Here is a 267137-nt window from a genome sequence, read left to right as displayed (position 1 = left end):
GCAATTGCGGTCGAATTCCCGAAATTGTCGAATTTCGGGTCATTTTCGACCAAAAAAAAAATTCGACTATGCAATTCAGTGCTTTCCGACCAAAAAACGGACTTTCAAAATTCGACTTTTTGAAATTCGAATTTTTGCAAATTCGACTTTTCTGCAATGATATAAGTGCTGCAATTCGACCAAAGCATATTCAATTCATGTTTGGAAATTCGACAGCAGTGCTTTTAGACAGCAAATTCGTCATTTTCAATCCGCCACACTTTGTAGGGTGAAAACAAATAAAAAAAATTTAAACATGTTTTTTTTTGTGTTTTTTTTTTTGGGAATAGCAGATCTATTTATATTAGAAGGGATTAGGTACTTTTTTTTTTTTTTTTTTGGAGGCACAAATATTATTTATATATTTTTAAAAATATTATTTTTTTTAATTTTTTTTTTTTATTGCTGGAACGGTAAAATCCTAAAAAAAAATGGCGTGGGGTCCCCCCTCCAAAGCATAACCAGCCTCGGGCTCTTCGAGCTGGATCTGGTTCTAAAAATGCGGGGAAAAAATTGACAGGGGATCCCCCGTATTTTTAAAACCAGCACCGGGCTCTGCACCTGGTACTGGTGCCAAAAATACGGGGGACAAAAAGCGTAGGGGTCCCCCGTATTTTTAACACCAGCATCGGGCTCCACTAGCTGGACAGATAATGCCACAGCCGGGGGTCACTTTTATGCCGTGCCCTGCGGCCGTGGCATTAAATATCCAACTAGTCACCCCTGGCCGGGGTACCCTGGGGGAGTGGGGACCCCTTCAATCAAGGGGTCGTCCCCCCCCAGCCACCCAAGGGCCAGGGGTGAAGCCCGAGGCTGTCCCCCCCCCATCCAATGGGCTGCGGATGGGGGGGCTGATAGCCTTTTGTGATCATGAAAAGAATATTGTTTTTTCCAGCAGTACTACAAGTCCCAGCAAGCCTCCCCCGCAAGCTGGTACTTGGAGAACCACAAGTACCAGCATGCGGGAGAAAAGCGGGCCCGCTGGTTCCTGTAGTACTACTGGAAAAAAAATACCCAAATAAAAACAGGACACACACACCGTCGACAGTAAAACTTTATTACACACTGCCGACACACACATACTTACCTATGTTCACACGCCGACATCGGTCCTCTTCTCCATGTAGAATACACGGATACCTGAAAAGAAAAGATCAATATACTCACCTCAGCCATGGTCCAGAGATACATCCACGTACTTGTAGAAAATAACAAACCGGACAACCGACCAAACGGACTGAAAGGGGTCCCATGCTGACACATGGGACCCCTTACCCCGAATGCAGAGACCTCTCAAGTGACAGCTGTCACAGAAAGGTCTCTAAAGCCAATCAGGAAGCGCAACTTCGTTGCGCTCATCTGATTGGCTCTGCGCGTCTGAGCAGACAGCGCATCGCACAGCCCAGTCCATTATATTGGTGGGAACTTAGCGGCTAGCGGTGAGGTCACCCGCCGGTCAGCGGCTGACCGGCGGGTGACCCCACCGCTACCCGCAAAGTTCCCACCATTGAAAGTAATGGAGCGGCTTTGCGATGCGCTGTCTGACAGCACAGACAGCGCACAGCCAATCAGGTGAGCGCCACAGAAGTAGCGCTTCCTGATTAGCTGAAGGGACTTCAGTGACGGGAGTCACGTGATGTCCCGGGATTCGGGGAAAGGGGTCTGATGTGAAAGCATTGGACCCCTTTCAGTCCGGTATGGAGCGGGTATTTGCGTTTTGTTTTTTTTACAAGTACGTGGATCTCTCTGGACGTGGATTTATCTCTGGACGCTGGAAGGTGAGTATAATTTTTTCACAGGTACCTCGGATCGTCGGAGACCGTGGCAGTCGGCGTGTCAACATAGGTAAGTATGTGTGTGTCGGTAGTGTGTAATAAAGTTTTACTATCAAGGTGTCTGTGTACTGTTTTTATTTGGGTATTTTTTTTCCAGTAGTACTACAGGTACCAGCGGGCCCGTTTTTCTCCCGCATGCTGGTACTTGTGGTTCTCCAAGTACCAGCTTGCGGGGAGGCTTGCTGGGACTTGTAGTACTACTGGAAAAAACAATATCTTTTTATTATCACAAAAGGCTATCAGCCCCCCCATCCGCAGCCCATTGGATGGGGGGGGACAGCCTCGGGCTTCACCCCTGGCCCTTGGGTGGCTGGGGGGGGGGGACCCCTTGATTGTAGGGGTCCCCACTCCCCCAGGGTACCCCGGCCAGGGGTGACTAGTTGGATATTTAATGCCACGGCCGCAGGGCACGGCATAAAAGTGACCCCTGGCTGTGGCATTATCTGTCCAGCTAGTGGAGCCCGATGCTGGTGTTAAAAATACGGGGGACCCCTACTCTTTTTGTCCCCCGTATTTTTGGCACCAGCACCAGGCGCAGAGCCCAGTGCTGGTTTTAAAAATACGGGGGATCCCTGCCCAATTTTCCCCCTGCATTTTTAGAACCAGGACCAGCTCGAAGAGCCCGAGGCTGGTTATGCTTTGGAGGGGGGACCCCACGCCATTTTTTTTCCGGGTTTTTCCCGTTTTTTCCAGTTTTTTAAAATCGCGGCAAAATCCGCCAAATCGGCCGATTTTCGCCCGCGATTCAGGCGAATCCGTTTTTCATTGAATATGGTGAATTCCGGAAGCCACCTTCCGGAATTCACCTGTCGAATTAAGTCGAATTAAAAAACGGCGAAAAATTGCCGCGATTCGCCGTGAATTGCATATACCCCTATGTCTGTAAATTCAAACCCTGAAGTGGCATAATGCCATTCATTTTGGTTCATGATGTACCGGTTGAGTATCCCATATCCAAATATTCCGAAATACGGAATATTCCGAAATACGGACTTTTTTTGAGTGAGACTGAGATAGTGAAACCTTTGATTTCTGATGGCTCAATGTACACAAACTTTGTTTAATACACAAAGTTATTAAAAATAAGAATTTACTTACCGATAATTCTATTTCTCATAGTCCGTAGTGGATGCTGGGAACTCCGTAAGGACCATGGGGAATAGCGGCTCCGCAGGAGACTGGGCACAAAAAGTAAAAGCTTTAGACTAGCTGGTGTGCACTGGCTCCTCCCCCTATGACCCTCCTCCAAGCCTCAGTTAAGATACTGTGCCCGGACGAGCGTACATAATAAGGAAGGATCTTGAATCCCGGGTAAGACTCATACCAGCCACACCAATCACACCGTACAACTCGTGATCTGAACCCAGTTAACAGTATGATAACCGTAGGAGCCTCTGAAAAGATGGCTTCCGACAATAAACAACCCGATTTGTTTGTAACAATAACTATATACAAGTATTGCAGACAATCCGCACTTGGGATGGGCGCCCAGCATCCACTACGGACTATGAGAAATAGAATTATCGGTAAGTAAATTCTTATTTTCTCTGACGTCCTAGTGGATGCTGGGAACTCCGTAAGGACCATGGGGATTATACCAAAGCTCCCAAACGGGCGGGAGAGTGCGGATGACTCTGCAGCACCGAATGAGAGAACTCCAGGTCCTCCTCAGCCAGGGTATCAAATTTGTAGAATTTAGCAAACGTGTTTGCCCCTGACCAAGTAGCTGCTCGGCAAAGTTGTAAAGCCAAGACCCCTCGGGCAGCCGCCCAAGATGAGCCCACCTTCCTTGTGGAATGGGCTTTTACAGATTTTGGCTGTGGCAGGCCTGCCACAGAATGTGCAAGTTGAATTGTACTACAAATCCAACGAGCAATCGTCTGCTTAGAAGCAGGAGCACCCAGCTTGTTGGGTGCATACAGTATAAACAGCGAGTCAGATTTTCTGACTCCAGCCGTCCTGGAAACATATATTTTTAGGGCCCTGACTACGTCCAGCAACTTGGAGTCCTCCAAGTCCCTAGTAGCCACAGGTACCACAATAGGTTGATTCATGTGAAACGCTGAAACCACCTTAGGGAGAAATTGAGGACGAGTCCTCAATTCCGCCCTATCCGAATGAAATATCAGGTAAGGGCTTTTATAGGATAAAGCCGCCAATTCTGATACGCGCCTGGCTGAAGCCAGGGCCAACAACATTACCACTTTCCATGTGAGATATTTCAAATCCACTGTGGCAAGTGGTTCAAACCAATGTGATTTTAGGAACCCTAAAACTACATTGAGATCCCAAGGTGCCACTGGAGGCACAAAAGGAGGCTGTATATGCAGTACCCCTTTGACAAACGTCTGAACTTCAGGCACTGAAGCCAGTTCTTTCTGGAAGAAGATCGAGAGGGCCGAAATTTGAACCTTAATGGATCCTAATTTTAGGCCCATAGACAATCCTGCTTGCAGGAAATGTAGGAAACGACCCAGTTGAAATTCCTCCGTAGGGGCCTTCTTGGCCTCACACCACGCAACATATTTTCGCCAAATGCGATGATAATGTTTTGCAGTTACATCCTTCCTGGCCTTGATCAGGGTAGGGATGACTTCATCTGGAATGCCTTTTTCCTTCAGGATCCGGCGTTCAACCGCCATGCCGTCAAACGCAGCCGCGGTAAGTCTTGGAACAGACAAGGTCCCTGCTGGAGCAGGTCCTTCCTTAGAGGTAGAGGCCACGGGTCCTCCGTGAGCATCTCTTGCAGCTCCGGGTACCAAGTTCTTCTTGGCCAATCCGGAGCCACGAGTATCGTTCTTACTCCTCTCCTTCTTATGATTCTCAGTACTTTTGGTATGAGAGGAAGAGGAGGGAACACATATACCGACTGGAACACCCACGGAGTTACCAGAGCGTCCACCGCTATTGCCTGAGGGTCCCTTGACCTGGCGCAATATCTGTCCAGTTTCTTGTTGAGACGGGACGCCATCATGTCCACCTTTGGTTTTTCCCAACGGTTTACAATCACTTGGAAGACTTCTGGATGAAGTCCCCACTCCCCCGGGTGGAGGTCGTGTCTGCTGAGGAAGTCTGCTTCCCAGTTGTCCACTCCCGGAATGAACACTGCTGACAGTGCTATCACATGATTTTCCGCCCAGCGGAGAATCCTTGCAGCTTCTGCCATTGCCCTCCTGCTTCTTGTGCCGCCCTGTCTGTTTACGTGGGCGACCGCCGTGATGTTGTCCGACTGGATCAATACCGATTGACCCTGAAGCAGAGGCCTTGCTTGACTTAGGGCATTGTAAATGGCCCTTAGCTCTAGGATATTTATGTGAAGAGACGTTTCCATGCTTGACCACAAGCCCTGGAAATTTCTTTCCTGTGTGACTGCTCCCCAGCCTCTCAGGCTGGCATCCGTGGTTACCAGCATCCAATCCTGAATGCCGAATCTGCGGCCCTCTAGAAGATGAGCCTTCTGTAACCACCACAGGAGAGATACCCTTGTCCTTGGAGATAGGGTTATCCGCTGATGCATCTGAAGATGCGATCCGGACCATTTGTCCAGCAGATCCCACTGAAAGGTTCTTGCATGGAATCTTCCGAATGGAATCGCTTCGTAAGAAGCCACCATTTTTCCCAGGACTCTCGTGCACTGATGCACTGACACTTGTCCTGGTTTTAGGAGGTTCCTGACTAGCTCGGATAACTCCCTGGCCTTCTCCTCCGGGAGAAACACCTTTTTCTGGACTGTGTCCAGAATCATCCCTAGGAACAGTAGACGTGTTGTTGGAATCAGCTGTGATTTTGGGATATTTAGAATCCACCCGTGCTGACGTAGCACTACCTGAGATAGTGCTACTCCGACCTCTAACTGTTCCCTGGACCTTGCCCTTATCAGGAGATCGTCCAAGTAAGGGATAATTAATACGCCTTTTCTTCGAAGAAGAATCATCATTTCAGCCATTACCTTGGTAAAGACCCGTGGTGCCGTGGACAATCCAAACGGCAGCGTCTGAAACTGATAATGACAGTTTTGTATCACAAACCTGAGGTACCCTTGGTGAGAAGGGTAGATTGGGACATGGAGATAAGCATCCTTGATGTCTAGAGATACCATATAGTCCCCTTCTTCCAGGTTCGCTATCACTGCTCTGAGTGACTCCATCTTGAATTTGAACCTTTTTATGTAAGTGTTCAAAGATTTTAGATTTAAAATTGGTCTCACCGAGCCGTCCGGCTTCGGTACCACAAACAGCGTGGAATAATACCCCTTTCCCTGTTGTAGGAGGGGTACCTTGATTATCACGTGCTGGGAATACAGCTTGTGAATAGCTTCCAATACTGCCTCCCTGTCGGAGGGAGACGTTGGTAGAGCAGACTTCAGGAACCGGCGAGGGGGAGACGTCTCGAATTCCAATTTGTACCCCTGTGATACTACCTGCAGGATCCAGGGGTCCACTTGCGAGTGAGCCCACTGCGCGCTGAAATTCTTGAGACGGCCCCCCACCGTGCCCGAGTCTGCTTGCAGAGCCCCAGCGTCATGCTGAGGACTTGGCAGAAGCGGGAGAGGGCTTCTGCTCTTGGGAAGAGGCTGCATGGTGCAGTCTTTTTCCCCTTCCTCTGCCCCGGGGCAGGAACGAGCGGCCTTTTTCCCTCTTGCCCTTATAGGGACGAAAGGACTGGGTTTGAAAAGACGGTGTCTTTTTCTGCTGAGAGGTGACCTGGGGTAAAAAGGTGGATTTTCCAGCCGTTGCCGTGGCCACCAGGTCCGATAGACCGACCCCAAATAACTCCTCCCCTTTATACGGCAATACTTCCATATGTCGTTTGGAATCCGCATCACCTGACCACTGTCGCGTCCATAACGTTCTTCTGGCAGAAATGGACATCGCACTTACTCTAGATGCCAGGGTGCAAATATCCCTCTGTGCATCTCGCATATATAGTAATGCATCCTTTAAATGCTCTATAGTTAATAATATACTGTCCCTATCCAGGGTATCAATATTTTCAGTCAGGGAATCCGACCAAGCCACTCCAGCGCTGCACATCCAGGCTGAGGCGATCGCTGGTCGCAGTATAACACCGGTATGTGTGTATATACCTTTTAAGATATTTTCCAGCCTTCTATCTGCTGGTTCCTTGAGAGCGTCCGTATCAGGAGACGGTAACGCCACTTGTTTTGATAAGCGTGTGAGCGCCTTATCTACCCTAGGGGGTGTTTCCCAACGTGCCCTAACCTCTGGCGGGAAAGGGTATAGTGCCAATAATTTATTAGAAATCAGCAGTTTTTTATCGGGGGAAACCCACGCTTTATCACACACCTCATTTAATTCATCTGACTCAGGCAAAACCACTGGTAGTTTTTTCACACCCCACATAATACCCTTTTTTGTGGTACTTGTAGTGTCAGAAATGTTCAATGCCTCCTTCATTGCCGTGATCATGTAACGTGTGGCCCTACTGGACATTACGTTTGTCTCGTCACCGTCGACACTGGATTCAGTATCCGTGTCAGGGTCTGTGTCGACCATCTGAGGTAACGGGCATTTTAGCGCCCCTGACGGTGTCTGAGACGCCTGAACAGGCACTAATTGATTTGTCGGCTGTCTCATGTCGTCAACAGTTTTTTGCAAAGTGCTGACATTGTCACGTAATTCTTTAATTACCACCATCCAGTCAGGTGTCGACTCCCTAGGGGGTGACATCACTAACACAGGCAATTGCTCTGCTTCCACATCATTTTCCTCCTCATACATGTCGACACAATCGTACCGACACCCAGCACACACACAGGGAATGCTCTGATAGAGGACAGGACCCAACTAGCCCTTTGGGGAGACAGAGGGAGAGTTTGCCAGCACACACCAGAGCGCTATATATATACAGGGATAACCTTATATAAGTGTTACTCCCTGTTATAGCTGCTGTATTTATATATTAGCTGCCAATAGTGCCTCCCTCTCTGTTTTACCCTGTTTCTGTAGTGCAGGACTGCAGGGGAGAGTCAGGGAGCCGTCCTTCCAGCGGAGCTGTGAAAGAAAATGGCGCTTGTGTGCTGAGGAGAAAGGCTCCGCCCCCTTCACGGCGGCCTTTTCTCCCGCTTTTTTCAGGAAACTGGCAGGGGATAAATGCATCCATATAGCCCAGGAGCTATATGTGATGCATTTTTTTTAGCCATATAAGGTTTTTATATCGTTTTTATTGCGTCTCAGGGCGCTCCCCCCCAGCGCCCTGCACCCTCAGTGACCGGAGTGTGAAGTGTGCTGAGAGCAATGGCGCACAGCTGCAGTGCTGTGCGCTACCTTATTTGAAGACAGGAACGTCTTCTGCCGCTGCTTTCTCCGGACCTCTTCGCTCTTCTGGCTCTGTAAGGGGGCCGGCGGCGCGGCTCCGGGACCCATCCAGGCTGAACCTGTGATCGTCCCTCTGGAGCTAATGTCCAGTAGCCAAGAAGCCCAATCCACTCTGCAGTCAGGTGAGTTCGCTTCTTCTCCCCTTAGTCCCACGATGCAGTGAGCCTGTTGCCAGCAGGACTCACTGAAAATAAAAAACCTATTTAAACTTTTACTTCTAAGCAGCTCAGGAGAGCCACCTAGCTTGCACCCTTCTCGTTCGGGCACAAAAATCTAACTGAGGCTTGGAGGAGGGTCATAGGGGGAGGAGCCAGTGCACACCAGCTAGTCTAAAGCTTTTACTTTTTGTGCCCAGTCTCCTGCGGAGCCGCTATTCCCCATGGTCCTTACGGAGTTCCCAGCATCCACTAGGACGTCAGAGAAATATTGTATTAAATGACCTTCAGGCTGTGTGTATAAGGTGTATATGAAACATAAATGAATTGTGTGAATGTACACACACTTTGTTTAATGCACAAAGTTATTACAAATATTGGCTAAAATTACCTTCAGGCTGTGTGTATAAGGTGTATATGAAACATAAATGCATTCTGTGCTTAGACTTAGGTCCCATCACCATGATATCTCATTCTGGGATGCAATTATTCCAAAATACGGAAAAATCCCATATCCAAAATACTTCTGGTCCCAAGCATTTTGGATAAGGGATACTCAACCTGTATTAATAAATTCTGTAATGTCATAATGTATTGTTGATTACTGTGTTAGTGAATGTGGTTATTGCAAGGGGTGCAAATGAAAACATGCTTGGTTACACAACTACTGACATTGACTTGATTGCAGCATGCTGGGGATGTCTCCCAGACTGCGTCACAGAGTGGTTGTGGCCATACCCCCTATGAGGAATATCTGTCAATTCCACCTCAAATCAGCACTGTCCCATGGAAATTGTGTTGATGGGTCACTTTTCACACATTTCAGCTCGCCACACCCCGGGGGGTACGAGCTATAATGCAGACGCCGGTAGCCGTTCATGCCCGAACTGAGCTACAATTGTATAGCTGCATTGGGTGCCATCTGCTGGCTGCCGGCGGGAGGAACAATTGAATTCCGCCTTATGAGTTTACTATAACTAAACGAAAGAAACAAAACAAAAACATTTTATAGAAATGATTAGACAAACCAATGCCTGCTGACCATTCAATCATCAGGTTTAATTCAGACCAATTGACGACTGAATAGGGAAATTTTATTTATATTTCCCAGTGCTCCGGATTGCGATGATTTTAATCCTCTCATGCCATAACGATTTATAGTAAGATAAACAATAGACAAATATTGCTCTTCATGCTGGTTTAAACCAGAGGTAATCCCAAGTAATAATTAAGTAAAAAATAAAATGAATAAACCAAGTGTAATTCAGCAGGATTATAGAAAAGCGCAAAAATGTCTTGGACTAAAGTCATTGTTATAAACCTGCATCACCTGCAAACTTCTGTTTATTTAACAATTTTTAAAATAATTATATCTAAACAACATTCAAATATAGTTAAAAAAAAAGGTGCAAATGCCTGTGTAAAAAATATGTACTTCTTCAGTTGTTTTCATTTAGTGAATACAAAATACTCACCAATATTAATTTGCATACATTTACAGAACCAAAAAAAATCCTTGCATAAATATTGCTGCAACCACAAATGTGTAGCAAATCAAATGTGCACTTATAGAATCAAGATGTCACTGGTCCAAGTACAGATCCCTGGGGTACTCTACTGGTACCATTTTCCTCCTTAGAATGCACTTCATTTACCACAACTGACCTATCCTGCGACTAGGTTCTTATCCATTCAACTATTTTATAATCCAACCCCACACTTTCGAGTTTATTTAGCAGTCTGTGATGTGGGACAAAGTCAAATGCCTTACTAAAGTCTACATATGCTACATATACAGCCCCCCCCCCCCCCCCCCCCCCTTGATCTGTTATTTTAGTCATGGAGTCAAAAAGTCAATAATATTTATTTGGTATTATCTCCAGCCAGTAAGTCCATGCTGTGTGGTATTCTGTAAGTTGTTTGATTTAAGGTATTCCTCATCTCTTTCTTTTAATATTGTTTCCATTACTTTCCTTTACTGATGTAAGGCTTACTGGTCTGTAGTTGCTTGCTTTTTCCTTGCTTTCACTTTTGTGCAGTGAAACGACATTATATATTTTCCAGTCCTCTGGAATTGCACCTGTACCTAGTGACTGGTTGAATAATTCTGTTAATGGTGCTACCAGCACATCTAAGCTCTTTTAGTATACTTGGATGTTTCCCATCTGATTTATTCACTTTGTTTTGAGAGTTCTGTTACAACCTGTAAATGTACTTTCATCTAATTTATTTTTATGAATATACCTTATTTTTATCTACCTTATTTTTATGAATATCCTTGCAATTTAACGGTGGCCCCACCCCCTCTCCTTCTGTAGTGAATACTGAGAAGAAAATTTTTTTTAGTTGATCTATTGCCTTGTCTCCCTCCATCAAATTCTCACTCTCTGTCTTAAGTCTTATTATTCCTACATTTGATTTTCTCCTTTCACTTATATACTTGAAAAAAGTTTTGCCCCCTTTATCTCCTGACTTTGCCATTTTCTCCTTAGCTTCTGCCAAACTTAGTAACATTACAAAGGCTCTTTTTGATGTTGGCTAGTCACATGATCAGCCTACTGCGATGATGAATCTCAACCTGCCCACATTTCACCACTGATCTTTCTGTATTTATAATTTACAAGTGTCAGTTTTCCTATATATGCATTGGGCCCTTGTATGGATCACCTCCCACAGTGTTACCTTTGTAGTGCGCCAAAACATGGCTGCCTCATCTGGTACGCTTGTGGATGGGATGAAAAATACATGGACCTGATTGTTTGGTTGGGACCATTCTCTGAGCGTTAGGACGCTGCAATTACCCCCCTCCCATTTTGTGTCATCTCTTCTATGGGTAGACTATTCCACGCAGTAATCCTACGCTGTGCACCCAAGATGGCTGCCTCACCTTGTACCTGTGAGGGTGGAATACACAACCTTTGGACATCATTACATAAAATGGCTACACCTGTATCATGCTTACTCTGCGCTCTAGATTTTCTGTTTTATGTCTGTGCAGGTTGTCTATTGCTGTATTATTTAAATATTCTGTATCATGTGCATTGTGTTAGATGTCTGCAAAGCGCCTTATGTCCTGTTGGAGAATGAGCGTTATATAAATAAAATGATTATTATTTTTATTAATATTTTCATCTATATATCATCTATATTCATCTAACATTATTTTTTATGTATACTTATCAGTGACCTTACTGCCAAAGCTGAGTAACATCACAAAGGCTCCTTATAACATTAGTCAGTCACATGATCATCCTACTAAGATAAGTTTCAACCTGCCTACATTTTATCATTAATATCTTCAATCTATTTATGCATCTTTACCTATTTATCCAGCTATCATTATTTTTATATAACATTTCATTTTTAAATAAGCTTACTTTAGATGTGAGATGTCATATCACCAGATACAGCTGATAACTGACAATTGCTTACCTACCAGTGATATCACTGCATCCCAGCATAATGCAAGATGGATTAATGGGGAGCATAATGTCCCGCAAGTGCAGGAGCCCCAAGATGAGATCCCAATATCCATTGCTTAATAAATATATATAGTATATACAGTATATCTCCCACTGAACCTGAGCTGCATATAGCAGATCACATATTACCTGTTTCTACATGGTAATATGCAGGAAATATGACAGTTTCCTGGTTACGCCATCTGCTGTGTGGGCTAACATCCATTTGCACACCAATGCTACCTACTACTACTACCAATATGCAGTTCCCTGCATTTTCTAAAGGCCAGACAACAGGACATGGGGGCAGGGCTTTCTATACATTTTAGTGGCTCCCAGGGTGAACATTAAAAAATCCCCCTCTACCCCATATACACATAAAAAAATTAACATTTGTGCGCCGTGCCCGGACCATCCAAATTGTGGTGTGGCCTCACTGTGGTGGGTGTGGCCTTGCAGGAAAAGACTACTTTTCACCAACATAGTGTCCCTTACACCATATTATGCCCCACACAGTAGTACCCCTTGCACAATATTAAGCCACCACAGTAATGCCCCTGACACCATATTAAGCACCCACAGTTATGCCCCTGACACCATATTAAGCACCCACAGTTATGCCCCTGACATCATATTAAGCACCCACAGTTATGCCACTGTCACTATATTATGCCCCTACTGTAATACAGTATGCCACAGTACCTGTTTGTTATCAAGGGGTTCTGCTCATTGTCAGGGGATCACCCCAGCCCCCGCCTCTGGTTTCTGCAGTCCCAGTGGTGACCGCTGTTTGCGACTGCCCCAGTTCAACATATTGAAAATGACCTTCTTAAAATGGCCGCTGCCTCCGCTAGCATCCTTAGTAACTGTCTTCTATGAGGTGGCAGCCATTTTGGGAGGGACATTTTCAATAGTATTTCAGACGGAATACTGTAACATGCAGTTGCTGTGGTCACGGCGCCCCGTGCAATCGCACGGCTTGCACATCCCTGGAAATGGCACAATGTGGTGGCAGGATGGATGACAAGTGGACATTGGCCTGATGATGAGTGGGGTTGGAGCCGACAAGAGGGGGAGGGCCGGAGGAGTGGGGGCAGTGCCCCAAGCCCCTTGAAGGCTTAAAAAGAGTGATAATAACAATTTGCCTATACCATATTGAATCAGTATATGTGTTGTCAAAGTCAGAAAAATGTCTCTATGCACGTTGCCATATTTGCACCGCACACTGGTCCGTGCTGCGCATGCGTACGCTCTCCCGTGAAGGCGCATACCCGCAATAGCGTGCACTCGCAGGCGCGGTATGCGTATTTACGGTAGAGTTTATGTAGTCGTAGCGTGCGACTCATTCGTTACATATTTTCACAATTAATGTAGTTTATAGATCATGGTCCCTTTGATAGTTTCTGAAAGTTTGGTTAATATAGAAGGTCCCTGAGCTAAGGAATCCCTCTTTGTATCGTACGAAGGGTCTAACAGGAATCATACAGCAGTGTTTGGTACCCATCGGAAGAGTATTTAATTAGCAATATTCCGGTGTTGGTTTGGAGCGTATTAATCGCTCGTGCGAATAGTTATGGACATAAGAAGTTTATGTCCATTTCTACTATTTACTCATACTCAGGTATGCGGCGGGAAACCTAGTTCCCCACCCACCTGAGCTGTTTGAAATCGTCACAGCCCACCTGTATGAATCAACCTATGACCTTTTGTTGTGATACAGGGTCGAATTCCTTCATCCAATAGACAATGGGATTGTAGGGACTATGAGATTGCATTGTGTGTGGGGCATAAATAGGCAGGCCGACCACATCCAGCTCTCACTCTTCAACGGTTCTCATTGCTGAAAATCGGGTGCTGGATGTCCAGGCGCATGCGATCGTTTACCCTTGTGCGTAAGTTTCTCTCCGTTATCATTGTCTTTCTGTGAGCCATTTTCTCTCATCTCTCTCCGTCTCTCTCTCTCTCTCTTTCCCTTCTCTTTCTCTCGTATCTCCCCTAGACTAGTATTGTATTGTATTAGATAGTATTGTATTTTGGTTGGGAAGTCTTTGTTATATTGTAGTGTATCATTTGTACTGTTATCCCCTTTTTACAAGTATACTAGATATAATACAGTTAATAGGCTTTGGACCCTAAACCAGTATCTGTGTATTTCCTATAGTGTTAAGTGTTCACTTGAGCGTCGGTGACGCTCAAGCAGCTTTGTAGTTAGTCAGGTTACACAAGGTTGCACTTACACCCTGTATTCACATTAAGGTATTCCGTGTATTTCATTGGTATAAGGTTTAGACATAAAGGTATAGCGTTGTGAGCGTCTGCGCCGCTGGTGATCTCCTCGTGGTCTCGAGCGTCCGCTACGCCATAGCGAATCATTACTCTAGTCATAGCCAATAACGTGTCCTGTGATCGCTGGGCCGTGAGCGAACGTGACGCTTGAGCGTCTCGCCTACGGCTGAGCGATCGTTACGCAACTAGCGTACCATTACGGTACTTCTTAAGTAAACAGCGTACAGTGTTCTTAGCTTCATAAAGGGTTGTTTATACGACAAGGGAATTTAGCATTGTCAATTGGGGACTCGTCCTATCCTTCTCATATCTGCACTAGGTAGATCAGCAGACATTATCCCCCCAGCAAAGGGTGGGAGGTTGTCTCGCAGTGCTGACGGGATAAGCGTCTGCTTCGCTTAGATAAAGAGTGCTGAAGGAATCCGGGAACCGGAAGTAAGAACAAAACGCTTGTGTCTTTTAAAACTGTTTTATTTCTCTTCTGTCTTGCGTATACACGCACGCATACATTTATCTGCATTTCTTTTTCAAATTTCGTATATCACTATTCCTGTTTGCCAAGTTTTATAGTTGATTAGAAAGTGCAAAAAGAGATTTGCTGTTATTTCATAGTAGAGGTAATAGTTAAAGTATAGACCAACACACGGCTTGTCTGGGAGATAAGACAGTCAGTGTGGTGTGCGGTAGATGATCAGGGATCACCTACATTGATAAAGGTAGAAATTGTGTTACGGTGGATCTTTGTTTTGCGTACACGTGTCCCTAACAAAAGACTTGCGTACGCAATCCAAACGGCAGACGCACGCAGCGTACATTACGCAACGTAGCGTCTGGTTACGCCCACGTAGCTCAAGTCACGAAAAGTTGAATTAGCGCAAAGGCGATAAGTAACGCACAGCGGTAAATAACGCGACGCGGTAAATAACGCAAATCTATTTTTGGAAAATCTGAAATTTAGTTTAACAGATCCTGCTCCTAATTAGTAACACTGTTGGACTGAAGACAATTTCTGCGCAGAAATAGATATAGAAACAAAAGTGTACATGTGTTGAGTGAGTGTGGTTTTGTATACAAAAGTTTATATAACTTTAAGGTGGAACCAAAAGGAAAGTCGGGTACTCGTCAAGGGACACACGTGTAAGTGACATATACGGTGGCTAGGGAGGCATCCCTGGTTAAATAATATTTGAGCATTAGAGTATAGCGGACCATAAGGTAACAGACCAGGAGGTCATTAACAGAAGGTAACAAGACCAGGAGGTCGTAAGGTACTAAGAGGTCCGCTATAAAAGTCCAGTGGCACAACGCCTGGGGTGTTGGTGCAGAACCCATATAGGCCATAAGCTCTTGCTGAAGGAATCGCGGCCGGAAACATCGATTCCATTGATCTTTCAGTACATGACAAGTAGTGCTTGTGTACTGAACGATTGGACCACACGTAATTGTGTGCAGTAGTTAGTAATCTGACCTAATACCATTAGAGTAAAGTGGTCACAAACGCTATCTGTACATTCTGACGTGATTTGTGTAATTTTTTATTTTTGGAAGGGAAGTTCGCTGGTCACTCAGGAACTATCTAACAACCCCACCTTTACTGGAAAGAGTAAGTGTCCTGCGGGTAACCCTCATATGTTCCAGTAAACTGAAGGTTCCATAGGGGCCCTGTATCGAGTACGCCAGCACCATATCGGTGTGATCAGGTCGTATTGGTCGAGGTGGGCGAGTGAGTGGGGTACTCGGTAAACCGCCACCGCCGGCCTACTGTGGAGTAATTTGGTTGTCTGTAAAGGCTTGCTGAAAACCTTGATACAGAAATCCAAGGAGGACTAAGCAACACCTGCAGACTATGGGGGCCAGTTGCTCAGGTAGGGGGCGATCAACCCTGGTTCAGGTTGATTCTGTGAACCGACCAGTTGGGTCGGCACGATATGTAATGTGTGAAAAATACGGAAGTCACACAGAATCTTTATGTGATGAATGGGAGAGAATGACTGTACAAGACAGGGACAAATTCCCAAGAATAGGTAGCTTCAGTCCAGACGTGTTACAAAATTTAAGGAGGAGGATATGTCTCGTAAAATCATCAAAGAGACGAATTCAGCATCATGATTACTTACAGTTATGGCACCAGGAAGGTGAGATACAGAGAGGTTTGGCTCTGGCGGCGGGATCTGGGGCAGTCAGGAAGCTGATAGCCACAGCTCCACCTCCACCATACATTGCAGGAGAGAAGTTGATTACGGAGAGAAACGCACTGGGTTGTAAAACACAAACTCTTAGTAACCCTGTAAATGTTAATGATGTTAACCAAATAACTCATGCAAGTATTAACCCGTGCAAGATGTACCCTGTTTTGAACCTTCCTCAGGAGTGTGATCAAGAAGAAGATTCGGCAACAATTTCAGCGCTCTCTCTAGCGGCCACCATATCAGAAACCACAGTAGGAACTGCACCACCCACGAGATTAGTTAAGGCCCCTAGCGGAGGGATAGGTGAGGTCGTGTCAACGGGTAAGTATGGCACCATGCACTACACTGAAACAATTGTACCACAAGTTGTAGAATCTACGCAGAATGAGGCTGTTAGAATTGCTCCTGTAAAGGTGATAGTAGTTCCCAATGGGAAAACAGATGCATCAGGAGCCACACCCGTCAGGAACATTGCCATGTATTGCCCGTTCACTAGAATGGAATTGAGGACCATAGTGTCTGAATTCCCAGACCCCAGAAAAGATTTAGTGGCAAGCCAAAAATACATCAGGGATCTAGGAAACACTTTAGAGCCCAATAATAAGGATTGGCAGATAGTGCTAAGAGCTTGCTTACCTTCCAATGTCGACTCAGTTAAATTCTTGGCTGATTGTGGACTAGATAAAGATGTACCGCTTACAGATGTGTACGACCAGGATAATGTAAAAAGGATAAATTTACAGCTAAAGGAGTATTTCCCAGCCGTTGTTAAATGGAATAAAATATTTTCCATTAAGCAAAAGGAGTCCGAAACGGCAGCAGAATATTTCCACCGGGCACTATCAGAAATGGCAAAATACACTGGTATAGAAGACATTAAGACCAACCCAAACCATCGAGAAGTAGCAGTATCTGTACTGATGGATGGTTTGAAAGAAACATTAAAAGCTAGGGTACAGACCACACAACCATGTTGGCGAGGTCTGTCAGTGTCCACCTTGAGAGAGGCTGCTGTTGATCACGACAAAAACATCACTAGACACAGGGAGTCGCAAAGTGATAAGTTGATGTCCGTAAGTATACAGGCGCTGACCACAAGGCAGCCTGCGTATGTACCACCGAATCCTGTGGGTAAGGCAAGTGTAATAACATGTTTTTCTTGTAACAGACCGGGACACTTTGCACGAGAATGTAGAACAAAGAATGTACAAAGATCTTTTCAACCCCCTAGACAACAACACAACACACGACATTGGGAGCAGGGTCCACAGAGGCGGAGTTTTGAGCCACATACAGGGGAAACAAAAAGATATCCCCCGAACAGAGACTGGCAGGCCTCTGCTAGTTCCCAGCTAACTCCCCCACAAGTAGTTGCTGCCAATGGGATTCAGGGAGGTCAGCATACCCAATAGGGGTGTGGCCACACCTGTAATCTGCAGCCAGTTAAATTGATTGCCAGTCTTGGAAGCGAACCAGAGATTGCAATCAATGTAGCTGGTAAAACTTTAAACTTTCTTGTAGACACAGGGGCGGCCAAGTCAGTGATAAATTCGACAGTGGGCATGAGAACCACTGGTAGGACAATTCCAGCCATGGGAGTAACAGGAGTAGTCCAGCACTACCCTGTTAGCAAACCAGCCGAGATTACAATAGGGCCTTTGCATACCAAGCATTCCTTTTTGCTGGCTGCATCGGCACCAACTAATCTCCTGGGGAGAGACCTACTATGTAAAATGGGTTGCGTCATTTATTGTACTCCTGAAGGTGTATTCTTGGACATTCCTGAGAATCACGCTCAGGAGGTACGAGACATGTTAGACTCCCCATCAAAATTAATGTCACATTCCATTATGACAAATAGGAACCCATCCCAAGTAGAAGAGATGACATCTCAGATACCAGAGTCACTTTGGACAAAAGATGGACAGGACACTGGATTAATGGCAAACGTAGCTCCAGTAGTTGTACAAGTAAAAGATGGTAGGATAGCTCCAAAAATCCCACAGTATCCTCTGAAGCCAGAGGTGGAGTTAGGAGTTTTCCCAGTAATAGAACGCTTGCTGCAACAGGGCATTCTGGTAAGAACGTCCAGCACAGCCAATAGTCCCATCTTCCCTGTTAAAAAGAGTGGGGGGAGGGGTTACAGGCTAGTGCAGGATCTAAGGGGGATTAACAAAATAGTTGAGAGTCAGTTCCCCGTAGTGCCTAATCCAGCTGTCATCCTAATGCAAATTCCTCCCACTGCCAAATTTTTCACTGTTATTGACCTCTGCTCCGCTTTCTTTTCGGTACCTCTGCACCCTGACAGCCAATATTTGTTTGCATTCACATACAGAGGAGTCCAATACACGTGGACTCGGTTACCCCAAGGTTTCATAGATAGTCCAAGTATATTTTCTCAGGCTTTGCATGATTGTTTACAGTCTTTCCAACCAGACAGTGGATCAGTATTGATACAGTATGTGGACGATTTATTACTGTGTTCAGATTCACTGGAAGCATCTCTGAAGGATACGAAACAGCTCCTGTTTCATCTTTCAGACACAGGTCACAAGGTTTCCAAAGACAAGTTACAATTATGCCAAACTAAGGTAAAATATTTGGGACACTGTCTAACACAAGGACTGAGACACCTGACCGCTGATAGAATCCAAGCCATTAGAGACATGACACTGCCACAAACCCAGCAACAGATCAGGACGTTTTTAGGAATGTGTGGGTATTGCCGTAATTGGATCCCAGGGTTTTCCATATTGGCGTTACCTTTGCAGGAAATGGTCTCTTCAAACAAACCTGATCGGATTTCGCATACAGACGAATCCGAAACAGCATTTGAGAGACTCAAACAGTGCCTAACGCAGGCACCAGCACTAGGTATGCCAGACTATGGGAAACCCTTTGAACTATACGGAACAGAAAGTGCTGGGTGCGCAGCAGGTGTACTAACCCAAAAACACGGTGACGCCAGCAGGCCAATTGCATACTACAGCGCCCAGCTAGACACGGTAGCGCGATCCCTCCCCACATGCTTGCGTAGCGTTGCGGCGATAGCATTGCTAGTGACAAAAAGCGAAGATGTCGTGCTAGGCCACAACCTCACAATCCATACACCGCATGCGGTATCTGCCTTATTGAATTCTGCCCAAACCAGACACGTCTCATCAGCAAGGTTTACAAGATGGGAATTGGCATTAATGGCCCCAGTAAACATCACCATAAGGAGATGCAGTGCATTAAATCCTGCAACATTTCTCCCAGGTGTGCCTGGTCAGACACAAAGGGTGGAAGGTGAGAGTGATGGGGAAGGAGGATTTAATGCAAAGGGGGATACACATGATTGTATGGAATATTTGACCCAAAATTTTACCGCAAGGCCTGACATCAGTGACAACCCACTGGAAGATGCAGAACTCACGTTCTACACGGACGGTAGTTGTCATAGACAGTCAGACTCGGGAGACTTGTGTACTGGATACGCAGTCGTAGATGACCAAGACACCATAGAAGCGGAACCGCTAGGCCCACCTCACTCAGCCCAGGTTGCTGAACTGGTCGCCCTAACCAGAGCATGTGAATTGGCTAAGGGTAAGTCAGCCAATATCTACACCGATTCTAGATACGCCTTCGGGGTAGTCCATGATTTCGGAGCCCTATGGCGGCTCAGAAATTTCATGACGGCGGCTGGTACACCGATAGCGCATGCAGCTCACATAAAAAGGCTTCTAACAGCGATACAGGAACCCGACAGAGTGGCTGTTATCAAATGTAAAGCACATACATATAGCCAAGACCCAATATCCCTTGGTAACAGCCGAGCAGACGAAGCCGCAAAGCTTGCAGCTGCTACCCCCATACAGACAGACACCACACAACTGATGGTATTTAATACCATCAACACACAAAAGTTGTGTGAGATGCAGAATTTGTGTTCCACACAGGAAAGAGCAGTCTGGAAGGCAAAGGGATATGGCCAGGAGTCCTCAGGGCTCTGGACGGATGGACATGGTAAACCAGTGGCCCCCAGGGCATACCTTCCATGTCTGGCTGAAGCAGCTCACGGGCTGACTCATCTAGGCAAGGAGGGGATGTGCAAATTGGTAAGAGCATACTGGTGCGCCCCAGGATTCTCCTCTCATGCGAGTAAAAGAGCAATGTCATGCCTTACCTGTCTGAGAAAGAATATTGGAAAAGCAATACCTACAGAACCATCCCATATCCCACCTGCCGGCGGCCCTTTCCAGGTAATACAAATTGACTTCATTCAATTACCCCCATGTCGAAATTTGAAATATGTACTTGTTTGTATAGATGTTTTCTCGAATTGGGTCGAAGCTTTCCCAGCAGCTACAAATACCGCTATGTTTACAGCTAAGAAAATTGTGCAGGAATTTGTATGTAGATATGGTATCCCTAGAATCATTGAAAGTGATAGGGGTACCCATTTTACAGGTGATGTCTTTCAAGGAATGTGTAAGTTGATGGGAATTGATAGCAAGCTGCACACTCCGTACCGTCCACAGGCGAGCGCGAAGGTCGAAAGAGTGAACAGCACTATTAAAAATAAATTGAGTAAAGTAATGGCAGAGACAGGATTGACGTGGCCAGAAGCTTTACCCATTGTTTTGTATAGCATCAGAACCACTCCCAGGTCCCCTCTTAATCTGTCTCCTTTTGAAATCTTGTTTGGTCGACAACCGCATGTCATGATTAACCCTCAGGATGATTTGAAATGTAACAATGAAGTAACTGTAAAGTACTTGATTAACATGAGTAAGCAGTTGAGGAATCAAAATGATAATCTGAAGTTGGTGATTCCTGATTTACCAGATAGTAATTGTCATGACATTGAACCTGGGGATTATGTAATGATACGAAATTTTCTACGCTCAGGTTGTCTTACTGATAGATGGGAAGGACCATACCAGGTCTTATTGACTAGCACCACAGCATTGAAGGTGGCTGAGAGAGAGACTTGGGTCCATTCATCCCACTGCAAAAAGGTTGCTGATCCAGAGAAGTCCCGTGATAAGGAACAGACGGTAGAGGTTGTATCACTGGAGTGTCTGTTCCAGGAGGACTGAGGCGGCACCTGAGCCTTGAAGACCGAAAGCAGTTGTCGACTCCCTTCTCCCTTTTATTGTTTTTCTCCACTTCCCATCCCCTCTTCCTTGAAATTTCTTTTTTCCCCCTTCTCATTCTTCTCTATTTCCTCCTCAAAGATGGACTTGCCCCAAGAGACTGTGATCCAGATTTTGATGTTAACCATGATGTTGACCAGAGCAGTCTGTTCCGGCGAGAGTACCATAGAGGTCGAGAGAGGTTCTGGAATGGGTTCCGATTATGATGATGGAGGCGTAGTTTTCCAAGATCAACCAAACCAACAAGCAAAGGCGAGTATCAGAAAACGATCCGATAGAAGAAATTGTGATGGATTGTTAGCTGAAGAAAATTGTATCTGTAGGCTCTGTGATAATCTGGTTGAAGATGGATGCATAAAGAAATGCCAATCCAGTTTTAATATCCATATAGACCGGCATCCATTGAGTGACTATCACTCTTTAGTGGGTAACGTGTTAAACCAAACAGATTGTTGGGTATGCTCTCAAGTACCTCAGGGTCACAGCAAATCAGGGCTAGTACCATTTCCTTTAACGTTAGGGGAGGTACTTGAGCTAAGTGGTGGGAGACCGGTGGACCGGAGGTTTAATATCTCCAGCCCTCCTAGTTTGAAGCTCCACCAATACCATGTGGATAGGTCCCTCTTATGTTTCAACATCTCCAATCCCAGAAAACCGGGAAATTGGGAAGTGTCATGGAGCAACCATACCATGACCTTTTCACACAGAGCAGATAGAATGCCTACAGATACGGAGCTGGTACGCCACATAGCCAGTAGAGGAAAATCTTTCCGGTATCGATATACCTTAGGAAATAGGATTACTAGAGTTGGAGAGGTATCACCAGGATACTGTGCACATATCGTACAAACTGATACGTGCATTAGGCAGATGGAAGAATTAGGGTCAGGAGATTTCACCTGGAAGGTTTGTAACATGGTCATGTCCTTCTCCGTCCCATATGTTCTCCCCGATGATGCATATTTCATATGCGGGAGAAAGGCGTACAAGTGGCTTGCCCCAAACTCTGAAGGATTGTGTTATATTGGAAAAGTATTGCCTGAAGTGATGACTGTTACACATGACAAAATGAAGGACATACACCGTGGTGCCCAAGCTCCTTATACTCACACTCATTACGAGCACCGAGTTAAAAGACAACTGTCAGAAAGGTTAGAGCATCCGGCCTCTGATCTTATCCATGAATCCACCGGGATTCAGGTCCTGGTCGCGTTAGATTTCACTCGCACCGCTCGGGGAGTGATGAATTATAGATACATTTCCGCACTCGCCAATTTGTTAGATAATATCACTGAAATGTATGATGACACGTTTAGATACACTGGAAGAGAACTTCAAGCGTACAAAACAGAACTAGTTCAGCATAGGATGGTTCTTAATTATCTTACAGCAGTAACAGGCGGATATTGTGTTACATTGGCAACACAGTACGGCATAAAGTGTTGCACGTATATCACCAATAGCACCGAGGATCCGGTAGAGGTCATAGACCAAAAGATGGACGATATTCTCCAATTAAAGTGGGAATTTCGTCGAAAACACAATCTCACCCTTGCTGCTGTAGGTAATGAGCTGACTGGTTGGGTGTCATGGTTGAACCCGCGAAATTGGTTCTCCGGTTTGGGGGACTGGGCTCAAGGAGTCATAATGGATGTTGGAAAGTTTCTACTATGTATCTTGGGTGTCGTTATATCGATTGGATTGATATTTAGATGCGGGCAGGCTTTAATGAGGTGCAAACAAAGTACAAGAGTGATGAGCTTGAGGAGTGAGGAAACCGTAATTAACCTGGATTTGATTTATGACCCAATGATAGAAACCAGGATGTGATGAAAATGCGATTATACGGTCCGTTTCTTTCACCTGTTTTTCTGCTTTTCTCCAAGATACAAAGACCCCCTTGGACGAGGAAGTTGACGAGACGCTATACAGACAACAGACAAGCACCAAAGATGAAGTTTTGACCACTTGAGAAATGGACACTTGATGAACTTTGCCATGGATCCCCAGTTTCCCTAGTACTTTTAAACTCACGCTAGCCCAACATTTTTTGTAAATCTGATGGCTCAGACAAAGCTATTTGCTCATGCCCAAGGAGCAATACAGCGCAAAGAAGACGACTCTCAACAGATACCGAACACAACTTCGACGACAGATGTACATTTCCCTGACATAGAATATCATTGCATTTTCCATAAGTGTTCTTTATCTTCATCTCTACAACCCTCAGGTAATGACACACATAGACGATAGGGAATACAGGCACAGATATCAGCAACCACATACCTCCCCCATTCATGTATCATCAACTAAAATGTGCTCCCCATTTTGTTCAAAATCCGAAAAGAGCTCGGTAAAGTTTGACAGCCCATCCACAGACCTGTACCACAGGATAAGAAGGAATTCAAATGTATACTTCGCAATACCTCGAAGCTTGATTTACAACACGTACGGCACGATGATACATGACCCTCCAAACATGGACTCATACACACATGCTTCTACTTTCTCACTAGGTCATACCCTCTTCACACCTACTCCTCTCTTCTTCCTTACCCCACCATGGAAATCAACTAACCCCTGACTTGCATTTTTCTCCTTAAATGTTTTGTGGCAGTTATTATTGACTGCCAAAGGGTGGACTGTCAAAGTCAGAAAAATGTCTCTATGCACGTTGCCATATTTGCACCGCACACTGGTCCGTGCTGCGCATGCGTACGCTCTCCCGTGAAGGCGCATACCCGCAATAGCGTGCACTCGCAGGCGCGGTATGCGTATTTACGGTAGAGTTTATGTAGTCGTAGCGTGCGACTCATTCGTTACATATTTTCACAATTAATGTAGTTTATAGATCATGGTCCCTTTGATAGTTTCTGAAAGTTTGGTTAATATAGAAGGTCCCTGAGCTAAGGAATCCCTCTTTGTATCGTACGAAGGGTCTAACAGGAATCATACAGCAGTGTTTGGTACCCATCGGAAGAGTATTTAATTAGCAATATTCCGGTGTTGGTTTGGAGCGTATTAATCGCTCGTGCGAATAGTTATGGACATAAGAAGTTTATGTCCATTTCTACTATTTACTCATACTCAGGTATGCGGCGGGAAACCTAGTTCCCCACCCACCTGAGCTGTTTGAAATCGTCACAGCCCACCTGTATGAATCAACCTATGACCTTTTGTTGTGATACAGGGTCGAATTCCTTCATCCAATAGACAATGGGATTGTAGGGACTATGAGATTGCATTGTGTGTGGGGCATAAATAGGCAGGCCGACCACATCCAGCTCTCACTCTTCAACGGTTCTCATTGCTGAAAATCGGGTGCTGGATGTCCAGGCGCATGCGATCGTTTACCCTTGTGCGTAAGTTTCTCTCCGTTATCATTGTCTTTCTGTGAGCCAATTTCTCTCATCTCTCTCCGTCTCTCTCTCTCTCTCTTTCCCTTCTCTTTCTCTCGTATCTCCCCTAGACTAGTATTGTATTGTATTAGATAGTATTGTATTTTGGTTGGGAAGTCTTTGTTATATTGTAGTGTATCATTTGTACTGTTATCCCCTTTTTACAAGTATACTAGATATAATACAGTTAATAGGCTTTGGACCCTAAACCAGTATCTGTGTATTTCCTATAGTGTTAAGTGTTCACTTGAGCGTCGGTGACGCTCAAGCAGCTTTGTAGTTAGTCAGGTTACACAAGGTTGCACTTACACCCTGTATTCACATTAAGGTATTCCGTGTATTTCATTGGTATAAGGTTTAGACATAAAGGTATAGCGTTGTGAGCGTCTGCGCCGCTGGTGATCTCCTCGTGGTCTCGAGCGTCCGCTACGCCATAGCGAATCATTACTCTAGTCATAGCCAATAACGTGTCCTGTGATCGCTGGGCCGTGAGCGAACGTGACGCTTGAGCGTCTCGCCTACGGCTGAGCGATCGTTACGCAACTAGCGTACCATTACGGTACTTCTTAAGTAAACAGCGTACAGTGTTCTTAGCTTCATAAAGGGTTGTTTATACGACAAGGGAATTTAGCATTGTCAGTGTATAATACAGTAGAATTACTTTTTTTTTAATATATACCACTGCATCCAGACCCACATCTTTACTCCACCAATGAAAAGTCTGTATTTTATACTATCACATTATTTAGCTGTAGCGGTTAACCAATCCGTTGCTTTTAAAACCCTGACACAGAAATACTCACTATTAAAGATGTCAAGTTATGATGGCTGGAGAAGGTGTGAATCTGCAAGTTTAATTCAAACTGCATGACATGAAAAAATGTGCTTATACTAGAAGTAAATGAAGAGCATTGTATCAATGCTTTAGAGAGTATATTTGTTTTGGGTGCATTCTGAGTTCTAAAAACAAAAGCACTATCAATACTGTCAATGCTATCAATACTGACTAATGTTAAGTACAGTAACAGCAGTTTTATGTTAGTCGCTTGTTCAATGTTTCTACTCCTATGTAATGTAAAGGTTTCGCTGTTGGTCAAATCCTTTCTATATAAGGTGTCACAGTAACCTCTAGTAGAAACAACTGATTGCACTATTTACCACCATTGTCCAGTAGAGACTGAATAGCAGACATTGCTGGACAAAGATTATAACAAGCAGCTACATGTCAGGCCAACCCATTTAGTCTATGAACATTTGCTGCTACATTGTCTCCTAGACGGCAAGATTTGCTGCTTCAGCCAGGGGTTAGTCCATACCTTTAAATAGATTTTGAAGATACTACCCCTTTCTATAGGTATTTTGAGGCCATGGCAACAGTGCGAAAGATGGGCCCTATAGGCATGGGCAGGCATGTGGAGAATGGCCATACCCCATTGTGATTATCTTGCACTGCTGATGGTGAAACATGGTGATTTCTGGCAGCAACTCTGACAGGCCTAGGTCTTCAGACAAGCCCAGGTACTTTGCATCTGAGTCTCCCCTGTTAGAGCTTATTGATGTACCAGAACTCATAATATATATGTGCACAGTTAGAGCCCCTGGATGTGGCACAGCTCTTAAGGGCCCCATATACTAGGACGATTTTACACGATTTCATACAATTTTGATATATCCGTCTGATATATTGTATGAAATTGTGTACAATCGTATGTGTTTTAGATCGTATCCAATCTGATGCGCGTCCCCGTGGCTGTCGGATAGGATCCCCTAGGTCATTGGTGCTGCATTAATGATATATCGGAATTGGATGGAATCGGATGAAAAAAGTGTGTTTTTGTGCATGTGATATATCGCATGCGATGTATCACAGGGAAGTTTGACTGGCATTCTCAGGACACTCCCAGCCCCCGTAGCCCTCTATCCAGCCCATCAGATATATCTCATGGTACAGTTGTATACCGTACGATATATCGCATGCGATCTATAGCGGCTTCATCAATCCCATGCGATATATCTTATGCAAAAATAGCACAAATGTACAAAATCGTATGGAATCACTCCCGGGAATCTCCCAGGGGAGTTCAAGAGAAACTGCATCCGACTTCAGCCTCAGACATATAGTTGTAGTGTATGGGGCCCTTTACAGTATAATATTATATATGTAATCAGAACATGTTTCCACCTCTGCCATATTAAGCAAGGCCCACCCTACCAGGTTACATTTTTGCTGAAACATCTAGGTCAGAGTTTGACAACTCTCGTCTGCCTCTTAACTGCAGGTACACAAAAAAACTAAATAATAATAATTCTTCATCTTTTTATTTTCACCTTTAACGTAACTACTGTACATTACACTAAAAATGTGGTATGTTTTATGTATTTGAGTCATCTTACTTCTTTATCATAGAAAAGTTGAATATTGGCTACAAATGCAAAGCAATCCAAGCATTCCGGAGTAAGCTTTACTAAAAAGGATTTTCCTAAGATCTCCATGGATTTTTCATAAAAAAAGAAATTCATCAATTATCCTTTGGACTCCAGCAAGGATATAAATTAGGAAGCATTGTCGTTATTACAGTAATGTTTATTAGCTTTCTATCCACTAATGACTTCCAGATGGTGCCTGGTTTTGTAGAAGTGGCTGCATGAAGAGTCCAACAGTGCCTGCAACGCAAACAATGATAAAAATCCATAGAAACAGTCTATCCACGACCATGGCAACATACTTCCAGTCTTCAATGATCTAGAAGAGATAAGAATATATGTGTTAATATCGCCGTCTCCACTGCACCCTGGAGTCTAGGGGGCTGATGCAGAGTTCTACGTAAATCACATGAAATTGCTCCCATATTGTATGCACAGAGATAAATGTGAATATTCATCCATATGCTGAGTTGCATGCATATCTGCGGCCATGATTGCATCTATCCATATGCTCGGTTTCATAGCAGTCATCATTATCAGTGAACAGTTGCACCAACACTATAATAAGTGCAAAAGATCCAGCAGAAAACAGGCGTGATTGCACATATACAAAACATTGCATAGCCTTCAATACCACTAACATTCTCTCTCTGACCCTTGTCACATGTGAATTCCCAGTAAGAACCCTTCCATAGCAAGTGGTGACTAAATTGTGTATGGCTCCATTACCCATTGATGCGCACACTCAGGTCCAAGGCAAGTAAAAACACCCAAGACAGGTTTGGCCAACCATCCTCTGTTCAAAAGCCGTTAGGTGTTTAGGGGGACATGTACTAAGCAGTGATACAAGTGGAGAAGTGAGCCAGTGGAGAAGTTGCCCATAGCAACCAATCAGCATTGATGTAACATTTATAATTTGCATACTACAAAAGTATACAGACCAGCTGATTGGTTGCCATGGGTAACTTCTCCACTGGCTCACTTCTCCACTTTTATCACTGCTTAGTACATCTCCGCCTTAATCACTTTAACTGGGAGTAGCCTTTTTAGTGACAATCATAGCCTTCTGCACAATAGGTGATTGAAAGCTGCCTGTCAATGTATATGTTTGTGTGACTGACTTTAGGAAACCACAATAATGATATTGTACATTTTGTATTTAGACATATAAGACAGACTAGATATGCAGAGCTGCACTTGTGTTAAAAAACCCCCCACACAAATGGAAATAAATGTGTTTGCTGCTAGCACTCATACTAGCATTGCGGAGGTGACTGCAGGTCAAGGGAACTGAATGTAACATGCAGCAGTTAGAAAAACACACAGGAATTAGGGAGGTCATTCCGAGTTGTTCGCTCGCAAGGCGATTTTAGCAGAGTTGCTCACGCTAAGCCGCCGCCTACTGGGAGTGAATCTTAGCATCTTAAAATTGCGAACGATGTATTTGCAATATTGCGATTACACACCTCGTAGCAGTTTCTGAGTAGCTTCAGACTTACTCGGCATCTGCGATCAGTTCAGTGCTTGTCGTTCCTGGTTTGACGTCACAAACACTCCCAGCGTTCGCCCAGACACTCCTCCATTTCTCCGGCCGCTCCTGCGTTTTTTCCGGAAACGGTAGCGTTTTTCCCACACGCCCATAAAACGGCCTGTTTCCGCCCAGTAACACCCATTTCCTGTCAATCACATTACGATCGCCAGAACGATGAAAAAGCCGTGAGTAAAAATCCTAACTGCATAGCAAATTTACTTGGCGCAGTCGCAGTGCGGACATTGCGCATGCGCATTAAGCGGAAAATCGCTGCGATGCGAAGATTTTTACCGAGCGAACAACTCGGAATGAGGGCCTAGAAGAATAGAACCACTAGCAAAAACACTATTGGGTATGGGGATCATAAAAAAACAATATTGACATGCATTGTTATTGTATTAAACATATGTAATTTGGACCAATGGCTGCCAGGCCTAAATTACAGAAACTGACATTTTGCCATTAAATCATTAATATAGTATCAACAGAAAAATTTAAGGTGGCAAAAAAACAACAGCAAATCTAACACTAGCAGGATTTAGGAACAATAAAAGCTGAAATATGACATAGTACAGTATGTCTAGTTCATTTATAAACAGCCCATAATGCAATGTACATATAATGCATTAGAAGCCTACTATTAGACTTGGCGGAATCATGATGATGATGGTGATGATTATGGGATATTAGCTTGGCAACAAGGCAGGGAGACATATAAGCTCTTACACCAAATATACTGTAAATATCTGCACATAATGTAAACAATGCACCTGCCTATAAAACCACAATGAGAAAGTTGTTAAATATGATCTATAATTGGTGTTTAGTAGGTTATGAGATATATAAGAGAGGGCTGCATAAGTGTTGCAATCACAGCCTTGTATATCAAAATAGAAATTAAGGGCACAAATGTTACTTAATTCAGTTAAATACGCAATGAAGTGTTGCTGATGCCAGGGGCAGAGACTGGATGTGTGCCCTTTTCTTTCTTAATGCAAATTAGCATAAACATGTGCATTAGTTTGTTATACATTATAAAAGACAAAATGTTGTCCTGGAAATTATTATAACTACCAGTAAATGAATTCTATTACTTTGGTGTCTGAAATTCCTGCCCCCCTGTGCCCCTGCTGCCTTTGCGGGTCATTCCGAGTTGCTCACTCGGTAGCAACTTTTTGCAGCGCTGCGATCAGGTTAAATCTCAACAAAACTGCGCATGCGTATGCACCGTATTGCGCAGGCACGTCGTACGGGTACGAAGAGGATCGGTGCTGGGCGATGGATTTAATAAGGAATCCATTCACACAACCAATCGCAAGGTGACTGACAGAAAGAGGGCGTTTGTGGGTGTCAACTGACCGTTTTCTGAGAGTGTTTGGAAAAATGCAGGCGCGTCCAAGCGTTTGCAGGGCGGGTGTCTGACGTCAATTCCGGGACCAAAAAGACTGAAGTAATCGCAGCGGCTGAGTACGTTCAGAGCTACCCAGAAGCTGCAAAAAACTTTTTTGTGCTATCAGCTGCAAAAGCGTTTGCACACTCGCAAAGCTAAAATACACTCCCCCATAGGTGGCGACTATCTGATCGCAGCGCTGCAAAAAGTTGCTAGCGAGCGTTCAACTCGGAATGACCCCCTTTCTTCCTCCTTATTTCAACACCATTGGTCAGTACCATATTAGCAGAAATATAATGTGTGTGTGTGACAATGCATTCCATGTGTACAAGGATAGCTCTTACACTTTGGTCTTCATTGTCACTCTTCATATGATCTGCTATAAAGCTCACACCCTCCATGGCTTCTTGAACCTGTGGGGAGAACTTTCTGGTGTGCCTATATCGAACATCTTGGTTTCTAGGATGTTCAGGCTGTTCGTTAACTCTCTGATCATATCTTTTTGCATTAGCTGCATTTGCAAAGCAGCCAGAGTTCCGATATGAGTCCATCTGGGGGTTCTGCTGGCAACTACGTCGTTTTTGGCTGGAAGAGCTATGATCTGGTCTTTTTATAAAAAGGAACACAGGAAGCCTATCCAAAAAACAGTTTTTTACCCATTGTGGCATAGTGTGTGTGCTAGGAGACCTATGGTGAACATTGAGGACACAAACACTAGTAACAATGGAAAATGTTACTAGAACCATAGTGAACATCAAGTACTTTCCAATGAGTGGAACATCAAGAGAAGTTGGTGGTACAATTTTAGATATTAAAAGCAGAAATACAGTCAGTGCTAGGAGAACAGATATACACAAGGTCATCTTCTGCCCACAGTCCGATGGAAGGTAAAACACCAATATCGCTAATGATGTAATAAGAATACAAGGGATGATCAAATTAATCGTATAGAACAGAGGCTTTCTTTTGATGATAAAATCATAGGTTACATCAACGTAGGTTGGATCAAGTGGGTTGATAGTTCTCCTGCCGGGAAGTTTTATGATATCCCATTCTCCACTTGGTGTAAAGTCATCCATACTAGCTGAGGCTGAACTAAGCACAAGATCGATTTCTGTGTAATCATAAGTCCAGGAACGAAACTTCAGAGTGCAGTTCTGCTGGTCGAATGGAAAATGTTTGACTTCTATTTTGCATGCGCTCTTATAAATAGCTGGAGGTAGCCAAGCGATGCTGCCATTGTACTGCACGACTGCGTTGGTGAACAGAGAGACCTCATACGTACCATCAGCACTGGTAAAGGGAATGGGAAACATTACAGAAGATTACAGATAGTATGATACTAAAAAGCATCTCACAGTCCATATAATTAAAAGGCAGATGATTGTCTAGATAAACAAACACTAATTGTTGGACCAAAAATTACTTTGCTTACCTATAATTATTATTTACAAACTGAATTTCAAATGAACCAATTAGCTATACAGGAGATGACTTACTGACTGGTTGCCACCACTAAGGTGTTCATTGCAGCACTGAAGTATAGCTACATATCTGTATGAGTCTGCATGTTGCTGTGAGGCAGACATATCTATTTTCTAACACAGTCCATCCCTATTGGACGACTCTTAACCTATAGCATTCTCCTCACCTTCAGTCCCCTTGAGATATTTTTTCCTCCCTTACCTGTAACATAACGTCTACACTCTTCTTAACTCTATTATATTATTACAACTTACTAATAACATTTCTTATCTAATTTGCAAATAAACTCTGTTCACTCAGGAACATATAATTAAATATTGAGTAGCTATACTAAAGAAAAATACGTATAGGATTTGCAACTGTATATAATACATTTGGAAGTTATTTGGTTATAATTACATGATATATACATGATATATACAAATATGCATAGATGAGCAGTACCCTTGTAAATTGTACACTGCAATGTGGTATTATGTCTAGCTGCATAAGCAACAGTATTTTTAAGTACTTATTGTAGAGAACAATGTCCGGCAGCCAGATCTGTTTGGATGGAATACGAAGTTTCTTGATGCCATCATATTCAGCTGGATTCCAAGTCAATCGATAGTCCACCCACTCCTATAGACAGTAAAATTCATAGGTTACAACTTACTTCCTTGTTACTGGAGTCCATTTAGTAGTATACAGTATATAACTGCCCACATATTTTATATTCAATATCTCCTTATCCATATAATACATATATGAATATTGAAACTTCCCCAAAGAGGAAATAATTAAATAATTAGGATATTGTTTACCATTATGTAAGAAATGCACTACATTTCATCAGGGTCAGATTAAAGGCCACAAAGCCCTGGGGCTGAAAATAATCAAGAACCTATTGTGAGATTTAGACTGGAGGAGGTGTAACTAACTTAAGCTGTGTGGGTGCGGGCAGTACCATGTGGGCATGTACACCCTCCACCAGAGGCATACCGTGGAACCATGGCACCCACAGCAGGCTCACGTCACGGCGCCCCCCCCCCTCAAATACACACAAACACGCGCACATTGTCTCCGACGGTTAAAAAAACATTGACCCCCACGGGGAAAAAAACACACAATAGTCCTTACAGGAGTTAAAAAAAAAACACACACAAAATGTTCTCCATGGGAAAATAAAACACGTTGCCTCCCACAGGGAAAAAAAATGGCACACATTGGACCAACAGGGGAAAAACACACGCACTGGCCTGCTCAAAAAATGAGACACTTAGATTCAATGACTGCTCCTACAGGGAAACAAAAAGAAACATTCATTTATTGCCCCTACAGCCAGAAAAAAAATAAAACAAATATTGATTTCCCCAGCCCCCTACAGAAGTCGGATCTCATCTGCTGGACTGTCACAGATTGCTGCAGAGTAAGCCAGTGAGTGCCTTACTCCATCGAGTCCAGACCAAGCCAGGTGGTTGAAACTTGGTTCCATGCCCTCCCTCCCCTGTACCCTCAGCACCTCATCACCGTCCTCAGCCCTTCAACATTGTCCTCAGTCCCTCAACACTGCCCTTAGTCCCTCAACACTGTCCTCAATCCATCATCACATTCCTCAGCCCCACATCACCATCCTCAGTCCCTCATCACCTTCCTCAGCTATAGCTCCTAACGCCTTCCTCAGTCACACTCTCCATCAAATTCCTCAGCCACAGCCCCAACACATTCCTCAGACACAGCCCCATTACCTTCCTTAGCCACATCCCCATCACCTTCCTCAGCAACAGCCCCATTACATTCCACAGCCACAGCCCCATCTCCTTCCTTAGCCCCCATCACCATACTCAGCCCCATCACCTTCCTTGGCCCCGAGCCCCTCACCTTCCTCAGCCACAGTCCTATCACCATCCTCAGCCCTCAGCTCCATAATTTTCCTCAGACCCCCGCCACATCACCATCAGCCCCTAACCTTCTTCAGCCACAGCCCCTTCACCATCCTCAGCCACAGCCCCCATCACGTCCTCAGCCACAGCCCCCATCACCTTTCCCAGCCACAGTCCCTATCACCTTCCTCAGCCACAGCCCCTATCACCTTCCTCAGCCACAGCCCCTATTACCTTCCTCAGCCCCCAGACCCATCACCATCCTCAGCCCCTCACCTTCTTCAGCCACAGTCCCATCACTTTCCTCAGCCACAAACCCATCACCTTCCTCAGACGCATCACATTCCTCAGCCTCAGTCCTATCACCATCCTCAGCCCTAGTCCCATCACCATCCTCAGCCCCAGTACCATCACCATCCTCAGCCCCCAGCCACATCACCATCATCAGCCCCCAGCCCCATCACTTTACTCAACTCCCAGCCCCATCACTTTCCTCAGCCTTATCACCTTCCACTGCAGCCTGCCTCAGCGCGGATGGGGACAATGGAGGTAATTCCAAGTTGATCGCAGCAGGATTTTTGTTAGCAATTGGGCAAAACCATGTGCACTGCAGGGGAGGCAGATATAACATGTACAGAGAGAGTTAGATTTGGGTGTGGTGTGTTCAATCTGCAATCTAATTTGCAGTGTAAAAATAAAGCAGCCAGTATTTACCCTGCACAGAAATAAAATAACCCACTCAAATCTAACTCTTTCTGCACATGTTATATCTGCCTCCCCTGCAGTGCACGTGGTTTTGCCCAATTGCTATCAAAAATCCTGCTGCGAACAACTTGGAATCTCCCCCAATGTGCAGCGATGTGAACTATGACGTTAAGCTGCTGCATCACCGCCTGTAGGTGCAATCCCAGCCCGTGCCACGACTGGGAAGAGCCCAGCACTGCCGGGCCAGGCTGCGTCATGGGTAAGTGTCCCAGCAGTGGCTGCACTGCGCCCTCTGAAGTTTACAACACTTGGAGCTTTTGCTCTACCGAAACCGTCCTCCCTACGCCCTTGTTCCCTACACTAACAGTGCCAATGTCTCCCTAAAAAGTAAAAGTTTAAAAATTGCATCATTTTGTGAGGAAACCAGAAGTACAAATTTAATACTCACGAAAGTGTGGCCAACTGAGCTCCTGATCATTATTATGCTGTCATAATAATGGGCCTATTTTATATGAAGACATAGCTTTAGCTCAATTCGCCCCATAATTAATCTGGCCCTGCATTTGAGTATCTTTATGATTTATCTTCTATAGTATAATATTCAGGAGTGTTTGTATAAGAGATGCTGTCTTAGGCAGTGCCACCCCCCTACTGTTCTTATTCCTCTTCTTGGAGTCTCATTGTTAGTGAGGCTCTAGGATAATAGCAATTAGCACTCAGTAAACAATTGTACCCCAGAGATTCAACAACATCAAAGGCCTAGAAGTTAACTGTTTGCCCCCAGGAGTCTCACTGACAGCCCGCCACCCAAACCAAGCCGAATCCACGTGCAAGGTATGGGCTGTCATTGATGTTCTGGGAAGCAGGCTGCTAAGTCCCTAAAGGAAGGGTGTCAGTGACATACAACCTTCTGACAGCCAAGTTCCTGGCCCTGAGGGACACGATAAGCAGCAAGAAGCTGCAACGCACACTGAAATTAATTTTTCTGCTCATCCAAGCATAAATGTGCCACTCGAGGCAAGGTGCACATGTTTTTTAAAATATATTAATTCATAACTATACAAGCACATAGTCTTCAGCCTTGTGACTTTATATGGTCAAAGACAGAGAAGAACAAAACAGTTTGACATGTTTTGGAATACTGTACATTGATTTGTGGTTCTTTCAGTGGTGTTAAATCAGTTTGCAAAATACATTTCAGAAGCTTCTCTCATATGTGAGAATTCAATAGTTGGGATTGCTAATATGTACCTTTACAACGCTTTGGCTAAACACATATAATCTTAAATTATAAGTTCCTTCTTATATCTTCATATTATTTTTCTTAAATATCTGATTGAACCAGAGAAAACCAGAGAAAAGGAAGTGAGACTCGGCCTGCCAATAACAGCATTATTGGCCCAATAGCATGAGCAGAATTATAGGGGAGTCACTAACATTTAACCATGGAATTTCATTTTTTGGTTACAGTTTATTTTCCTACAATCACTTTAGAGCAATATCACTTTAGTCTATACTTGCCTGATTAAGCCAAACATTAGTTGTCATAATTTGCTCCCGTTCATTCTAAGATAAAAAATAATACATATATGGATACGTAAATAAATGTAACATTTTGTTAGCACTGAAAGGCAATTTTTTTTCTCATACATTTTATCTATTACTATAGAGAAAGCTGAAGTAGAGAGTGGTAATTACTTAAAAATGAAAACATAAACACAGTATAAACAAATTAATTATCACAGCCCGTTCACACATGCACAGTGGACAGTGGTTACCAGCTTCACATTAAATAAAAAAAACCTTTGCCAGAGAGCATCGGGGAAAGCTGTAACAGGCTATACCCAGCGATAGCTATCACCTGCAGAAGAAGCCATATGCTAGTGAAAGCAGCTTTTTTGTGCTTATAATAAATAGGCCTATAAGGGGGAGGGCTCATCTCTGTGTCACACAGATCATGCATTAGGTCAGCAAATGAGGTATCAAAACTTGGAGTGATGAAAAAACTATCAGCCAATAAACTCTTAACTGCCATGTCACATGCTGTGTTTGAAAAATGACAGAAGCTGATTGGTTGGCACTTTATCTCTCTCCATTTTAACTCTCTCTATTATTTGATACATCTCCCCCTATATCTAAGAGTGTTAGTGTGCAAGGTTGAAAAAGCAATCATAGAAATTTCTTATAGAATAAAGATCAGATCTCAAGATCAGTAACCATTTCAGTCATTGTATAGGTCACTCACGCACAGTGCATGCGTGACCTCACTAATATGCATTATTGTCACACAGAATGATAATCACCCTTAAATTTCCCAAATACTACCAGATCACTCACGTGTCCAGTCCATTGGAGTCTCACACTGGAGGCCATACTCTGATGGAGAATCTGCTCCTAGCTCGGGGCTGGTGCAAGTTTCAATTGTGTGCCTGATGGTTCATCTACAGATGCTAAAAATGGGGGTCTTAGTTAGACTTAGACTTGTACATGGGGACCGATGGATGTACACCAGGGAAGGGCTTGTAGGAGTACTGGCATAAGGTCACACATGCTACAATAGACCCACACACAGATGCGGTAGCATTCGACCCACAATCAGCCCCTTTATGGTCTAATGAATGTGTGGACATTGGATTGTTACTGAATTACATGTAACCAGTGGTGAATTTCCCATTAGGCACATGAGGCACGTGCTTAGGGGCGGCACTTGTCAGGGGGCAGTACTTGGATACTTGTTTAGTACCGTCAGACCTAAATTTACCAGTAACGGCAAAATACTTCCACTCTAATACGTGGGTGTGACACAATATCCCAGCAGTTGGGCACCGGCATCCCAACAAATTAGAATGGGGTAATAATTTTACCCTATCCCCTGTCCCCTACCCTAATCCACCTGGGGTGGCCGCTAGGGCTAAGATACTGGGGGTGTCATCTAGCGTTAAGACTCGGGGGAAGGGGAGAGGGTGACTTCGGCTACCCCCCACTCTAATGTATAACCCTAAAGCCGCCGCCCCCCTCCTGGGTCCTAACATTAACAGTGGCTCCAATACTTACCTTCAGGATGTCGGCGTTTGGTTTTCCGGCACTGGGATTCTGAGTGGTGTAGTCACATAACCGCCAGCATCCTGACTGGCAGGATGCTAACCTTATCCCCATACGGCATCATGAGTGGAGTGTAAATGGGTAGGACTGCCCCTGTAAACTGTCCTACTTAGTTAATGTGTATACATAATTAAAAATAAAATGAAATTTCACAGTTCATGGCTTTTTTATTATTATATTAAATTGACAATCGTCAAATGAGGGCTTATAACGAATCAATGAAAATGATAAAATTAGGCAGAGGGGGCAGCCATTACTGTTGTGCCTAGGGGCACCATGACCACTAAATTCGCCCCTGCGTGTAACTACTGTGTTACAAAGTGTATATACTGCATTGGTCAGATTCCTTCAAAAATAGCTGTGGCTTTAAATAATGAAATTCTTTTTATGGGGAAAAAGTCAGTATGCTCTCCCACAAAGCAGGGAACTACTGTGTAAATCTTCTCTCTCCACCTCATAAGCATATTTATAAAAAATCAAAACTCATCTTTCCACTTTAGTGCAACACTAGGAGCGCTTGTGTAGCTACAATACAGTGCGCTTGGAAAGGAAAGGCTCTCAGCTCCTCCCACTGGTCAATGGTAAATTCTGCAGCCCTGCAGATGCTGCCATCTCATTCTGTAAGTCCATGCCCTTCCATGTATAACCAAGCAAGTAACTATGTAGCACAACAAAAGAGCATTTGCGCTGCTGTTTTACACTTTTACAATTCATAAATGAGTGGTGATATTTTATATAGAAGAAATGCTTTAACGTTCCAAGGGTTCAAAGCCATCTTTTCCAGCTGGGTGTGTTGTCACAAAGAAATAAGTACTTAGCCGTGACCTAATGTATTTGTGCTCCAGATTTACACAGTAGCATGTTGTCTGAGACAGAGAACAGAGCTCATGGTTAAATTAAATAATAGCAGAAATGCACATTAAATCTAATAGACCTCATAATTGCATTTGAAAGCACGTCACTGTTTTATGTAGTGCACATTTACAAACTTGACTGTTAGACACTACATTATACTAATACAGTCCGGCATTATAGAAATCACTATATTATAAAAGAACTACAGTATACCTGGCAGTAAGCAAGCCAGGAGAAATGGTGATTGGGTGAAAGCCAGAACTGTTGGTACTCCGGAATGCCGGACCCAGAGAAATGTAGGGGGAGTAAGCAGGGGATGACATACTGGGGGGTAATAATCTGTTACAAAGATCACCACCCACAGAAAATCTGCTTCCAGTAGGGTGTGCGATTCAAGTATAAACCAGAACTGGATGATTCCCAGTACATGTAAACCACCTGCATTCAGGAAAGTAGCGAGGTGGCTCCGGTGGAGCGCAAGCTCCGGGCACTGGACAAGTTAGAGGGCGCACCGCCGCCTGCCCATCCCCTCCTTCTTCCCGCTATACCGCAAGCTGCTGTAAAGGCAGCCGCAGAGCAGGAGGAGAAGAAGCAGAGGGGTGCACTCTGACTCAAAGACTAGGTAGGGAACAGGGCATGCCAGAAGCGACAGCGGGATCCCAGCAGCGGAATGCCGGCGGGGGCGTGAGCGCAACAAGCCCCTTGCGGGCTCGGTGGCGAGCTGCGCTCACCACAGGTTCTATTCCCACTCTATGTGTGTCGTGGACACCCACGAGTGGGAATAGCCCCTGCTTGTTGGCATGCTGACTGTCAGGATTTAAAGGGGTGAGGGATTTAGCCGGCGGTAATGTGACCGGCGGTCTACTGACCGCCGGTCACATAACTACATCCCTTTCTGTCCTGGCTGCTGCCTCACCTCTATCTGACCCAGCTGCTGCAGCACCTCTTTCTTCCCCAGCTGCTGCAGCAGCACCTCTATCTGCCTCAGCTGCTACAGTAGCTCTCTCTGCATTAGAAGCTGCAGAGTAACATGTATTAGCGGCTCTACTATGGTGTAACGTGTATAAGCTGCTACTGTGGTGTAACTGTGTTGTGTAACGTGTATAAGCTGCTCTACTGTGTGGCATAAAGTGTATAAGGGGTACTACTGTGTTGCGTAATATGAAAAACGGACAATACTGTGCGGTGTAATCTGAATTGGTACTATTCTGTGGCCATGCCTCTTGCCATGAAGCCACTCCCCTATATTTTTGTTGTTCACTGTCCCTGTTTTAAACATGGGGAGCACTCAGTGAAAACTTTTGCCCTGAGCTCCACAAGGTCTAGAACCGGACCTGTCACCAATTTAGGATTTTTCTATATTTTTTATTTTCAAATGTAACATGCCACCAATTCAGTACAGGGGAGGGGGCACCGAAACATAGCTTTGCTCCGGGCACCATGGCTCCTAGCTACACCTCTGCCTGCATTATGCTTGTACGAATACTGCATGGGAGTGTTTTCTTTTTCTGCATTTTTCACACTAAAGATCATGTAGTACTTCTAGTGTTAGTATACCCAAGCGCTTAAAGGCTCTCAGGAAAAACTGCAACCTGCACTGCAAAACGTAAAATGCTGACACTAACTTATTCCCTCTATTATACACATTCACTGTACTAAGGGTGCGGGATGAGCCCTAGCGGTTTCAGATTTTAGTGCTTTTATATTTGGGAGGGTCCTGAGTTCCCTAGGGAATTCATGCTGAACGGACCAGAGCTGGTTATCATTATGGCATGGGATCTGGCTGCCATAACCTAGTGCTGGTATCCTAAACTCAGTAAAATACTATACTTTTGTGCCTAAAAGGCCTGGGTAATTAGCACACCTTCCTCTCCTCTCTCTCGGCTCATGGGAACCCCGCCTCCCCTCCCTCCTCCCCAGCTTTTGCTGACTGGAGGCCAAGCTATTAAGCTCCATTACTAGTGCTGGTACATACTAATTATTTTGGAGGGTATGCTTTTGTTTAAGTTTGTTTATTTTTTTATATATTATGTTATTAATTTCTTTAACATAATACTAAGGTCTTGTACTAGGGGTGAAGCAGCTACAACCAATACACCTCCTGACAGGTGCTGCACCTTCTTTTGGTAAACCTGAAGACCCCTTTCCTCCCCTTATCTGCTTCTTTACACAACATATCAGGGTCCCATATGTCTGATGATTTATTTTTATTTTTTTAACAAAACATGATAAAATACTCAGGGGCAGATGTATTAACCTGGAGAAGGCATAAGGAAGTGATAATAAGTGATAATATGTGCAAGATGATAAAGGCAGCAGCCAATCAGATCCTAACTGTTAATTTACATATTGGAGCTGATTGGCTGGTGCCTTTATCACCTTGCACATCTCACTGGTTTATCACTTCCTTATGCCTTCTGCAGGTTAATAAATCTGCCCCTCAGATCCAAGCAAAAATCATACAATATATTTTTGTTGTTGTTTTAAAATAATCTATGGCTACTGAATATGAGGGCTGCAACATACAGTGAAATTTGATTTAATATTGTAGAGAAACCAGAATGACACAAAAACATGATGTAAGCCTTCTGAAAGTTTCATTTGCTCCTGTAACATGGCCCTGGGATTTATTAGCTCACACTAGGTACAACATGTCACAAACTGTTACTTAGCAGAAGTCGTTGCACCATGTTGCATAAACCCCGCTTCAGGGACTTCAGCTCTGAAACACACTCTGTTTTCAGACTTCTCTGTGCTGTCACTAAATGATCCTTATCACTGACACAGCCAATAATAAGACAGTTGGACAGCAATAAACAGCAGAACAAAAAATTTGACAGCAGACAGATGCAGTCTGTCAGAGAGATACAGTCCCAGACGTCATTATAACCAGAGCATCTCACAATCAGATTATACCTTTGATTGGCATTCCCAGGTAACAATGCTTTCACAACACCAAGTTTAAGGACACATTTCATGTAATTTATGAACATGTAAAATTGCATCAATGCAGCGCAAATGCTTTTTATGTCCCCATATATTGCCTAATTTTGCTCATGGTATAATGGGTGCTTGTTGAGCCTGAATTAGAAGTGAACACAGGTGCCAGCAGCTGTGGGAAGTATGTCTTGAGGGCCTGGCTGTACTGGATTAGAATTGGGGCAGGTAGTGGCGATATATTGAGGCCTAGCAATCCACAGCTTTAGTCCCATCTTGCCATACATTGTCCCAGTCCAGCCAAATTATAAGTGGGCAAAAAACAGGGGAAGGAGGCTGAATTGACCAAGAGCGTACATTTCTATCGTGGGCTATAAATTATTGTTGGAGAAAAACATCAAAAAGTGGTTTGGGCTGTCCACCAGCATATCTTAATTTTTCACAAAAATGACCAGCATTGCCTGCAACAAAGCTATTCTCAAAGGGGCTCATCTGTAAACACAATATTGCATGTCATATAAAAGTGACCTAATCCTGTATCCATGTTATCAGATTGTAAATGTCACTCACACATGAGAATAAATGTAAAGTAAGGTTACTTAGGAAATGTCTACATTGTTATTAATCTAAGGGGCATAACAATTGATATTCTTGTTATCGCTCGTTTCGAATGATAAATTGTGCCCAGCCAATCAGCTCCTAACTGGTGTTTGAAAAATAACAGTTAGGAGCTGATTGGCAGAAGCATCATTTATCATTAGTGTTGTTTTTCAGTAGGAACCAATCTGTCCCTAGATCTGTAGAACTGGGCCATAACTGTGTTGGTCTCCCATCACAACACCATTAGATTGGATAATTGCAATCCAATTGTCCCTGTGATTAATTAGGCCATTTACTGTATATGGAAGGGGAAAATTGCAAAGGTCCAATCGGATTACAGTGCTCCCAATTATGTCATGGAAATTACCTGCTCCTGTTATCTTATTCTTTAAGGTTTGCCAATAACCTCCCACACATAGTAATGGGGTTATTATTAACCCTGCTGGTTAAAATCCAATTCAAATTATTCCTGTCAGATTTTAATTGGCTAGGAGGGGAACCAAACAATGAGCCAAAATATTGCTGTGTTTAAGTAGCTGTGGGTACTACTAACAAAGTTTTGTACAAAATCTTACCACACTGATGAGCTGAGCCAGAGACAATTGGAGGTGGATGGACACCAGCTGTGTATTGTTATATGCTGGACGGATGAGTTTGTTATATCTATCTTTCTTCAAAAGAGTGTCCATTAATCTTTCTTCTGAATCCGCTGCTTTGCTATCTAGATAATGAGAAGACACACCACAAATATTATAGTATAATATTAGTAACTTGAAAAAAACTAATAGTATAGAATTAATCAGTTTGTGTAAGTTATTTATTGAATTAAAAATTGTTGGAGGGATCTATATGCACAAATAAGAGCTCAATATAGTTGCATGTTAGCATTTATACCTGTAACTTATTATTATATGTATGGTTATTATGGGGTGTGTTTAGAACCCTACTCTTATAGTTCAATATAGCAATGCAAGCTATAACATTGTTCATGCATTTTATGAAATTTGTAAGAAATTAGTGTGAGACACCATATTATATGAGGAATTTCTGTGCAGTTGGTAACCTTGGCCAGCTATGCCATGGCTCTTTTGATGTACTTGACATTTGTTTTTCCAGAATTGTTTTTCCAGAAAAGTATGTGTTAACATTGATTTCGATAATTTACAGTTACTATTTTGAGTCAGATGACAAATGTAACATTGCAGCTACGTTTCTAAGATACAGAACTTATTTTAGGTAGTTATAGATATATGGTGAAATAAATTGTTGAATTAAGCTCTGGAAAACATGATTCTTACGAGTTGTGCTGCACTAGAGCCACACCATGTTTGGTTTAGACCTGATCGCAGCAGCAACATTTTTCTCTAATGGGCAAAACTATGGCCCTCATTCCGAGTTGTTCACTCGCTAGCAGATTTTACCAGCATTGCACACGCTAGGCCGCCGCCCTCTGGGAGTGTATCATAGCATAGCAGAATAGTGAACGAAAGATTAGCAGAATTGCGAACAGAAAATTCTTAGCAGCTTCTGAGTAGCTCGAGACTTACTCCTACACTGCGATCAGCTCAGCCCGTTTCATACCTGGTTTGACGTCACAAACACGCCCTGCGTTCGGCCAGCCACTCCCCCGTTTCTCCAGACACTCCCACGTTTTATCCTGGCATGCCTGCGTTTTTCCGCACACTCCCAGAAAACGGTCAATTTCCGCCCAGAAACACCCACTTCCTGTCAATCACACTCCGATCACTTTCTTCGTTCGGACGTGAGTAAATCTACTAAGTTTTGTGCTAAAATACTTAGCGCATGCGCACTGCGTACCATGCGCATGCACATTTTTGCGAAAATCGGCAACGAGCTAACAACTCGGAATGACCCCCTATGTGCAGTGCAGTTTGGGCAGATGTAACATGTGCATAGAGAGTTAGATTTGGGTGGGGTGTGTTCAAACTGAAATCTAAATTGCAGTGTAAAAATAAAGCAGCCAGTATTTACCCTGCACAGAAACAAAATAATCCACCCAAATCCAACTCTCTCTGCACATGTTATATCTGCCAATGCTACATATCTATTCCATGTTTTACAATTCGGTAAAACAAAGCTTCATAATATTCAATTAGAGGGATGGGTGATGAGAAAGAGGAAAGACAGGGACATGTTCTGGCCATGAGGTACAGTATACAACATTATTTCAGTAAACCCTACTGAGCTCAATTGTACACCCTACCAACTTGCCCTGTATCGGTCCTTACATTTAATTAATTAATTTATTTATTTACTAACAGCTTCTTATTAGAGATGAGCGGGTTCGGTTCTCCGAGATACGAACTACCCTGAACTTCACCTATTTTAAACGGTTCCGAGGCAGCCTCGGATCTTCCCGCCTTGCTCGGTTAACCCGAACGTCATCATCCCGCTGTCGGATTCTCGCGAGATTCGTATTCTATATAAAGAGGCGCGCGTCGCCGCCATTTTCACTCGTGCATTGGAGATTGAACGGAGAGGACGTGGCTGTGTTCTCTCCCTGAAAAGCTCCGTAATCTGTGCTCAGTGTGCTGCAAATATCTGTGCTCAGTGTGCTGAAAATATCTGTGCTCAGTGTGCTGAAAATATCTATGTTCTCTGCCTGAAAACGCTCCATATCTGTGCTCAGTGTGCTGCAAATATCTGTGCTCAGTGTGCTTTATTGTGGGGACTGGGGACCACCATTATAATAGTAGTACAGTACAGTAGGCCATTGCTGTATCTTGCAGCTCTGTGTCACTGCAAGTATCCATTCCATATCTGTGCTGCATTTTTGTGAGCAGTATATATAGTATTACAGTGCAGCATTTTGGTGACCAACAGTATATAGTTGTACAGTAGGCCATTGCTGTATCTTGCAGCTCTGTGTCACTGCAAGTATCCATTCCATATCTGTGCTGCATTATTGTGAGCAGTATATACAGGTTGAGTATCCCTTATCCAAAATGCTTGGGACCAGAGGTATTTTGGATATCGGATTTTTCCGTATTTTGGAATAATTGCATACCATAATGAGATAACATGGTGATGGGACCTAAATCTAAGCACAGAATGCATTTATGTTACATATATACCTTATACACACAGCCTGAAGGTAATTTTAGCCAATATTTTTTATAACTTTGTGCATTAAACAAAGTGTGTCTACATTCACACAATTCATTTATGTTTCATATACACCTTATATACACAGCCTGAAGGTCATTTAATACAGTATTTTTAATAACTTTGTGTATTAAACAAAGTTTGTGTACATTGAGCCATCAAAAAACAAAGGTTTCACTTTCTCACTCTCCCTCAAAAAAGTCCGTATTTCGGAATATTCCGTATTTCGGAATATATGGATATGGGATACTCAACCTGTATAGTATTACAGTGCAGCATTTTGGTGACCAACAGTATATAGTTGTACAGTAGGCCATTGCTGTATCTTGCACTTCTGTGTCACTGCAAGTATCCATTCCATATCTGTGCTGCATTATTGTGAGCAGTATATATAATATTACAGTGCAGCATTTTGGTGACCAACAGTATACATATATAGTACAGTACAGTAGGCCTTTGCTATTGATATATTACTTGCATATAATTCCACACTTTAAAAAATGGAGAACAAAAATGTGGAGGGTAAAATAGGGAAAGATCAAGATCCACTTCCACCTCGTGCTGAAGCTGCTGCCACTAGTCATGGCCGAGACGATGAAATGCCATCAACGCCGTCTGCCAAGGCCGATGCCCAATGTCATAGTAGAGAGCATGTAAAATCCAAAAAACTAAAGTTCAGTAAAATGACCCAAAAATCTAAATTAAAAGCGTCTGAGGAGAAGCGTAAACTTGCCAATATGCCATTTACGACACGGAGTGGCAAGGAACGGTTGAGGCCCTGGCCTATGTTCATGGCTAGTGGTTCAGCTTCACATGAGGATGGAAGCACTCATCCTCCCGCTAGAAAACTGAAAAGAGTTAAGATGGCAAAAGCACAGCAAAGAACTGTGCGTTCTTCTAAATCACAAATCCCCAAGGAGAGTCCAATTGTGTCGGTTGCGATGCCTGACCTTCCCAACACTGGACGGGAAGAGGTGGCGCCTTCCACCATTTGCACCCCCCTGCAAGTGCTGGAAGGAGCACCCACAGTCCAGTTCCTGATAGTCAAATTGAAGATGTCACTGTTGAAGTACACCAGGATGAGGATATGGGTGTTGCTGGCGCTGAGGAGGAAATTGACAAGGAGGATTCTGATGGTGAGGTGGTTTGTTTAAGTCAGGCACCCGGGGAGACACCTGTTGTCCGTGGGATGAATATGGCCATTGACATGCCTGGTCAAATTACAAAAAAAATCACTTCTTCGGTGTGGAATTATTTTAACAGAAATGCGGACAACAGGTGTCAAGCCGTGTGTTGCCTTTGTCAAGCTGTAATAAGTAGGGGTAAGGACGTTAACCACCTAGGAACATCCTGCCTTATACGTCACCTGGAGTGCATTCATCAGAAGTCATTGACAAGTTCAAAAACTTTGGGTGGCAGCGGAAGCAGTCCACTGACAACTAAATCCCTTCCTCTTGTACCCAAGCTCCCGCAAACCACACCACCAACTCCCTCAGTGTCAATTTCCTCCTTAGACAGGAACGCCAATAGTCCTGCAGGCCATGTCACTGGCAAGTCTGACGAGTCCTCTCCTAACTGGGATTCCTAGGATGGATCCTTGAGTGTAACGCCTACTGCTGCTGGCGCTGCTGTTGTTGCTGCTGGGAGTCATTTGTCATCCCAGAGGGGAAGTCGGAAGACCACTTGTACTACTTCCAGTAAGCAATTGACTGTCCAACAGTCCTTTGCGAGGAAGATGAAATATCACAGCAGTCATCCTGCTGCAAAGTAGATAACTCAGGCCTTGGCAGCTGTGGTGGTGTTAAACGTGTGTCCGGTATCCACCGTTAATTCACAGGGAATTAGACAATTTATTGAGTTAGTGTGTCCCCGGTACCAAATACCATCTAGGTTCCACTTCTCTAGGCAGGCGATACCGAGAATGAACACAGACGTCAGAAAAAGAGTCACCAGTGTCCTAAAAAATGCAGTTGTACCCAATGTCCACTTAACCATGGACATGTGGACAAGTGGAGCAGGGCAGACTCAGGACTATATGACTGTGACAGCCCACTGGGTAGATGTATTGCCTCCCGCAGCAAGAACAGCAGCGGCGGCACCAGTAGCAGCATCTCGCAAACGCCAACTCGTTCCTAGGCAGGCTACGCTTTGTATCACCGCTTTCCATAAGAGGCACACACCTGACAACCTCTTACGGAAACTGAGGAACATCTTCGCAGAATGGCTTACCCCAGTTGGACTCTCCTTGGGATTTGTGACATCGGACAACGCCACCAATATTGTGCGTGCATTACATGTGGGCAAATTCCAGCACGTCCCATGTTTTGTACATATATTGAATTTGGTGGTGCAGAATTTTTTTAAAAAACGACAGGGGTGTGCAAGAGATGCCGTCGGTGGCCCGAAGAATTGCGGGCCACTTTCGGCATTCAGCCACCGCGTGCCGAAGACTGGAGCACCAGCAAACACTCCTGAACCTGCCCCGCCATCATCTGAAGCAAGAGGTGGTAACGAGGTGGAATTCAACCCTCTATATGCTTCAGAGGATGGAGGAGCAGCAAAAGGTCATTCAAGCCTATACATCTGCCTACGATATAGGCAAAGGAGGGGGAATGCACCTGACTCAAGCGCAGTGGAGAATGATTTCAACATTGTGCAAGGTTCTGCAACCCTTTGAACTTGCCACACGTGAAGTCAGTTCAGACACTGCCAGCCTGAGTCAGGTCATTCCCCTCATCAGGCTATTGCAGAAGCAGCTGGAGAGACTGAAGGAGGAGCTAAAATGGAGCAATTCCGCTAGGCATGTGGGACTTGTGGATGGAGCCCTTAATTCGCTTAACCAGGATTCACGGGTGTTCAATCTGTTGAAATCAGAGCACTACATTTTGGCCACGGTGCTCGATCCTAGGTTTAAAGCCTACGTTGTATCTCTCTTTCCGGCAGACACAAGTGTGCAGAGGTGCAAATACCTGCTGGTGAGACACTTGTCAAGTCAAGCGGAACGTGACCCATCAACAGCTCCTCCTTCACATTCTCCCGCAACTGGGGCTGCGAGGAAAAGGCTAAGAATTCCGAGCCCACCTGCTGGCGGTGATGCAGGGCAGTCTGGAGCGAGTGCTGACATCTGGTCCGGACTGAAGGACCTGCCGATTACTGACATGTCGTCTACTGTCACTGCATATGATTCTGTCACCATTGAAAGAATGGTGGAGGATTATATGAGTGACCGCATCCAAGAAGGCACGTCAGACAGTCCGTACGTATACTGGCAGGAAAAAGAGGCAATTTGGAGACCTTTGCACAAACTGGCTTTATTTTACCTAAGTTGCCCCCCCCCCCCCCCCCCTCCAGTGTGTACTCTGAAAGAGTGTTTAGTGCAGCAGCCGGTCACCTTGTCAGCAATCAGCGTACAAGGTTACTTCCAGGAAATGTGGAGAAGATGATGTTCATCAAAATGAATTATAATCAATTCCTCCGTGGAGACATTCACCAGCAATTGCCTCCAGAAAGTACACAGGGACCTGAGATGGTGGATTCCAGTGGGGACGAATTAATACTCTGTGAGGAGGATGTACAGAGTGAAAGGGGTGAGGAATCGGACGATGAGGAGGAGGTGGACATCTTGCCTCTGTAGAGCCAGTTTGTGCAAGGAGAGATTGATTGCTTCTTTTTTGGTGGGGGCCCAAACCAACCAGTCATTTCAGCCACAGTCGTGTGGCAGACCCTGTGGCTGAAATGATGGGTTTGTTAAAGTGTGCATGTCCTGTTTATACATCATAAGGGTGGGTGGGAGGGCCCAAGGACAATTCCATCTTGCACCTCTTTTTTTCTTTATCTCTGCATCATGTGATGTTTGGGGCTAATTTTTTTAAGTGCCATCCTGTATGACACTGCAGTGCCACTCCTAGATGGGCCAGGTGTTTGTGCCGGCCACTTGGGTCGCTTAGCTTAGTCATCCAGCGACCTCGGTGCAAATTTTAGGACTAAAAATAATATTGTGAGGTGTGAGGTGTTCAGAATAGACTGGAAATGAGTGGAAATTGTGGTTATTGAGGTTAATAATACTATAGGATCAAAATTACCCCCAAATTCTATGATTTAAGCTGTTTTTGAAAAAAAACACCCGAATCCAACAAAAAAATTTCAGGGAGATTTTGCCAAAATGCGTCCAAATCCAAAACACGGCCGCGGAACCGAATCCAAAACCAAAACACAAAAAATTTCCGGTGCACATCTCTACTTCTTAATTATATAGTGCAGAATATTCTGTTGCTCTTTATAATTGGAAACAACAATGATAAAACAAAATTGGGTAATAACAGTCAGAGGTAGGAAGGCCTTGCTCACAAGCTTACGCAAGGATAGGTGCTATCTATTGCATAATTGTCCACCATATTCCAAAGGTTCTTGGTGGGCTATATGATATGGTCACACAGTGATGTTGGTCTGGGGTAAGGAGGATGGGAAAGTGAAGAAAATTTGTGAGGATATCTGAAGACTGTACAGAGGGGATGTAACTGGATAGGAAAGCTTATGAAGGTTGATTGAGTGGTTCTGGAATGTGATAAGCTAGCCTGGGGTGAGTTTTCAGGGAATGCTTGAAAGTTTTGAGACTAGGGGAGAGTCTTATTGTGCATATTATGTCATTCCTGCAATCGTGGATCTGCAGCCGATAAATGTCTAGCGAGGAAGATTAGCCTTGCAGCTGCATTCAGAATGGATTGTATTGGTGAAAGTCTCTTTTTGATAAGACCAGTAAGTAGATTATTGTAATAGTCAATACGGGAGATAATGAGTGCATGGATTAGAGTTTTTGCAGTGTCTTGTGTAAGGTATGATCAAATTTTGAATGTTTTTTAGATACATGTTATCACAAATAGGGAGCGGCGGCCGCTGTGCTTACCCCTTCGCTGCACGCTGGGTCTCCGGGGAGGTCTCCCTGCACTGGGCTTCGGGTCCCAGCATGCGGTCAGCGTGGCTGCCGGCGTCTCTCCGTACCATGGGCGCCGCCATTGTGCCCAGCGTTCACGTGCGCAGAATGGGCCAATGGGGCGACCCGTAGCTTCCCCCAATGAGAGCAGAGCAGGTAATTCGAAAGGAGGCGCCAGGCAAAGCTGCGGCATCTGAGTAACGTCACTGTCAAGCTACTCCCAGGCTCATGCTGCTTCTCTTGGAGGCCTGCTTCCCAGCATTTCCAGTGCGTTCACTGAGCTCCAGTGTCCCAGCATTTCCAGTGTGTTCACTGAGCTCCAGTGTAAGGATGTGCCCTGTGGGCACATCCATGCTTGGTGCGTGGCGGCGGGTGTCCGGTGCAGGGATTACCTTTGTCCCTGCACCGGACCAGAGACTGCGGAGAGCGGCGCGGCGGTGCTTTGAACTTGGCGCCGCTCGGGCCGCCAATCAGAAGCGCCGCCCGCGGCATTTGAATCTTGGCGCCCTCCGGGAGCCAATCGCGGCTCCCGGAGCGGCAGCCAATCGTGGAGAGACGCGGCGAGCCAATCGGCGCTCGCCGCGTCATAGGCCCCGCCTCCGGCGTCTGACGTCAGACGCCGGGCGGGACGCAGAGCAGGAGGCCGCGCCGAAGAGCGGCGAAGAGAGAAGTCACGGCGGGAAGCAGCGGAGGAGGTCGTCGGCGCGCCGGAGCGCAGAAGAGGATCCGGCGCCGAGAAGACGACGACCGCGGGGAGAGGAGGTCCTGAGGCCGCGGAAGAGGCCAGAAGACGTCGGCCTGCAGAAAGAAGATGTCCAGCGGCGGCTGGACGCAGGGAAAAGACGGAGGCGCCGCTGGCCAGGACGGGTCAGCGGCAGAAGACGGTGGAGGCCCCCGGGTTAGGTAAGGCCTCAGTGAGGCATCCTTCCCCCCCCTCCCCTTTTCCTCCCTCGACCACCAGGGACGGGCATTAGGCCCGAGGACACAATTCAGGCGCTAGGCCTGGGCACAGTTAGGAGTTTGGGCCCCCAATATTGATGAGGTGGTTTGGGCATTAGGCCCAAGCCACCCCACCCATGCGGCACCAGTTAGGCGGGCACTAGGCCCGGGGGACAATCTAGGCACTAGGCCTGTGGCTAATAGAGGGCGTTAGGCCCTAGGGTATTTGTGGCCAAATTAGGGATACATTAAGGTGACCCTGGGCACAAGGCCCAGGTCACCCAACGGACAGCAAGGTAGGCGGGCGCTAGGCCCGTGGGCAAAGTCAGGCCTCCGGCCTGTGGGCAGTTAGGGGGCGCTAGGCCCAGCGAAGCAGTGTTTCCCTGAGGTGAGTAAAGGTGGCGCTGGGCGCTAGGCTCAGGCCACCCTGAGAGTACGGTAGGTGGGTGAGCTGTGCGGTCCCCACTACTGGGTGTTCTGGGTCGGGTAGATAAAGGGACAGCACCGTTTTATGTTGTAACTCCGATAGTGTGATATATGTTGTTACCGTGCAGGGCAAAGTGTATGTGTTTAAGTTGTGCCTAGTTGTGTTGCACCACACCCACAGAGCTAGTTTGAGGGCTCGGCTGTTGTATTTAGTGTAGGGTGTGACACTAGGGTAGAGTTAGGCCCTGCACGGCTGTTTCTCTTTGCCTCCTTACAGGGACCTGTAAGTGGAGAAGATCGGAGTGCAAGACTTGTGACGGTGAGTAGCATCCGTGTACGTCTGTCCCTTGTTTGTCCCCGAGCGCCGGAGTTAGGATTGCTCACGGACGTGAGAATCCCTTTCATCACACTACGTGCGAAAGCGCGAGTGTGTGAAAGCTGGGTAGCTGAGGCTTTGTGCCGGTGATGACCATTCACCCAGCCGGTGAAGGTCGCAGCCACCCCTGGGGTATCCCCTGTTCCACCGGAAGCAGGGTCGATACCCCCTTTAATGTAAACCCTTCTCTCCTCAGCTAGGTCGTCGGTCAGCTCCGAGGGGGAATCGCCGTGTCCGGATCCGACTGAAGAATTCCAGGTCCGTTGAAGGTTCCGGTACCTGAAGGTGAGAGAGAGCGGCGCCTGGTGAGTACAGAGTCTACACCTGCACGACAGCAGGCACCACCACACGCACCGCACCTCTCACACTTGGCGTAGTCGGCAGGATAAAAGAGACCGGATCACGGACACGATGTGGAACGCCACCAAGAAGACCTCCCTGCGGACGGCTCCGGAGAAGACTCACCCCCGGATGTGTGCGGACCAGAGCGACTGGGTGACGGTGTCTGGGGCAGACATCCTGAAGATGGTGCAGCGGTCGGTCCAGCGTGAAAAAGAAGAGCGCCGGGAGAAGGGGCGCAAGAAAGCCGCTGTGACGCCCTGCAAGAAATGTCGGCAAACAGGTCACTTTGCCGACGAGTGTACTTGGCGAGAGACGTCCCCAAAGAAGGTGGTCCAGGAAGCGGACCGAAGACGTCAGAAGGGCCAAGCGAAGAAGGAGTCCTGGTGTTTGCTCTGCGGAAACTACGGGCATGAGCACAACAGTTGTCCTTGGGACGAAGAGTTGAGCGAAGACGAGGTTGATTCCCGGTGTGAAAGCTGTGGAGATCCCCGACATCGGCTCCTGGAATGTCCATGGACGGAAGACAGGACGGACTACGAGGCCACGGTGAAGCAGATGACGGAGTCTCGTCAGCAGCTTTGGGACCGGGTGGCTGCAGAGCCTGTGTGTGCGCTCTGCGAGGCGAAAGGACATGCGCTTCCCGATTGTCCGTGGAACGAAGACCGGATGATTGCGGATGGTCGCGCCCAGAGATGGGAGGAGGAAACCAGGGAAATGGAGCGGAAGGCCTTGCTTGAAGTTAGTTCGCAGGTGCCCAATTCCTCTGAGCCGGAACCAACGGGTGAAGATTCCCCAGTGAAGGAGGTGGATCAGGAACCCGTCTTGGAGAAGGTGGCAGTGGCCCTCCCTTGTTGGACGTGTCGGCGACCAGGACATGCGGCCAGTGAGTGCCCTTGGGAAGATGCCGCGGACCTACTCTGTCCCAAGAAAGTGACCCCAGTAAGGCAGAATCCTTTCCCGCATGAGGCGGAGGTGGACGACTGGGAGGTGAAGAGACCACGCTGCGAAGAAAAGCGTGAAGACCCAGTGACTGAGATGTCCGGAATCTCCCCGCGATGGAACCGTCCACGACCAGGACGTGCGGAACAGGAGTGTCCTGGGTACCAAGAGATGCCAGCGGAAGCGAAGGAGTACGCTGAGGAAGTAACGATGCCAGCGGAAGCGCAAGAGTACGCTGAGGAAGCAGAGGTGCCAGCGGAAGCGAAGAAGTACGCTGAGGAGGAAAGTAATGCCCCAGTCCGGATATCGGAGGAGGACTCAGACTACGGTGAGCTGTCCGCCGACGAATCCCTCCCAGAACAGATGGAGGACGACTCTGGCATCGGAAGCGCCGACGAGAGTGACTGGCAGGATCGGGTGGAGTCATGCTCCCAGTTGAATGCCCTCCGTGAAGAGGAGGAGATAGTCCTGGAGCAAGAATACCTGCCAGGAGTGCCGAAAGGGACCGACGTACGGGGACAGGACTGCGATGCCGTGGGAGGACCCGTTCCAGAGGAAGAGATAGGACCTTTGGAGATGCCCCACGAGGAAATGCGACATGTGGTGGCTGTTGCCCGGGAGGAAACGGATGCCCCGGAGGATTCCGCTGTTGGGTGGTGGACGATACCACACCCGGACGACGGGGACGAAGCCACAGACGGTATCGGAGGCCAAGAGTGGGTGACTGTTGTCCCCGTGGAGGAAGATTCCCCTTGGTGGCCAACGTCGAGTGGCCGTGAAGAGATGGCACTCCCCCAGAGGATCCGCCGATGGAGGTCAGGACGCAAGAGGAACCCGGAGCTGGAGGAGGAAGGATGTGGGGTCACAGCTGGTCCAGGCTGGGCCCCCGAATGCACCCTCGCCGGAAGGACCTTGGAATTCCCTGACCCGCGGACGATGGACGTCGTGAGGAACTTTGTAGGGACTACAAAGGAAAAAGGGGGGGGAAATGTAAGGATGTGCCCTGTGGGCACATCCATGCTTGGTGCGTGGCGGCGGGTGTCCGGTGCAGGGATTACCTTTGTCCCTGCACCGGACCAGAGACTGCGGAGAGCGGCGCGGCGGTGCTTTGAACTTGGCGCCGCTCGGGCCGCCAATCAGAAGCGCCGCCCGCGGCATTTGAATCTTGGCGCCCTCCGGGAGCCAATCGCGGCTCCCGGAGCGGCAGCCAATCGTGGAGAGACGCGGCGAGCCAATCGGCGCTCGCCGCGTCATAGGCCCCGCCTCCGGCGTCTGACGTCAGACGCCAGGCGGGACGCAGAGCAGGAGGCCGCGCCGAAGAGCGGCGAAGAGAGAAGTCACGGCGGGAAGCAGCGGAGGAGGTCGTCGGCGCGCCGGAGCGCAGAAGAGGATCCGGCGCCGAGAAGACGACGACCGCGGGGAGAGGAGGTCCTGAGGCCGCGGAAGAGGCCAGAAGACGTCGGCCTGCAGAAAGAAGATGTCCAGCGGCGGCTGGACGCAGGGAAAAGACGGAGGCGCCGCTGGCCAGGACGGGTCAGCGGCAGAAGACGGTGGAGGCCCCCGGGTTAGGTAAGGCCTCAGTGAGGCATCCTTCCCCCCCCTCCCCTTTTCCTCCCTCGACCACCAGGGACGGGCATTAGGCCCGAGGACACAATTCAGGCGCTAGGCCTGGGCACAGTTAGGAGTTTGGGCCCCCAATATTGATGAGGTGGTTTGGGCATTAGGCCCAAGCCACCCCACCCATGCGGCACCAGTTAGGCGGGCACTAGGCCCGGGGGACAATCTAGGCACTAGGCCTGTGGCTAATAGAGGGCGTTAGGCCCTAGGGTATTTGTGGCCAAATTAGGGATACATTAAGGTGACCCTGGGCACAAGGCCCAGGTCACCCAACGGACAGCAAGGTAGGCGGGCGCTAGGCCCGTGGGCAAAGTCAGGCCTCCGGCCTGTGGGCAGTTAGGGGGCGCTAGGCCCAGCGAAGCAGTGTTTCCCTGAGGTGAGTAAAGGTGGCGCTGGGCGCTAGGCTCAGGCCACCCTGAGAGTACGGTAGGTGGGTGAGCTGTGCGGTCCCCACTACTGGGTGTTCTGGGTCGGGTAGATAAAGGGACAGCACCGTTTTATGTTGTAACTCCGATAGTGTGATATATGTTGTTACCGTGCAGGGCAAAGTGTATGTGTTTAAGTTGTGCCTAGTTGTGTTGCACCACACCCACAGAGCTAGTTTGAGGGCTCGGCTGTTGTATTTAGTGTAGGGTGTGACACTAGGGTAGAGTTAGGCCCTGCACGGCTGTTTCTCTTTGCCTCCTTACAGGGACCTGTAAGTGGAGAAGATCGGAGTGCAAGACTTGTGACGGTGAGTAGCATCCGTGTACGTCTGTCCCTTGTTTGTCCCCGAGCGCCGGAGTTAGGATTGCTCACGGACGTGAGAATCCCTTTCATCACACTACGTGCGAAAGCGCGAGTGTGTGAAAGCTGGGTAGCTGAGGCTTTGTGCCGGTGATGACCATTCACCCAGCCGGTGAAGGTCGCAGCCACCCCTGGGGTATCCCCTGTTCCACCGGAAGCAGGGTCGATACCCCCTTTAATGTAAACCCTTCTCTCCTCAGCTAGGTCGTCGGTCAGCTCCGAGGGGGAATCGCCGTGTCCGGATCCGACTGAAGAATTCCAGGTCCGTTGAAGGTTCCGGTACCTGAAGGTGAGAGAGAGCGGCGCCTGGTGAGTACAGAGTCTACACCTGCACGACAGCAGGCACCACCACACGCACCGCACCTCTCACACCAGCATCCCAGTATTTCCAGTGTTTTCATTGAGCTCCAGTGTCCCAGCATTTCCAGTGTGTTCATTGAGCTCCAGCGTCCCAACATTTCCAGTGTGTCACTGAGTTCCAGTGTCCCAGCATTTTCAGTGTTCTTCAGCATCGCTCACAGATGTTCCCCCATCCTAACTTTTAACGCCCTACTAGTCCTGCCAATATAGAATTTATTGCAACTACATTCTATACAGTATATGACAATCACTGAGTGGCATGTAATAAAGTCCTTTATTATGAATTTTCTGTTATTGATATCAACTTCTTCCTTTTTGTTTCCAAATGTATTGACAATGTTCTTACATGCAATACAGGATCCACGCCTATAGAATCCCTTAGATGTTACTATTGGTTGTTCAGAAGGTGTGGCATAAAAGCTATGTACCAATTTTGACTGTATATTCGGTGCTTTTCTGTAAATACAAACGGGTTTGTACCAGACAAACCCATTTGTATTTACAGAAAAGCACTGAATATACAGTCAAAATTGGTACATAGCTTTTATGCCACGCCTTCTGAACAACCAATAGTAACATCTAAGGGATTCTATAGGCGTGGATCCTGTATTGCATGTAAGAACATTGTCATCACTCATCTCTTCATTCAGTGTTCTTCAGCATCGTTCACAAGTCATCACTCATTTCCTCATTCAGTATCTTCAGCATCGCTCACACGTCTTCCCTTATTTCTTCGTTCAGTGTTCTTCAGCATCGCTCACAAGTCACTCATTTCTTCATTTCAGTGTTCTTTAGCATCGCTCACAAGTCTTCACTCATTTCGTCATTTCAGTGTTCTTCAGCATCGCTCACAAGTCTCCACTCATTTCTTCGTTGTGTTCTTCAGCATCGCTCGCAAGTCATCACTCACTTCTTCATTCTTCAGCATCGTTCACAAGTCATCACTCATTTCTTTGTTCTTCTTCAGCATCATTCACAAGACATTACTCATTGCTTCATTCAGTACTCTTCAGCATCATTTTCAAGTCATCATTTAATTTCTTCATTCAGTGTTCTTTGGCATTGTTCTCAAGCATTAGTTACTTATTAATTTACATGAGGAAAACCTACATCCGGTCGTCGATATTTCGACCCAGCTACTGTTCCTCTTCCCGACCATCGGGAGAATCCCAGAGTACCCAACTCTCCCGTCCCAGGTCTGTGACATGTAACATGACTTTGAGACAGATTGAATGTGGGGAACAAAGGACAATTCAGAGTCAAGGATGACACCTAGGCAGCAAGCTTGTGGGGTAGGATTGATTGTTCAGTTCTCAACAGTGATTGAGATATCAGGTTGGTAACTACTATTGGCTGGTGGAAAAATAATTAACTCTGTTTTGGAAATATTAAGTTTGAAGTGGCGAGATGACATCCAAGATGAAATAGCAGAAAGGCATTCAATGACACGGCCCAATACAGATGGCGACAAATCTGGGGAGGATAGGTAAAATTGAGCATTTGCGTACAGATGATAATAAAATCCAAAAGAGCTGATTGGTTTGCCAAGAGATGTGGTATAGATAGAGAAAAGCAGAGGACCTAAAACTGAGCCATGTGATACTTCAACTGAAAGAGGCAGCAAAGAGGATGTGGAGTCAGAGAAGCGAACACTAAAGGAGCGTTTAGTTAGGCAGTAGAGTAACCAAGAAAGGGCTGTGTCTTGAAGACCTAAGGATTGTAGTGTCTGTATGACAAGAGAGTGGTCATCAGTGTCAAAAGCAGAAGAGAGATCTATAAGAATAAGTGACTTTGCAGTGACCAGGGCCGTCTTAACAGCAGTGTGGGCCCCTGGGCACAGCAATGCACTGGGGCCCCTACCCATCCTCTATGGGAGGGGGTGCTATCAGCGGCAGCTTTGATGTCCCGCGGGTGGTATGGAATGTTCTATCTTCCGCTCAGCATGTAGGACCTGGAGCAGCACTTTCTGCTAATTACTCCTTTACTGCACAGATGGGGTGGGAGGGAGAACACTAAACTGTAGAAGGTGGCATTGGGATGAATGAAGGGGCCCCGGTACATGACTTCCAGGGTGGTATGGGGTGTTTAATACGTAAGGAAGGGGTCGACAGTGGAGTGGGCTTAATATTTATAATTTTCTGTTCAGACAGCAGCTTGCTTGACTGCAGATTTCTCAAGTTCCTGGAAAAAAAATTCTTAGCTTTGAATGGGATAAAAAAATTAGAGTGTCTCACTTGTCAGGAGGTACTGGGGACTTGGGTATCAGAGTTCAGGAGCCAGAGCAATCCACCAACAAATATATAAAACTGCATATTAGGCGTGTGGAGCTTGAGCAGGGACCAGCTGCTTGAAGGCTGATATCTCTGGCTCTTGGAACAGTAGAGACAAGCTGCTAGTGTCCACTGAAAGTGGAGAGTCTCAGCTTTTGAAATGTATCCTCAGAAAAACTCTAAGTCATACAGAGCCTGAGATATCTGGCTGGGAAGAGCAATTAACAGGCTTGGATGGGGACCACTGCTTTGAAGTCAGATATCTCTGGTTCCCTAGGGCCGATTTTCAAAAATCTGGTACCCCTGGAAAGAGGAGACCATCAGCTATCAACCTAGGGCCCTTATACTCCTGGGGCCCTTGGGCAAGAGCCCATTGAGCCCATACGAAAAGACGGCCCTGGCAGTGACTAGATCATTCACTACTTTGGTCAGTGCTGTCTCTGTGGATTGTTGGAAACGAAAGTCTGACTAGAGTGGGTCCAATAAGTTGTGTAAATTAAGAAAATGTGTGAGTCAAATGTAGGCAAGTCTCTCAAGTAGCTTGGAGAGGCATGGGAGCTGAGAGATGGGACGGTAGTTTTAGAGAGAGTTAGGGTCATAATTTTATTTTTACAGAATGGGAGTAATCACTGCATGCTTCAATCACTGCATGCAATCATGAGACCGCCTGTCGGGATCGCGGCGGTCACAATGCCGACGCAGTGAAATGCTGCCACCGGAATACCGGCACCACAGGCTTTTCTCCCTCTGTAGGTGTCCACGACATCCATTGTGGAAGAATAGAACCTGTGGCGAGCACAGCAAGCCACAGTGCCATCAGCGTGGCGAGTGCAGCGAGCCCGCAAGGGTCCTTCTAGCGCTCGCCCTGCTGCCGCCATACTGGTGGCCATGATCCCGCTGTTGGGATCATGACAGCAGGGATCCCAGCCAATGGTACAACGTATTTATTCCGCTTCAATAGTGAAGGAAAGAAACCTAGAGAGAGAGAGAGAGAGTGTTAGGTTCCTGGTGCTCAGAACAAGGGAGATGTTGCGCAGTGAGTCCTGAGCACCAGAACGTTACGCTGAAATAAGGTGTGGTGTGGAAATAGCCCCTAGCACCCTACCTCCGTTGTTTTACCCATGTGGTCAGTTCACGCCTGAGTGACTATGGTTTCTTGGGCCCACGGCAGCCGCGTTTGAAGGGCGGATTATGTCTGCCCAACTCCGATGCCCCCAGGTCTTAGCGTGAGACAAGGCGTGAACCGAGACAGGATAATAACAAGGGGACCGCTGACTAAAACAACAGAAAGCTAGGGGCTACTAACTACCCTAAAACTAAATATATGTGCAGCACACCGCCAAAGGAAAAGAACAACCAAGGAAATGCTGTCCACTCGCCGACACAATACTGTTGTGTACCGGCGGTGACAGCATAAGCAGAACCCTCTGCAAAACACCAGTAACAAAATATAACCAAAGAATACTGCGGCCTAGGCCGACGGACGCGGCAAAGCCGCTACTCACAGAACCGGTATAAACACTGGCAAACGGACAGGAACCCCCAATGTAGCCGACACAGACTCTCAGAACCGGAGGACAGGCAGAATCCCAAACGACAGACCGGTGGACACCAAGAAGCCAGAAACTCGACTAGGCACAGACAAAGCCACAGGACTTCTGGACAGGAACACTTCACAGCAGGACACAGGAACCGACACAGGAATCGACACAGGAAGCAACACTGGAAGCAGCTAGACAGACACTGCTAGACAGGAGCTCAGGAACTGGCAGGGACTAGCTCAGAACGCAAGACTCTGGAACCCAGGAAATATCACCAGCGTCTGTGAATTGCACTGAGCCAGCATATAACAGAGAGTCTTAATTAATTATGTCGTGCAGCTGCCCTGCTGCACAACTGAGAGGTGCAATCAACAGACAGGTGAGGCTGAACACATGGGAACAAGCTGCAATTACACAGACTCACCACTGGCAGCAAACAAGAATATTCTTAAACCAGAGCAACGGGAAAACCTGGCCTGCAAGACAACTATAAACATAAAATAGGAATGAACCACTACCTGTGGTTCATAACAGTACCCTTTCCTTAAGGGTGAACTCCAAACACCCCATGACACCCACGGGGAACATGAACAGAAGTATAACATAAAATACATAACCAAAAATGCAAAACAGGAATGAGCCACAGCCGTGGCTCATAACATTACCCCCCCCCCCCCTTGAGGAGGGGTCAAAGGACCCCAAAATTCAGACTTTCCAAAACAAGGGATACAAAAAAAAAACCTGACACACTGGTCTAACAGAAACAAGCTGTGACAACAGCATGTAACGGTGCCCCCCCCCCCCCCCCCCCTTGACGGTGGCCACTGGACACAAGACAAGGAAAGAAAAAAAATCTTTTTTTTTTTTTTTTTTTTTAACAAGGCAAGAGTCAATAATCATTTCTTTTTCTTCTTCTTCTTCTTCTTCTTCTTCTTCTTATTTTTACAAAGTTCTTGAGGTCTGACCAAGGTAATTCCCCAAACATTGTCTGAACTGATGGTACCTCCCAGCAAGGCTGGGTTCAAATCAGAGATTGGTTTCTTAACCTTGGGAGCTGAACTTTCAGGCAAAGTACTACTATTAAAAGAAGAGAGAAAAGCACATCCTGCAGTCAAAACAACGGGCTGAGACACTTGTGCTGAATTTACAGAATACGGTGAACTCTCAGCAGATAAGACGGGTGACCTAGAGGAACCTGAACCAAATTCTTTGGAACCATATCTCTTAATAACTGCATCAATGAATGCCGGGGGATCCTGAAGAATGGGATCTTCAGCTTTCATTAGGCTGGTTGCCCACTCAAAAGGCTCTCCTCTAAAGGAATATATCAGATAGAGCACAAGGTTCTCTGAAGTGATGCCCAGAAATGGTCTAAACAACAAAATGGTGTAATAGTGTTTGTAAAGCGCCAGAAATTGGACTAAGTCCCCATCAAAGATTATAGATGTTGAGATATCAACAGAGTCAGGATCTGCTTCCTTCCCATCTGACTGACTAGAGTGCTTTGCTAGGACCTGGTCACTATTGACCTTACTCGAGGCTAAGACTTTCTGAACCCCACCTGGGGCAGTGACTTTCTGAACCCCACCTGGGGCAGTGACTTTCTGAACCCCACCAGGGGCAGTGACTTTCTGAACCCCACCCGGGGCAGTGACTTTCTGAACCCCACCCGGGGCAGTGACTTTCTGAACCCCACCCGGGGCAGTGGCCTCCGGGAACCCCGCTGGGGCAGTGGCCTCCGGGAACCTCACTGGGGCAGTGGCCCCCGGGAACCCCGCTGGGGCCAGAACCTCGGATTCTTTTACTGGGACCGGGCCGTCGGCCTCCCTCACGGGGACCGGGCCGTCGGCCTCCCTCTCTGAGTCGATAATTATCGAAGCTTCTCCCGGGACTATGACTTCCGGGACTGTTGCTGAAGCTATAACCTTCAGAACCTCCACTAACGCTATGCCTCTTGAGTCCTTTCCTGGGGAAGCGACTTCTAGACCCTTCTTTGGGGCTTTGTCTCTCGAGACCCCACTTGGGTATATTACTTCAAAGATCCCTTCTGGGGTTTTGCTTCTCGAGTTCCCTTCTAGAACTATGGTTTTAGACACCTTCTCTGGAGTTGAGCTTTTCAATTCTCTACCTGGGGTAACAGCTTCTGAGACCCCTTCTGGTATTGACACCTGAGCTATAATATTCGATGTCCCTCTATAACCTAGAGCATCGGGTATCACTCCAGGACTCTGGGCATCGTGTACCGCTCCAGGACTCTGGGCATCGGGTACCGCTCCAGGACTCTGGGCATCGGGTACCGCTCCAGTACTCTGGGCACCGGGCACCGCTCCAGGACACTGGGCACCGGGCACCGCTCCAGGACCCTGGGCACCACTCCAGGACCCTGGGCACCACTCCAGGACCCTGGGCATCGGGCACCACTCCAGGACCCCGGGCATCGGGCACCACTCCAGGACCCTGGGCATCGGGCACCACTCCAAGACCCTGGGCACCGGGCACCACTCCAGGACCCTGGGCATCGGGCACCACTCCATGACCCTGGGCACCGGGCACCACTCCAGGACCCTGGGCATCGGGCACCACTCCAGGACCCTGGGCATCGGGCACCACTCCAAGACCCTGGGCATCGGGCACCACTCCAGGACCCTGGGCATCGGGCACCACTCCAGGACCCCGGGCATCGGGCACCACTCCAGGACCCTGGGCATCGGGCACCACACCAGGACCTCTGGCATCGGGCACCGCTCCAGGGGCTTGCAACTCTGCTTCAACAGGAAAATCAAGAGAGGAGAGAAACATTCTCCTTTGGTTCCTGAATCTATAATGGGGCTCCCTAGCCCAAGGACCCCAATTATAGGACAGAGTGCTTTTTAGTGTGGGTTGTGTGACAAGTACCTCTGCCACAGTAGAGACAGGAGTAGGTCTTGTATCCTGACTAAACTTGGCCAGAGGGCAGGACTTGTCGCCACACTTTGGCTTGCGCAACTCACAGGTCTGCAGATAATGGCCTAAACCCCCACAATATAGGCATAAATCTAAGTTTCTGCGACGCAGACGCTCCTCTTCTGAGAGCTTGGGCCGCAGAAAACTTTTAAACCTTTTCTCTTTAATTAAACCTGAGGATTCACTTGTCACCATACTGTGAGCAAGAGTCTCTTTATAGGATGAACTCTCAACAACTTCTGGCAAAATAAGCAAAATTTTGGTCAGAAGGTTTTGCAGTTGCTTTAAGGATTGCTGCAAAACTTCCAGCCGCTCAGGTTTCAAAGCTCTGAAAGCAGAGTTCAGGGCTGAGAGAGATGCTTGCAGGGCTTGCATAGTAGGCATAGGAGGATTTCAAACTAGACAAGATAAGACACGATTCTAGACACGATTCTAAGACAAGATTCTAGACAAGATTCTTAGACAATATTCTAGACATGATTCCAAGACAAGATTCTAAGACAAGATTCTAGACAAGATTCTTAGACAAGATTCTAGACAAGACAAGACTGGACTGGATTTTTTAAACTAGACAAGACAAGACTGGGCTGGATTTTTAAACACCGGACTGGATTCTGCACACTGAATTCTAGACAGGACTGGATTCTAGACAAGACACTGGACTGGGCCAAAAAAGAAAAAGCTTTATTTCTTTTTTGTTGTATGGCTGGTGATAATGTTAGGTTCCTGGTGCTCAGAACAAGGGAGATGTTGCGTAGTGAGTCCTGAGCACCAGAACGTGACGCTGAAATAAGGTGTGGTGTGGAAATAGCCCCTAGCACCCTACCTCCGTTGTTTTACCCGTGTGGTCAGTTCACACCTGAGTGACTATGGTTTCTTGGGCCCATGGCAGCCGCGTTTGAAGGTCGGATTATGTCTGCCCAACTCCGATGCCCCCAGGTCTTAGCGTGAGACAAGGCGTGAACCGAGACAGGATAATAACAAGGGGACCTCTGACTAAAACAACAGAAAGCTAGGGGCTACTAACTACCCTAAAACTAAATATATGTGCGGCACGCCGCCAAAGGAAAAGAACAACCAAGGAAATGCTGTCCACTCGCCGACACAATACTGTTGTGTACCGGCGGTGACAGCATAAGCAGAACCCTCTGCAAAACACCAGTAACAAAATATAACCAAAGAATACTGCGGCCTAGGCCGACGGACGCGGCAAAGCAGCTACTCATGGAACCGGTATAAACACTGGCAAACGGACAGGAACCCCCAATGTAGCCGACACAGACTCTCAGAACCGGAGGACAGGCAGAATCCCAAACGACAGACCGGTGGACACCAAGAAGCCAGAAACTCGACTAGGCACAGACAAAGCCACAGGACTTCTGGACAGGAACACTTCACAGCAGGACACAGGAACCGACACAGGAATCGACACAGGAAGCAACACTGGAAGCAGCTAGACAGACACTGCTAGACAGGAGCTCAGGAACTGGCAGGGACTAGCTCAGAACGCAAGACTCTGGAACCCAGGAAATATCACCAGCGTCTGTGAATTGCACTGAGCCAGCATATAACAGAGAGTCTTAATTAATTATGTCGTGCAGCTGCCCTGCTGCACAACTGAGAGGTGCAATCAACAGACAGGTGAGGCTGAACACATGGGAACAAGCTGCAATTACACAGACTCACCACTGGCAGCAAACAAGAATATTCTTAAACCAGAGCAACAGGAAAACCTGGCCTGCAAGACAACTATAAACATAAAATAGGAATGAACCACTAGCTGTGGTTCATAACAGAGAGAGAGAGAGAGAGATTACAGATGTCAGTTGGGATGCGCAAAGGAGACAGAGATTACTTATTGTGAGGGCATAGGATCTAGAGCAGTGGTAGTAGAGTAGCAGGATGAGAAGAGTGTTGACACTTCATCTTCATTTGTGGGATTAAATGAAGAGAGGATGCCAGATGGTTCAGGTAGAGAATTGAGCAGGTCACTGGCTGACGGAGAGCATACCATTTCATCTTGGATCTTATCAATCTTGTCCTTGAAGCAAGGAAGCAAGATTTTGCGCCTTGATAGTGGCTGGTGGGTTGGGTGAGGGAGGGTTCAGAAGTTAATGTATTAAAAAGTTGTTTTGGGTTAGAAGCTTGAGCAGAGATCAGAGTTTGGAAATATGTTTGGCAGCATCCAGGGCATTAAGGTAAGAGTGGTAGATGGTCTTATATGTGAGGAAGTAGCTTGGAATACGAGAGTTACGCCATTGATGACAGCATTTGCTGTCTACATATTAGAATGGACACTATGATAAGTAAGACCTGGATATATTTATATAATATGTCAGTATTAGGGATGTTAGGGACAAGGGCGTAGCTACCACAGGTGCAGAAAGTGCAGCTGCTATGGGGCCCAGAGCTGAGAGGGGCCTACGGTACCTTCCTTGTCACAGTTCCATGTGTTATATACAAGGTGTAGCTACCATAGGTGCAGGGAGTGCAGCTGCTATGGATCCCAGAGCTGAGAAAGGCCTGCCTTCCCTGTCACAATTCTATGTGTTATATATATCTTTCATAATTGGTAGATAGATAGGGGCCCTTACAAACTTTTTATTTGGGGCATGCAATATATCTAGGTATAGATATATAGATAGATATCTGGATCTACTCATTCTAATGTAGTATAAAATGAACTGGAGGGCATTATAATGTTATATAATATAAACTGGGACACTGTTCTGTGGCACAATATGAAGTGGAGGCATAATGTGAACTGGGGGCATGGTAATGTGGCATAATATGAACTGGGGGCACTGTAATGTGGCACAATATTAAGTGAAGGCACCATAGTGTGGCATAATATGAACTGGGGGCACTGTAATGTGTCATAATATGAACTGCGGACACTGTATGTCATAATGTGAATTTGGGGGTACTATGTGGCATAATGTGTGCTGGCATCCCTACAATGTGACATAACATGAACTAGGGCACTACTGTGGGACATAAAATAAACTAAGGCATTACTATGGTTCAGAAAATGAACCTGTGGCACTATTATGGGGCATACAATTAAGAACTGCTGCAGAGGTATCTCTCTAAAAGCATTTTGAAAGGGGCCCCTTCAAAATGTTGCTATAGGGCCCATAAAGTTCTTGCTACGTCCCTGGATTAGGGACCAACCTGATAATATGCTAATACCAGTTTCCATAGGGCTAATGAGAGGATCTGGGCAGCTTCAAGCAGTAGGTCGCTCCACCCATGTTTTCCATCCACAGCCACAATATCATTATATGTATCAGCACTTGCACCTGACCCTGCTAGGTGCAAGAGATCTCTCTGAAACAGTTTTTTTTCTTCATACAAACAACTCCACACGTAATTAAAGCTACATGCTCATTACACTCCCATGACCCTCCCACAAGACAGAACAGTTCCAATCATTGTTACCACTCAGTTCCTGAATCAAAATGCACATTTCAGATAAAGACAAATTTGTTCAAGATCCATCCGCCTCGAAATCATCTGCAAAATCGCAAAAATGCATAAATTCACTTCACGTGTTGCATGCTAAAACTCGCTACTTACATCCATACAAAGAAATCCATCTGTCTGATACAGCCCCATATTCTTTACAATGTGAAATCCAAAATATATTTTCTATAATGAGATTCCATCTAGATGAACCATAGCGGAGTCGGACTGCCATCTGGCACTTCTGGCAAATACCACAAAGGCTGGTGTCTTGATGGGCTTGAACAGCCATGCAGAGAAACTTGGGCAGGCTGAGCAGCACATACAGGGACACAGAGAAACCTGGGCTGGTACTCACACAGTACACTGCCTATGGTGATTAAGAGTACCAGTCTGTCCCTGAACCATAGGATTGGTTACCGGACTATACTCAGTGGTACAAGCTGGGTGGAAGAGGAGGAGGATGTCTGCATACCCAGAACCCCCAAGCCCAACACCCCCCACCCCCCATTTGGACCAAATGTTTTTTTGTTTCTCTTTTAACCCCCACCACACGCCCCCTGATTGTAGCCCTGTTCCTTTGCAGCTGTATACCTTGATTCACGGGTTTGTTGCGAGGGGATGAAGCCAATACAATGCAATAGTCATAGAATTGAGTCAAATTGGCTCTGCCCCCACCACCGACCCACAACCCGTAGCATTATGCCGTGGGGACCGGGCCTCCCGATGAAAATTGACTGTGACTCTAACTAGTGTGTATGTGTTCCATATGTGTCTATATATATATATATATATATACACACATATACATACAGTTGCAAGAAAAAGTATGTGAACCCTTTGGAATTTCCTGGATTTGCGCATAAATTGGTCATAAAATGTGTTCTGATCTTCATCTATGTCACAACAATAGACAAACACAGACTGCTGAAACTAAAACCACACAAACAATTATATGTTCTCATGTTTTTATTGAACACACCATGTAAACATTCATAGTGCAGGGTGGACAAAGTATGTGAACCCCTAGGCTAATGACTTCTCCAAGAGCTAATATGAGTCAGGAGTCAGCCAACCTGGAGTCCAATCAATGAGACAAGATTGGAGGTGTTGGTTAAAGCTGAGCTGCCCTATAAAAACATGCACCAGTTTTTTGTTTGCAATTCTCAAGAAGCATTGCCTGATGTGAACCATGCCTCGCAGAAAAGAGCTCTCAGAAGACCTATGATTAAGAATTGTTGACTTGCATAAAGCTGGAAAGGGTTGCAAAAGTATCTCTAAAAGCCTTGATGTTTATCAGTCCATGGTAATACAAATTGTCTATAAATGGAGACAGTTCAGCACTGTTGCTACTCTCCCTAGGAGTGGGCGTCCTGTAAAGATGACTGCAAGAGCACAGCGCAGAATGCTCAATGAGGTGAAGAAGAATCCTAGAGTGTCAGCTAAAGACTTACAGAAATCTCTGGCACATGCTAACATATCTGTTGACGAATCTACGATACGTAAAACACTGAACAAGAATGGAGCTCATGGGAGGAAACCACTGAGGAAGCCACTGCTGTCCAAAAAAAACATTGCTGCACGTTTGAAGATTGCAAAAGAGCACCTGAATGTTCCACAGCACTACTGGCAAAATATTCTGTGGACAGATGAAACCAAAGTTGAGTTGTTTGAAAGGAACACACAACACTATGGGGTATATGCAATTCCGGGCGAAATTTGACACAATTCGACCGTTGAATTCCGGCAGGTGGGTGCCGGAATTCGACATATTCAATAAAAAACGGATTCGACTGTCCCGCTGTCGAAAAACGGCCGATTTGACGGATTTTGATTAGATTTTTTAAAGATGTTTAAAAAACAGTAAAAAACCCGAAAAAAATTTGCGTGGGGTCCCCCCTCCTAAGCATAACCAGCCTCGGGCTCTTTGAGCCGGTCCTGGTTATAAAAATACGGGGAAAAAATTGACAGGGGATCCCCCGTATTTTAACAACCAGCACCGGGCTCTGCGCCTGGTCCTGGTGCAAAAAATATGGGGGACAAAAAGAGTAGGGGTCCCCCGTATTTTTTGTACCAGCACCGGGCTCCACTAGCTGGACAGATAATGCCACAGCCGGGGGGTCACTTGTATACAGCGCCCTGCGGCCGTGGCATTAAATATCCAACTAGTCACCCCTGGCCGGGGTACCCTGGAGTGCGGACCCCTTCAATCAAGGGGTCCCCCCCCCAGCCACCCAAGGGCCAGGGGTGAAGCCCAAGGCTGTCCCCCCCATCCAAGGGCTACGGATGGGGGGCTGATAGCCTTGAGTAAAATGTAAGAATATTGTTTTTTGCAGAAGAACTACAAGTCCCAGCAAGCCTCCCCCGCAAGCTAGTACTTGGAGAACCACCAGTACCAGCATTAGGGGGGGGGGGGAACGGGCCCGCTGGTACCTGTAGTTCTACTGCAAAAAAAATACCCAAATAAAAACAGGACACACACCTTGAAAGTAAAACTTTATTACATACATGCCGACACATACATAGTTACCTATGTTGACACGCCGACTCTGGCCACGTCTCCGTCTGTCGACGTCCGGGGTACCTGAAAATAAAATTATATACTCACCTGATCCAGTGTCCGGTTCTTTGATTGTAATCCACGTACTTGGCAAAACAAAAAAAACGCATACCCGCTCCACACGGACTGAAAGGGGTCCCATGTTTACACATGGGACCCCTTTCCCCGAATGCAGAGACCACCCGTGACTCCTGTCACAGAGAGTCTCTTCAGCCAATCAGGTAGCGCCACGTCGTGGCACTCTCCTGATTGGCTGTATGCGCGTCCGAGCTGTCAGACAGCGCATCGCAAAGCCCCCTCCATTATCTTCAATGGTGGGAACTTTGCGGTCAGCGGTGAGGTCACCCGCGGTCAGCGGCTGACCGCGGGTAACCCCACCGCTGACCGCAAAGTTCCCACCATTGAAACTAATGGAGGTGCTGTGCGATGCGCTGTCTGCCAGCTCAGACGCGCATAGGGAATCAGGAGAGTGCCAGGACGTGGCGCTACCTGATTACCTGAAGAGACTCTCTGTGACAGGAGTCACAGGGGGTCTCAGCATTCAGGGAAAGGGGTCCCATGTGTAAATATGGGACCCCTTTCAGTCCGTGTGGAGCGGGTATCCATTTCTTTGTTTTGCCAAGTACGTGGATTACAATCAAAGAACCGGACAATGGATCAGGTGAGTATATAATTTTATTTTCAGGTACCCCAGACGTCGACAGACGGAGATGTGGCCAGAGTCGGCGTGTCAACATAGGTAAGTATGTATGTGTCGGCATGTATGTAATAAAGTTTTACTTTCAAGGTGTGTGTGTCCTGTTTTTATTTGGGTATTTTTTTTGCAGTAGAACTACAGGTACCAGCGGGCCCGTTCCCCCCCCCCCCCTCATGCTGGTACTGGTGGTTCTCTAAGTACCAGCTTGCGGGGGAGGCTTGCTGGGACTTGTAGTTCTTCTGCAAAAAACAATATTCTTTCATTTTTACACAAGGCTATCAGCCCCCCATCCGCAGCCCTTGGATGGGGGGGGACAGCCTCGGGCTTCACCCCTGGCCCTTGGGTGGCTGGGGGGACGACCCCTTGATTGAAGGGGTCCCCACTCCTCCAGGGTACCCCGGCCAGGGGTGACCAGTTGGATATTTAATGCCACGGCCGCAGGGCGCTGTATAAAAGTGACCCCTGGCTGTGGCATTATCTGTCCAGCTAGTGGAGCCCGGTGCTGGTACAAAAAATACGGGGGACCCCTACTCTTTTTGTCCCCCATATTTTTTGCACAAGGACCAGGCGCAGAGCCCGGTGCTGGTTGTTAAAATACGGGGGATCCCCTGTCATTTTTCCCCCCGTATTTTGGCAACCAGGAGTGGCTCAAAGAGCCCGAGGCTGGTTATGCTTAGGAGGGGGGACCCCACACATTTTTTTTTCTGAATTTTACCCCATTCCATAAAAAAAATAAAAAAATAAAAAAAATATTTTTAAAAATATATAAATAATACTTCTGCCTCCTAAATAGACAAACCAAGTACCTAATCCCTTCTAATATAAATGGATATGCTATTACCAATAAAAAAAACATGTTTTTAATAAAAATTATTAGATTCCGCCAGCAAAGTGTGGCGGATTGAAAATGACGAATTTACTGTCTAAAAGCACTGTTGTCGAATTTACAATCTTCAATTGAATATACTTTTGTCGAATTGCCGCATTTGTACCATTGCAGAAATGTCAAATTTGACAAATGTCAAATTTCAAAAAGTCGGATTTGGAAAGTCCGTTTTTTTGACGAAAAGTACTGAATTGCATTGTCAAATTTTTTTTTTTTGGGCGAAAATGTCCCATTTTTCGAAATTTTCGGGAATTCGACCGCAATTGCATATACCCCTATGTGTGGAGAAAAAAAGGCACAGCACACCAACATTAAAACCTCATCCCAACTGCATACAGAGATGAGGATGAAGGCCTCAGCTCAGTGGACATACCTGAGTTAATTAGTGCTATGAAAGCCACTCTATCCTTAGAGGAGGCAGCAGGGATATTTGGTAAAATCTAAGGCGCCTGTGTTTAAACGTCCTAAAACAGTTAGGACTGAGTTTCCTGGGTCAGAACAGCTGACAGAAATTATGTAAGAGGCTTGGGTAACACCCAGTAAGAAGTTTAGAATTCCAAAGAAATGGAATTCCCATTATCCCCTTCCGGCTGGGGACTGTTTAAAAAGGGAGGTGGCTCCCAAAGTAGATACGCATGTCATTCGATTGGTGCGAAAATCTACATTACCTCTGCCTTCTACATCATTAAATAATGTCACGGATAGGAAAATAGATTTTTTTTTAATAAAAACCATTGTCTGGGGCAATCATAAGACCAGCCATGGCTTCAGCCTGGATGGCCAAAGCAGTGGCAGCCTGGGCTGATGCATTGGAGGATGATCTTTCATTGGCATCTATAGAGCAAAAATCCCATATTGCACATATCAAACAGGTGGCTATTTTTATGGAAGAAGCAGCCTTGGATATGGGTACAATTGTCTCTCAGGCATCAGCCTCAGCAGTAGCAGCTCGCACAGTGGTTTGGCTACGTAAATGGAAAGCTGACTCGGAATCCAAGAAGGTTCGGGAGTCTTTGCCTTTTACTAGAGATATTCTTTTTGGTAAAGAATGAAACAGCATTTTTGAGTCAGAAGCAGACTCCAAGAAAGTGAAGTTTCCTTCCACACACAAATCTACGCCTAGATTTCCAGCTTTTTGGCCCATCAGACTTAATGAAAAGCAAAAGGAAAGGGTTATGGCAAACAGTCTCAATCTGACAGGTCTGGTAAGACTAAATAGCATTAGGCTACCAAAGGGCCGGCTTCCAAATCAGAAGATAAGCCATCAGCCTGATGGTGCGGGCGTCCACCTAGGGGACCCCAGGGTGGGAGACTGACTTCTTCAGTTTGCACAGATCTGGCAGCAGTCTACCACAGATGCCTGGGTGCAAGAAGTGGTATCTCATGGTTATGAATTTGCTTTCAATAAACACCCTCCTCAAAGGTTTTTTTGCACCAGCCCGTCTTCAGTGGAAACGAAGGCCAGGGCTTTGCAAGAGGCAGTTCAGAAGTTGCTACAGTCAGGAGTGATAATTCCAGTTCATACTACGCAACGAGAACAAGGTTTTTATTCCAACCTGTTTCTAGTCCAGAAGCCAAATGGGTTATTCTGGCCCATACTCAAGCTCAAAGTACTGAACAAGTACATTTGGGTGCCTCAGTTTTATATGGAGACTTTATGTTCCATTATTTTGGCCATGGAGCCGGAGGATTTTATGGTATCCCTGGATATCCAGGATGCTTACCTACATGCTCCTATAGCACTGTCCAATCAGCGCTATCTCAGGTTTGCTATCCCCCAGCAACTTTTCCAGTTTCAGGCCTTACCATTTCGACTGGCCACAGCTCCCAGAGTATTCACCAAAATTATGGTAGTAATGGCATCTTATCTCCATTAACAGGGGATAAGGATTTTTCCATACCTCGACGACTTATTAATCCTGGCACAATCTCAGGAATTGCATCAGTGTCGTCTGCAACAGACAAGAGCTTGTTTGCAGAGGCACAGTTGGCTCATAAATTGGGCAAAGTTGTCCCTGGTTCCGTCACAATGGATGACTCACTTGGGGGCTGTCTTGGATTCGGGTCTTCAAAGAGTAATTTTACCTCTGAACAAAATATCCAAAATTCAGTCAAGGATTCAGGAGCTGCTACTCAGTCAAAGGGTGTCCATTCACACAGCAATGCGTGTGATGGGGTTGATGGTGTCGATATTTGACATGGTGGAGTATGCTCGTTTCCACTCGAGGCCTCTGCAACGTCTGATCCTTTCTAAATGGAATGGTTTTCATCAGACAATAAAAACGCAGACTATGGTCCTTCCTCTGTAAGTAAGGAGGTCATTAGCCTGGTGGCTAAGGACATCCAATCTGGACAAAGGGAGACCCTTTTGGATATCAGATTGGGAAATTCTGACAATGGATTCCAGCCTTCAGGGCTGGGGGGCGGTGTCAGGAAGGAGTTGCTTCCAGGGGCAGTGGACCAAGGAAGAAAGTTGCCTGCCAATAAATATATTGGAACTTCGGGCCATATATAGGGCACTTATTCAGGCAAAGGACATCCTTCAGGAGAAACCAGTCCAAATCCGCTAGGACAATGCGACGCCAGTATCATACCTCAACCATCAGGGAGGAACTTGCAGCAAAAATGCAATGAAGGAGGTAAGTAACACATTAAAGTGGGTAGAACTTCATCATCCTGCCTTGCCCGCAGTGTTCATTCTGGGAGTCCTAAACTGGGAAGCAGATTTTCTCAGTCGACACACCATTCATGCAAACAAATGGGCTTTACACCCCGAGGTCTTCCAAATTGTGGCAGACAGTGAGGGTGACCGGATATAGATCTTAAGCCATCCCATCAGAACAACAAAGTTGTCAGGGCAGGCTGTTTTTGTGAATCCGTTGGACTTAGACCAACCGAAGGAGCAGATGCTCCGGAGTGCAGGAAACAAGGAGGACGAAGATAATTCCTCTTCATATATTTATTAACAACACAAACAGAGTAAAGCGGTAGGAAGTCAAACTGGCTCGGGACTGATAAACTGTAGAGAATGAAGTCTCTGAACTCCTGAAAGAAGAGGCTGGTGCTTGCAGAGAGAGATGGTTTGAAGAAGGGGCGTGACTGTGGAACTATCACGAGGTTATCGGGGTGATGTGGGGTGTGAGATGAACTGCGGAGAGTAGGTTTCTGGATGGGATGATAACGTGAGTGAAAACTGTAAGAATGTCCAGTGAATGATAGGAAGTCGAGACTGAAGAACTGAGAAGAGTTTGCATTAGATGATATGAAGACGTGGCTGTAGAACTGTGAAGATAAGTTGTATGATGCGAAGACGTGGATGAAGAACTGTGAAGACTGGTTGCAGGATAATGCGAAGACGTGGAAGGAGAACTGTGAAAACGGTTTATCTAGCTGAAGCGAGGACGTAACTGAGGAGCTGCGAGGATCGTCAACTGGATGATGCAGAGACGTGACCGAAAGACACAGACTGAGGCTGACAAACTACCACAGGAAACCTGGAGAACTCGAAGAAACCGGCGGGAGAGTGGTCGGCCGTAGCCGCGCAGGGGGAAGCTGGCGGACGTAGTGCAACGAGAGCCGGCTGAAAACACGAAGCGCAAGATGGGACCAAATGACCTAGAGACGCACAGAATAATCTGCAGGAGCACAGAGATAGGGTACAGCGTAACCACAACAAAGCACTGGCACAGAATGCAAAAATCCCAGCCTATTTATAGGCAGCAGAAAACCAGGATTGGCTGACACTCCACCCATACGCTCATTAGTGCTGCACTTGGTCTCCAACATGGCCGCCCCCTGTACTGCAGACACACAGGGAGGCTGCGGCCACTAGGCACTCCCTCCAGTCTCCAGGAAGTCGTCACTCCTGCCGCTGACCGCGCCGCGCCCCCATGCGGCCACCGAGCACCACTGCTAGCCGCGTAGGCAGGGGACGAATCCCGGGACCCGCGGCGGTGAGTTCCCGCCATGTGAAAGTACCCCCCCCCCTTTAGAGGGTGGTCTCCGAACACCTTCGGACTTTGTTAGGATTTTTGGAGTAGAAATCTTGTATCAACTTTGGAGCATGGACACCCTCAGCGAGAACCCAAGACCTTTCCTCGGGTCCATACCTTCAACTTGCAAAGTGCGAATTTTAGGAGGTTTAGGCAAGATTGCATGAAATTTGTTGAGAATTAGAGGCTTTAGAAGTGATATGTGGAAAGCGTTAGGTATCTTGAAGGACGACGGCAGTTTGACTTTCTAAGTAGAGGATTAAGAACTCTTTCTATAGGGAAAGGACCAATATACTTGGGCACGAATTTCATGGAAGGTACTTTGAACTTGAGGATGCGGGTAGATATCCAGACTTGGTCCCCCACCTTGTAACTGGGTACTGCCTTCCATTTCTTATCTACGAAGGACTTATAACGTATGGAAGTTTTAATTAAGGACTTGCGTACTTGAGTCCATATTTTAGATAGTTGCTTGAGAACTAAGTCGGCTGCTGGCACCTACTGAGCTGGAAGAGGCTGAAATTCCAGAACTCGCGGATGGAAACCAAAATTGACATAGAACGGAGTAGATTCAGAAGATGAATGAAAGAGATTATTATGAGCGAATTCCGCCAGCGGAAGAAAGTCTAACCAATTATCTTGTGAAGAGGAGATATATAAATGAAGGTCTCGAGATCTTGATTTACTCGTTCAGTTTGTCCATCCGACTGGGGGTGATATGCTGAAGAGTGATTCAATTTGATGCTTAAAGAAGAACAGAGTGCTTTCCAAAATTTGGCCACAAACTGCGTGCCTCGATCTGAAACAATTTCAAGAGGAAGACCGTGTAGCTTGAAGCTCTCGGAGATGAACAATTTGGCAAGCACTGGAGCCGAGGGCAGACCTGAAAGAGGAATGAAATGCGCCATTTTTGAAAATCAATCTACCACCACCCAGATGGTATTTTGTCCTTTCAACTGAGGTAAATTGGTTATGAAATCCATCGAGATATGGGTCCAAGGTCTTTTGGCTATGGATAACAGATGTAGTAACTCAGGTGGAGGTCCTTTTTGTGTTGGGCGCATTTAGGACAAGCGGCAATAAATTCTTGGATGTCAGTACTAAGAAGTGGCCAATAGTAGGACCATTGAATAAATTCAAGTCTTGTGGACCGCAGGGTGACCCATAAAAGATGAAGCATGATCCCAAGTTAATAGCCATTTCCGGAGGTTTGATGCGACAAACGTTTTCCTAGGCCGAGGTACAGGAGCTGAAGAAATTTGAGTCGTTAAGAAAGATGTTGGATTCACAATAGCTTGTTTACTAGTTAGATCACTGACTTCAGAAGAAGAGAGGGCATCAGCCTTCTTATCCAAGAATCCTGGGTGATAAGTAAGCTTAAAATTAAACCGAGTGAAAAAGAGAGCCCATCTTGCTTGCCGTGGATTGAGACATTGTGCCGTTTGAAGAAATAGAAGATTTTTATGATCGGTGTATACTGTGATAGGATGTTGAGCTCCCTCTAAAAGATATCTCCATTCTTCAAATGCTAACTTAATGGCAAGCAATTCCTGCTCCCCCATGGCATAGTTTCGTTAAGCGGGCAGGAATCTTCGAGAAAAATAACCGCATGGATGGACCTTCTTATCCTCGTACACCTGTGACAAAACAGCCCCGACGGCCTCTGTGGAAGCATCCACCTCCACGAGAAATGGACAATTAAGATCTGGCTGATGAAGAATGGGAGCAGACATAAAGGCTTGTTTCAAATCGAGGAAGGCTTTAGTAGCTTGAGGAGTCCAATTCAAAGGATCCACTCCTGTACGCGTCAAGGCCATGAGGGAGCGACCAAGGTGGAGTAACTATTAATAAATTTCCTGTAGAAATTGTCGAAGCCGAGGAAGCGCTGAATCCCTTTGAGAGCCTCAGTAATGGACAACGGATAAATTCAGCCTCTGGGAGGAGTCCTACCCGGCACCAAATCAATCGGGCAATCCCATTCACGGTGAGGTGGCAAGGAATCTGCCCCTTGCTTACTGAAGACGTCTATGTAGGACTGGTAAACTGTGGGTAACTCGGAGACATAAGCTGAACAAAGAGGTTTAACTGGGGCCAAACAACCATTGATACAGGATTCTCCCCAGGATTGAATCTCCATGGTTCACCAACAGAGCTTCGGGTTATGATTTTGCAACCAAGGTAAACCGAGAATCACATCGTGAGAGGCTTCGGGAATCACGAGAAAGGAGATATATTCAGAATGTTATACGCCCACATTCATTCTAAGATAAGTAGTTTGAAAGGTGATTATGCCTTCCGGGATTCGACTTCCATCCACCGCAGTGACAGAAACTGCTTGTTCCAAAGGCACAGTCCGAATCTTAAATTGCTGAACGATGGCGGAAGAATTGAAGTTTCCAGCTGCTCTGGAATCTAACAGGGCTGAGATAAATATGACAGAAGATGGAACTTCCAAACTAATGGGCAAAGTTGGCTCCTTTCCAGTACGTGATTCTAAAGTAACTCCTAGCTTAACCTCTCTGGAGTAAGCTAGGAGTGGGAGTTTTCCGGACGGAGGATACAAGATTTCACAATGTGTTCTGAGGAGCCGAAATAAATACAAAGGTTTCCCCAGTGACGACGAGAGCGCTCCTCTTCACAAAGTCGCGAGCGACCAATTTGCATTGGCTCTTCAGTTGCGGGAGCAGATTGAGATGAAGAAAGATATTGCCGAGGTCGTGACCGGAAACTTGAACTTTCAGACTTAAATTTCTCCAGACAACGTTCTCTATACCGCAAGTCCAGTTTGTTGCTAATGGAAATCAGTTCATCCAATTTCGTGGGCACATCCCGGACCGTCAAATCATCCTTAATCTTGTCAGAAAGGCTGTTCCAAAAGACAGCGACTAAGGCCTCCTCATTCCAATTCAATTCTGATGATTAAGTACAGAACTGGATTACATGTTGACTGACCGGATGTGAGCCCTGCCTAAGACGAAGGATCTCTAGGGACGCTGAGGTGGTTCGACCCAGCTCGTCAAAGATCTTCCTGAAAGAAGAAACAAATCCAGCATAATCGGAGAGGATTGGATCCCCTCTCTCCCGGAGCGGAGATGCCCACTCCAATGCTTGACCAGTGAGAAGAGAAATAATGTAAGTGATCTATGTACGAGCAGATGGGAAGCTGTCTGACTGAAGCTCAAACTGTATCTCACACTGGTTGAGGAATCCCCTACAGAGTTTTGGGGTTCCATCGAACTTGCTAGGTGGAGGTAGTTGCAGTCAAGAAATTGGGACAGTCACCGGAGGAACTGCAGCGGAGGAGGAGACTACCGGAGCCGGGGACTGTGGGGGCCTAATGGCCGCCTGAAGAGCATCCAAACAGTCAGACATGGTTTGCATAAATTGAACTATTTGTGACTGGGTGGACTTTTGATTATCCAGGCATGAGAGAATGTTGGCCATAGCATCGCATCCAGAGGCCTGGTCACCTGACGGATCCATCTGGCCAGTGCTTACTGTCAGGGCAGGCTGTTTTTGTGACTCCGTTGTACTCAGACCAAACGAAGGAGCAGATGCTCCGGAGTGCAGGAAACAAGGAGGACGAAGATAATTAATTTTCATATATTTATTAATGGCACAAACAGAGTAAAGTGGTAGGTAGTCAAACTGGCTCGGGACTGATAAACTGTAAAGAATGAAGTCTCTGAACTCCTGAAGGAAGAGGCTGGTGCTTGCAGAGAGAGATGGCTTGAAGAAGGGGCGTGACTGTGGAACTATGACGAGGTTTGCAGGGTGACGTGGGGCGTGAGATGAACTGCGGAGAGTAGGTTTCTGGATGGGATGATAACGTGAGTGAAAACTGTAAGAATGTCCAGTGAATGATACGACATTATGCCTTTGATACCTTTGCCTCTCAGGACGCTGAATTCGGGCAAAGGATTCTCCTGTCCAATCAGGAGAGTCCCCACTACTAAATTGCTTTGGGACATCCCAATGTTATCCTGTGGATAACCTGTGGACCCTGCAGGAGAAATAATCATTATGGTAGACTTACCATTGATAACTCTATTTCTCCTAAGTCCACAGGATCCACAGGGATCCCACACTGATGCACCTGAACTGAGGATCCTTTCACTTACCAACCTCTTCCTTCTTGTACGGAAGGGTGTGCATGTGTGTTCTTCTCGCCTGTTCTTCTCACCTGATTAGGGCTCTCTATGATGCTCCTGCCTTGAGCTTTGGAAAAAACTGATTTGCCTGAGCCAGAAGGCGGGGATATAGGGACGGGCCCGTTGCATTCTGGGAGGCCGAAAGCTTTGATCGTTTGGCGCCAATCCGCTGTCGCTACCTCATATACTGATGTTATCCTGTGGATCCTGTGCACTTAGGAGAAATAGAGTTATCAACGGTAAGTCTACCATAACGATTATTTTTTTATTAAGAAAGCAATATTATGTATTAATTATTATTAATTATATTAAAGGGGAATTAATATGTATTTAGCACTTTATTATTCCGCACACATGATTGGTCAGATAGATGCGTTAGATTAATAGCAATTTTATGGTGGGTTGGTCAAAACCCTTTCTAAAAACCCCACAAAACTGATATAAAAGAGATGCACATTGACAGTAGTTTACAAATCCCCATCAAAACCGCTGAATAGTATATACAGTGGTTTGGTGCTTTCATTTTGTGGGGATGTGCAGCGGTATCAAAACCCCTGAAAAACTGATGCTTAGTACATTTTTTACCCCCAAGTTTTAAAGATATCCATGCCTGTGCACAGACGGTATAATCAAACTGACTGAGGTAATAACTAGATTATCTGTGCTTAAGCATGGATATCTTTCAAACTTGGACTGTTAGGGTACCTTGAGAGCCACTGACCTATATGTATGAAAGTTAATGAAATCGCCTTTATTTTAGGTTTAGTAGCTAGTTACTGTATATTACAGGGGCTCTCAAACTCGGTCCTCAGGACCCCACACAGTGCGTGTTTTGCAGGTAACCCAGCAGGTGCACAGGTGTATTAATTACTCACTGACACATTTTAAAAGTTCCACAGGTGGAGCTAAGTATTTCACTTGTGATTCTGTGAGGAGACCTGCAAAACATGCAACGTGTGGGGTCCTGAGGACCGAGTTTGAGAACCTGTGGTATATTACCATAAGATTCAGTTTGACGTACCACTAGATGTCAGTATTGTTTAAATATGTTATTATATGTAATAATTCGTAACCAGTCAAAACCACAATGTTATGAATATGGTTTTAGTTAATATTTCCCATCTACTTTATTCTAAGCAAATTGAGTTCTCCAATTTCAATGAACAATGGGGGTAATTGAGACCTGATCGTAGCAGCAATTTTGTTAGCAGATGGGCAAAACCATGGGGGTCATTCTGAGTTGATCGCTCGCTAGCAGTTTTTAGCAGCCATGCAAACGCATTGCCGCCGCCCACTGGGGAGTGTATTTTCACTTTGCAGAAGTGCGAACGCTTGTGCAGCAGAGCGCCTGCAAAATCATTTTGTGCAAAACAAGACCAGCCCTGTAGTTACTCTTCGTGTGCGCTGTTTCTAACGACGGAGGGACGGCTTTTGATGTCACACACCCGCCCAGCCACGCCTGCGTTTTTCCTGGCATGCCTGCGTTTTTCTAAGCACTCCCTGAAAATGGTCAGTTGACACCCAGAAACGCCCACTTCATGTCAATCTTCCTGCGTTCGGCCTTGCGACTGAAAGCTGCGCTAGAACCTGTGCAAAACCGCAAAGGACTTTGTACCCATACGTCACACGTGCGCATTGAGGTGCATGCGCATGCGCAGAAATGCCGATTTTTTTCCTGATCGCTGCACTGCAAACAACGGCAGCTAGCGATCAACTCGGAAAGACCCCCCATGTGCAGTGCAGGGGAGGCAGATATAACATGTGCAGAGAGAGTTAGATTTGGGTGGGGTGTGTTCAAACTGAAATCTAAATTGCAGTGTAAAAATAAAGCAGCCAGTATTTACCCTGCACAGAAACAATATAACCCACCCAAATCTAACTCTCTGTGCACATGTTATATCTGCCCATAGGCAAACGCAGGGGGGTTTCGGTTGCCTGGAAACCCCCTCCTCTTGGCAAGTGGCTCAAATTATAATAATAGCTATGGTATATAATATGAAGGTAGCTGCCAGGAAGAAGAGACAGGAGCCTTTCCATGAGGTGGGAGAATGTGTGCTTAGAAAGTGCACTTCTGTCTACTAAGGTTCTATTATGTTTGTTTATTTATTTAGTATGGCATGTTTAACCTTTTCCTGACCACTTATCTTCTTTATATTGTTTAAATATGTTTGATACTGCCTATACTATAGACAATCTATAGCGTTAAATATTAATACTGTATTCCATACAGTATCAAATGTATAAAAAGTACCAATGCTCAGGGTCATTACTAGGTTATTCTACCGCTCCCCCAGACTCCTGCACTTGCTCCACAGAGTGGGAGATTATGGATTGCATTTGGAAACCCCCCTCTAGAAATCATGCGTTTGCCACTGCTGCCTCCCCTGCAGTGCACATGGTTTTGCCCAACTGCTAACAAATTTTCTGCTGCGATCAGGTCTGAGTTAGGCCCAATATCAAAGTATGTCTCACGCAGTAACACTGGTTAATGCTCAATACATGAAAAAAATGTAAGTAAATCTTGGTCGTATCCTAGGTGAAGAAACGTAATCTCCAGCAAACTAGAAAATGTGGCTAAAGCCCCATACACACTAGGCGATATTGTGAGCCCTTTCTGAGTGATATTGTTCACAATATCGCCTAGTGTGTACACTCATTATCGTTAATAATGTACAGACGAGGGAGGTCCTCGTTAACGACAGCCATGCTGCACATATAGCATGGGTGTCGTTCCCTCCCATCTTCCAATAAACTAAGGCTTAGTAAACTCTGTTTACCTTGCCTTGGACAGAGATAAAGTGAATGGAGATAAAGTACCAGCCAATCAGCTCCTACCTGCCATGTTACAGGCTGTGTTTGAAAATTTACAGATAAGAGCTGATTGGTTGGTACTTTATCTCCATCCAAGGCTTAGTAATTAGACTACTAAATCCAATGCAACAATTTATTACATTAAGGGATAATTCCAGCCTATAGTACAATTTAATCAATATCCTGTTCCTTATTCCCTTGCCAGGATGGCCAGTTCTTGTGACCTCATGCCTGTCTGCACTGTTGCGCAATGTCTTTACTCCACATTGACAAATCTGAAATCCTTGATTGCCAGCTCTGTACAATCAGCACCTGGATTGGCAACTTTACAGAGCACTATTTGTCCCTCCCCTTCATAATGAGGTTGAAGCTGGAGAAGATGTGGTGGGACATGGGACCAGGGTTCCTAGCATAGGACTAGGGTGGCCCATCCTGGGATCAGCGGGATCCCAGGGTTTTGTCCTAAAATCAGGAGAGAGAGATAAAGACTGTGGGATGGGAGGAGGATGGAGTACAGCCACAGAGTCCTCCTGCTGGCTGCCAGTGCCACCACCAACTCAATCCCGGGATCCTGGGAATCCCGAGATTGAGCGTTTTTCAATCCTGACATAGGATCCTCAAAGTTCTGCTACTTGGAGGGAAAATGGGGATTAATTATGGTGTAAGCTATTACTTAATACAGTGGTTTTCAATCTGGGTGCCCTTGAAGGGATGCCCTGGGTTGGTGGTCCAATTGAAATTATTCATGGACAAAGTAATAAGCAAACTCAGTGCTTGTGGCTTTCAATCATAAAATAAATGGACAACCAGAAGTGAATCTTGTCCCTCGCCACATAACTAAAGTTAGGATGGCATATAAACTCAGTTTACTTAATTTAATATTTTTTTCTGAATTTCTCAATTAGAAACTTTTGGCCTAGGTGCGCCGTGACTCCAAAAAGTTTGGGAACCACTGGCTTCACATAAAGTTAGAAAAAAATATACTATTTTCGCAAATATAACTTTAGTCATTCTAGCAGCTGTCTATTTTGGCTGCATATATCTTCCAGCTTTGATAGTATGGTTACCAGGGCCAGCTCCAGGCATGTTCCATAGAAGCAGCTGCGCGGGATACCAGGCTACTAAGAGTGTGCAGCAATTTTAAATGTGGAGCCGACCCACAGCCAATCAGAGCTCGTAGACCAGCAGCGGCGGCTACTGATTGGCTGCCTGACTGCGAGATTTGATTGGCTCATAATCCAGCACCGTATTTCAAATGGCCGCCACCTGCAAGAGGCCAGACTTCAGTGAGGGGCAGGAGAGGCGAGCGCTGCGCTCTCCTCCCATCAGATAGCCAGGCCAACAGCAGTGAACACTACAGCCCTCTCCTATCATCAAATACCCAACAGCAACAGGCCAGCAGCGGCGGCAAAGGCAGAAGCACTGGTAGAGAAGCACAGCAGAGGTGAGCACTAGAGGGGGCATTATGTGTAATTCGCACTACAGGGGGCATTACTTGTAACTGGCACTACAGGGGGCATTACGTGTAACTAGCACTATACTGGGTCATTACATGTAACTGGCACTATACTGGGTCATTACATGTAACTGGCACTATATTGGGGCAGTGGGCATTATGTGTAACTGCCACTATACTGGGGCATTATATGTATCTGATACTATACTTGGAGCATTATGTGTTACTGGCACTATACTGGGGCTTTACATATATCTGATACTATACTTGGAACATTTTGTGTGACTGGCACTATACTGGAGCATTGTGTGTAACTGGCACTATATTGGGTCATTATGTGTATCTGTACTATACTGTACTTGGAGCATTATGTGTAACTGGCACTATACTGGGGCATTATGTGTTACTGGCACTATACTGGGGCATTATGTGTATCGGATACTATACTTGGAGCATTATGTGTAACTGGCACTTTACTGAGGTATTATGTTTAACTGGCACTACACTGGGGCTTTACATATATCTGATATTATAGATGGAACATTTTGTGTAACTGGCACTATACTGGGACATTATGTGTAACTGGCATTATAATGGGGCATTACGTGTATCTGTACTATACTTGGAGCATTATGTTTAACTGGCACTATGCAGGGGCATTAAGTGTAACTGGCACTATACTGGGGCAGTGGTCATTATGTGTAACTGGCACTATACTGGGGGCATTACATGTACCTGGCACTATACTGGGGCATTACGTGTATCTGATACTATACAGGGTCATTATGTGTATCTGATACTATACTTGGGCCATTATGTGTAACTGCCTCTAAACTGGAGGCATTACGTGTAAGGCTGACAATTATGTGTGTGTGGGAGGTGATAATATGGTATAAATATTTATAATTTGCTAACATAATATATAGTTGCGAGGCCACGCCCACTTACCAAGGATCACGTGCAAATGTGGGGGGTGGGGCGCATTTAAAACTTAAAATCTTGCTCAGGGTGCTAGTAGGCCTGGAGCCAGCCCTGATGGTTACTCTGTGCACACATGGGGTCTATTCATCATATTATTTAACAGGGGATGGTTGCGCAACTTCCGGGGAAAGAGCCGTATAGTACCGGAAGTCTCCAAAAGGATTACTCTTCTCAGACGGGATTTCTTACCATAGGGAAAGAGCAGGGTCTGAAAATCAGCACCATCTAAAGATGGAAAAGCGTCCCACAGACAACCACTAAGAAATGTATTTTCAGGGCTTGATAAGCCATATTTTGGCTGAAAGGTAAGCACAAGATACTTACCTTATAATGAATGGTCCTGAAACTTAATTTAATGCTAGTACACAATACACGAACAAAGCGCTCCCTGTGTTAAGTTTATATGTCCTGCATATGGTGGGCTTTCTCCAGGTACTCTGGTTTCCTCCCACACTCCAAAAGACATACTGGTAGGACAACTACTCCTGGCAAAAATGTGTGTCCATGTGGTAAGGAATATTAATAGGATGCTCCACTAGGACAGGGACTGATATGAATGAATAAATATTATCAGTAAGCAGGGCCGTAACTACGTGTGTGTGCCAAGTGTGCTTGGCACACAGCGCCGTTGCCCTGAGGGCGCAACTGGCCGCATTGTAATGAGTCAAACTGACTCATTACAAGCCACCTTTGTGTGCCAGGTGAGGAGCAGCTCCGGGAGCAGGGGAGAAGGAGGAGGAGCGAGGGGGAATCGGGAGCCGCAGCAGGGCACTGTAATTGGTGGCGCGCTGCTGCAGCTGTTCCTCTCCTTCCACATTGGCTGGCCGCTGCCGTTGTGAATGCTGGGATGAGGGAAGCACATCCCAGCATTCACAGCGGCGGCGGCCAGCCTATGTGGAAGGAGAGGGACAGCTGCAGCAATGCCGCCACCAATTACAGTGCGCTGCTGCGGCTCCCGAGTCCCCCTCCCTCCTCCTTCTCCCCTGCCCGGGATCTGCCAGCAGCTGCCCCGAGCAGCCTGACTGCCTGAGCCAGCGGGGAGAGAATAAGTAATAGTATCATCAATTCTATCTGTTGTAATGTGTAAAAAAGGGGACTCTGTCTGCCGCAATGTGTAAAAAAGGGGTCGCTGTCTGCCGTAATGTGTAAAAAAAGGGGGCGCTCTCTGCCATAATGTGTAAAAAAGGGGATGCTGTCTGCCGTAATGTGTAAAATAAAGGGGACGTGTCTGCCGTAATGTGTAAAAAAAAGGGGACGCTGTCTGCCGTAATGTGTAAAAAAAAAGGGGACGCTGTCTGCCGTAATGTGTAAAAAGGGGAATCTGTCTGCCGTAATGTGTTAAAAGGGTGCTCTACCTGGTGTAGTGGCGCTACTGTGCGGAGTAATTTGAATAATGGAGACTACTGTGCACTGTAATATGAATTGGTATTATTTTGTGGCCACATCCCTTCCCCATGAAGGCACGCCCCTATATTTTTGGCACGCGCCTACGCCGCGTACTGCCCCTATTTTACGTGAGGGGGTGGGGGCGCTGATGCCGATTCTTGCATACAGCGCTAAAATGTCTAGTTATGGCACTGTCAGTAAGTGCTGCTATGTAAATAACGATTAATAAATAAATACATTGCCAGTGGTTTCTCACTTGTTACATGGAGACAAACATGCACTGAGCACAAAGTTCCTCTTCAGTCTGCATGATCTGATCTGATGTGCACAATACAAATATTGAATGTAAATTCACTTCAGAATAACACTTTATACACGACTTCAATTGGGTTGTAGTCATGTGACTGGCAGTCAGGAGACCGCCGGTCACATTATCTCTCCGTACATCCCGCACCCTCACAATCCCAACGGTCGGCATGCCGACCAACAGGGACTATTCCCACAACACCCATAGAGTGAGAATAGAACCCGTGGGGACCGCAGGTCGCCACCGAGCACACAGCGTGGCGAGTGCAGCTAGTCGGCAAGGGGCTTGTTACACTTGCCCCCCACCAGCATTTTCCGCCACCGGTCACACAATACACACCCCTTCAATTTACTTATTCACTTTTGCTACGGACTCTTGGAAAAATGTTTTATAATTCTATTTTTAAAAGATGCAATTTTGACTTCTTAACTATGTTTTATATTATTTATATTAGAAGTGCATCAGACCAATAATTTGGTACATTGTCATAAAAGTTGTACATAGTTCAACTGGTGTGTGTGTGTGTGTGTGTGTGTGTGTGTGTGTGTGTGTGTGTGTGTGTGTGTGTGTGTGTACATGTACTTATATACAGTTCCAGGTTAGTTTAGCATACTCATGTCAGATGTGTAGGTGATGCAAGTGGTTTTATTGTTTTGGTAGTTGTGTTATTATTAGATATGCTTGCATTAGAATAATACATTTTAAATGTACACAAACAAACATGTTAATGGCAGGAATTGAGTTATGTACACTGTAAATGTATATTTTCTGTTCAATAACTATAGTTGGGATAAGGTATATCTGTATTTAGAATTCAGCAACTATTATCTACAACATTGTATATACATGTATAGAGTGAAATAATTCACTGTTATACATTACACACAGAAAGTGTTGTATAGTGTGTATGTTTTTATTAATTGTGATAATTAATACAATTTAAAATGTCATATATACAGGCTATTTAATTTGTGGAACCTAATATACAAAGCTACAACTTGTAAGTTATTTCTGGTCAGTGTGACTGTCATTTGCTGCACATAGATGTGATATATGCGAGTTATACGTAGAGCTATATGAACGGGACATGCTTTTCATACTGTATGTGCACAAAGATGCTTCTCATTACTATATACAGTGTGATTTGCTTGCAATCAGTTTAGAGATCATACGATCATAGTTTAATTCCAGTGTTAATTACTATAAATATGCCTGGCACAGTGACACTGTATAATGTGTTCAGATATATTTGGGATGATGTGAACAAGGCTGACCTGTCATATCCTTCTTAACTACACAGTGCAGCAACGACCAGCCCTGGGATGTGTATTCTGCATGGGTGAACTTCAGACAGACTCTTATTTTTAGCTACATTTAATGAAAACAGATCAAACATGCAGAATTCCCTTGTATTTCTCTGTCACTATGCCTAAATAATAAATATTACACAAATATTCCTCTTTTTTTTTCAAACATGTAAATTGAATTCCTGAATGACAATAGGGAAGATGCAGAGCGCTGTGAACAGGCTATCAGGGCACGTTGTATACATACAGAGATGGTGGGTGAGTGCCCGCTGCCTGGGCAAATCATGGGCTACATTCCAGCATAGCTAGCACGGCGGCTCCCTGCACACTGATCCAGGAGGTGAATACACAGAAATGATACATATGTGTATAAGGCATGATCGCTGCATGAAGTTGGATGGGTAACATACAGTAGGGAAACACATTACTCACAGTCGGCCAGGACGAGAGCACACAGGAGAAACAAGGAGGTCAGCCCTCCCATGGTGTGGCCAGCTGTCCTATAGTCTGCCAGTGGGGTGTCCGCCTGTCCGGGTGATGATGGTGGGTGCACCGGAGGAGCAGAGAAGTTTGCTCCGGCTGCAGAGCAGGTAAGGCAGGGCGATGGGTGTGCGCTGGGGTGATGGAGTGAATAGAGATTATACAACAGTATCAGCTCCAAAACTTTGCCTGGTGCGGGGAATGTAGCATTCAGGAGCGGGGAGGGGAAGGCGGGGAGGAGGGTGCATGTGCTCCGGCCGCAGGTAAGTGGCTCCGCAGCAGAGGTATGTGCGCACTGGCCGAGGAGTGGAGAGGCGCTGCAGGCGCCTGCAGAGGAAGCTGCACACTATACAGGATTATGCACCGATGCTCTGGTCAGCGCGATCATGTCCAAAATGTGCTCAGTCCATATACTGTAGCAGTAGAGAGGGCAGATGTCTAGCAGTGTACGCTGTAGTAATACATTCCTCTGGATGATACTATGTACATAATGTATATTTAGCACCATGCTTATAATGATTTGACATCTTACACTTACACACTTTCACTTTCTTTCCTGCTGCACGTTAGAGGCTGCGAAAACTGTGCCCCTAATTAAGGATTAGTATAATGTGCATTAGTTATAAAGGTGCCAACGCTTTAGTAAAATTACTGACAGACGGGGGAATCTATAATCATTCAGTAGCCATAAACATAACGAATGGATGTGATAATAAGGTCATTGTAACCGCCGCATAAACACACCCATGTTTGTGATACATTGGCTCTACCATTAATGCATTTTCTCTTTTGCTGACACGAAAAAAGTAAACATCTCTTTTTAGAAAACACATATCATAGTGCTTTCTCTGGGGGGGGGCATATTATTTAAAAAAAGATACTAATTATTTGTGTGTGTGTGTGTGTGTGTGTGTGTGTGTGTGTGTGTGTGTGTGTGTGTGTGTGTACTTATTTGTTCCTGATCAAACTGACTAGTAGTAGTAGTAGTAGTAGTGATCACTAGATGCATTTCAATATAGATAGATAGATACAGTAGATAGATAGATAGATAGATAGATAGATAGATAGATAGATAGATAGATAGATAGATAGATAGATAGATAGATAGTAGTGCCTTGCAAGGACAGGGCTGAATTTGTCCCCCATTGTATTTGCATGGGTCTGTTTTTCTCTGAAGGCCACTTGTGATATATTATGTGAATATTGCACTTATTGTTACAGGAACACAATTAGATTACAGCCACCTCCATCACAAAACACCTGAATTGCCATTAAATACCGTAGTCCAGAGATGGTGATGGCTCATAAGCAGAATAAATGTGATGTTTTAATATGGTGCTGCAATGCATGAAGTTCATACAGACAGACAGACATAAATACATACATACATACATTTGTAGTAAAGCCATTGCAGTACAGTAAATGCCCCTTCTAGCAGCTCTCTGGCCGTTCTGGAACTACAAGTCTCATCATGCCCTGTTGTGACTTATAGTTCCACAATAGCTGGAGCACAGCTAGTACACTGTACTTTTTATACAGAATAAATATTGTATCCAGTAATCAAACAACAGGTTCAGTATTGACCAGTTTTAAAGTTATGGATAATTTCAAGGATAATATTAAATTCCAGTGACACATATTGAAAACTTTCCCTCGATCATATTTAGTTAAACCACCTATATAAACTGGCAGAAAGACTAGATAGGCCAAGAGGTTCTTATCTGCCATCAAATTCTATATTATCATCTTATTCTTCCTCCATTTCTGCAGGGGTTCAGTGCTGAAATGAAAGGAATAGATGGTTACGTTTCTGTACTGTAATGTAGACTGAAATGACCGTGCTTCCTCCAAAGGCTTTTTACTGACAGTAATATAGATTTCTCTATAAATGTTCAGTAATTGACAGATGTTATCCTTTATGTATCTACAAAACTGCATTTATGAGTCGGAAAGGGAGATCACTGACATACTGATTTTTCTGCTGATTTATAAAGATGCGCCTGCTTTGACTTCAGTATCATAGGGTCAGCAGGTGGTTAAGTTAATATGAACAAGAGTAAAATATCTGCATAACATTCCTAAGCGGTTGTCACATGTGTGATTTAGATCCTGCTATGGAGTATCTGCATTTTATTCAACACCAAGACACATATGAAAAAAATAACCATTTCAGACATATGTTCCTATTATCTAGTTTTATATTTCATATTAAAGATTAATGTTTATTAGTATACTTATACTTTTCCATCATTTTACTCTTTCCTGAATTTACACCAAGTTTTCCTGGAAAATATAATGAAGCTTTGACTGTATTTTAAATGTAGATCGAAAAGTTCTTGTACAAGAGCAGTAATTCTTGCAAAGATAAACTTGCCTGCCCGAATTCTTAGCCCTGAGCATTTTAGCAGTAGGTCTCCAAGTCCTGTGCTCGTGCTCATTTCAGAAAAAGGGATCTATTCACTACTAAGCTTTGGATGGAGATAAAGTGGAAGGTGATAAAGTACCAGCCAATCAGCTCCTAACTGCCGTGTCACAGGCTGGGTTCAAAAAACGATAGTTAGGAGCCAATTGGCTGGTACTTTATCTCTGTCCACTTTATCTCCAACCAAGGCTTAGTAAATAGACCCCAAAGGCTCTTAAGTGAAAGTATTACAGAGAGGGAGTCAAACTTCAATAACAGGAAAAGTTCTTTTGTTTTCTGTAATGTTTTATATACTGTATACACGCCATAGATAAATAGAATGATTTTATTGGATTATATAAAGTACAAATGAAATGTTTTATTTGTAGAGTGTTATGCTTAGCTTTATAGACTGACCATCTGCACACATCGCTTAACCCCATAAACAGTATTGGAATTCAAAAGAATCACACCCATAATTGGATCAATAGGTTAGGAGCTTCTCTCCTCATTTGTAATGATTATGGATCACCCTAAGGGCATGACCTTACGTAGACTTAAGGGGGGTACACATGGAGAGATCCGTGCTTAAAATCTAAGCAATCTTGCTAGATTGCTTAGATTTTAAGCACGGATCTGCCGTGTGTATGCCCTCCAGCGATAGCGATGCGCGGCCCCGCACATCGCTATCGCCGATGCTAGATAGAGCCTGCATGCAGGCTCAATCTAGCGAGTCGCTCACTTCACCGTTGTGTGAAGTGAGCGGCCCCCCGTCGGCTTTCCCCCTCGCTCAGCACATCGCGCTGTGCTGAGCGGGGTGAGAGATGTGTGCTGAGCGGTCTGTGTTAAGATCGCTCAGCACACATCTCTCCCGTGAGTACCCCCCTTAATTTTCCCAATATGGTACATATCGACTTTATATCATGTATCATCAGTACATCAGTATAAGCATATTTACAGAGCATGCCATAGTGATGTAGAATATCTGTGGACAAAAACAAACAAAACAATGGCTGGTTATGATTAGATTTTACTTCTATTAGCAATTTAATTATCTGTGAACTACCCTCTAAAGTTAGTTACGGTATCTATTATTTAATTAATTGGAAGCTTTGACTGACAGACAGATGTAGCATAGCGGGGTTATTTATTCATAAGGAATAGTGAATACAGACCTCTTTTTAAAAAAAAAATTTCATCAATATTTTATTGAAGAACTGCACATGTAAGCAAAATAAGTTCGTCAAGACGTTAGTACAGCAAATATCCATTTAAACGTTGAATATTAACATGAACACTATAATAGGAACAATGTTTACAATGAGCCTGTACAACGTTGTATAGGCCAAATCAAGATATATATTATGCAAAGTAGAAACAGCAGTATAAAATTCTTTAAAAGATACATATCGTCCAAAACCAGAGTCAATTAGAAAGGTTGAGCACCTGTTGTGAGCACTTCAAGGTTGTACCAGGAAAAAGCTGTGGTGCCTGCAGCGAAACGCGTCAGGAGGCTACCTGGATTATCACTAACCAGAACCTATACTGCCTTTGTGTGTCCGGACCAAGACTGGTTGCTTATCTTCAGCATAAATCTGTGGTGTTTTGCCAACTAAAGGACTACCACCAATCCTTGACAACTAAGGAGGATACCACGATGCAGTGAGGACCCCTAATTGTGAGCAAGCTGAATAGACACTCTCAAGGGACTAAACCTCAAGCGGCAAACTGTGGTAAAACTGAATTGTGTGACTGCGCCGTCAGTCATATGCTAATTTCTCACCCATCTGCTCTCTGGTCTATAGTACATAGGAACGGATCACACAGGAAAGGCAGCTAACACTGAGAACCCAGTTTTTCTTAAAGATTTCCTATATATGGTTTTAATGCTGATTCACATGTGTTTTTTATATGCTTTCTATGGTTATTAAATATTGCCAATTAATTACTCAATTCTTCTACCAATTGATTATACACATATTAGCGCTGCTATTTGGTTTTCTTGTTGACAATTTCTTAGGTGGGACTACCCCCGATGTTTAGCAGCAGCAGTAGAGAAACAGCACATATAAGCGCCCGATCTTCCATTTTTTTGGTAACATTTTTTTGCTGTACCAGAAAGTTAATGATATAGCGGTGCGTAATGTATTTTATAGTCATGTGGGGAGAGATTTCACATGAGGTAACCATATAGAAAAAAAAATATCGTCCCGTTTCTCCTTATTAAGTGACATTGAAAATAAGTATGAAACCCATGGTGAAAATAATGACAGTGTTAATGTGTCTGACCTAATCCACTGTGATAATATAGTCTTCCGCCCTGCTGCTGCTAATTTATCTAGTAATAATCTTTGTCCCAGAAGTGGTCTGTTCTCAGTGGGGGCCGTGTATATGTCCCATAAAGCACATTCTGGGGTAGGGGTGATAGTGGGGTATTAAGGCCTTCCACATTCCAGGTGAGAAATTTTATGTGTTCCCATTTGGTGAGCACTGCTGTTTGTGAGTGTGCCATCATGTTGAACTCTCAGTTTCGCCGGGTACAGGAGTGCAAAACAAATGCCCGCATCAAACAAGGATTTGCAAACAGGAGAGAACTCTTTCCTCTTCATCGCTACTTGGTAAGAAAAGTCCTGGAACATGAGAAGCCTATCACCTTCATAATTCAAATCACGGGATTTTCTGAAAGCTTCCAGCATGCAGACTTTATCTGTGTAATTTAGAAATTTAAAGATGACTGGCCTGGGCCTGCGACGATCAGATTGGCGATCAATAAGCATGGCACCAGATGCAGGCAAACACCTCAATTCCTTTGGAAGCCACGTAGAAACCAAATCCATCAGGTCTTTCTGCTTGACCAAGTTGGGAAGACCAATCAGACGGAGATTATAACGACAATTTCTGTTTTCGAGATCTTCCAATTTATCTTGTATCTCCACAAGAGAAGCTTCTTGGGAAGCGATGGTGGCTTTAGCCGCAATGAGGTCATCCTCTACATTGGAGATGCGTTGTTCTTCCTCTTTGAATCGAGTGCCAGGCTCCTTTAGTTGGGCCACCGCCGAGTCAATGGCATCTTTTAAGCAAGCCAATTTTTAATCGAGCAGGGGCGACAATATATCAGAGATCTCTTGGGCTTTGGCCACTGATGCCATACTATACACAGAAGGATCAGGCACTCCTTGGGACACATCCTCCCCAACAGGAGAAGACAGCGGATTCGTCACTGCTGGGATTGTAGCTCTTGTTTCTCGTGTTTTGGCAGTAGTCCCTCCTGTGCCCCCTCCTCCTCTGGGGGTTAGCCACAAATTTATCAATAGTAATAAGAGATATGTGAGGTGTTATTGATATATGATAGTCTCTGAGAATATGCCCGCATAAAAGGAAATCAGCAATATGAAGCAGGTAGTGATGTGACCCGACCAGCAGGAGGCAATATGCCGTTGTGAAAAGCTGAAATCCATTGGGAGCTGACAATAATAATTGTGGATATACAAATAAGAAGATGAAAAGAGAGAAATAAAAAAAAAAGGGTAATGCAATCCTCAGAGGATTTTTAACAGTGTAAACTTCCTGAGCTGGTCCCAAGCAGAGGAAACCCCTCCACAGTGAAAGGAGTAGTGGTTATTTGGAGAATTATAACAATATACAGTAATATGTAGTGCAGTCATAGGAAGGGACTACAACAATTAGACTTGGTAGGGTATTGCAAAAATAGAGTGTCCCCAGCAGCTGAGCCTTTCAGCTCAACAACGTGTAAAAAGGCTGCTGTCAGCTTCAGATATGGATGCACACTTGTAGTTGTGCAGAAAAGGGGGGTCCAAAGCCACAACTTTCAGGTGCCAGACTGCTGACACTACACCAGTGAGCAGGGAAGCAGGGCGCTGTGTCTCAACCCTCAGAGTGGTAGCAGCATGGCGGTGTTGTGGAGAGGGATGGAGACTGCAGGATGGCACCCGCTATATGTCTCCTTCCCAGGCGCCGCGAGATCAGCACCAGTTGAGCAGTGGGGAGCAGGGGGAGAACGGAGATCCAGCTCTGTGTTAGCTGGCTGCTGACTTCTTCACCCCAGCATGGAAGAAGGTAAGGAGCGGTTTCACAAGCTCCGGGACAGTGCAGTATGAGTGTGGGGGGAGACGGGGCTGCAAGCCGGCGCCAGTCGCGTGGCGTCTCGTTAGATGCCCTGATTCCAGTGGTAACTGGGCGGTGGGGAGCCGGGGAGTCACAGTCAGGGCCGGGTCAAGACCTACTAGCACCCTGAGCAAGAAAATTTAAAACCGAAGGCGCACGCGCGCCTGGGAAAAGTGGGCGTGGCCTCACAATTTCATATTATCAAACTATAAATAAATATATTTTCACAGCCCCTCTACGCACACAATTAGCAGCCTTACACATAACAGCCACAGTAGTGTTCCTTATACATAATGTCTCCAGTATAGTGCCAGATACACATAATGTCTACAGTAGTGCAGTGGCAGCTGCACAGGCCTGGCCCCCAGCAGTGGCAGCTACACAGGACATGCCCCCCAGCACTGCCAGCTACACAGGACATGCCCCCCCAGCAGTGCCAGCTACACAGGACATGCCCCCCCAGCAGTGCCAGCTACACAGGACATGCCCCCCAAGCAGTGCCAGCTACACAGGACATGCCCCCCAGCAGTGCCAACTACACAAGACATGCCCCCCCCAGTGCCAGCTACATAAATGCCCCCACAGTGCCAGCTACATAAATGCCCCCACAGTGCCAGATACATAAATGACCCCACAGTGTCAGATACATAAATGCCACAGTGCCAGATACATAAATGACCCCAGCAGTGCCAGATGCATAAATGCTCCCACAGTGCCAGATACATAAATGCTCCCACAGTGCCAGATACACAAAAGCCCCCAGCATTGCCAGATACATAAATATCCCCACAGTGCCAGATACATAAATGCCCCCAGCATTGCCAGATACATAAATGACCCCACAATGCCAGATACATAAATGCCCCCAGCATTGCCAGATACATAAATGCTCCCACAGTGCCAGATACATAAATGCTCCCACAGTACCAGCTACATAAATGCCCCCACAGTGCCAGCTACATAAATGCCCCCACAGTGCCAGATACATAAATGCCCCCAGCAGTGCCAGATACATAAATGCTTCCACAGTGCCAGATACATAAATGCCCCCAGTGTCATATACATAAATGCTCCCACAGTGCCACATACATAAATGCTCCCACAGTGTCAGATACATAAATGCCCCCAGCATTGCCCGATACATAAATGCCCCGAGCTGTGCCAAATACATAAATGCCCCCACAGTGCCAGATACATAAATGCCCCCAGCAGTGCCAGATACATAAATGCTCCCACAGTGCCAGAGACAGAAATGCCCCCACAGTGCCAGATATGCCCCCACAGTACCTGCTGTCCGGCGTCAGCACCGAGGGAGGGGGAATGCTGTGGGCCACAGGCGGACTAAAGTTAAACTACTCAAGGCGCACTCTGCTCGCTGTGCAGCCCCGGCGTCTGACGTCAGACGCCAGCGCTGCACAGCGTGCATAGCACGCACTGACTAGTTTTTAGCTTTAGTTTAGTCTCTAAACTAAAGCTAAAAACTACTCAGTGAGCGCTATGCGCGCTGTGCGGCACCGGCGTCTGACGTCAGGCGCCGCCACCGGACAGCACACACTGAGTAGCTAACCATAGTCCATAGGGCAGGTATGGGCCGACGCTGCTGGAGGCGCACACAGGACCAGGCTCCAGGCTCCAATATAGCGGTACCAGCGTGCGGCGCCCATTAAGGGTGGCACCCTGCGCGTCCGCTCTATTGGAACATGCCTGGAGCCGGCCCTGGTCACAGCCTCTTGCCCACCTCTATCTCCGGTGCCTGTGGATGTTAAATTTGGGCACTACTCCCGGCGTGAATCGGTGGTAGTAACGCTGTTGGATAGTGGGAGCGGAGAGCATGTAGGACCACCCACCGGAAGTCTTTTTTTTGCAATTTTTAAAAGAAAATATGATGCATTGATACTGTGTTTGGCAAAAAAATATATTGAATTCTCAAAATTATATAGAAGCAGTTTTTTAATTGTGTCGTTAGTTAAAAAATGGTATGGTTTTCTTTTATATGAGCGGCATTCCAGTGCTTGTTAAGTGTTTATTATGCAATTAGTTCTATTATACTGTCACTAAAGAGTATTTTTTGCTTTCAAATGTCTATAAAATATGTAAATTACAAAAAATAATCATAATCATAATAGTGCCTGCCTTTGAGTTTTTCCCCACTATTTTCCATTTATATTGTGGTGGAGTACATATTAAACTCAGCATATGTGTTGCACAAAGTGACAACTAATAGATTGATGGATTTCAGCCTTGTCCTACCACTGCAGTGATCCAGTGCAATCTGTGACTACACTGCCTACACTGTGACTGGCAGTGACTTTCTATTGGAAGTCCTACCTGACAGTCACCCGCAGGGCAGGCAGCCCCATTGGGAGGTGTTTCCTCTCTCTGGGACTGCCAGACCCACTGTGAATAGTAGAGAGCTGGCTTCCTGTAGGAAGCCACTCCCTGCCTGAGCGTCAGCCCTAGTTGGCTTCTATGGGCTGCAGCCGCCACTTGTGCGCATGCGCTGGTCCCTGTCAGCTGCATTGTGCAGGTGCCGAGACCCAGCCAGAGGCAGGGGCTTTCCTCCTCCGTACCAGACAGCATGGCCAGCGTCAGCCCCCCTCCTCCATAAAGATAGGAGCCGCTGCTAGTCTTCATATACCGCCACAATACGTAAATACTGAGCCGCTCTGAGTGGTGTAGTGCAGCGACCTTTTCTTTAGATTTTACATCTTATTTGCATCACATACACGGCGAAAATCTGCTCACAGTGTACAAGAGACGCTAGGCTGTGACATTAACCATTCAGGAATTAGTTTTAAAAATGTACAAAGCCACAGTGAAGCACAACGGAACTTGGTGTGAGAAAAAGGCGCGCTGGCTGCATCGTAGCACTTCGAATACAGATTCAGACTCAGTCAATATGATCAGTTCAATCCAGTTGTTTTATTTGTGCGAATAAGGTGCACATTTTGAGTGAAAAGAACACTCTGTGTGGTTGAGACACATGGGACTTGGCGCATCAAGAGGGGCTCTTTGTTGTGCCTAAAGCCACAGTGTATGAGGAAACATCTGCGCACTCTGACTTTGTTTACCATTGTTAACATAATCTTGAGTCTTTTCTGATTTTTGGATAGGTCTTCATGCAGTGGCTTTATATGATTATTTGAGGGATTGTGCTTTGTGATAATAAAGCTTTTGCACCACTCCCTTAATAACATGTACTCTTTTGTAAATCAAGAGGTTAAATAGCGCCGCTCACTCCCCCCTGTTAAGCAAAGAAACGCTACATGGCAACATGGCTCGGGAGGCAATTCAGGCTGTTAAGAGTTCCAATTAAAATATCAAAGCCATAAAGCTTTCCACAGCCACGTCCCACCAATATGTTGCATGGAGCTGGCAGGAGAGGAGAAGATTTAGGCTAGGTATATTGTTAGTATACTGGGTGAACGTCTAATATATACCACTCACAGGGGGAAGAGGACATATTTTAAGCAAACAATTTAGAATATTCGGAATCGGTATATATAAAAAAATTAACTATTGGGGCCCATTAAAGCCTTATTTATATATTTTCTCGGTTTGAATTCTGCTATTGGGCTCAGTAGATGGTGCATTACTGTGGCTGCAGAAAGAGACACTTATACATCCAGATTCTTTCATTTGACAGAGGAGACCTTTGAACCCCAGCAGTGTTGTCAGTCTTGACATACTGTACTTACTTATGCAGGTGGCTACCCATAAAATAGCACTATAATAGAAGAGCAATATATTACAAAAGACGTAATAACAGAACCTACAAGGAATAGAAGAACATGTATATTATCCAAGTTGTATTCTATTCATAAAAACATTGGCTTCCTTTCAGGAGTCAAAGGCAACCAACAATTCAGAAATGAATAGGTCATTTATAATATAAATATATTTGAAATAAAGCTATAAAATCTATTATGACAAATATTTATGCTGACAAACATTTATGCAGTTCCTGATAAACATAAGAGATTCAATTCAAATTCATACTGTGTATATATATATATATATATATATATACTTTTTACATATTTTATATTTTACTTTGAGCACTGAGCTTAAAACATGAAAATTCTGTTTAATCATTGCCCCTGTCTTTCCCTACAGTGGCCCTGACATTCTCCTTCTCACTGAAGTTCTATTTGGTTTATATGTGTTTCTGTTTTCACCAAAATCTGACACTGGTACTCTGTGTTCTCCCTTAATATATATGCATACTTACTATATACTGTATGATACATGTTCAATTACACATGTACATAGATATTTTTAATATTTTATATATTAAGTGAACACTGATAAGATCACAGTACATTTACAGGTAAATATATTTCCCATTAGCATGCGCCAGTAATGAATCTCACAGGGGCAGCAGCAGGAGAAACCCCACCTAATGTAATCAAGATCCAATTTGTGCTTTCGACTATTAGATTTAAATGAACAGAGACCATGCACTAACTCTGAAAGCCAAGCTATAAAACAGACCCCTTTTAAAGCTCAGAGACAGAACTCATTATGGAGAGTGAGAGATCTCCAAGGGACTCAATAGAACTTGATGGATACTCAACTGTAAAATATTATGGAGTGTGCTTTGCACATACTTAGCTACATTAACTCCATTCTTGAAGACTGACAAGTACAGTATGTGAGAGGCAGGTCTTAGTAATGCACCATGGGTTAAATGCAGCATGTTTTTATTATTCTTGTTAATTTTCTAGTAATTAGTGTATATCGAACACATGTTAAAATCAGCATTTTGCATTATACATACCTTGTGTCTCCAGTCTGGCCACTCTCCGTCTACCACTTTTTGACTAATTCTAGTTATTTACATGCATGCAATTCATACCTGTATGAGTGCTAGATGTAATTGCTCACTTGTGACTTTATTCTTATGTAGTCATGTACAGTATATTGTAAATTTAATAATTTTCTTTTATTTGTTGTTTGGATCCATGGAAGTCCTATTTATGATTGTTCTGCACTACGTCATCTGTGGCACGCTATAATTAAACAATGATGATGATCCCAAATGCACCCACATGCCTCTCACTTATTTCTAAATTCCAATACATTCCATTCAGACCTAAAATGCCACAAAATGCCTCCACAGACTCCCACAACGACTGAGACGCACATATACTCTGAAACTCCCATGTGACCCTGATGCCATACCTACATCTCACTAAAGGTGGGTACACACTAATAGATATATCTGCAGATCAATTGATCTGCAGATATATCTATGGACGGATCGAGCAGTGTGTTCAGCATACACATTGCTCGATCCGTCGGGGACTGACGTCATGAACTGGGCGGGCGTGTACACACGCCCGCCCAGTTCACCTGTCAATCACCGCCGGCCGCCGCAGCATGTGTACGGGCAGTCGGCCGACCGCCCCGTACACACACAGCGACGCGCCAATATATCGGTAGATATATTGGCCGTCGGCTGTGCTGCGCGGCCGACGCGATACGTCTGTGAACGACGAAGTTCACAGACGTATCGCGATATATCGGCCGTTCAGGAGAACGGCCGATATATCGACCAGTGTGTACGGGCCTTAAGACCAATCCCAAGCCTCTTTTCCCACAGGCCGCTAGAATACTGTGAAAATGTCCCTCCCAAAATGGCCACCACCTTAGAGAAGATAGTTTTTAAGGATGCTAGAGGATGCTGTGACCATTTTTAGAGGGACATTTAAGACGGAGCCCGGAGGAGGAAGAAAATTGCACAGCAGTGCCAGGGATGTGGCGGCGGCACTGGCAGCGGCAGCAGAGGGAGCAGGCCAGCAGCATAAAACAAACCCTTGACAAAGAGCAGGTACAGTGCAAATTTTAACTAAGTGAGGCATGGTGCTAGGGGCATTACTTTGTGGGACATAATAAGGTTCAACGCGCATTGCTGTGTAGGTCTTAATATGGTGCAAGGGGAATTTCTGTGTGGGATATAATAAGGTGCAAGGGGCATTGCTGTGTGGGGCATAATTTGGGGTTAGGGGCATTACTGTGTGGGGCATAATATGGTACTAGGGACATTACTGGTAAGGGCATAATATGGTGTAAGGTAGTATTCTCCTGCAAGACCACGTACATTTCAGCAACGCTCATTTTCTGCAAGACTACACCCCTTCCTCTCGGACACACAAGTCTTAGGCACGTACATTTTCTCCCATTATAACTATGGAGGGTGGGGGTGCGCATTTTGTTTTGTTTGCACTGTCTAGAAACAGCCCTGCCCCCACTTGCCACTTAAGTCCTCCACATCGAAAGTACATGCCACTGCACTTATAGCTCCTCCGCATGCCAATCAGATCTACCCCCCCAAATCTTCCCGAAATGCCCTCCCTTCACGTTTCTCAGAACCCTCCCTACATGCCCCTCAGACATCCTTAACATGCCTCTCAGACCTGCCTTAATGCCACTCACATGACAAACATACCTCCCCAACATTTTCCTTAGACATACCCTACATGTCTAAAGACATTTACAGTACTTACACTGCCAGAGGATACGGAGGGAGAGCACATGGTACAGAATATACTGCACTCCCAACTCCTCCCCTAATTGGTGGTGTTGTGTGACCTCCCTGCATTGTGCTGAGAAGGTCACAAGAGGTATGACTGCAAAGGGCAACCCCTGCAAGGCAAGCCTTTCAGGACATATTAGACTCACACAAGAAATCAAGTCGGGACCTGGCACCTGCATATAGCTCACAATACTAACACAGACTGTCTGTAGCAAACACGACTCTTTAACATTAAGTATAGTGTTTTGAACTGTGCTTTATTTCTATGGAATTAGGTACTGACACTATAGGAAAAAAAGGTGTTAGGTACTGACACTATAGGAAAAAAAGGTGCTGGTCGTTCACCTAAACTGCTGGAGGTCCTATGGCCTGATTAGTGTCGCTATGGTCCATTAAGTAGGTGAAAGGACTAGTATGGTGATATAACTTCAAGGAAGGAGTGCTCAAGTGGAATAGCAATGATGAAAAACAGGTTGTAATATATATAACAGATTGTATAATGTTTAGAATAAATAAGGTAAGTTACCTTTTCATACCAGTTTCTCTTGCTTGATGTATAAGGAACTGATGTCTACCTGTACACAAGTAGTCACATGCGGTTGCTTTATAGAGAGCTCTCTGTTTCTATCCTTGCGATACACACAACACACGACAGCCATTTAATTTGCATTTCTATTTATTTTGCCATCTGCTTCTGTGGAGAGAATAGAAATATCAACATTACATTGGCTTAGGATGGGCGGTTTTATGCGTATAAAATACAATCAGTTTGACAGAAGATGATTTAAGAGGTAGCTGTGTGATTACTATACCATGGAGAATGCATCTTAGTGCAGGACATGGGAGACATAGAAGACAGTAACCCTAAATTAATGACACAATGGTATTTTTTTGTACTAAATAAAATTTTCATGTTCCATGAAGAATCACCAGTTAGTGATACTGTATTGGGTATCGGTGTTCCACTTCATAGGTTTGTAACCCACAAGTGCTCACAGAATAGAAGCTCAGTCAGCGTTTCCAAGTTTGTTTTTTGTAGACAATTTTTTTGTGTGCACCTGGGTACATGCATAGCCGTTCATGCCCTGTGGCAAAAAGTGAGCCCCCCATATTAGGGTGTGGTCCTGGGGTGACAAAGGAGAGGGTGGAGTCAAGGACGACACTCAAGCAGAGAAAAAGAGATGGTGGTGTTGTGAACAGTGATAGAGTGACTGGGGGGGCTGAGGCTCTGGGTGGGTGGGCAATATTAAAATTGGTTTTGGCCATGTTAAGATTCAGAGAGCGTTCGGACATCCAGGAGGAGATGGCACGGGGCAGCTGAATACACAAGAGAGTAAAGAAGGGGAGAGGCTCGGAGGGGAGAGGTATAGTTGATGAAGGAACTGACAAGTTCTCCCAGAGAAGAGGTGTACAGGAAAAAGAGCAGGGGGCCAATGACAGAACCATACCAGGATGCCATTGGGAAGGCTGGAAGGGGGTGAGGTGGAGCCAGAGGCAGACACAGAGAAGAAGCGGTTCATGAGGTATGAGGAAAGCCAGATTGGAGAGGATCAGCGAAAGCCAGATTGGAGAGGATCAAGGATGGAGTTTACAGAGATATAGCTGATAGCTGTAGACAAGCTGCTCAAGTAATTTGGAGGCAAATCGGAGAAGAGAAATGTGGTGGTAGCTATTGGGTGAGGATGGGTCAAGGTTGTGTTTTTTTTAAGAATTGGTGAGACAGCCAAAATAGCTGTGGTTGCTAAGAAAACCATTCTCTCAAAATGGATACACCCTGACCGTATCTCTTTGTGATGTATGTTTCCGAGATTTACCTATGTTTATAGAATGGACTGGGTTGAATGCTCATTGGATGTTGAGTCACAAGCGTCAAAATTCCTTGAATATGGCTGCCTTATATTGTTACGCTATCTACCATTGAGAAGGACCAGATTAGAAAAATTGTTCACCTTGGTATAACATGGCGACCCTGGTAGGGAACGCACTTCTTTTCTAACTGGGTCGTTTGGAAGTTTTCTTTATCATGCTTATCTATGTAGTGTCTCTGGATGTATTGTATTTTTAATGTATGTTGATTCTCAACTGTTTCATTTTACTTGAGGCTCTCCCATGTGACACTGATTTATGATTGATTGATTGATTGATTTATTAACAACCTTGTGTATCCCTGCGTAGACTCTTTTGTGCCTACTACCATACTGTGCCTATACCTGTGTCATTTATTTCATATGTACTGCTTGATTTTTCTTTTCTCAATAAACATAAATATAAAAAAAAAAAGAATAGGTGAGACATGAGCATGTTTGAAAGGCGGGGGAATAATGCTGGTGGAGAGTAATAAGTTGAAGAGGTCAGCAAGGTGGGAACAGGCAGTGAGGGAGAGGCAGCGGAGAAGGCAAGATGGAACAGGTTCCAGGGGGCAGGTAGAGAATGAGAGAGGATAAGATGAGGGAGTGCTTTTCGTTGCCTGTGGGGGAGTGGTAAGAACACAAAGGGGAGCTGGGAGGATGAAGGGGAGTTAGGGGAGTTGGATTGGGATTGGATGAAGGGGAGAGGGGAGATGGGAGGATATTTCATGGCAGATTGCTTTGATTTTGAAAGAGTAAGAGGCAAAGTCAGTGGCAGTGAGTAAAGAGGAAGACAGTGGTGGAGGGTGGGCAAAAGAGCGTGAAGAAGTTATCAAATAGGCGGTGGGGACTGAGAGGAGATGAGCAACTGGAAAAATAATTGCTTAGCAAGGGAGAGATTGCATCTGGTGACTGAACAACAAAGAGCTATCAAGTCAAGTCCATGGATAGGAGACAGGAGCGGTCAGGAGATGCTGGGCTTTAAAAAGGGGGGAAGCTGCAAGTGAAAGTCATTAGATAATTCATAATTGACAAGTGCTGCCAGCAGCGCCCCCTACCTGCGCCATTATGGGAACAAATGACAATCAACCATTTGCTTCTTAAAGCTGGAAAATGGGTAAAATGGTCGTTCGGATAAATTGGTTAAACCAAATGGATTTAACCAATTTGTTTGAATGTCCATTGTTGTCTGTTTTCCACTGTTTGGGAGCAAATGGTCAATTGTCATTTGCTCCCATACATTACCAGATTTTCATTCCAACCAGAAAGATTGAACAGATAATCTTATAGGGTGTATCCAGCTTTAGGTTATGTACTAAAATTTTGAATAGCATTTACCATGCCTTTTTTTGTTAACCTTTAAAATCTAGGAGAACTTGGTGTGAAAAAAAATCCATGTCCGCTGCATCGCAGCACTTCATATGCAGATTAAGACACATTCGCTTACAAATGTACAGGTATCAAATTAATGAGTGCTGTCTCTCGAAGTTGTTTTGTCCCATTGCATTATGACCAAGATGCAGATTCCAGCGAATAAGAGATCAGCACAAGCCGAGTCTCACAGGACTCTGCATGCTGAGAATAGAAGATTGGCGCGATTGAAGCAATAGTGTATGAGGACCCATGTATACTTCTATGTTATAGCTCAGGAATGCACTAAAGTCTTTATGGCACTTTACACTGTTGCAACTGAGTTTGGAGACTTATTTTCCTAATTAATGTAGAGATTTTATAAAATGCCTTTCAGTTCTGGCTTCTTATCTAGTGCATGCACACGTCAAATAACATTACACGAGTTATAAATCATATAGAATAATTTGTGAGGCATGTCTATAAGACTATAATTCTGTCTGTGGACATAATAAGATTGTGATTGTCTAGAGTGAAACCAGATTCATGTTGTGCAAGGATTCTTGTAGAAGGTCACCGGGTACTTGGATTGTAATAAAATCTATTGGTGCGATGGGCTGTGAGTGAACCAGACATGCAAATTTATAATGTAATATTAAAAATACATATAGATGGCTCAGCAGGCAAATATATTTTTATATGAAGAAACATAAATATTCCCAAGCAAAGCCTTGACGAAGCAGTTAGCGCAGACATATTCAGAGACATAAATAACCTAGATGAGAATATTGCTGCACAGGCACTTTGGGGGACAGAGAGAAAAGGCCAAGACAACCGCACAGATGTGTATAAACAGTAGACACAGTTGAACCTATATCATGTCTGTTGTTCGAGAGCCATCTTGAAGAACACATCCAGGCAGTCTCTTTTTACAGTATGTAAGGTCACTTTGTTTGATGTTAGAGAGTCATTAATAATTGTAGAGCAACAGGTAATTTCAAGGGACAGAGATAATTTTCCTACAAGACTATTAATCTCCTGCATTATAGAAGTGCAGGCCAATGAGAGTTCTTTCAGTTCTTGAAGGGGGGTTCGGGTTCAAAAGTCTTCAGCATATACGCTTTGGGACAGCCTGAATTTGGCAATGAGGTTCCCTTGACTGAAATCACATCAACATTTTGAATTAAGGGTGTGACCAAATAATGGATGTAAACTTCCAGGTGCAATACCTCACCTAATACAGCCAGGTGTAGTCATGCAGGTATAAAACACATCTTGTGTGCAAATCTGAGCTGAATCAGGCCGTCAGTGTCTGATAACAGAAGTTTATGAACTGTGTTGGGTACAATATGCTGAAAATGACTATGCCCAGAGTCAGTACCTCAACATGACAATGCCCGCATCAGAATTCCAACACTGGTCTAATGTTACTTAAAGCATTTTAACTGTGCAGGTTTCATAACTGGAAATATGCTGGTAAGTGGCATGTTTGTAGGTCTAAGACCCATCCTGTGAAAATACTGTCGTTTGTTGGGATCCCAACACCGGCATTGTCATGTTGACATACTGACTGTGGACATATTCATTGCCTACATGCTGACCGAAAACCTATGAATGAGCTTCCAATATACAGTATCTTATTCCATGCAGGAAAAATTGTGATAGTCACTCCAAATAAATTGAATGGCAACAAAAATGATTTGTGCAGAAGATGCTATCAAACAACAATTAAATATGAAAAAGTTGTATACATAAGAATGACCACCAAAATCTATTATTACAATTCTGAGTGAATTTCTCTCCCAACTCTATATAAGACCCTTAAGGGCCCATTTATTAATTGTTGGGTTTTAGACAATTATTATTTGTTATGACTGCTGCTCGCTCCAATAAGAAATTCTGTGTCACCTGTATGGGGATACGGTCATTAGGTCGACACCACTTAGGTCGACAGTCATTAGGTTGACCACTATTAGTCGACATTCATTAGGTCGACAGGGTCACTAGGTCGACATGGTCATTAAGTCGACATGTACTTGGTCGACTGTTCGAAAGGTCAACATGAGTTTTTCAAATTTTTCTTAAAATTTTTGTACTTTTTCATACTTTACGATCCACGTGGACTACGATTGGAAACAGTAACCTGTGCCGAGCGCAGCGGTAGCAGAGCGAGGCACCTTGCCCGAAGCATGGCTAGCGAAGCAAGCAATGCAAGGGGACATGGTGCACTAATTGGGGTTCCCGGTCACTTTACAAAGAAAACGACACCAAAAAAAGTTTAAAAAAAATATTGTCGACCTTTTGACCTGTCGACCTAGTACATGTCGACCTACTGATCCTGTCGACCAATAATGGTCGACCTAATTCATGTCGACCAATAGTGGTCGACCTAATGACTGTTGACCTAAGTTGTGTCGACCCAACGACCCATACCCCCTGCATGTATTAAAAATCACATCCTGGGACGGGCCTCTGATAAGAGCCAGTCACTGTGATGTATAAAGGAAAGCGATAGCACTAGCTGGCCTAGTGCGCATATGTGACTGGCTATTATGGGGGAAAGACCCAGAGGATTGCTGTTACAGTAAGTTATGCAATATGTAGTCTATAGGCTACAATGGCTAACATCATCTTAAGAGTCACATTTTGGAGCTAGGTAAATCTCACAATATAGCAGCTCCCATAGAAACCTAAGGGGGCCACTATTGTCATCAGAAATGGGAATCACAACTGATATCTCCAACATTTGCTGTGGAACTCGTGTAATACATCTGTGGAATACTTACATTTTTCAGGCATCCCCAATAAATGCCCATTTTTTGGGCGATTTCCCACAAAATGTGTTTAATAAATATGCCCCTTAGAGTGGAGAGGCAAAGCTATTAAATGTACTTTGATCATCAGTCTTCAGTAAAAGAACACGATTTAGATATAACAAATAGAATCACTAACTCCTCAAAACTAAAATAATGACCCAATATTCAACATTAACATTAAAATAAGTGAACTATACTTACCATTAATAAAATTTCTTTGAAATACTCAATGGCATCACTTACAATGGGTTCACCTGCTTATTCAGCAGAACAGAGACAGGGAAAAAAAACACCCTTTACAGGATTAATAAGGTGTCAAAGTCGAAAAATATAGCGACATTTGATGCCTTGTACTAACCCCATGCGCTTGCCCGCTGCACGTGCACATTCTCTCCCGTGCGTGCGCATATTCGCAGTTGCGTGACGGCGCCTCCACGGTCGTGCGCTCAGGCGCGTGGTATGCGCATTTACGGTAGAGTTTGTGTGCGTCTGGCGGGCGACTCGATCGTTACATAGTTAATCTAAATAGTGTATTTTATAGGTTATGGTCCCCTTAATAATATCAGTAAGTTTGTTTAGTGTAACTTTTTTCATGGACAGAGAGATCCCTCTTTACATGATACGAAGGGTCAGACAGGTTTTGAGCAGTGGTGTTTAGTATGCAACGGAAGAGTATATTATTAGTAACATTCCGGTGTTGGTTTGAAAGAGATTAATCACTCCTGCGTATAGTTATGTTTATAAGAAGTTTATGGACATTTACTGTATTTGCAGTTCATTATCCATGCGGCGGGAAACCTGAGATTCCCTCCCACCTGAGCAGTTTGAAATAGTCACAGCCCACCTGTTTGAATCAACCTATGACCTTTCATTATAATGTGAAGACAGATTCCTGTGTCCAATGAACAATGATATTGTAGGGCCCTTTGTAGTGTACTGTATGTTGTGTATATAAGAACAAGCCAGGCTGGGCCAGCTCAGTCTTCTCTCCACAAAAGTTTTCATCATTGACTAACTAGAGAGCTGGTTCCAGGACTGCGCTAGCGATCATTCCCCACGTGTGTAAGTTCTCTGTGACCAACTTATTCTCTGTCTGTATTTGCCATACTCTCTCTCTCTCTCATTGTTATTGTTTAGGATTAAGACGCTATTGTATATATATGTCCAGTTATTCTGTTTAGGTGTTTTATGTTAGTGCTGTAGTGTATAAGCTGTTAACTGTTTTCCCCTTTTTACATAGCTAAACCTCGTTAGTAAAGGTGTTGGAACCTCAGCAAGGTGTCTGTGTTTCTCTAGCTAGTATAGAGGGTTTCTGAGCGTCTCAATCGCTCAATCAGCTTTTATATAATAGAGGTTAATTAGCCTTTCAGTGTGTTGCATACAAGGTTTACTGTGCGTCATCCTGTGAGCGTCTGCGCCGCTCGTGTTCCTCTCGTGGGCACAGCGTCCGCAACGCTAGTAGCGTAGCATTACGGTGCTCGGGCCGCCTATAGCGTGCTCGATACCCAGCGTAAGCCGTGAGCGAACGTGTCGCTCGTGCGTCTCGACCACGGCCTAGCGTCTGCTACGCTAAGTGCGTACCATTACGGTACCCCATACGCCCATTGCGTACTGAGTCTCTTACCATTATATAGTGAATGTTATAAGATAAATAATTAGCTTTATCAATTGGCGGCTCGTCCGTCCTCCACATATCCGCTCTAGCGAACACAAGCAGACTTTATCTGTCAGCAAAGGGCGGGAAGGTAGTATCCCTTCGTATCCGTGTTGGTGGTGAGGGATACGGTAGTGCTGACTAGATAAGCGTCTGCATCGCTACGCTGTAGGAGTGCTGGTGGAATCCGGAACCGGAAGGTAAGAACAGAACAGTACGCTATTGTTTTTTTTTTTTTTTTTAAACTGTTTCATTTCTGTTTGGTACACATTGCATACGCAACACAAGCACACCTGTATTTTCATTGGTATTTTCACATCTCGCCTTCCTGTTTGCCATTTATCATTGATAACGTGCTGAGAAAGATTTGTTGCTATTGGTAGTTAAAAGTTAAATTAATACGTAAGGAAGTAATTTGTAAAACACGCACACAGCTTTGCCTAAGATACAAGGAAGTTCTGTGTGATGCTCGGTAAATGATTACAGTTAAATATCATTTGCATTGATAGAAACGTGTTACTTGTGTTACTGTGGACGTGTCTGGCCTGTGTACACGTGTCCCTAACAAAGGGCGGGACAAGCGTACACGATGCAAGGGCTTACACACGTAGCGTATATTACGCAACGGAGTGTACGGGTACGCCCACGTAATACAAATCACACGATAGTATTGTTTTAGTAGGCGATACGGAAGCAACGCGATAATAGCGCAAGTTAATCTCAGTGTCCTAAATTTTAGCGTAAAAGATCCTTCTCTAGTTGCAACTCCTCTGGGACTAGACTGCGATACTGAATGAAAGGGATTTCTGTACAGAAACGAAAGTAAAGAGTATATGAGGTGAAAGAGTGTGTGCATATATATATAAGTTTCTCATTTTGGTTGGAACCTAGAAATCGAGTTCTCGTAGAGGTACATCCGTGAAAGTGACAGCGCGGTGGCTTGGGAGGCATCCCTTGTTAAATATTGAAATAAGAGCATTAGAGTATAGCAGACCAGGAGGTCACGGACCAGGAGGTCCAGAGACAGACCAGGAGGTCTAGGTACAGCGGACTAGGAAGTCCGCTATAGATAGAGTCAAGAAGCACAACCCCAGGAGGGTTGGTGCAATACCCATATAGGCCATCAAGCTCTGGCTGAAGGAATTTGCAGCCGTAATTTTCGATTCCGTTGGTCGTTCCGCACATAAGATTAGTTGCTTATGTGCAGTACGATTGTACCGCATGTAATTGTGTGCATTAGTTTGTAACTTGACCCAGTACCATTTGCGTACGCTAGAGGGGTCATAAACGCTATTTGTACATTCTAACGTGATTTGTGTAATTTTTTATATTTTAAGGGAGGTTTGCTGGTCACTCAGGAACTCTCCAGCAACTGATAGTTACTGGGAAGGGTAAGGGCTCTTCGGATCACACCCACACGTTCCAGTAAATAGAGGTTCAGGTTGCAGGGGCCCTAGGTTGAGTACGCCAGCGCTAAGGCAGTGTGTGGGCGTATTGGTCGACGTGGGCGAGTGTGTGAAGGTACTCTGTAAACTTTCACTGTCGGCCTACCCCGGACATCTTGGTTTTTGTAAGGGTTCGCTGAAGACCCTGATTTGAAGGTCAGAGGTAGTGAAAGCAACACCTGCAAAGATGGGGGCCAGTTGTTCAGGTAGGGGGCGATCAACCTTGGTTCAGGTTGATTTAGTAAGCCGGCCAATAGGGTCGGCAAGGTATATCATGTGTGAGAAATACGGTTCACACACAGAGGTTTTGTGCGATGAATGGGAAAGAATGACTGTGCATGACGGGGAAAAGTTCCCACGGGTAGGCAGTTTTAGTCCCAAGGTGTTACAAAATTTAAAGAAAAGGATATGTCTAATTAAGTCCGCGAAGAGGCGGATCCGACATTATGATTGTTTACAGTTATGGCAACGGGAAAGTGAAATACAAGGAGGATTAGGTTACACAGCTGACTCACTTTGGTAAGAGAAATATGGCAACAAGAGAGAAAGTGGTTACAGAGAATGGCACACTGGTGTATGATAAACATGCACTTAGCAACTGTATTATTGATGATAAGAATAATTGTAACAAATGTAACAATGATAAAAGTAAAACTGTTAAATGTACAACTGTTAACCCGTGCAAGTTGCACCCCATGTTAAACTTCCCTCAGGATTACAAGCAAGAAAGTGAGCCCAGCACGATGTCGGCACCTTTTCCAGCAGCCATCATACAAGACATCCAGGTGGACGCGACCAAATCGGTAAAGGCAGTAGTCAAACCCCCTTATGGAGGGTCAGGTGAGGTCGTGTCCACAGGTACGTACGGTGTTATATATCACGCACAAACAAATGTACCTCATATTGTAGAACCAACACAAGATGATGTGGTTGAATTTAATCCTGTCAGGGTGATCACAGTCCCCAATAGGAAGACTGACGCTCAGGGAATCATTCCTGCCAGGGACAGTGCAATGCGCCGTCCCTGGTCCCGGACAGAATTAGGAGCAATTATGTCTGAATTCCCTGATCCTAGGAAAGATCTAGTTGCATGTCAGAGGTTTATTAAAGACCTAGGAAACTCCACAGAACCCACCAACAAAGGTTGGCGGACAGTGCTGAGGGCATGTTTGCCCTCCAGTGTTGACCCTGCAAAATTTATTACTGATTGTAAATTAGACACAGAAGTACCTCGTACGGAGGAACACAATCAGGAATGTATTAAGCAGATCAACCGACAGTTAGGAGTATATTTCCCAGCCGTTGTCGAGTGGAACAAAATCTTCTCCATAAGACAAAGAGAGGGGGAAAGTACTTCTAATTATTTCAATCGAGCACTGCAAGTAATGGCTAGAGACACTGGGATCACGGACATTGAGAGAAATGCACAGCATAGAGATTTAGCGGTTAAGGTATTAATGGATGGTTTACAGGAAGTGTTGAGAACAAGGGTACAAACCTCTCAACCTAACTGGAGAGGTATCTCGGTGGCTGCATTAAGAGAGTCCGCTATCGAGCATGACCGTAATATCCAAAGAACCAGGGAAGCACAGGGAGAGCGGTTGATGGTGATGAGCATCCAAGCACTAGAGGAGGCATCAAATCGACCAAAACCCCAGGCCCCTGGCACATGGAGGAAGCCAAGGGTTTGTTATCTTTGTAAAAGAGAAGGGCATTATGCCAGCAACTGTAACAGCCCACATAAAGTCAGACCCCCTAGACAAGAACACGAGCAGAGTTATGACACACGAAATTGTAATCAGGGATCATATAAGAAGAATTTTGGGCCGCACCTGTAATTTGCAGCCAGTAAATCAGTAGCCTTGATAGTAAGCTTGAGGTTACAGCTAATGATATTGGGAGGTCAGTTCCTTGTAGACACAGGAACGGCCGGGTAAACTTTGTAATTTATCTGTAAATGTTTCTTTTTCCCCATCTCTGACGTTCATCGGCAGAACTCAAACATCACATAGCTACTTGGTCTTTGCAGAAGTCTACCTAACCCCAGTGTGACCTACCGACATCGGTGTGTCCTGGCCAGGCACAAAAGGGTGGAGTGTGGAAATACTGGTGGGGGAGACTGCGCAAAGATACCAATGGATGTGATGGTGTGACAGCCTGATGGTGAACGGAAGATCTGACAATGTTTTTTGTTTGTTGTTTTATGTAACATATATATGAATTGTTCTCTCTCTCGTTTGTTTTTTTTTTTTCCTCTTCTCTCTCATGTTCTCATGCTTTACAGATGGTATGTCACACATCAGTTAGACAAATGGTAATGCAAGATTTTTGCTCCTTACAGAAAGATCGCAGATTTGGAAGGAATATTGTATCACCGGAATGTTCGTTTGGAAGATTGAGAGACAGCACCTTTAAGATGACAACAGAGCAAGAAGAACAACAAGACTAGAGGACAAAAGCATCGTAACATTTTTCTTTCCCCTCAAATTATTTTTTGTACCCCTATTACAAATTTCTCCTTCTCCTCCTGTAAGATGGACTTGCCCCAAGAGACTGTGATCCGGATTTTCGTGTTGACCATGATGTTGACCAGAGCAGTCTGTTTCGGTGAGAGTACCATGGAGGTCGAGAAAGGATCTGGAATGGGTTCTGATGACCAGGATGGAGGCGTAGATTTCCAAGAGCAACATAATCACCGAGTAAAGGCGAGTATCAGAAAACGATCTGGTAGCATTGACAATAGAAGGAATTGTGAAGGATTGTTAGCTGAAGAGAACTGCATCTGTAGGCATTGTGACAATATAGTTGAGGATGGGTGCATCAAGAAATGTCAGTCCAGTTTTAATATCCACATGGACCGGCATCCATTGAGTGACTATCACTCCTTAGTGGGTAAAGTTTTAAACCAGACAGACTGTTGGGTATGCTCTCAAGTACCTCAAGGTCATAGCAAATCCGGACTAGTACCATTCCCTTTAACTGTAGGAGAGGTACTTGAGTTAAGTGGTGGGAGGCCGGTGGACAAGAGGTTTAATATCTCTAGTCCTCCTAGTTTGAAGCTCCACCAATATCATGTGGATAAGTCCTTAGTATGCTTTAACATTTCCAATCCCCGAAAGCCGGGAAATTGGGAAGTGTCATGGAGTAATCAAACCATGACATTTTCATATAGAGCCGATAGAATGCCCATAGACACAGAACTTATACGCCGGATAGCCAACAGTGGAAAATATTTCCGGTATAGGTACACTCTAGGAAGTAGGACCATGCGAGTTGGAGAAGTATCACCAGGATACTGTGCACATATCGTACAACCGGATACGTGTACTAGACAGATGGAAGAGTTAGGGTTAGGAGATTTCACATGGAAAGTTTGTAACATGGTTATGTCATACTCCGTCCCATATGTTCTCCCCGATGATGCATATTTCATATGCGGGAGAAAGGCATATAAGTGGCTTGCCCCAAACTCAGAGGGATTGTGTTACATTGGAAAAGTACTGCCTGAAGTAATGACTGTATCCCATATCAAAATGAAAGACATTCACCGCGGTGCCCAAGCTCCTTATACTCACACTTATTACGAGCACGTCGTTAAACGGCACCTGATAGAGAGGACAGAGCATCCGGCCTCTGATCTGATCCATGAATCCACCGGGATTCAATTCCTACTCGCGTTAGATATCACTCGTACCGCCAGAGGAGTGATAAATTATAGATATATATCTGCGCTAGCAAACTTGTTAGACAATTTCACCGAAATGTACGACGACACGTTCAGGTACACTGGGAGAGAGTTACAAGCCTACAAAACAGAGCTGGTTCAGCATAGGATGATTCTCAATTATCTCACAGCAGTGACAGGCGGGTATTGTGTTACCCTGGCAACTCAATATGGAGTAAAGTGCTGCACGTATATTACAAACAGCACTGAGGACCCGGCCGAGGTCATAGACCAAAAGATGGATGACATTTTGCAATTGAAGTGGGAGTTTCGAAGGAAACACAATCTCACACTCGCTGCTGTGGGTAATGAGCTGACCAGTTGGGTGTCATGGTTGAACCCACGAAATTGGTTATCTGGTTTAGGAGAATGGGCCCAAGGCATTATCATGGATGTAGGGAAATTTCTCTTATGTATTCTGGGAGTCGTCATATTGGTTGGTCTGATATTTAGATGCGTTCGGACTTTAACGAAGTGTAAAGGTAGTACCAGAGTGATGAGTCTGAGGAGCGAGGACACTGTAATAACAACAGCTAATTTGATTTATGACCCAACGATAGAGACAATGTTGTGATGAAAATGTGATTCCACGGTCCGTTTCTTTCACCCGTTTCTCCTTTGTTTTCCTCCAAGGCACAAAGACATCCACTTGGAAGAATAATTTGACAACCTCTTTTATACAGACCATTGATGAACTGTGTCACAGACACCCAATACTTTTAGTGACTTTAACTATCTACGGGAAACCCAATACTTTAGAGACTGTAATTTTATGGACACTGGAACAGCTTTTGTTCGCCATTTACAACAAAAGCACCGAGAGACATCAGACAACATGTACATCAGACAAGACATCAGACAAGACCTCAATCGGCGACTGTTTATTTAAACTCACATAGTTTACGACTGCATTTATAACGATTGTTTCTTATCTTCATCTCTACAACCTCCAGGTAGTATCTCACATAGTCGACAGGTGATTCTCACATATTAGCATTCACATGTTCTCCCCCTTCATGTATCATCAACTGAATGTGCTCCCCCATTTGTTGCAACCAAAAGCCGAAAAGAGCTCGGTAGAGTTTGACAGCCCATCCACAGACCCTTAATACGGGATAAGAAGGATTCAAATGTATACTTCGCAATACCTCGAAGCTTGATTTAGAACACGTACGGCACGATGATACATGACCCCTCAAACATGGATCTCATACACACATGCTTTTACTGTCTCACTAGGTCATACTTTTCCCACCTTCTCCTCTCCTCCCTTTACCCAATCATAAAAAGGTATTTACATGATGACATATATTTTTCTGTTTGAACTGTTTAGGAAGTGGCAGTTATTGGTGATTGCCAAAGGTTGGACTGTCAAAGTCGAAAAATATAGCGACCTATGATGCCTTGTACTAACCCCATGTGCTTGCCCGCTGCACGTGCACATTCTCTCCCGTGCGTGCGCATATTCGCAGTTGCGTGATGGCGCCTCCACGGTCGTGCGCTCAGGCGCGTGGTATGCGCATTTACGGTAGAGTTTGTGTGCATCTGGCGGGCGACTCGATCGTTACATAGTTAATCTAAATAGTGTATTTTATAGGTTATGGTCCCCTTAATAATATCAGTAAGTTTGTTTAGTGTAACTGGTTCATGGACAGAGAGATCCCTCTTTACATGATACGAAGGGTCAGACAGGTTTTGAGCAGTGGTGTTTAGTATGCAACGGAAGAGTATATTATTAGTAACATTCCGGTGTTGGTTTGAAAGAGATTAATCGCTCCTGCGTATAGTTATGTTTATAAGAAGTTTATGGACATTTACTGTATTTGCAGTTCATTATCCATGCGGCGGGAAACCTGAGATTCCCTCCCACCTGAGCAGTTTGAAATAGTCACAGCCCACCTGTTTGAATCAACCTATGACCTTTCATTATAATGTGAAGACAGATTCCTGTGTCCAATGAACAATGATATTGTAGGGCCCTTTGTAGTGTACTGTATGTTGTGTATATAAGAACAAGCCAGGCTGGGCCAGCTCAGTCTTCTCTCCACAAAAGTTTTCATCATTGACTAACTAGAGAGCTGGTTCCAGGACTGCGCTAGCGATCATTCCCCACGTGTGTAAGTTCTCTGTGACCAACTTATTCTCTGTCTATATTTGCCATACTCTCTCTCTCTCTCTCTCTCACTGTTATTGTTTAGGATTAAGACGCTATTGTATATATATATATGTGCAGTTATTCTGTTTAGGTGTTTTATGTTAGTGCTGTAGTGTATAAGCTATTAACTGTTTTCCCCTTTTTACATAGCTAAACCTCGTTAGTAAAGGTGTTGGAACCTCAGCAAGGTGTCTGTGTTTCTCTAGCTAGTATAGAGGGTTTCTGAGCGTCTCAATCGCTCAATCAGCTTTTATATAATAGAGGTTAATCAGCGTTACATTGTGTTAACATTACAAGACCAAGGTTTACAGTATAAGCTTAGCCTTTCAGTGTGTTGCATACAAGGTTTACTGTGTGTCATCCTGTGAGCGTCTGCGCCGCTCGTGGTCCTCTCGTGGGCACAGCGTCCGCAACGCTAGTAGCGTAGCATTACGGTGCTCGGGCCGCCTATAGCGTGCTCGATACCCAGCGTAAGCCGTGAGCGAACGTGCCGCTCGTGCGTCTCGACCACGGCCTAGCGTCTGCTACGCTAAGTGCGTACCATTACGGTACCCCGTACGCCCATTGCGTACTGAGTCTCTTACCATTATATAGTGAATGTTATAAGATAAATAATTAGCTTTATCAAAGGTAACTCCTGCCTCCTTCTGGTGTCTAATGCTGGGTACACACCTAAAGATATATCTGCAGATCAATTGATTTGCAGATATATCTAAAGCTGGATTTCGCAGTGTGGTGTGCATTGCCCGATCCGCCGGGGACTGGCGTCACAAACTTGGCGGTATTAAAGTATGTTTAATACTTACCTCTCTGGAATCCTCCCTCGGAGCCATCCCTTCTCGGCAGCGCAATAGAGTCTGAACACTAGGGGGAACAAACTATGTTGCGCCTGCTGAAAACTCCGGAAAGATGGCCGCCGGAGTTGCGAGCATGCGCATTAGGAAAATCTTCGGTAAAATGGCTGCCGCGCTGTGTTACCAGAGGTTTGCACATGCGCAATAGAGTCTGTGCTCAGACTCTATTGCTGATGCGGAGAAGGATGGCACCGTCGGGAGACTCCGGAGAGGTATTAAAACCTGTGCATCGGTCAGAGAGGAGGGGGCACCTGATACAGAAGGCTGCACACGGGCCTCCTCCTCTCTTAAAATGCTCCTGTCTGAACGACGGCATTCACACACCTATCGCTCGTACACACTGGTCGACGGACCCGCAATATATCGGCCATTCAACAGAACGGCCGATATATCAGCCAGTGTGTACCCAGCTTAAGAGACACTTCCCAAGATGTCAAACAAAGCATAAAACACAGCTGGAATGAAATGTGGCTGCCATGGAGTTTTTCAAAGAAATTAAATTAACTGTGTGGAGTATATTTACTAAAGTTTCAGAAATAGAGATGTTGCTCATAGCAACCAATCTTCTACTTAAGATTTAGCACCTTCTAGAAGATAGTAGATAGATCTGATCTCCACTTCTGAAAACCTGCACTTTAGTAAATATACCCCAAAGTATAATTGTCTTTTCATAATCCCTGGTAGCCCTTACCATGAGAAGTACCAAAGCAGCATAATATACGTACTTACTGAAGGATTTCCTTCCAAACTGTGGATCAATAGAGGATTAAACTAACAAAATATAATTACTGTCTGGTAAAGTTCTGAAGAGATGATCATCTGCTTGCACAAGAGATCTTTTGCTAAAGCCTGAGCATGTATTTCCATGATGTTGCCAGTGCACTTGTTGAATGTGCCTTTACTATAGGTGGCATTTTCCATCCATTCATTTAATAAGATTGTATAATGACATCTCTAATCCATGTTACCGAAGTAGGATTGGATGGAGCGTGACCATTACAGGAACCTTGTAGAAGGAAAGGGAGGTGGTTGATAGACAGTTAAAAGGTCGACAGTCAATAGGTCGAAACCATAGGGTCGAGAAGATCAGAATGTCGACAGACAAAAGGTTGGCAGGGTCAAAAGGTCGACAGGGTCAAAAGGTCAACATGTGGTCAACACGTTTTTTTATGGTTTGCTCGCGTTTTTACAACTTTTTCTGCATTTACTATCTATGTCACAAATAATAAGATTTTAAACCTACCGGTAAATCTATTTCTCCTAGTCCGTAGAGGATGCTGGGGACTCCGTAAGGACCATGGGGTATAGACGGGCTCCGCAGGAGATAGGGCCCATAAAAAGAACTTTGACTATGGGTGTGCACTGGCTCCTCCCTCTATGCCCCTCCTCCAGACCTCAGCTAGAGAACTGTGCCCAGAGGAGATGGACAATACAAGGCAGGATTTAGAAATCCAAGGGCAAGATTCATACCAGCCCACACCAATCATACCATGTAACCTGGATCATACATAACCAGTTAACCGTATGAACAACAACAGTAACGGTCCAAGACCGATTTCAACTGTAACATAAACCTTATGTAAGCAACAACTATATACAAGTCTTGCAGAGTTTCCGCACTGGGACGGGCGCCCAGCATCCTCTACGGACTAGGAGAAATAGATTTACCGGTAGGTTTAAAATCTTATTTTCTCTTACGTCCTAGAGGATGCTGGGGACTCCGTAAGGACCATGGGGTTTATACCAAAGCATCCAATCGGGCGGGAGAGTGTGTATGACTCTGCAGCACCGACTGAGCAAACGCTAGGTCCTCATCAGCCAGGGTATTAAACTTGTAGAATTTAGCAAAAGTGTTTGACCCCGACCAAGTCGCCGCTCGGCAAAGTTGTAATGCCGAGACGCCTCGGGCAGCCGCCCAAGAAGAGCCCACCTTCCTAGTGGAGTGGGCCTTAACCGAATTTGGTACCGGCAATCCAGCCGTAGAGTGAGCCTGCTGAATCGTATTACAGATCCAGCGAGCAATAGTCTGCTTCGAAGCAGGTGCGCCAATCTTATTGGCCGCATACAGGACAACAGAGCCTCTGTTTTCCTAATTCTAGCCGTCCTGGCTACATAAATCTTTAAGGCCCTGACTACGTCCAGGGATCTGGAATCCTCCAGGTCACTTGTAGCCACAGGCACTACAATAGGTTGATTCACATGGAATGAAGAAACCACCTTAAGCAAAAATTGCGGACGTGTCCTCAATTCAGCTCGATCCACATGAAAAATCAAGTAGGGGCTTTTGTGTGACAAAGCCGCCAATTCTGATACTCGCCTTGCTGATGCCAAGGCCAACAACATGACCACCTTCCAAGTAAGAAATTTCAACTCAACCTTGTTAAGGGGTTCAAACCAGTGTGATTTTAGGAACTGCAAGACCACGTTGAGGTCCCACGGTGCCACTGGATGCACAAAAGGAGGCTGGATGTGTAGCACTCAAACGTCTGGACTTCTGGAAGAGAAGCCAATTCCTTCTGAAAGAAAATCGAGAGGGCCGAAATCTGAACCTTAACAGAGCCTAATTTCAGGCCCATATCCACTCCTGTCTGAAGGAAGTGGAGAAAACGACCCAGATGAAAATCTTCCGTAGGTGCATTCTTGGTCTCACACCAAGACACATACTTTCGCCAGAGACGGTGATAATGCTTAACCGTCACCTCCTTCCTAGCCTTTATTAAAGTAGGGATGACCTCTTCCGGAATCCCCTTTTTCGCTAGGATTCGGCGTTCAACCGCCATGCCGTCAAACGTAATCGCGGTAAGTCCTGAAATACACAGGGCCCCTGTTGCAACAGGTCTTCCCTCAGAGGAAGAGGCCAGGAATCTCCTGTGAGCATCTCTTGTAGATCTGAGTACCAGGCCCTTCGAGGCCAGTCTGGGACAACGAGTATCGTCTGTACTCTTCTTTGCCTTATGATCCTCAACACCTTTGTGATGAGAGGAAGAGGAGGAAACACGTAGACCGATTGGAACACCCACGGTGTTATCAGAGCGTCTACTGCCACTGCCTGAGGGTCCCGAGACCTGGCACAATACCTCCGAAGCTTTTTGTTGAGGCGTGACGCCATCATGTCTATTTGAGGAGTTCCCCAAAGACGTGTTATGTCTGCAAAGACTTCTTGATGAAGTCCCCACTCTCCTGGATGGAGATCGTGTCTGCTGAGGAAGTCTGCTTCCCAGTTGTCCACTCCCGGAATGAAGACAGCCGACAGAGCGCTTACATGATTTTCCGCCCAGCGAAGAATCCTGGTGGCTTCCGCCATCGCGACTCTGCTTCTTGTCCCGCCTTGGCGGTTCACATGAGCCACTGCTGTGATATTGTCTGATTGAATCAGAACCGGTAGGTTTCGAAGAAGACTCTCCGCTTGTCGAAGGCCGTTGTAAATGGCCCTGAGTTCCAACACATTGATGTGTAGACAGGACTCCTGGTCTGACCAAAGTCCCTGAAATTTTTTTTTTTTCCCCTGTGTGACCGCTCCCCATCCTTGGAGGCTCGCGTCCGTGGTAACCAGGATCCCGTCCTGAATTCCGAACCGGCGACCATCCAGCAGGTGAGCACTTTGCAACCACCACAGGAGAGACACTCTGGCCCCTGGGGACAGAGTTATTTTCCGATGTAAGTGCAGATGGGACCCGGACCACTTGTCCAGAAGGTCCCATTGAAAAGTCCTTGCATGGAACCTTCCGAAGGGAATGGCCTCGTAGGCCGCCACCATTTTTCCCAGAACTCGAGTGCATTGGTGAACTGACACCCTTTTCGGTTTTAGCAGGTCTCTGACCATGTTCTGGATGTCCTGGGCTTTCTCTATTGGGAGGAAGACCTTCATTTGTTTCCGTATCCAGTATCATACCTAGGAACGGTAGTCGAGTTGTCGGAATCAACTGTGACTTCCGTAGATTTAAAATCTAACCGTGTTGCTGGAGCAATCTCAGAGAGAGCGCCACACTGCTCAGCAATTTCTCCCTTGATCTCGCTTTTATCAGGAGATCGTCCAAGTATGGGATAATTGTGACTCCATGCTTGCGCAGGACCACCATCATTTCCGCCATTATCTTGGTGAAAATCCTCGGGGCCGTGGAAAGTCCAAACGGCAATGTCTGAAATTGGTAATGACAATCCTGTACAGCGAATCTCAGGTATTCCTGATGGGGAGCATATATAGGGACATGCATGTACGCATCCTTTATGTCCAGAGACACCATAAACTCCCCCTCCTCCATGTTGGCTATTATCGCTCTGAGTGATTCCATTTTGAATTTGAATCTTTTTATGTACAGGTTTAGGGATTTCAGATTCAAAATAGGTCTGACCGAACCGTCCGGTTTCGGGACCACAAATTGGGTTGAGTAGTAACCTCTTCCCTGCTGGTGCAGGGGAACCTTGATTATCACTTGCTGTATACACAGCGTTTGAATTGCAGCTAACACTACATCCCTTTCCGATGTGGAAGCTGGTAGGGCCGATTTGAAAAATCGGCGCGGGGCACCTCCTCGAATTCCAGTTTGTACCCCTGGGAAACTATTTTCAACACCCAGGGATTCAGGTCTGATCTGACCCAGGTCTGACTGAAAAGTCGAAGACGTGCCCCCACCGGTGCGGACTCCCTCAGGGGAGCCCCAGCGTCATGCTGTGGGTTTTGGAGCAGCCGGGGAGGACTTTTGGTCCTGGGCACCTGCCGAAGCAGGTGCTCTTTTGCCTCTGCCCTTACCTCTGGCGAGGAAAGAGGATCCCCGACCTCTTCTGGACTTGTGCGACCGAAAGGACTGCATCTGATAGGGTGTTACTTTCTTTTGCTGTTGGGGAATATATGGTAAAAAATGTGATTTACCTGCTGTAGCTGTGGAAACCAGGTCCATCAGCCCATCCCCAAACAATACCTCACCCTTATAGGGTAGTACTTCCATATGTTTTTTGGAATCCGCATCACCCGTCCATTGGCGAGTCCATAAGGATCTTCTCGCCGAGATAGACATGGCATTGGCCCTAGAAGCTAGCAGTCCAATGTCCCTTTGAGCATCCCTCATAAATAAGACTGCGTCTTTAATATGGGCTGGAGTTAAGAATATGGTATCCTTATCCATATTATCAAATTGATCTGTCAGCTCATCTGTCCAAGCTGCAATTGCGCTACACACCCATGCCGACGCAATTGTCGGTCTTAGCACAGCACCCGTATGAGAATAAATACACTTTAAGGTAGTTTCTTGCCTGCGATCTGCAGGGTCCTTAAGGGCCGCTGTGTCAGAAGACGGTAGCGCCACTTTCTTGGACAAGCGCGTCAGGGCCTTGTCCACAGTGGGGGGTGATTCCCAAATCTCCCTGTCCTGCTTAGGGAAGGGGTATGCCATATAAATTCTTTTGGGGATCTGCGGTCTCTTTTCCAGAGTCTCCCAAGCTTTTCCAAAGAAATCATTTAATTCATGAGATGTGGGAAAATTAATAATCTGTTTCTTTTCCTTAAACATGTGTACCCTTGTGTCGGGGACCGAGGGTTCATCCTCAATATGCAACACATCCCTTATTGCCACAATCATACACTGAATGGTTTTAGTCACCCTAGGGTGCAATTTTACTTCGTCATAGTTGACACTGGAATCAGAATCCGTGTCGGTAGTAGTGTTTTGTGTTAAGGGACGCTTTTGAGACCCCGACGGGCCCTGTGAGTCCCCCCTAATTCAGCCTTATCAAGCCTTTTATGTAAAGATGCCACACTTGCATTCAACATATGCCACATGTCCATCCATTCCGGAGTCGGCACAACCGACGGGGACACACCACTCATTTGCTCCACCTCCTCCTTGGAGAAGCCTTCCGCTTCAGACATGTCGACACCACGTACCGACACCCCACACACATGGGGATTAACCTACAAGGGGACAAAACCCCAACCAGGCCCTTAGGAGAGACAGAGAGAGAGTATGCCAGCACACACCCAGCGCTTAATAACACTGTGGAAAAATATGACCAGATAGCGCTTTTTTATATAATAATATTCCACTTCCCCCTCCTCTTTTTTCCAGCCTGTGAAGTTCAGCAGAGGAGAGACCAGGGAGCCAGCGTTCAGCATGCAGCCTCTGTGGAGAAAATGGCGCTGGTTAGTGCTGAGGATCAAGCCCCGCCCACCCGACGGCGGGCTTCGGTCCCAGTGCTTTTTTTTATTAAAATGGCGGGGGATTCTTGGATTTACTGCCTCCGCAGCCTAATCCATCTTAACATGCCCAGAAGTGAGGACTATTGCTGCCCAGGGCGCCCCCCCCCAGCGCCCTGCACCCTTCAGTGCTGCTCTGTGTGTGTATAGTAGGAGCAATGGCGCGCAGCTTACCGCTGCGCGCCTTACCTCATGAAGATCTCATGTCTTCTGCCGCCTGATGTCTTCTGCCTTCTCATACTCACCCGGCTTCTATCTTCGGCATCTGTGAGGAGGACGGCGGCGCGGCTCCTGGACGAACCCCATGTGAGACCTGTGTTCCGACACCCTCTGGAGCTAATGGTGTCCAGTAGCCTAGAAACAGAGCCCAACCGTAAAGCCAGCCCTGCTTCTCTCTTCCCATGATGCAGGGAGCCTGTTGCCAACAGGACTCCCTGAAAATAAAAAACCTAACAAAATTCTTTTAAAACAGAAAACTCTGGAGAGCTCTCTGCAGTGCACCCTTTCTCCTCTGGGCACAGAATCTAACTGAGGTCTGGAGGAGGGGCATAGAGGGAGGAGCCAGTGCACACCCATAGTCAAAGTTCTTTTTAGGTGCCCTATCTCCTGCAGAGCCCGTCTATACCCCATGGTCCTTATGGAGTCCCCAGCATCCTCTAGGACATAAGAGAAATTACCTTTAGTAACCTAATATTTGCCATTTCTTAAAATATCTATAGGAACTCATTGTATGTGAAAAAGCACATCTGTTTAGAAATTTGAGCTGGTGAATCATTAGTTCCCATAGATTTATAAATGCATTTAAGCATTGTATTCACAAGATCAATGTTAAACATCCTAGCATCCTTATTAATCCAGATTTTGTCACTGTCCAGAATGACATGGCCGTGTGTCTCTGCCAGTGACTGTAAGTCATTGTCCACCTCCTTTTTCGGCGGCTGCGGCGATGGGCATCCCAAATGGAGCTGGCGCTGGGTGCCAAAATCTTAGTAAATGCCACAGGATCAGGAGCATCAATGGAGTAGGAAGGAAGTTGACTCTCACTGACTCCATCCAGCAATCCTGAATAGCTGGTCATGCTCCAGCAATCCTGTTAGCCGGTACTGCACCGCAGCCCAGCATCCTAGTCTGAGTAGTTGGTCTGAGTAGTTGGTCGTAACCCAGCAATCCTAAGTAACTGGTACTGCTCCGCATCCCAGCATCTGTGTTTAAGTAGCTGGTCTCAACCCAGCAATCCTAAGTAGCTGATTAAGCTCAGTTGCTGGATGTGAAGCAGAAATAGCTGATCGTAACCCAGTAATCCTGAATAGCCGGTACTGCTCTGCATCCCAGCATCTAAGTCTTCATGCTCAAGTAATCAGTCATAGCTGGTTTTGTTCTACACTCCAACACCAAGTAATCACTAAATCACCTTATCTCTCTTCACTCTCATATCCTGCATGAAGAAGAGTTATATTAAGCCACCTAGCTTCCAAACCAGCCTTTCATGCTCCACTCCCTTGGCAAACCCTAGTTCAAACCCACAAACTAATCCAAGCCTGACAGAGTTATTGCTGGGTGATGGATCCTAATAAAAGTTATCTAATCACCCACAGACAGAAAGATGAGGAACTGCGCCATCCTGATCTTCAATAATATGAGATTTGTCCCTTATTTTTTCTTCACTAGTAACAGATACATCCGTCATTTACTTCATTACAAATTCATTACTTCATTATCCAATTCATTATCCCTTTAACTCCTTCGACAAATGGACTTACTGTCCATGTGGAATTTAAATCCCACTCACTGACAGCTGCAAGGGGAACAAAAAAAGAAAATTACCTTCCAACTAGTCTGGATGACTGGTGGCGGAATATCGGCAACTGGGAGGAGCTGCAGGAATTGCATCAAGTCAATACTGTTGGAAGGGACTTAAGTCACATCTCCCCCATAACTGTATCTAGGAAGATGGGAGTACTGATCACCAGACAATATTACTCTGTGCAACAGAAGATATGTTTCCCTACAGATTTTGGTTATACCCATTCAATAGTATGGTTTTACTACATGTCGTTATTACTACCTGTAACAAAACTGTGGTTATCAAATGCAGGGCCGTAACTAGCACAGGGTAGGGGGCGCTGTTGGCAGCACTTGTCAATTATTCAATTACTTTTACTTGCAGCTTCTCCCCTTTTCCAAGCCCAGCATCTCCTGACCGTCCATGTCTCCTACCCCCATCCCTATTGTCACTAATACCTATACAGCATTCATGGACTTAACTTGATTGCTCTTTGTTGTTCAGTTCACACTGTCTTTTATTACATTTTGGGAGCTGATGTGCCCAGGATTCAAACCCGTTGCCTATCACATTGCAGTCGGACACTCTATTCACTGAGCTATCTGCACTTGCATAGAAAGCTACAGAATTCCAAGCTGGAGAGTTTTAACTATTTGAAGCTTACCTTGTACTTTGTGAAGAGGTGATCAGCGTTGTGGCTGGGCTGATCTGTATAGTATGTAGCTGCAAGGGATTGGATGTGTGGCTACACACAATATTCATCTGCTCGATTATGGTGCTGGCAATTTTTTTTACAGGAGGACAGGTAGCTCCATATACACTTGTTAGAAATCTCATAATTTGTATGTGGGATCAAGTGGCTCAGTGGGTAGGGTGTTTGGTTGGGATGCAGCAGGTTGTGGGTTTGAATCCTGGGTGTGGCAGTATATTGAAAAGTGTTATTTAATGAGGGGTAGTGTGGCTGAATGGGGGTGAGCTCCGAGGTTGAGTGCATGAATGTGGTATAAAGAGGGGTTGTGTTCAAATCCATTTTCTTGCAGTGTTCTATAAATGTGTGAGTCTTACTTATATATACATGTATGGGGATGGGCATCAGAAAATGGGCATTCACTGGGATCAATTTTGTCATACCTCTTCTGAGAGGCATGCGTCTTATATCCCTATTGGAAAATGAAGGGGGGGACAATTCTCTTTCTGGCACGGTGCACCAAAAAGTCTAGTTATGGCTCTGATCAAATGAAACACATTTGGTGTAGTTGTACTGACAGCCCAACAGAAGCTGTAGAGCTGTGCTTCTATCAACAACATTAGGATGTCTATTATGTAAATCCCTAGAAAAATGTACATGCTGTCTGCCAGTGGGAGAGATTTGATAGAAAGTGTAATTCCTTCAAACCCCAAGTCAGTAGGACGTAAAAAGAAAGACTGTTCCTCTGTACATATGACTTTCGCTAAATTATATCCATTGTTCCCTCTCTCATCTGTTGATGATTTGATATTTTTTCTTTTTGCTGCTCCCACACAGCTTGACCACTGTGGAGGAAGAGTCCCATCGTATTGTGTGAAGAGGAGGTGCCATTAGAGTGGAGGTAGGTTCTGTGTCATATAGTGTGTGTGATATATTCTGTGTGATGTAGAAATAGGATCCATGACCTCAAGCCCAAGGAGGTGTCCAGAAGTATATGGTGGATCAGATACTGGTCCAAGGTAATTAACAGTGGTCTGGTTGGGTAGTGGGAACTTTTAGTGAATTTGTTACTTTTTTTTTTTTTAACACAGCCCCTATTCCTACTGTCTACATTCCTGCTGTTCACCTTCTGTGGTCTGTGTTCTCTCTTCTCTAAGTGTACACAGAAAATGAAAACATATATAAAACAGCTGTAAAAGTCAAAACTTCATCATATGAAAACCACAATATAAGAATAAATGAATACATCCATGAATCACTATAGCAGAAAATTATATGCAAATGTAAATAATTATATAAGATTAAGCATAAAACTACTCACTACAACATTAATTTAATGCTGGAAAGTAAAAATGGGACTCTAGAAAGTCATCTACCGATAACATGAACAATAATAATCCACTCCAAAAGCACAACATAAATGCTAAATTGCACTGTAGACGCAGTCCAATAATGCAATACCTACCCCAATATCTTTTATCAGGATGCCTCTCTCTGCAACCTGTAAATGAGCACAGCATACAAAGAGGAGTAGCCGTGGGAGATAGAGCACCCGTTGGGATACTGCAGCCAGCAGTTGGGACAGTGGGCCAGGCTAGTCAAAGTCGGGGCATTTGGGGGGTATGGTCACAGTCAGGTAGAAATAATGGCCCTCATTCCGTGTTGTTCGCTCGCAAGCTGCTTTTAGCAGCATTGCACACGCTAAGCCGCCGCCTACTGGGAGTGAATCTTAGTTTAGCAAAATTGCGAACTAAAGATTCTCAAAATTGCGAATAGAAATTTCTTTGCAGTTTCTGAGTAGCTCCACACTTACTCTGCCACTTCGATCTGTTCAGTCAGTTTCGTTCCTGTATTGACGTCACAAACACACCCAGCATTCGCCCAGACACTCCCCCGTTTCTTCAGACACTCCCGCGTTTTTCCCAGAAACGGTAGCGTTTTTTCACACACTCCCATAAAACGTCCAGTTTCCGCCCAGAAACACCCACTTCCTGTCAATCACACAACGATCACCAGAACGAAGAAAAAAACTCGTAATGCCGTGAGTAAAATACCTAACTGCATAGCAAATTTACTTGTCACACACACATACATAGTGGGTCCTGGGGGAGGGGGGCCTGGTGTCACACACACATACATACAGTGGGTCCTGGGGGAGGGGGGCCTGGTGTCACACACACATACATAGTGGGTCCTGGGGGAGGGGGGCCTGGTGTCACACACACTGCGTCCTGGGGGAGGGGGATGGGCTTGGTGATAGTTTGTCACTGCTGTTAGCCGCCGCAGCTCCCGCAGTGCATTGAGATGCGCTGGGGGCCCGGGAGCACCCACGAAATCAGCGCCTATGTATCCTACTATTTCAGTGTTAACCCCAGTGGCAGGCACGAGTTATGAGAGAGAGGCAGGGACGTGCAATGAGGTAAATGGCTCAGGAGGCACTGCCTAGTACCAGAGCCAGATTTACACACAATGTATGAGCCAAAGAGTAGAAGTATATACTGCTGGAAACTCTGGTGTATACATTAGTATGACAGGAAAGGCTCTGCCCTACCTGCCTCACCTCACTGCACGCCCCTGGAGAGAGGAGTAAATGAGAGAGTTCTTACCCATAGGTGTGTCACAGTGTGTGCAAGGTGTGCACTGCCACACAACTAAAGCGACCCCAAATGAATTTCCAATAATACTTATGCATGGTGCGTAGAACGCTAAGCAGAGGAGAATGCTCTAAACAACGTCATACAGATGAAAGGGTTGTTGAGCAATGAGACTTTGCAGTGTTTCTCTGCTGCTAGAGCTAATGCAGACTTGCACTGCAGTGCTCACACACAGCAGAAGAGTAGGTTCTGGCAGCACTGATACACTGCTGTGATGACACATGGCAGGGTCATTGAGGTCCCAACATAGAGCTCATCCAGTCAGGATAGGATGAGGAGATAGAGATCCCTTCTGCTCTTTCTTCATTAGCTGAACTGGGCTGTAGCACAATTGTAAGTGGCATGTGGGAACAGGGCTATCTTAACATATAGGCACACTGGGCAGCTGCCCAGGTCCCCACAATTCTAGGGGCCTCCGAGCAATGGCAGGTGGTGGTCACACAATCAGAGCAGCCAGGCAAAATTCTCTACCTGCCTCCCAGCCATGCTGATTGGTGGATGGCTGGAGCTAACCACCAATCAGAATGCGAATAGCCATTCACTCACTATATGGAAGCATGTGGAGAGATGGTGCAGGGCCACAGGTGAGACATGTTATGATTTTTTATAGTTGGTTCCTGTGAATGGGTGGGCTAATGTATCATGTGTATATTTACTTAGCGGTGACTTGTTGCTAGTTCTGGCTGGTGGAAAAGCCAATGCTATGTAAATATACCTTTTTTTATGTCCAATATATTGGCTTCTGTGAATTATTCTTTATAAAACATGATGTTATACCACTTTTAAGGGGGGTACACACAGAGAGATGTGTGCTTAAATACTAAGCAATCTGACTAGATTGCTTAAAAATTAGGCACACATCGCTCCATGTGTATAGCCCATAGCGATAGCAATGCGCAGCCCCGCGCGTCGCTATTGCTGACTCTAGATTGGCCTATATGCAAGCCAAATCTAGCCAGATCGCTCACTTCGCCACTGGGTGAAGTGAGCATTTCTGTGGGGGTTTTACCCCTCGCTCAGCACACATTGCGCTGTGTGCTGAGCGTTCTGAGATGTGTGCTGAGCGATCTGTGCTAGATCGCTCAGCACACATCTCTGGGAAAAATCTGTATGTGTGTACCTCCCTTTAGACAGAAGAAGAAATTTCCGGGTCAAGTATTTGGACCCGATAATTTGCCAGGTCAGCCCGGGTCCTTTTCTGTTTGAGAGAATTAACCCAAGTTAAAAATCCAGAGAGTTAAACTTTTGACAAGAGTCAAAGCGCCGGGAATTGTGACCTGGGTTAACCCCATTACATATATAAGGACCTGGGTTGACCCAGCAAATTACCTGGTCCAAATGCTTGACCCGGAGATTTCTTCTTCTGTCTGAAAGGGGGTACAGGGCTGGGACCAGAAACCAACCCGAGCTTCAAATGTTGGGTAAGAGCCGGGTCTTCGACCACTTTTTGTCTGAAAGAGGTATAAGTAAATCAATGTTAGGGAAGCCAATCCCAACTTATATTTTCAATACCGGGATTCGGGATTTAATAAAATCTCAACTCCAGGATTCTGGAGATATCCGGGATACATGGCCCAGCACAGGCCCACAGGCAACAAATAAAGCTTTCAGGACCCCCAGCCCCCCACAGGAATAAAATAACTTTCATCGCCCCACCCCAGCCAGCCCAGCCACCACACCACAGGAATAAAATAACATACATCATCATGGCCCAGCCCCACAGGAAAAATATAGAACTTACATGTGCAGGCAGGGACAGTCCAGGTGCTCACTGTCAGACAGCAATACGGGTACCAGAATGTCAACTGTAGTGACTTCCATTCCCACCATGGTCCTAGTCTACAAGTCACAGACTCTAGAGCAGCCAGTGACATTTTGATTCAAATCCCGGTGTTTTTTTGCCAAAATTCCGGGAGTCCACCGATCCAGATACCGGAATTGGCCTCCCAAATCAGTGCTATTCAGTAAGTAAAATATATATAATAATGATATTGCTTTAGTAGCTTTATCCTGATGAAGGTGCTCCCAGTTATGGATCAGTGGGTCAACAGTCAGAAGGTTGACAACGTCCAGGTCCATGCCAAAAGGTCAACGTGCACAAAGTCGACATGGTCAAAAGGTCGACAGGATCAACAGGTCGGCATGGAAATGGCTGACACATGAAATGGTCGACATGAGTTTTTAATATTTTTGAGCCATCAAAATGTTCTTTCATTACCTGGACACCCGATTAGTACACTGCGTCCCCTTGCATGGCACGCTTTGCACGCCATGCCTCAGGCAAAGTGCCTCACTGTGCTCAGCAGCACAGGATACTATTCCAAATTGTAGTCCATGTGTATGGTAAAGTATGAAAAGTCCTGAAAATGGGAAAAAAAATCCAAAAAACTCATTGCGACCTATTCATGTGTTGACCATTGTCATGTCGACTCTTTGACCATTGTGACATTTTGACCATGTCGTCCATATGCATGTCGACCATTTGGTGTCGGCATATTGCTTGTTGACCATTTCACTGTCGACCTATCATCCGTATACCGTTGCTGCCCTAGAAAACTGAATTCCCTGTGAAAATTACATATAATACAGTAAATATGGTATTTTCTATACTAATACAGGTTGAGAATCCCTTATCCAAAATGCTTAGGACCAGAAGTATTTTGAAATCGGATTTTTTCGGATTTTAGAATAATTGCATACCATAATGAGATATCATGGTGATGGGACCTAAGTCTAAGCACAGGATACATTTATGTTTCATATACACCTCATACACACAGCCTGAAGGTCATTTTAGCCAATATTTTTAATAACTTTGAGCATTAAACAAAGTGTGTGTACATTCACACAATTCCTTGATGTTTCATATACACCTTATACACACAGCCTGAAGGTCATTTAATACAATATTTTTAATAACATTGGGGGTAATTCCAAGTTGATCGCAGCAGGAATTTTGGCCCTCATTCCGAGTTGTTCGCTCGGTAAATTTTTTCGCATCGCAGCGATTTTCCGCTTAGTGCGCATGCGCAATGTCCGCAGTGCGACTGCGCCAAGTAAATTTGCTATGCAGTTAGGAATTTTACTCACGGTTTTTTCTTCGTTCTGGTGATCGTAATGTGATTGACAGGAAGTGGGTGTTTCTGGGCGGAAACTGGACGTTTTATGGGAGTGTGTGAAAAAACGCTACCGTTTCTGGGAAAAACGCGGGAGTGGCTGGAGAAACGGAGGAGTGTCTGGGCGAACGCTGGGTGTGTTTGTGATGTCAAACCAGGAACGACAAGCACTGAACTGATCGCAGATGCCGAGTAAGTTTGAAGCTACTCAGAAACTGCTAAGAGGTGTGTAATCGCAATTTTGAGAATCTTTCGTTCGCAATTTCTCTATCGTCCTAAGTGGATGCTGGGGTTCCTGAAAGGACCATGGGGAATAGCGGCTCCGCAGGAGACAGGGCACAAAAAAGTAAAGCTTTACTAGGTCAGGTGGTGTGCACTGGCTCCTCCCCCTATGACCCTCCTCCAGACTCCAGTTAGATTTTGTGCCCGAACGAGAAGGGTGCAATCTAGGTGGCTCTCCTAAAGAGCTGCTTAGAGAAAGTTTAGTTTAGGTTTTTTTCTTTACAGTGAGTCCTGCTGGCAACAGGATCACTGCAACGTGGGACTTAGGGGGAAAGTAGTAAACTCACCTGCATGCAGAGTGGATTTGCTGCTTGGCTACTGGACACCATTAGCTCCAGAGGGATCGAACACAGGCCCAGCCGTGGAGTCCGGTCCCGGAGCCGCGCCGCCGACCCCCTTGCAGATGCTGAAGCGTGAAGAGGTCCGGAAACCGGCGGCTGAAGACTCCTCAGTCTTCATAAGGTAGCGCACAGCACTGCAGCTGTGCGCCATTTTCCTCTCAGCACACTTCACTGGGCAGTCACTGAGGGTGCAGAGCGCTGGGGGGGGGCGCTCTGAGAGGCAAATATAAACCTTATACAAGGCTAAAAATACCTCACATATAGCCCATAGGGGCTATATGGAGATATTTAACCCCTGCCTGACTGGAAAAATAGCGGGAGAAGAACCCGCCGAAAAAGGGGCGGGGCCTATCTCCTCAGCACACGGCGCCATTTTCTGTCACAGCTCCGCTGGTCAGAACGGCTCCCAGGTCTCTCCCCTGCACTGCACTACAGAAACAGGGTAAAACAGAGAGGGGGGGCACATTAATGGCTATATATATATATATTAAAGCAGCTATAAGGGAGCACTTAATATAAGGATATCCCTTGTATATATAGCGCTTTGTGGTGTGTGCTGGCAGACTCTCCCTCTGTCTCCCCAAAAGGGCTAGTGGGTCCTGTCTTCATTAGAGCATTCCCTGTGAGTTTGCGGTGTGTGTCGGTACGTGGTGTCGACATGTATGATGACGATATTGGTGTGGAGGCGGAGCAATTGCCAAATATGCAGATGTCACCCCCCAGGGGGTCGACACCAGAATGGATGCCTTTATTTGTGGAATTACGTGATGGTTTATCTTCCCTTAAACAGTCAGTTGAGGACATGAGGCGGCCGGACAATCAATTAATGCCTGTCCAGGCGCCTCAAACACCGTCAGGGGCTGTAAAACGCCCTTTGCCTCAGTCGGTCGACACAGACCCAGACACGGGCACTGATTCCAGTGACGACGGTAGAAATTCAAACGTATTTTCCAGTAGGGCCACACGTTATATGATTTTGGCAATGAAGGAGACGTTACATTTAGCTGATACTACAGATACCGTAAAACAGGGTATTATGTATGGTGTGAAAAAACTACAAACAGTTTTTCCTGAATCAGAAGAATTAAATGACGTGTGTGATGAAGCGTGGGTTGCTCCTGATAAAAAGTTGATAATTTCAAAAAAGTTATTGGCATTATACCCTTTCCCGCCAGAGGTTAGGGCGCGCTGGGAAACACCCCCTAAGGTGGACAAGGCGCTCACACGCTTATCCAAACAAGTGGCGTTACCCTCTCCTGAGACGGCCGCACTTAAGGATCCATCAGATAGAAAGATGGAAGTTATTCAAAAGAATATATACACACATGCAGGTGTTATACTACGACCAGCTATAGCAACTGCCTGGATGTGCAGTGCTGGAGTAGTTTGGTCAGAATCCCTGATTGAAAATATTGATACCCTAGATAGGGACAATGTTTTACTGTCGTTAGAACAAATAAAGGATGCATTTATCTATATGCGTGATGCACAGAGGGATATTTGCACACTGGCATCTCGGGTGAGTGCTATGTCCATTTCAGCCAGAAGAGCCTTATGGACACGACAGTGGACAGGCGATGCGGATTCAAAACGTCACATGGAGGTTTTGCCGTATAAAGGGGAGGAGTTATTTGGAGTTGGTCTATCAGACTTGGTGGCCACGGCTACTGCCGGGAAATCCACTTTTTTACCTCAAGTCACTCCCCAACAGAGAAAGGCACCGACCTTTCAACCGCAGCCTTTTCGCTCCTACAAAAATAAGAGAGCAAAGGGCTTGTCGTACCTGCCACGAGGCAGAGGAAGAGGGAAGAGACACCAACAGGCAGCTCCTTCCCAGGAACAGAAGCCCTCCCCGGCTCCTGCAAAAACCTCAGCATGACGCTGGGGCCTCTCAAGCGGACTCGGGGACAGTGGGGGGCCGTCTCAAAAATTACAGCGCGCAGTGGGCTCACTCGCAGGTAGACCCCTGGATCCTGCAGATAATATCTCAGGGGTACAGGTTGGAATTAGAGACGGATCCTCCTCATCGTTTCCTGAAGTCTGCCTTACCAACCGTCTCTTCCGAAAGGGAGAGGGTGTTGGAAGCCATTCACAAGCTGTACGCTCAGCAGGTGATAGTCAAAGTACCCCTATTACAACAAGGAAAGGGGTATTATTCCACTCTATTTGTGGTACCGAAGCCGGATGGCTCGGTAAGGCCTATTCTAAATCTGAAGTCCTTGAACCTCTACATAAAAAAGTTTAAGTTCAAGATGGAGTCACTCAGAGCAGTGATAGCGAACCTGGAAGAAGGGGACTTTATGGTATCCTTGGACATCAAGGATGCGTATCTACACGTTCCGATTTACCCCGCACACCAGGGGTACCTCAGGTTCATTGTTCAAAACTGTCACTATCAGTTTCAGACGCTGCCGTTCGGATTGTCCACGGCGCCTCGGGTCTTTACCAAGGTAATGGCCGAGATGATGATTCTTCTTCGAAGAAAAGGCGTATTAGTTATCCCATACTTGGACGATCTCCTAATAAGGGCAAGGTCCAGAGAACAGCTGGAGACAGCTTTAGCACTATCTCAAGAGGTGCTAAGACAACACGGGTGGATTCTGAATATTCCAAAATCCCATTTAATCCCGACAACTCGTCTGCTGTTCCTAGGAATGATTCTGGACACGGTTCAGAAAAAGGTTTTCCTTCCAGAGGGAAAAGCCAAGGAGTTATCCGATCTGGTCAGGAACCTCCTAAAACCAGGAAAAGTGTCAGTACATCAATGCACAAGAGTCCTGGGAAAAATGGTGGCTTCTTACGAAGCAATTCCATTCGGCAGATTCCATGCAAGAATATTCCAAAGGGATCTGTTGGACAAATGGTCAGGGTCGCATCTGCAGATGCACCTGCGAATAACCCTGTCACCAAAGACAAGGGTGTCACTTCTGTGGTGGTTGCAGAAGGCTCACCTATTAGAAGGCCGCAGATTCGGCATTCAGGATTGGATCCTGGTGACCACGGACGCCAGCCTGAGAGGCTGGGGAGCAGTCACACAAGGAAGAAACTTCCAGGGAGTATGGACGAGTCTGGAAAAGTCTCTTCACATAAACATTCTGGAACTAAGAGCAATCTACAATGCTCTAAGCCAGGCGGAACTTCTCCTGCAAGGAAAGCCGGTGTTGATTCAGTCGGACAACATCACGGCGGTCGCCCATGTAAACAGGCAGGGCGGCACAAGAAGCAGGAGTGCAATGGCAGAAGCTGCCAAGATTCTTCGCTGGGCGGAGAATCACGTGATAGCACTGTCAGCAGTGTTCATCCCGGGCGTGGACAACTGGGAAGCAGACTTCCTCAGCAGACACGATCTTCATCCGGGAGAGTGGGGTCTACATCCAGAAGTCTTCAACATGTTAATAGACCGTTGGGAAAGACCAATTGTAGACATGATGGCGTCTCGCCTCCACAAGAAACTGGACAAATATTGCGCCAGGTCAAGAGATCCACAGGCAATAGCTGTGGACGCACTGGTAACTCCTTGGGTGTACCAGTCAGTGTATGTGTTTCCTCCTCTGCCGCTCATACCAAAGGTATTGAAGATCATACGGCAAAGAAGAGTAAGAACAATACTAGTGGTTCCGGATTGGCCGAGAAGGACTTGGTATCCGGAACTTCAAGAGATGCTCACGGACGAACCGTGGCCTCTACCTCTGAGAAGGGACCTGCTACAGCAGGGTCCCTGTCTTTTTCAAGACTTACCGCGGCTGCGTTTGACGGCATGGCGGTTGAACGCCAGATCCTAAAAGGGAAAGGCATTCCAGAAGAAGTCATTCCTACCTTGATTAAGGCACGGAAGGAAGTCACCGTGAAACATTATCACCGCATTTGGCGAAAATATGTAGCGTGGTGCGAGGATCGGAGGGTTCCGACGGAGGAATTCCAACTGGGTCGTTTCCTACATTTCCTGCAATCAGGATTATCTATGGGTCTCAAATTGGGATCCATTAAGGTTCAAATTTCGGCCCTGTCAATATTCTTCCAAAAAGAATTGGCCTCTGTCCCTGAGGTCCAGACTTTTGTCAAGGGAGTACTGCATATACAGCCTCCTGTGGTGCCTCCGGTGGCACCGTGGGATCTAAATGTAGTTTTAGATTTCCTCAAATCCCATTGGTTTGAACCATTGAAAAAGGTGGATTTGAAATATCTCACATTGAAAGTGACTATGTTACTAGCCCTGGCCTCTGCCAGGAGAGTATCTGAATTGGCGGCTTTATCTTATAAAAGTCCTTATCTAATCTTCCATTCGGATAGGGCAGAACTGCGGACTCGTCCGCATTTTCTCCCTAAAGTGGTATCAGCATTTCATCTGAACCAACCTATTGTGGTGCCTGCGGCCACTAGCGACTTGGAGGACTCCAAGTTGTTGGACGTTGTCAGAGCCTTAAAAATATACATTGCAAGGACGGCTGGAGTCAGAAAATCTGACTCGCTGTTTATATTGTATGCACCCAACAAGTTGGGCGCACCTGCTTCTAAGCAGTCGATTGCTCGTTGGATTTGTAACACAATTCAACTTGCACATTCTGTGGCAGGCCTGCCACAGCCTAAAACTGTAAAAGCCCACTCCACAAGGAAGGTGGGCTCATCTTGGGCGGCTGCCCGAGGGGTCTCGGCATTACAACTCTGCCGAGCAGCTACGTGGTCGGGGGAGAACACGTTTGTAAAATTTTACAAATTTGATACCCTGGCAAAGGAGGACCTGGAGTTCTCTCATTCGGTGCTGCAGAGTCATCCGCACTCTCCCGCCCGTTTGGGAGCTTTGGTATAATCCCCATGGTCCTTTCAGGAACCCCAGCATCCACTTAGGACGATAGAGAAAATAAGAATTTACTTACCGATAATTCTATTTCTCGGAGTCCGTAGTGGATGCTGGGCGCCCATCCCAAGTGCGGATTATCTGCAATACTTGTACATAGTTATTGTTAACTAATTCGGGTTATTGTTAAGGAGCCATCTTTAAGAGGCCCTTTCTGTTGTCATACTGTTAACTGGGTTTAGATCACAAGTTGTACGGTGTGATTGGTGTGGCTGGTATGAGTCTTACCCGGGATTCAAAATGCCTCCCTTATTGTGTATGCTCGTCCGGGCACAGTACCTAACTGGAGTCTGGAGGAGGGTCATAGGGGGAGGAGCCAGTGCACACCACCTGACCTAGTAAAGCTTTACTTTTTTGTGCCCTGTCTCCTGCGGAGCCGCTATTCCCCATGGTCCTTTCAGGAACCCCAGCATCCACTACGGACTCCGAGAAATAGAATTATCGGTAAGTAAATTCTTATTTTTAAGAAGCTAAGATTCACTCCCAGTAGGCGGCGGCTTAGCGTGTGTAAAGCTGCTAAAAGCAGCTTGCGAGCGAACAACTCGGAATGAGGGCCTTTGTTAGCAGTTGGGCAAAACCATGTGCACTGCAGGGGAGGCAGATATAACATGTGCAGAGAGAGTTAGATTTGGGTGTGGTGAGTTCAATCTGCAATCTAAATTGCAGTGTAAAAATAAGCAGCCAGTATTTACCCTGCACAGAAACAATATAACCCACCCAAATCTAACTCTTTCTGCACATGTTATATCTGCCCCCCTGCAGTGCACATGGTTTTGCCCAACTGCTAACAAAATTCCTGCTGCGATCAACTTGGAATTACCCCCATTGTGTATTAAACAAAGTAAAAAAAAATCCGTATTTTGGAATATTCTGTATTTCGGAATATTTGGATATGGGATACTCAACCTGTACTATTTAACATACTCATAGAGAGTGGGACACTTCAAGACAGTTAGTGTTCAATATATGATCTATGAACTCATTTTGAAGGATGCTAACATACTTACTTAAGTGTTCAGTCTATGGGCGGGATGTACTAAAATGTCCGCTGCGCTGAACTGCATTGCGCTGCGCGAATAGCTATCATACCGCTGAGAAGCACCCACCCTCCGCCTCCTCCTCTCCCGGAGCAGCGCAGCTGCCTCCCTCCTTTCCCATCCCTGTGAAGAATGGACACCTGGGAGCAAACATCCATTCCCCCCCTACACCATCTCCTCCTCCCTCCACAGCCTCCACCTTTCCCGGCCGCGCAGCGACACCAGAACTGCGCACACTCTCCCTGCCCGGCGCTGGTTGCAGGCGGCAGTCAGTGAGCGGATAACACCGCCGCCTGTGTACTGTACCCTCTTACAACTCTGAAGCATGTTAGGGATCCTCCTCGGCCTCCCGGCGCTGTCAGTCTTTCCAAGCAGTTTCCGCATCATGTGATCCCTTTGTCTCCTGACTCCATTGGCTAGTGCATACAGTTCACGTGATGCTGAAACTTATTGGAAAGAATGACAGCACCTGGAGGCTGAGGAGGATTCTAACATGCTTCGGAGCAGTAAGACAGCTATTAGCGCAGCGCAATACAGCTCAGCGCAGCGTAGCATCTTAGTACATCCCACCCTATGGGCTCTATTTAGTAAAAATAAATTACTCCCTTTTGAAGCATTTCAAAACCAAGGGCCTAATTCAGACCTGATTGCAGCAGTGAATTTGTTAGCTAATGGGCAAAACCATGTGCACTGCAGGTGGGGCAGATGTAACATGTGCAGAGAGAGTTAGATTTGGGTGGCAGTGTAAATATTGGCTGCTGTATTTTTACACTGCAACTTAGATTTCAGTTTGAACACACCCCACCCAAATTTAACTCCCTCTGCCCATGTTATATCTGCCCCCCCCCCCCCCACAGTGCACATGGTCTTGCCCATTAGCTATCAAAGTTGCTGCTGCGATCAGGTCTGAATTACCCCCCATGTGCACTGCAGGTGGGGCAGGGCAGATATAACCTGTGCAGTGATAGTTAGATTTGGGTTTGGTGTGTTCAAACTGAAATCTAAATTGCAGAGTAAAAATAAAGCAGCCAATATTTACCCTGCACAGAAAAAAAATAACCCACCCAAATCTAACTCTCTCTGCACATCTTACATTTGCCCCACCTGCAGTGCACATGGTTTTGCCCATTAGAGAAAGAATTTGCTTTTACAATCCATGGTGAATTAGGCCCAAAATCCCAGACAGATACAATGATGTTGAGATCCGGGCTTTGTCCCGGCCATATCAGAATTTCCTTGACTCCTTGTTCTTTTTTACATGGAAGATAGTTCTTAATGACATTTTGAAGGGTTGTGTCTTTCATTTGCTACACTAAGTTTCCTTGGCCGACCACTGTGCCTACGGTCCTTAATGTTGCCTGTTTCATTGTGCTTCAATGCGGTGAAATACAGGCAGGTACTTATCTATTATGCAATACTATCAGGGAGGCGTCTGATTGGCTCCAAGTTTATTCTGCAGAAGAACAACGACATGAAAAAACAAAAGGGTTTTTCCCATGCACCCCAAGGGCCATTGTTTATTGCAGTTTAGAGAGGCATAGATGGGGCCAGTATTAGGAGGGCATGCTGGGTCCTGTAGTGCCATTTGGAGGATGCAGGGGCGACTCCAGGTAAGCTAACTTTCAATCTGAATATTTTTTTGTATGTGCCATTATCATGTGGCCTTACATTAAGCAATTATATGACACATAGTGCATATAATTATTATTGCTTTGTGTGAGTTTGGGGTGTGGTGCCACCTGGATTTGGTGTGGCCAGGCTGACTTGGGGTAGCACACCTTAATATTTATTTAGCACTTTTGTAACACTCCTATTTATTGTTCCACACACCCTTATTTTTGTATCACTTTCTAACACATAGCTCCTGCTTCTTTCCTACTCACACATAGTAACACTTTAGTATTTCAATGGTGTGCTGCCCTGGGGTGGTTGTGCCTGAGCCAGCTTTGTGGGGTCCGCACTCTGGACTTATACGGACCTCCAGTAATAGAAACACCTTGAAGTCGAGGCTTATCATATTTTTTGCAAAATATATGTAACTAAGAGCTCTACATTTTCTATGACCATACAGTATACAGGTCTTGTTACTAATAGCCCTTGTGGTGCGTGGGAAAAAAACCTTTTGTTTATTCTTGTCTAGAACAAGCCCCTCCCACAGCACCTGAGGAATGCTACCAGTTTGATTTGAGCAGTTTGCCATTATGTATTGCAGAAGATCAACGACCCCAAACATACAGCCAATGTCATTAAGAACTATTCTTCAGCTTAAAGAAGAACAAGGATTCCTGGAAGTGATGATATGACCCCCACAGAGCCCTGATCTCAACATCATTGAGTCTGTCTGGGTGGCCCACAGTCGAGGCTGCATACTGCTCCCCTCACCCCCCTGATCTGCCTACAGCCATGGTACAGTCCTCTCCCCATTCAACTCAAAGACACAGTTGGAACACTGCCCCAACAGCACATCAGTAGCGCCGTTCCATTTCCCCACTCCCTTCCCGCAGCAGCATCCGCTGCCAAGCACACAGCCGGCGGTGGAGATCTCGGAGAGGTAGACAACAGGGAACCAGAGACCTCAATACTTCAGAGAAGCGAAGCCGCTCTCTGGGGACTTTTCCACAACATACCTTGAGGGCTAAAACACACTACCCGGCTTTTGCCGGCCGGGAAAAAGCCGGACGGCTTTTTCCCGTGCCGGCATTGTAATGAACAATGTGAGGACTAGTGTCCTTAGACACTGCGCGGCCCCGGCCCGGCTGCCGGGTTGCAGCCGGGTCTCACCACTGAAAGGTCCGGCTGCCGGGCGGGCGCCTGGCTGTCTTTGCAGCCAGTAAACCGTGTGTGTGAAGGGGAGCTTTCACACACAACGGTTTTTACTGATGCCATGTCTGATGCTGCGCATGCGCACAGCATCACACACTGCTCAAAGCCATCCTGTGTGACAGACTCTGCCGGTTTCTCCCGGATGGCAAAAAGCCGGACAAAGTTTGTCCGGCTTTTTGCCCTCCGGGAAAAACCGGAGTGTGTGTTACAGCCCTTAGTGTAAGGTCTGTCCCAGCAACAACTGTTAATTAAATAAAGAGAAAATGAAATGGGGGTCCATTTATCAACAGTGATAAAACTTGCTGTGAATGATAAAACTTATTGCATATGATATATGGTGCTCCAGCCAATTAACTGCCAACTGTCATTTCTCTGACGTCCTAAGTGGATGCTGGGGACTCCGTCAGGACCATGGGGATTAGCGGCTCCGCAGGAGACAGGGCACAAAACTAAAGCTTTAGGATCAGGTGGTGTGTACTGGCTCCTCCCCCTATGACCCTCCTCCAAGCCTCAGTTAGGTTTTTGTGCCCGTCCGAGCAGGGTGCAATCTAGGTGGCTCTCTTAAGGAGCTGCTTAGAAAAAGTTTTTAGGTTTCTTATTTTCAGTGAGTCCTGCTGGCAACAGGCTCACTGCATCGAGGGACTTAGGGGAGAGAAGTTCAACTCACCTGCGTGCAGGATGGATTGGCTTCTTAGGCTACTGGACACCATTAGCTCCAGAGGGAGTCGGAACACAGGTCTCACCCTGGGGTTCGTCCCGGAGCCGCGCCGCCGACCCCCCTTGCAGATGCTGAAGATTGAAGGTCCAGAAACCGGCGGCAGAAGGCTTTTCAGTCTTCATGAAGGTAGCGCACAGCACTGCAGCTGTGCGCCATTGTTGTCACACACTTCACACCAACGGTCACGGAGGGTGCAGGGCGTTGCTGGGGGCGCCCTGGGCAGCAATGTATAATACCTTATTCTGGCTAAAAATACATCACATATAGCCCCTGGAGGCTATATGGATGTATTTAACCCCTGCCAGGTCTCAGAAAAATGGGAGAAGAAGCCCGCCGAAAAGGGGGCGGGGCCTATTCTCCTCAGCACACAGCGCCATTTTCCCTCACAGAAAGGCTGGTGGGAAGGCTCCCAGGCTCTCCCCTGCACTGCACTACAGAAACAGGGTTAAAACAGAGAGGGGGGGCACTTATTTGGCGATATGTTTATATATATATTAAAATGCTATAAGGGAAAAACACTTATATAAAGGTTGTCCCTGTATAATATAGCGTTTTTGGTGTGTGCTGGCAAACTCTCCCTCTGTCTCCCCAAAGGGCTAGTGGGGTCCTGTCCTCTATCAGAGCATTCCCTGTGTGTGTGCTGTGTGTCGGTACTTGTGTGTCGACATGTATGAGGACGATGTTGGTGAGGAGGCGGAGCAATTGCCGGTAATGGTGATGTCACTCTCTAGGGAGTCGACACCGGAATGGATGGCTTATTTAAGGAATTACGTGATAATGTCAACACGCTGCAAGGTCGGTTGACGACATGAGACGGCCGGCAAACCAATTAGTACCTGTCCAGGCGTCTAAAACACCGTCAGGGGCGTTAAAACGTCCTTTTACCTCAGTCGGTCGACACAGACACGGACACTGACTCCAGTGTCGACGGTGAAGAAACAAACGTATTTTCCTTTAGGGCCACACGTTACTTGTTAAGGGCAATGAAGGAGATGTTACATATTTCTGATACTACAAGTACCACAAAAAAGGGTATTATGTGGAGTGTGAAAAAACTACATGTGGTTTTTCCTGAATCAGATAAATTAAATGAAGTGTGTGATGATGCGTGGGTTTCCCCCGATAGAAAATTATTGGCGGTATACCCTTTCCCGCCAGAAGTTATGGCGCGTTGGGAAACACACCTTAGGGTGGATAAGGCGCTCACACGCTTATAAAAACAAGTGGCGTTACCGTCTTCAGATACGGACGCCCTCAAGGAGCCAACTGATAGGAGGTTGGAAAATATCCTAAAAAGTATATACACACATACTGGTGTTATACTACGACCAGTGATCGCCTCAGCCTGGATGGGCAGCGCTGGGGTGGCTTGGTCGGATTCCCTGACTGGAAATATTGATACCCTTGACAGGGACAGTATTTTATTGACTATAGAGCATTTAAAAGATGCATTTCTATATATGCGAAACTCTGGCATCAAGAGTAAGTGCGATGTCCATATCTGCCAGACGATGTTTATGGACACGACAGTGGTCAGGTGATGCAGATTCCAAACGGCACATGGAAGTATTGCCGTATAAAGGGGAGGAGTTATTTGGGGTCGGTCCATCGGACCTGGTGGCCACGGCAACAGCTAGAAAATCCACCTTTTTTACCCCAAGTCACATCTCAGCAGAAAAAGACATAGTCTTTTCAGCCTCAGTCCTTTCGTCCCCATAATATCTGCCCAGGGATAGAGGTAAGGGAAGAAGACTGCAGCAGGCAGCCCATTCCCAGGAACAGAAGCCTTCCACCGCTTCTGCCAAGTCCTCAGCATGACGCTGGGGCCGTACAAACAGGTGCGGTGGGGGGTCGTCTCAAGAGTTTCAGCACGCAGTGGGCTCACTCGCAAGTGGACCCCTGGATCCTACAAGTAGTATCCCAGGGGTACAGATTGGAAATTCGAGACGTCTCCCCCTCGCAGGTTCCTGAAGTTTGCTTTACCAACGTCTACCTCCGACAGGGAGGCAGTATTGGAAACAATTCACAAGCTGTATTCCCAGCAGGTGATAATCAAAGTACCCCTCCTACTACAAGTAAAGGGGTATTATTCCACACTATATTGTGGTACTGAAGCCAGACGGCTCGGTGAGACCTATTCTAAATGGAGTCACTCAGAGCAGTGATAGCGAACCAGGAAGAAGGGGACTATATGGTGTCCCTGGACATCAAGGATGCTTACCTCCATGTCCAAATTTGCCCTTCTCACAAAGGGTACTTCAGGTTCGTGGTACAAAACTGTCACTATCAGTTTCAGACGCTGCCGTTTGGATTGTCCACGGCACCCCGGGTCTTTACCAAGGTAATGGCCGAAATGATGATTCTTCTTCAAAGAAAAGGCGTCTTAATTATCCCTTACTTGGACGATCTCCTGATAAGGGCAAGGTCCAGAGAACAGTTGGAGGTCTGAGTAGCACTATCTCAAGTAGTTCTACGACAGCACGGGTGGATTCTAAATATTCCAAAATCGCAGCTGTCTCCGACGACACGTCTGCTGTCCCTAGGGATGATTCTGGACACAGTCCAGAAAAAGGTGTTTCTCCCGGAGGAGAAAGCCAGGGAGTTATCCGAGCTAGTCAGGAACCTCCAAAAACCAGGAAAAGTGTCAGTGCATCATTGCACAAGGGTCCTGGGAAAAATGGTGGCTTCTTACGAAGCGATTTCATTCGGCAGATTTCACGCAAGAACTTTTCAGTGGGATCTGCTGGACAAATGGTCCGGATCGCATCTTCAGATGCATCAGCGGATAACCTGTCTCCAAGGACAAGGGTGTCTCTTCTGTGGTGGCTGCAGAGTGCTCATCTACTAAAGTGCCACAGTTATGCATTCAGGACTGGGTCCTGGTGACCACGGATTCCAGCTTGAAAGGCTGGGGAGCAGTCACACAGGGAAAAAATTTCCAGGGAGTGTGATCAAGTCTGGGGACTTCTCTCCGCATAAATATACTGGAGCTAAGAGCAATTTACAATGCTCTAAGCTTAGCAAGACCTCTGCTTCAAGGTCAGCCGGTATTGATCCAGTGGGACAACATCACGGCAGTCGCCCACGTAAACAGACAGGGCGGCACAAGAAGCAGGAGGACAATGGCAGAAACTGCAAGGATTCTTCGCTGGGCGGAAAATCATGTGATAGCACTGTCAGCAGTTTTCATTCCGGGAGTGGACAACTGGGAAGCAGACTTCCTCAGCACGACCTCCACCCGGGAGAGTGGGGACTTCATCGAGAAGTTGTTTCCACATGATTGTGCACCGTTGGGAAAGACCAAAGGTGGACATGATGGCGTCCCGCCTGAACAAAAAACTGGACAGGTATTGCGCCAGGTCAAGAGACCCTCAGGAAATAGCTGTGGACGTTCTGGTAACACCATGGGTGTACCAGTCGGTGTATGTGTTCCCTCCTCTGCTTCTCATACCAAAGGTACTGAGAATTATAAGACGTAGAGGAGTAAGAACTATACTCGTGGCTCCGGATGGGCCAAGAAGGACTTGGTACCCGGAACTTCATGAGATGCTCACAGAGGACTCAGGGCCTCTGCTGATAAGAAGGGACTTGCTTCAGCAAGTACCATGTCTGTTCCAAGACTTACCGCGGGTGCGTTTGACGGCATGGCGGTTGAACGCCGGATCCTAAGGAAAAAAAAAAAGGCATTCCGGAAGAGGTCATTCCTACCCTGGTCAAAGCCAGGAAGGAGGTGACCGCACAACATTATCACCACATGTGGCGAAAATATGTTGCGTGGTGTGAGGCCAGGAAGGCCCCACGAAGAAATTTCAACTCGGTCGATTCCTGCATTTCCTGCAAACAGGAGTGTCTATGGGCCTCAAATTGGGGTCCATTAAGGTTCAAATTTCGGCCCTGTCGATTTTCTTCCAAAAAGAATTGGCTTCAGTTCCTGAAGTCCAGAAATTTGACAAGGGAGTACTGCATATACAACCCCCTTTTGTGCCTCCAGTGGCACTGTGGGATCTCAACGTAGTCCTGGGATTCCTCAAATCACGTTGGTTTAAACCGCTCAAATCTGTGGATTTGAAATATCTCACATGGAAAGTGACCATGATGTTGGCCCTGGCCTCGGCCAGGCGAGTGTCAGAATTGGCGGCTTTGTCTCACAAAAGCCCATATCTGATTGTCCATTCGGACAGGGCAGAGCTGCGGACTCGTCCCCAGTTTCTCCCTAAGGTGGTGTCAGCGTTCCATCTGAACCAGCTTATTGTGGTACCTGCGGCTACTAGAGACTTGGAGGACTCCAAGTTGCTAGATGTTGTCAGGGCCCTGAAAATATAGATTTCCAGGACGGCTGGAGTCAGGAAAACTGACTTGCTGTTATCCTGTATGCACCCAAAAAACTGGGTGCTCTTGCTTCTAAGCAGACGATTGCTAGTTGAATGTGTAGTACAATTCAGCTTGCACATTCTGTGGCAGGACTGCCACAGCCAAAATATATAAATGCCCATTCCACAAGGAAGGTGGGCTCATCTTGGGCGACTGCCGAGGGGTCTTGGCTTTACAACTTTGCCGAGCTGCTACTTGGTCAGGGGCACACCCTGGCTGAGGAGGACCTGGAGTTCTCTCACTCGGTGCTGCAGAGTCATCCGCACTCTCCCGCCCGTTTGGGAGCTTTGGTATAATCCCCATGGTCCTGACGGAGTCCCCAGCATCCACTTAGGACGTCAGAGAAAATAAGATTTTACTTACCGATAAATCTATTTCTCGTAGTCCGTAGTGGATGCTGGGCGCCCATCCCAAGTGCGGATTGTCTGCAATACTTGTACATAGTTATTGTTAAAAAAAAAAAAAAAAAATCGGGTTGTTATTGTTGTGAGCCGTCTGTTCAGAGGCTCCTACGTTTGTCATACTGTTAACTGGGTTTAGATCGCAAGTTATACGGTGTGATTGGTGTGGCTGGTATGAGTCTTACCCGGGATTCAATATCCTTCCTTATTGTGTACGCTCGTCCGGGCACAGTATCCTAACTGAGGCTTGGAGGAGGGTCATAGGGGGAGGAGCCAGTACACACCACCTGATCCTAAAGCTTTAGTTTTGTGCCCTGTCTCCTGCGGAGCCGCTAATCCCCATGGTCCTGACGGAGTCCCCAGCATCCACTACGGACTACGAGAAATAGATTTATCGGTAAGTAAAATCTTATTTTTAGGAGCTGAACACATGATATGATCTGACTGGATGGAGCACCATTTATCATTCATAACTAGTTTTATCACTCGTTGATAACTAATCCCCTTAGTTTGGAGCTATACTGTAAAAACAAGTGGTATATTTCAAACTCTTTTCACACTTTTTACTAAATAGACTTGTATATAATCCATGCAGTCTATGCTAATAGAGAAGCCTGAGCATGTCAGTATGCAATACTGAGATTAGCTGGGCTGTAAGTAAGCAGCTTCATCTCAACATGACCAGGGCTTAATTAGCATCCAGTTGAATAAACAAATGTATATATGATTGTGTGGTGGGATCAGCTGGCTGTTCACAGGCTTTGCCCTTGTACTCAAAGTACATAGTATGCCTCCATGTCTCCTAAGGTTCCTGGGCACTGTACATTTGTTGAACAGGATTGTTCAGAGTCTGACTTGAGCAGGGGCTGTGCACACAGTGGAAGTTTGCTAGAATGGAAAATCATTATGTGTCTGAGAAGCCCTATGACAGGTGTACTGATGTCTACGAACATGTGCTATAGCATAAGCATTTCTGTAATGGGTGCCCACACCACACACCCTGCACCCATATTTAATTACTCACCACTCTGAAGTCTTGCATCGGTGCTGCTGATGCTGGAGATATCACTCGGAAAATGTCGGGATGGCCAATTCATGGTGATTTGCGCATGCACAGTACAGAATTGTCTCCGGTAACATGTTGGGTACCATGTTTTTGGAGACCTGCACATGCGCACTAGGGATTAATCTTTGGGAACACGGCAGATGCCATGTTTCTAGAGACTTGCACATGCTCAGAGTCTGGGGCAGCACAGAGAGGAGGGGCCAACAGACAAGAGTGTCCACATGGGTCCCCCCGTCTTAAGCCATGCCTGAACTCCAGTAGCATTTTTTATTTTTATTATTACATTTCATTACTGCTATTTCATAAGTATTGTAAACTAGGTATAAAATAATATTAACATAGTTAATTCAGAATCAAAATTAGATTTACATTACAGGTCACTTTCAGGTACCTTCTTTCACAAAGTTTGGTTGTTTTTGACAAAAGTCCATTCTCTCAGTTTTTACTACATTTTAATAAAACCACACTGCAGTCATTCTCAATCTTGTTTCATAAACAGCATTTTAAATTTATACAAGCAGACAGGCTGTTTCTGAATCCATGGAAAACATAGGCCCTCATTCCGAGTTGATCGGTCGCAAGGCGAATTTAGCAGAGTTACACACGCTAAGCCTACGCCTACTGGGAGTGTATCTTAGCTTCTTAAAATTGCGACCGATGTAATCGCAATATTGCGATTACAAACTACTTTGCAGTTTCTGAGTAACTTCAACCTTACTCTGCCTGTGCGATCAGTTCAGTGCTTGTCGTTCCTGGTTTGACGTCACAAACACACCCAGCGTTCGCTCAGACACTCCCCCGTTTCTCCAGCCACTCCTGCGTTTTTTCCGGAAACGGTAGCGTTTTCAACCACACGCCCATAAAACGCCGTGTTTCCGCCCAGTAACACCCATTTCCTGTCAATCACATTACGATCGCCGGAGCGATGAAAAAGCCGTGAGTAAAAATACTATCTTCATTGTTAAATTACTTGGCGCAGTCGCAGTGCGAATATTGCGCATGCGTACTAAGCGGATTTTCATTGCGATGCGATGAAAAATACCGAGCGAACGACTCGGAATGAGGGCCATAGTAAATTTACCAATATGATTTACAGAGCCAATGCAAGTGCTTACCCTCCCCTTGCAGTACTTCTACAATCTCCTATAAGACTGCCAGATGCTAATAGCAGTTCTGTTTCCCCTGTTACACTGAACTTCATGAGGCAGTCAGAATTTCATGCGGCTTAGTATGCAGCTTATGAAACTGTATACTCGCTCAATTATAGGATAGGCTGGTATTATTCAGTTTCCTATCCCAGAGTGAATCGGATTTCAGAGTCCAGTGAAGAATACACAACATAGTTGTTATTAGCCTATAGATTCTATGTGGCTAATGGAGAGATGTATCAAGTGTTAGAGAGAGAAAGTGGAGAATGTGTCATTTAACTAGTCTTTGAAATGACTGCTTCATTAACTTTTCCTATTGCATCCTGTATACCTGATATTTTCTATTCCTTTTAATATTACTTGGAACAACATGCAAATGCCATTGTTATTTGGCCTTCTGACTACATTTTTCAATGACTCTATCGAATATGTCTCAACAGAGATGCTTCCTCCTTTTCTACACTGAATCAGGTAAATCTACATTGCAAAGTCTGCCGCCAGAGCCGGGGTCTGAGGCTAACCCTTAAGTAGACCTCACTCGAATATCTCCTCTACTAACATGGACTAATTTTTGGTTCCTCTCCAGAGAATTAAAGCTACATTTTGCACCATATTAAAGACAGCAGTTCAGAAGCTGAAATCAGAAACTGTTTCCATAAGTACCCATACAGATGCTGTTGAAAAGAAAACTGGTGACATCTGTAGATTTAAAGAAGTTATGAATCAAGAATTTTCTGACCCAAGTCTCGAGACCAGGTTGAAGACTTGGAGAACCGATGAAGTTACAACAACGTCTTAATCAGGAATATCCCTGAAACAGTTGAACCCTCAGAAGTTTTTGCTTACCTGGAAGGCATATTTCTACACATTTACCTGAAACATCCCCTAAGCATCTGCTCTTGGGCTGTCCCCATAGAGGCCTTAGAACTAAGGCACCCATGGAATAGCCTCCCTCTTCTCTCATGATTTGGCACCTAGCATGCTTAAGAACAGATCTCCCAACTGTATCCAAGGCTTTATTTTGCAATTAGAAAATGAAGCATCGTGGGTAGTCCCATTTGACCCCATCTTCTCTCACCAGGAATGTTGAACAGGATCAAGTGGGTTTCTTCTCCAACTTACTCCAACTTCCACTCCCAAGCTTCTTCTCTACTCCTCCTCTGGTCCTGTCCTTCCATGTGTCTTTTTGTACTTTATATGAATCTCCCCTCAGATGGGAATCCCGATTGGATATGTTTTAATGATACTAGTGGTTCTGGAGCATTTCCTCTTCCTCTGGAACTGATACCCGTTAATCTCCAGTTTGATCTTATTTGAATCCTCCATCTCCATACAGTTTTTTGTTAATCGAGACTTGAAAATATTTACTTCTTTTTGCTGATTTTTTCTCTCACCTTCTCTCCTCCCTTCTTTATCTTTCTGTCTATATCTTTGTGTGTTTCTGTTTTAGGTTGGTCCAGACGAGGAGGATTGAGCTTCTGAACCCTTGGTCTTTAATACAGCTGATTAATAGAATAAATTTCACATCATTATTTTAGTTGTTGTGAGCTCATTGCTGTTAACTGTTATTACTGTGACACATTGCATGCCAGCTCACTTAAATATTTAGCATGATTCCTACTGTGGGTGACGGGTCCAGAGGACCCACTTTCTTCCTTTATAATTACATTAGATGGATTCGCTACCTTTTCATAGAGCAACAATTCCCTACCTCTTCTCAGCAGTTGCACCTGACCCCCATCTCTCCTCTGCCACTTCTATCTTTTAGTATTTTACTTCTGCCTCCCCCGATGGTCTTGCCCAAGGCCCTGTTCAGAGTCCATTGTGACCTTGGTCATTTCTAGAAACATTTTCCATGTCTTCTTTGTTGTAGTCTCCACTCTCCCTTTTCCCACAACTATGTTTGCTTTCTGCTAGCTACTGTAGTTTCTAACTCTGTTGTGTCCTTACTTGACCCGAATCCATTGTGCCAGCCCCACAAATATTATAGTTTTCCCTATGTAAAAAACAGGACCCTCCTCTCTCTGGTAGTCTAAACATTTACTTTTAGGGTCCTATATACACTGATAGGTGAAACAAAATCTGTCAGGTGAAACAAAATCCCCAATAAGCCACGGCCAACACTGGCTTATCAAGGCTAATTGGATAACCCCCAGTGAGATAATTATCTGCGGTAATTTACCACAGGGAGAGGATAAAAAAGTGCAGGGGAAATACTAATTTATTGTTTTTTGTTTGTTTTTCTAAGATATGTTTTGTTGAAAAATGTTCAATGCATAGGGAGAGGGATACAGGAAGAGAGAGAGGGGGTAAGGAGTGTGAAAAATAGGACAAATCCCATGTCCAGAACATTTGTAATACTTAAAGCTTCACCATGTCAGAATACTGTACATGAAAAATTCTAACATTGATGATGGCAAAATGAAACTAAAATATTATTCAGTACGAATGAGATTCTAAGGAAGCTTGACCCATGTGCTAATCCTACCCAGATGGACAGCTACCCAAGAGCATACAAACCAAAGATGATAGGGGAAGATGCACTTCATGAGGGGCCAACCAAGAAGACCATGGGCAGTATCTAATTACTCATCCTTCATATATGATCAAAAATCTCACCAGCATTACCTCACCACATTCTGTCTGTTGTTCTTGTTGATTAAAATAAAGATATTACAAAAAAAAATTAAAAAAAGATTACCAAAAATGTACACATGGCTTTTGAGAATTTTATTAAGGATTTTATTGAGAGTTTTATTTTTAACCGACCTCTTATTGAGGCTGAATTTGGCAACCACAACTTGCTGTCCACCATAGAAAAAAATACTATTCATATGAATCAATATACATATGCATATTTTCTCTGTGTACAATAAATTATTCCCATAGCGTGTGTTATACTAAACATGCATACTAAAAATAAAGTACAAAGTTACCCAGATTTACTGTTAGGTTTTATCTTCTCTCCAAACAAGATTGAAATGGAAATGTGATCAGCCCTATTTAGCCGTTACTACCAATAAGCCTCAGGATACCTGGGAGGCAAAAGCAGAGCTTTCTGTATGAGTTTTAAATGTCAGTCTGGTTCATTTTCCAATCTATTAAACAAAGAAATTTCAGTTATTTTATTCCAGCAGGTATGTATGTTTGTAAAACCACATGTGGTTGTTACAGTCAGGGTTCTCTACCAACTGAAAGTTCTTTACTAAAGGGCCCCATACACTAGATAGACTGATATGTCTAGAGGCTGAAGTCGGGGTGATTTCCCTAAGAACCCTCCCGGGAGCTTCCTATACGATTCAAAATGATTTGGTACAATTTGACTTTTTTTGCATGCAATATATCGCCTGCGATATGTCACGCGGTGACATATCGCAGGTGATTTATCGCAATGCATTCACAGGTACCATAAGATATATCTGATGGGCTGGATTAGGGTGCTAGTGGGGCTGACCCATAGGCAAATTAACTAGCAGCAGCCAGCCCTGTGGACACTGCACCTATACAATATGTGATTGGCTGGATTGGTGCTAGGGGGGTGGGCCAAATAGGCATATAAATAGCACCAGCATTGGTGTGCGCAGGGGGGGTGCCTGGTGCGCACAGGCACCCCCTAATGTCTAGCACCCTGATCTCACATGCCTGATGCAGTGATCGCCGAGCAGACTGATTACTGTCCCCTCTGCGCTGCACGCTGTCAAGACTGCATTACTGACCAGAAGCCTGGGTTAATCAAGGGTGCCACTTCCACTGGCTTTCAAACTCCCGGCTTCACCTCCATGTACAAAAACAGCGTGATGTGATGTGATTACGTCATGCTGCTCGCATGCCCACCCGCCACATGCCCAGCTGTCTCCTTCTATGCTATGCCAGCGCCAGCCACTGATGAGGAGCGGCATGCAGCCAGCGTTCCTCTTAGGAAGACAAATTCAATACTGGCAGGCGGTCGGCAGCAGCATTGACACGTCACTCGTTTTTCCAGCAGCAGCAGTACTAACCTGCGACTGTCAGTGTCAGTGAGTGACTGACTTGTAAGTAAGCTGCTGCAGCTTGCAGGGTAAAGAGAGGGGGAGCCAGACCAGGCTGAGGAGGCGCAGTGTAATTGAAGTGAGTGCCATCAGGGGTGTTTGGTGCACACCACAACATCTGACAATGTATCTGCTTTATTAGGATTGGTACAAGGGTGGATATTTTATATTGCGTTGACCGTCAATAGATGGTGCTAGACACGCCCAAAAGGTGGTGCTAGACACACCCCTCCGGCGGTGCACCCCCTAATAAAATGTGCTGCGCACGCCTGTGAGCACCAGCCATTTTAGACATGTGCACACTGCTGCTCTGTGAAAAGGGAGGCTGGTTTATACCTTCCGAGCGTTCCACATTGCTAGTGTGCTTGCTTTGTTTGGCTTGTTTCAACAAAGTGCTATACCCTATTTTGTGATGGATTCCTACAGGTATCAACTTCTGTTAGCCTATGGCTATATGAAGCTGAAGTGTGACAGGGATCTGAAATGGAAGAGGGTTTGGAGCAAGGAGTGACTGTTGAAGAGGGGGACTCTCTCTCACATGTCGCTCCTGACCGAGATTAGGGAGAACAAGCCAGAGGACTATCGGAACTACCTGCGAATGGATGACGCTACTTTCCAGGAGTTGCTGGGCTTTGTGACTCCCTACATCGAGAGGCAAGACACCAAGATGCGGAGGGCCATCCCTGCTGAGGAGAGGCTGACTGCTACGCTGAGGTTCCTGGCCACAGCGTTGGAGGACCTGAAGTTCGGGACCTTCATCTCCCACCAGGCTTTGGGTCGGATAATCCCTGACACCTGCAAGGCCATTGTGAAGGTGCTGTAGGACCAGTATTTAAAGGTAAATAAAATACACACCACACCTGTTTAGTTACTTTTAAACTGTTTATAGGAAAAAAGTGTTTTTTGTTTTTTTTAACCAACTGTGCAAATTTATGCAATTATTTGCCAACATGGCACATAGAACTTTATGCAATTAGTTGCCAACACGGCACATAAAAATATAAAAAAACTACATATCACAATTTGGATATGCTGTCCGGCACTCCCATATAACAGTTACCTTGACCCGGTGCCCTCACCAGGGCCGGATTAACAATGGGGCGGATGGAGCTGCAGCTCCAAGCCCCCCATTGAAAATAGGCCCACAGAGTTCCCTGCAGTGCAGTGCTGACAGGAGAAAAAAACTTTTCTCCTGTCATCACTCGAAAGCAAATGCCTCCCTGTCCCTCCTCCCTCCCGGCCAAGGCTCCTCCTATTCCCTTCAGACCACCAGCAGCAGTGCACTCTCCCGCTGTGTTGCCTCTTGCAGGAAGCTCAAACCCCCGGGATTTGCTAAGCCCCGCCCCCGACCGCGATAAGCCCCGCCCCCTCGGCAGCCTGAACGAAGCTGTACTTGCTCAGACTGCCAAAAACTCTGCTCCAGTGGTATCCAAAGCTTTACCTGGGTGCACCATTCCATCATTCCATTCACATAAAGCATGGACCCCCCCTCGCACGGGTAACCCGAAGCTCCGCCCACAGGCCTGACTAGCCCCGCCCCTTGAAGTCAGCCACGTGTCTCCTTGCAGAGTGCAACTTCTCCATACAGAAGCCTCAGAGACCACTGCAGCTGATCTGTAAGTAAAGTCTGCACTGCAGGGCAGACACCAGGGCCGGCTCTAGGCATGTTCGAATAGAGCGGCCGCGCAAGGCACCACCCTTAATGGGCGCCGCGCGCTGGCGCCGCCATATTCGAACATGAAGCCGGCCCTGGTGACTGCAGGCGCTTGTGTGCGAGCGGCGCCGGTATCTAACGTCAGACGCCGGCGCCGCGCAGCGCACACAAGCGCCTTGGACGCTTCCAGGCTGGCCGCCCTCCCCCGCACCCGGCCGCCCGCACCCGGACCCAGACCCGGACCTGGACCTGGACCCGGACAGCAGGACTCCCCCTCCAACGCCGCAGGTATGGGGGGGGAGGTGAATCATTTAAGGATGGATGGTGCTGTGGGGGCATTTATGGCTGGCACTGTGGGGGCATTTATGGCTGGCACTGTGGGGGCATTAATGGCTGGCACTGTGGGGACATTTATCTGGCACTGTGGGGACATTTATCTGGCACTGTGGGGACATTTATGGCTGGCACTGTGGGGGCATTTATGGCTGGCACTGTGGGGACATTTATCTGGCACTGGGGGCATTTATCTGGCACTGGGGGCATTTATGGCTGGCACTGTGGGGGCATTTATGGCTGGCACTGTGGGGGCATTTATGGCTGGCACTGTGGGGACATTTATCTGGCACTGGGGGCATTTATGGATGGCACTGTGTGGCCATTTATGTATCTGGCATTGCTGGGGGGCATGTCATGTGTAGCTGGCACGGCTGGGGAGCATATCCTATAGTGTTCCCGCTAGGCGTCTCTGCCTGGCGCAAAGTGTCTAACGTGCTCTGCCTGGCGCAAAGTGTCTAACGTGCTCTGCCTGGCGCAAAGTGTCTAACGTGCTCTGCCTGGCGCAAAGTGTCTAACGTGCTCTGCCTGGCGCAAAGTGTCTAGGAGGTTCTACCTGGTGCAGTTTGTATTAACTGTACTACTGTGTTGTGTAATGCGAATTGCCACTATTATGTGGCCACGCACCTTCCCCACGAAGCAACACCCCTAAATTTTTGCTGCGCGCCTTCGGCGCGCACTGTCCATAGTTTGCCATGTAGGTAGATGAGCACCAAGCATTACAGTATGTACGTCATTTTGCCCTCCTAACTTAAAAATGTGCCCTCCCTGCCCTAAAAAGTGAACACCATCGTGTAACTGGCACTGCTAGGGGGGCATATTGTGTGTAGCTGCCACTGCTGGGGGGCATATCATGTCTATCTGGCACTATACTGGAGACATTGTGTGTAAGGAACCCTACTGTGGCTGTTATGTGTAAGGCTGCTAATTGTGTGCGTAGAGGGGGTGTGAAAACATATTTATTTAAAGTCTAATAATATGAAGTTATGAGGCCATGCCCACTTTCCAAGAGGCCACGCCCACTTTTCCTGGGGCGCGCGCGCCTTCGGCGCGCGCATGGGGGGGGGGGGGCGCGCTTTTACATGTTTTCGCTCAGGGTGCTAATAGGCCTGGAGCCGGCCCTGGCAGACACATATGTATAACAATAAATTATTGGTTTAAGTACTATGGTGTGGCATAATGTGTGTATAGGGGCACTGCAATACCAGGGGGGCAGTGTTGATATGAGGGCCCCCTCTCTTAGGTGCCCCCCAAAGGCTTAATCCGGCCCTGCCAGTGACCACTGTATCTCCACAACAGCACACGGCAGTATGCTCGCTGCTGCTGCAGTGACATTACCTGAACCCAGAGAAGGCCACCTGTGCAGTGAGATGGCTCCCTGCACTGACCTAATACAGTGTAGCAGCGGCACTCCCGCAAACTCCCGATATACCCGGGCTGACTCGCCCCAGAGGTACCTTCTGGCCCAGTGTCCACTTTACAGTACAGCTTACTGCTCAGGCAGCCACTGTCAGAAGGAGGATGTCAGTCACTCCCTCAACCCTGGCACACCCTGTTGGAGGCATCCCCTGCCGGAAGGCGGATGACGGCACTCCTCGACCTTGATCCCAGCCAACCCCGCACTGGAGGCAAGCATTGCAGCCTTGCATGTTCCCCCTTTTCTTTTATTGATAAGTGCCCCACAGGTTTGTTGCCCAGAGGCCCCACAAACCTTAAACCGTCCATGAAGGTAGTGCAGTTTTGTGGTGTGGGGAGGTAGATGTAGTGCGGGAATGTAGTCTGGCGACCAGTGAAATAGTGTGGAGATGTAGTGTGGGGAGTTAGCTTAGTAATATACTGCAGGGATGTAGTGTGGGGTAGCATAGTGATAAACCGCAGGGATGTAGTGTGGGGAGGTAGTGTAGTGATGTACCACAGGGATGTAGTGTGGGGAAGTAGTGTAGTGATATATGGCAAGGATGTAGTGTGGGGAGGCAACATAGTGATATGCTGCAGGGATGTAGTGTGGGGAAGTAGCGTAGTGATATACGGCAGAGATGTAGTGTGGGGAAGTAGCGTACTGATATATGGCAGGGATGTAGTATGGGGAAGTAGCGTAGTGATATATGGCGGGATGTAATGTGGGGAAGTAGCGTATTGATATACGGCAGGGATGTAGTGTGGGGAGGTAGAACAGTGATACACATCAGGGATGTAGTTTGGGGAGATAGCATAGTGATATACTGCAGGGATGTAGTGTACGGAAGTAGCGTAGTAATATACAGCAGGGATGTAGTGTGGGGAGGTAGCATAGTGATATACCGCAGGGATGTAGTGTGGGGAGCTAGCGTAGTGATATACGGCAGGGATGTAGTGTGGGGAAGTAGCGTAGTGATATATGGCAGGGATGTAGTGTGGGAAAGTAGCGTATTGATATACGGCAGGGATGTAGTGTGTGGAGGTAGCACAGTGATATATGTTAGGGATGTAGTGTGGGGAGTTAGTATATTGATATACGGCAGGGATGTAGTGTGGGGAGGTAGAACAGTGATATACGGCAGGGATGTAGTGTGGGGAGGTAGTATATTGATATACGGCAGGGATGTAGTGTGGGGCGGTAGTATGGGGAGGTAGCATAGTGATATACGGCAGGGATGTAGTGTTGGGAGTTAGTGTGGTGATGTAGCATAGTGATATACGGTGGGGCGGTAGCATAGTGATGTAGTGTGGGGAGGTATAGTGTGGTGAGGTAACAGTGATATACGGTGGGGAGGTAGCATAGTGATGTAGTGTGGGGAGGTATAGTGTGGAGATGTAGTGTGGTGAGGTAGCATAGTGATATACGGTGGGGAGGTAGCATAGTGATGTAGTGTGGAGATGTAGTGTGGGGAGGTATAGTGTGGAGATGTAGTGTGGTGAGGTAGCATAGTGATATACGGTGGGGAGGTAGCATAGTGATGTAGTGTGGGGAGGTATAGTGTGGTGAGGTAGCATAGTGATATACGGTGGGGAGGTAGCATAGTGATGTAGTGTGGGGAGGTATAGTGTGGAGATGTAGTGTGGTGAGGTATAGTGTGGAGATGTAGTGTGGTGAGGTAGCATAGTGATATACGGTGGGGAGGTAGCATAGTGATGTAGTGTGGGGAGGTATAGTGTGGAGATGTAGTGTGGTGAGGTAGCATAGTGATATACGGTGGGGAGATGGCATAGTGATGTAGTGTGGGGAGGCATAGTGTGGAGATGTAGTGTGAGTAGGTAGCATAGTGATGTACTGTGGGAAGTAGTTTGGGGAGGTAGAAATATTGATGTAGTGTGGGGAGGTAGTGCAGTGATATAGTATGTCACCACACACCCCTGCCTTCCTGGAAGAATTTCTCTACGGCGCTGATCACACTACCTGTGACGGCACATAGTAGGCCCTTCCTAAATTTCAGCTCCAGGCCCACGTGGACCTTAATCTGGCACTGGCCCTCACTATATGGAAGAATGTAGACAGGCGGAGGTGCGGCACTCAGGGCTCAGGATAAGAACAGAACGAGGCGACTACCATGTCAGCAAACAACGTTTCAATCTTTAACGATTTTCATCAGGTTACAAACATACACTGAATGATTTTACCTTTTAAGCATCCCTCCATCAAGTGAACGCCCTTTAGCGCGGGAGTCCTCCTGGTCGGCGGCGCAGTCCGGTGACGTCGTCCCGCCCCATTGTCAACGCTGTACATGGCGGGCTCCACCCACGTAGACAGCGCTGGATGGTGACGTAGTCGCGCACCGAGTGTGCGCCATCCAGCTCGGATCTCCCCAGTGGCGGCGTGGTCTGATGACGTCATCACATATCCACGTAGTGTACGTCCACCCAAATAGTCTCCATAGCAACCAGTGATAAATAAAAAACGAGCTGTAATACAAATAAAACATATATAAAATCGAAACTTATAAGAAATACACATTCTACTTCTATATTAGAATAATGATTTGGGCTTAATACATCACTAGTAAGCCTAATTAAGAAATTTTTAGATAGAATGTGGACATCTCCAGATACAGAATGCGGATCCCTAAATAGCACTAGCAGAATTTAACAAGATTTAAGCCCCAGTCATTAAACCTAAACAACAGATTTTACCACCATGTTTTATAATAAAGGACTTAACGTAAGTTTATCATTAAGGCCCTTGGGTGACATCACTCCTAACCGAATGATCCACTCCGTTTCTTTTTTCAATAAGAGCGCACCTCCGTCACCACCTGTCCTAGATACCGGAACATGGTCTATCATGCAATATCTTAAGCTCGCTAACGTATGACGGGCCTCCAAAAAATGTCTGGCGACCGGTTGGTCGCTTTCTCCATTTTCAAGCGCTAATTTAATAAATATATCAAATGAAATAATTAAAAGGTTTAAATAATAGATTATTTTACTTTTCATTTCCAATAAATATGGGGCGGTACTTTCACTCCTAAAATGGAGGGCTATATGGTGTTTTGGGCATAGATTGGATTGGGAGAATACACACATGCTGTAAAGTGCAGAATGAATGGTCCCAGCCCCATTATTATGCACCTACAGCATGCGTGTATCCTAACCAAAAAAAATCGCTCAAAACACCATATAGCCTATACCGCACCATATTGATTGGAAATTATAATATGCCTACAAATCTTCAAACTGGAGCATGTCCAAATCTTCAAACTGGAGCATGTCCTACCTCTGCCTCCAGCATAGCAGAGTACATGGCTGAGAAGCAGGTGGGTGGGGGAGTAGGCTGTGGTTGGGTGGGCGGAATGAGATGGGGTTGGGTGGGCGGAATAGGATGGGATTGGGTGGAAGAGAGAGGACGGCGGTCGAATAGTACGACCTCATCGTGGAGTTTAGATTTGTGTGCTTTGTTCAGCATTTTGAGACAAAGCCTCTCAATCTGCTTTGCTTGACCCGGGGTAGTTTGCGCATGGTAGAGCCCATTAAATCCCCAAAAAGTCTTGCCTTTATCTCCTCACATATTATGTCTTCGCCCTTCTGGGCAGTGTTCTTTTTTTGGGGGGCTCTTTTCCGGTGGCGGAGTAGCTGGTGATGCCGAGGTATCTGGAGTAGCAGGTGTTTCAGGGGTAGGAAGTTGGGGCTGTGATTCCTCCGTATAAAGGTTGAGGCTCAGGTCTGGATTGGGGGGGAATCTCCACACTTGTATTCTGTAGTAAAGAAAAAACACTCTTTAAATACATGTTTTCTTATTTTTTATTTCTATTTTTTTTATAGCTCCCTGCAAGTACATCTCAATGGCAACCCGTGGCAGAGGAGTTTGCCACCACCTGGCATTTCCCGAACTGTGGTGGAGCGATAGATGGCAAGCACGTCCGCATCAACCCCCCTGCAAACAGCGGCTACTTTTATTTTAGTTATAAAGGGTATTTCAGCATCGTGCTGATGGCAGTGGTGAATGCCAACTATAAATTCATATGTATTGACGTTGGCAAAAACGGTCATGCATCAGATGGTGGCTCGCTGAAGAATACCACCTTCTATGAGCGGCTCACCACAAAGACCCTGAACTTGCCATCTAGGGAGCAAACCCAGCACGGCCTCAATTTTGGTTTCATGGCTGATGAGGCATTCACACTTCACGAGAGCGTTATGAAGCCGTACCAAAGGCAGCTTATAAGGGAGAAGCGCATCTACAATTTTAGGCTTTCCCGGGCACGACGAATTGTAGAGAACACTTTTGGGATCCTGTCTAGCCGCTTCCGCATATTCCTTATGGCTAGCAATTTGCAGGTGGAGAAGATTGATTGGGTGGTGTCTGCGTACTGTATTCTGCATAACTATTTGCGCAGCAAAACCACCCAGCATAGGACACAGCCCAGAGGAGTGTCAGGAGACCCAGACCCTGAACACCCAGAGTAGACTTCACCGTTTGCCCCTGTGGAACCACCTCCAATCCATTCTATGGTGAATCTACGGGCAAAACAGGTCAGGGACGAGTACCTGGCCTATTTTAACGAGGTGGGTGCAGTCGATTGGCAGGAGGCCCACATTTAATTAGTGTACTGTGTTGGACTGTTGGTGGAACTTTGATAAACTTAAAAACGTATTTAAAAAAATATACTTACAGATGCCGACAGAGATAGCTCACCGTCTTCAGGCTCTGGTGTGGCAGTCCGAGGGAGGGAGGTGAAACCTGTCCGGGTATGCTCCTGGTCCAGGACAAACTCCAGCATGCTGTAGTACCAGAGTGAGGTTTTCTGAATCTGGGCCGAACCTGCTCCAGACTTTTTCGACTGCTCAATCTTTTTGTGTTGTTTAAGGAACACCGTGCGACGGTTCTGGATCTTTTTCTTGACCCATTCTTTGTCTGCAGTGGACACAAAGGGCCTGCAGTACTCCACTAATTCCTCCAATGCCGCATTCCGGCGCACTTTATCAGAATACTTCTTGGCCTTGACTTTCCAGAGACATTCATGTCCACAGTACATCTCTAGTAGGCCGGTGATGAAGTCTATGTCATTATCTGGAGACATATCTGTAATGATAAAAAAGTGGTGCACATATTTAGTGTTTGACAAATGGTTTTATTTAAGCTATATGGATAAATATATTTATTGTTAAATGTTAATATGGTTATATGGTTAAATGTTTATATGGTTAAATTGTTTTTGTTTACATTGTGTTTAATTTGTAATAATATTATTTTTTTAAATAAAGATTTTTTTATAGTAAATACTTTCCTCATTACACAAACATCAATGGAACAGCATGGGGGTACAGTCAGTGGTGGTGAAAACACATGGCCATAAGGGGGTAGAAATGATTTTGGGGCCCCTGAAATACATGGTGCAGCAGTGGGGTACAGTGGCAGGGAAAACACATGGCTTTAGGGGCTAAAAATGACTTTGGGCACACAGAAACACATGGTGCAGCATGGGGGTACAGTGGCGGTGAAAACACATGGCCATTTGAGGGTTAAAATTACTTTGGGGACACAGGAACACAAGGTACAGTATGAGGGTACAGTGGCGGTGAAAACACATGGCCATTAAGGGGTTGAAATGACTTTGGGGCCCCTGAAACACAAGGTACAGCATGGGAGTACACTGGCGGGGAAAACACATGGCCATAAGGAGGTGGAAATTACTTTGGGGCCCCTGAAACACAAGGTACAGCATGGGGATACAGTGGCGGGGAAAACACATGGCCATAAGGGGGTTTAAATGACTTTGGGGCCCCTGAAACACAAGGTACAGCATGGGGGTACAGTGGCGGGGAAAGTACATGGCCATAAGGGGGTTTAAATGACTTTGGGGCCCCTGAAACATAAGGTACAGTATGGGGGTACAGTGGCAGAGAAAACACATGGCCATAAGGGGGTTTGAAAATGACTTTGGGCCCACATGAAAATAATAAAATGTGAACCATAATTTAGAATACAGTACAAACACACAAGGAAAATAAGCCTTTTTTTGGGGTGCACCGAGATTCAAATAACTATAATTTAATACATAACTTTTATTGTTTTACTTAAAAAGGGTTTTTCTTCAGCCATATGAAATATAAAAATAGTATAGGTGAATAGAATCAAAAAATGTGAAATTAAAATTAATAATTTTCTACAGAGACTGCTGCTGCTGTAATGAGGATACCTCCTCTAATAAAGGCTCAATGGCCCCTGCTGCTATCCAAAATGCGTAATTTCTTTTATTTCAATATATAATAAAGCTTTATTATTTATGGAAATATATGTCTTATTTGTATCTTTGTTAATTCACTAAATAAGTTAATATTAACTTATTTCTCAATAGTGGTGATTAAACAGTTATATTCATTGCTCCATTATGTCTGCATAGCTTATTATGGTAGCAATCAATAGATCAGATTGTGTGTTTATTATATTTGCTCCAAATATCAGCAATGTTATCAATAAAATTAACCTGGATGCTGGGCTATATTTTCTGCACCAGGCTATTTATTATCAGTCACAACGCACTACACTGTTATCATAAGGTATATACAGTATATTGCACATATGTTTATACCTAGACTAACGCTGGTGCAGTGATTGTGATTATATATATCTCGAGCCGCATGTAGCGGCTCCGAGTACCCGCTGTGTGTGGCCGTATAGTTATCTTTGCCTGCACGTCCCTGCACCCGCTACTGACCCCACCGCTTAATGCTGAATGGATATAATCCCAGCACTCTCACTATTCTGGGCATTACTATATATAGTAGGGATCAGTTGATTTTCCGGAAACACTTGATATATGCGATTGAATAAACACTGGATAGAATAGACATTTGTTTCACATGTGGTATCGTCACACTGTTACTCTTATTCATTCAATGTATCTGTGTGGTTCATCGATCAATTTCATAGGTTATATCTGTGTCCTGCAATCCGCAAGTGACACCACCTAATATATCCACCACATATACAGATTAGTATATTGATAGTAACAGTGTGTATCCAGGAGTGTGTATATCATAATAAGAATTTACTCACCGGTAATTCTATTTCTCGTAGTCCGTAGTGGATGCTGGGAACTCCGTAAGGACCATGGGGAATAGACGGGCTCCGCAGGAGACTGGGCACTATAAAAGAAAGATTAGGTACTATCTGGTGTGCACTGGCTCCTCCCTCTATGCCCCTCCTCCAGACCTCAGTTAGGGAAACTGTGCCCGGAAGAGCTGACACAACAAGGAAAGGATTTGGAATCCAGGGTAAGACTCATACCAGCCACACCAATCACACTGTACAACTTGTGATAACCTTACCCAGTTAACAGTATGAACAGCAACTGAGCCTCCTTTTACGGATGGCTCATAACAATAACCCTTTAGTGAAGCAATAACTATATACATGTATTGCAGAGAGTCCGCACTTGGGACGGGCGCCCAGCATCCACTACGGACTACGAGAAATAGAATTACCGGTGAGTAAATTCTTATTTTCTCTGACGTCCTAGTGGATGCTGGGAACTCCGTAAGGACCATGGGGATTATACCAAAGCTTCCAAACGGGCGGGAGAGTGTGCGGATGACTCTGCAGCACCGAATGAGCAAACTCAAGGTCTTCCTCAGCCAGGGTATCAAACTTGTAGAATTTAGCAAATGTGTTTGAACCCGACCAAGTAGCAGCTCGGCAAAGCTGTAAAGCCGAGACCCCTCGGGGCAGCCGCCCAAGAAGAGCCCACCTTCCTTGTGGAATGGGCTTTCACTGATTTAGGATGCGGCAGTCCAGCCGCAGAATGTGCCAGCTGAATCGTGCAACAGATCCAGCGAGCAATAGTGTGCTTTGAAGCAGGAGCACCCAGCTTGTTGGGTGCATGCAGGATAAATAGCGAGTCAGTTTTCCTGACTCCAGCCATCCTGGAAACATAAATTTTAAAGCCCGGACTACGTCCAGCAACTTTGAATCCTCCAAGTCCCGAGTAGCCGCAGGCACCACAATAGGTTGGTTCAAATGAAACGCTGATACCACCTTTGGGAGAAATTGGGGACGAGTCCTCAATTCTGCCCTGTCCATATGGAAGATCAGATACGGGCTTTTACATGACAAAGCCGCCAATTCTGACACACGCCTAGCTGAAGCTAAGGCCAACAGCATGACCACCTTCCACGTGAGATACTTTAGCTCCACGGTCCTAAGTGGCTCAAACCAGTGTGATTTCAGGAAATCCAACACAACGTTAAGATCCCAAGGTGCCACTGGAGGCACAAAAGGGGGCTGAATATGCAGCACTCCCTTTACAAACGTCTGAACTTCAGGCAGTGAAGCCAGTTCTTTTTGAAAGAAAATAGATAGGGCCGAAATCTGGACCTTTATGGACCCCAATTTTAGGCCCATAGTCACCCCTGACTAGGAAGTGCAGAAATCGACCCAGCTGGAATTCCTCTGTTGGGGCCTTCCTGGCCTCACACCAAGCGACATATTTCCGCCATATGCGGTGATAATGCTTTGCTGTCACATCCTTCCTAGCTTTTATCAGCGTAGGAATCACTTCATCTGGAATGCCCTTTTCCGTTAGGATCCAGCGTTCAACCGCCATGCCGTCAAACGCAGCCGCGGTAAGTATTGGAACAGACAGGGCCCCTGCTGTAACAGGTCCTGTCTGAGAGGCAGAGGCCATGGGTCCTCTGAGATCATTTCTTGTAGTTCTGGGTACCAAGTTCTTCTTGGCCAATCCGGAACGATGAGTATAGTTCTTACTCCTCTCTTTCTTACTATCCTCAGTACCTTGGGTATGAGAGGAAGAAGAGGGAACACATAAACCGACTGGTACACCCACGGTGTCACTAGTGCGTCCACAGCTATCACCTGAGGGTCCCTTGACCTGGCGCAATATTTTTTTAGCTTTTTGTTGAGGCGGGACGCCATCATGGGCGACCGCCGGGATGTTGTCTGACTGAATCAGTACTGGGTGGTTTTGAAGCAGGGGCTCTGCTTGACTCAGGGCGTTGTAAATGGTCCTTAGTTCCAGTATATTTATGTGTAGTGAAGTCTCCAGACTTGACCACTGTCCTTGGAAGTTTCTTCCCTGAGTGACTGCCCCCCATCCTCGGAGGCTTGCATCCGTGGTCACCAGGACCCAGTCCTGTATGCCGAACCTGCGGCCCTCGAGAAGATGAGCACTCTGCAGCCACCACAGCAGAGACACCCTGGCCCTTGGGGACAGGGTGATCAACCGATGCATCTGAAGATGCGATCCGGACCATTTGTCCAACAGATCCCACTGAAAGATCCTTGCATGGAACCTGCCGAAGGGAATTGCTTCGTAAGAAGCCACCATCTTTCCCAGGACTCGCGTGCAGTGATGCACCGACACCTGTTTTGGTTTCAGGAGGTCCCTGACCAGAGATGACAATTCCTGGGCCTTCTCCACCGGGAGAAACACCTTCTTCTGTTCTGTGTCCAGAATCATGCCCAGGAAAAGCAGACGCGTCGCAGGAATCAACTGCGACTTTGGGATATTCAGAATCCAGCCATGCTGTTGCAACACTTCCTGAGAGAGTGCTACGCTGACCAATAACTGCTCTCTGGACCTCGCCTTTATGAGGAGATCGTCCAAGTACGGGATAATTATAACTCCCTTCTTCCGAAGGAGTATCATCATTTCGGCCATTACCTTGGTAAATATTCTCGGTGCCGCGGAGAGACCAAACGGCAACGTCTGGAATTGGTAATGACAGTCCTGTACCACAAACCTGAGGTATTCCTGGTGAGGTGGGTAAATGGGGACATGCAAGTAAGCATCCTTGATGTCCAGCGACACCATAAAATCCCCCACTTCCAGGCTTGCAATAACCGCCTTGAGCGATTCCATTTTGAACTTGAACTTCTTTATATAAGTGTTCAAGGATTTTAAATTAAATTCAGAATGGGTCTTACCGAACCGTCCGGTTTCGGTACCACAAACATTGTGGAATAGTAACCCCTGCCCTGTTGAATGAGGGGGACCTTGATTATCACCTGCTGGAGGTACAGCTTGTGAATTGCCGCCAGTACTACCTCTCTTTCCCTGGGAGCAGCTGGCAAGGATGATTTGAGGTAACGGCGAGGGGGAGTCGCCTCGAACTCCAGCTTGTATCCCCCTCCATGTGTTTTTTAGAATCAGCATCACCTGTCCACTGCCGAGTCCATAATACTCTCCTGGCAGAAATGGACATTGCATTAATTCTAGATGCCAGCAGGCAAATGTCCCTCTGGGCATCCCGCATATATAAGACGACGTCTTTTATATGTTCGATGGTTGGCAAAACAGTATCCCTGTCAAGGGAATCAATGTTGTCTGACAGGGTATCAGTCCATGCTGCTGCAGCACTACACATCCAGGCTGAAGTAATAGCAGGTCTCAGTAGAGTACCAGAGTGTGTATACACAGACTTCAGGATAGCTTCCTGCTTTCTATCCGCAGGCTCCTTTAGGGCGGCCTTATCCTGAGACGGCAGTGCCACCCTTTTAGATAAGCGTGTTAGCGCCTTGTCCACCCTAGGGGATGTTTCCCAACGTAACCTATCCGTTGGCGGGAAAGGGTACGCCAACAGTAACCTCTTAGAAATCACTAGTTTCTTATCAGGGGAACTCCACGCTTCTTCACACAAATCATTTAATTCATCAGATGGGGGAAAAGTCACTGGCTGCTTTTTCTCCCCAAACATGATACCCCTCTTGGTGGTAACCGGGTTAATATCAGAAATGTGCAATACATCTTTCATTGCAGTAATCATGCATCGGATGGCTTTTGTAGACTGTACATTTGTCTCATCCTCATCTACACTGGAGTCAGACTCCGTGTCGACATCTGTGTCTACCATCTGAGCTAGCGGGCGTTTATGAGCCCCTGACGGCTTCTGAGTCACCTGGGCAGGCGCGGGCTGAGACCCCGGCTGTCCCAAGGCTGCTGCGTCATCGAACCTTTTATGTAAGGAGTTGACACTGTCGGTTAAGACCTTCCACATATCCATCCAATCAGGTGTCGGCCCCGTCGGGGGCGACACCACACTTATCTGCCCCTGCTCCGCTTCCACGTAACCCTCCTCATCAAACATGTCGACACAGCCGTACCGACACACCGCACACACACAGGGAATGCTCAGACTGAGGACAGGACCCCACAAAGTCCTTTGGGGAGACAGAGAGAGAATATGCCAGCACACACCACAGCGCTATATAACACAGGGATTTACACTATAAAAAGTGATTTACCCAATAGCTGCTTAAATATCTTATTTGCGCCTAAATTTATGTGCCCCCCCTCTCTTTTTTACCCTTCTTGTATCAGGATACTGCAGGGGAGAGCCTGGGGAGCTGCTTCCAGCGGAGCTGTGAAGGGAAAATGGCGCTGGTGTGCTGAGGAAGAAGGCCCCGCCCCCTCAGTGGCGGGCTTCTGTCCCGCATTTTATGTAACTTAATGGCGGGTTTTTTTTACACATATACAGTTTTCAGACTGTATTATGTGTATTTTAAGTGCCAAAAGGTATTATAATTGCTGCCATGGGCACCCCCCCCAGCGCCCTGCACCCTACAGTGACCGGAGTGTGTGGTGTGCTGTGGGAGCAATGGCGCACAGCTGCGGTGCTGTGCGCTACCTTAATGAAGACAGGAGTCTTCTGCCGCCGATTTAATCGCTTCTCTTCTGTCTTCTGGCTCTGCAAGGTGGACGGAGGCGCGGCTCCGGGAACGGACGATCGAGGTCAGGCCCTGTGTTGGAACCCTCTGGATCTAATGGTGTCCAGTAGCCTAAGAAGCACAAGCTAGCTGCAAGCAGGTAGGTTTGCTTCTCTCCCCTCAGTCCCACGTAGCAGTGAGTCTGTTGCCAGCAGATCTCACTGAAAATAAAAAACCTAACAAATACTTTCTTTTCTAGCAAGCTCAGGAGAGCCCACTAGGAGCACCCAGCTTTGGCCGGGCACAGATTCTAACTGAGGTCTGGAGGAGGGGCATAGAGGGAGGAGCCAGTGCACACCAGATAGTACCTAATCTTTCTTTTAGAGTGCCCAGTCTCCTGCGGAGCCCGTCTATTCCCCATGGTCCTTACGGAGTTCCCAGCATCCACTAGGACGTCAGAGAAATATAGTTTGCAACTGCCAAATGGATTCTCTATCTCTTATCCAAGTGTTCCACTAAATAAACAGCGCCTGGGTTATGCCTTGTATTTTAAATTATAGCACTTAAATATTATTATTGTGTGGTACGTGTGTCACATTTGTCTATAGCCAAACTGACGCTTGTGCAGTAATTATATTGTTAATGGTTCAAGCCGCGTGCAGCGGCTCCGGATAACCGCCGCGTACAGCCGACTGACTCTCTCAGCCTGCACTTCCCTGCACCCGATCCTGCCACCGAGTGTCGGGTAGTTAATCACCGTGCACTTTCACTACCCTGTCCATCACTCAGTCTGTCAGGATCAGTCAGACTATATGAGAGCATTTAAATTAGACATAATCTTTCCAATAGAATAACAGCAGTAAAGTTACAGCTTGCAGCCGTCTCTGAGAAACGCCAACGCACGTTTCACAGAGGCTGCTTTGTCAGGGCATCAACCTGATTGCCATTCCTGACAGGTTTATATACCACTCCCTCTATTTTCATTGGTTGTCATGAATTTGAAATTGCATTAACCAGTGGAAATATGTTAGAACCATATCACTCTTAGCTATTTATTAAACCATTTCTAAAAAATGATCTGACTTATTTACATTCATCATAATGTTAATATAAATGTGTATATTCCTGAAATAAATCATGATTAAATTAATTCATTATTACATCTTGATTATGCTATGAATTTTCCATATTCAGAAATTATGACCGTCAATCTTACATTCATTTATTTTTTAGGTATTTATTAATTGTAGTTATTATTATTATTCAATTGGGTAGTAAATGTGATTGGATATAATTCTTCCACTCTATCATATATGTCTCCACAGGGAAGGAGACAACCTGCTATTGTGTTCTTATTTCCATACTTCTGCATATTATCATATATTTGTCATTTGTATCTGGATTTCTAATTTGTATCTAAACATGTATCTGACATGTCGCAGGCGAACACCTGTGGATCGTGTTTTGTAAATAGTAATGAATGCACCTGTGCACCTGCTAGGTACAAATAAGTGAAACATGGAATGGAAACAGCGCTACACAGAGTCAAATTTTAAATGTGTATACATAAATCCAAAGCCCTCAAACTGATGTTTATATATGTATGTCTCTTCAAATACACCTTCTTAGCTGTCGAAAATCCAGGTAGTGCCTGGTAAATATCCAAATAGAAAAAATAATAAAATACTAAACAGCGCAATGAGTGTGTATTATTTCAATCCTCATAAATGGAGTGGGATTACAATTTTTTTTATTATAATTATTTAAGATTGTTTAACTCTTATAAATAGCTGATGCTTACAAAATACACACACTTGATTAAATGTAAATTATTAAACACATATAAGAAATATACTAATAAAATATTAAAAGTTTCTTCTTTAATAGAGCAGAATCAATCAAGTAGCTGTATCTACATGACTTTTGTAATTATAATCTGGGATGAATAAAGAAATTAAGTCCCAGTTGTTGTTGTTATAGTCCTGAAACCATATAGGTTACCTTAAGGTGCATACACAAGGTGAGATCCTTGCTATGCCCGATTTTGACTATGCAATTTTCCTTGAACTCCACCAGAGCCCAGAAGCACCGATTCTGACTATGGGGTATATTCAATAAGTATCAAATCCTTTCCGACAAGCATTGTCGGAAAGGATACGACAATGACTTATTCAATATGCTCCCAAATCCGACTGTCGGATTTGGCCACTGCTGCTGCTCACCCGATCCCCGCTGCTGCTCCAATCCCCGCCGGCCGGGTGTCCACATCTTCCGTGCTGCTGCTGACCCTGGCACCGTGCGCCGTGGTCAGCAGCAGCACAGCTCTTCCTCCCCAGGCCCGGAGCAGCTGCCCTTCATCAAGTAGCGGGGGGACCCCCCAGATGGCACCTATCCCCCCATGCGCTGACAGCGGCGTGGGGAGCTGACTGCGACGGCAGGGGGGAGCAGGACTGCAGCAGCTGGTGGCGGGGGACATGTCTGCGGCGGCCGGGGGAGGCGCTGCCGGGAGTAAGGAGCCTGGCCGGGGGGACACCCTGCTCAATTTGACTTTTTTAAAAGTCGGATTGAGATTGTCGGAAAGGGGGCCAAAACCTGTTGGGTTTGGCCCAGTTTCCGACAAAAGCACGTGGATCGGCGCCTATTCCGGCGATCCATGTGTTTTCCGACGAGTCGGGAATTCCCGACTTGTCAGAAAAAAGTGCCCTCTTTGAATAGGTCGGAACCCCTCCCAACAGAAATCTGTCGGAAGCTGCCATCTTTCCGACAAAACGGCAGCTTCCGACAGCTATTGAATACGGCCCTGTGTGTACTTTCGATTTTGACTATGTACTGTACAATTTGGATTAAGTGCCAATTTTGAATATACTTTAGTACTAGATAGTCAAGATTAACTTGCCTGCACAGTCTATCTAGGCTTGCGATACTGACCCCGCGGGACAGCGCATCGGGACAGAATTGGGATCGTAAGCGTCATAACATCTTCCAATTTGCACTAACTTTCCTTCCGATTTTAACTATGTAGTCAAAATCGAAAGAATTTATCTCACTGTGTGTACACACCTTTAGTCCCGTGAATGTCCTGCTGTTATATTGAGAGAGAAGATTGGTTTACCTCCTGCAAGCCAGTAATTGGGAATCACAATAGAACCATATGTATTCCTTCGGTGTTATAGATTGCCAGGGAAGAGTGCTGTTTCTTTGAATGCATCTGTCCTGGTGCCTGCTAGGTAATAGTGGATTGCTCCATGTGTATTCTATGTATTCTATGTCCACATCCTCTGCTTGCGAATACCAGTGATGTTTCTTACCCGCCCATTCATTAGGTGTACTAATGAATGGCCCCACCACTCTGCGTTGTAGTGGATAGAATTACTGTTTCTATATCCATGTCCTCAGCTCGTGAACCCAGGACGGTTTACTTGGACACCTAACATGGTGTGTCTGGAAATTGTCCCACCACCTGGTGAGGAGATAACTGTGTATCTCAAGTGGCAGCAGCCAAAGGGAAAACGAACAAACCAGCTTGGTTTTTGCCTAACACGTTTCTCTGTATAACACAGCTTCATCAGAGGCAAGGTGAGTCTCATCTTGCCTCTGATGCACATGCTAGGTAGCCTGGAAAACGTGAACTATTTGTGGTCCTGAGGACCGAGTTTGAGAACCTTTGCTGTATAACATAGCATGGGCTCTCAAGCTCAACCTTCAAGTATCCCCAACAGGTCATGTACTGGGGATTTTTGTCTGTGGAAGCAGGTGGCATAATTACTGACCCAGCAATATTTATTAACTCATCATAACATGACTAAAGAAATCCCCAAAACATGACATGTTGGAGGTACTTGAGGACTAGAGTGGAGAACAACTGCTGTATATGATATACATTACCTTAATACAATAATGTTTCATTAAAAAAACAAAAAAACAAAGGGGGATATTGTCATTTTATTTATTTTAATGAAAATTAGATTGGGATGCTATTATTGATTAATAAATTTAGTCAAGTCCAAGAGCTTAGTCTCAATTGAGTATTCTCGATGTGGTAGCTGAGTAGGACATAAAGATCAATGGGGGGAAACTATAGTAACTTCAGGCTTGCTTGCTTGTGTACCCACACTGCAAAAAAGTGGTTTGCAGTCAGTATGTCGACATTGACAATGTCAACATCAGAATATCACAGTAATGCTGTCGAGATGGTTACAATGTTGATATAATAAATGTTGACACCTGAGAAATGTCTTTAACAAAAAACAAATAAAGAAGAATCTTTATAAGCACACTCTTCTAGAAACAATAATAATTATGAGTTGTTGTAAGAATTGTAAAAAAGTACTTTTTATTAGACATACTGTAGCAAAAATAGAAACTCCTATATCAATGAGATATTGGGGGTCATTCCGAATTGTTCGCTCGCTAGCAGATTTTAGCAGCATTGCACACGCTAGGCCGCCGCCCTCTGGGAGTGTATCTTAGCTTAGCAGAATTGCGAACGAAAGATTAGCAGAATTGCGGATAGAAATTTCTTAGCAGTTTCTGAGTAGCTCGAGACTTACTCCTACATTGCGATCAGCTCAGCCCATTTCGTTCCTGGTTTGACGTCACAAACACGCCCTGCGTTCGGCCAGCCACTCCCCGTTTCTCCAGACACTCCCGCGTTTTATTTTGGCTTGCCTGTGTTTTTCCGCACACTCCCAGAAAACGGTCAGTTTCCGCCCAGAAACACCCACTTCCTGTCAATCACACTCCGATCACTTCAACAATAAAAACTCTTCGTTCGGACGTGAGTAAATCTACTAAATTTTGTGCTAAAATACTTAGCGCATGCGCACTGCATACCATGCGCATGCGCATTTTTGCCTTAATCACTCCGTTGTGAAAATCGGCAACGAGCGAACAACTCAGAATGACCCCCATTATTTAAAAAAACATTAATAGCGAAGAGTCCCTAAATAGACTATAAATTACAATATACTTATTGCGCCCTGTATTGGGGTAATTTAATCCAACATAGAGGTCACCCTAGGAAGTAAAAGAGGTATCATTTTAATGGCCTTATTGTAGAGTAAGTACATCATAGCTTGTCAGAATTGTTACATAACTACGTTTTCAGACTTATGCTTGAACACAGTGAGTAAGTATACATGTAAATGGCCTGTAACTGACCAAGAAGGAAGAAAAAGTGGTGATTTTGCTGTCAACGTTACACTCAGCTTCCTGTTCCTAAATATCTACATCTCCCTGGTGGTCTCCCATCCAAGTACTAACTAGGCTCACCACTGTATGGCTTTCAATATCATTTGAGATTGGGCATATCCAGTGTGGTATGATTGTAGGTCAATTCGTTATTGCTTTGCTGTTCTCTGGAATCATTGAAAAGTTCACGTAAATGGAAATTATAGAGAATAGGTTTATTATACCACTGCAAATTGTGCAATACTTGCTGGCAGAATTAATTGTGTATGACTTATATTAGGTAGTGTAGGAAAAAGAATTGTGAATCTGCTGTCAATGTTAGACTCAGAGCTTCCAGTAAATATATCCTACAACACCTAGTATTCCCAGGTGGACTCCCATCCAAGCACTGACCAGGCCCAACATTGTATAGCTTCCAAGATCAGATGAGATTTGGCATATTCAGTGTGATATGGTTGTAGATACAGTTGATTATTGTTTTGCCACTCTCTGGAATCATGGATGAGAGTTCATAGAATTAAAGATGGGAGAGATATAAATATCAAATATCAATTGGATTTCTGGAGCAGTGTATTAGAAACGGTTCCTACCACTAAAAGAAAAATTATATAGACTATGCTTATCTGCTAGCAGAGGTGTAGCAAGGTGTTCTGGTGCCTGGAGCAAGGTATGTTTTGACGCCCCCCTCCCCTGTACTGAATTGGGGGTGTGGCCATCAGGGCTGGTTCTAGACCTTGTGGAATCCAGGGCAAAAGTTTCCTTTGCCCCCCCCCCCCCCCACACACACACACACACACCCATAGGTTAAACATAGTGCACACCGAAGGCGCGCGGCAAAAAATAGGAGCGTGGCTTCATAGGGAAGGGGCGTGGTCACAGTTATGCCCCCTGTAGTTATGGACCCAGTAGTTGTGCCCCCTGTTGCTGTGCCCCCAGTAGAGGTGGATGTAATCTTTTTAGACTTTGCCAAAGCTTTCGACACTGTACCACACATGCGTCTTATCTATAAGCTACAAGAAATAGGGCTAGGGATAGGAGCAGATGCATGGTGCCTGAGCTCCTGCTAAAAAGCCCCTATTTCAAGCATTATCGGTGCCTACCTGCCCTTTAATCTGCCCCTGGTGCACCCACAAGAACCCCACAACGTAAGGTGGTGAGCTGCGGAGCCGGAGTGTAGGTTAATCCTGCACTTGCAGGTTGCAGCCTCCACCCGGGGTGAAGCCGGGACCTAAATTTGAAGACCTGCCGACCGAGCTCCGGCGCGTTCTGAACGCTGGTTGCCGTCACATAGCGGGCAACATAGATATACCCCCGTCTGGGACGCCTTACCGGGAGATGCGGCGGGGAATACAAGCCCCAGGATCTACGGGCTGGACGCTGAGACGAGCCGAGGCTCTGCTCGGGAGGACCCGGTGGCGGCGGCCATCTTGGGAGAGGCGGGTGAGGAGCTCCGGGCGCGGCGATCACACGAACGACCCCCGTTGGCGGCGGCCATCCTGCCGTAGGCGCCTGGCCGTGGGCTGCAGAGGTGGTGTAGAGGGTCCCCACTCGGGCTGACGGACCGCAGACGGCGGTGGAAGGAGGTGAGGCCCGTTTGGCCTGGAGAGCGGCGGCCATCTTGGATGGGGCAAGGTCAGCACACATTATAGGGATCCTGCAGTCATATAAAACCACAGCCTGGGATACAATTTACGGTGTATTTACTGGACGCAGGCTTATATGGTACATTCCACACTCCGTACCTTTTACGACTACCCAGCCTTTTACAAGAATTGCCTAGGCCTCACCCACTGCACCGTGCGTCAGAGCCCCCTGCTGGAAGTCCATATATTGCATCTCCATCACCTGATACACAGGGGTACTATCTGCTGAGAAAGTGACGACGGTGACTCCCGGTAGTGGTGCACGCTACGGCATATATAGGATGTAAACACCTCTTCAATGAATCCTCACCGTAACTCCCCGCAATCGTTTTAGCTGATGTAATCACGCACATGGTGTAAGAGGATATCTACCGTCCTCGGCCTTAGACGGAATTCTCCTTTCTACTGGGGTTCTCTCATTCCCTCGAAGTGATACAGGATGGCTCCAAAAAAGAATAAAACCTCCAAATCAATCTCTCAAGTTACCTTCTTCAAGCCTTCCCCCTATCGAAATAAGTCTCAGGGGCCTGGGTCTTCAGCCACCGGATCGGATCCCCCGCCTATACCTTCCTCGCCCGTGATGGCTCTATCTACATCCCAGAATTCCCCCCCCTCTCCTCACCTGGAAGACAGCGAAGCCTTAACGGTGGGCGCCGTGAAGCAGTTGTTACACCAGTTTAAAGATGAGGTGGGGTCTGAATTTCGCACTATGTTGCAATCTTGCCAGCGCTCTGTTGAGGATTTGGGCGAGAGGACCGGACACTTGGAAACAAAGATGGGCGAAGTAGTAGGCTCCCACAATACTCTTATTGATTCCCATGATACCCTTGAGGGGGAGGTGGCGGCTCTGCGGGACAAAGTAGCAGACTTGGAGGACCGCTCACGCAGAAATAATCTCAAGCTCAGAGGGGTACCGGAATCCGTATCTAATAGCAGCCTACATGACTATACAATCGGAATATTCAAGAAGCTGCTTCCCTCTGCTACATCTGCGGACTTGATATTGGACCGTATCCATAGGGTCCCTAAGGCCCGCAGTGCTCCCGAAGGGGCGTCGAGAGATGTTTTAATGAGAGTCCATTTCTTTCATATTAAGGAATCCCTGCTTAAAGCGGCTAGACCTTCCTCAGACACAGCGAAAGCTTTGAGCCCGCTTCAACTTTTTGGAGACCTTTCACACTACACCCTCACCAGGAGACGTTCCTTTCAGCCTGTCACCGTGGCCCTTCGGAAGGCGAGAATCATATATAGATGGGGTTTCCCCACGCGTCTATTGATTTCTAGAGAAGGTTCAACTATTGTGGTGTCTTCGGCTGAGGACGGTATGAGACTTCTTCACAAATGGAACATAGCTGGAGATCAGGGGTCCTGCTCTCCTGACCGCCGACTTCAGCAGGACTGGTCGATGGTTGGGAAGTAGGCCCTCCCCACTGCGGTATTTTTCCCCGCCATGAATGTTCATTTACAGGACTAGCACTGTTTCCATATGATAGTACTAATTCCAGGGTTTACCACAAGTTAAAGACCTGGTTACTACATGTATAACACCCTTTAGGCCACGGTGTGGCGGGGTTATTTCTTTTTTTTTTTTTTTTTTCCTAGTTAACGGTTGTTGTGGTTTCGCAGGCCCCTGGACTGGTCTGTATGCTCCTCTCTGAGTCCTTTTATTGCTGTACTTTCAGTATAGCTCTTTGCCAGTCCCGGGATCCTGTGACTCATTACTAATAGATTATCATTCCATTCTTAACGACATTCCGTTTATATGCCATGTGCAACTGAATATAAAGTTTACATATGTTTGATTACTTGATTGCGGGGAGGTCGGCCACTAACCTCCCAAATTTGTTTGGTGAAGCGCTGTATGTTTTGGCGCCTTACTATGGCTTCGTCTCTACACGGAGTCGATCTTCCTTGTTTTGTATACTATGTTTCTCTCTCTTCTCTCTTTGTCCTTCTCAGTGTGTCTCCTTTTGTGTCTCGTCCCCCCCATACCTTTTTTTTCTTATTTCAAATGTATGCAGGGAATTGTACCTTTAATCGCACTTCTTGGTTTCTGCGGATGCTTCGTCTCCGGGGTAGTTTATTATGGTTAACTTAGTATCATTGAACGTTAAGGGATTAAATTCCCCACAAAAGCGTAGACTGGCCTTATCTTCCTTCTATAAAATGAAGGCAAATGTGGTTGCTATCCAGGAAACCCATTTTAGCAAATTAGACCCCCCTAGATTCTTTGATAATCACTTCCCTACCTGCTACATGGCCAATGGCCCCGTAAAAAAGGCCGGTGTGGCTATACTAATCTCTAGCGACTGCCAATTCACTCTAGAATCCCAAATTGTAGACCCCGAAGGACGGTATTTAGTATTAATCGGAAAGCTTGAGGATACGGTTGTCACCTTGGCTTCTTGCTATGCACCCAACTCTGCTCAGATCTCCTTTTGCAGGAATCTATTCTCCCTGATTCAGAGGCACGCTAAAGGTGCAGTTATGCTGTTGGGGGACTTCAATTTAGTTGTAGACCCCTCTGTAGATAGATCTCTCCCCACCAGAAGTCCCGTAGCTAAGCCCAGACCTTCCCCTATTAATACCCTCGGACTTCGCCAATTGCTAGGAGAGTACGAACTCTACGATGCGTGGAGAACTAAACACCCTACGGTTAGAGATTACTCCTTTTATTCACATGTCCACTCCTCATATTCTAGAATTGATCTCGTACTGACTGACAGAATGTCACTGCCAGTCATTATGAAAATTGACATACTACCGATGACATGGTCGGACCACTCTCCGCTGAAGGTCGTGTGGAAGCTCGAGGCCCGTAAAGTATCTCCGGGCCCTTGGAGACTGGGAAATTTCTTGCTTTGCCATCAAGAGGCTTCACTTGCCATTCACCAAACCTTAAAGGTATATTTAGAAACTAACAAACCCGAAGATACTTCAGTCTTTAATAATTGGTGCTCTTGTAAGGCTGTAATGCGGGGGGCTGCCATTCAGGCAGCTTCACGGCTGAAACGCTCTCAAAATGCTGAACGTACTGAAGCCGAGAAAGAAGTTGCAAAATTAGAAATAGCACACAAGGCTGACCCCCATAATAGAACTGCCTTTAAACTTTTGCTGGCCGCAAGGGAAAGGGTGAACACCTTTTCTCTTCGGGAAGTACAACGCAACCTCGCTCGATTGAATCAAAGATTCTATGTATTTGGAAATAGGGCAGGGCGTCTCTTGGCACGGAAACAGAGAGGTAGGCGAGCTAAGGCCAGAATCCACTTTGTTTATTCTCCCACGGGTTCAAGAGTCTCTGATCCATATAGAATAGCAGATACTTTCGCAGAGTATTACTCCCGACTCTACAGCTTACAGTCAGACCCTGATACCCCCCAACCTATCGAGGCTGAAATCCAGTCATTTTTAAAAAACCTATCCCTGCCGACACTGAATTCCGAGACCTGCCTGTCCCTCGGCTCCCCATGGACTATCTCTGAACTTGAGGCAGCTATTGACGGTCTTCCACGAGATAAAGCCCCGGGCCCAGACGGTTTTCCATCTAATTTCTACAAAACCTATAAAGCAGACTTGGCTCCAGTGCTGTTGGCTGTTTTTAATGAGGCGTCGGAGGTTGGGAGGTTCCCGAAAGAGATGCTTGAAGCGCGGATAGTAGCTATCCCTAAGCCGGGTAAATCTCCCACATCCGTTCAAAATTACCGACCGATAGCTTTGTTGAATACAGACGTAAAGCTTTTTGCTAAGATAATCGCTAACCGTCTTTGCCCCTTATTGCCATCCCTTATAGCTGCTGACCAGGTTGGCTTCGTCCCGGGCAGGCAGGCCCCGGACAACACTCGGAGAGTTTATAATGTCATTGAGTATTGTAATGCTAATCGAGCGAACCTCCTCGTCCTATCGTTAGACGCAGAGAAGGCGTTTGATAGGTTACACTGGGGATATCTAAGATCAGTTCTGGGTAAGTTTGGATTCCAGGGTAGGTTTCTAGATTCCATCTTTGCATTGTATTCTGCCCCCTCTGCCAAGGTGTATGTCAATGGGTGTCTGTCCAGGGGTTTCGAAATTCTAAACGGCACAAGACAGGGGTGCCCTTTGTCTCCCCTGATCTTCGCTCTGGCTATTGAACCCCTGGCTGAGACCATTAGGTCTGACACGGAAGTCTCGGGACCCGAGATAGGGGGACTGAGTCATAAAATCAACCTCTTCGCAGATGATATTCTATTATGTTTGACTAACCCCGAATCCTCCCTTATCGGCCTCCATGCCATATTAGATAAGTACTCCAGACTATCATTTTATAAATTGAATACTTCCAAAACGGAAGCTCTACCGCTTCATATCCCGCCACATATCCTGGCCTTACTTAAGGATAGATACAGGTATGCTTGGCATACGAGATCCATTAAATATTTAGGTATACATCTATCGCTCGATAAAGACCTTTATGATTGTAATTACACACCTTTATTTAGCGCCTTCGACAAATTGATTAAAGAGTGGTCTTTACATGAAATCTCCTGGCTGGGGCGTGTCTCTGCAACAAAGATGGTACTGCTACCGAAACTCCTCTATCTGTTTAGGGCCATCCCCCGCCATTTCCCTAAAGCTCTTAGTGTTAAGGCTAATAAAACTTTATCAAACTTTATCTGGAAGGGAGCGAAACCGCGGATCTCTAGGCAGGTCCTGTCATTGCCCAAGGGCTTTGGTGGGGTTGCCTACCCCAACTTAGATGCATACCACTCCGCTTGCCTTCTCAGCCAGGCCCGAGATTGGTTTGTCGCTCATTCCCCCAAACCATGGGTAGTTATTGAAAAAGTCTTCTTAGGACAGATTAATATTACAGATCTATTTCTATTACCTATACATAGTGTCCCGAAATGGGTAGGTCCTGAGGACGCGATTAGAAGTACTCTGAAGCTATGGCACTCAGTTGTTGAGTCTGACCGAAATATAATATTACCCGGAGCGAACCTCTTTATCAGAACGGTTGCTTGTATTATCCCTGATCTTATATTAGACACCTGGATTGACGCTGGAGTTGTGAGACTGAAAGATATTTTTTTGAATAATAGCTTGATCCCATTCTCTCAGCTTCAGTCTCAGTTTGGGATTTCAAAGCATGACTTTTTCAAGTATTTACAGCTACGCCATTGGCTCCAATCGCATGTTAACGGGTCCAGAAATCCCCTCCCTTTTCCTGCTAGTATGCTCTCTAGATTGTCATCCCCGGGCCATAGGGGTGGGATATCCAGGTGGTACCAGTATATTGTTCTTTTGAATAAAAAAGGCAAATTACCTGCGCAGTTGAAGTGGGAGAGAGATCTCTCTACTGTACTTCGAGAAGAAGAGTGGGATACAATTTCATCACAGTGCTTTAAAATCTCTAAATGTCTCCAGCACTCAGAAATGTTCTATAAATTATGCAATAGGGCGTACTTCACTCCGCAGCGGCTTCACCAGATCTGGCCCTCGACTTCCCAGCTATGCTGGAGAAAATGTGGTGTCGAGGGCTCCATTCTACATATTTTTTGGAACTGCCCAGTCTTGGGGCCTCTGTGGATGGAAGTATTCTCTCTTTTGGGGGAAATAGTGGGAACGACAGTGCCACTGGATCCGCTGCTTGCCCTGTTTCACTACCCTTCTCACACTCTTCTCAGCTGCGACAGGTATATCGTAGGACATGTCTTAATATCAGCTAAGGCAGCGATAGGCCAACTGTGGAAATCACAGTCCATACCTCACATTCAGACGGTTATTAATAATACCCATAAGCATTTTCTGTTTGAAACAGTGGGATGTGTGTATTCTTCTTCCCCCTCTTCTATATACATGAGGTGGTTTAAATGGAGTGAATTCCGGGAGAGACAGGGTCACTCCATAATTTTTAGTGATCCCATTGACACGGCAATTCTGCATTCTCCACAACCTGATACTACCCATTAGTGCAGATGCCCCTTCTAACTGACTAGCTATTTATCTCTATGTTACAATATTTCAGTGAGGTGCTCCCCTGACACGCATATCCTCCTCCCTTTGTCTTTAAATTTTCTTTTTTACCCTCATGTGTCGCTGTCTTGTTATATCTTCCCCTCTCTACTGCACTTTCTACTCTGCTACTCTTAAGGTTATATATATGATTGATAGTTAAGAGAATATGTGTACACGGTTAGTGTACTGAGCTTTTAGACTGAGCGTTGTTATATATGATTGGACCTACAGTATTGGCTCAAAGATGTACTCATTATATGGCCTATGTTCGTGTACATTTCTCTATCTGGTTTTTCTTTTCTATATTTGGAAATTAATAAAAAATCATTATTGAAAAAAAAAAAAAAAGAAATAGGGCTAGGGAGCACAATATGCACTTGGGTCAGTAATTGGTTAGATAATAGGGAGCAGTGTGTTGTGGTCAATGGATCATTTTCAAATTGGACTAAAGTACTAAGTGGTGTGCCACAAGGGTCTGTACTTGGACCACTTTTGTTCAACATTTTCATCAACGACCTAACAGTAGGTCTAGAGAGCATGGTGTCAATTTTTGCCATCGATACCAAATTGTGTAAGGTTATAAATACGGAGGGGGATGCTGAGTCTCTTCAGAATGACTTAACTAAACTGGAAGCATGGGCAGCAAAATAGAGAATGAGATTCAACACAGACAAGTGTAAGGTAATGCACTGTGGGGGCAAGACCAAAAATTATACCTACCTACTAAATGGGTTAATACTAGGGGATTCTGTACTGGAAAAAGACTTAGGGGTTCATATAGATAACAAATTAAGCAGCAGTACCCAAAGTAGTGTCACAACTGAGGGCCTGAGCTGACGGGGGGCAGCCTCAGTTGTAGGGGCTGAGATGTAACGGAACCTGGGAGGTTGTATCAGACCCCTAGACATGTAAGTAACATGTAGAATAACTGCCCGAAGGCGTGACCACGACAACCAGGATAAAAGTCAATGATGTTTATTATGACAAACTCCATAACACAGCAGCAGTAAAAGGAAACATAAAAGTCAACAGAGGATAAATACAATTCCTGGGTACTACAGGGTGGCAAGGGCCACAGGCACTGGTAGTGTGAGACAGTTCTTATAATCTTCTAGTTGGAAAGTCCTTACCAGGCCTGACTGTAGCAATGGAGAGAACCCAGGATCGTACCAGCTGATGTTCCAGGAAAGGCTGGGCTGCTGAAGGTAAAACGGCTGCTGTGGATACTGGCTGGAACCAGACTGTTGTTGGTACGGAGTGGATACTGGCTGGAACCAGTTAAATAATAAACGAACTTGAGAGCGATGAAATAATAATGAAGTTTGGAGTTTGAGAGCGGTGAAATAATAATTCCGGTGGAGAGTGGTAAACTGCAGAAAAGGACACCGGCCCTTTAAGAGAAGCTATACACTGCTGGAAGCTGGGCTGGAAGCAGGTGATTGTTTGAGAGCGGTGAAATAATAATACCGGTGGAGAGTGGTAAACTGCAGAAAGGACACCGGCCCTCTAAGAGAAGCTGTACACTGCTGGAAGCTGGGCTGGAAGCAGGTGATTGTTTGAGAGCGGTGAAATAGGTGAGTCCAGAATGGATCGGAGAGTCAGGCTACACCGCAGATGGAATGCTGGTGCGGGTCTCTATAGCAGAAGTCTGGAGACAGGAGCTGGAACCTGGAAGACAACCACAGGAGAGAGACAAACTGGAACTAGGTTAGACAACCAAAGCACTGACGCCTTCCTTGCTCAGGCACAGCTTACTTATACCTGCAGCAAGGAAGGGGTTGGCTAGGCAATTATGCAAATCAACAATACAGACAGCAGATTGGTGGAAATGCTCAGATGACAAAATCCAAGATGGCTGCGCCCATGCAGACACTTGGAGGGAAGTTTGGTTTGTAATCCATGTGAGAATTGAAACAGTAATGGCGACGCCGGCCACAGGAGACAGGAGACGCCAGACTGACAAGCGCACATTTAACCACGCGGGCACAGCGGAGGCCGCGGCTGATGAAATCACCACTCTGACATTCTGCATGTGGAAACTTCAGGAACAGCGGGATCCGGACCTGGAACGCTGAGCCAGCCTTAGGAGGCATCTGAAGGGTAAGTAATGGCGTCCAGATACCCGGATCGTGACAGCACCCCCCCCCCCTTTAGGAGTGGCCCCAGGACACTTCTTAGGCTTTAAAGGAAACTTTGCGTGGAAATTTCGGACCAAGGCAGGAGCATGGACGTCTGAGGCATTGGTCCAAGAGCGTTCTTCAGGACCATAGCCCTTCCAGTCAATGAGGTATTGTAACTGACCGTAACGGAAACGTGAGTCCAAAATCTTGGCCACCTCGTACTCGACTCCCCGTTGAGTCTGAACTTTGGGAGCTGGAGGAAGTGCGGAATGAAACCGATTCAGGATCAGCGGTTTCAACAAAGAAACATGAAATGTCCTGGGTATTTTCAAGAAGGATGGTAACTGTAACCTGTAGGCAACAGGATTGATGACTTGTTCAATCTTGAAGGGTCCGATGTAGCGAGGTGCAAATTTCATGCTGGGAACTCTCAACCTCAAATTCTTCGTGGACAGCCACACACGATCACCCACCTTGAGAGCAGGAACCGCTCTACGCTTTCTATCGGCAAACTTCTTATACCTGAATGAGGCTTTAAGCAGGGCTGCGCGGACGTTCCTCCAGTTATTTGAAAACTGACGCAAGGTGACATCCACTGCTGGAACAGAAGTAGCGGGAAGCGGTTGGAATTCTGGAACTTTAGGGTGGAATCCATAATTAATGAAGAATGGTGTAGAAGAAGATGAGGAATGGTATTGATTGTTGTGGCTGAACTCGGCCCAAGGAAGGAGTTGAACCCAGTCATCTTGAGAGGAAGACACATATATACGGAGGAAGGCCTCCAAGTCCTGATTCACCCTCTCGGTTTGACCATTGGTCTGAGGATGGTAAGCCGTGGAAAACTTTAACTTGACTTGGAGGGCTTGACACAAACTTCGCCAAAATTTGGCTACAAATTGTACTCCACGATCCGAGATGATCTCTTCAGGAAGACCGTGAAGTCGGAAGATCTCTTGTATAAACACTTGAGCCAACTTGGAAGCTGACGGAAGACCGGTGAGAGGGATGAAATGTGCCATCTTGGTGAACCGGTCAACTACCACCCAGATGGTATTAAACTTGTTGCAGATAGGTAGATCGGAAACAAAGTCCATCGACAAATGGGTCCAAGGTCGACGGGGAACAGATAATGGAACCAGTTGCCCCGCAGGCGACTGGCGGGAGACTTTGTGTTGGGCACACTTTGGGCAGGAGGTAATAAATTCCATAACGTCCTTCTTCAGAGTTGGCCACCAGTAGGACCTAGAAATAAATTCAAGGGTTTTCTGAATGCCTGTATGTCCAGCAAAACGGGAAGCATGGGCCCAATGCATGAGCTTCTTCCTTAGAACTGGCTTAACAAAACTTTTCCCTGGTGGAGGCGTAGAGTCCATCCCTACCGTGGAGAATGCCAACGGATTAATAATAGGATGCTTGTCTGCAGACTCGGACTCATTTTCTTGCTCCCATGAGCGGGAAAGGGCTACGGCCTTACGATTCTGAGAACCCGGACAGAACTGGAGTTTAAAGTCAAACCTAGAGAAGAAAAGTGCCCATCTGGCCTGACGAGGATTCAGACATTGTGCGCCTTTGAGATATAAAAGATTTTTGTGGTCGGTAAGTATGGTGATTGAGTGGGAAGCTCCCTCCAACAGGTATCTCCACTCCTCCAGAGCGAGCTTGGCTTGATGGCTAGCAACTCCTGATCGCCAATGGCATAGCTGCGCTCAGCTGGGGAGAACTTCTGGGAGAAGAAACTGCAAGGATGTAGATGTCCATCTTTGGCCCTCTGGGATAACACTGCTCCTACTCCAACGGAGGAGGCATCTACCTCTAAGATAAAAGGAGAGTCGGTGTCGGGCTGTTTCAGAACTGGTGCAGAGATGAACCGTTGCTTCAGAAGGTGAAAGGCCTGTGTAGCTTCCTCGGACCACTTGGACGGATTAGCACCTTTCTTGGTTAATGCAGTGATAGGCGCCACAATGGTGGAAAAGTCTCGTATAAATTTTCTATAATAATTGGCGAACCCTAAGAACCTCTGGACCCCTTTGAGGCTTAAGGGTATAGGCCAATTCTGGATTGATTGGAGTTTCTCAGGATCCATCTCTAGTCCGGAACCGGACACAATGTAACCTAGAAACGGAATGGTTTTAACTTCAAACACACACTTCTCCAATTTACAATAGAGGTGATTGACACGGAGACGGGAAAGAACCTCTTTTACCCAGAAACGATGATCTTCGAGATTATTAGCAAAGATGAGGATGTCGTCTAGATAAACCACGACATGGCGGTACAAGATGTCCCTGAAAATCTCATTCACGAAGTGCTGGAAGACTGCTGGAGCGTTGCTCAATCCGAAGGGCATGACGAGGTACTCATAATGTCCGTCACGGGTGTTAAAGGCGGTCTTCCACTCGTCACCCTCACAGTTTCGGATGAGATTATAGGCACCCCTCAAGTCCAGCTTTGTGAAAATAGTTGCACCACTAACTCTATCAAAGAGCTCGGTAATCAGGGGTAAAGGGTATCGGTTCTTGACGGTAATGTCGTTCAGACCTCTGTAGTCGATGCACGGACGCAGACCACCGTCTTTCTTCTTAACGAAGAAGAAGCCTGCGCCGGCTGGAGAAGAAGATGGTCGGATGAAACCCTTCGCCAGGTTCTCTTTGATGTACTCTTCCATGGAGTGTGTCTCAGGCAGAGACAACGGATAAGTTCGGCCTCGCGGTGGAACCTTCTCTGGAATGAGGTCGATTGGGCAGTCCCATTCTCTATGAGGAGTAAGGATATCAGATGACCTGGGGAAGGAAGAACAAACAGGAAGAACTTTGGCTAAACAAGTCTCAGCACAGGAGGAACCCCATGCCAGTATTTGCGTAGTCGTCCAGTCAATTGATGGGTTGTGGAGACGGAGCCATGGAAGGCCTAAAACCACTGGATGTGTGGCTCTTGGAATCACTAAAAAAGAAATATACTCAGAATGAAGAACTCCCACTCTCAGACGAACTGGAAGAGTCCTTAAGAAAATGACTGCGTCAAAAATCTTGCTGCCATCCACGGCAGTCAAAGAGATGGACGAGGACAGTCTCTCGGTGGGTAGGGACCACCGTTTAACATAAGCTTCGGTTATGAAATTCCCAGCTGCTCCGGAATCAAGGAGGGCAATGACGTTCCTGTAACGTTGAGCAATTTGGAGCGACACTGGGAGGTTACAGTCATGAGGAGATGGAGAGGAGATCATTACTCCTAGCCGGCCCTCTCCTTGGCGAGCTAGGATCTGGAGTTTCCCGGACGTTTGGGACAGGCATTGATAGTGTGCGACGGAGCTGCACAGTAGAGACAGAGAGACTCAGAGAGACGTCTTCGGCGCTCAGCGGGAGATAGACGGGAACGACTAATTTGCATAGGCTCATCCTTGGATGGAGATGGTTGACGAGGAGGAGGAGCAGAAGATTTAGGAGTAGATGATCTTCCTCGCTCAGTTGCTCTCTCTCTGAAACGTAGATCAACCTTCGTGCAAAGAGAAATTAGCTCATCCAACTTAGAGGGCAAGTCTCTGGTAGCTAACTCATCCTTGATGCGTTCTGATAAGCCATGCCAGAATGCAGCATACAGGGCCTCGTCGTTCCATGCCAGTTCGGATGCCAGGATTTTAAACTGTATAAGATACTGTCCCACAGTACGTGTTCCCTGGCGTAAACGGAGAATCTCAGATGAAGCAGATGTTATCCGGCCTGGCTCGTCGAAGATGCGCCTGAATGTAGCTACAAAGTCAGTATAGGAGGATAGCAGGGGATCAGACTTCTCCCATAAAGGTGATGCCCAGTCAAGGGCTGAGCCACTGAGAAGGGAGATGATATAGACAATTTTGGTACGGTCACTGAAGAAATTGCCAGGTAGAAGCTCAAAGTGGATTTCACATTGATTGAGAAATCCCCTGCAGAACCTTGGAGATCCATCAAATTTTGCTGGCGTTGGAAGATGAAGATATGGACTGGAAATGGGTAAGGTGGGTGGGGTTACAGCTGGTGTCACTGTAGTGGACGCACCGGACGTGCCAGGTCCACGGAGGGTCGTTTGAATCCCATCCAGCCGTGTAGAGAGATCCTGGAGACAGCGGATGATGTGGCCCTGTGCAGCCTCCTGATGTTCAAGTCGGGCTGCCAGTTCTTGCATCGGCCTGGCCGCTTGATCCTGGTCTCCGGCTGGATTCATTAGGTCAGTGCTTACTGTCACAACTGAGGGCCTGAGCTGACGGGGGGCAGCCTCAGTTGTAGGGGCTGAGATGTAACGGAACCTGGGAGGTTGTATCAGACCCCTAGACATGTAAGTAACATGTAGAATAACTGCCCGAAGGCGTGACCACGACAACCAGGATAAAAGTCAATGATGTTTATTATGACAAACTCCGTAACACAGCAGCAGTAAAAGGAAACATAAAAGTCAACAGAGGATAAATACAATTCCTGGGTACTACAGGGTGGCAAGGGCCACAGGCACTGGTAGTGTGAGACAGTTCTTATAATCTTCTAGTTGGAAAGTCCTTACCAGGCCTGACTGTAGCAATGGAGAGAACCCAGGATCGTACCAGCTGATGTTCCAGGAAAGGCTGGGCTGCTGAAGGTAAAACGGCTGCTGTGGATACTGGCTGGAACCAGACTGTTGTTGGTACGGAGTGGATACTGGCTGGAACCAGTTAAATAATAAACGAACTTGAGAGCGATGAAATAATAATGAAGTTTGGAGTTTGAGAGCGGTGAAATAATAATTCCGGTGGAGAGTGGTAAACTGCAGAAAAGGACACCGGCCCTTTAAGAGAAGCTATACACTGCTGGAAGCTGGGCTGGAAGCAGGTGATTGTTTGAGAGCGGTGAAATAATAATACCGGTGGAGAGTGGTAAACTGCAGAAAGGACACCGGCCCTTTAAGAGAAGCTGTACACTGCTGGAAGCTGGGCTGGAAGCAGGTGATTGTTTGAGAGCGGTGAAATAGGTGAGTCCAGAATGGATCGGAGAGTCAGGCTACACCGCAGATGGAATGCTGGTGCGGGTCTCTATAGCAGAAGTCTGGAGACAGGAGCTGGAACCTGGAAGACAACCACAGGAGAGAGACAAACTGGAACTAGGTTAGACAACCAAAGCACTGACGCCTTCCTTGCTCAGGCACAGCTTACTTATACCTGCAGCAAGGAAGGGGTTGGCTAGGCAATTATGCAAATCAACAATACAGACAGCAGATTGGTGGAAATGCTCAGATGACAAAATCCAAGATGGCTGCGCCCATGCAGACACTTGGAGGGAAGTTTGGTTTGTAATCCATGTGAGAATTGAAACAGTAATGGCGACGCCGGCCACAGGAGACAGGAGACGCCAGACTGACAAGCGCACATTTAACCACGCGGGCACAGCGGAGGCCGCGGCTGATGAAATCACCACTCTGACATTCTGCATGTGGAAACTTCAGGAACAGCGGGATCCGGACCTGGAACGCTGAGCCAGCCTTAGGAGGCATCTGAAGGGTAAGTAATGGCGTCCAGATACCCGGATCGTGACAAGTAGGAGTGCAGCAAAGAAGGCTAATAAGATATTAGAATGCATAAAACGGGGAATCGATGCAAGGGACGAGAGTATTATACTCCCATTATATAAATCACTAGTGAGGCCACATCTTGAATACTGTGTGCAATTTTGGGCACCATATTACAAAAAGAGTATCCTGGAGCTAGAAAAGGCTCAGAGGCAGGCGACCAAACTAATCAAGGGCATTGAGACGCTGGAATACGAGGAAAGGCTTGCAAGGCTAGGCATGTTTACATTGGAAAAGAGAAGACTAAGAGGGGACATGATCAACATCTACAAATATATAAGGGGTCAATACACAGAGCTCGGGAGGGACCTGTTCTCTATAAGATCAGCACAGGGGACACGTGGTCAGTCGCTTAGGTTAGAGGAGAGGAGTTTCCGCACATTGAGGCGAAAAGGTTTTTTCACAGTAAGGACAATACGTGTTTGGAATTCCCTGCTTGAGAGAGTAGTAACAGCGGACTCAGGGGGTCATTCCGAGTTGTTCGCTCGTTGCCGATTTTCGCTATGCTGCGATTTGTTGCTAATTGCGCATGCGCAAGGCACGCAGGGCGCATGCGCTTAGTTATTTAACTAAAAACTTAGCAGTTTTGCTGTGGATCCTACGGCGCTTTTTAGTCGCACTGCTGATCGGTGAATGATTGACAGGAAAGGGGTGTTTCTGGGTGGTAATTGAGCGTTTTCCGGGAGTGTGCTAAAAAACGCAGGCGTGTCAGGGAAAAACGCGGGAGTGTCTGGAGAAACGGGGGAGTGGCTGGCCGAACGCAGGGCGTGTTTGTGACGTCAAACCAGGAACTAAACGGACTGAGCTGATCGCAATCTGTGAGTAGGTCTGGAGCTACTCAGAAACTGCAAAGAATTATTTAGTAGCAGTTCTGCTAATCTTTCGTTCGCTATTCTGCTAAGCTAAGATACACTCCCAGAGGGCGGTGGCCTAGCATGTGCAATGCTGCTAAAAGCAGCTAGCGAGCGAACAACTCGGAATGAGGGCCTCAGTCAACACCTTTAAGAATGGGTTAGATAAATTCCTATTGGATAAAGATATTCAAGGTTATGGTGCATAGGCACGCATTATAGTTAATATAACTAGTCCTAACATAAAAATAACTAGCCCTATAATAAGACTGCATAGGAGACCACAAATAGGTTGAACTCGATGGACAATTGTCTTTTTTCAACCTTAGTTACTATGTTATTATGTGCCCCCTGTAGATTTGCCCCCTGTAGCTGTGCCCGGAGTAGTTGTGCCCCCTGTTGCTTTGCCCTCTGTAGCTGTGCCCCCAGTAGGTGTGCCACCAGTAAGTGTGCCCCCTGTAACTGTGCCCAGAGTAATTGTGCCTCCTGGTAGCGCCGCTTACAAACACTAAAGAATAAAAAAGAAAAAAAATACTCACCTGCCCCGCTCCTGCTTCCCGGCTGCTGCTGCTGCTGCTCCATCTCCGCAGTCCCTCTGACTCTGTCCGCGTCTCCGCCCATCTGATGTCATGACGTCAGACACCCATACGTCACACGCAAGTCACGGAGCGGAGGGGAGGAGGGAGGGGTGGGAGAGATTTGATGTAGCTCGGGCTTCCAGCTGTCAGTGACTGACAGCTGCAGGTGCGAGCTGCTTGCGGCCAGGCGGAGGTTCCAGCGGAGTCGAGCTGCAGCGCCCTGCACTGTCTTGGGCGCCTGGAGCTCGAGCTCCACCGGAACCGCCCTCCCTACGCCCCTGTCTGCTAGATGTCAGGAAATCCATTCTTTATATTGACTTTCTTCAGTAGTGAATATTATATCAAAATTCTGATAAATCACAGATTAATATACTCTCAATTTACTGATTTAAGCAAATTCATGTATCTTGTAGGTATAAAAACAACAGTAGAGCTTTTAAGTTTCCTCAGTACTCACTAAATCATTGATCTGAGTCTGTTAACTCCCATAAATCATTAATAGTGATTAGTGTTATATGAGGATTCTAGAAGATCACAAATTCATGTATGTTCTTTTTGGAGTATACACTGTAGCTTGTAGATCTTCAAATTATAGCAACAATCTATGGTTTCTAATTTTTCTAAGTACAATTGTTAGTATAGGCAAAGGTAGAAGAGAATAATGGGGCAGATGCCTAAGCACCCAAAGCATAATCCCCAATAAGTGCCAGCATTGGGGGAAGGAGCGCCCCGCATCGGGCTAATAGGATAGCCCCCAGCAATACAGTGACCTGCGGTCACTGACTGCGGGTAATTGGATACCCCATTAAGGTGGATAATTTGAGAGAAAATATTTTTATTCTCCAGGGTATTTTAATACTGGTTAGCATAATTAATTTTTATGTATCCTGATAATATGAAATGTTTTTGTTTTTGTGTGATTTGTTTAAACATATCAGCACAGGAAAAAGTAAATAAACCACATAAAGAAATACTGGTTAGCATAAATAAATGTTATGTATCCTGATTATATAAAACAATTTATTTAAACGTTACAGATGTAGCCACCTTTATCTTGAGTGGCTGAGGCGTTTGTCCCGATCGAGCATATGCAGCGTAGGGAGGCGCGACTAGTCACAGAGAGGCGTACCTAATCGCACGGAGGCAGACAGAGCGTTTGGCGTTACCTTTACGTGTAATACCTGCGATCAGCCACCAGATGTCGCTTTTTACAATCACCACTGAGCATGCGTGTGGTCTCCCGTAAAATACAATACTGAAATATATAATAAGGACTACTTTACTAAGGCGTCTCATTACGCTGCATACAGTAAATACTCATTACGCTGCATTATTTAATACAGTACTGTATATACGACACAGACGCAAATAGTACAGCATACAGTATATGATCCATCTACAGTACTTTATGAATACTGTATGTGAGCGTCCAAGTCCCGCAGACAAAACAACATAAAACCAGTAGTGTACACTGTCGCAAATGGATGTGTGTTAGAAGTTCACTATTGCCTCTCAAGATTAGGAATTTTGTACAGTATGTTATCGTCCTAATCCCGTAGCCATTACAGCATAATCAAAACCAATGGATTTATACATTTGTCTGCGGCGAAGTGGTGAAGTGTTTCGCTTCCTATACTCAGAGTCCCGGGTTCGATTCCTAAAGTACGAATGCATGTTAGTTTTTTTCAGACACTTTATTATTATTTTTATTCACATAAACCAGGGCAAAGCTGCATGAGCGGTTCTACTGTTAAGGTTCTATGCTCCGTATAGTACACATACAATTCTGTAGCTGGGCAGACTCAATAGAAATGGCTACCACCTATGACTCCTTGCCCCACAGAGGCCCTAGGCTACGGAGCAAGTAATAGTCCAGATTGTACAGGCTATGGGGCAATGCTGAAGGAGCATCACAATCCCCTAGCTAAAATACACAGGGGCAACAGGAATAAGCGAGATTTACAGTAGAGTATGCACATTATGGTACACCGGACTCGATCGCATAGCACACTGGCAAAATGGCCGCCGCCCCTGAACCCTTTTGCAGGCTATGGGGCAATGCTGAAGGAGCGTCACAATCCCCTAGCCAAAATACACAGGGGCGATGGGGATAAGTTACTGTAGGTTTGCATACAGTATTACGGTACACCAGACTCAATCGCATAGCACACTGTCAAAATGACCACTACCCCTGAACCCCCACCTCGTGGCAGGCAGCAGTCGGGTATGGAGTGAGAAATGGCATAAGTTGTGCAGGCTACGGGGCGATGCTGAAGGAGCGTCACAATCCCCTAGCAAACAGAGATACTGTAAGCAAGGTCTATGCACATTACAGTACGTTACACCGGGCTCGATCGCATAGCAAACTGACAAAACACAAGTTTTACATAAAGCAGGCCAAAGCTGCAGGAGAGTTTCTACTGTAAAGGTTCTATGCACCGTACGGTACACATACAATTCTATAGCAGGGCAGACTCAATTGAAATGGCTACCGCCTGTGACTCCTACAGTAGCTCCTAGGAGGCACTCAGCTAGGGAGCAAGTAACAGCACAGATTTTGCAGGCTATGGGGCAATGCTGAAGGAGCGTCACAATCCTCTAGCTACAATACACAGGGGCGATAGGGATAATCGAGTGGCTGGAGGGGGTGTCCCCTTGATTTAAGGGGTCCCCACTCCTCCAGGGTACCCCGGCCAGGTGTGACTAGTTGGGTATTTAATTCCACGGCCGCATGGACCGGTATAAAAGTGTCCCCCGGCTGTGCATTATCTGTCCAGCTAGTGGAGCCCAGTGCTGGTTCAAAAAATACGGGGAACCCCTACGCTTTTTTGTCCCCCTTATTTTTTGCACCAGGACCAGGCGCAGAGCCCGGTGCTGGTTCTAAAAAGATGGGGGATCCCGTGTCCATTTTTTCCGTATTCCTGCCGGATTCGACCGCAATTGCATATACTGTACCCCTTAATGTCACTGCTTACAGTATACAGTATTTAGACATGAGCTTGTGTACAGTATCTGTCATGAGGTGCTTTTTTCACTGACACTATAACTTTTTTCTATTGTAATATACTGTACAGAGGCGGCAAACTAGCCAAACGGGAATAATCAGCTTCTGCTGAATAAAATGAGATGCTACAGTACATGCCTATATTCTGTGAGTGACTGCGGCTCTATGAAATTAAATCAGAAAATGTAAATATGAAATGCATTACTAATGTGTGGCATTACTGTACTGTATGTGTATAAGGTGTACTACAATATTTTCTGGTGTAACATAAGGAAAGGGCACTACTGCATGGTCTAATGCAGTGGTTCTCAAACTCGGTCCTCAGGACCCCACACAGTGCATGTTTTGCAGGTAAACCAGCAAGTGCACAGGTGTATTAATTACTAACTGACACATTTTAAAAGGTCCATACAGTAGGTGGAGCTAATTTTTTCACTTGTGATTCTGTGAGACCTGCAAAACATGCACTGTGTGGGGTCCTGAGGACTGAGTTTGAGAACCCGTGGTCTAATGTAAATAAAGATGAATGTGGTGGGGTGTAATGTGAATAAGGGGCAATACTGTTAGGAGTAATGTGGTACTATGATATGATGTAATGAGAATAAGAGACACTACTGCATGTACTGCATGATATAATGTGAATAAAGTTGCAGTACTGTGTTGTGTCATTTCATCTTGGGGTATTATTGTGTTACCATGCCCCTTCCCAGCAAGAACATACTGTACACTGTTTTGGGCTGGCACTAAATGTGCACATTGTTCTTATTTAGATTATAGGGGGTAGGAGCGCCAAAATGGGTGATGGTGCTGGGAAAGGGGTGCAGGGTTAGAGGCGGAACTACGTAGCATCTGTGCAAGAGGGCATCAGCCAAAATCTAGCCTAGGGCATCATGTTGGTCAGGTATGGCTCTGATAATACTGTATACTGTACTCTTACTGTACTTTGCATTCAATACAGATACTGTTTGCACACAGGTTTTACATGAATCATTGGCAATGCTGCAGGAGTGTCTCATTAGGCAATCTAAAATATACCACGACTACGGGTGGGGATACAGTAGGGAAGTTCTGTCACCATAAGCTGTCTGCTGTGTATAGCATATTTCCATCTGAGATGCATTTGTGTGTTTGTAATAAGAAAAAAACATTTTACTGTACATTTAGTGGATACAGTATTTCTCCCCCATAATGACGTATCATACTGTACAGGTACCCTCATGTACTGTACCGTACCATACTGTAAAATTTAATATTTATTGGAAAATCATCAATATTAATGTAAAAAAAAGTATTTATTACAACATCCGATTCCATGTACTGCACTGATCAAAATGTACAGTACTCTTATTCAGGACTTATAAAACTGAAAAAAACTGTTCATACACATCAATAACATTACTACTGTATAATATTCTACATTAGTTTATGCAATAATCAGACAAAGGCAATTTTATCATTTTTTTTAATAATGCACCAATTTTAAATTTTAAACAGAAAATACAGTACAGAACTACATATTTGTGGCTTGACCATTTCTTTCGACTACAACAGGTGATTTATATAATTATTACAATTTATATAATTATTACAATGTTCGGGTGTGAGTACTTCTAGCCAAAATTTCTTTATCCCATCCAACAGCTGCTGTTTTGTTGTTGGCTTCGCAACACTCCTAATGTACCTCTTCAATTGAGCCCACACTAATTCGATTGGGTTCATGTCTGGTGATCTATATAAAAAAAAAAAAAAGCGTATAGAAAAAATTAATGACATTACAGTAAATTGTTGGTGTTGGTTTATGCCTTAGAGGACTCGGACGCTCGCATTTGTAAAGCACGGTATTTTCCACCGCCTCCTGCTAGCCTGTTGCCCTTCCCCCCTGGGAGCCTGCACAGATCATGCAGTAGACAGGGAGGGAATTCAGGTCATGTGCAATACACAAACGCCGAATATCTACTGTATACTGTAGTACTGTTTTGCTCACTGAGTAGCGTCAGAATACACTCATTCCTACTCATTGCCGCTGTGCAGTTGCATTTAGCGTAAAGAATCGCTCCTCCAGATGTACTTTGATTTATGTGAAACCTGTGTGCATCCTTCCATTGGATGTATTAGAGAGAAAAAATAATTTTTTAAAATGAATGTCACGGGAACACATAAAAAAAAAGGTTGGCACTTCCTTCCCATTGGTGTTGGTTTACAGTATGCCGTAGTGGACTCGGACGCTCATGTAATTGCATTTCAAAGGCACAGTATTTTCCATCGTCTCCCCCTACCCCCATCGCCCTTCCCCCCTGGGAGCCTGCACAGGGAGGGAATTCACGCTGAAGATCTACAGTACTGTTTTGCTCAGTTAGTAGCGTCAGAATACACTCATTTCATTCCCGCTGTTTAGGTGCATTTAGCGTAAAGAATCGCTCCTGCAGATGTACTCTGATTTATATGTAACTTGTGTGCACCTTTCCATTGACTGTCTTACAATGTAAATAAAATAATACAGTGTATTATTACAATAAAAAAAAAAAAAGAAAGCACATCAGGTCTCGAACCCTGGACCCCCAGCGTGGGAGGTGGGAGCCTTCACCCCTAGCCCACGACGCCTCATGAGAGATTCCCAATTTCATGTGTGAAAGTACTGCAAACAGCGCCCGGCCCCCACCCCATTGGTGTTGGTTTATGCCTTAGAGGACTCGGATGCTCGCATTTGTAAAGCACGGTATTTTCCACCGCCTCCTGCTAGCCTGTTGCCCTTCCCCCCTGGGAGCCTGCACAGATCATGCAGTAGACAGGGAGGGAATTCAGGTCATGTGCAATACACAAATGCCGAATATCTACTGTATACTGTAGTACTGTTTTGCTCACTGAGTAGCGTCAGAATACACTCATTCCTACTCGTTGCCGCTGTGCAGTTGCATTTAGCGTAAAGAATCGCTCCTGCAGATGTACTTTGATTTATGTGAAACCTGTGTGCATCCTTCCATTGGATGTATTAGAGAGAAAAAATAATTTTTTAAAATGAATGTCACGGGAACACATAAAAAAAAAGGTTGGCACTTCCTTCCCATTGGTGTTGGTTTACAGTATGCCGTAGTAGACTCGGACGCTCATGTCATTGCATTTCAAAGGCACAGTATTTTCCATCGTCTCCCCCTACCCCCATCGCCCTTCCCCCCTGGGAGCCTGCACAGGGAGGGAATTCACGCTGAAGATCTACAGTACTGTTTTGCTCAGTTAGTAGCGTCAGAATACACTCATTTCATTCCCGCTGTTTAGGTGCATTTAGCGTAAAGAATCGCTCCTGCAGATGTACTCTGATTTATATGTAACTTGTGTGCACCTTTCCATTGACTGTCTTACAATGTAAATAAAATAATACAGTGTATTATTACAATTAAAAAAAAAAAAAAAGAAAGCACATCAGGTCTCGAACCCTGGACCCCCAGCGTGGGAGGTGGGAGCCTTCACCACTAGCCCACGACGCCTCATGAGAGATTCCCAATTTCATGTGTGAAAGTACTGCAAACAGCGCCCGGCCCCCACCCCATTGGTGTTGGTTTATGCCTTAGAGGACTCGGATGCTCGCATTTGTAAAGCACGGTATTTTCCACCGCCTCCTGCTAGCCTGTTGCCCTTCCCCCCTGGGAGCCTGCACAGATCATGCAGTAGACAGGGAGGGAATTCAGGTCATGTGCAATACACAAACGCCGAATATCTACTGTATACTGTAGTACTGTTTTGCTCACTGAGTAGCGTCAGAATACACTCATTCCTACTCATTGCCGCTGTGCAGTTGCATTTAGCGTAAAGAATCGCTCCTCCAGATGTACTTTGATTTATGTGAAACCTGTGTGCATCCTTCCATTGGATGTATTAGAGAGAAAAAATAATTTTTTTAAATGAATGTCACGGGAACACATAAAAAAAAAGGTTGGCACTTCCTTCCCATTGGTGTTGGTTTACAGTATGCCGTAGTGGACTCGGACGCTCATGTAATTGCATTTCAAAGGCACAGTATTTTCCATCGTCTCCCCCTACCCCCATCGCCCTTCCCCCCTGGGAGCCTGCACAGGGAGGGAATTCACGCTGAAGATCTACAGTACTGTTTTGCTCAGTTAGTAGCGTCAGAATACACTCATTTCATTCCCGCTGTTTAGGTGCATTTAGCGTAAAGAATCGCTCCTGCAGATGTACTCTGATTTATATGTAACTTGTGTGCACCTTTCCATTGACTGTCTTACAATGTAAATAAAATAATACAGTGTATTATTACAATAAAAAAAAAAAAAAAAAAAAAAGAAAGCACATCAGGTCTCGAACCCTGGACCCCCAGCGTGGGAGGTGGGAGCCTTCACCCCTAGCCCACGACGCCTCATGAGAGATTCCCAATTTCATGTGTGAAAGTACTGCAAACAGCGCCCGGCCCCCACCCCATTGGTGTTGGTTTATGCCTTAGAGGACTCGGACGCTCGCATTTGTAAAGCACTGTATTTTCCACCGCCTCCTGCTAGCCCTCCATTCCCATTATGCATTAGCGAACTCAGACGCTCATGTATTTTAAAAGCACGGTGTTTATACATTGTCCTGTACATTCTTCCTTTTACACAATTACTGTAGTTGCGTCTCCATACACATACAGTACTCCATACAATACAGTACAGTACTCTACATACTGTAGGTCACCATCTTTTTCCACCACCTCCCGTTACGCCTACAGTATTGCCAGAGCTGTAGATCAATCCGCCGCTATACTGTACGATCGAAAGTACTGGATTAGTGGAGCATTAGCCACACAGTGGTGGAGATGTGTAATGCATGATGAGTATCTAGATCGCCTCAACGCGCCTACCTGTGATTAAACTCAGCTATCGCCTTAGCGTGACTAAACGCCCGTCTAGGCGGAGAAACAGTCAAGATAAAGGTGGCTACATCTGTATATCACCATAAGTAAAAAAAAAAAAAAAAGGTCTTGGCAAATTACCTGGGATGATACGATACCAAATTGGTTTAATATGGATTAGCTAAGGGGGTCATTCCGAGTTGATTGCTTGTAGCCGTAGGGTTGGAGGCAGTGGGAGAGGTGCCTCCCGCTGCTAACATTAAAGTCCGGGCAGCGGGAGGGCGGGCAGGGGGCAGGGCGAAGCAATGGGCTGTGAAAGCCCATTGAAAACGCATGGGGAAGCGGCACCCTTACTGGTGCCTCAATGACAGGGGCCCCGATGAATGCACGCCCCTGTCAGTTCCCCAGATGTGATTGGCCCAGCGAATCCAGCACCCCCGGCTGCAGCAGGCGCCGTGGGCTGTGTGGGCGCCCGCTGCAGCCGGCGTCGCTGACTGACACTAGAGGTCATAATTGACCTCTAGTGTCTGAGCGGCGCTACTATGGGAGAGACGTCATGAGGGCAAAGCTACAGGGGGCACAGCTACAAGGGTCACAGCTACAGGGGGCACAGCAACTGGGGTCACAACTACAGGGGTCACAACTACAGGGGGCACAGCTACAGGGGGCACAACTAGTGGGGGCACAGCTACAAGGGGCACTGCTACTGGGGGCAAAGCTACTGGGGGCAAAGCTACTGGGGGCACAACTACTGGGGACACTGCTACAGGGGGCACAGCTACTGGGGGCACAGCTACAGGGGTCACAACTACTGGGGACACTGCTACAGGGGGCAAAGCTACTGGGGGCACAACTACTGGGGCAAAGCTACAGGGGGCACAGCTACTGGGGGCACAGTGAGGGGGCACAAATACTGGGGGCACAGCGAGGGGCACAGCGACTGGGGGCACAACTACAGGGGTCACAACTACAAGGGGCACTGCTACAAGGGTCACAACTACTGGGGGCACAGCTACTGGGCTCACAACTATTGGGGGCACAACTACAAGGGTCACAACTACTGGGGGCACAGCTACAAAAGGCACAGCTACAAGGGGCACAGTGAGGGGGGCACAGCGACAAGGGGCAAAGCTACAGGGGGCACAGCTACAGGGGGCACAGCAAATGGGGTCACAACTACAGGGGTCACAACTACAGGGGGCACAGCGGCTGGGGGAACAACTACAGGGGTCACAACTACTCTGGGCACTGCTACTGGGGGCACTGCTACAGGGGGCAAAGCTACTGGGGGCACAGCTACAGGGGTCACAACTACTGGGGACACTGCTACAGGGGACAAAGCTACTGGGGGCACAGCTACAGGGGTCACATCTACTGGGGGCACAACTGCTGGGGCAAATCTACTGGGGGTACAGTTACAGGGGGGCACAAGTACAAGGAGATAACTGTGGCCAAGCCCCTTCCCTATGAAGGAGCCACGCCCTGGGTGCCACAATGTCTAGAACCGGCCCTGTGTCCAATCACCAACAGGCGGCGCTGGAAGCGGAAGTGGCGGCGCCTGTGTGCCTGAGACTGAGTTCCTCCTCCGGCGCGGCGCCTGTGTGCGGTGGCTGGGTAGGAATCCCCCCCGTTCCTCCTCCGGCGCCTGCTCCGTTTTCCCATCCAGCAGCAGCACTCTCCACTGTCTGTGCTAACGTCCTCCTGCGTCAGTGAGTGCATAATATTCATTAATTTCTCTCTCTCTCTCTCTCTCTCTCTCTCTCTCTCCTCCTGTGGATTACTTCGTTTGTAAGTATAATTTTCATTTTTACAGATACCCCTATTGGGCCTTGTAGTTCCACAACAAAAAACAATATTCTTTTTTTTACACACTTATGGCTATCAGCCCGGCACCCACCACCCAGGGGTGCTGGGGACAGCCTCGGGCTTCACCCCTGGCCCTTGGGTGTCTGGAGGGTGGGGACACCTTGATTTAAGGGGTCCCCACTCCTCCAGGGAACCCCGGCCAGGGGTGACTAGTTGGGGGGGGGTAATGCCATGGCCGCAGGGACCTACATAAATGTGTCCCCCGGCTGTGGCATTATGTCCCTCGCTAGTGGAGCCCGGTGCTGGTTTTAAAAATACAGGGGACCCCTACATCTTTGTCCCCTGTATTTTTGGAACCAGGACCGGACTAAGAGCCTGGTGCTGGTTGTCTAAATACGGGGAACCCCTGTCCAATTTTTTTCCCAGTATTTAAACAACCAGGACCATCTCAAAAAGCCCGAGGCTGGTTATACTTAGGAGGGGGGACCTCACACATTTTTTTTTTAACCCATTCAGACCCTTCTCCATTAAGTTAATGGAAGCACTGGACAACAAAATTGCATTCATGTCCTCCTCCCACTCCCTTCCCAGTCCCAAACACTAATTTTAATTTTTTTTGTTCTATAAAAATGTACAATATATCACAAGTATGATGAGCAGGCAGGCAGCGGGCATTGGCGGCATCGGACTGAGATGCAAATTAGTGGCGAAGGGCTGGGTCAGTTGATGGTGGGCGAGTTTGTAAGCCATTGGCGGTGGCAGCGGGCATCGGCTCAGAGGCAGTAGCGGGCATTGGCTCGGCGGCAGTAGGGATCATCAGCAGGATTCGGCGGACATTATGGCTGTAGTGCCTCACCAGCCACTGACCTCACCACACACTGTGAGGTAGTGATGTTACTCACCAATATTCCCGCAAAAGAATCCCTAATAGAATTTATATTTATATATATATATATATATATATATATATATATATATATATATATATATACACACACACACACACACACACACACACTGTATATATATATATACCTCTGCTGCCCTTTTCCACAGTTCTTTGCACATTGGCTGTCAAGTGTAATCTAGTCTACTGTCATTTTATCTAGGTTGATTCAAAAATCTTGCGTATGAGTCAGCCTGGAACTTGTCACATTTTCTTACATTGTGCCCAGTATCAGGAGGAATTGTTATTTCCCCCTGTTCATGCACTGTCAGGATGATTGGTGGCTGATCACCCTCTCCACTCTGGCACCAATAAATCTGTGCTGGGAAATTTCATGCTTAAATCTCCCATCTAAATGTGCGGCTAAACTTCAAATCGCTAAATCATGGAAACAAGTCTCACCTACTACACATCTCGAACTTATGAATCGCATCTGGTTTGTGGCGAAGATGGAATACCTATCTGCTCTGATGAATAACATGGATGCTAAGTTTCACTGCATCTGGACGACCTGGTATACTAATTATAACGATTCCCTTCCAGGTCTTCGCTGAAGCATTTTCCTCTCCTTTCTCTTGCTTTTCTTTTGTCAACTCACCCCATCCCCCCCACCCCCACCCCCTTCCCCCTTCCTTTTTTTCATCTTCTTTTTTTCCTCTCTACTACACCCCTCCCCCTGCTCTCTCTTTTCTACCCGAATCCTGGACCCCGCTCCTTCTCTTATACAAAAGATTATATTGTTGTTGTTTTTTTTACAGATTTCCCCTGGGGATTCTACTGGTTGGCCCACAGGGAAATGGTCTGCTTATTGTTGCTAGATGTTATTGAATGATTATTGCACATAACTATCTCTATTTTTGTCTTCTTTATTTCAGTTTAGAAAAAAAAGGACGAAAACTTTGTTTGTTTTGTATATCCGCAAATGCAGAGCTTTACTTGTTACCATGTTACATTTTACGTACTGATTTTCTGTGTTTGTCTCTAATCTGACTTTTTCAATAAAATTTGTGATTATAAAACAAAAATAAAGATCACCCATCTAAATTATATCTCGGAGATCAGCTATGGGATCTAAAGCCTACCTTCAAACAGATCAGCTCCAGAAGGTGAGTGTTTATATCATATGGTAGCTGTATGTCTGTTGCCACTGCTGGAGTCCTCTAAGCTCCAGTGTTGTAGCCAGTGGTAATTCTAGGGGAGGGCAAGTGGGCTACTGCCCAGGGCACTGCAGTCTTAGGTCACAGCTGCAGTCACCCCTCCGGCACCTGTTCCTGCCACCCACCACTATTTACAAACTGTGCACATGGAGCGCATCACCTAGTGTGTAACTGTATACAGCTTTACACCCCTCCAACCCACCTCACCCCCCTAGTAGTATTAAAAGTATACAGACTCCCCTTCACCCACATAACATAAATAAGTACACAACCTCAGGTACTTTCCTCTGTTTGCAGCATTGCAGGAGGCTCTGTGTCTCCTCACACATCGGCTGCAGCAGCATCCAGGATGGAGGGGGCGAGGACTCAGGAATGGGAGAAGGAGATGGAACCTCACAATCTGCCTGCAGGGGAAGACAGGCTGTGTGCAGAGTAGGGGGGGGTATTTGCTGTGCAGAACTCAGGGGGGGATCGGGACAACCTGTGTGTAAAGTAGGAGAGCAGGGAGGACTCGGGACAGGCTGTGTGTGAGCAGGAGAGAGGGAAGTGGACTTGTGTGGAGCATGAGGGGGGTAGACTCAGGACAGGCTGTGTGCAAGCAATAGAGGAGGGGGGACTTGGGATAGGCTGTGTGCAAGCAGGAGAAACGTAGGGGGGACTTGCTGTGCGGAGCAGGAGGGGCGGACTCGGGATAGGCTGTGTGCAAGCACGAGAAAGGGAAGATGGACTTGCTGTGCGGAGCAGGAATGGGGCATGGACTTGCTGTATGGAGCAGGAGTGGGGTACTCGGGACAGGTTGTGTGCAAGCGAGAGAGACAGAGGGGGGACTTGCTGTGCGGAGCAGGGGGTGGGGACTTGGGACAGGCTGTGTGCAAGCAGGAGAAAGGGAAGGGGGACTTGCTGTGCGTAGCAGGAGGGGTGTAAGCGGGACAGTCTGTGTGCAAACAGGAGAGGGAGGGGGAACTTGCTGTACGGAGCAGGAGGGGGGTACTCGGGACAGGCTGTGTGCAAGTGGGAGAGACGGAGGTGGGACTTGCTGTACGGAGCAGGGGGTGGGGACTTAGGATAGGCTGTGTACAATCAGGAGAGAGGGAGGGGGGACTTGCTGTATGGAGCAAGAGGGGGGACTCAGGACAGGCTGTGTGTAAGCAGCAGAGGAGGGGGGACTTGGGGCAGGCTGTGTGCAAGCAGGAGAGACGTAGGGGGACTTGCTGTATGGAGCAGGAGGGGTGGACTCAGGATAGGCTATGTGCAAGTAGGAGAGAGGAAGGGGGACTTGCTGTACGAAGCAGGAGGTGGGGGACTCTGGACAGACTGTGTGCAAGCAGGAGAAAGGGAAGGGGGACTTGCTGTGCGGAGCAGGAGGGGTGTACTTGGGACAGTCTGTGTGCAAACAGGAGAGAGGGAGGGGGGACTTGCTGTGCGTAGTAGGAGGGGTGTACTTGGGACAGTCTGTGTGCAAACAGGAGAGAGGGAGGGGGGACTTGCTGTACAGAGCAGGAGGGGGGAATCGGGACAGGCTGTGTGCAGAGGTACCAGATTTTTTAAAATTGGCCCTGGGAAACCAGAGATATCCGACTTCAAAGCAGTGGTCCCCATCTGAGCCTGTTAATTGCTCTTCCCAGCTAGATATCTTGGGTTCTGTGTGAATCAGAGTTTTACTATACTCCAAAAGCTGGGACTCTCTCCTTTTGGTGGACACTGGCTCCTTGTCTCTTCTACGCCCAGAATCAGAGCTATCAGCCTTCCAGCAGCTGGTCCCTGCTCCAGCTCCACACGCCTAATATGCAGTTTTATTTTTTCATTAGTGGATTGCTCTGGCTCCTGAACTCTGATCCCCAAGTTCCCAGTACCTGAAAGGTGGGACTATTTAGTTTTTTTTTATCTCATTAAAATCTAAGAATTCTATTTCCAGGAACTGGAGAAATCTGCAGCCAAGCAAGCTGCCCTCCCGCTGGAAAAAGGAGATTTATGGTAAGAACTTACCATTGTTAAATCTCTTTCTGCGAGGTACACTGGATTCCACAGGGAATTACATCAGGGTGTAGAGTTGGATCTTGATCCAAGGTACCAACAGGCTAAAAGCTTTGACTGTTCCCAGAATGCATAGCGCCGCCTCCTCTATATCCCCACCTCCAGGCACTGGAACTTAGTTTTGTTAACCAGTCCAATGCAGTAGCAGGTAAGAGAGACGACAACAGTTAGTAGCCACAGCGAACCACATTCTCACAACAGAAGAAGGTACCAGCGGCTAATGCCATACAAGCCCAAAGAAGCTAAGTGCATCAGGGTGGGCGCCCTGTGGAATCCAGTGTACCTTGCAGAAAGAGATTTAACGGTAAGGTCTTATCATAAATCTCCTTTTCTGCAGCGGGGTAAACTGTGATTCCACAGGGAATAACATCGGGATGCCCTAAAGCAGTTCCTCATGGGAGGGGCGCACTGTACCAAGCACAAGAACCCGGCGACCAAAGGAGGCATCCTGGGAGGCGGAAGTATCGAAGGCATAGAACCTAATGAACATGTTCACTGAGGACCACGTAGCCGCCTTGCACCATTGCGGGCCGCCCAAGAAGGTCCAACAGACCGAGTAGAATGGGCTTTGATGGTAGCAGGAGCTGAAAGGCCAGCCTGTACATAAGCATGTGCAATCACCATTCTAATCCATCTGGCCAAGGTCTGCATATTAGCAGGCCAGCCACGTTTATGAAAACCAAAAAGAACAAAGAATCAGATCTCTTAAGCGAAGCTGTCCTCTTCACATAAATACGGAGAGCCCGTACCACATCCAAAGACCGCTGTTTAGAGGATAAACCAGGAGAGGTAAATGCCGGAACCACAATCTCTTGGTTAAGGTGGAAAGATGACACCACCTTAGGCAGATAACCAGGGCGAGTTCTAAGAACCGCCCGGTCATGGTGAAAAATCAGAAAGGGTGACCGACAGGATAAGGCACCCAAGTCTGAAACCCGTCTAGCAGAATCAATAGCCAGCAAAACAAGACCTTAAGAAAAAGCCTCTTAAGGTCCACAGACTCAAGAGGTAAGAATGGATACTCTTGTAGTGCATCCAGGACAACCGACAAATCCCAAGGAGCCACAGGAGGAACATAGGGAGGTTGAATCCATAAAACACCCTGAGTGAAAGTATGAACGTCACAATTTTTCTCTGAAACCACACTGACAAGGCCGAAATATGAACCTTGAGGGAGGCCAGTCGAAGGCCTAAGTCCAGGCCCTGTTGCAGAAAAGCCAAAAGTTTGGCAGTACTGAACTTACAGTATACGCAACATAATTCTTAGCCACACACCAGGTGAAGTAAGAATTCCAGACCCTATAATAAATCCGAGCCGAAGCCGGTTTACGGGCTTTCAACATACAATGCATATATTGGTAAGCTGCTCAATCAGATTGTGATATCACTCAGGTGCTAAAAGGGAGGGGTAATTCTGTGTAAGAAAAACTATTTGTGTTCCCTAATGCACACTGAGTGAATAATAATACTACATAATAATCAGATAATACGGAGATATTAGTTGCGTATATCTGCAGATATAGGGTTAAGCCCCCAGGCCGATCGGCCTGGATGGGTCAGCATTAGGAGGGATTGCTGACTCCAGAGTGCCATTGGAGAAATCAGGGGTGTCTCCAGGTAAGCTGGCTCTCAGATGCTGTAGGAGCCATTATCATGTGGCCTTACACTGGGCATATAGACCCAGACATATGTGTAATTATTTATGGGGTGGGTGTGGGGTGTGGTGGCCCCTGTGTCGGTATGGCTGGGCGGCTTCAGGTCGGCACACCCTAACACTTTATTAATACTTATGATTTTCCCTATCACTTTGTATATATTTTTGTATTATTTTAATCACACTTCACTAACATAGCACTTCTGTGCTTCTTATTAACCCTTATTAATTTTCACCTGTGTGCTGACCTGGGGTAGCCGACCTGTGCCGACGTGATGGGGTCCTGCACCCCGGGCCCATACCTAGTATTAGGGACCCCCAGTGACAGAGAAGCCTTGCCGATCGGCCTGGGGGCTTAACTCTATATCTGCAGATATACGCAACTATTCACTCAGTGTGCATTAGGGAACACAAATTGTTTGGGCTTCCAATATAGTTTGAATGACCACCTCAGAGAATCCATTGGCCCTCAGAACTGAAGCATCAAGAGCCACGCCGTCAAAGCCAGTCAGGACAGATCCTGGTAGACACAAGGGCCCTGAACGAGGAGGTCTGGGTAATGCGGAAATAGAAGAGGACGCTCTATCGAGAGACTCTGCAGGTCTGAGAACCAATGTTATCTGGGCCATAATGGAGCTATCAGAAGTAGTATTCCTCCTTCTTGCTTGAACTTCCTTATTACCCTGGGCATGAGTGATACCGGAGGGAACACGTATGGCAGCCGAAAGTTCCGTGGAATTGCCAGGGCACACACGAACACTGCTTGAGGATCCCTTGTCCTTGCTCCGAAGACCGGAACCTTGTGATTGTGTCGAGACGCCATCAGGTCTACATCTGGTAGGCCGCACTTGTCCACTAGAAGTTGAAATACTTCTGGATGGAGGCTCCACTCTCTGGCATGTATGTCCTGATGACTGAGGAAGTCCGCTTCCCAGTTGAGGACCCCGGAATGAACACTGCCGATATGACTAGCAGATGGCGTTCCGCCCATAGAAGAATCTTTGACACTTCCATCATTGCCATGCGGCTACGAGTGCCGTCTTTAGGATTTATGTACGCCACCGTGGTGGCATTGTCCAACTGTACTTGAACAGGCCTGTTCTGTACCAGAGGCAGGGTCAGTTTCAAAGCATTGAACACTGCCCGCAACTCCAGATTGTTTAACGGGAGGAGAGATTCCTCCCTGGTCCATCGACCCTGAAGAGAGTGTTGCTCGAACACCACGCCCCAACCGCGCAGACTGGCATCCATCCTTAGAAGGACCCAGTTGTAGATCCAGAAGGGACAACCCCTGCTCAATTGCTGGTCCTGTAGCCACCAGGTCAGTGACAGACGAACCTACGGAGTCAAGGAGATCATGTGAGCTCCGGACCCGCATGGCAGGCCGTCCCATTTGGAAAGGATTAACCTCTGCTGAGGGCGGTAATGAAATTGAGCGTACTCCACTATGTCGAAAGCCGACACCATGAGGCCTAGTACTTGCATCACAAAGTGTATCGACACACGTGGGCGAGATAGGAAGCATCTTATCTTTTCCTAAAATTTCAGGACTTTCTCTGGAGACAAGAACAACCGTTGGTTGTGGGTGTCCAATAATGCCCCCAGGTGCACCATGCTCTGAGCAGGGACCAGTGAAGATTTCTTCCAGTTGATGAGCCACCCGTGGGCTTGCAGGAATTGGACCGTCAGTTCCAGATGATGGAGGAGAACCTCTGGAGATGTTGCCAGGATCAACAAGTCATCCAGATACAGCAGGATCCTGATACCCTGACAGCGGAGCATAGCCGTCATGACCACCATGACCTTGGTGAAGATTCTCAGAGCCGTGGTCAGACCAAAAGGTAAGGCCTGGAATTGAAAATGTAGGTTGCCAATAGCAAACCGCAGGTATTGCTGATGTGACATGGCAATGGGAATATGCAGGTAAGCATCCTGTATGTCCAGGGATACCATATAGCCCATTGGCTCAAAAGCCAGAACAATAGAGCGAAGAGTTTCCATACGGAAATTGGAAACTTTCACAAATTTGTTCAATGACTTGAGGCTGAGAATGGGCCGGGAAGACCCATTCGGTTTTGGAACTAGGAACAACGTTGAATAGTACCCTCTGCCTCTCTGAGCCAGAGGCACCGGCACTATCACCCCTGTGTCTATGAGGGATTGTACCAGCAAATGGACAGTTTTGGGTTTTACCGGATCCAAAGAGATGTTTGTTGAGCAAAACTGGTGAGGGGGACGTTTCTTGAAAGAGATGGCATATCCGGGAGTGACGACTTCCTGTACCCAGGCGTCCAAAGTGGTCTGTAACCATACCTGAGCAAACCGCAGAAGTCGGCCTCCCACCCTGGGGTCCCCCAGGACGAGGCCCGCCCCTCATGTAGCAGGCTTGTCTGTTTTGGAAGCAGGCTGACGGGCAGCCAGGGAACGTTTAGGTTGAGAAGGAGAGGTACAGCTGCATGCGGCGCCGCCAGCAATTACATTGCGCTGCTGCGGCTCCCTCCTCCCCCTCCCTCATCCTCCTTCTCCCCTGCCACCCGGAGCTGCCAGCACCAAGGAGACTGACTGCCTGAGAGATGGTAAGTATCATCTATTATATTCTATCTATCTATCTATCTATCTATCTATCTATCTATCTATCTATCGGTCTGTCTACCTAATGTGTAAAGGGGTACTCTGTCTGCTGTAATGGGTAAAAAAGGAGACGGTCTGTCGTAATGTGTAAAAAGGGGACGCTGTCTGCTGTAATGTGTAAAAAGGGGGATGCTGTCTGCTGTAATGTGTAAAAAGGGGGACGCTGTCTGCTGTAATGTGTAAAAAGGAGGACGCTGTCTGCCATAATGTGTAATAAAGGGGCGATGTCTGCCGTAATGTGTAAAAAGGGGGGCGCTGTCTGCCTTAATGTGTAAAAAGGGGACAGTCTGCCGTAATGTGTAAAAAGGGGGACGCTGTCTGCCATAATGTGTAAAAAGGAGATGCTGTCTGCCGTAATGTGTAAAAAGGAGATGCTGTCTGCCGTAATGTGTAAAAAAGGGACGCTGTCTGCCGTAATGTGTAAAAAGGTGGACGCAGTCTGCCGTAATGTGTAAAATTAGATGCTGGCTGCCTTAATGTGTAAAAAGGGGGACTGGCTGCCGTAATGTGTAAAAAGGGGATGCTACCTGCCGTAATGTGTAAAAAGGGGGACGCTGTCTGCTGTAATGTGTAAAAAGGGGGACGCTGTCTGCCATAATGTGTAATAAAGGGGACGATGTCTGCCATAATGTGTAAAAAGGGGGATGCTGTCTGCCGTAATGTGTAAAAAAGGGGGCGCTGTCTGCCTTAATGTGCTAAAAGGGGACGCTGTCTGCCGTAATGTGTAAAAAGGGGGACGCTGTTTGACGTAATGTGTAAAAAGGAGACGCTACCTGTCGTAATGTGTAAAAAGGAGACGCTGTCTGCCGTAATGTGTAAAAAGGTGGCCACAGTCTGCCGTAATGTGTAAAAAGGAGACGCTGGCTGCCGTAATGTGTAAAAAGGGGGACTGGCTGCCGTAATGTGTAAAAAGGGGATGCTACCTGCCGTAATGTGTAAAAAGGGGGACTATCTGCCTTAATGTGTAAAAAGGGGGACTGGCTGCCGTAATGTGTAAAAAGAGGGACTGGCTGCCGTAATGTGTAAAAAGAGGGACTGGCTGCCGTAATGTGTAAAAAGAGGGACTATCTGCCGTAATGTGTAAAAATGGGGACTATCTGCTGTAATGTGTAACAAGGGTACGCTGTCTGCCGTAATGTGTAAATAGGGGGCGCTGTCTGCCGTAATGTTTAAAAAGGGGACGCTGTCTGCCGTAATGTGTAAAAAGGGGAATCTGTCCACCGTAATGTGTAAGAGTGGCTGTACCTGGTGTAGTGACGCTACTGTGCGGCGTAATTTGAATAATAGAGACTACTATAATATGTAATGTGAATTGGTATTATTTTGTTGCCACACCCCTTCCCCATGAAGCCACACCCCTATATTTTTTGCACGTGCCTACGGCGCGCACTGCCCCATTTTTGTATAGGGGGGGGGCGCCGATGCCCTATCTTGCACATGGCGATAAAATGTCTAGTTACAGCACTGCATGCATGTGTCACATACATTTTTCACATAGGGGCTGTTACAAACTTTTGCCTTGGGGCCTGCAATGTATCTAGGTATGTATGTGTGCCCCTGGACCTGCTCATTGTATATCAGAAGTCGCAGATGGAAGTTGCATTCAGGCAAAATACGTCCAGCTTTTGCATGCAAGTGTTGCGCAGTTTTATTTTTTTTATGATTTAGAGATCCACATTCCAACTCTTAAATCTGTCCACTCTTTATAAATTGTTTTCTTTTCTGCAGCACATCATGGGCCTGATTCAGATGTGGATGAAGGAGCTATCACTGCTGCTTACATAGAAGCATGAGCAATAGCACTAGTGTGGTAGTGCAACAAGGGGCATCACACCTGCATGCATTACTGATTCGAGCTGTGTCCTAGGACGCAGTATCTGATCATCTGCGACAGCATCGGCGGGCTGCATGACCCATGGGGTTATGCAAACCAGCTGCTGCATCTACAACAAAGTGACCAGGAAATCTCCATCCTCAGACAAAGACGCAGGTTCCGTCCCCAGAGTTGGACTGGACCACAGGGGCACAGGGAAGTCCTGCCCAAAGACTCCAACCCTTTCTGTTATGTCAGGTTCCAAACAGTGCACTCAAATTATACTTTGTTATACTTTGTCACCCAGATACATTGGGGTACATTTTCTAAGATGGGAGTTCTATTTAAGATGGGATGTTCCCCATAGCAACCAATCAGATTCCAGGTATTATCTTCTAGAAGGTGCTATATGAATGAGAAGTAGAATCTGATTGATTGCTATGGGCAACTCCCATCTTAGTAAATTTACCCCATGGTGTATACAGTAATTGCTGTTCAAGCCTTTGTGCAGACTGATCTCATCCTGTGGTAACTGGTCACACCCCTTAAGCATGGTCCCCTACCACTGCATTCCCCTGGCGGGCCTTTCATGAATCAGCTGACAGTGCCCGTTCCTCCCCAACATGCCTCTGTTTTGGGAAGTGGAGGCTGTCGCTGCTGAGTCCCACCGCCTAAATGGCACCAGACTGTCACTCTCGGATAGTCTGATGCCGTAGTGCGACAGACATCACAGACTCATACGGCACATGTGCAGTATGGGTTTGGCACATACGCAAAGCCTATAGATTGTAAGCTTGCGAGCAGGGCCTTCCTACCTCTATGTCTGTCTGTTTTTACCCAGTTTTGTTCTATTACTGTTGTTCTAATTGTAAAGCGCAACGGAATATGCTGCGCTATATAAGAAACTGTTAATAAATAAATAAAGTACCGAACATTGGAATCCGACCCAATGCTTCTGCAATTGTGCACAATTGCGCTTTCCAGATGGATTTATGCCTAACTGTAAATGAGATCCTATATTGGAACTATCTCATACTGTTGTGCTTCCCCAAACATTATCTTTGCATCTAGGCAAAGATAATGCTTAGGGACTTATAAGAACAATCACACCTGTGAGGCCCTAAAAATATCATATTGCGTGCCACTGGAATATACCTCCCAACATGACCCTCTCCAGGAGGGACAGAATGCTCTGTTCCTGGACTTTTCTCTTAATGTATGATTGCCATCACCTGTGCTGAAACACCTTTCTTATCCATTAACCTGTTCAAAACAGGTGCCTGCAATCTTTAGTTAAGAGAAAAGTCCAGAAGCAGAGCATTGTGTCCCTCTTGGAGAGGGTCATGCTGGGAGGTATGCTGGAATACTTTAAAACTTGCCTATAGGGGCTTAGCACCATACTGTATTAAGTCACTCACTAGTTATGGGTTCCACACAGTGGCGTCATAAGGTGGGTCCGCACCTGGGTGTCACCCTCGGAGTGCTTGCTCCTCCGCAGTGACAGGAGACAGGTGCTGCAGTGTGACAGCCTTGCTCCTGTCAGTGAAGGAAGAGTGTCTCCGGGGGCTGTCCAGTACAGCCCAGCATTTCCGGAGATGCTGGGCATGCCCCCGAAACAACGAGTTCGGTATCCCTGTGAGGCCACGCCCTTTATGCATGTGGCCACCCCACCATATATGAGGCCACACACCCCTTTTTGCTGCAAGGGCGCCTCCAGCACACAGGGAGATCCAGGTGCGCAGGGAGATCCAGGTGCGCACCGGGTGTCACCACACCAGGTGATGCCTCTGATTCCACACACTACATATAAAATTATGAGCACAACCTAATTATACAACTGGCATTGTATTCTGTAATTTGTGTCCATTAGGATTTTTCTAGAAGCCTATGTCCTGCTGGATGAACAGATCATTTGTTATTGCAGACACTGTACAGTTGAATATGAAGGACTGCAGCTGATTTCAGTTGACCTGACAAGTGATGATGGTGAAGTTTGTCCATGGCATATTAAGGTCATTTAATAGGGTTGCAAATATCTGTGTAATGTTCATTTAAGTTTTAAGTAGAACTATTAGATGCTCTTATATTTATTTTTAGAAAAGGGGACAGTGAAATTGAAACTTGCGGATGTATCTTAATCAGTTCATATCCTCTTAGTATAGGGAAAACTACAATACATGTAAGGGTGAATGAATACTGGATGATATCTGAGAATCATTTGTCTCTTAAATATACTCCGTTCTTGTTATGGTCATTCAAGGGTGTCTAATAGCTTTTGTCAGGAAAGTGCCTGGAAACTGTTTTTGACACAATTTTTCTGTATGTGATTTAAAATTGCAACATACAAAACAATGATCAGAACAGAATCCATCATGTAACAAAGAGTCTCTTTATATTCAGTATATACTGTGCACCTTGATCATAACGTTTCATTTCATATTTTATTGGTCTGTAGAACAGCACAAAATTTAGGATATGTTACAGAAAGAATCAGCCCCTCAGTGTATAGTCAGTCTTGCCCATTCAACCTCACTGCACACCTGATTCAGTGGCTTTTGGCATTGTATGATTTTAAAATGGGCTGCTTATGTAATCCCTACACATGCAAAAAGTCTTGTACCTTAGGGATCATCACACAGCTCAGTTTCCAAAGTGTGCGGAGTCTACTGTACTTGTGCATATAACTTTTTAAACTCATTACTTGAACACTATGCCCATTACTTCTATACTTATGCCCATTACTTCTATACTTAGATCTCTTCATGTGTATACAGAGAGATGTACTGTGTACAGTACATAATTTAATGAAAAGTTTACTGTCTTCCCAAAAAATACAGTTTAAATTCACAAGAATCACCCCTGTTCTATGTCTGAGAGTAGTTAAACATGAATTATTAAAACATTTCTTGAGGCAGACTTGCAGTAAATGCTGATTAATAATTTAGCTGTGTAAATCCCGTTTTTATATACTCAAAAGCTAAAACATTAATGGCATTGGTTACTCGGTGAGTACTGTAAGTTTATTCATCAATACCATTTCTTGTGTTTTATTTTTGTATTTCTGTATTACCTATGCTCATTGAACTGAACCACAGAAATAAAATGTAAGGGATACAAATGTAGAAGCCTTCTTGACATTTTTAGAATCCACGAAACACTGCTAGGCCACAGGTTCATGTAATGTATCTAGCACAGCTTTATTTATTCATATGTATGGGTATGTTTTAAATTATATAGCCTGACAGATCATAGTCACCCAAAAAATACATAGGGGCCCATTTATCAACAAGTGATAGAACTCGATGGGAATGATAAAACTCATTGCGTATGATAAATGTTGCTCCAGCCAATCAGCTCCCAACTGTCATTTTTAAACACATGGCAGGAGCTAATTGGCTGGAGCACCATCTATCATACTCAAGGAGTATCTGAGGAGAACAGTAGTGACTCAACACGGCAGGGGATGTTCCACTTTTGTGTGGACACACCCTTTTTCAGGAGACCACACCCCTTTTTCAGGGAGCACGCTGTTCCTACTTAAAATATGGGGTGGGGGGTCTGAAGTTCTCACAACATTTTCTGGGTATAGCAAGTCTACACCCCAGAAATTGCAGGGTAGTCTCAAACAGCAGATGCACTGCACCGTGGTCTCAGACAGCTAGCAGATCAGATACAATCTGAGGTCTGGTAACAGGTATCCAAATAATAAAGGACAAAGATGGGGGCAGGTCAGGTACAATCTAAGACAGAAATAAGGAATCTTCGGCCCTACAGCTGTTGCTGAACTACACATCCCAGCATGTCCTGCAACAGTTTTAGCATGGCCAAATAGCAAAACTGTAGCAAGGCATGCTGGTACGTGTAGTTCAACAACAGCTGGAGGGCCGAAGGTTCCCCATCGCTGATCTAAGATATTGAAACAGATATCCAAGGATCCAAGGTCTGGTAAAAGGTGTCCAAGTATAAGTACTTTTGTCAGTCTCAGGAGTTAAGAATCAAATGTCTGTGAGAAGACTAACCGTCTAACAATAACTGTAAAGTCTGAGTTGGCTCCACTACGCAGGCACCCAAATTTCTGTTTTAGGCATTCCAGCAGCTGGAAATGATGATACCTTTGCAGATGTACCCGGCCTCCAGATATCAGAGCTGATCTGGCAATGTAGGAGATGGAAACAGATCGGTGATCCTGATACTGTCACAATCTGTGCAGTTTCTCTTCCGTGCCTGGGGTGTCGCTCTCTGCTCTGGTGCTTCAGCCCTCTGAGTATCTGTAGCTTGGTAATTAGCTGTTACCGCAGCTGTGAGCAGCACCTGAATAACATATATAGAGCCACGCAAGCTCCATGTTGCCAGTTCATTATGTCAAGTATGCCTCAGTGTCTGCATCCTGGATGGGATCCAGTCTTTAGGTCGACACTCATTAGGTTGACCACTATTGGTCAACATACATTAGGTCGACATGGTCACTAGGTCGACATGGTAAATGTCGACATGAGTTTTTCACTTTTTTCCATTTTTTTAAACTTTTTCATACTTTATGATCCACGTGGATTACGACTGGGAATAGTAACCTGTGCCAAGCGCAGCAGTAGCAGAGCGAGGCACTTTGCCCAAAGCATGGTGAGCGAAGCGAACCATGCGAGGGGACACGGTGCACTAATTGGGGTTCCCCGTCACTTTACGAAGAAAACAACACCAAACTAAATAAAACTCAAGTTGACCTTTTTTCATGTCGACCTATTCCATGTCGGCCTAATGACTGTGTCGCCTATTTCAGGTGTCGGCCTAGTCCCTGTTGACCAATAGTGGTCAACAGTGGCGTGCGAGATGAGCGCCTGAAATTTTTCGGGTTTTGTGTTTTGGTTTTGGGTTCGGTTCCGCGGCCGTGTTTTGGGTTCGACCGCGTTTTGGCAAAACCTCACCGAATTTTTTTTGTCGGATTCGGGTGTGTTTTGGATTCGGGTGTTTTTTTCAAAAAACCCTAAAAAACAGCTTAAATCATAGAATTTGGGGGTCATTTTGATCCCATATTATTATTAACCTCAAAAACCATAATTTCCACTCATTTTCAGTCTATTCTGAATACCTCACACCTCACAATATTATTTTTAGTCCTAAAATTTGCACCGAGGTCGCTGGATGACTAAGCTAAGCGACCCTAGTGGCCGACACAAACACCTGGCCCATCTAGGAGTGGCACTGCAGTGTCACGCAGGATGGCCCTTCCAAAAAACACTCCCCAAACAGCACATGACGCAAAGAAAAAAAGAGGTGCAATGAGGTAGCTGTGTGACTAAGCTCAGCGACCCAAGTGCCCGACACAAACACCTGGCCCATCTAGGAGTGGCACTGCAGTGTCACGCAGGATGTCCCTTCCAAAAAACCCTCCCCAAACAGCACATGACGCAAAGAAAAAAAGAGGCGCAATGAGGTAGCTGTGTGAGTAAGATTAGCGACCCTAGTGGCCGACACAAACACCGGGCCCATCTAGGAGTGGCACTGCAGTGTCACGCAGGATGTCCCTTCCAAAAAACCCTCCCCAAACAGCACATGACGCAAAGAAAAATAAAAGAAAAAAGAGGTGCAAGATGGAATTGTCCTTGGGCCCTCCCACCCACCCTTATGTTGTATAAACAGGACATGCACACTTTAACCAACCCATCATTTCAGTGACAGGGTCTGCCACACGACTGTGACTGATATGACGGGTTGGTTTGGACCCCCACCAAAAAAGAAGCAATTAATCTCTCCTTGCACAAACTGGCTCTGCAGAGGCAAGATGTCCACCTCATCATCATCCTCCGATATATCACCGTGTACATCCCCCTCCTCACAGATTATCAATTCGTCCCCACTGGAATCCACCATCTCAGCTCCCTGTGTACTTTGTGGAGGCAATTGCTGCTGGTCAATGTCTCCGCGGAGGAATTGATTATAATTCATTTTAATGAACATCATCTTCTCCACATTTTCTGGATGTAACCTCGTACGCCGATTGCTGACAAGGTGAGCGGCGGCACTAAACACTCTTTCGGAGTACACACTTGTGGGAGGGCAACTTAGGTAGAATAAAGCCAGTTTGTGCAAGGGCCTCCAAATTGCCTCTTTTTCCTGCCAGTATAAGTACGGACTGTCTGACGTGCCTACTTGGATGCGGTCACTCATATAATCCTCCACCATTCTTTCAATGTTGAGAGAATCATATGCAGTGACAGTAGACGACATGTCCGTAATCGTTGTCAGGTCCTTCAGTCCGGACCAGATGTCAGCATCAGCAGTCGCTCCAGACTGCCCTGCATCACCGCCAGCGGGTGGGCTCGGAATTCTGAGCCTTTTCCTCGCACCCCCAGTTGCGGGAGAATGTGAAGGAGGAGATGTTGACAGGTCGCGTTCCGCTTGACTTGACAATTTTGTCACCAGCAGGTCTTTGCACCCCAGCAGACTTGTGTCTGCCGGAAAGAGAGATCCAAGGTAGGTTTTAAATCTAGGATCGAGCACGGTGGCCAAAATGTAGTGCTCTGATTTCAACAGATTGACCACCCGTGAATCCTTGTTAAGCGAATTAAGGGCTGCATCCACAAGTCCCACATGCCTAGCGGAATCGCTCCCTTTTAGCTCCTTCTTCAATGCCTCCAGCTTCTTCTGCAAAAGCCTGATGAGGGGAATGACCTGACTCAGGCTGGCAGTGTCTGAACTGACTTCACGTGTGGCAAGTTCAAAGGGCATCAGAACCTTGCACAACGTTGAAATCATTCTCCACTGCACTTGAGACAGGTGCATTCCACCTCCTATATCGTGCTCAATTGTATAGGCTTGAATGGCCTTTTGCTGCTCCTCCAACCTCTGAAGCATATAGAGGGTTGAATTCCACCTCGTTACCACTTCTTGCTTCAGATGATGGCAGGGCAGGTTCAGTAGTTTTTGGTGGTGCTCCAGTCTTCTGTACGTGGTGCCTGTACGCCGAAAGTGTCCCGCAATTCTTCTGGCCACCGACAGCATCTCTTGCACGCCCCTGTCGTTTTTTAAAAAATTCTGCACCACCAAATTCAAGGTATGTGCAAAACATGGGACGTGCTGGAATTTGCCCATATTTAATGCACACACAATATTGCTGGCGTTGTCCGATGCCACAAATCCACAGGAGAGTCCAATTGGGGTAAGCCATTCTGCGATGATCTTCCTCAGTTGCCGTAAGAGGTTTTCAGCTGTGTGCGTATTCTGGAAAGCGGTGATACAAAGCGTAGCCTGCCTAGGAAAGAGTTGGCGTTTGCGCGATGCTGCTACTGGTGCCGCCGCTGCTGTTCTTGCGGCGGGAGTCCATACATCTACCCAGTGGGCTGTCACAGTCATATAGTCCTGACCCTGCCCTGCTCCACTTGTCCACATGTCCGTGGTTAAGTGGACATTGGGTACAACTGCATTTTTTAGGACACTGGTGAGTCTTTTTCTGACGTCCGTGTACATTCTCGGTATCGCCTGCCTACAGAAGTGGAACCTAGATGGTATTTGGTAACGGGGGCACACTGCCTCAATAAATTGTCTAGTTCCCTGTGAACTAACGGCGGATACCGGACGCACGTCTAACACCAACATAGTTGTCAAGGACTCAGTTATCCGCTTTGCAACAGGATGACTGCTGTGATATTTCATCTTCCTCGCAAAGGACTGTTGGACAGTCAATTGCTTACTGGAAGTAGTACAAGTGGGCTTACGACTTCCCCTCTGGGATGACCATCGACTCCCAGCAGCAACAACAGCAGCGCCAGCAGCAGTAGGCGTTACACGCAAGGATGCATCGGAGGAATCCCAGGCAGGAGAGGACTCGTCAGAATTGCCAGTGACATGGCCTGCAGGACTATTGGCATTCCTGGGGAAGGAGGAAATTGACACTGAGGGAGTTGGTGGGGTGGTTTGCGTGAGCTTGGTTACAAGAGGAAGGGATTTACTGGTCAGTGGACTGCTTCCGCTGTCGGCCCAAGTTTTTGAACTTGTCACTGACTTATTATGAATGCGCTGCAGGTGACGTATAAGGGAGGATGTTCCGAGGTGGTTAACGTCCTTACCCCTACTTATTACAGGTTGACAAAGGGAACACACGGCTTGACACCTGTTGTCCGCATTTCTGGTGAAATACTTCCACACCGAAGAGCTGATTTTTTGGGTATTTTCACCAGGCATGTCAACGGCCCTATTCCTCCCACGGACAACAGGTGTCTCCCCGGGTGCCTGACTTAAACAAACCACCTCACCATCAGAATCCTCCTGGTCAATTTCCTCCCCAGCGCCAGCAACACCCATATCCTCCTCATCCTGGTGTACTTCAACACTGACATCTTCAATCTGACTATCAGGAACTGGACTGCGGGTGCTCCTTCCAGCACTTGCAGGGGGCGTGCAAATGGTGGAAGGCGCATGCTCTTCACGTCCAGTGTTGGGAAGGTCAGGCATCGCAACCGACACAATTGGACTCTCCTTGTGGATTTGGGATTTCGAAGAACGCACAGTTCTTTGCGGTGCTACTGCTTTTGCCAGCTTGAGTCTTTTCATTTTTCTAGCGAGAGGCTGAGTGCCTCCATCCTCATGTGAAGCTGAACCACTAGCCATGAACATAGGCCAGGGCCTCAGCCGTTCCTTGCCACTCCGTGTGGTAAATGGCATATTGGCAAGTTTACGCTTCTCCTCCGACAATTTTATTTTAGGTTTTGGAGTCCTTTTTTTACTGATATTTGGTGTTTTGGATTTGACATGCTCTGTACTATGACATTGGGCATCGGCCTTGGCAGACGACGTTGCTGGCATTTCATCGTCTCGGCCATGACTAGTGGCAGCAGCTTCAGCACGAGGTGGAAGTGGATCTTGATCTTTCCCTAATTTTGGAACCTCAACATTTTTGTTCTCCATATTTTAATAGGCACAACTAAAAGGCACCTCAGGTAAACAATGGAGATGGATGGATACTAGTATACAATTATGGATGGACTGCCGAGTGCCGACACAGAGGTAGCTACAGCCGTGGACTACCGTACTGTACTGTGTCTGCTGCTAATATAGACTGGTTGATAAAGAGATGTAGTAGTAGTATGTATGTATAAAGAAGAAAGAAAAAAAACCACGGGTAGGTGGTATACAATTATGGACGGACTGACGAGTGCCGACACAGAGGTAGCTACAGCCGTGGACTACCGTACTGTACTGTGTCTGCTGCTAATATAGACTGGTTGATAAAGAGATGTAGTAGTAGTATGTATGTATAAAGAAGAAAGAAAAAAAAACCACGGGTAGGTGGTATACAATTATGGACGGACTGCCCAGTGCCGACACAGAGGTAGCTACAGCCGTGGACTACCGTACTGTACTGTGTCTGCTGCTAATATAGACTGGTTGATAAAGAGATGTAGTAGTAGTAGTATGTATGTATAAAGAAGAAAGAAAAAAAAACCACGGGTAGGTGGTATACAATTATGGACGGACTGCCCAGTGCCGACACAGAGGTAGCTACAGCCGTGGACTACCGTACTGTACTGTGTCTGCTGCTAATATAGACTGGTTGATAAAGAGATGTAGTAGTAGTATGTATGTATAAAGAAGAAAGAAAAAAAAACCACGGGTAGGTGGTATACAATTATGGACGGACTGCCCAGTGCCGACACAGAGGTAGCTACAGCCGTGGACTACCGTACTGTACTGTGTCTGCTGCTAATATAGACTGGTTGATAAAGAGATGTAGTAGTAGTATGTATGTATAAAGAAGAAAGAAAAAAAAAACACGGGTAGGTGGTATACAATTATGGACGGACTGCCCAGTGCCGACACAGAGGTAGCTACAGCCGTGGACTACCGTACTGTACTGTGTCTGCTGCTAATATAGACTGGTTGATAAAGAGATGTAGTAGTAGTAGTATGTATGTATGTATAAAGAAGAAAGAAAAAAAAACCACGGGTAGGTGGTATACAATTATGGACGGACTGCCCAGTGCCGACACAGAGGTAGCTACAGCCGTGGACTACCGTACTGTACTGTGTCTGCTGCTAATATAGACTGGTTGATAAAGAGATGTAGTAGTAGTATGTATGTATAAAGAAGAAAGAAAAAAAAACCACGGGTAGGTGGTATACAATTATGGACGGACTGCCCAGTGCCGACACAGAGGTAGCTACAGCCGTGGACTACCGTACTGTACTGTGTCTGCTGCTAATATAGACTGGTTGATAAAGAGATGTAGTAGTAGTAGTATGTATGTATAAAGAAGAAAGAAAAAAAAACCACGGGTAGGTGGTATACAATTATGGACGGACTGCCGAGTGCCGACACAGAGGTAGCTACAGCCGTGGACTACCGTACTGTACTGTGTCTGCTGCTAATATAGACTGGTTGATAAAGAGATGTAGTAGTAGTATGTATGTATAAAGAAGAAAGAAAAAAAAACCACGGGTAGGTGGTATACAATTATGGATGGACTGCCGAGTGCCGACACAGAGGTAGCTACAGCCGTGAACTACCGTACTGTGTCTGCTGCTGTCACGATCTGGGTATCTGGACGCCATTTCTTACCCATCAGATGCCTCCTAAGGCTGGCTCAGCGCTCCAGGACCGGATTCCATCTGTTATCCTGATGTGTACATTCCTGTATCCTCTCCTGTCACTCTGGGACGCTGTCACAGTAAACGCCATATTACACCTGGCATGGCGTCTCCCGCGGCCTCCGCCGCCGTCCCTGAACTTCTGCATGCAGAGTGTCTGAGTGGCGATTACGTCAGCCGCGGCCTCCGCTGTGTCCGCGTGGTTGGATGTGCATCTGTCAGCCTGGCGCCTCCTGTCTCCGGTGGCCGGCGCCGCCATTACTGTTTTCATTACCACATGGATTACAAACCAAACTTCCCTCCAAGTGTCTGCATGGGCGCAGCCATCTTGGATTCTGTCAGCTGATCATTTCCACCAATCTGTTCTCAGTATTGATAATCTGCATAATTGCCTAGCCAATCCCTTCCTTGCTGCAGGTATAAATACACTGTGCCTGAGCAAGGAAGGCGTCAGTGCTTTGGTTGTCAAACCTAGTTCCTGTTTGTCTCTCTCCTGTGATTGTCTTCCAGGTTCCAGCTCCTGTCTCAAGACTTCCACCATAGAGACCCGCACCAGCATTCCACCTGCGGTGTAGCCTGACTCTCCAATCCATTGTGGATTCATCTGTTTCCAGCTACAACATTACCTGCTTCCAGCTCAGCTTCCAGCAGAGTACAGCTTCCCTTAAAGGGCCGGTGTCCTTTCTACACTTTACCACTCTCCACCGGTATTATTATTTCTCCGCTCTCAAGTTCTACATTTCAGTTCATATTTCATCGCTCCCAAGTTCATTTATTATTTAACTGGTTCCAGCCAGTATCCACTCCGTGCTAACAAAAGTCTGGTTCCAGCCAGTATCCACAGCAGCTGTTTTATCTTCAGCAACCCAGCTTTTCCTGGAACACCAGCTGGCACAATCCTGGGTTATCTCCATTGCTACAGTCGGGCCTGGTAAGGACTTTCCGTCTAGAAGATCATAAGAACTATCTCACACTACCAGTGCCCTGTGGCTCCTGCCATCCTGTAGTACCCAGGAACTGTATTTATTCTTTGCTGACTTTTACGTTTTCTTTTACTGCTGCTGTGTTGCGGAGTTGTCATAATAAACATCATTGACTTTTATCCAAGTTACGTGGTCACGCCTTCGGGCAGTTATTATTCATGTTACTTACATGTCCAGGGGTCTGATACAACCTCCCAGGTTCCGGTACATCTCAGCCCCTACAACTGAGGCTGCCTCCCATCAGCTCAGGCCCTCAGTTGTGACAGCTGCGACTGGATGATAAATAATGATATAAAAAATATATATATATCACTACTGCAGCCGGACAGGTATATATTATATAATGACGGATCTGCTGGACACTGTCTGTCAGCAGAATGAGTTTTTTATAGAATAAAAAAAAAACACCACACAAGTGAAGTCACACGACGAGTGTTTAACTTTTTCAGGCAATCACAATATAGTATACTATACTACTAACTATACTGGTGGTCAGTGTGGTCAGGTCACTGGTCAGTCACACTGGCAGTGGCACTCCTGCAGCAAAAGTGTGCACTGTTTAATTTTAATAATAATATGTACTCCTGGCTCCTGCTATAACCTATAACTGGCACTGCAGTGCTCCCCAGTCTCCCCCACAATTATAAGATGTGTGAGCTGAGCACAGTCAGATACGAGTGTTTAACTTTTTCAGGCAATCACAATATAGTATACTATACTACTAACTATACTGGTGGTCAGTGTGGTCAGGTCACTGGTCAGTCACACTGGCAGTGGCACTCCTGCAGCAAAAGTGTGCACTGTTTAATTTTAATAATAATATGTACTCCTGGCTCCTGCTATAACCTATAACTGGCACTGCAGTGCTCCCCAGTCTCCCCCACAATTATAAGATGTGTGAGCTGAGCACAGTCAGATATATACATAGATGATGCAGCACACTGGGCTGAGCAGTGCACACAGATATGGTATGTGACTGAGTCACTGTGTATCGTTTTTTTCAGGCAGAGAACGGATATATTAAATAAAACTGCACTGTCTGGTGGTCACTGTGGTCAGTCACTAGTAAACTCTGCACTCTCTACAGTTCTACAGTACTCCTAAGCTCCAGTAAATCAGGTCAATCTCTCTCTCTCTCTCTCTTCTAATCTAAATGGAGAGGACGCCAGCCACGTCCTCTCCCTATCAATCTCAATGCACGTGTGAAAATGGCGGCGACGCGCGGCTCCTTATATAGAATCCGAGTCTCGCGAGAATCCGACAGCGTCATGATGACGTTCGGGCGCGCTCGGGTTAACCGAGCAAGGCGGGAAGATCCGAGTCGCTCGGACCCGTGAAAAAAAACATGAAGTTCGTGCGGGTTCGGATTCAGAGAAACCGAACCCGCTCATCTCTAGCGTGCGGTGAGGTCGGTGGCTGGGGAGGCACAAGCAGCCTTTCATCCCCCCCCCCCCCCCCATAGAGTGGGGGGAAAAAAAAGTGTAGCCCCCTCCCCACATTCGTGAAACCAGCACCGAGCAGAACCAGCTAGGGGGGGGTAATGCCATAGCAGGGGAGACACTCGGTATGGGGTCCCCCTGCCATAACATTAATCTGCCCCCCCAAACCAGTCAGCCCAGGGCTGGAATTCCTCGGAAGTGGGGACCCCAAAAAATAAACATGGGGTCCCCCTCCCGAGCAATAACCAGCACTGGGCTGATAGCCCAGTGCTATGCCCCGCACCCCTGGTGGCGGTGGGTGCGGGGTTCATAGTTAATATTGTTCTTGACAGGTGGCCTACAGGTCCCAGCAAGCCTGCCCAGCATGCTGGCACTTGGAGAACCACAAGTGCCAGCATGCCCGGACATAAATGGCCCGCTGGCACCTGTGGTCCACCTGTAAAGAACAGTAATATTGTTCTTTACAGGTGTCCAACAGGTCCCAGCAAGCCTGCCCCAGCATGCTGGCACATGGAGAACCACAAGTGCCAGCATGCCTGGACATAAATGGCCTGCTGGCACCTGTTCTCCACCTGTAAAGAAAATATTAAAATAAAAACACCAGTCTCTTTAAAAAAAAAATAGTTTATTTGACAGGGTCTTCACCTGGGGGCGGCGGCCTTTAAGCTCTTTTGCATGGCCGCCGCCTCCCAGGGCTTCCGGCGTCTTCACCTGGGGGGCGCCACCTCCCCAGGGCTTCCAGCGTCTTCCTCCGGCGTCTTCACCTGGGAGGTGGCGGCCATTAAGCTCTTTTGCATGGCCGCCGCCTTCCCCAGGACTTCCAGTGTCTTCACCTGGTGGGCGGCGGCTGCTAAGCTCTTTTGCATAGCCGCCGCCCATCCAGGACTTCCGGCATCTTCAGCCTTCAGGAGCTCTTCTCCGCTCCTCCTCCGCCGTCGGACTGACAGCCGCTCCCTCGCGCTGACTTATATAATGCAGCAAGAGGGGGCGGAGCGATGACGCAGCGAGCCGTGATTGGCTCGCGGCGGCCATCTTCAATTTAAAAAATGACGCTGAGGCGCCATTTTTTAAATGGGTTACCGCTCCGCTGCCAAACTCTGCATCGCCGCCGCCCGCACCTCCGCCGTCACCCGTCCTCCGCCGCCTACACCTCCACCGCCCGCACCTCCGCCGCCAGGACCTCCGCCGACACCCGCACCTCCGCCGCGCCCACAACAGTGATTGACAGCGGATCCAGTGACGGATCCGCTGGCCAATCACTGTGGCCAGACTGACAGGGGACGTGCTTTCATAGGTTGAAAGCACGTCCCTGTGTGAAAGCGGCACCACTAATGGTGCCGCTTTCTTATGCTATTTCAATGGGCTTTTAATGCCCATTGCTAGGACCCGCCCGCTCCCGCCCCCCGCTCCACATACTTTTCCCTATCTGACTGGGAGGCACCGCGATCGGTGCCTCCCAACCCCATTTAGAGTCGGGATAATGGTTACATTGATATAAAGGAGATACTTATGACACAGAATATGTGTCATAAGTATCTTCTTTATATTATTTTAATCATTAACGACAGGGGAGGCACTGCCTCCCCTGACTGCACGTCCCTGGTGGTCAACCTAAAGACTGTCGATCTAGTTACTGTTGACCCTATGATATACACCCTCCTGGATCATGCTTCTAGCAAGTACACTCTGTGCTTTTCTGATGCTTCTAGATTCCCGGCCCTCTGCAACGTGCTGTCTTTATGCTCCTCAAGTGAGTTATCTGGGACACTACTCTGCACCTTCAGTGTGTAATACAATTGCTAATTGGGACTTGGGGGGTCATTCAGATCTGATCGCTGCTGTGCGTTTTAGCACAGCAGGCGATCGGGTACTAAATGCGCATGCACCGCAGTGCACATGCACGTCGGAACAACAACAAAGGGTATCGCTGCTGAGCGGCGGGATGGTGCAAAAAATACGTTCGCACGGGTGTTTGCAAGGTGATTTTCAGGAGGAAGCCTGTGGGTGGTAACTGACCGTTTACTGGGAGTGTTCTGAAAAATGCAGGTGTTCCCAAGCGTTTTCAGGGAGGGTGTCTGACGTCAGCTCCGGCCCTGATCAGCCTGATGTGATCGCACTGTAGGAGTAAGTCCTGGGCTGCGCAGAGACAGCAGATATTGAATTTTAGCAGCTTTGTGTACACATAGGATCGTACACTTGCACGGCAAAAATACACTCCCCCTGTAGGCGGCGATTATCTGAATGCAAGACCGCAAAAATCGCAGCCCAGCGATCAGATCTGAATGACCCCCTTGGTTCATTGCCTACTCACAAGGCTATAAAGCAGTGATAAGCACAAGGTGATAACGCACCAGCCAATCATTATGGATTTAAAAAATGACAGTTAGGAGCTGATTGGCTGGTGCGTTATCACCTTGCACTTATCACTGCTTTATCACTTCTTTATCCCTTCTCCAGGCAAAATACATCTGCCCCAATATCTTTTTGCCTGAACTTTACCTTGCCAGTTGCAATCACTTCCAGTATCCTGTTAACAACTGCATACAGTATATTTATTATTTGGGACTTCGTGCATTTGTTTTCGTACAAGTTTACATTAATATGTCTAGACTTTATCTTGCTACCAGTAATCAGTTACTAACTCTCCATTCGGAACCATCTTATTGTCATTATTGCCTTCAACTACCTGGACTTGCTACCTGTTTATTTTACTGCCTAAAACCTTCACTTGCCAGTTCTATCTGGACATTGTTATCAAATATTCATTCTGCAGTGTTCTTCAACCACTATTACCAAGTATTCATTCCTCAGTGTTCTTTAACCACAGTTCTAAGTAAATCTCCGGAATATTATTTTTCATTTGTGTCTTAGCTAGTGTCTTCAGATTGTGGTATTTCAAAGTTCATCTGTAAACTACTGTATTTGGACTTATACCATAGTTATGACTGGACTTTGGGGGTCATTCTGACCCGTTCGCACGCAGCGATTTGTTGCTGCGGTGCAAACGGGTCCGGAATGCACATGCGCGTCGTTGCCTGGCGACAGGGGTCGCCGGGTTACGTTGCGAAGAATGAAGAAAGCGGTCACAGAGACGACCGCAAGAAGATTGACAGAAAGAAGGCGTTCCAGGGCGTCACCGGATCGTTGCCTGCCATTTTCGGGGAGTGGTGAAGAAAACGCAGGCGTGTCCAGGAGAACGGAGGGCGGATGTCTGACGTCAAAGCCGGCCCCAGCATCGCTGAGATCGTCACACAGGGTAAGTATGTCCAGGGCTGGTCTTGTTCTGCTTTTTTTAGCTTACCAGGGCTGCACAAGCGATCGCAGCCCTGCTAAGCTAAAATACACTCCCCCATAGGCGTGGACTAGTTGATCGCAGCAGCAGCAAAAAGTTGCTGGCTGCGATCAACTCGTTTGTTCCCTGCTGTCATTTGTATACTGCATTACCCTGTATGAAAAAAAACAGCTATTGCACCTTGAACGTAGGTTGTTTCCTGTGAGTATGTCCATACAGGAAAAATCCAACATGAATCCCGACAAATACTGATTGACCGATCTGATAAAAGTTTGTTAGACGCGTGAAGTACACTTCATGATTGTTTAGCTGAATAGACAAATTGACACAAAAGTTGGACAGTGGATTAGCTGGATGATAGCTAGATGTGTGGCCAGCTTTAGACTGGCCATTAAAGATACCAGGAAATCCACTGGTGGGCTTTATTCGCTTGACTTAAGAGTTAGTGTTAGAAATAGAGACAGAATTAGAGAAAACACGCACTGGTAATATAGCAATCTTGTCAACATTATATCAGTGTCAACATGATGCATGTTGACATAGGACTGTTGACAAGATAAAGCACACCCTATGTAGGGGCAGTTTAACAGAGGAGGGCCATGTGCAAACTCTGTGCTGTCCTGTCTATGGCGCAGTATACTCTATCTACTGCGTATGCACATGTCTCCAGAACTATGGTGCTGCCATATTCCGGGGGACTAATCACTACTGCACATGCACGGTGGCCATTTTCCTGGTTTTTTTTTTTGCTGCAGTTTCAACGCAGGACTCCGGAAAGGTAAGTAATTGAACATGGGTGCAGGGTGTGTGGTGTGGGCCTCCCTGGACCCAGGCACCCATGTGCACCACATACAGCACCCATTTTATATATAAGCCAATGCCCCCATGGATAGCTAAACTAAGTCTTCCATGATCTTTTGACTACAGTAGGATGAACATTACTCACTACTTCTATGGAACACAAAAAGAATCAGAGAATTCCGCTACACTGGCGCTGGATGCAGCTGCCCTAGATTTCTTACCACTCTAAGATGTCACCAAACATCTAAGACCATACAAAACCAACAAAAATGTGGGAGGTATACAACCCTGGGCCCTTAAATTTTGTGCAAAGTTATTATATGTACAATACGTTCCTTTTAAGAAAACTCTTCAGTGTCCATCTTTAGATCCATTCAATTCTTGACTCCCATTCGAAGTGACGTGGTACATAAAAAAGAAAATACAAAAGGAAAAAATAGTGTAATACAGTCTTTTTTTGCAAAGATAGTTATTTGTGTGAATACAATTATTTATGTGTATAAACTATTTCATTTGTTGAGTGGCGTACCCAAACTCACACTAAAAAGTGCTGAGATGTGCAAAAAAAGGTTTCCTTAGTGCTTGAAATGTTAACGGTGTCTTGTTCAACTGATAAACAGTGATGTATTGGTAACCAAGAGCATACCCCACTCACTGAAGTTGTGTTGTGAAACAAGCTTATAAAGATATATTTAGCCAAGAAGAGAGAGCGTACCCCACTCACAATGATACAGAAGATTTGAAGCAAATCAAGGTATCTTTTAGATGTCTCCTATGGGACGCCCCAAACCGATCCAATTGATGCAGCAAGCTCGTATATATACCGGGAAGAAAGAAAAAATGCCCAGTGTGTAGCACAATTTATCTCAAGCCTTTGAAATTGTATTCCCAACACCAGGGTGCGTAGTTATTAATAAATGTAGCCCCTATGGGGTGAGGTATAGGCGTATCCGACTCACTCAAAATAGGTGGATTATAAGTACATCAAGGTATCTTTATATGTTCAAGAATTGCAGACATAGCATGTGTACCCCACTCACAGTATTGTAGAAGTTTTCAATGCACATCAAGGTATCTTTCACTTTAAATCTTCATAAGGCAAATCTTACAATTCTTCTTATTTTGTATTGGAATGTAATGTTTTAAAATCACAAAACGGAGCAGGAAAATATATAGAAATAAAATGAAGAATAAAAAAACATCCAGGGTAAACCTCTGAGGTATTTCTCTAAACAAAAAGAAAAAACAGAATTGGCAGAGATTACCTTTTCCAGAGGCAGCGATGTTGCTGGGATAGTGTACATAAATGGAGAAAATACTGGCTGTCCACACTTCTTCTGTCAATCAGAAAATACTGGCTGTCCACACTCCTTCTGTCAATCAGAAAATACTGGCTGTCCACACTCCTTCTGTCAATCAGAAAATACTGGCTGTCCACACTCCTTCTTTCAATCAGAAAATACTGGCTGTCCACACTCCTTCTTTCAATCAGAAAATACTGGCTTTCCACACTCCTTCTGTCAATCAGAAAATACTGGCTGTCCACACTCCTTCTGTCAATCAGAAAATACTGGCTGTCCACACTCCTTTCAATCAGAAAATACTGGCTGTCCACACTCCTTCTGTCAATCAGAAAATACTGGCTGTCCACACTCCTTCTCTCAATCAGAAAATACTGGCTGTCCACACTCCTTTTGTCAATCAGAAAATACTGGCTGTCCACACTCCTTCTGTCAATCAGAAAATACTGGCTGTCCACACTCCTTCTGTCAATCAGAAAATACTGGCTGTCCACACTCCTTCTTTCAATCAGAAAATACTGGCTGTCCACACTCCTTCTGTCAATCAGAAAATACTGGCTGTCCACACTCCTTCTGTCCATCAGAAAATACTGGCTGCCCACACTCCTTCTGTCAATCAGAAAATACTGGCTGTCCACACTCCTTCTGTCAATCAGAAAATACTGGCTGTCCCCACTCCTTCTGTCAATCAGAAAATACTGGCTGCCCACACTCCTTCTGTCAATCAGAAAATACTGGCTGTCCACACTCCTTCTGTCCATCAGAAAATACTGGCTGTCCACACTCCTTCTGTCCATCAGAAAATACTGGCTGTCCCCACTCCTTCTGTCCATCAGAAAATACTGGCTGTCCACACTTCTTCTGTCAATCAGAAAATACTGGCTGTCCACACTCCTTCTGTCAATCAGAAAATACTGGCTGTCCACACTCCTTCTGTCAATCAGAAAATACTGGCTGTCCACACTCCTTCTGTCCATCAGAAAATACTGGTTGTCCACACTCCTTCTTTCAGTCAGAAAATACTGGCTGTCCACACTCCTTCTTTCAGTCAGAAAATACTGGCTGTCCCCACTCCTTCTGTCCATCAGAAAATACTGGCTGTCCACACTCCTTCTGTCAATCAGAAAATACTGGCTGTCCACACTCCTTCTGTCCATCAGAAAATACTGGCTGTCCACACTCCTTCTGTCAATCAGAAAATATTGGCTGTCCACACTCCTTCTGTCCATCAGAAAATACTGGCTGTCCACACTCCTTCTTTCAGTCAGAAAATACTGGCTGTCCACACTCCTTCTTTCAGTCAGAAAATACTGGCTGTCCCCACTCCTTCTGTCCATCAGAAAATACTGGCTGTCCACACTCCTTCTGTTAATCAGAAAATACTGGCTGTCCACACTCCTTCTCTCAATCAGAAAATACTGGCTGTCCACACTCCTTTTGTCAATCAGAAAATACTGGCTGTCCACACTCCTTCTGTCAATCAGAAAATACTGGCTGTCCACACTCCTTCTGTCAATCAGAAAATACTGGCTGTCCACACTCCTTCTTTCAATCAGAAAATACTGGCTGTCCACACTCCTTCTGTCAATCAGAAAATACTGGCTGTCCACACTCCTTCTGTCCATCAGAAAATACTGGCTGCCCACACTCCTTCTGTCAATCAGAAAATACTGGCTGTCCACACTCCTTCTGTCAATCAGAAAATACTGGCTGTCCCCACTCCTTCTGTCAATCAGAAAATACTGGCTGCCCACACTCCTTCTGTCAATCAGAAAATACTGGCTGTCCACACTCCTTCTGTCCATCAGAAAATACTGGCTGTCCACACTCCTTCTGTCCATCAGAAAATACTGGCTGTCCCCACTCCTTCTGTCCATCAGAAAATACTGGCTGTCCACACTCCTTCTGTCAATCAGAAAATACTGGCTGTCCACACTCCTTCTGTCAATCAGAAAATACTGGCTGTCCACACTCCTTCTGTCAATCAGAAAATACTGGCTGTCCACACTCCTTCTGTCAATCAGAAAATACTGGCTGTCCACACTCCTTCTGTCCATCAGAAAATACTGGTTGTCCACACTCCTTCTTTCAGTCAGAAAATACTGGCTGTCCACACTCCTTCTTTCAGTCAGAAAATACTGGCTGTCCCCACTCCTTCTGTCCATCAGAAAATACTGGCTGTCCACACTCCTTCTGTCAATCAGAAAATACTGGCTGTCCACACTCCTTCTGTCCATCAGAAAATACTGGCTGTCCACACTCCTTCTGTCAATCAGAAAATATTGGCTGTCCACACTCCTTCTGTCCATCAGAAAATACTGGCTGTCCACACTCCTTCTTTCAGTCAGAAAATACTGGCTGTCCACACTCCTTCTTTCAGTCAGAAAATACTGGCTGTCCCCACTCCTTCTGTCCATCAGAAAATACTGGCTGTCCACACTCCTTCTGTCAATCAGAAAATACTGGCTGTCCACACTCCTTCTGTCAATCAGAAAATACTGGCTGTCCACACTCCTTCTGTCAATCAGAAAATACTGGCTGTCCACACTCCTTCTGTCAATCAGAAAATACTGGCTGTCCACACTCCTTCTGTCCATCAGAAAATACTGGTTGTCCACACTCCTTCTTTCAGTCAGAAAATACTGGCTGTCCACACTCCTTCTTTCAGTCAGAAAATACTGGCTGTCCCCACTCCTTCTGTCCATCAGAAAATACTGGCTGTCCACACTCCTTCTGTCAATCAGAAAATACTGGCTGTCCACACTCCTTCTGTCCATCAGAAAATACTGGCTGTCCACACTCCTTCTGTCAATCAGAAAATATTGGCTGTCCACACTCCTTCTGTCCATCAGAAAATACTGGCTGTCCACACTCCTTCTTTCAGTCAGAAAATACTGGCAGTCCACACTCCTTCTTTCAGTCAGAAAATACTGGCTGTCCCCACTCCTTCTGTCCATCAGAAAATACTGGCTGTCCACACTCCTTCTGTCAATCAGAAAATACTGGCTGTCCACACTCCTTCTGTCCATCAGAAAATACTGGCTGTCCACACTCCTTCTGTCCATCAGAAAATACTGGCTGTCCACACTCCTTCTGTCAATCAGAAAATACTGGCTGTCCACACTCCTTCTGTCAATCAGAAAATACTGGCTGTCCACACTCCTTCTGTCAATCAGAAAATACTGGCTGTCCACACTCCTTCTGTCAATCAGAAAATACTGGCTGTCCACACTCCTTCTGTCAATCAGAAAATACTGGCTGTCCACACTCCTTCTGTCAATCAGAAAATACTGGCTGTCCACACTCCTTCTGTCAATCAGAAAATACTGGCTGTCCACACTCCTTCTGTCCATCAGAAAATACTGGCTGTCCACACTCCTTCTGTCCATCAGAAAATACTGGCTGTCCACACTCCTTCTGTCAATCAGAAAATACTGGCTGTCCACACTCCTTCTGTCAATCAGAAAATACTGGCTGTCCACACTCCTTCTGTCAATCAGAAAATATTGGTTGTCCACACTCCTTCTGTCAATCAGAAAATACTGGCTGTCCACACTCCTTTCAGTCAGAAAATACTGGCTGTCCACACTCCTTCTGTCCATCAGAACAACCATTTCAAGCACTAAAGAAACCTTTTTTTTGCACATCTCAGCACTTTTTAGTGTGAGTTTGGGTACGCCACTCAACAGATGAAATAGTTCATACACAAAAATAATTGTATTCACACAAATGGCTATCTTTGCAAAAAAAAAAGACTGTATTACACTTTTTTTCTTTTTGTATTTTCTTTTTTATGCACCATGTCACTTCGAATGGGAGTCAAGCATTGAATGGATCTAAAGATGGACACTGAAGAGTTTTCTTAATAGGAACGTACTGTACATATAATAACTTTGCACAAAATGTAAGCAACCAGGGTTGTATAACTCCCGCATTTTTGTTGATTATTCACTACTTATCTATTCTACTTTTTATTCATTATTGTGCTATTAAAGTATTACACTATATATGTGTAATATACATAAAATCATAATTTAAAGAATTCTGACATAATGTAATATATTTCTGGTAACATTATTTGTTATATTAAATTGCATAAAATAACAATCATTTCAAATATATACCTGTCACGAGTTTACTTTCATTAAATCATCTTGGACTCCCAGTGTGACCTTTAACTCTCTCTGTGTAAACTGTACTAGAAATGCAGTCTGTGGCTATGCCAGATTTAATTCATGCCTGCCTACTGAACCATTAGCTCTTGCAAACATCAGCATTTCCACAGGAACCATTAAATGCTTCACTTGTTTTAGCTGAGATAAGGATGCATTGTTTGGGTACTGTGCACAACACCTGCATCATTACGTCACAACCTAAAAAAATATTAGACAGCTATGCTTTTCTCATGTTGGTTATTTGTCCTGAAAAGGATAAACTATTACTTCTTACACTCAGGCTAATTTTGTCCTTTTGTAATTGCCTGGTTGTATTATTGCTAAACCATTTGGATGTAGTAAAACTGCTGGGTACACTATTGCAGGACTTGTTTTATGGTAGAACAGATGACAGCTCTTGGTATCCGCTGATTGATTTTTTTCCCCAATTTGTTTCTTCTCAATTACTTCATATTGCTTTATTTTATCAACAAAAGTAAGTTGTTCATTTAACATTCAAAATAAAATGATATATTTTCAATTGGAAGTGAAGAAGTCAATTGTGGCATCAACGCTTGTATTTTTCATGCACTTCTTAACGCATTTTAAACATCCAAAAATGTATGAAAACTATTTGGCTAAAGCTCATGGGCCCTCTAGTTAGGGGTCTACTGTAATTGGAACTTTGTTGGCCCAATAGCAACATTTTGAAGGAACCCCCCGAATGCTTCTAGAGACACTGCTCTCCAAAGTGGTTGTTCAAGTTATGCCCCACAGTCAGTGGCGTAAGTTCGCCCCAGTCGCCCGGAGGCATGATAAAATGTTGGTGCCCCCCCCCCCCCCTATACATATAGGGATATATATACAGGCCCGGCGCTACCCGCTCAGCGAAGGGATGCAGTGCAGGGAGGCGCTGGGACAGAGAGGCGCTTTCCCTGCTCTGAATCCCTTCACTGCTGCGCCGTCCTGTGACTCCTGTCCCCCCTGCTGCTGCTGTGTCTGTCACTGTATGACAGTCACTGGCAGCAGCGCCTGCTGAATCAAAAACCTCCTGCCTCCCCTCCCCGTGTGACAGCGGCTGAGTACGGGACAGACGGGGGCGGAGCTTAACGGGCCGAAAGGGGGCGGGGCTAACCGGGACAGAAGGGGCGGAGCTACACTGACCAGGCTGCACTGCAGTACAGAGGGAGACTGGCTTAGGTAAGTGGTTGGTGTGTGTGTGTGTGTGTGTGTGTGTGTGTGTGTGTGTGTGTGTGTGTATATGTGTGAATTGTGTGTGTGAGGTATGTCTGCGTACGCGCACTTTATGGACGCTAGTACTGGGGGGGGGCATTACGTATAATGACGCTACTACTGGGGGAGGCCATTACATGCAAGGACGCTACTACTACTGGGGGGGCATTACGTATAAGGACGCTACTACTACAGGGGGGCATTACGTGAAACTACGCTACTACTGGGGTGGCCATTATTTATAAGGACGATACTACTACTAGGGGGGAATTACGTATAAGGATGTTACTACTACTGTGGGTGCACTACGTATAAGGATGCTACTACTACAGGGGGGGCTTTACGCGTAACAACGCTACTACTACTGGGAGGGTGCATTACATATAAGGACGCTACTACAGGGGGGGCATTACGCGTAACAACGCTACTACTGCTGGGGGGGGGCATTACTTATAAGGACGCTACTAGTACTACGGGGGAATTACATATAAGGAGGCTTCTACTGGGGGTGCATTATGTAAAAGGACGCTACTACTACTGTGGGGCATTACGTATATGGACGATACTACTATTATGGGGAATTACGTATAAGGACGCTTTTACTACTGGGGGTGCACTACGTATAAGGACGCTACTACTGCTGGGGGGGGGCATTACGTATAAGAACGCTACTACTACTTGGGGGCATTATATATAAGGACGCTACTATTACTCGGGGGGCATTACGTATAACAATGCTACCACTACTAGAGGGGCATTACGTATAAGGATGCTACTACTGGGGGGGCATTATGCATAAGGACGCTACTACTACAGGGGGGGGGCATTACATGTAAAGATGCTACTACTGGGGGGGCCATTACGTATAAGGACGCTACTAGTACTGTGGGGGGGGCATTACGTATAAGGACGCTACTACTACTAGGGGGGAATTACGTACAAGGACGCTTCTACTACTGGGAGTGCACTACGTATAAGGACGCTTCTACTACTGGGGGGGGCATTACGTATATAAGGACGCATCTACTACTGGGGGTGCACTACGTATAAGGATGCTACTACTACTCTGTGTGCATTATGTATAAGGATGCTACTACTACTGGGGGGGCACTACGTATAAGGATGCTACTACTACTGGGGGGCATTATGTATAAGGATGCTACTACTACTGTGAGTGCATTATGTATAAGGGTGCTACTACTACTGGGGTGCATTACATATAAGGACGCTACTACTACGGGTGGGGCATTACGTATAAGATTAATAAGATTGTGCTACATTGTGGCGTAATTTTAAATGGGGGTACTATTGTGTGGCCATGCCCCTTAGTTGTGAGACCACACCCCTTTTCCCGGCGCACGCCAACGGAATATGGGAGGGCGCAATTTTATAGTTTGCAGGGGGGCGCCGAACACCCTAGCACCGGCCCTGTGTATATATATATATATATATATATACGCCATATGTATATATCTGGTACACAGGGTGAACAGTAGCAGCATACTCAGGTGCCTTTCACAATAGTATAGATACACACACACACACACATATCTTTTGCTTACATACACGCATACCTTTTCCTTGCACACACACATGCCTTTTTCACTAAAAACACACACACCTCTTTCACTTACACACACACACACACACACACCTTTTTCACTAACTCACACGCCTCTTTCACTTACACACATGCTTCTTTCCTTTACACACACGTCTTTTTCACTTACACACACACACCTCTTTCACTAACTCACGCCTCTTTCACTTACACACACCTCTTTCGCTTACATATACACGCCTTTTTCACTTACACACACGCCTTTTTCACTTACATGTGCCTTTTTCACTTACACACAATTACACACACATGTCACTTTCACTTACACACACACGCCACCTTCACTTACACACACATGCCACTTTCACACAATTACACACACACATGTCACTTTCACTTACACAATTACACACATGCCTCTTTCACTTACACACACACACACACACACACACACCACTTTCACTTACACACACGCCACTTTCACTTACACACAATTACACACACATGTCACTTTCACTTAAACACACACAATTACACAAACACACACATGCCACTTTTACTTACACACATACACACACACACACACATGCCTCTTTCACTTAAACACACAACTTTCCTTTAAAAACACAGACACACACCTCACTTAAAAACATTCACACACAAAAAAAAACAAAAAACATTCACACACATAAACACAGTGCTGCCAACATTTATTAAAGATACCCCCAGTAATCACCCCCCCCCCCCACAACACACACACACACACACACACACACACACTGCCAGATTAAGATCCACATAGGCCTGGAGCTGAAATTTATGAAGGGCCTATTAAGTGCCGCCACCGGGCGTGTGATCGCTGCACAGAAGTTCTCCCTGTGTGTCCAGGGTGGTGTGGTGGCATACTACATCACTGCACTACAGTACCTCCCCATATTACATATCTTCACTATACTACATCTCTGCACTATATCACTCCCACATCTCTGCAAAACATGCCTGAACTATATCACATTGTTAACCCCTCGCCCTACATCCCAGCACTATACATACCCAAACTACCTCCCAACACTACACCCCTATGCTATATCCCTGAACCACCTCCCCATACTACATCTCATCACTATACTACTACGCTACCTCCCCACACTACATCTCTGCACCATATCACTGCACTACCACCCCACACTACGTCACTCTGCTACCTCCTCACACTACATCTCTGCACCATATCACTGCACTACCATCTCACACTACATTGCTACGCTACCGCCCCACGCCTCATCTCTGCACTATATCACTGCACTACCAACCCACACTACATCGCTACGTTACCTCCTCACAGTACATCACCGCACTACAGTAAATCACTGCATTACTTACCCATACTACCTCCGCACTATATCACTGCGCTACCACCCCACACTACATCACTATGGTACCACCCCATACTACACCTCAACACTATACTACACTACCTCCCCACACTACATCACTATGCTACCTTCCCACACTACATCTCAGCACTATGGGGTCTATTTACTAAGCCTGGGATGGAGATAAAGTCAACGGAGATAACGGCTCCTAACTGCCATTTCACAGGCTGGGTTTCAAAAATTACAGTTAGTAGCTGATTGGCTGGTGCTTTATCACCATCCAAGGCTTAGTAAATAGTCCTCTATATCTCAGCACTAACTCTCCACACTACACTCTCTCCCTCACACTGTATAATATCACTACTTCACCACAATACATCACTATACACAATACTTCACTACCTCCCCACAAAATTTTTATTTTTATCTTTTGCTCTGGTCTTTGCGTGCAGAGCAGCTTTGGAGGAGAAGTTTACAGTGATGCAGTCCAGGTAGCATAAGGGGTAAGAAGGGGTGGGAGGGACTACTTTGGATGTCTGCTTACTCACCACAGTGCATCAGCCAACCCTAACCTCCCCTCCCCGCAGCCTAATCCTAACTTCCCCTCCCCGCAGCCTAACCCTAACCTCCCCTCCCCGCAGCCTAACGTCGCCTCCCCGCAACCTAACCCTAACCTCCCCTCCCTGCAACCTAACCCTAAACTCCCCTCCCTGCAGCCTAATCCTAACTTCCCCTCCCCGCAGCCTAACCCTAACCTCCCCTCCCGCAGCCTAACATCCCCTCCCCGCAACCTAACCCTAACCTCCCCTCCCTGCAACCTAACCCTAACCTCCCCTCCCTGCAACCTAACCCTAAACTCCCCTCCCTGCAGCTTAACCCTAACCTCCCCAAGTGCTTAACCCTAACCTCCTTCCCTGCAGCCTAACCCTAACCTCCCCTTCCAGCAGCCTAACCCTCCCCTCCTCCCCCAGTGCCTAACCATAACCTCTCCTCCTACAGCCTAACTGGCCCAGTCCATCATCAGGTTGAGGAAGAAGATCACCACGCAGAAAGCGCTGCCAAGCACCGTGATCTGCCGGCTCAGCTTTATGATCCTTGTCAGCACCAGCACAGCTCTGCTGACACCGCAGCCTGGGTCACACCAACAAGATCTCCCCGAACGTGCACATAGTAACACCTGATACAAATTGTAAAGTAGTGCAGTGTGCGATGGTGAGCAGAGAAGGGAGGCCGTAGGTCTCAGGCGGCGATTGGATGAGATCGCTGCTAGTGGTGACAGACACAGAGAAATGTTACTGGCTGCACAGCATATCCTGCAGCACCTGCACATTTTTAAAATCAGGGTCACAAAATGCCTGTAGTGCATATTTTGTGATTACTGAATCTCTCACATCACATGCTTGCCTTCCTTTCTAATCTCTTACAGAGAGTATTTATCTTTATTTACTTCTTTTCTAACATACCTTAATCAGACAGACTTTACTGTCTGTCTGTACATAACTCTTCTTTACCTGTACTCATGTCTTACCTACAGTCCTTCTTTACTCTCCCTTCCTTGCTACTTCTTTCTCCCACCTTTTCCTGCCTCAGTATTGCATGTGACAAGACAGCAGCAGTGCTGGCCCTGCCCCTTTCACGATGTCATGCAGTGGGCGGGGCTTGCAGTACGAGGCGGAAGTGCTGCATAGCCCAGCCACTGAGAGAACGGAGAATCAGCACGGGCTGCAGCATCAGTGGTACAGGCTGTGCTGCGTGCTGTTACCAAACGCTGCCTGGTCGGAGCTAAGCTCCGATCGCGGCAGCAACCCACTGAAGGGGTGAGTGCAGGCCACTGTGGGGACAAAGCAACAGTCAGGTGCGGCGATGGATTGTCGGGTGGGAGGCAATGGAGAAGTGCCCCCTGCAGGTCAGGAGCCCGGCGGCAGCCGACTCCATTGCCTCCCACAGTTCCGCCTCTGCCCACAGTCAGTGTCACATTAAGGTCCAAATAGGCCTGGATCTGGAATTTATGAAGGGCCTTTTGTGCGCAGCTACAGAGGGTGTGACCAGCGTAGCAGACTGATAATAAGATTTTACTTACCGATAAATCTATTTCTCGTAGTCCGTAGTGGATGCTGGGACTCCGTAAGGACCATGGGGAATAGCGGCTCCGCAGGAGACAGGGCACAAAATAAAAGCTTAAGGATCAGGTGGTGTGCACTGGCTCCTCCCCCTATGACCCTCCTCCAAGCCTCAGTTAGGATACTGTGCCCGGACGAGCGTACATAATAAGGAAGGATATTGAATCCCGGGTAAGACTCATACCAGCCACACCAATCACACCGTACAACTTGTGATCTGAACCCAGTTAACAGTATGATAAACGCAAAGGAGCCTCTGAAAAGATGGCTCACAACAATAATAACCCGAATTTTTGTAACAATAACTATATACAAGTATTGCAGACAATCCGCACTAGGGATGGGCGCCCAGCATCCACTACGGACTACGAGAAATAGATTTATCGGTAAGTAAAATCTTATTTTCTCTGACGTCCTAGTGGATGCTGGGACTCCGTAAGGACCATGGGGATTATACCAAAGCTCCCAAACGGGCGGGAGAGTGCGGATGACTCTGCAGCACCGAATGAGAGAACTCCAGGTCCTCCTCAGCCAGGGTATCAAATTTGTAGAATTTAGCAAACGTGTTTGCCCCTGACCAAGTAGCTGCTCGGCAAAGTTGTAAAGCCGAGACCCCTCGGGCAGCCGCCCAAGATGAGCCCACTTTCCTTGTGGAATGGGCTTTTACTGATTTTGGCTGTGGCAATCCTGCCACAGAATGTGCAAGCTGAATTGTACTACAAATCCAACGAGCAATCGTCTGCTTAGAAGCAGGAGCACCCAGCTTGTTGGGTGCATACAGGATAAACAGCGAGTCAGATTTTCTGACTCCAGCCGTCCTGGAAACATATATTTTCAAGGCCCTGACAACGTCAAGCAACTTAGAGTCCTCTAAGTCCCTGGTAGCCGCAGGTACCACAATAGGTTGGTTCATGTGAAATGCAGAAACCACCTTAGGTAGAAATTGAGGATGAGTCCTCAATTCCGCCCTGTCAGAATGAAAAATTAAGTAAGGGCTTTTATATGATAAAGCCGCCAATTCTGACACACGCCTGGCTGAAGCCAAGGCTAACAGCATCGACACCTTCCATGTGAGATATTTTAAGTCCACAGTGGAAAGTGGTTCAAACCAATGTGACTTTAGAAAACTCAACACCACATTGAGATCCCAAGGTGCCACTGGAGGCACAAAAGGAGGCTGTATGTGCAGCACCCCTTTTACAAATGTCTGAACTTCAGGTACTGAAGCCAGTTCTTTCTGGAAGAAAATCGACAGGGCCGAAATTTGAACCTTAATGGACCCTAATTTTAGGCCCATAGACAGTCCTGTTTGCAGGAAATGAAGGAAACGACCCAGTTGAAATTCCTCTGTAGGGGCCTTCTTGGCCTCACACCACGCAACATATTTACGCCAAATGCGGTGATAATGTTTTGCGGTAACGTCCTTCCTGGCTTTGACCAGAGTAGGGATGACTTCTTCTGGAATGCCTTTTTCCCTCAGGATCCGGCGTTCAACCGCCATGCCGTCAAACGCAGCCGCGGTAAGTCTTGGAACAGACAAGGCCCCTGCAGTAGCAGGTCCTTTCTTAGAGGTAGAGGCCACGGTTCGTCCGTGAGCATCTCTTGAAGTTCCGGGTACCAAGTCCTTCTTGGCCAATCCGGAACCACGAGTATAGTTCTTACTCCTCTCCTTCTTATGATTCTCAGTACTTTTGGTATGAGAGGCAGAGGAGGGAACACATACACTGACTGGTACACCCACGGCGTTACCAGAGCGTCCACTGCTATTGCCTGAGGGTCCCTTGACCTGGCGCAATATCTGTCCAGTTTTTTGTTTAGACGTGACGCCATCATGTCCACCTTTGGTTTTTCCCAACGGTTTACAATCAGGTGGAAGACTTCTGGGTGAAGTCCCCACTCTCCCGGGTGAAGGTCGTGTCTGCTGAGGAAGTCTGCTTCCCAGTTGTCCACTCCCGGAATGAACACTGCTGACAGTGCTATCACATGATTTTCCGCCCAGCGAAGAATCCTTGCAGCTTCTGCCATTGCCCTCCTGCTTCTCGTGCCGCCCTGTCTGTTTACGTGGGCGACTGACGTGATGTTGTCCGATTGGATCAACACCGCCTGACCCTGAAGCAGAGGTTTTGCTTGACTTAGGGCATTGTAAATGGCCCTTAGTTCCAGAATGTTTATATGAAGAGATGTTTCCATGCTTGACCACAAGCCCTGGAAATTCCTTCCCTGTGTGACTGCTCCCCAGCCTCTCAGGCTGGCATCCGTGGTTACCAGGATCCAATCCTGAATGCCAAATCTGCGGCCCTCTAGTAGATGAGCACTCTGCAGCCACCACAGGAGAGACACCCTTGTCCTTGGCGACAGGGTTATCCGCTGATGCATCTGCAGATGCGATCCGGACCATTTGTCCAGTAGATCCCACTGAAACGTTCTTGCATGGAATCTTCCGAATGGAATCGCTTCGTAAGAAGCCACCATTTTTCCCAGGACCCTCGTGCACTGATGCACTGAGACCTGGCCTGGTTTTAGGAGGTTCCTGACTAGCTCGGATAACTCCCTGGCCTTCTCCTCCGGGAGAAACACCTTCTTCTGGACTGTGTCCAGAATCATTCCTAGGAACAGTAGACGTGTCGTTGGAATCAGCTGCGATTTTGGAATATTTAGAATCCACCCGTGCTGACGTAACACTACCTGAGATAGTGCTACTCCGACTTCTAACTGTTCCCTGGATCTTGCCCTTATCAGGAGATCGTCCAAGTAAGGGATAATTAAAATGCCTTTTCTTCGTAGAAGAATCATCATTTCGGCCATTACCTTGGTAAAGACCCGAGGTGCCGTGGACAATCCAAACGGCAGCGTCTGAAACTGATAATGACAGTTTTGTACTACAAACCTGAGGTACCCTTGGTGAGAAGGGTATATTGGGACGTGGAGATAAGCATCTTTGATGTCCAGAGACACCATATAGTCCCCTTCTTCCAGGTTCGCTATCACTGCTCTGAGTGACTCCATCTTGAATTTGAACCTTTTTATGTAAGTGTTCAAGGATTTCAGATTTAAAATTGGTCTCACCGAGCCGTCCGGCTTCGGTACCACAAACAGCGTGGAATAATACCCCTTTCCTTGTTGCAGGAGGGGTACCTTGATTATCACCTGCTGGGAATACAGCTTGTGAATGGCTTCCAAAACTGCCTCCCTGTCGGAGGGAGACTTTGGTAAAGCAGACTTCAGGAACCGACGAGGGGGAAACGCCTCGAATTCCAGTTTGTACCCCTGCGATACTACCTGTAGAATCCAGGGATCCACTTGCGAGTGAGCCCACTGCGCGTTGAAATTCTTGAGACGGGCCCCCACCATATCTGAGTCTGCTTGTAAAGCCCCAGCGTCATGCTGAAGACTTGGCAGAAGCAGGGGAGGGCTTCTGCTCCTGGGAAGCGGCTGCATGGTGCAGTCTTTTTCCTCTTCCTCTGCCCCGGGGCAGAAAGGAGTGGCCTTTTGCTCGCTTGTACTTATGGGAACGAAAGGACTGAGTTTGAAAAGACGGTGTCTTTTTCTGCTGATGTGAAGTGACCTGGGGTAAAAAGGTGGATTTTCCAGCCGTTGCCGTGGCCACCAGGTCCGATAGACCAGCCCCAAATAACTCCTCCCCTTTATACGGCAATACTTCCATGTGCCGTTTGGAATCCGCATCCCCTGACCACTGTCGCGTCCATAACGCTCTTCTGGCAGAGATGGACATAGCACTTACTCTTGATGCCAGGGTGCAAATATCCCTCTGTGCATCACGCATATATAGTAATGCATCCTTTAAATGTTCTATAGTTAACAAAATATTGTCCCTATCCAGGGTATCAATATTCTCAGTCAGGGAATCCGACCATGCGACTCCAGCACTGCACATCCAGGCTGAGGCGATTGCTGGTCGCAGTATAACACCAGTATGTGTGTATATACTTTTTAGGATATTTTCCAGCCTTCTATCAGCTGGTTCTTTGAGGGTGGCCGTATCAGGAGACGGTAACGCTACTTGTTTAGATAAACGTGTGAGCGCCTTATCTACCCTAGGGGGTGTTTCCCAACGCGCCCTAACCTCTGGCGGGAAGGGATATAATGCTAATAATTTTTTAGAAATTAGCTGTTTTTTATCGGGGGAAACCCACGCTTTATCACACACCTCATTTATTTCCTCTGACTCAGGAAAAACTATTGGTAGTTTTTTCACACCCCACATAATACCCTTCTTTGTGGTACTTGTAGTGTCAGAAAGGTTCAATGCCTCTTTCATTGCCGTGATCATGTAACGTGTGGCCCTACTGGACATTACGTTTGTCTCGTCACCGTCGACACTAGACTCAGTATCTGTGTCAGGGTCTGTGTCGACCCACTGAGGTAACGGGCGTTTTAGCGCCCCTGACGGTGTCTGAGACGCCTGGACAGGCACTAATTGATTTGCCGGCTGTCTCATGTCGTCAACAGTTTTTTGCAAATTGCTGACATTATCACTTAATTGTTTAAATACAATCATCCAGTCAGGTGTCGACTCCCTAGGGGGTGACATCACCAACACAGGCAACTGCTCCGCCTCCACATCATTTTCCTCCTCATACATGTCGACACACGCGTACCGACACACAGCACACACACCGGGAATGCTCTGATAGAGGACAGGACCCCACTTAGCCCTTTGGAGAGACAGAGGGAGAGTCTGCCAGCACACACCCAGCGCTATATATATATACAGGGATAACCTTATATAAGTGTTATTCCCTTATAGCTGCTGTTATTATCGTTATTTGCTGCCAAAAATGCCCCCCCTTCTCTTTTTTACCCTGATTCTGAAGCAGGACTGCAGGGGAGAGTCAGGGAGCCGTCCTTCCAGCGGAGCTGTGAGGGAAAATGGCGCTTGTGTGCTGAGGAGATAGGCTCCGCCCCTTCACGACGTCCTTATCTCCCGCTTTTTTGTGTAAAAATGGCAGGGGTTAAAATACATCCATATAGCCCAGGAGCTATATGTGATGTATTCTTTTTGCCACCTAAGGTATATACTGTTATATTGCGTCTCAGGGCGCTCCCCCCCAGCGCCCTGCACCCTCAGTGACCGGAGTGTGAAGTGTGCTGAGAGCAATGGCGCACAGCTGCGGTGCTGTGCGCTACCTTAGTCTGAAGACAGGATGTCTTCTGCCGCCGATTTCACCGGACCTCTTCGTCTCTTCTGGCTCTGTAAGGGGGACGGCGGCGCGGCTCCGGTGACCCATCCAGGCTGAACCTGTGATCGTCCCTCTGGAGCTAATGTCCAGTAGCCTAAGAAACCCGATCCACTCTGCACTCAGGTGAGTCCGTTTCTTCTCCCCTTAGTCCCACGATGCAGTGAGCCTGTTGCCAGCAGGACTCACTGAAAATAAAAAAAACCTAAACTAAACTTTTATTCTAAGCAGCTCAGGAGAGCCACCTAGATTGCACCCTTCTCGGCCGGGCACAAAAATCTAACTGAGGCTTGGAGGAGGGTCATAGGGGGAGGAGCCAGTGCACACCACCTGATCCTTAAGCTTTTATTTTGTGCCCTGTCTCCTGCGGAGCCGCTATTCCCCATGGTCCTTACGGAGTCCCAGCATCCACTAGGACGTCAGAGAAAAATAAACTTAAAAGCTTGGGATTGGATACTTGGATTATTGAGTGGATAAGATCTGGTTGCAGGATAGAAACCAGGGAGTTGTAAATAGAAGAAAAAACGGACCTAGAAAGCGCAGACAAGCTATTTTCTTTTTAAAAAGTATGTTTTTATTCTTATTTATAAAACATCTGATTATGAACCATATTTACCAGCTTTAATAAAAATATATATATAAAAAACAATATGTGATTTCTAGCTGTTTTTTGTCTCAATACACTTTGTATCTATATCAAGACTACATTCAAATAAAATTTCTCTTACGTCCTAGAGGATGCTGGGGACTCCGTAAGGACCATGGGGTATAGACGGGCTCCGCAGGAGACATGGGCACTATAAAGAATTTTAGAATGGGTGTGCACTGGCTCCTCCCTCTATGCCCCTCCTCCAGACCTCAGTTAGATCCTGTGCCCAGTGGAGACTGGGTGCATTACAGGGGAGCTCTCCTGAGTTTCTCTGAAAATGAATTTTGTTAGGTTTTTTATTTTCAGGGAGCACTGCTGGCAACAGGCTCCCTGCATCGTGGGACTGAGGAGAGAGAAGCAGACCTACTTAAGTGATAGGCTCTGCTTCTTAGGCTACTGGACACCATTAGCTCCAGAGGGAGTCGGAACGCAGGTCTTCCCTCGCCGCTCGTCCCAGAGCCGCGCCGCCGTCCTTCTCACAGAGCCGGAAGATAGAAGCCGGGTGAGTATAAGAAGAAAGAAGACTTCTTAGGTGGCAGAAGACTTCAGATCTTCCCTGAGGTAAGCGCGCAGCGGTAACGCTGCGCGCCATTGCTCCCACACACAACACACACTAGCAGGCACTGATGGGTGCAGGGCACAGGGAGGACGCCCTAGGCAACAATAAAAACCTCTAAATCTGGCATTTATAAGTTTATGGGCTGCGGAGGCAGTAAGTATATAAATCCCCCGCCAGTTTTTATACTTTGAGCGGGACCGAAGCCCGCCGCTGGAGGGGGCGGAGCTTGGTCCCTCAGCACTAACCAGAGACATTTTCTCCACAGAGATCTGCAGAGAAGCTGGCTCCCCGGTCTCTCCCCTGCTGAACACAGTGACACAGGGCTGAAAAGAGGGGGGGGGGGGGGGGGGGGACACTTGTAAATTACACAGTAAATTATATATAAAAGCGCTGTATTATCTGGGAAATTGTTTCCAGTTTCAGTTGGTGCTGGGTGTGTGCTGGCATACTCTCTCTCTGTCTCTCCAAAGGGCCTTATTGGGGAACTGTCTCCTTATAACTATATACCTGTGTGTGTGGGGGTGTCGGTACGAGTGTGTCGGCATGTCTGATGCGGAAGGCTCAGCTAAGGAGGAAGTGGAGCAGATGATTGTGGTGTCTCCGTCGGCAACGCCGACTCATGATTGGATGGACATGTGGAATGTTTTAAATGCAAATGTGACCTTATTACATAAGAGACTGGACAAAGCAGAGTCCAGGGAAAAAGCAGGGAGTCAATCCACGGCTTCGACTGGGTCACAGGGCCCTTCTGGGTCTCAAAAACGTCCCCTATCCCAAATAGCAGACACTGATACCGACACGGATTCTGACTCCAGTGTCGACTACGATGATGCGAGGTTACACCCAAGGGTGGCCAAAAGTATTCATTATATGATTATTGCAATAAAAGATGTTTTGCATATCACAGATGACCCCCTTTGTCCCTGACACGAGGGTGCGCATGTATAAGGTAAAGAAACCTGAGGTATCCCCCATCTCATGAGCTTAACGAGTTACTTGAAAAAGCTTGGGAAACTACAGATAAAAAACTGCAGATTCCCAAGAGGATTCTTATGGCGTATCCTTTCCCGGCACAGGACAGGGTACGTTGGGAATCCTCACCCAGGATGGACAAGGCTTTAACGCGCCTGTCCAAGAAGGTGGCGCTGCCGTCTCCGGACACGGCAGCCCTCAAGGATCCTGCTGACCGCAGACAGGAAACTACTTTAAAATCTATTTATGTGCATACGGGTGCTTTACTCAGACCGGCAATAGCATCGGCATGGGTGTGTAGTGCAGTTGCAGCTTGGACAGATACCTTGTCAGCTGACCTTGATACCCTAGACAGGGATACCATTTTATTGACCTTAGGTCACATTAAATACGCAGTCTTATATATGAGGGACGCTCAAAGAGACGTTGGGCTGCTAGGTTCGAGAGCCAACGCCATGGCGATTTCTGCTAGGCGAGCCCTGTGGACCCGCCAATGGACGGGTGATGCCGACTCAAAGAAGCATATGGAGGTTTTGCCATACAAAGGTGAAGTTTTATTTGGGGAAGGTCTCGCGGACCTGGTTGCCACAGCTACCGCGGGTAAATCTACCTTTTTGCCTTTTGTTCCCCCACAGCAAAAGAAACCTCCACAATATCAGATGCAGTCCTTTCGGTCGCATAAGTCCAGAAGAGGTCGGGGCTCATCTTTCCTCGCCAGAGGTAAGGGTAGAGGGAAGAGAGCACCTGCTCCGGCAAGTTCCCAGGAGCAGAAGTCCTCCCCGGCTTCTACTAAATCCACCGCATGACGCTGGGGCTCCACTGAAGGAGTCAGCGCCGGTGGGGGCATGTCTTCGACTCTTCAGCCAGGTCTGGGTTCTGTCAGACGTGGATCCTTGGGCGATGGAAATTGTATCCCAAGGCTACAAGCTTGAATTCGAAGAGGTGCCCCCTCGCCGATTTTTCAAGTCGGCCTTGCCAGCTTCTCCCCCAGGGAGGGCAGTAGTGTTAGCTGCAATTCAAAAGCTGTGTCAACAGCAAGTGATTATCAAGGTTCCCCTAGTCCAACAGGGTCGGTCAGACCCATTTTAAATCTAAAATCCCTAAACCTGTACTTGAAAAAGTTCAAATTCAAGATGGAATCGCTCCGGTCTGTGATATCCAGTCTGGAAGGGGGGGATTTTATGGTGTCACTCGACATAAAGGATGCATACCTTCATGTCCCCATATATCCTCCTCATCAGGCGTACCTGAGATTCGCTGTACAGGACTGTCATTACCAGTTTCAGACATTGCCGTTTGGGCTTTCCATGGCCCCGAGGATTTTCACCAAGGTGTTGGCGGAGATGATGGTGCTCCTGCGCAGGCAGGGAGTCACAATTATCCCATACTTGGACGATCTCCTGATAAAAGCGAGATCGAGAGATCAATTGCAGAGGAGCATGTCGCTCTCCCTGAGAGTGCTACAACAACACGGTTGGATTCTCAGTCTACCAAAGTCACAATTGATTCCAACGACGCGACTATCATTCCTAGGCATGATTCTAGACACGGATCAGAAGAGGGTTTTTCCCCCGATAGAAAAAGCCCGGGACCTCCAGAACATGGTCAGAGACCTGCTAAGACCAAAAAGAGTGTCTGTTCATCAATGCACTCGTGTTCTGGGGAAAATGGTGGCAGCCTACGAGGCCATCCCCTTCGGCAGGTTTCTTGCAAGGACTTTTCAGTGGGACCTCCTGGACAAGTGGTCTGGGTCCCATCCTCAAATACATCAGAAGATAAGCCTGTCCCCCAGGGCCAGGGTGTCTCTCCTGTGGTGGCTGCAAAGTGCTCACCTTCTAAAGGGTCGCAGGTTCGGCATTCAAGACTGGGTTCTGGTGACCACGGACGCGAGCCTCAGAGGATGGGGAGCAGTCACTCACGGTAGAAATTTTCAGGGGTTATGGTCAAGCCAGGAGGCTGGTCTACACATCAATGTACTGGAGCTGAGGGCCATATACAACGGCCTAAGACAAGCAGAGAATCTTCTTCGCGACCTACCGGTTCTGATTCAATCAGACAACATCACAGCCATGGCTCATGTAAACCGCCAAGGCGGGACAAGGAGCAGAGTGGCGATGGCGGAAGCCACCAGGATTCTTCGCTGGGCGGAAAATCACGTAAGCGCTCTGTCAGCGGTCTTCATTCCGGGAGTGGACAACTGGGAAGCAGACTTCCTCAGCAGACACGATCTCCATCCAGGAGAGTGGGGACTTCATCAAGAAGTTTTTACAGAAATAACAAGTCTTTGGGGAATTCCTCACATAGACATGATGGCGTCCCGCCTCAACAAGAAGCTTTGGAGGTATTGTGCCAGGTCAAGGGACCCTCAGGCAGTAGCGGTGGACGCCCTGGTGACACCATGGGTGTTTCAGTCTGTCTATGTATTCCCCCTTCTTCCTCTCATCTCAAAAATATTGAGAATCATAAGACAACAAAGAGTGAAAGCCATAGTCATTGTTCCAGATTGGCCTCGAAGGGCCTGGTATTCAGATCTTCAGGAGATGCTCACAGAAGATCCGTGGCCTCTCCCTCTCAGGGAGGACCTGTTGCAACAGGGGCCCTGCGTGTTCCAAGACTTACCGCGGTTACGTTTGACGGCATGGCGGTTGAACGCCGGATCCTAGCTGGGAAAGGTATTCCGGAGGAAGTCATCCCTACTCTGATAAAGGCTTGGAAGGAGGTGACAGCAAAACATTATCACCGTATCTGGAGGAAGTATGTATCTTGGTGTGAAGCCATGAAGGCTCCTACGGAAGATTTCCATCTGGGCCGTTTTCTCCACTTTCTACAGACAGGAGTGGATATGGGCCTAAAATGAGGCTCCATTAAGGTACAGATTTCGGCCCTGTCTATTTTCTTTCAGAAGGAATTGGCTTTTCTCCCGGAAGTCCAGACTTTTGTAAAGGGAGTGCTGCACATCCAGCCTCCTTTTGTGCCCCCAGTGGCACCATGGGACCTTAACGTGGTGTTACGGTTCCTGAAGTCTCACTGGTTTGAACCTCTTCAAACGGTTGAATTAAAATTTCTCACTTGGAAGGTGGTCATGTTGTTGGCCTTGGCATCTGCAAGGCGAGTGTCTGAATTGGCGGCCTTGTCTCACAAGAGCCCCTATTTGATTTTCCATGAGGATAGGGCAAAGTTGAGGACTCGTCCTCAATTTTTGCCTAAGGTGGTTTCTTCATTTCATATGAACCAACCTATTGTGGTGCCTATGGCTACGGATGACTTGAAGGATTCCACGTCCCTGGATGTAGTCAGGGCCTTAAAAATCTATGTAGCCAGGACAGCTCGGGTTAGGAAAACAGAAGCACTGTTTGTCCTGTATGCAGCCAACAAAGTTGGCGCTCCTGCTTCGAAGCAGACTGTTGCTCACTGGATCTGTAACACGATTCAGCAGGCTCATTGTACGGCAGGATTGCCGTTACCAAATTCGGTAAAGGCCCATTCCACTAGGAAGGTGGGCTCTTCTTGGGCGGCTGCCCGAGGCGTCTCGGCTTTACAGCTTTGCCGAGCAGCTACCTGGTCGGGTTCAAACACTTTTGCAAAGTTCTATAAGTTTGATACCCTGACTGATGAGGACCTTCCGTTTGCTCAGTCGGTGCTGCAGAGTCGTCCGCACTCTCCCGCCCGGTCTGGAGCTTTGGTATAAACCCCATGGTCCTTACGGAGCCCCCAGCATCCTCTAGGACGTAAGAGAAAATAAGATTTTAAACCTACCGGTAAATCTTTTTCTCCTAGTCCGTAGAGGATGCTGGGCGCCCGTCCCAGTGCGGACAAAATCTGCAAGGCTTGTATATAGTTGTTGCTTACATAAGGGTTATGTTACAGTTGAGATCAGTCTTTAGCTGATACTGTTTTGTTCATACTGTTTACTGGTTGCGTATATTCCAGGTTATACGGTGTGCATGGTGTGGGCTGGTATGAATCTTGCCCTTAGATTAACAAAATCCTTTCCTCGTATTGTTCATCTCCTCTGGGCACAGTTTCTCTAACTGAGGTCTGGAGGAGGGGCATAGAGGGAGGAGCCAGTGCACACCCATTCTAAAATTCTTTATAGTGCCCATGTCTCCTGCGGAGCCCGTCTATACCCCATGGTCCTTACGGAGTCCCCAGCATCCTCTACGGACTAGGAGAAAAAGATTTACCGGTAGGTTTAAAATCTTATTTTCTATATCAACTTCCAGCATACATGCAGATGTTAGTAGGTTAATAAGCCATTGCAGTATAATTTCCTTTATCCAGTATGATTTTGATGCCTTGGAAATCTATATCCAAAAGATGTAGTGGGACTTTGTACCTGTTTGTTGTTTCAGTTGTGGTAAATGGAGTGCATTCACAGGAGGGAAATGTTACCAGTGGAGTACCCCAGGGAACTGTACTTGGGCCAATGCTTTTTAATATCTTTATTGGTGACATTGCAAATGGTATTAATTAAAGGGAAAGTATGCCTTTTTGCAGATGACACAAAGGTATGCAACAGGGTAGACACACCAAGAGGGGTAAAACAAATGACTGAGGATCTAGGTAGACTAGAGGAATGGTCAAGAATGTGGAAATTACAGTTTAATGCCAAAAAATGCAAAATCATGCACTTGGGTCTCAAAAATCCAAAGGCTAAATATAGTATTAATGGCACTATACTGGAAACTACTGAGGAGGAAAGGGATCTAGGAGTCACTATTTCAGGTGACTTAGAGGCAGGTAAGCAATGTAACAAAGGAAGGCTAGTCAGATGCTTGGCTGCATTGGGAGAGGAATCAGCAGCAGAAAGAAAGAAGTTATAATGTATAGGTCATTGGTACGGCCTCATCTAAAATACTGTTTTCAATTCTGGAGGCCATATCTTCAAAAGGATATTAATACATTAGAAACTGTACAAAGAAGGGCAACTAAAATGGTGAATGGCCTACATCACAAAACATACCCAGAAAGACTAAGAAATCTCAATATGTATAGTTTGGAGCAGAGAAGGAAAAGGGGGGACATGATAGAAACTTTCAAATATATCAAAGGTTTTTAACAAAGTCCAGGAGGGAAACATTCTTTAAATGAAGAGAAGCAATAGGACACGAGAACATGCACTGAGACTGGAGGGGGGAGGTTTAGGGGAAATTTGAGGAAAAATTACTTCACGGAAAGGGTAGTGGACAAGTGGAATAGCCTTCCATCAGAGGTGGTAGAGGCTAAGGGGCCCTACTCACTGGCCGACCCGCCGCCGAGCTGCCCGACGGCGGTATACGGCCGACGAGCGACCCGGCGGCGGGGGGACAGTGACGGGGGGAGTGAAGTTTCTTCACTCCCCCCGTCACGCGGCTGCATTGAAGTGCAGGCAAATATGGACGAGATCGTCCATATTGGCCTGCATGCACAGCCGACGGGAGACCAGCGATGAACGAGCGCGGGGACGCGCATCATTCATCGCTGGAGTCTCCACACTGAAAGATATGAACGAGTTCTCGTTCATTTATGAACGAGATCGTTCATATCTTTCAGAAAATCGGCCAGTGTGTAGGGCCTATAAGACAGTAGAGCAATTTAAACATGCACGGCATAGATATAAGGATATCCTTACACAGAAATAAGGATCAAATAAGGTTTGACACAAAAATATGGTAAAAAGGGGGGGGGGGGGCAGACTAGATGGGCCAACTAAACGCGCATGCGCAAAAGCGGAAATACGCATGCGCGAGCATAGCGAAACGACACTTGTGCAGAAATACTACAAAGAAAACTGCTCGTTACACAGAAACGAAAACGGGGAGTGGCGAAGGCGTGACAGGGGCACTACTTCGCAATCTGACGACATGGGCGTGAAAGTGGGCGTCTAGTGTGGGAGTATGCAACTAGCAGTAGGCGTGTTTTTGCAGAAATGCGTTTTCGATGTTAAATTTAACATAGCAATTCCTCGCAATCTTGACGCAGCAGCCGAGTAGGTCTGCAGTTACTCTGCATTTGCGAAGTAGTGTTACAAGTGTGTATGCAATAATTAGCAGTTAATTGGAGATGCCATTCATCTGTTGTCCAATTACTTGCTAAACACTGCTCTGCTGAAGTACTGCAAACAGCAATTGTGTGGACACATTACATGTTTATTCTAAGCACCTATAAATCTGTAACGCTGCCAAATAATGTTTTTATTGTGAGTCAAGTTTTTGGATAAACATTCATGTTAAGTGCATGTTTTAATGTGTTAAATACTACCAAATGCAAACAAGTGAAATTATCAAAACTCCAAAACTACATCAGCAACATCTAAACTACATAAAATGTGACCTTTGTATATCCCAAATATCAGGACCAACATAATGCAGCATACACTTAATTTTTAACTTAAATAAAACTTTTATCTTTGGTTAGAATATCTGACAATGTTTAAAATTATGTCCTGTTGCCCATAGTAAAACAAAACCTGAGTTGTGACTATTTTTATAATATGGACATTAAAGTGTGGTGCAAGCACTCTTTGCAGCAGCATTAGAACCCCTGGCTGTAGCACTGAGACAATTATCAACCTTCTCGGGAATATCAGTGGGGAAAAGGGAAGTTAAACTTGGACTATTTGCGGATGATATGATCTTATTTGTTTCCAACCCACGCACTTCGATACCTGCCATTTTGAAACCATACACCGCTTTAGTACCTTTGCTGGTTACCGCATAAATACACATAAATCTGAACTACTCCCTTTGACTAACATAACAGACCCTCTTCTTTATTCTGAATTCTCTTCCCAATTCACGCTGACCCCTACTAAACTAAAATACTTAGGCATCTATGTCCCCTCGGTACTCTCCCGATTATATCTACTTAACTATACACCCATTATTCAACAAATCAAAACACGGTTAGAATCTTGGAAAGACCTCAAACTTTCTCTGTTGGGTAGGGTAGTGGTGATAAAGGCTATCATCTTCCCAAAATTGGCCTACCTACTTCAGATGCTCCCTGTTACGATCAATAAGCAAGACACCATACTCTGTTCGCAAATATTCTCAAAATTTATTTGGAAAAACTCAAAACCACGCATGCCCAAAGCCCGAACTTATGTTAATAAACGAAAAGGCGGGCTGAGTATGCCCAATATAACGATGTTTGCTAGGTCAGCACTGTTTAAGTTTGCCTCAGATTGGCTTCTACAATCAGACATATTCACGAATCTGGAACTGGAAGAGGCATTGTTCTCTCCTTACTCACCTGCAGCGTTGCTTCACACACCAAAGGCCAAACTACCTCAGGAAGTTAAGACTAATATCTTGTTTTGGGACACTTATAGGGCCTGGGCCTCCATCCATAAACTATTTGGTACTGATCCATATGTGTCACCATACATACCCCTATGGGGAAACCCCAACTTCCCCTCCTCTTTAGACAACCACTACTTCTACACATGGAAATGTAAGGGGATACACACTATTAGAGATGTTTTTAACCCTGGTGGAAAGATGCTCTCCTTTTTGCAATTGCGAGACAAATTCTCTTTACCCCACTCCAACTTTTTCATGTTTCTCCAAGCACGCCATTATATCAACTCGCTTAATGACCCCTTCGGTAAAATGGCCTCTACTCGTACAGTTCTCGACACTCTCACGTTCTGCAGACAAAATCCCTTCAAAATCCGATATCTTTACAATGACCTGATTGAAGTGTCAGCCCCCTCTTGGTCCCCTCTCTCTGATTCCTGGCGGCGGGAACTCCCAGGGGCACCTGACATGGGTGAGACCTCCACGAATATTGACCAAGTCCTCAAGGCCTTAAAGTCCGCTAAATTACAAGAAATACATCTAAGGGTAGTAAACAGGATATATATATCCCCCTCCCAAAGTCAACACTTCCGCCCGGGTGAGTCGGGCAATTGCCCTAAATGCGGAGTAAGTGGAGCATCCCTGACACACAATCTTTGGTCATGTGGGAAAATTAAACGTTTCTGGTGTAAGATTCTCCAATATTTATCCCGACTATTCAAAGTAACCCTCCCTGCTCTGGTGGCCCCGCTGCTGTATGCTGACTTTTCGCCCTGGTTGTCACAGTTAGATCTCACCCCGATGATCCCTCTACTGACTGTGATGGTCACGGTAGCAAAACAAGTGATACTTAGGCACTGGATATACAAAACTGCCCCATCAGTAGGTGAATGGGAATCCGCTTTATTGGATGTACTATTTTGTGAGAGAAAAATGGCTACCTTCCAAATTGAAAATGGAGTTATACTTTTTCATAAAAAATGGGGAATGTATATTGAGAGTCTACCCTTGGACAGACGTGAATGCATTTGGAGGGTATTCCGGGACACAACGTGGTACTGGACTAGCAGGATAACGGGAACTATTAGCTGATCTCGAGTTCCTTAAAGATAGAATTACTGAGTGGACCCCACTTATAACTTAGAACCTCCAGAAAGGTTATACTACACACTACAATGCTCATCCCAAAACCAGGACTTCACCTCCTAATCCAGACTATGCTTCTGACTAACCCCCCACTCCATCCCCCCCCCCCCGACAATATATACACTATTTGTTTATAGTATCTCTGCACTATTTCTTTCTCTTTACTTTCTATCCCTATCGTTTCCTTTCCTGTCTCTCTTTCTTCCTAACAGCTGTGATGTTTAGTTTACATATTATGTATGTTACCTGATGTTGGGGGTAAGGATGCACCCCGGTAAATCATACCCCCTAATATTGTGTCAGACAGCTGAGTAGAAATTACTCTAAGTGAAATGTTTTCGCTTTTCTTTCTTTCTTGCTACAAAAAAAACAAAAAAGCTGTACAGCCCTCAATTTACTCTATTTTTATTCTTATTGAATTTGATTGTTTGTGTCACTGTTGAATATTCTTGTAACTCGACCCTGATAACTTATGTTGTGACTCTATGGCTGTCTAATAAAGAAATTTATTTAAAAAAAAAAAGTGTGGTGCAAGGCATACCTGTTACATTTTTAAAGATGCAATGCTTGTATGTTTTTTCGGATTGTTCCCTTGTTCCCCAAGTGTCTGTATGCTTTGCTAAACTTTCCTGAACTAAGATTAACATAATGCATTTACTTTAATAAAGTACACAAACTTTTTTTGTTTTTTTTTGTTTTATTGCTGCTGTAATATATTTAGTGATCCAAACAACATGGCTACAGGTGAGTATCACAGGCAAAGATGGACCAAGCAGCAAGCAGATGCCACTGACACAAATGACATAGCAGAACTCAGTACTAGGGAAACTCCATCTTCTGACAAAATAATAATTTTAATGCAAATAAATAATATGGTGTAAACACCCTGCCAGACAAATATATTTGGGGAACTGAGAAAGATTCAGGAGCCAGCACACAAACACAACAATACACAGCACACTAGGAAGAGGAAGATGGCTCTGGTGTACAGGAAAAAAAGCTCACAGGCTACAATATATCAAAACACAAATAATAAATTTCACTAAGAGGGAGTTAGCCATTCTGGCCACACAAGCCAACACAAAAAAAACATAGAGACAACATAAAAAACATGGGTGCTGCCCATCTGGAGAGACATCACTTTCTTTTCTTTTTTTTCCCCGCCTGATGCTGTTCTTCTTGGCTTGGTCTGCGGAGCGACCTTCGTGTGCCCTGCCCAGTGGGATGTTCTTCCTGGGCAGGGGCAGGGGAGGGAGCCGATGTGGCTGGCTCTCTGCCACTGTGGGCAAGGGAGACAGTGATGGCCTGGAGCCCTTGCAAGATGTTATTTGCAAGGTTTTGGAATGAGGAGGCAAGTTGATCTTGTCCCTGCCTGATCTCTGCCAGACCTTGGCAGAGTTGAGCAACACCTTGCTCCACACTGGTTCTGTGCTCAGTGAGCCGGACAGCTATCTGGCTTACCTCCCGGATCATCCTGTCCTGAAAAGCGTTTAGGCTCTCACCATACCTAGCTATTTCAAGCAGGATCTCCGGGACAGCAGAGGGTTGGGTGGGGGGGGCCAGTTGGAACCTGGATAGGTGGGATTTGGGGTCCAACACTGCCAGACACACTAGGTCCCTCCACCTCAGCCTCAGCCACATAACCCTCCTGTGACTCTACCTGCTCACCCCCCTGTGCTGTTATGTGCAAAGCAAATAGAAGAATGTGTGGAAAAAGAGTACAAAAAAAACAATATGAGACTTTTGAAACAAAAACAATTAAACAATACAAATATGTGTGTAAACTTACCTGGCAAGTCATGTTCCGTCAGTATTTCAGGCAGGTCCGTGTCCATATAAGACACCCCTGTCCCCTCCTCATAACTGACACAGTCCATCGCCATCTCCTCCAACTCTGTATACTCCACAGCAACAAATGGTCCGCCCCCTGTAGCCCTTGAGGCATTCCACTCCGCAGACCTCTTGCCCTTCAGGCGGGATTTGAAGTCGGCCCAACTACATATATTATAAAAAATAGGGTCAAGGTATATTTTATAAAAAAATTCCAGCTTTAATATATAGGACACATGTTCTGCATTTGGTTGCTATAGACATCATATCTAATATATAGGACACATGTTCTGCATTTGGTTGCTATAGCCAACATCACATGTAACTAGCTTTTTAAGAATACTTTGCACAGATAATGGACTGCCAATATACACTTACCGTCGTCTAACTTCCTGTGATGTTTGGACTATAGCCGACTTCATTCACAGAATGAGTCATGTCCCTCCAGATTCGATCTTTGGTAGCAGCACCCATGTTTTTTGGTCCTCTATGTATTTTTGACATGGCCTTTGTGACCAAAACACGCAACTCCCTCTTAGTGAATGCGGGCTGCCTTTTTTTTCGCCTTGAACTAGCCTGTGAGCTTTGTTCCTGTTCCTTCTCACCATCTTCCTCATCACTAGCTGCTTGTGTATGTTGTAGTTGTGTGGCTAATGCTGAATCTCCCTCAGTTTCCCCAGTCTGTCTGTCTGGCAGGGTAACCCCTCCTAACTGCTGTGTATCAGAAGGTGGAATGTCTCCAGTACTGAGTCCTGCTTCTTCAGAAACCGCAGAGGCGGATTCCAGCATTTGCCGACGCAATGCTATTTGTCTTTGTGCCAATGCGGCTTGCTGCCGCTGCACGCGGTCCATCTCTGCTGCCAAATCCTCACGAGTAGCCATGTTGCTAATGACATGTCTGTACGCACAGGTGTGTAGGTATTTATAGCTACGTGCGCAGCGAAAATTCACACAGGTGTAAATTATGCTAATTGTGTGACTGATTGTACTGCTTATTTAAGAGCCTTGTTTGCAGCCTGTGTGAGTGGGTGTATGATGTTAAAAACTGCTGTGTGTTATCTTCGAAGGTGGTCGTCTTTGGTTCAACTTTTCAGTGAGTAATTTTTGCATTGTCTTGCAGACAGATGTCCGTTTATTCTCTTTAAACATTTTGTATAGCATAGTGCTTTTTTTGTGCTAAGTTTCTTTTGAGAGTATTCCTACATTAGTCAATTATCAAGCCAAGTATGTATGGTGGTGCAATGGAACTGGGTTTATGTATTTTGGAGGATATCTGTTTGATATTTAAATGGTTTAGTATGCCATATGTTTTTATTTCTTACCTGTACTTTACAGTGTGTATGTTATATTGTTCACACAGTTTGTTTGATTTATTAGACTCCTTCTGTGTCTCTTGTAGGTGTGTCAGTTTTGGATTTTGAATCCATATTTTGTTTTTGACCAGGTTGGCTGTTTTTTTGTTCTTTTTTCTAATAAATTTGTCACTTCAGTGATTGACCAGGTAAGTAGCCTATCCCTGTGTGTGTTGCTGTTTGTTGTAATTGTCTATATGATATCTTAGACTCCTTCTGTGTCTCTTGTAGGTGTGTCAGTTTTGGATTTAGTATCCATATTTTGATTTGGACCAAGTTTGCTGATTTTTTGTTCTTGTTTCTAATAAATTTGTCACTTCAGTGATTGACCAGGTAAGTAGCCTATCCCTGTGTGTGTTGCTGTTTGTTGTAATTGTCTATATGATATCTTAGACTCCTTCCGTGTCTCTTGTAGGTGTGTCAGTTTTGGATTTAGTATCCATATTTTGATTTGGACCAAGTTGGCTGATTTTTTGTTCTTTTTTTCTAATAAATTTGTCACTTCAGTGATTGACCAGGTAAGTAGCCTATCCCTGTGTGTGTTGCTGTTTGTTGTAATTGTCTATATGATATCTTAGACTCCTTCTGTGTCTCTTGTAGGTGTGTCAGTTTTGGATTTAGTATCCATATTTTGATTTGGACCAAGTTGGCTGATTTTTTGTTCTTTTTTTCTAATAAATTTGTCACTTCAGTGATTGACCAGGTAAGTAGCCTATCCCTGTGTGTGTGTGTTGCTGTTTGTTGTAATTGTCTATATGATATCTTAGACTCCTTCTGTGTCTCTTGTAGGTGTGTCAGTTTTGGATTTTGTATCCATATTTTGATTTGGACCAGGTTGGCTGATTTTTTGTTCTTTTTTCTATTCAATTTGTCACTTCAGTGATTGACCAGGTAAGTAGTCTATCCCTGTGTGTCCTGGAGTGTGTTTGTAGCAAGTGTGTATCTTATTTTTGATTGGCCATTTCTCTATCTAGTAGGTGTTATTTCTTGGTTTTCAAAGCATTTACTTTTGACAAAGTCGGCCTGATTTTTGCTGTATTAGCTACTAAAGGACCCCCTTTTTTTATTAAAGGTTTTTTTAAGTAACAAACTAAGTTACATTATTCATACTTAGTTGTTCGAATATATATTGTGTCAGTTATTATATGGGTATGTTTGAAATCTCAAATACTTTTTGATTTGTGATGTTAACCTATGTTTGTAATAATGAGCTAAAGGTTTTTTTTTTGTTTTTTTTTCAATTTTGTGTTTTGGACCTGTATTTTGTTATTGAAGAAATGGAGTATGCTCCTGCAGTAAGTTAACAGCCATACACTTTGTCTTTGATTATGGCTGACAATGATTTTATTTTTTAGAATTTTTTTACAAATGATTCTTACCTTCATTTTAAGTTGGTGATGTCCGTTCATGTGGCAGCTGAAGCCCTCCCACCCCAACCCACGGAACCACTCCCACCCCAACCGCTGCAAGCCCTCCAACCACAACCGGCTCCTCATCATCCAAGGCAACGGAGGCGTGCTAGGCCACCAATTTTCCATACCCGTGTCCTCCTTTTTGGGATGCCTGATGATGTGGTTTTGCGCAGATACAGGCTGCCACCTCATCTAATCCTAGACACTCTCTCCATAATAGAGAGTGATCTAGAACAATCCATTAGGTATCCTACAGCAATACCAGCATTGACACAATTCCTTGCTGTGTTACATTTTGTGGCCACTGGTTCATACCAGCATGTTGTTGGCGATCTGGTTGGCATGTCGCAGGGCCAGTTCAGTAAGGTCCTGCGGCGTGTCAGCCAGGCTTTTATTAAGCGCGTTAAGCAATTTATTGCTATGCCTTTGGATGTTGGGGCCCTAGATGTGGTGTAGCGGCAATTTGAGGAAGGTGGTAGTTGCTTCCCACATGTTATTGGGGTTGTGGATGGCACACATGTAGCTATTGTACCATCAAGACATAATGAAGAAATTTATAGAAACAGGAAACTGTTTCATTCTCTGAATGTAATGGTTGTTTGTGGGCCATCCCTCCAGATCCTGTCCCTGAATGCTAAGTTCCCGGGGAACTCCCATGATGCCCATGTCATTAGACAATCAGGGATATGGCACAGATTAAGATCGATGGAAGGACAAGACATGTGGTTATTGGGTGAGTGTTTTTATTTATTTACTTACAATAATTGTTTAAAAAATTACATTCTAATTATTTTATTTTCTTCTCATCATACAGGAGACCGTGGATATCCTTGCACCCCCTGGCTCATGACTCCTTACAGTAAGCCCAGGCCAGGACCACAGACGGCATTTAACTCTGCGCTTACTGCCACTAGACAGCTGGTGGAGCGCACGATTGGTGTCCTTAAAGGGTGCTTTCGTGTGCTCCACCGCACTGGTGGCGACATCATGCATTCGCCGGAGATGGTAAGTAAAATTGTGGTCCTGTGCGCAATTCTACATAACATCGCTGTAAGGAGTCGCGTTGAGCTTCCTCACACAGAGGAATTGCCAGATGAGGAGCCAGGGGTTGGGCGGAGAGTCGGTGGGGGGAGTGTTTCCCGGAGTGGAAACGAAGTAAGGGCACGCATTGTTCGGGAATATTTCAGGTATAGTGTTTTTTAACTAATTTAAAAAATAAAACACAAAGTCACTGTATGTTTATGTTCATTTTGCTCTCATGTCATTTAGGTAGCTTTTGAAAGTTCATTATGTAATTGTTTTGGTGTCTGTGAATATATTATTAGTTGTTTCTGTAAATATTCAAACATGTTAACCTTACAATGTTTTTTTTTTATTGTAAAATATTTTACCGTTGTTAAAATGTTTTTTTTTTTTTTAAATACTCATCCTGTTTTCAAAACCAAATACACAACATATGATACTAAATGTGGAAAACTTTCTGACTGTGCAGCTGATTGTTCCTCCAAAATGTGGTGAGTACACAGATTGTCACAAATATTTAAGAAAAAATGTGTGTGTGTGTGTGTGTGTGTGTGTGTGTGTGTGTGTGTGTGTGTGTGTGTGTGTGTGTGTGTGTGTGTGTAATTGTCAGGGTAGGTTCTTTTATTATCATGTTCTTCCGCGACTGCGAATTTCCGCTTTCGCGAAATAACACCTCTGCTCTTCACAGCACTGCGGACAGCAATAAAGTTTATTCCATGCACACATCAATAAAGTTAATTTAGATGACAGCACAGATTTTACACCAATCACATGCCAACACACACTATAAATATATGCCCATATATGGAAAACGCCATTGCCATGATGCGTGCTGAACCCTTCACACGGCGTGAGCTCCGCGTCCTGGTGGCGGTGATGGACCGCCGCGTAGGCCGCGTAGGCCGCGTAGGGCGCTTTATCCCAAATCGGTAAAGCGTGAGGCCTACGCGGAGGTCCGCCGCTTGTTAAGAAGCCGCATCCGCAGCCGGAGGACCATTATCCAGCTGGAGAGGCGCTGGAGCGACCTGCGAAGGCGTACGCCGGACCTGTTGGCGGAGCTACGCCAACAGATCCGGACCCTATGTGGGCGCAGTAAGTAACATTTCGGCACATGACTGATTTTACGCATAACCTTTGCATACTTTCACTAAGTGAGAGTGTGAAAATTTGCACACTTACAATAAGCATGAGTGTGTGTGGGTTGGGCAAGCAGTACTGCATACCTCCCAACATGACCCTCTCCAGGAGGGACAGAATACTCTGCTTCTGGACTTGTCACTTAATTTAGTAAATAAAGGTGTTTCAGCACAGATGATGGCAATCATACATTAAGAGGGAAGTGACGGAGCACAACATTCTGTCCCTCCTGGAGAGGGTCATGTTGGGAGGTATGGTACTGACTGTTGTTGGGCATAATTACTACACAGGCTCACAACTTAACACAATAACCTGCTCAGTGTTATTGTTGGTATTAATGTTGGTGGTTTTGTGAACTGGTGATGTTGGCTATAACAAACATTCAGATTCTATATATTATCTGATAGAAGGTGCTTAAGAAAGTTTAATTATATTATGATTGGTTGCTAAGGACAACATCACCAGTGTAAACATTTTAATAACTTAGTAATGTTACCCCTGTCTCTTTAACATGGTACAGAACTGAGTAATATGAATATGCGGATGTTTGAAATGTATATGTTAAAACCAAAAAATTACATATGTCATTCTAGGGCGAGCACAACGGCAAGGTGCTGCTGCTGGTGCAGGGAGGCCACAACAGCCACATCCCCAAACAGCATCCCCTTCTGGCTCCCCCTCCACCTCTCCAGCCCAATCCCCCTCTCCAGCCACCTCACCCTCTCCAGCCCAATCCCCCTCTCCTGCCCAATCCCCCTCTCCTGCCCAATCCCCCTCTCCTGCCCAATCCCCCTCTCCAGCCCAAACCCCCTCTCCAGCCACCTCACCCTCTCCAGCCACCTCAGCCTCATTTTTCCACTCCCCCTCTCCTGCCCAATCCCCCTTTCCAGCCCAATCCCCCTCTCCAGCCCAATCCCCCTCTCCAGCCACCTCACCCTCTCCAGCCACCTCAGCCTCATTTTTCCACTCCCCCTCTCCAGGCCAAGCCCACTCTCTTTCCCAATTCCCCTCTCCAGCCCACACCCCCTCTCCAGCCCAAGCCCACTCTCTTTCCCAATTCCCCTCTCTGCCCCCCTCCCCCTCTGTGTTACAAAAAAGCACACCACCACCCTCACCCTATCATTCCCAAACACCCTCTGTTAGTACCTCCCCCTTCCATCCTCTCACCCAATTGGACCCTCCTTCCCCCATCCTGCCTCCTTCCCCCAGCCAGCCCCCATCCCCCATCTAGCCAACCTCACCCATCCAGCCTCCATCCCCCAGCCAGCCCCCATCCCCCATCCAGCCAACCTCACCCATCCAGCCTCCATCCCCCAGCCAGCCAACGTCGCCTACAGAATGGGCAGCAGAGGTCCCGGAGCCACTAGAGGGAGGTGGCCAAGTGGCAGAGGAGAGTAAGTTCGCACACATTCCTTATTTTAAATTTTTAACAATACAAAACACATTCTAATAAATGCAGTGTTGTACTGTGGCCAATCTTTGGACAAGGTTAAATGCTTGTCTTCTTCAGCATGGTATGGATGATGCATTCACATTTGTGTGCGGGACATTATATGTACAGTGTCTACATCTGGTTGCTAATCACTATGTCGACAGGTTTGCCTGCACAACAAGGTTTGTATGTGAAACATTATATGCAACACATTTAGACCTGAGTGTTCATTTTTGTGTGGTTTTACTTTTACAATTGAGCTTGGGTATTGCAATATTTTCAGAAAAAAGTCGCAGGAGTCACTTTGTTAGCCAGCCGAACAACACAATGATTTGTGTTGTGAAAGTTACACTCCCAAAATGCTTATTTGCTTTTTCTAAACCTGTTGGACCTTATTTATTTAGTAAGGCAGGCTTTCAGGGAGTGTGGGCATGCTAGGATATGTTGTCCTTCTGAAGATGTTGATATGCAGTGTGATGATGCAGGGCAAAACAGCACAAACGACAAACGACAATTCACTACATATGTGAATGAAGACCAGTATGGGGTTAAATGTACTAATTTGGGGGTGTGATTCAAGATTGGATGTTGAACATAGCAAACAAAAAAAAAACAAAGTTTCAGTTATTTCCCACCTTCTAGAAGATAAGTAGAATGTGATTGGTTGCTATGGACAACATCACACCCTAAATATAACTCCCATCTTAGTAAATGTACATCATGGTGTGGTAGACTTTTACACATTGAAATTTTGCAAGGACAAACATTGCTGAGTATGCTTGTGTGTTGGTATGCTACTGTTTTGTCATTTATACATCCATGATGTATATCATTTGATATGAAAGTGTGCTTTTTGGAATTGTGATGTAATAGGTAAATGTGTTTTTTTTTTTTAATTTGCATTTTGACTCTGCATTTCAGATGGTGCCATTGGAGATCCCAGAAGCCTGGCAGGCATCGTTGCCCGGATGCAGGCACATTTGGAGGCCATGTTGGCCGAAGTTAAAAATTTGGCACAATTAATTTAAAAAAAAAATATATATATATGTTTATAAAAAGCTTTAAACAAAAAATGATGTAAAAAAAATAATAATTTACTGTTATACGCTTGTGATGTTTTTAATGCGAAAATATTTAAGCATATTGCAAAGCAGAAATTGGTTACCTAACAAAAAAAACACAAACAAATTATGAGTTTAAGTCTTATTTATTACATACAAATTAGGTTAGTTAGTAGCTTATTTTTGATAAAAACATGTAAACACATACATTCACACACTAAACATCCACACCAAATTATGCTAATTACATTTATATGTGGCACAGTTTACACATCTCTTGCACTTCTTAAAAAACAAACATGGTAATGTCCAATTATGCCTACAAAGTGTTCTTGAGGTATTCTTTCCAGACTTAATTGGTCATGCACACAATCAATTATTACACTAATTTGATTTATAATTGAGGGACGCTTGCTGAGTTTGAATTGCAAGGTGTCATCTAAATTAAGTTAAAAAAACCATTGCTGTGCGTTTGTTTGCACAAAACTTAGCACATTTAAGAGGAATGCGTAAATCTACGATGAGTTCGGATTTTTACGATGAGGAGTGTGCGTATGCGATGGACTCGCATTAATGCGTTGTGATTTGGCATACGCCTACTTTGTGTAGTACTGCGTACGAAATAGCAAATGTACGTTGGGGGCGGATGTTCGCAGTTTTACAACATAATCGCAACTTTGCGAATATGTTGTGCGAACGAAAAACATAGCGAACAACTCGGAATGACCACCCATGTGCACTGCAGGAGGGGCAGATTATAAGCAGATATAACATGTGCAGAAAGAGAGTTAGGTTTGGGTGGGGTGTGTTCAACTGAAATATAAATTGCAGTGTAAAAATAAAGCAGCCAGTATTTACCCTGCACAGAAACAAAATAACCCACCCAAATCTAACTCTCTCTGCAAATGTTATATCTGCCACACCTGTAGTGAACATGGGGGGTCATTCCGACCCGTTCGCTCGCTGCGTTTTAACGCAGCAGAGCGAATGGGTCCCTGCAGCGCATGCGCCGGCACCATAGTGCACCTGCGCTTGCGGGAAGGCCGTAGCAGGATAGCGATCGCCTCTGCCTTATTGACAGGCAGAGGCGATCAATGGGCGGGAGGGGGCACATGGCAGCATTTGGCCGCCGTTTCGTAGGCGCGGTCCGGCCAACGCAGGCGCGGTTGTACTGAACAGGGGCGGGCCGCAGTGGCTGCATGACATCATACGCAGCCGCTGCGGGCCAGGGAGCGAAGAGTAGCTCCCGGCCAGCACGCTAAAGTTGCGCTGGCCGGGAGTTACTCCTGAAGTGCAAAGGCATCGCCGCTGTGCGATGCCTTTGCACTTCTGCGAGGGGGGCCGGACTGACATGCAGGCGGCCTAGACCCATGCTGGGTGTCCCCCCGCATGTCAGGAAATATGATCGTAGCTGTGCAAAATTTTGCACAGCTACGATCAACTCGGAATGACCCCCATGATTTTGCCCAACTGCTAACAAATTTGCTGCTGCGATCAACTGTGAATTACCCCCAATGTTTCTATGAGGTGTGACTAGTGATATGGGGGGGCGTAACCAGTGTTGCATGGTTGTGGTCTGTACAGAGGGTGTGGCATGTGCCATTGGGTGTGACTAGCATCTACCTTCAAAAACCTCAATCTCCCATCCCTCTTTGCTTATGGTATACGGATTATAGATAGACAGTGTCTAGTTAGACAGTCAATATATAGACACAATATGTTAGACAGACTTTAGGTCGACAGGGTCAAACGTTCGACATGAAAAAGGTAGACTGTACAAAAGGTCGACAGGGTCAAAAGGTCAACGGGGTCAAAAGGTTGATATGAAATGGTCGACATAGGGTTTTTTTTGTTTGCTTTTTACATGTTTTTGGACTATTTCATACCTGTTCTATCCATGTCGGCATAGAGTTAGTCATAAACCTTGTGGCGAGCGCAGCGAGCCCCGCTAGGGGATGCCTTTCTACAATTGGGGGTCTATTGACTGTCTAACTAGAGCTAGACACTGTTTATCTATCATCCCACACTCCTTATGGCATCTGGATGATAGATAGACAGTGTCAAATAAAGGGAAACACCCATATACACTTACAGGGTGGCCATAATTAAACTATACCTATTCAGAGCCATCTGTAGCTTGATCTAACTATGAGAATGTCACTAATTTGGTAGGGGGACTAATTAGGACATGGTAAGAAGGATTCTGCTTAAAAAAATTGTGCAAAAAGTTGCCGACAGGTGGAATATGGACCTTTACAATGTGAAAACAACGTGATAATAGTCACTGGTACTTATTTCTGCTTATTGGGGGTCATTCCGACCTGATCACACGCTGATGTTTTTTGCAGTGCAGCGATCAGGTCACTATTGCGCATGCACCGCAATGCACAGGCGCGTCGTAGGGGTACAAAGCGGATCGTTGCTGTGCGATGAATTTAACGAAGAATCCATTCGCACAGCCGATAGCAAGAAGATTGACAGGAAGAAGGTGTTTCTGTCAGCCTAGGTGCCTTCAGTAACAAAAAATAATGCAGCAAAGAGGACAGTGGCACTCACAGTGGCACTTTGTGATATCAAAGTGACTAGTCACGTTACTGTTTCAGTTCATTAACTTTTGTCAGGAAGTTCTAGTGAAAGTTAATAAACTGAAACATTGACATGTGACAAGAGACTAGGGCCCTCATTCCGAGTTGTTCGCTCGGTAATTTTCTTTGCATCGATTTTCCGCTAATTGCGCATGCGCAATGTTCGCACTGCGACTGCGCCAAGTAAATTTGCTATGAGGATTGGTATTTTACTCACGGCATTACAAGGTTTTTTCTTCGTTCTGGTGATCGTAATGGGATTGACAGGAAGTGGGTGTTTCTGGGCGGAAACTGGCCGTTTTATGGGAGTGTGTGAAAAAACGCTACCGTTTCTGGGAAAAACGCGGGAGTGGCTGGAGACACGGAGGAGTGTCTGGGCGAACGCTGGGTGTGTTTGTGACGTCAAACCAGGAACGACGAGCACTGAACTGATCGCACTGGAAGAGTAAGTCTCGAGCTACTCAGAAACTGCACAGAGAAGTCTTTTCGCAATATTGCGAAACTTTCGTTCGCAATTATGATAAGCTAAGATTCACTCCCAGTAGGCGGCGGCTTAGCGTGTGCAATGCTGCTAAAAGCAGCTTGCGAGCTAACAACTCGGAATGAGGGCCTAGGTGCTAGTCAACTGATGCTGCTTTGATTTTGACAAAGTCTTGTGAGTGTTGCGGCCCTCTTTGCTGCATTATATGAGGGTGGTTCAGTAAGTAAGGTAACAAGACCTCTCATTGCGTAAATGTATTCAACTCGTACATATATGTATATTCAATAGTATGACCTTGGTACAGATTATGGGGGTAATTCAGACCTGATTGCTGCTGTGCATTTTCGCACAGCAGGCATCAGGTCCAAACTGTGCATGTGTATGCACCGCAATGCGCAGGTACGTCGCACGGGTACAAAGCGGATCACCGTTCAGCGATGGGTTTGTGCGACGGATCCGTTCGCATGGGCGATAGCAAGGAGATTTACAGGAAGAAGGCGTTTGTGGGTGTCATCTGACCGTTTTCAGGGAGTGTCTGGAAAAACGCAGGCATATCCATGCGTTTGCAGGGAGGGTTCCTGACGTCAATTCCGGTCCCAGACAGGCTGATGTGATCGCAACGGCTGAGTAAGTCCTGGGCTGCGCAGAGACTGTACAAAATCTGTTTGTACAGCTCTGCTATACATGCGTTCACACACTTGCACAGCTAAAATACCCTCCCCTGTGCGCGGCGACTATCTGATCGCAGCAGTGCAAAAATCCCTTGCTAGCGTTCAGGTCTGAATTACCCCCTATGTTTCCACATAGTCCCATACCTGTCTATGCATTTGTTCCAATGGTATACTAAGTCATCTATCCTGGCATAGAAGAAATCAGTGTCAAGTGTCTGAAGCCAGAACACGACGTCTTGTTCAACTTCACAGTCTGTTACGAATCACCTTCCACCCATGTGTTTCTTCAATGGTCTGTCCTCCTGAATCAGACCTTCAATGTGGCACAAATACTTACCTGTGGTTTTCTATGTAGGAAAGACATACTAGTTGCGGTGACACAGGGTCCCTTGCTCATGTGCCACAAGCCTGATCATTATTAAAACTTGATATTACATGTCATTTGGGCAACCAGCAGAAGAGAAAAGGAAGCCTGTTACCTCAACTGCCCGGGGTACGTCAGATGACCTCTTGGAGCACCTCACACTCTCCAGTAGCACTGGGTCTGTCCTGGTGACTTTCAGCAACTATTTTGCAATGCATACAGCTGTCGGAATGCCCCTCTACTGTAAAAACATCCTCTGAGAGCAGGTGAGATTTTATCTGCTCACAGGGCACAAACCAGGGGCCTTAGGTGTCAGACTGCACAGAGATGTTGCTCTAACCTCGTAAATCTCAGCTGTGCAGGATAGATGTGTCAGTCCTCTAGTGCAAGAGCAACCTGTCCCCAACAGCGGCAGCAGCCAAACAGTTCAGTTTACAAACACCAAGGCCGCCTTCACAGAATTGAACTAATGTGCGTGGTGGTGCAGCGGCTGTGGCCGGTGGTGTTTGGGAGACATAATATGGCACGGAGGAGGTGCTGAGAAATGGTGAGGCGCAAGGAGGGCTTGTGAAGACTTCCACTGTGCTCCTACTTACAACGATATCATGCCTGGTATTTGAATACCACCGGGAGGCCTGGCCGGCGGGTGGGGTTACAGTTTGAGTGGGAAGGGCCTCATGAGGCAGCTGGCAGGATATAGCAGGATTTTTTTTCCTGTATCCAGCTGCACATCAGATCCTTGAGTGGCGGGCCTATTTTGATGGGGGTCTGGCACTGCAGTTCCATCAGCCCCATTGTTAATCCGGCCCTGCCCATAGTAGTGCCCTAGTTTATTTTATGCCCCATAATAGCAGGGGTTCACTAGGGTCAGTGATACAAAGGCGACACCAAAATAGGGGCATGGTCTTGTGGGAAGGGAAGTGGCCTTATGACCTGACCCCATTTTCATCACTCCGAGGCCATGCCCAGCATTCCTGGAGATGCTGGGCTTCCCCGGAGACTCATCTGTCTGCACCCAGAGCCGAGTATTCATAGTATGAAC

At 46.0% G+C, this 267137-nt stretch overlaps 2 protein-coding genes, 1 long non-coding RNA gene and 1 pseudogene across 3 annotated transcripts; 2 read left to right on the top strand and 2 right to left on the bottom strand.

Moving 5' to 3' along the window:
* Positions 1-27159: 27159 nt before the first annotated feature.
* CHRNB4 (cholinergic receptor nicotinic beta 4 subunit) lies at positions 27160-87171 on the bottom strand. Its single transcript, XM_063926599.1, has 6 exons — positions 86757-87171; positions 42306-42451; positions 35758-35802; positions 32181-32290; positions 30529-31477; positions 27160-27582 (listed from the first exon to the last, which is right to left on the bottom strand). Exons 1-6 carry the CDS (start codon positions 86806-86808, stop codon positions 27442-27444), a joined length of 1443 nt encoding a protein of 480 aa, XP_063782669.1. The 5' UTR covers positions 86809-87171; the 3' UTR covers positions 27160-27441.
* On the top strand, positions 86691-149882 carry LOC134932295 (uncharacterized). Its single transcript, XR_010179299.1, has 3 exons — positions 86691-86914; positions 125212-125275; positions 147627-149882. It is a non-coding gene; the product is annotated as an uncharacterized LOC134932295 (long non-coding RNA).
* A 1870-nt stretch (positions 149883-151752) lies between these two features.
* On the top strand, positions 151753-159081 carry LOC134934572 (putative nuclease HARBI1). The gene is made up of 2 exons (XM_063929983.1): positions 151753-152028; positions 158437-159081. The coding sequence occupies exons 1-2, from the start codon at positions 151753-151755 to the stop codon at positions 159079-159081; spliced, it is 921 nt and encodes a 306-aa protein (XP_063786053.1).
* A 12732-nt stretch (positions 159082-171813) lies between these two features.
* LOC134937318 (5S ribosomal RNA) lies at positions 171814-171932 on the bottom strand (annotated as a pseudogene).
* Positions 171933-267137: the final 95205 nt, after the last annotated feature.

Source organism: Pseudophryne corroboree, chromosome 6, assembly GCF_028390025.1.
Source record: "Pseudophryne corroboree isolate aPseCor3 chromosome 6, aPseCor3.hap2, whole genome shotgun sequence".
Lineage (NCBI taxonomy): Eukaryota > Metazoa > Chordata > Amphibia > Anura > Myobatrachidae > Pseudophryne > Pseudophryne corroboree.
The sequence above is the reverse complement of the archived record's forward strand: the minus strand, read 5'-3'. Positions and strand labels throughout refer to the sequence as shown.

Coding starts and splice junctions, on each gene's coding strand:
- LOC134934572 (XM_063929983.1), top strand. CDS start 151,753: ATGTCGCTCCTGACCGAGATTAGGGAGAACAAGCCAGAGGACTATCGG. Junction 152,029..158,436: donor CCTGCAAGGCCATTGTGAAG/GTGCTGTAGGAC, acceptor TTTTTTTTATAG/CTCCCTGCAAGTACATCTCA.
- CHRNB4 (XM_063926599.1), bottom strand. CDS start 86,808: ATGGGAGGGCTGACCTCCTTGTTTCTCCTGTGTGCTCTCGTCCTGGCC. Junction 32,291..35,757: donor CTAATGTTTGGCTTAATCAG/GCAAGTATAGAC, acceptor TACTGTCTATAG/GAGTGGGTGGACTATCGATT. Junction 31,478..32,180: donor GACATTGTTCTCTACAATAA/GTACTTAAAAAT, acceptor TCCCTTTACCAG/TGCTGATGGTACGTATGAGG.